The sequence below is a fragment of the Haliotis rubra genome, unplaced genomic scaffold (assembly GCF_003918875.1).
Source record: "Haliotis rubra isolate DU_JTF1 unplaced genomic scaffold, ASM391887v1 Scf979, whole genome shotgun sequence".
Taxonomy (NCBI): Eukaryota; Metazoa; Mollusca; class Gastropoda; order Lepetellida; family Haliotidae; genus Haliotis; species Haliotis rubra.
Genome location: NW_025767722.1, coordinates 2,733 through 240,393, shown reverse-complemented (window position 1 = coordinate 240,393; position 237,661 = coordinate 2,733). Strand labels below are relative to the sequence as shown.

The 237,661-nt window shown below is 41.5% G+C and overlaps 7 protein-coding genes and 2 long non-coding RNA genes across 32 annotated transcripts; 5 read left to right on the top strand and 4 right to left on the bottom strand.

Moving 5' to 3' along the window:
* Positions 1-2,789: 2,789 nt before the first annotated feature.
* Positions 2,790-73,174, top strand: LOC124265431 (amyloid-beta precursor-like protein). Its single transcript, XM_046700224.1, has 11 exons — positions 2,790-2,947; positions 17,499-17,657; positions 30,100-30,220; positions 42,267-42,485; positions 62,739-63,001; positions 63,400-63,495; positions 63,757-63,915; positions 64,625-64,853; positions 65,790-65,902; positions 67,825-67,946; positions 70,378-73,174. The coding sequence occupies exons 1-11, from the start codon at positions 2,894-2,896 to the stop codon at positions 70,490-70,492; spliced, it is 1,650 nt and encodes a 549-aa protein (XP_046556180.1). The 5' UTR covers positions 2,790-2,893; the 3' UTR covers positions 70,493-73,174.
* Positions 73,175-77,528: 4,354 nt separating this feature from the next.
* Positions 77,529-81,249, top strand: LOC124265430 (trihelix transcription factor GT-3a-like). 2 transcript variants are annotated; one of them, XM_046700222.1, is made up of 2 exons: positions 77,529-77,707; positions 80,120-81,249. In XM_046700222.1, exon 2 carries the CDS (start codon positions 80,139-80,141, stop codon positions 81,195-81,197), a length of 1,059 nt encoding a protein of 352 aa, XP_046556178.1. In that variant the 5' UTR covers positions 77,529-77,707; positions 80,120-80,138; the 3' UTR covers positions 81,198-81,249. The 2 variants fall into 2 exon arrangements, with proteins under 2 accessions (XP_046556178.1, XP_046556179.1); XM_046700223.1 differs by lacking the exon at positions 77,529-77,707 and adding an exon at positions 77,739-77,941.
* Positions 81,250-90,207: 8,958 nt separating this feature from the next.
* Positions 90,208-97,020, bottom strand: LOC124265421. The gene is made up of 2 exons (XM_046700214.1): positions 96,572-97,020; positions 90,208-90,313 (listed from the first exon to the last, which is right to left on the bottom strand). Exons 1-2 carry the CDS (start codon positions 97,018-97,020, stop codon positions 90,208-90,210), a joined length of 555 nt encoding a protein of 184 aa, XP_046556170.1.
* Positions 97,021-101,114: 4,094 nt separating this feature from the next.
* Positions 101,115-105,379, top strand: LOC124265419. Its single transcript, XM_046700212.1, has 5 exons — positions 101,115-101,256; positions 101,878-101,955; positions 102,800-102,862; positions 103,632-103,811; positions 104,928-105,379. The coding sequence occupies exons 1-5, from the start codon at positions 101,170-101,172 to the stop codon at positions 105,159-105,161; spliced, it is 642 nt and encodes a 213-aa protein (XP_046556168.1). The 5' UTR covers positions 101,115-101,169; the 3' UTR covers positions 105,162-105,379.
* A 6,198-nt stretch (positions 105,380-111,577) lies between these two features.
* Positions 111,578-217,716, top strand: LOC124265415. 5 transcript variants are annotated; one of them, XM_046700205.1, is made up of 8 exons: positions 111,578-111,925; positions 113,135-113,215; positions 114,279-114,353; positions 115,296-115,463; positions 160,092-160,148; positions 186,015-186,116; positions 186,573-186,606; positions 217,593-217,716. In XM_046700205.1, exons 1-8 carry the CDS (start codon positions 111,824-111,826, stop codon positions 217,658-217,660), a joined length of 687 nt encoding a protein of 228 aa, XP_046556161.1. In that variant the 5' UTR covers positions 111,578-111,823; the 3' UTR covers positions 217,661-217,716. The 5 variants fall into 5 exon arrangements, with proteins under 5 accessions (XP_046556161.1, XP_046556164.1, XP_046556160.1 ...); XM_046700208.1 differs by lacking the exons at positions 160,092-160,148; positions 186,015-186,116; positions 186,573-186,606 and adding exons at positions 139,897-139,953; positions 141,107-141,208; positions 163,886-163,919; XM_046700204.1 differs by lacking the exon at positions 217,593-217,716 and adding an exon at positions 186,832-186,938.
* LOC124265412 (mucin-2-like) lies at positions 125,473-230,317 on the bottom strand. 19 transcript variants are annotated; one of them, XM_046700188.1, is made up of 15 exons: positions 230,199-230,317; positions 229,121-229,207; positions 227,801-228,184; positions 197,160-197,510; positions 196,108-196,146; positions 195,778-195,810; positions 174,413-174,445; positions 173,352-173,384; positions 172,248-172,280; positions 171,150-171,182; positions 149,440-149,472; positions 148,343-148,375; positions 126,421-126,453; positions 125,986-126,294; positions 125,473-125,719 (listed from the first exon to the last, which is right to left on the bottom strand). In XM_046700188.1, the coding sequence occupies exons 2-15, from the start codon at positions 229,173-229,175 to the stop codon at positions 125,703-125,705; spliced, it is 1,419 nt and encodes a 472-aa protein (XP_046556144.1). In that variant the 5' UTR covers positions 229,176-229,207; positions 230,199-230,317; the 3' UTR covers positions 125,473-125,702. The 19 variants fall into 19 exon arrangements, with proteins under 19 accessions (XP_046556144.1, XP_046556142.1, XP_046556141.1 ...); XM_046700186.1 differs by lacking the exons at positions 227,801-228,184; positions 229,121-229,207 and adding exons at positions 197,869-198,252; positions 199,960-200,046 and having other exon boundaries at positions 230,199-230,306; XM_046700185.1 differs by lacking the exons at positions 227,801-228,184; positions 229,121-229,207; positions 230,199-230,317 and adding exons at positions 197,869-198,252; positions 199,960-200,046; positions 203,062-203,176.
* LOC124265416 (alpha-amylase-like) lies at positions 209,930-212,921 on the top strand. The gene is made up of 3 exons (XM_046700210.1): positions 209,930-210,262; positions 211,734-211,845; positions 212,485-212,921. The coding sequence occupies exons 1-3, from the start codon at positions 209,946-209,948 to the stop codon at positions 212,716-212,718; spliced, it is 663 nt and encodes a 220-aa protein (XP_046556166.1). The 5' UTR covers positions 209,930-209,945; the 3' UTR covers positions 212,719-212,921.
* Positions 223,525-224,201, bottom strand: LOC124265418. The gene is made up of 2 exons (XR_006895449.1): positions 224,104-224,201; positions 223,525-223,837 (listed from the first exon to the last, which is right to left on the bottom strand). It is a non-coding gene; the product is annotated as an uncharacterized LOC124265418 (long non-coding RNA).
* On the bottom strand, positions 224,206-226,758 carry LOC124265417. Its single transcript, XR_006895448.1, has 3 exons — positions 226,727-226,758; positions 224,539-224,571; positions 224,206-224,413 (listed from the first exon to the last, which is right to left on the bottom strand). It is a non-coding gene; the product is annotated as an uncharacterized LOC124265417 (long non-coding RNA).
* Positions 230,318-237,661: the final 7,344 nt, after the last annotated feature.

The following is a 237,661-nucleotide window of genomic DNA, read 5'->3' as shown; positions in this document are numbered from 1 at the left end:
CGTCAGTCGCATCTTACGACAAACATGGGTTTCTGGGCCTAGATTTTCGAAGCTCTCTTAGCGCTAAGATAGTCGTAAGTTAATGTTAATGAATGGCACTTACGACTATCTTAGCGCTAAGAGAGCTTCGAAAATCTAGGTTTCTGAAGACCAGGGGCTCCTTTCACGAAGCAACTAAGATTAACCTTAACTCCCATTCTTTAACATTGCACTAAGGTTACCTTAGTGACTTACGATCACCTTAGTGCTTTGTGAAAGGAGGCCCTGTTCTAACCCGGATCCTCACGGATCGGGTTGGTTATTATTGTTGGCTGTTTATTCCTTTTGTAGCTTGGACTGCTTGTTATGTACAAGGCGAAACGTTACCACATACAGAACCTTTTATTGTTTTTCAGAACGCATAACGACATATTCCGTACAAGATCGTCGAATAGATTCACACAACAGGAAAAGTACACATATCAGAACAGTATAGCAGAGTTAAGTTTCTTATTAAACTTTAATTGATGTTTATTGGTGGCACTTCAGATCTCCCTGGGATGCTCTTACTTGTACGGGGCGGTGGGGTAGCCTAGTGGTTAAGGCGTTGGCTCCTCACGCCGAAGACCCGGGTTCGATTCCCCACATGGTCACAATGTGTTAAGCCCATTTCTGGTGTCCCCCGCCGTGATATTGCTGGAATATTGCTAAAAGCGGCGTAAAACTAAACTCAGTCAGTCAGTCTGATGCTCTTACTTGTACGGGGCGGTGGGGTCGCCTAGTGGTTAAGGCGTTGGCTCCTCACGCCGAAGACCCAGGTTCGATTCCCCACATGGTCACAATGTGTTAAGCCCATTTCTGATTTCCCCCGCCGTGATATTGCTGGAATATTGCTAAAAGCGGCGTAAAACTAAACACAGTCAGTCAGTCTGATGCTCTTACTTGTACGGGGCGGTGGGGTCGCCTAGTTGTTAAAGCGTTGGCTCGTCACGCCGAAGACCCGGGTTCGATTCCCCACATGGTCACAATGTGTTAAGCCCATTTCTGATTTCCCCCGCCGTGATATTGCTGGAATATTGCTAAAAGCGGCGTAAAACTAAACACAGTCAGTCTTACTTGTACAGTGAGATTAGTCGGTTAACCGCATGTGACTCACGGACAGCTTCAACAGCACAAACAATCCACTGTCCGGATTATGTTGTTTAACGCCACACTCAGCAATACTCCAGCTGTATGGCGGAGGTCTGTACATAATCCAATCAGGGCCAAACAATCAAGTGATCAACATCATAAGCATCGATCCAAGCAGGGAGACTATTAGACTAAGAACTAGTCTCTGAAATGAACATGTTTGACTGAAAAAAGTTCATGGTAAAAAAAATATATATATATAATGAAAAGGAGCCCTGAGACTTTCTTCATCCTGAAGCTGAGGAAATCTAGACTTGCCACATTTTCTAGACTTGCGTGGCCTTTCTTGGATATATTTGCTTCAGGGTCTGTACGACAGACTAGGAGACTATATAATGTTGTAGATTATCCCTGATCCACGTAACTTGAATACGACGACATGTCAACCACGTCAGCGATTACAGCAAGACTTCCGTTCACACAAACGTTCTGGGTTGTCTATTAGCTTTCTTACTACCGTGACATTAAAGCCATACATGTAGCGAATGACGAACAGACCCGTGAAGCTTTGCTCATGGGGGCAGTAGCTCAGGTGGCGGAAGTTCAGTTGTCGTATGTCATCAATCGCACGGATTCGGAATCTTCAGGAGAGACTAGTAAATATTCAAAACGAAACGACATATTTTCAAATGTGTGTGTGTGTGTGTGTGCGTGCGCGCGCGTGTGTGTAGACTAGTGGTTAAAACGCTGCAGATCCGTGTTCGATTCCCTATATACATGGTATGAAACTCCCCCAAAATTCAGCCAGACCTCATGGTTAGATGTAAAACTTGCCAGCCCTGACCAAAACTTACCTGCCCGCAAATAATTTAGGTTTGATAAGCGACATAGTTTATCATCCAATTGGAATTCATCATTTATTTTTACGAGTGAATTAATAATGATTTTTTATCCTGAAATATGATGAATATCTTCATATACATGTCTAAATTTTAACCCGACCTTCGGGCAGGTGTTTTTGTGAATCTGTCAGTCCGTGTTGAAAATAACCCGTCCAGGGCGGTCGGGCAGGCAGGTAGGTATTTCGAACGCTGCTATATGGGTACACTGTGTGGAGCTCGTTTCTGGTGTCCCCCATAGTGATATTACTGGATTGTTGCTAAAAGCGGAGTAAAACGTACTCACTCACTCACTCATTGTCAATGCTGCATTGATCTTGGATTACAAAATTACATTAATATATTCTTACGTACCTGTCATAAACGTTGAGTCAGGTATATCTCACGCAATATGCACCCAGGTTACTTAAAATGCAGGGAATGGCGTTGGCCACGCCCCTTAGGTTCACGCAATAAACAACGGATAACTAGTGTATTGAAGAAGCAGTAAAAATTACCTGTCACATTTAATTAATAAAAAAAATACTTTGTGCTGTATTACGAAACCTAAGTCGATTTTCAAATTGGGATTTTCTCCAGTATCACATCTTGCATTTTAATCAATATGTTTGCTTCACTGTTAATAGTAAATCGAGCGTTTTATGTTTGTATTACTTCCGTAGTTGTCGGGCTACCGTCGACAGTTGCAAGCATTATACAAAAGTACTGATTAGGGAAGTAGTGTCTGGACATTCCAGCCCCAATAGTCTGCCCAATCCCCTGTGCTATAACAAACCCTCTGTGACGTCAGCTACGGACATATTGGATATATTAGCAGTATTCACCAATTCGTCTCAGGTGCTATTGCTTCCATTTCGCGTCCACGGAATTATTGTCTATTCAAGATGGGGCCAACGTTCGGGCCGCTGGTGATAACCGTCCTCTTTGGACTGATACAGGTAGGTTAACGCTCCCAAAAACAGGTATTAATATGGTGAACGCTGCAGTTTGACAGTCGGGGATAGGCTGGGGTATGGTCTGTTTCACCTAGCTGAGTAAACTCCGCACGGGTCGGCTTTGTCGATCGAGTGCGGAAGATCGCCTTGCGAATTGCTAAATGCTGTGCCTTTTCTGGCACCATAAGCTTTTAAATCCTTGCATGTAAGTTCATAGCGAGTACCGTTCATTAAACGAAGACGAAACTGAAATCGTGCAAGAAATACCCAGGCATCGGCCATGATAATGTGTTGCTGTTGAATATCAAATTCCATCTCCTGTGTTACCTGTATCAAAGATTCAGTGGATGAATTAACATAATGAATCATTACAACCCGACTGAATCGTCTAACTGAATCACGAGGTGGGTTCGATGACACAACCTAGAGTAACATGTACCCATGACCCAAGTTTGAGAGGTATCTCTTTGAAAGGACATTCACATGGAAAATGTCCTAAATAAAGAATTGGGGTCAAGAGACATGATGTCTGACAAGTTTGTTAAACAGGTGACATATTTGCTTCTTGAAAGAAATACCTGAAGTTTCGACCTTTGCCCATGATCACGAACAGTTTATACAACGGATAGGATAGCCGTTCTTTGTCAGTATTATATGTGGGTGTCTTTTAATGCCCCTCCTATGTGTTCATGCGCCCCTCCTATGTGTTCATGCGCCCCTCTCAAAGGTGTTGTGCCTCCCATAATGTATTGCGTCTCAAAAGGGCATTACGTACAAGACCTATCTTTTAAAAATACATTTGTCGTTACAGATGACACATGTTCGCTATCATATACATAATTACATATTGTGTAGTTATGTTCTTTCTTTATTCTGAAGTTAATTGTGTGTATTTTTCTATTAAACAAAATACCATTTTTAATGTTTTGTCATTGGCAGAGATACATAGCCAAGGGTGAGCCATGCATTATTGAGTTATGTTGACAATAAACTGTAAGAAAATCAATACCACTGTTAGTCACCGAGAGTGAGTAATATGTTTTCGTATTAACATAATTCTGTAAGTTTTGTATAGACTGGGGTGAGACGAGCACGTAATATAGCATTGCAACAGTTAATTATATGTTAATGGTTAATCTAGATCGCAGAATACATTCATCAGAGTTATCTGATTTATTGTTTAGATAAGGTATACAGGCCAGGCATGGTATCTGGCAATCTCTACATTGAAGAGGACAGATTAGGAATATAATGGTCATTATCTTTGCTACATTAGCATGTAATTTGACAGTTGCATCATCTGGAATTCTCCAAGGAAACGAAATAATGTCTAAGAATAGCAGAGGGGATATTTTTTCTTAACCATTGAAGTCTCTTGTTGAAATATGTGAACTCATGTTTCCATTGTTAGGACATGGAAAAACATTTTCCTTTTCCTGTTTTAGCCTATCCTTAAACAGGGTGGGTACTGTCCATTGAAATTCATGCTCGTCTGCAGCCTAATACTACTAAATTAACAAGCCCATACCAGAGTCATATATACATTTGATAGAAGAGATTAATCGTCTCTGACCTCTATGTATATTTATGTTGGTGGTGTGTCATATGTCGTTGTTACGTAACATCTTTAAGAGGCATTTTGAAGTTGGTGCAGTAAGGAATGATACCAATCTATGGATGAACAACTTCTTTATTACAGCGACGTTTCAGTGGAAGTTTGTCGCTCTCATGGTAATAATGAAGTTGTTCGTCCATTGTTATCCTTCCCTTTACAAACTTGTGATATGCTGATTGAACCAGTTTTTAGTGTCATTTTGTGGGGTTATGTTATTTCCAAGAAGTTGAAAATGTGGGGAATAAGGCTGCCAGCAGGTTGCTTGGTCTATGTAAATATGCACCTGTTTTTGCAGGTAAAGGGGATATTGGCTGGCGTTGAGTTTTGGTTGCACAGTCAATAGAATGTTTCAAGAATCTTTACAGGGTTAAAATCTATGCAGTAGAGAGGCTTGTGTAGTATTCTTTTATGGTCTGGATGTTTTACAACCTGTTGTGATCGTAAAATAATTAACCTTTACCCCAGTGTAATTGTAATCAATGGCAATGGGGTGTTGAGTATATTAAAACGTTTTTACCTCAGGACAAAACAGTACCCTTTCTTTGCTCTGGTTGTTGATTCAATTATTGTAATCAGTAAGGCTGTAACGATGCACTCGCATATTCGGTGAATCGAACCTTAGCCCTTCATGAATTCAATTCGTTATTCATCGTGGTCACCAGAACCGAATATTAACGAATATTTCCAATTTTTTTTAAGGGAACATGTTTTACTTGAACCCTTGTGTACTTTTGGAAAGTGAGATATAGTGCAAGGATTGAATATGTACTAGCCTTGCAGTAGCGCAAGTCATGTTAGTTTGCCAGGGCCGCACATGGTACTGTCGACTATAACTATTACATACCAAATTTGAGTGTCATGAGATCACTGGTTATTGCTGTGACAAATCAAAACTGTCAACATGGGCATTCAATATTGGAAATCAATCACGTAACTACAATATTGTATTCGTGAATAATTATTCGTATTCGTTACCAAATATTCATGATACGTATCATATTCACCACAAAGTGTATTCGTTGCAGCCCTAGTAATCAGCATGTTTAGGCTTGTGAATTCTTATTGGAATTTCCCTTGTACCATGCTATGCATGTGTATTGATTTTATCCGAACTAAAATATTGTTTGAAGAAACATAAACCACTTGAGATACCTGTGTTTTGATCCATTCTTGTGTGGGGCGGTGGGGTAGTCTAATGGTTAAAGCGTTGGCTCGTCACGCCGAAGACCTGGGTTCGAATCCCCACATGGGTACAGTGAGTGAAGCCCATTTCTGGTGTCCCCAGTGATATTGCTGGAATATTGCTAAAAGCGTAAAACCAAACCAAACTCAGTCAGTCAGTCCATTCTTATGATTCTAACTCCAACTTTGTTTCTACGCCCAGAAGGTAAGGTGGCCTAGTGGTTAAAACATTCGCTGTTCACGTTAAGGAGCCGTGGTCAATTCCCCACATAGGTACAATGTATGAAGCCCATTTCTGGTGTCCTCTGCTGATGCTTTTAACAGCATAAAACTAAACTCACTCACTCTTTACGCCCAGTGGAATTTGTTTAGGCTGATAATCAATACTTATTAGTCTCTGGCAATGGTTTTGTATTTTCTCAGTCACAGTGTCAACAAAATTTGTATTGGTTTTATACATCTCTGGACTGTTGTGGTAGAGAAGGTTGGTGTTTGTGTGTGTCACTGCTCTATATAATATAAACAAGTTTGTCACACTTCTTGGTCAAACATTCAACCAACTGTTGCTTTATTGTATGTACCATCAAGCTATTTTCAAAATTTTAACCTACTCACTACAACCATACTATTCAACCTTACCCCTCCAATTTCAAATTCCCTCCACAGAAACTTTAATGACATCTTATGTATCTATATAATTGTTGTAATCTCATGATGTTATATTTATATATATGTATACATGCGTGTATGTATGTGCATATGTATGTATATGTATGTGTGCGCGTGTGTGTATATGTTTGCAATACTGTCTTTTATGTCATATAGAACCTTGCAAAACATCACTGAAGCTATATACATATATATTTGGTTGTTGTCCTCTTTGCCATATGTTTTTTATGTGAGACTTGAAATGGAATAAAAAAGAAAAATTTAAAAAAAAAATTGTCTGAAGGTCTTCCTAAGTTTGTCCATCATATCCCAATTGTGTTGATCGATGCTCATGCTGTTGATCATTGGATTGTCTGGTCCAGACTAGATTATCTACCGACTGCTGCCATATAGCTGGAATATTGCTGAGTGCACCATTATCCAACCAACCAACCATTCGATTTAAAGGTTGTCCACTGGCAAATGAATACACGGCTTGCTGACTTGGTTGATCCATATCAGGCCTACCAAAGAAAACTTTCCCACTGTTCAGAAAAACGCAGAAAAGCCCACATTAATCGTGGAAATAGCAACAAAAACATAATACCTCGCTACTGAAACAGTTAAAACGGCAACTTTAAATCGCTGAAACTGGATAAAAAACCGAGGAGCCTGCAACTTTGATTTTGCACCTGCGCACATTGAAGAGGAAGCCTACACCGCATGTTGACATTTTCCAGCTTGGACAAAAGTTAGATTCCCTATTTAAATTATTTCTGTTGTGTTATTTGGCATTTATCATCATCATACTTGTGTGCACACTTGTTTAGTTTACTTTCCATTCGTATCAAATAATTGACAGCAATTATTTCGACATATTCAATACTTTTCCTACACTAGGCGATTCAAGGTTGCTCGAAATTTTAAAAGAAGAACAGATCGTAATGTGCATGCGCAGTAGAGGTCAAAGTTCGCTGATGCAAAAATGTCCAGTTTCATAGTCTTTCGTTGCCGTTTTTTACTGTTTCAGTAGCGAGGTATTATGTTTATGTTGCCATTTCCACGATTAATGTGGGCTTTTCTTCGTTTTCCTGCACAGTGGGAAAGTTTTCTTTGGTAGGCTTGCATATCATCGTTTCCCAATTGTGTACATCAATACTCATGACGTCTCTGGATTGTCTACAATTGGACAGCACAAGGCTGGAATAGTGCTGAGTAAGGCGAAACTGAGTAAGGCAAAGTCCAAGGGATGCAGATACCACAGCCATGCTGCTTACAGGATTGTTGTGTTATGTGATATTTTTAGCGCTAATACACTTTTGCATATTTTAGTAGCAGTTGCTACGGTCTCACATTTTAAACTCTTTTCAGTTGCATACAAGCTGACAGTGATGCATGAGTGTATTTTAGTTCGTGTTTTCCTGAAATCGGAGGTATTTGGACATTGACTTTGGGCTGAACTAAGAGATCAAATCTCGCGAATCTGTTTGGGATGTTTTCACTGAAATTCAAGTCACCTCGACAAAGCTGCAACAGTTGCAACTAAAACAACATGGATTGGAAAATTGGCACTGGTGTTCACTACAGACCTGGGACTGAATATTGGCTTTGGAAATGGTCCAAACATCCCTGAGAATTTCAGTCTATTTTACCACTCTGCAAAGAAAATGCTTTGTAATATTTTTTGTAAACTTGTTTTTAAGTGGCCGTATATATATATTGCCGCGAGAATAAGACATAGGTCTGGCATGCTCGCCTCCTAAATGCTTATATAACCATTAAATGGCTTTGGAGACCAGTAGGGTTGAAATTTAACTGGCGCCTGGTAGAAAATAGAAATGTCAGCTTGCGCCTGTGTTACCATTAATTGATCTGGACCTGCTTGGAAGCCAGTGTTTGGCCCCCAAGTCTGGAACAGATGTCATTAAAAATTGATGTTAACCACTGAAACAAACTCCAACTTTCTTGTCTAGAAATATTTTGCTGATAAAAGGACAAATAAAAATTAGGGGATTGTGATGCTCATATTATTGCATTTCAGTGCAGTCTCAAGATATATAGAGAGAAACAAATACAGGAACACAGGAAAATTCAAGTGCTCCTTTAATATTCTCTAGTTTTCATCACCAGCTTTGAATAACGCTGTTGGAGGAAATCTGAGGATAAAGTTGTGTTCCCTTATTTGTTTCCCTCAGTATAAAATCAGGGCTCCAGATAAGGGCCGTATCGGCGTATGTACGGATAACAAATATGTACAATACGGTAGGGAATAATTTAGAAAAGTAAGAGATCCGCACCACACCAATGTTGTACGGTGTTAGAATCATTTACAGACGTATATATACTAAACATATCAATCTGATTTCAAGCAGTGTCCATCTATAAATTTACGCGAGGAAATCGCGTACCGCAATTAATCATCTCAATTAAATTTGATTGGTCAGAATTGCGCAGGTGTATATAAACATGGCGGCACAGAAACAAATGACAAGTTTCTTTCAGAAACAAAACTGCTGCCACAACTTGTAAACAGTTAAGTAATCAAGTTGCTGTACGAATAATGAACAAACTGCTACTAGTATCACTCATTGTGGTCACACTCCATTAAATCATTAAATTCTATTCAGTACACAAAATGTACTCTTGAAGTTTTTCCAGTACTCCTATATTGAAAAAGTAAGGAGTACGTACTCGTGATGTTGAACAATTATCTGGAGCCCTTTAAAATGTTGAAGTTAGCCTACTTTTGAAGTTTTAAGGAAAATAGAATGAATCCCTATTTTGAACAAAGTGACTTTGTTGTTCTCAATTTATCAGCACTTTGGATAGAATCATGAAAATATCCCTCACTGCCCTGTCTAGGGTGGAATTGGCGGAAAATTGACAACAAGGAATTCTGAATTTTGGTAGAATTTGGATAAACTTTATATTTCATAGAAGTAAAAATGTGTAAAGTTAATCATTTGAAAAGTGAGATCGGTTCAAATCAATATTTATATTTGTGTGGCATATTTTTCTGCGGTGTTTTCTTTTGTCACATAATCATTGTATATCATACTGCATATTACCTTAGATAGGCCAAATTTTGAGGACCCAAAAATGCAGTCTGTAGAAGGGGGTCGGCTTATTTACGGGTAACACTTTCGTGTACATCATCACGAAATATTTCTGAATGTAACCTTCAGTCAACAGGAAATTAGTTTAACTTTGCCCTTATGATTTTTCACTCTGATGTGATATAAAATGTTAACAACCAGAAAAAACTCCACTTATGTTAGTTATTATCTACTGAAACATATCGGCAGTCTTTATGAATCCTGTATAAAAAAACTTCATAAAAACTCTGTAGCAAATCACCCGTGAAGACCCGGGGTAGAATAGGTCTTCAGCAACCCATGTGCTTGCCATAAAAGGCGACTATGCTTGTCGTAAGAGGCGACTAACGGGATCGGGTGGTCAGTTTCGCTGACTTGGTTGACACATGTCATCGGTTCCCAATTGCGCAGATCGATGCTCGTGCTGTTGATCACTGGATTGTCTGGTCCAGACTCGATTATTTACAGACCGCCGCCATATAGCTGGAATATTGCTGAGTGCGGCGTAAACCTAAACTCACTCACTCACTGTAGCAAATCCAGTCTAAACAAGGTCTAACTGTTTTAAGTTTAGATATTTTCACTATTTTACTTGACGTTGAAATATATTTCATGTATGGGTGTTGTCTCTCATATTACCTTTGAGTCTGTGGCTTTAAACTCAAGTAATCTCAAAACAAACTAAATTCAGAATTACATGCTAAATTATTTCAGTGTCAAGCTGTTGCTACACCATACTAACTGGTATCAGTAATTGCAGTTTAGCTACAAGGGCATAATGTTACGGTGAGCAATTTTCAGTGTGCGACTGTGCGTCACCAGACTGTCAATCCTGCAGGGTTACAACAGAGGCGAAGGTTAGGTGACATTATGTAGTGTGCGAGTTTAATGGCCCCCCTTCATTTATAACTGCAATTGTTAGGTGCTGTGACAGGGACAACAATAACCCAACTCTTCTGTAGACTTCCTTGGGCACAGACTGCTGACTTACCCACAGAGCCACAATTCTAAGTATAATGTTGTTTCTACAAGACTCTTATTGTTTGATCACGACCAGAGCTACAGATAACTTTTTGGGTCATTGAGTTATGTACCCGCTTGTCTTCATCTCAGTTGGGTATCCTAATTTCCTTTGAGTAACCAAACAAATTGTACTCACCTCACTCAAACTCAAATGGGTATTTTGCCATTTTCCATTAATTGTAAAAGTATAATAAAGTTTAAATGTTAGTGTTTGTTTTTTATATTTGATCTGTAATATGAGAAACGATATGAAAGACTGCTAGTTGAGTGTTCATGTGCCGAAATAGAACCTCTAAATATACCTCAGTTCCTTTATCTATCCACTGGTACGCAAGCTAAGATTTGACAGTTTTCTGTGTACGCATGTACAATCAAATTTATTGAGTATTGACAAAAAATACAAGCGTACTTGTACGCAACAGACGTAATAGGAATTGAGTTTTCACATAAATATTTGCGTAATTTACGCAGATACGCAGCTTATCTGTACCTCTGCACGACTAACGGGATCGGGTGGTCAGGCTCGCTGACTTGGTTGACACGTCATCGGTTCCCAATTGTGCAGATCGATGCTCATGCTGTTGATCACTGGATTGTCTGGTCCAGACTCCATTATTTACAGACTGCCGCCATATAGCTGTTATGTTGCTGAGTGCGGCGTAAAACTAAACTCACTCACTCACTTATTATTTGATCAGGTTAAACCATTGTATCGGTTTGGTTATTAGTGACAAAAATGATTCTGATGCAATTCCCTATTTATACCTGAATCTCATTCCAATTTTTTTTCAGGTGAATAATTTTCTTGCCTTTGCATGTGTTCGTTATGGCTGCCGCTGGTGGTGCAGCATGTGCCTGCCTGCCTTTTAACAAACTCTTATTATAGAGTCAGAATCGTGATGTCAGCTCTTTGTTGTCAGCTTTTGTGTAGAGATTTCTTATGAATATGATCCCCACATGGGCACATCGTGTGAAGCCCATTTCTGGTGTCCCCTGCCGTGATATTGCTGGAATATTGCTAAAAGCGGCGTAAAACCATACTCACTCACTCACTCTTATGAATATGGAAAGGAAAGGGTTATGTCATCCCATTTACTGACCCTGTCATACATTACTGTAGTTGTTCCCTGCTGTGATAGAAACCAGAGCCTAATCTATCTGTAGACTACCACAGGCTTGGCTTTTCAACACGTCTTAGAGGCATGACACTCCATTGCTGGTGCGGGAAATGTAGTGGTTAAGGCAATTGCTTATCAAATTAACGACCCGCGTTTGACTCCACACATTGGTACAATGATTGAAGTCTATTTTTGATGTCCTTTGCCGTGATATTGCTGGACTATTCCTAAAAGTAGTGCATGCATTCGCACTCACACACTCACTCAGGGGTGGAAATAACCCATTGCCCGACGTCCGAGTCCAGTGTTTTTTTCTGTCGGGCAAGCAAATTTGTATATCACACTGTACCGGTGTCCCGTTGACTTTCCAATGTTAATTATGTTGTTTATTTAAAAAATCAGCAAGAAAACGGTCGGTATGGTGGGAAAATTATCAGGGCAAGTGACTTTACATGTGCCACTATACCGGGGTACACTATCAATTTTAAAGTTATTTCCACCCGTCACTTGCTCACTCACTCGGGGCGGTGGGGTAGCCTAGTGGTTAAAGCGTTCGCTTGTCACGCTGAAGACCCAAGTTTGATTCTCCACATGGGTACAATGTGTTAAGCCCATTTCTGGTGTCCCCCCGCCTTGATATTGCTGGAATATTGCTAAAAGCGGCATAGAACCAAACTCACTCACTCACTCACTCCTTGTAGTTTGCTGCTGCAGTACAGACCAGAATGTAATCTGTCATCTACTGTAGGCTCACCTTTTGTTCTCGTCTTAGGAGGCATGCTATCTAAGCTGTGCTGATTTACCATACTTACAAACAAGCATCCAGTACACTGATATTCCACACTGACTGGAAATGGTTAATTGTCTCGTTAAGACGGGACAATGGGACTATTATAGCATTCCAGTGGTACTTGTATAGAATTAACATAATGAATTCCCAGTAGTGCAGTAAATGAAAGAATAGTATGTAATGCTGAAGGCAGAATTGATTGTCCGAAGATTTTATAGTAATTTCAGCTGTTGGCAGCATTCATTGCCCTTGGTTTTGATTGTAATTTATTTCTGTTCACTTTGTTCCTTACAGGATGTGGTGGTATATTTGAGTTTGGAGACAGAAACCTGTAATTATGAGTTCGAATCCTGGTTTGCACAGATTGATTTGTCATATATCAGCACCAGAGGCCCAGATAAGCTGCGTCTCCAGGTAAAATACGCATAGAAAATTTCCAATTACGCATTGAAAAATAATTGTTGCATACCAATTACGCATTTAAAATGTTAGATACGCAAAAAGTTTAAAACAAATGCGTACGGAATATATTTATAAAAATCGCTTGCGTAATGAAAAAGACACCGATTGCTATCAAGTTGTACTGTTAGTATAGGACTAGTGTTGTACTGTCAGTATAGGATGAGTGATTTTTTATGAAATCATTTCCATTATATATAAGTTGTTTCTCATTAGGTATGACATAAGGCAGAACATACCTGCTTAGTAAACTTACTCAATGACATAATACTTAGGTGAGTAAAATGACTGAAATACACACATATTTGAAAGCAGTGGGTAACGGAAAATGAAATACCCACTCAACATTCATAATGCCCACTCCAAAAAAATACAGTGTGTACAGTACCCACATGAGCTAAATCTTATCTGGAGCTCTGATATATCAGCACCATTACTGTACATGTAGGTTTCATCAAAGTGGACTTCGAGACATCCCTTACTTTGGGCTGTCCTCCCGTATAAAGCTGATATCCTCTGATATAACTAAGTATATATTCCAAAGCTGTTTGAAAGGATGTCAAACGATTCACTGACTCATTCAGCATCTGAAAATCTAGTCATGGTATTGTACTTTTAGATCATACTACATTCATGGAACAGTTAATCAATGAAATTAACAGGAAGTACATCCCTTGATTTGAAATAAGACGTAAAATCCCCTTCAGTGAAACCAGCTGCTGCATAAAGATCAATGATAAGTGTTGTGCATGCATTGCATGGCAAGACGCAAAGACATATGACAGAGCTCCAGATAAGATTTAGCTCATGTGGGTACTGTACACACTATTTTTTTGGAGTGGGTATTATGAATGTTGAGTGGGTATTTCATTTTCCGTTACCCACTGCTTTCAAACGTGTGTATTTCAGTCATTTTACTCACCTAAGTATTATGTCATTGAGTAAGTTTACTAAGCAGGTATGTTCTGCCTTATGTCATACCTAATCAAAACCAACTTAAATATAATGGAAATGATTTCATAAACAATCACTCATCCTATACTGACAGTACAACACTAGTCCTATACTAACAGTACAACTTGATAGCAATCGATGTCTTTTTCATTACGCAAGCGATTTTTATAAATATATTCCGCACGCATTTGTTTTAAACATTTTGCGTATCTAACATTTTAAATGCGTAATTGGTATGCAACAATTATTTTTCAATGCGTAATTTCAAATTTTCTATGCATATTTTACCTGGATACACAGCTTATCTGGGCCTCTGATATGATTTATTTAAACTGGGGCCTATTAAAAACAAAGACATTTCAATTTTAATTTTATAGAAGTAGAGAACTTGAGTGAAACATTCATGATGTTGATAGTTACAAGATAACTGCCATGTTTTCTGTAAAGAAATCTATTTTTCCAATGTTAGAAAGGCTGCTTCTAGGGATTGTTGACATATTGGTCTAGAATTTCATCAGGGAGTGCTTTTTGTAACGGAGTGTTTATGGAGCAGGGATTTAACTTTGGATTCGGATTTGAATTCTGAGGCAGAGGACAGTCTCCATGGTCTGGTGGATAAACTGGATGGGTGGATCCCATGTCACTCCGATCCTAAAGTTGCTAAAATATTTCTTTAGGTTTTCTTGTTGTGGCAGTCAGTATTCAGCTCTGTGATGGACGTCTGTAAATGATCATGTCTGGACCTGACAATCCAGTGATCAACAACATGAGCATAGATTGAGGCAATTGGGATATTTGACAAAAAGCAACAAGTGAGTTTAGTTTTATGCCGCAATCAGCAATATTCCAGCTATTTTATGTCAGTCTGTAAATAATCAAGTCCAGACCAGACAATCCAGTGATCAACAGCATGAGCATTGATCTATGTAATTGGGATACAATGACTTGTGTCAGCCAAGTCGGCGAGTTTGACCACCCGATCCTGTTTGCTTCCTCTTACGACAAGCATGGGTTACTGAAGATCAATTCTAACCCGGACCTTCATGGTACCAAAGTTGTTAAAAGATGTATACATCCTGGTAACCTTGACTGGTGCTTGAAATTAACGGGGTAAAACAAGCACTGGTCAACTCATATCTTCCTGGGTGAGAGGATTGGCGATATTACGGATCGTCTGGCAGCGGGTTAACAGTATAGAACCGTACAGACTCATACAAACATCCACGAAACACCTGCTTGTACATTGCTAGATACTTGCAGTAATCTTGGATTTGACATTAAAATCCACTTCGCCTTCCTGTCAGAGTAGGGCAGTGGGGTTGAAGCGTTCGCTTGTCACGCCAAAGACCCGGGTTCAATTCCCCACATGGGTACAATGTGTGAAGCCCTTTTCTGGCGTGCCCCAATGTGATATTGCTGGAATATTGCTAAAAGTTGTGTAAAACCATACTCACTCACTCCTGTCAGAGTGAAAATGTATTGAATATCAAAATATGACTATCAGTACCCTGTGTAAATGATGTAAATACTCAATGGTTGAACAAGTTGCTTGTAGCCTGTCACTTTCATAACTCTTCCACTAAAACATACACTTTTAGCCATAGTGCCGATATCACTTTGTGGATTGAGGCCTCATTCTAACAGCTCTCAAGCTTGTGAACCACTTATGCAGCACACACAGAAAGATAATATGATAATTGAAGCATTATCAATCTGCAAATTTGACATTTCCCGGGCTGGCATGGAGTACAGTTTCTGAGTAAATTGCCATGGCCTTTAGAGCGACATGTTCTGTTTGTTCAATGTCAATTTCCAGCTCCATCAGAACATATATAAACATCTAGGAAAATGGCTTCGTAATTACAACTGGGATCGGACCATTTGTTACCACACTTTTAGGCCAAGTATTTGATATCTTGAGGCTGGCAAACAGTCTCTGTTTCATGCTAGCTGTCCAAGCTGATTGCCTCCCCTGTTATAGAGTGTGTTTGATTAGTGTTGAAGTATGACAGGTCTTTTCAGCTTGTAATGTGTCTTCATTAGGATGTTTCCTTGAGGTAGTGGTTGTTTTCCTTGTTGGGAGTCCATTATTTGTTGTATGAGAGTTCAAGTGTCCTTAGTTCAAGGTGCAGAGTTATTTCCCTTGATGTGATTGAAGGCACAGAGTTATTTCCCTTAATGTATTTTAAAGTGCTGAGTTATTTCCCTTGATGTTGTTAAGGTACAGAGTTATTTCAAATACAGGTTATACATGTGGACAAGTCGTACATTAGAACTAAACAAATCTGAACCACAATACAGACAAATTACATCAGCATAGGGAACGTCCTCCCATACGTTACCCGTGAAGGTGCGGGTTAGAATGTCCCTTCAGTAACCCATGCTTGTCGTAAGAGGTGACTAACGGGATCGGATGGTCAGGCTCACTGGCTTGGTTGACACAAGCCATCGGTTCTCAGTTGCGCAGATAGATGCTGATGCTGTTGATCACTGGATTGTCTGGTCCAGACTCGATTGTTTACAGACCGCCGCCATATAGCTGGAATATTGCTGAGTGCGGCGTAAAACTAAACTCACTCACTCACTCACTCCTCCCATACAGAGCCACCTTATATAAGATATGCTGGACAGAAAACATTGCAGATAATTAGGGCTGTTACGATTCACTCGCATGTTTTTTTAATTGTACTGAAAAGAAATTCAATTACTTATTCATTGTCTCTAGTATAAGATAATCATGATTTTCTTAGAAAGGAGTGCATTTACTTGAATTTGGGTGAAACTTACCTAAGCAAGAGATGTTAAAGGGAATGCATCTAAGCCAAGCAGGATAACTGTCAACACTCGTATATATATTTAATTGGACAGTGCTGTTGTCACTGGTCATTGTCATGATAAATCAGTACTGTAACTATGGCCAACACATGTCAAAGAATATTATCATAATACTTGTAAAGCGCCAATATCCAGCTCAGAGGCTTTTCCCTCTATCATTAGATGTCAATCTTAAACGGTACATCATATTATCAATCTCAACTCCCTGGGGAACTTACAACTCTTGCAGCTACTAGACGCACTGAGTTAATGTGGCTTTCCCATCCTTACTAGCTTTCCATTCACAGCTGGGTGGACTGGGACACACAGTACTTTGTCCAAGTTTACTGCATGTTTACTAGGTGTGACCACCATCTGATCATTTACCATCGGATTCATGGGTTCTGTTAAGTGCACAGGGTTGTGTACTGTACACTAGGGGTTGTGACAACACTGAAAGAGTCTGCACACAAAGTTGACTCCAAGGTTTTTACACCCGGCCACAGGTGGGCTCGATCCCGGCACCTCAAGATCGCTGGATCACTAGCCTGACGCCTTAGACAGCTCGCCCACCACTTCCCCATAGCATGCCCACCATGAATATATTTTAATTTTCGTACTCCTTGCCCAATATTTGTATTCATCATCCAATAGTAGTGATATTTGTCATATTTGCCTCACATTGGATTCTCTGCATCCATAGTGATTGTGATGTTTTGGGATATTTCTGCGATAGTCTAATAAAGACTGGAGAAACAACACCATAATATATTTGAATATATAAAATATACCTGAAGACAATCAGTTCATATGTTCACAATTGAAATTATGTAATTATTAAAATCATTTCTTTCAGACTTTGACTGCGACCGTGAATGTTGACGAGAAGTTTGAGCCCATGGTTGCCTTCATGTGCAACAAGCCCGCCATGCATCGTGTGACGAATGGCTGGGAGTACGACACCACAACCGACTGCCTGGAGAAGAAGACCGACATCCTCCAGTACTGCCAACAGGTCAGTCTTTCACTAGAGCTCCTGTTATCATGTGTTTTTGTGTAAAATATGTCCAATAAATAGCCACTGCCTGATTTATTTCGAGTTGCATGAATACAGATATGCTTAGATTATAAGGAAACAATAGTCTGACAATCACAGGTTGGTAGCAGCCCTACATCTTCCCCCCACATCCCAATCCATGTTCCCTCAATCCAATACATGTCCCTTGAATCTTCATCCATGTTCCCTGAATTTCCAGCCATGTTCCCTGAATCTCCATCCATGTTCCCTGAATTTCCAACCATGTTCCCTGAATTGTCATGTATTCATGTCCCCTGAAATCCAATTCATTTGCCATGAATCCCCATCCATTTCCCTTGAACATCCTTCAATATCCCCTAAATACCGTTCCATATCCTCCAAACACCGTGGGGCAGTAGGGTATCCTAGTAGTAAAAGCCTTGTCACGCCGAACACCCGGTTTTGATTCCCCACATGGGTACAATGTGTGAGCCCATTTCTGGTGTCTTCCTGCCGTGATATTGCTGGAATATTGCGTAAAGCTGCGTAAAACCATACTCACGCACTCGAGATACCATTCCATATCCTCTAAGTGTCTTTCCAAATCGTCAAAAGCCCCTTCCATATCCCCTGAATCCCAGTCTATGTCCACTGAATTGCCATGCATGCCTGTCCCCTGAAACCCAATCCATGTGCCTTGAATCCTAATCCATGTCCCATGAATCCCCTTCCATATCCCCTCTGTACTCTTCCATCTCACCTGAATCCCAATCCTTATCTCCTGAATTCCCTTCCATATTCCCTGAATACCAGTCTATGTCCACTGAATTGCCATGCATGCTTGTCCGCTGAAACCCAATCCGTGTGCCTTGAATCCCAATCTGTGTGCCTTGAATCCCCATCCGTGTGCCTTGAATCCCCATCCATGTGCCTTGAATCCCCATCCGTTTGCCTTGAATCCCCATCCGTGTGCCTTGAATCCCCATCCATGTGCCTTGAATCCCAATCCGTTTGCCTTGAATCCCCATCCGTTTGCCTTGAATCCCCATGCGTTTGCCTTGAATCCCCATCCGTGTGCCTTGAATCCCCATCCGTGTGCCTATCCGTGTGCCTTGAATCCCCATCCTTTTGCCTTGAATCCCCATCTGTGTGCCTTGAATCCCCATCTGTGTGCCTTGAATCCCCATCCGTCTGCCTTGAATCCCCATCCGTTTGCCTTGAATCCCCATCCGTCTGCCTTGAATCCCCATGCATGTCTTCTGAATGCCCATTCTGTCCTCCTGAATCCTCATCTATGTTGCCTGCACACCATCCATGTCCTCTGAATCCCACTTCATGCACTTTGAATCCCCCCTTCATGCCCTGTCCATGTTCCATGAATGCCTCTGTTTCCATGGCCTTGGTCTTCCTGTTGGGTAGACATTCCAACAGCTTCAATGGTTGCTATGACGATCAAATCAATTAAGTGAATATCGGGGCCAGTTCTTTCACCAAGTCGATAAGATGGCTGGGAAATTGATTGAGTTTGTAACTGGTGTTAGGAGATCTGGCTAAGATCCAATGATTGAGGCACAAAGCCTGATGTAAGCAGAGCAGCCGTGAATGACAGCGTATGCAAATCTCCACCACCCTTGTGCTCTCCCAACACACATGAAACAGGCTGCAACTCTTAAAGGAATACGTCTTCGTTTTGGCATCCCTTTCAGAGGGAATAATAACACCTCTATTCTCTGCAGATGAAATTGTGACATGTATGTGCCCAGGGATCAAAATTAGTGGAGTTTACATACGAAGACATTCTTTGAGTGTTTTGTTGAAAGGAAATAACTTGAAGCTTTGAAAATACTAAATACATGTTTATACTGCATGAATACTTTGAAAGCACTATGGAAAGTTGAAAAGAGGATAGTTATATATGTAAATGTGTTTTTTTTAAACGAATTCAGGTTTAATTTATGCAACAAATTGACTTTTTATTCTTGTTCATGTAAATGTCTGTCGAGCAAGTTTGTTTGTTTGTGTTTTAATGCCACACCCAGGGGTGGAAATAACTTTAATATTGCTAGTGTACTCCGGTACAGTGGCACATGTAAAATCACTTGCCCTGATAATTTTTCCACTATACCGGCCGTTTTCTTGTTGATTTTTTGAATAAACAACATAATTAACATTGGAATATCAACTGGACACCGGTACAGTGTGATATACAAATTTGCTTGCCCGACAGTAAAAATCACTGGACTCGGGCATCGGGCAATGGGTTATTTCCACCCTTGACACTATAATGATACCATGTAAGATGTTTGAAAGGTAGGTTCATTTTAAACTTGCAGCGTGGTCACTCAGTGAACATGTATTGTGAGTGGGCCAAATGGGTTTTTACGCTTCTTTAGCAATATTCCAGCAATATCACAGCGGGGAACATAGAAATAGGCTTCTCTCATTGTACCCATCTTTGAAATTGAACCTCACTGCCAGGGCCAGCGTGTCGAGCAGATGCTTTAAAGACTAGGCTACCCACCGCCCTCTGATATTATGAAACAATCTTCATTGCAGAATACATTCACCAATATCTTTGTTATGTGTGGGAAATTTGTTTTGTTTGTTGCTTATAATCAAATTCATCAAAATGGTGTTCAGTACGTAATTGTTGTGAAACCCATTTCTGGTGTCCCCAGCCATGATATTTCTGGAATATTGTTAAAAGTGACGTAAAACCATACTCGCTCACTCACTGTTAGTCATTGTGTTTGAGTCACGCCGAAGACCCAGGTTCGAATCCCCACATGGGCACAATGTGTGAAACCCATTTCTGGTGTCCCCCCGCCGTGATGTTGCTGGAATATTGTTAAAAGTGGCGTAAAACCAAACTCGCTCGCTCACAGTTAGTAATTGTGCTTGAACCAAACAGTCCAGTGACTGACGTCATAAGCATCGACCTACACAAGCCTAGTGTGGGATCCGTATGACAGAATGTTTTTTGGCATGTGATTTGCATGATGCAGTTGTGTATATCAGACTTGTCTGGATCAGATGGTCCATGAAAACGGTTTTGTAGGGAAATACACCTTAAGGTTCTCACAGAAACTTACCTGGTATATTGTGTTGAATGCTTTTAGTTGTGACAGGATTAACTTTATGAAATGAAGGACATCTTTGCATTGTCACTGTTCATTGTTTTGGTTGTTTTAACAACAACTGTCAAAGTCTTTGGAATTGGCCCATATACAGCCTCAGATGTATCTATGCCGTCAAACCTGACTTTGTCCTTGATATAACTAATGAAATTATATATACCTTTGAGGGGTGGTGGGGTAGCCTAGTTGTTAAGGCATTTGCTCGTTATGCCAAAGACCCGGGTTTGATTCCCCACATGCATACAATGTTTGAGGCCCGCTGTGATATTGCTGGAATATTGCTAAAACTGGCGTAAAAAACAAACTCACTCACTCACTCATATATACCTTTGAGGGGCAGTGTGGTAGTCTAGTGGTTAAGGTATTGCTTGTCACGCCGAAGACCCGGGTTTGATTCCCCACATGGGCACAGTGTGTAAAACCCATTTCTGGTGTCCCTTTATATGTATTTATAATTTAAAATAATGATGTTTAATTAGAATATTGTATCATAAGCAAGTAATTAAGTACCATAGGTGAAAATGAAGGTAAATCAATATCAGTTGTTTAGGAAAGTGTATGTTCGATTGAGAGTAGTGGTTCACAAGGTTTGTCAGGTGCCAGGGGTGGAAATAACCCATTGCTCGACGCAAGCAGATTTGTATATGACGCTGTACCGGTGTCCAGTTGATATTCCAATGTTAATTATGTTGTTTATTTAAAAAATCAACAAGAAAACGGCCAGTATAGCGGAAAAATTATCAGGGCAAGTGATTTTACATGTGCCACTGTACCCGGAGTTCACTAGCAATTTTAAAGTTATTTCCACTCCTGGGTGCCAATACAGCCAAAGTACTTCATATCACACACCGTGGAGAATAAATCAAATTGCAGTTCTCCTCAAGTCAAGATTGATAGGCAAGTCTAGATTGCCTCAGTTCTAGGAATAATCTGTCTTACAATCCCTGAACCACATTATTTTCCCTACTGCCAAGCCCTGCCTGCAGTGCTAAAGCCCTAAATGAAGCATTTCTAGATTTCCTCAGGTTCTGAATCTCTGGTCTCCCTGGGGCTCCTTTTCAATTTAAATGGTCTTGTTTGTTACTATCAAAATTATATATATTCAGAGACTAAGTGTTAGTCTATTCTAGGAATATAGAATTGTTCTAGGTTCCAGTTGGAACAAATCTTTTTGTATATTTTTGAAAAATCTATTTTTTTGACTAAATGTCAGTCTGCAGCCAAGGTCGAACACTGCCGAGTGCTTCACCTTCATCCTTGATAGAACAGGGTCATGTCATCCATCCATCACTCTTGCAAAGTGAGAACAGTCGGATCTCGGGTTTCTCCAATCAAGGCGACTGTCTGTGAGGAGAATGGCAATAACTAGCAGGTGTCATTCAATTAAAGGGGGCATCATGCTGAAGACCCACATGCAGTGTTCACGAATGGTGTTTCAAAGTCACAGAACATTGGGTCTTGTAAGTTTCAGATGTCTGTCTGACCCATTGAAAATGCACAGGACCCATGGAATAAAATTTTACACACATTTCAGATTTAATATTTCTTATAATTGACATTGAAATTATTAACAAACATAAGGTTTATAAACAGCAAACAAGTGTCACATGTCACATAAAACAACTTCAGTCAAAGTCATTGTGAAATATACAGTCAGACACTGGGGCCGGCAGGTTGTAGACTTCTGTCTGACCATTAGCGAATCTGCCGGATTTGTCAGAGGGTCAGACGCTATTCGTGAACACTGCACATGGGTACAATGTGTGAAGCAAATTCTGGTGTCTCCTGCCATGACATTGCTGGAATATTGCTAAAAGCGGCGTAACACAGACTGTTAAACTATTGTGTTAAATGTGGACTGGAAATCGAGACTCATATATTTTCTTAAAATACAGTAAACTATGTTTATCAGGAATACGCTTTCATTGAACTGACTCTTGTAAAAAAAAGTGTTCGATCCACCATTTGAAATTATTGATCCTTAGAGTTCGTTATTACCGTGGTATACAGTAAACTGAAAGAATTTAACCTCCAACCTTTTAACTGTGTATGATTTGTACCATTTGAGGTATCATCTCACATCCATCTGGATCGTCGTTATGTAACTGAAATACTGTTCAAATAGGTGTTGAATGCCATTTTGACATGACAAACAACTTGCAGTGCATGTAAAAGCGGCGTAAAACTAAACCCACTATGAACATGAATCACCTAAAAATAATTACCTCCAAGATATTTAAGCGTGAAGGTCCGGGTTAGAATGAACCTTCAGTAACCCATGCTTGTCGTAAGAGGCAACTAACGAGATCGGGTGGTCAGGCTGCTGACTTGGTTCACACGTCATCGGTTCCCAATTGCGCAGATCGATGCTCATGCTGTTGATCTCTGGATTGTCTGGTCCAGACTCGATTATTTACAGACCGCCGCCGCCATATAGCTGGAATATTGCTGAATGTGGCATAAAACTAAACTAACTCACTCACTCTCCGAGATATATGACTCATTTGCAGGTAAACTGGATGGTCCTTCCTTTGCACAACTACTTTAGCAAAGATTGACAGCAAGGGCTTTCTTCACTTGTTTTTGTCTTTCCTTGTTTAGATTTCTGAATCTCACTCTCTTGAAACATCTTCTGTACCGTCTTAGCGATGACGTCCCCAAAAGTAAATGCCGGGTTGTGAGCGGCGACAATAATTGCAAACAGATTCAGTCCTCTTTGGATGCTACTAGGGTTTCCGCACATGTAAATCATGTTATTGATCGAAAGGATGAAATTTCCTTTGCAATCTGGGAATGTATTTCACTGTCAATGGATCACGTCACATCGTAATGTCTCCTGACTTGCGGCTCATGTTACCTTCAAGCAAGGAAATCTGGTCTTGTCCTAGGTTTCTGTACATGGAAGGTCTTTTCCACAGTGACCTGTGAAGATCGGGGTTAGAATTGATCTTCAGTAACCAATGCTTGTCATAAGAGGCGACTGATGGGATCAGGTGGTTAGACTCGCTGACTTGGTTGACACGTGTCATTGTATCCCAATTGTGTAGATCGATGCTCATGCTGTTGATCACTGGATTGTCTGGTCCGGACTCGATTATTTACAGGCAGCTGCTATAAAGCTAGAATATTGCTGCGTGCAGTGTAAAACTTAACTCACTCACTCACTTGACCGTCTTAAATTCCAACTGAAACACAACGATTTTGAAGGACATGTGTTCGGCGGTAATGAAGAGAAGCTTTAGGTAATCACCAGGTGTTACGAAAAGTGTTTATTGTTACAGTGAGATGGACAAGTATATGTAATCTAATTGGAATAGGTTATCATGAACTTCCATTAATGTCAACTTCTTCATCTGTTGCTGGGGCGGTGGGGTAGCCTAGTGGTTAAAGCGTTGGCTCGTCACGCCGAAGACCCAGGTTTGATTCCCCACATGGGCATAATATGTTAAGCCCATTTCTGGTGTCCCCCGCCGTGATATTGCTGGAATATTGCTAAAAGCGGCGTAAAACTAAACTCAGTCAGTCAGTCATCTGTTGCTTGGGACAAGCTACCATTGCAGTAGGCTCAACACCTTGTTCCCATGTAGGGGAATCGAACCCAGTCATCAGCGTCAGTGCTTCAACCTAAGGCAACCCCTCTGCCCCAAGCCTTGATGATGAAGGTTGCACAATGTCCAGCTCATCCATTGCTGTTTTGGAATACTTTGCAAACCTTGACTGATTTGAAAACTGAACTGAATGGCTCATAAGGGTGCTGTTAGATAGCCCACATGACAGTGTGTTCGTTCTTCTCATAGAGGGGCGGTGGGGTAGCCTAGTGGTTAAAGCATGACAAGTTTGTCACGCCGAAAGCCCGGGTTCAATTCCCCACATGGTTACAATGTGTGAAACCCATTTCCGGTGAATCCCCGCCGTGATATTGCTGGAATATTGTTAAAAGCAGCGTAAAACCCACCTCACTCACTCACTCTTCTCACAGACGACCAAGGTTTGTACACCACATTGAATGCTTGATTGGTGGGTAGGTTCATTGACTTGGTTGATTGCATAACTTGTTGGATTGTTGGATTGATGTTGCTCGAAGTATCGACCACCTGTTTTCTGGACCAATCTGGATTATTCAGAGTTGTCTGGAATACTGATAACTGAGGTGAAAACGCCGAAAAACATTTGAAAAAAATGTTTGCTTCATCTGAGGATTTTTATGAAAATGTATGAAGCTGAAGATGGAATTGTCATTCTCTCTGTCTCATTATATCCCCATTCTGTTCAACAGTTCGCTTGAATCTCTCACAAATGGTATTCTGTTAATTAAGCTCATTGTGGCAGTCCGTCAGAGCATTGCTAATGAATAGACGATGAGGCTACATAAGTTGAGCTTGTTACCTCCAATAGACTAATCGTGTTCTATTATGGGTCTTTCTGTAAAGCTTGCCGAAACACAACTCGGAACCAATAGTTTGTTTCAAAATGATTTTCTGAAATGTTATTGAATTTGGGTGATGTAGGTAAATGAGATCTGTGGGGTTTTAGGGATCTGTGGGGTTTTAGGGAAGGGACAAGGGTCCCAAGCAGGCTGGTCGAAGGAGGTAATAGATGATCTGGTCAGGCTCCTAGACGGGTTATATTGTGTGTATTACATGGGAGGAGTGGATCAGTGCTCACAGGATCCCATGTGATTGTATTAAATGAGATGTGATAAGTGAGAGCAATGATGTATTATGTATACAGTCTCTTTGTACATTGTGTTATAACTGGTTATATACTATTCATGCAGAAGGAGACAACTGTTCCCGGTTAGACGTTAAACAGCTTGCCTAAACACAGGTGCTCAGCAACTTGCTGTTGTGTAGTGTTACAACATATCTGTTGTATATGTGTTTTATGAATACAAAAGACGCGGTGGGGTAGCGTAGTGGTTAAAGCATTTGCTCGTCATGCCGAAGACCCGGGTTTGATTCCCCACATGGGTACAATGTGTGAAGCCCATTTCTGGTGTCCCCCTCTGTGATATTGCTGGAATATTGCTAAAAGCGGCGTAAAACCATACTCACTCATTCGCTATGAATACAAATGTGAATAGGCAACATTGTATTATGTAAAATATTTCAGTAATATGTAATAAAATATTTCAGTGGCTATGCGTCTTGCTTCAGTGGAAGCTGTCAAAACCGGCAGTTGTCCAATCCAGCAAGTTGTCAACACCGGCCTAAAATCTCATTCCTGTCCGTGGCTAGTGCAATTATCATCATTTAAAAGCTCTGCAATCCGGCAGCTGTCAATTCTGGATCTCGGCTTGAAATGAGCCGCCCGAATGTGGGTTTATGCTGTAATCAGCGCTGTCTAATCCGGCGTGTGGTTAGAATTCGCCTGGATGTGTATTGTCACCAATTAATCTTGTGTTGAAACTACATGGTTGTCGACAAAGACATTTTAATCTGAGTGAGTTGACATGTTTTATTGTGATAGAACAATGTATATGACACTGACAAAACTTGTTCACTTCTAGTCGGAGCTAACCGTGTCATCTGTACAATCCGGCACGCTGTCTAAACCGGATTATTTCTTTAGTCCCGACGAGTGCCGGTTTAGACAGCTTCCAGTGTATTTTGAAACTTGTTTCATGCTCGGTGTCTGTTGACAAACAAGCTTCGACTTAATATGTGTCATTGACATTATCATTGTTAGACAGAGACAATCACAGTATTCCAGAGTTTATTTCATAACATGATTTTCATTATGGTGAGGGGAATATATATTTTCAGTCTTTCCCTGAATGTGAAAAGAGAGTGTATTTTGAAGACATTTGTACATTTTTAAAAATTAATTTCAGACATTATTTTATCTTGACTTATTTTTCAACTTTAGGGGAATTATATCTGCCTTGTTTGTTGAAAAAAACAACCCAACACATAACAAAGAAACCTTTCTGAGAACCGATCCTCTTAACTCAGGTAATAGCTCCTAACTTGTAAACAAAAACTAGCAAGCTTCTTTTGTTTTATTATCTACACCGTGTTGAGGATTTCAGGATTTCTAGGATGCCTCTGGCAGACAAGTTTGGAACCAAATGTTACTTTATTCAAGGGATATTTTTTACACAGGTTTTTAACATATTTTTTCAACATTGTATTCAGTACTGAAATGTAAAATTAATCCCCTTCCTCTTTCGCTTCTTTGTGAGGGGGATACAAGTGACCTTGACCATAATATTACCTTAGTTGTAACTGTGGTGACAGGAAATCTGCATTTTCATTCCCATTAGGGAGTTATTAATGGATTTTGCTGCAGATTTTGTGCCTAATATCAACCTTTGAGAAGGTCCAGATAGATCCATGTATTTGTCCACAAATTTGCATGTGGCTTGTACACAGACACTAATGAAGACCGAGTTAGAATTGATCTTCAGTAAACCATGCTTGTCGTAAGAGGCTAATGACTAATGAGATCGAGTGGTGGGGCTCGACTGACCAATTCCCAATTGCGTAGATCGGTGCTCATGCTGTTGATCACTGGATTGTCTGGTCCAGACTTGGTTCTTTAGACTGCCTCCATATAGCTGGAATATTGCTGAGTGCTGTGTAAAACTAAATTGACTCACTCACTTGTACACAAGCTCTGGCCACAAATCAGGTGAAGTTACGCATGGTCACAGAGAGTCCTTTGATGGGTGACTGTGTTCGTCAGCTTGAGTCCTGAGAGATTTTACGAGTTCAGTCCTTCCCCCTAGTCTAACGCTTAGTCCCTGAATATATATAATTTTGATAGTAACAAATAAACACATTTCTATTGAAGAGGAGCCCCAGTGAGTTGGGAAATTACCTGGGGAAATAGACTTGCTTCATTTAGGGCTTTAGCATTGCAGGGAGGGCTTGAGGCAGTAGGGAAAAGCAAGACTTGAGATTCGATTATTTACTCACCGCCGCCATATAGCTGGAATATTGCGGAGTGCGGCGGAAAACTAAACTCACTCACCTCCAGCAAGGCTTGGTTATTGATCTTGTTCAAGGAGTGCCCCCTTTTTACGTCCAAGTGGTGGCAAACCTGTCGATAACTTGCCCATTAATGCGATTAAATTCAGTTGATCATAACGTGATAAATTGTGGGTAACGACCTCAAAGTCTAACTGAAGTGGCTGAAGCATATGCTTGGCTGCATCCAGTGTGATGATTTCCAGCTGATTACGATGGACTAGGGCTGTATTGTAGGAGATATGGCTGTTGCTTTTCAGATGCTTGAATAATCAAAGCTATGAATATTTGAACTGTGCCTCGTTGGAAAACTAGTTATAATGATTATGTAATGTTGCATAAATTTGGCTTGTTTGTATGCAAACTATATTGTTTGGGGAGGAATTTTTTGTACGGCTGGATGATCTTGTTTGCTTGCAAACTGACCTTGACACCTGCTGTGGTCGGCTGCGGAAAGATTGCAACGCAAATGTTTAGAATTGTGTGATCGGAGTTGATGGATAGTGATGGAGAGACTATTTATGGATTGCATCTTATTATGGATAAAAGCTTGACACTGTCATGAGGATATAGATGGCGGTGGGGTAGCTTAGTGGTTAAAGCGTTCGTCGTTTGTCATGCGCAGGTTCGATGCCGCACATGAGTACACTGTATGAAGCCCATTTCTGGTGGAATAGTGCTAAATGCAGGTTATTCCCAACCCAACCCGTGAAGATGGGTTAGAATTGGCCAGTACCCATGCTTGTCGTAAGAGGCGACTAACAAGATCGGATGGTCAGGCTCGCTGACTTTGTTGACGCATGTCTTCGTATCCCTATTGCATAGATTGATGCTCATGCTGTTAATCACTGGATTGCAAGACTTGAGATTCGATTATTTACAGACCCCCGCTATATAGCTGGAATATTGCTGAGTGCGGCGTAAAACTAAACTCACTCTTTTAGAAAACATATTAGTCTGTATGATTTTGAATTTCATTCTCATACCACTCTTGTAGCTTTCGATTTAATAGTTAATTCTTAGAGCTCTTTCTGTCAGCCCACATTAATATAATGTGCCGTCGTGAAACTGACATACTTTGGCATAAAACAGACGCTTGCTCTCCCCTGATGGGCTAGTTCAGGATGGAGTGGGTCATTTGCTAAAAGATGTCACTAGAAATGGGCTCGGATGATTGTATTGATGTGAGGATAGCTGAACATTCAGCCAAAGTAGTTGTGTATGGCGCTAATTGGGTGGGGAGAGGCTTACCCATTACTGCCTGTATACAGCGATGGTGGGAGGGTGACAGTAATGGTTGGGCAGGACCGTATTGACCAGCTGACCAATGTTAGCCCCTCCTAACTTGATAATGGCGTGGGAGCCTGTAGGGCTGCAGTGAATACACCTGGAGGTGAATATGATATATACTCACCAACAAAACTTAAGGACCATGTATATATCATGAATGAAACGCGACAAACACGAATATTTATTGACAACTACAATAACATGTCAGCAGCTGATATATTATTCAGTCTTTTTAGAGAAACAATGACAAAATAATTATTTGACATGTTTTGGCCATGTTGACAGTGTAACTTCAGCATGACATCAGTACAATATTGACCTCCTCAATTTCCCATTTCACCTTACTATAGTTGTAAACGCTTTGAGGGGGCCGTGGGGTAGCCTAGTGGTTAAAGCGTTGGCTCATCACGTCGAAGACCCGGGTTCGAATCCCCACATGGGCACAATGTGTGAAGCCCATTTCTGGTGTCCCCTGCCGTGATGTTGCTGGAATATTGCTAAAAGCGGTGTAAAACCAAACTAAGTCAGTTGACAAATGATTACTAGTGTCACCCCTATGATCTAAAAGTGGACTCTTCTACATGTTCTAGTTGAAGTAGTTGAAGTAAAAAAAGGACAGTTTTTTAAAGAATGTATTTATTTCTGCTACTTGTCATTTTCAGATTACAATGAAATTGATAATTTATTTATCTTATACATATCACATCATACCATTACATCATATCATTTTAGTATTAGTATGGCCCTGACCAGTGAGTCAGGCTCATTATAAGAGTATGGGGGTGCATTTTCTAATCCCAATTAGCCTACATTGTTTTTGTATGCGATATGGGTTGAAGGCGAATTGAGATGTAGGCGAATAGAGACTAAACTGAGTATCCCAGCCTGAGGGTAATAAAAGTTGTGTTGTGTTGTGTTGTGTTGTGTTGTGTTGTGTTGTGTTGTGTTGTGATGTAATAGCAGCGTCTCTAATCATCATGTTGAGATGAAGCGGTGGATTGAAGGAGTCATCGATTGCTGATGTGTCATGTTATTTTTCAGCTCTACCCTGATCACGAGATCACCAACATTGTAGAGGCATCATACGAAACCAACGTCCCTGAATGGCCATCCAAGACTGGCAAGAGACACACCCACCATGTCAGGCCGTACAGGTGTATTGGTGAGTATCTGATTACATATTACCATATATTACCATTGATAAGCTGATCTCATATATAAGCTGAGGTTCTAACTTGACCCTTAATCTCTGTATCAAAATGGTATGTTCCGTACATAAGCCAACCTACCAACCTTCGTTCATCTCCTGGTTGTGGTCAGTCATCGGCAATAGAGTATCTACGGTAATATACAGGGAGTTCCTGTGGTTGTGGAAGAGCTCTTTGCAGCATGCTTGTCTTGGAAGCTGACTGCGTGGAGGTTTGGGGTTGAAATATGTCCTCCATAACCTATACAGGACGTAAGAGGTGACTTAATGAATCAGGTCGTCCAATCGGTGACATGGTTGATCGCGTCGTCCATTTAGTGACGTGGTTGATAGGGTCATCCTTTCGGTGATGTAGTTGATTGGGTCGTCCAATCGGTGACTTGTTTGATCGTGAAAGCCCCAGTTTGTAACCAAACTGCATTTTCCCCAATATGTGTGCCAAAAGCATTCAGTTTAGGATCCTGAACATATAATCCTGCGCCATATTTGTTGTCATCTGGCTGATGGCTCATGATCACATTGCCTCTCACAACTCCTGAGCAGATTGTGAAGCTGACAAACACACCCCTGCCACACGCGGCGTGGAGATGAGCGGCTAGGCAGGACTATGCTATTGAGCAGGAACGTTCTCTACTGCCTACCAATACTTGGATCAATGTGTTCACACTGCTAGTATCTTCAAGTCCTGATCTTGAGGTTGTTTATGTGACAGTGCCTGGGTTTATGGGAAATATTGCTGGGTTTTATCTAGGAATCCTCCAAGATTAGGGATGATAGGAACATGATGCACCATTGTAATATTACTGATGCAGTTATTAATACTGATACACCTATGCAATATTACTGATGCCCAAGTGAAATTTAGTGATGCACCAATGTAAAATTAATGATACACCAGCACCAATGTAATATTAGTGATGCACCAATGTAATATTAGTGATGCCCCAATGTAATATTAGTGATGCACTAATGTAATATAGCTGATGCACCTGTTAAATATTACTGAAACAGAAACTCCATCACTGATATAGAAGTGATGACATAAACAGGTTTATGACATGGAGCCTGTAGTGGGGATATGGTATGCTCTTACTACGGTATGGTACGTACTGTGGTACAAGGCCTTCGGTTCGGTTACGTTATGTGAGATATGATTGTAATGCAGAAAATTGACATCTTGCAAAGAAATGCATAGATTTTGACAAAATGATTCGATTTTAGAACAGGTTTAGAAAGGAAATTAAAATGATGGTGCGAAAACTGAAATTACAGAATTTTAGGACTGCATTACGGTATAGTGAACTGAAGGCAAAATACTGCGGTTCTACTATTACCACGGTATACAGTTTCACCCCTAGGAGCATTATCCTCACCCAGCCAAATGGTTGCAGTCTCCAGTCATTGAGTCCTGCCAGCCATGTAATGGAATAAATCACAGAACAGTCATGTAGACTCATATCCTGAATTATGCAGTGTGTATGCTTGTTGAATAAAGTCGGCTTAGGTTTGATTGTTTGTTGTTTAATGCTGCACACGACAGTGTACCAACTATATGACGTCAGTTTGTAAATAGCCCACATAATCCGGTGATTGATGTCATGAGCATTGATCTGAGCCACTGGGATACATGGCTGGTGTAAGTGTGTGTTGGTACATGTTGACGCCCTCCTGTTGAGTAGAGGGAGAGTCCAGACATGGGGTCAGATGCTACTGCGAGAGGGATGGGATTTGAGGGGTCTTTGGCAGGTGCTTTGGAGACCTGTGGGTCCGGTGATGTTGAGAAGGGGTGAGGTTGGGGGAGTCCAGAATCTTTGGCATAGGATTTGGAGGGAGACAGGAATGTTCAGGTTTGTGACTTGTGGGTCAGGTGCTGTGAAGAGGGGGTGAGGTCGGGGGGAGTCCCATCACTGTGGATGGGAGAAGGGGTTGAGTTGTATTGAATCCAAATACGTGGGTCAGGCACTGTGAGTGAGTTTAGTTTTACGCCTCACTCAGCAATATTCCAGCTATATGGCAGCAGTCTGTAAATAATCGAGTCTGGACCAGACAATCCATTTATCAACAGCATGAGCATCATTATATGCAATTGAGATACGATGACATGTGTCAACCAAGTCAGTAAGCCTGACCACCCAATCCCGTTAGTCGCCTCTTACGACAAGCATGGGCTACTGAATATCAATTCTAACCCCAGATCTTCGTGGATGTGTCAGGCACTGTGCAAAGTGGGTGGTAATATCAGAACTGGGACTTGTGGGTCAGGCTGGATGTTTACACTGTGCAAGGAGGGTGAGTAATGTCAGACGAAACTTGTGGGTCGGGCTGGATTTTTACAATCAATAAATCACTTTCAAGAAATACCATTTCAATTTGTAGCCAGGGTTGAATTGTAAAATGTTTCTGAAGTAGAAATTTCGAGTCAACAGCAGTCATGTAATACAGTGGAATCAAATCAGTGCGTGCACACACAATAGTTAATCTAACAATGGACAAACAGTTGGCAAGCTACACTAGTCTTTGTTACCAACTGATGCTAGATGTAGATTGTGGTAACAACAAACCAGAATAGTCAAGCATTGTTATTGAACAATGGGTTGAACATATAGCCTTAGAACTGAGACTGGCTTGTGAGAGTGAGGGTCTGTAGGGTGAGTGAAGCTGTGCACGAGGGTCTGTAGGGTGAGGCTGTGTGCAAGGGGGTGTGTGTGATGGCCTACTGGGTGATAGTGTGCATTGGGGTCTCTAGGGTGAGGATGTGCTGGGTGGGATCTGTAGGGTGAGGGTGTGTGCACTGAGGGTCTGTAGGGTGAGGATGATGTGCATGAGGGTCTGTGAGGGTAGGGTGAGCTGTGTGTGTGTGCTGGGGTCTGTGGGGACAAGGGTCTGTAGGGTGAGGGTGTGCAAGAGTAGGGTGTGCTGGGGTCTGTAGGGTGTGTGGGGGTCTGTAGGGGGTGTGTGCTGGGGTCTGTAGGGTGAGGGTCTGTAGGGTGAGGGTGTGTATGAGGGTCTGTAGGGTGCGCAAGGGTCTGTAGGGTGAGGGTGTGAGGTAGGGTGTCTGTAGGGTGAGGGTGTGTAGGGGGGTCTGTAGGGTCGGGGGTCCTGATCAGTATTGGTGGATTGTGTATGGGGATTCCAGGAACTGTACCTTTTGTAGAGGGTCTGTTTGCTAAGTATGGTATATAGTCAGGAATTTGATTTTGCAGAATCAATAGTATCTGTCAGGGCCAGGTTTAGGAAGCTCTACATGTTGAGTGATTTGATGGTAGTGCATGTAAAGATATCGCGATCCTTCCAATTTTCCAAGGCAGGAAATACTCTGTACTGTCCAGGGCTTCACTGAGTGTGCTCTGACTAACTTTTACAATAGCATGTAAGGAATGTTTATTGTCATCCTCTATTACGACCTGACATTTATGTGTCTGTATTTTCTGGTTGATATTACAGAGGTCGTTTTCTCTCAGAAACCTGAAACAAGGAAGGGATATGTTAGTCCTAGCTGATAACTGTTGATGACAAAGTTTTAGATTCTTCAACATTTTACCTGCTTGTGCACTACTGGGATTTTAGAAGTTGGTAAGCCGGTATAGACTAACTTTATGGATAACAACAAAATCTTTCCTGCTTGACAATGCTTCAAGAACCTGTATCAAAATGTCTCACTCACAAAAGAAAGAAGTTGTTATCAATAAAGTTTGTCTATATTCAGGATGAGAATTTTCCACGGATTTGAAACCTGCGTCCCCCAAGATCCCTGGCTCATTTTCCTCTGTTTTCACTCATACCTATTCTCGGGTGGTGGGGTAGCCTAGTGGTTAAAGCGTTCACTCGTCACGCTGAAGACCTGGGTTCGATTCCCCACATGCGTACAATGTGTGAAGCCCATTTGTGGTGTCCCCTGCCATGATATTGCTGGAATATTGCTAAAAGCAGTGTAAAACCCAACTCACTCACTCATACCTATTTTCATCCCTGTATATTGCACTACAGCTTGATCTGTGAAAATTATTTTCTGTTTAACTTTATGGTTTTAAGTGCCCCCATGGCTATTTTTCAAAGTATCAAGGTTCAGAATGAAAGTGAATATGGTACATATTATGAAATAGTGCTTTGAGAGGAGCTGCCTGGCTTCCATAAACAAGATCCTTCATGCTGAATTGGCTGATGCAGTGTTAAAATATTCTGCCATTATTTGACCCAGACATTTCATCTGTTGACATCCGCAACCAACTGGGATCTAGCCAGACATCCTAACCTGCTCTGATATTCAGACTCAACTCAGCTGAAATGTTCATTAAAATTATCAAGAAGAATTAGAGCTGCCCGAATTTAGGTTTCTAAATTTTATTTACCCAGGTTTGATAATGTTTTGAATACCTGAATGTATAACTTTAAGAATGTCACAGTGTTCGAACAAATATAAATAAATAAAAAAATAAATATTTTCTTAGCTTGGTCACTTGGTTTAAAATCTTTGAATCCCCGAGCAAAATGTTAAAATGCTTTGTTATGTAGCAACATGCTAATCCAGTAGCTGTTCAGGGCATAAGATGAGAAACATTTGTGTTATTCTTTTGGGCCGAGATTGAACCTGTCTTTTGTCAGAATTATGTATGGAACTGAGTTGAAAGGATACTTGTGACAGCGGCTGAAAAGAGGCCATCGTGTACATACAAATTCATGGATATATTCATGTCTGTCTGCTTTAATCAATTCCTTTATTGCTGGGGGCAGTAAGCTAGCTGGAGGGGTCAGAGCTTGGAAGGCATCAATCAGGCTTTCACTCCACCTTGCTGGGCTGTGTTCAGCCTGAATGGATTTTAATTGAGTTTAACTGTGGAGACCCCTTGTGATCAGGAATAACTGATAGGCTGAATGTGGTGTTTCTTCCAACATTGCAAGGGGCACTGTTAGACTATGTTTCTTCCAACTTTGCAAGGGGCACTGTTAGACTATGTTTCTTCCAACTTTGCAAGGGGCACTGTTAGACTAATGCTTAGTCTCTGAATATATATAATTTTGATGGAAACAAGTAACTCTTTTTAAATTGAAAAGGAACCCTAGTAAGATGGGAGATTCAGACGCTGAGGGAATCTAGACTTGCTTCATTTAGGGCTTTAGCATTGCAGATAGGACCAGGCCCTGATTTCTCGAAACAAACTTAAGTTTTTACTCAAATTTCAAACTGAGTTAGACAATTTGAAACAGCTGAATTTTTAACTCAATTGCATTTTAAAAATAAAAAAAGCCGAAACAACTTAAGTAATCTATCCACCAAACTCAAATTGTCTACTAAGTTTGAGTTCAATGTCGATTTCAGTTCATTCTGGCAAATGCATTTTCTCAAATTTGAGTAACATTGAGTTTGTTTCGAGAAATCGGGGCCTGGTGGAAGGGAAAATATTGTGGTTCAGGGAATGGTTGGCCTAGTCATCTGAACCACTACAATTCCTTGCACAGAGTTCCATACAGATGCTGAAACAAATATATCCAGAGAAAGCCCTGATATTCTATGATATGTGGCAAGTCTAGAATACTACTGTTTGAAAATAAAAATCTATTGGCTTCTTAATTGTTTTTCGAAGTTGATTTAAAAATTGTTTTACTGTAAAATACATTAATTTCAGAAGCTGTATGTTAGTCAAGTTGCATCCTTGTACACTTGAGAAACAAATGATTATAGGTTTGAATCCCAGTTCCCCAGATGTCTTGGTTTGTGTGCACCATACACATGCTTATCAGTTGAAGAAAAGTGGCAACTGGAGGTGTGAGGATACAGATATTTCAATATACAAATCGCGATATCTTGGAACGATTCGATTCGATGCATATCATAATATGCCATTTTTAGTTCTTAAACAAAGTATATTTTAATAGCAAGTAACAGTGTAAATTTGGACATAACTGTTAATTTCTAGTGAAAATTAACAATTTTAAGGTCAACGATACATATGATACGAAAAAAAGTATCGATATGTGCCGTCAGATAAAGTATCACGATCATAGATTCTATGACATATCGTCACAGCTCTAGTGGTAACATTGGAAACAAGAAGTTCAACCTCTATCAGACTGACACACCGTGAAATACTGTTCAAAGCCGAGTTAACACAGCATATTTGTTGATAACACCAATGTTCCCTTAATGTTTAATACCACGATATCAACAGAGTTGTGACCTTAGAGAAATAATTAGCCAGTTCCCATTCATCCTAAACCCAGGCCTTTGTGTCCTATGTTGTAAACGATCATTGCTTAAAGTGACTGATCGTCCTTGGCCTGGGAGTTCTGCAGTCTATTGTGTGTTGCCAGCAGTCGCTCCAGCATAGGTCTTTGTTTGCATTCCTTGTCTACCTGCCTGCCTAACACTGGGGCAGGGTTAGAAGTGAAATACGATCCCAGTTTGTTAAAACATGATAACCCTTTGATTTTGAAACAAGTATTGTGTGGAAGTTTTTTTGTCCTTGCAAACTTTTTTTTGTCAAGTCAGCAATTTGTCATTTTATATTCATATGCTGTGGTGAAAAAGAAACATTGTTAACTCAAGGCCATTTGAATGTCTTGCGGTATTTCCAAATTGCCTGTGGTTTGTACAAGCTGTTAGATTGTATATCGCTATCAGGGGTTTTACAGATATAAAAGATGTAGGTAATTTACAAACAATCGCATTTTCAACATTGCAAGTGGAATGAATCACATCATGACACTTCTGTGTCATCAAAAGATGTAACAATCTCTCTTGTGGAGGGGGGTGGGGGGGGTAGCCTAATGGTTAAAGCGTTTACTTGTCACGCCGAAGACCCCAGTTCGATTCCCCACATGGGTACAGTGGGTGAAGCCCATTTGTGGTGTCCCCTGCCATGATATTGCTGGAATATTGCTAAAAGCAGCTTAATAACAAACTCACTCACTCACCCACTCTTGTGGAGGGTATTATAACATCAGTTAACCCGTGAAGATCCGGGTAGAATCAACCTTTAGTAACCCATGCTTGTTGTATGAGGCGACTAACGGGGATCGGGTGGTCAGGCTCGCTGGCTTGGTTGACACATGTCATCGGTTCCCAATGGCACAGATCGATGCTCATGCTGTTGATCACTGGATTGTCTGGTCCAGACTCGATTATTTACAGACAGCGGCCATATAGCTGGGATATTGCTGAGTGCTGTGTAAAACTCACTCAGTCACTATAACACCAGTTATGATAAACTATAAAAACAGTTTCACAGTTTATTTTTTCATGGACAGTCATGAAACATATTTACATGCACATGGTGAGGGTAGCGCGAGGTATAAGTATTTTATCCACCCCTTCTGTTGTACTCCCCTGTAGTGTACCTATTAACCGCAAGAGTGAGTGAGTGAGTTAATATTTAATGTGACATCGGCAATATCTCAACCATATCGTGACTAACCCCAAGAACTGTTCATGACAACAACATAGGATGAGTCAGACATTAGACTAGGTAATATATGTCGTATATTCTTGACTCTCCTTGAAAACCAACCAATGTTGGTGTAGGCTTCATCGAGGATCTGGACTAAGTGCCGTCAGCAGGCTCTAGGAAAAAATTGTCTTGTTAAAAGTTCATATTGTCTCAATTTCTTTGGTATTTTTTAAAATTGGATTGAGTGCAATAATGTATTACATTTGCTGCCGACATGGGATCGAATATCAGCCTCTGTGCATGTCAGAATAAACCTGTTGGTCCACCGTTTCTATCGTAGCAGTTTTACTGTTAAAGCCAATCTCCTTGTCCATGGTATCTGATTCAGACTTGTCGCGACTAGGGGATGGTCTCAAACTTAGAATATTTGAATGGCTTAAAGATAATCATCAGAAAGGGCTTAAAGTAAGAAAACTAGCAGCCCCAGCCTTTGTCAATATCTGGTGTTGATATGGTTGAAATATTTCCAGTCATAATGTAAGCCATCATTCAGCCTATCAGTTGTGTAGAATTCTCTGTCGTGATTGTCTGGGTCGCGGTGAATACAGGTTAATGTGCTGAAGGTCGTCTTCTCTCAGTGTAGGGCTTTTGTTGGCTTGTCAGTCTTGTATGTACAATTCATGCAAAGGTCTACCTTGTAAGTCATGTAGGGACCATCTCAAATTCCTCATAAATTTCTGTTCTCTGTTTGTCATAGGTGTATCTAAACAGGACTATATGAGATCAGGGGTCAAGTAGAATACCTGACAGAGACTTCTTTCATGAATAAGAAAAGAGTGAGTTTAGTTTAACGCCGCTTTTAGCAATATTCCAGCAATACCACATTGGGGGACACCAGAAATGGGCTTCACACGTTGTACCCATGTGGGGAGTCGAACCTGGGTGGGGAATCGTGACAAGCGAATGCTTTAACCACTAGGCCACCCCACCGCCTGAATAAGGAAAGAAAGATTCTGAAAACTGCCAGTTTCTCCTTGCACTCACTTTACAATTGAGGTTGTATATTTTCTCAATACATTTTGATATTTCAGCACAGAATATGTGCCCATATCCCCACATTACACTTGACTACCCTCAACCCTCTGGGCAATATATTGCCTGTTGCTATTCCCATACTGAATATCTGCCCATTTCCTCACAGTTACTCTCAAAAACCCTCATTCCTCTGGACAATATATTGCCTGTTGCTATTCCCGAACTGACCATGTGCCCAGTTCCTCACAGTTACTGTCGACCACCCTCATTCCTCTGGACAATATATTGCCTGTTGCTTTTCCCGAAATGACCATGTGCCCAGTTCCCCACCATTACTGTCGACCACCCTCATTCCTCTGGACAATATATTGCCTGTTGCTATTCCCGAACTGTCGACCACTACTGTCGACCACCCTCATTCCTCTGGACAATATATTGCCTGTTGCTATTCCCGAACTGTCACCATGTGCCCAGATCCCAAGTTTCTGTATCACTGTTCTCCAGACAAATGATCAACTGTTGGCATTTTGGGACAAAAGATCTCCATGCTTGTTTGTAGAGCTGACAGTGAGGATCAGCTGGTTATAGTGTGGTCTGGTCGATTATGTATCAGTGTTCTGATGCTTTGACAATCGCTGATCCTGATGGGCTGACGCACTGTAATGGACAGCTGTGATATAACTGTATCATTGCTGATGTGCAGTCTTACGCATTCACCCAAGATCACTGGATGGTCCGGAAGTAGAATCGGTCCCCAGCTCTTTGTTAGGTCTTCCCAATTGTGTAGGTTGATGCTCATAACGTTGATCACTGGATTGTCTGGTAAAAACTTGAATGTTTACAGACTGCTGCCATACAGCTAGAATATTCAGCTGAGTGCTGCGTTAAACAACAAACAAAAATCAGGTTTTGAAAAAGAAGCAAAGACTCTTTAATTTGTCTGACTCTGTATCATTTAACCCAATTGATGGGGCGGTGGGGTAGCCTAAATGTGGTCGCTCATCACACCGAAGATCTGGGTTTGATTCCCTACATGCGTACAATTTTGGAAGCCCATTTCTGGTGTCCCACGCCATGATATTGCTGGAATATTGCTAAAAGTGGAGTAAAACTGAACTCACTGGTTTTTCTTATACTGACTTGATTATTAAAAGGCCATTATACCTGGGATATTGCTGATTTCAGTGTTAAATGGAGACAAAATAGAGATGAGTCTGTCTACAAACAGTTTTTGGTTTCCAGAAAGCAGTGGTAATTCCCACTGACAAATATCCCCTGCCCCATATCTTTCTGCATCTACCTCATCAGGGACTGATGGAGGAAGGATAGTCGGGTCGTGTGTCCACGTAATTAATGTCCCCGGTGTCCAGGACTGTTACAGGGCGACCTTTGGCTGGTAAACATTCCTCAGTCGTGTCGTGGCATACTAATGCCTCTCACCTTTCGTCATGGATACCAAGACAACTCTTTCTTTTGTTTAATGTTCTTGTGTACAGCCGTTGCACAGACATGACTTGACATACCCACTTTCTCCAGGGGTGGTGAGGTAGCCTAGTGTTCACCCATCACGCTGAAGACCCGGGTTCGATTCCTCTGGTGTCCCCTGCCATGATATTGCTGGAATATTGCTAAAACGGCATAAACCTCGCTCGCTCACTCACTCACTCACTCACTCACTCACTCACTCACTCACTCACTCACTCCTCACTCACTCACCACACTCATTCACTCTGGGCACAATGTGTTAAGCCCATTTCTGGTGTCCCCCGCCTTGATATTGCAGGAATATTGCTAAAAGCGGCGTAAAACTAAACTCACTCACTCACTCACTCACTCACTCACTCACTCACTCACTCACTCACTCACTCACTCACTCACTCACTCACTCACTCACTCACTCACTCACTCACTCACTCACTCACTCACTCACTCATATTGTCTATAGTCATTGTGTTAAGTTCCCTGGAAAGGATTAAAGAACATCAGATAAATGCTGATGGTTCAGATAGTGCTGCGTAAGCTGTTTTTTGTCTACATAACTTACACGATTTCAGCTTCATCAGCATCAACACTGTCTGGCCATCATATCAAAGATTAATTTGAATGCTGAGCAGATTAAGAGAACAAACAAAAAATCCAGTGGAATAATGAATCATCGCTGTGGCACTTAATGGTGCACATCAGAAAGGTTTATCATGCATATTTTTTCATATTATTGAAACAATCGAAAATATTGAAGATCTAATGCAATGTCAATGTTGGCTGGGGACGGTTCATTGTGTTTGATGTCAGACCTTGCCATGCTTGCAAAGAAGGAATGGTCGATAGTTTAGAAATAACAGAATTTTCCTCATCTGAATGAAATTTATTGCTCAATTTCTATAGGCATAGATGTCGAACAGGTCGCCAACCAAAACATTTATCAATGTTCTGTCATGTTTTGGCATTTCTGAATAGAAAGTCAAGCTGTAAAGTTGACAAAAAGTTTGAGTTGAAATTTGATTAAGACTCCACAACAGTTAATTGTGATTAGTGGTGAGGGAAGTAATATTTATCTAGAATGTTTCCCCAGAGGAGCCTAAATGAATTATATGATGCAGTCATTAGGTAGGAATATTGTGGCAATGTAATGCTTCATCATTTTAAGCTGGTGGAATTGTTTGGTTACCATAGTATTTTAGTGACCGAAGGAGACACCGTATTGCTTTAATGAAGTAAGCAAATTAAACTGAATATGTTTAAACCAAAGGTCGGTCACATTCTTTCACTTAGACATGTTTAGTATTGTAGAGTTTTTAGGCTGTTTGATATTTTTTTGCATATTTGTCTTTAAGAAATAGGCTATTCTGTTCTGGAATCTGGGAAGTAAATTTGCATTGAGTACTGGGAACCTATTCTGTTCAGGAATCTGTAAAGTACAATATGTGTAGTGTACTGGTTTTCTATTCTGCCCAATACAAGCAATAATCTTGTCCAAGAGTTCCTGTGTTGGTGTGTGGTCATAAAGCTCAGGAGGGGCGGTGGGGTAGCCTAGTGGTTAAGGCGTTCGCTCGTCACGCCGAAGACCCGGGTTCGATTCCCCACATGGGTACAATGTGTGAAGCCCATTTGTGGTGTTCCCCGAAGTGATATTGCTGGAATATTGCTAAAAGCGGCGTAAGACCAAACTCACTCACCCACTCAATCATAGAGCTCAGGTCACAAAACAGTTGAAGTTCAGCAACATTAGGTGTGGAGAGTCCTAGGATGGGTGACTGTGTTTGACAGCTTGACTCCTGAGAGTTTCTAGGACTTCAGTCCTGCCCCACACCGAAGCATATGTGATACATGTGGTCTCACCTTACGCAAGTGAGTTTGTTCAAACTTGCCTCTGTTCACCTAGCTGAAAATGGGTACCCGGTGGGATAAGTCATGTGACTATAACCTTCTAGCGCCTAACAAGCAGCATGTGTTATCCGAGGTAGTAATGTGCTGTGCTAGTCATTGTTATTGCTATGAGCATACGTGGTGTGGAATTTGGTGCTATATAAATTATTATTTGTATTAGTTTTTGTTGAATGAGCGCTGTTTGTGTTTTGCAGATGGCCCCTTCCAAAGCGATGCCCTTCTGGTTCCCCAGCACTGCGTGTTTGACCACCACCATGACACCAGCATCTGCCAGGAGTTCAAGAGCTGGAATGACACAGCCATCTCCATGTGTAGACAGAGGGAGATGGTGACCGAGAGCTTCGCCATGCTGCTGGAATGTGGCCTTGACAGGTTCAATGGAGTCGAGTTCGTCTGCTGCCCGAAAGGAAAAAGTAAGTAGTCTGCGGGTTATATTTCAAGGACTGTTTTTTTGTTGTTTTCTTGAAGATTGTTTTCAATCCCGTGGGAGACAGGTCTTTGACAGGGCTTTATTAGCTGAACCTTGTGGAAAGGTTGTATATAGATATTCCTAGGTATCAGATCTACCACAGTGGGACATGACTAAAGTATGTGTTATTTAGTGGGAGGATGGTTGTTTTGCTTTGAAATGGGAAATTTGAATCCCTTCTGACGTCTACAGTAAGACCTTCTCACCATCATGTCTGTTTACCAGAGAGTAAGGCTGAGTGTCTGGATTGCAGATCCATTATAGACTTCTTCTTTACATAATCAGCTTGTTCATTAAGGGTGAGGGGCGGTGGGGTAGCCTAGTGGTTAAGGCATTTGCTCGACACTCCGCAGACCCGGGTTCAATTCCCCACATGGGTACAATGTGTGAAGCCCATTTCTGGTGTCCCCGCCATGATATTGCTGGAATATTGCTAAAAGCGGCGTAAAACCAAACTTACTCACTCACACGCTAGATCCAGAATTTATCGTTTACATATAACTGAAGTATAGTTCAATGCAGTGTTAAAAAAAACCATACCAAAGAGTATGGTGTGTTTCTTTGATTTTAGCTAATACACTTTCTCTCTTTCTTTTGGCCTTACCGCTTAGATTTCACCTTTTCATCTGCCCACATTAAAGACTGACTTTTCCATTTGCTTAACTGTAAGACCAAACCTGTTTCCATCTGCCTACCTGTGAGATGTGCTTGCTATCAATCAGTGTTGGAACTTCCTGCCTACCTGCAAGACTCCCAACATAACCGAGTTGTGGGGAATATTGATCTACCACATTCAGGCAGGGGATTACTCTCTGAGTGTGTCTCGTTGTCACGCCAGCGTCTTGCAGCTCACAGAACACAATCGATACTGATGTACTACGCTCCTACCACTTCTCACAGTAATTAGATACATAAGCTTCACATGCATGTATTATTCACAGGGTGGTGTTTGTTGGGTGCCTGCCTGCTCGTTGCAATAGAATGTTTGCAAGACACTTGCAACAACTTGCCACATAATTGTAACAGAAAGCAGGCCATATATTTTTCATCGATTCCCTGTCTGAATTATTTAGTATTTGTCAGCCAGTTTGTTAAGAGAATTCGAATATTTCATGAAGCAGACTGAAGGCGATTCAGCTTAGATCTGAAACTTTGGAGACAAGTGCACTAGATTATTGATGAGCTTTGCTGCTTATACCCCGTGGAGGAATGGGAGAATGAATACAGGAGTAGTTTGAGATTTCCTGGTGGAATACAGCAGTTGGATGTCCATTTGTCAGGTTTATTTCTTCCATGATAGGGCATGGTTGACCTAGCATCTAAGGTCCTTCTGCAGTTGAGGTAGATCAAACATGTTTTTAGATTTCGTGTTGGTATGAGGTGGTTGGATTGTCCATTTCTCAGTTTTGTTTCTTTCGTGATAAGGGCATGGTTGACATATCATCTAAGGTGATTCTGTAGTCGAGGTAGATCAAACATATTTTTAGATTTCATGTTGGTATGAGGACTTGGATTGTCCATTTGTCAGTTTTATTTATTCCATGACAGGGCATGTTTGACCTAGCATCTAGGTGCTGCTGCAGTTGAGGTCAAACATGTGGTTTTATATTCCATGGAACTAGGTTTGATTGTCATGTACAGTTTCTTCATAATAGGCTGTGGTTGGCCGACCTCCTAAAGCTTGGCAGTTGGTCTTTTATGCATGCTGGAAGCAGGTTTTATATCCAAGATTTGTCCTCAATTTGTTTACATGTTTCCAGCAGTCTAACAACCCTTACATGGGTTTTACCAGAATGGTAAATCTGTTAGGACCTGCATCTCACTTTCCTCCCACGTCAAGCGACCCGTGAAGTTCTGTGTTAGAATTGGTCTTCAGTAACCCATGCTTGTCGTAAGAGGTGACTAACATGATTGGGTGGTCAGGCTCGCTGACTTCGTTGACACATGTCATTGTATCCAAGTTATGTTGATAATGCTCATGCATCACTGGATTGTCTGGTCCAGATTTGATTATTTACAGACTGCCGCCATATAGCTGGAATATTGCTGTATGCTGCGTTAAACAACCAACCAACCATGTCAAGCTGTTATTGTAATACTGGTCAATGTGGTGTGAGACCAGTCCTATTCACTTATGCAGAGTTTTACACAGACTTTTAAAAAATGGGAGTCATGGTGACTCACAATATTTATTTTTGGGAGTCATTTTCAATATTTGGGAGTCATGAAAATTTTAATATTTCTTTATGTTAATCATTCTCAGTATGTAACTGTATGTCACACCACCAAATGAAACTACAGCATTGTCCAATTCAAACAGCCAGGATTACTGTCTCCTCTGAGTACTCTGGAACAATCTGACAGCTCGATCGATCGATCGATCCCCGTCCTTCGGCGTGACAAGCAAGTGCTTCAACCACTGAGCTACCCACACCTCCCCTCATACCAGAAAGCTTTGAAAGAACATATATGTTGTATCCCTGGCAGACATTTTGAGATTATTATTACAGGATATTTATATAGCGCACATATCCACGCAGCTAGTGCATGCTCAAGGGCTGGTATTTTCCCCTCGATCATTGGATGTCAATCTCAACGGCACACTGTATTATCAATCTCAACTCCCCGGGGAGTATACAACTCTTGCTGCCACTAGGCGCACCGAGTTATTGTGGCTTTCTCATCCTAACGAGGTCGGTCGGCTCAGAGTCTGTTTACTGTGTCTTAGCTGGGTAGCTGGGTAATTCACTTTGGCAGTTTGTGTCAGTGTTGAAGTACAAGTACAGCTTCACAGGTGCATGCTGGCTGAGATTTATAGCAGTAATTAGGACTACAATGAATCCACAATGAGCCGATTATGACGCATGTCACAGAAACTGGGTAAAGAATATGAATATTGGTGAACAATACAATAACAATTCAGCGTTTGATGTATTATTCTGTATATTCAGAGAATCAATAACAAGATACATTATTTGACATGTGTTGCCATGATTACAGTGTTAGTTTATCATGACAATGCCTAGTGACCCCACAACTGCCAAATTATTTATAAGTGATGACTATCATCCTGGCTTTCATAGATATATTTAGTTCATGTTATCTCATTTGGATAAATAACACCCAAATTCAAGAAAAACACACTCTTTCTATCCCCCTCAACGCGTTTTTCGGGGGGTATTAAAATGGACTGTCCGTCCGTGCACATTTGTCTTTTCCGGAGCAGAACTCTAAAACCGTTCAATATTTCTTCACCAAACCTGGCACATAGATAGATCTGGTGGTGTACTGGTGCCTTTTGGTAGTTTTGGATTTCTGAATAAAATATTTTTGGCGTTTCCATGGCAACAAGTTTGACTTAGCCTGCAATTGTGGTAGTGCTCTTTTCCGGAGCAGAACTCTAAAACTGTTCACTATTTCTTCACCAAACTTGGCACATAGATTGATCTGGTGGTGTACTGGTGCCTTCTGGTAGTTTTGGAATTCTGAATAAAATATTTTTGGCGTTTCCATGGCAACAAGTTCGACTTAGCCTGAATTGGTGGTTGTGCTCTTTTCCAGAGCAGAACTCTAAAACTGTTCACTATTTCTTCACCAAACTTGGCACATAGATTGGTCTGGTGGTGTACTGGTGCCTTTTGGTAGTTTTGGAATTCTGAATAAAATATTTTTGGCATTTCCATGACAACAAGTTTGACTTAGCCTGAAATTGGTGATAGTGCTGCTTTCTGGAGCGGAACTTTAAAACCCTTTCAATACCCTCCTTCCACCTTTCTATATACACACCTAAATATTTGACATAATCATAACTCGTAGACATAATCATGAAGAGTATTTTGCCATTGCGGGGGATATTGATGACTTTGTTTTCTTGTTTTATTTAAGTCATTGTTTAGGCAGTGGAATTACTAAAATGATTTGTGAAACGTGAAAAAACGTGCTTAACTAAATGGTAAATAAACAACGTTCTTGCCACTCCGACCACCAAACTCAATATGATACTTTTTCTCAACTACATGAACTAGATAAGCTATCTTATAAGATACACAACTATAATTCTAAATTGTTTAGTATCTATACTATGCCCGAATATGGCAAACTATTTGTGTAATCTGCGACCAGTACAAGTCTCACTGATCAAAATTGTCGACCATCCACTTAGCCATCAGAAACCTATCTACTCGACCCTGCACATGCAGAAAGTGACTGCACGAGGCGTTATGGTTGCATTTTGATGCAACGTTCATGGTTCTTGTAAAGATGTGTTTTGGCTATGTTTTTTCACCTATCAGATATCAAAAACCAAGGAAACTAACTTTCTTTCCAGAACCGTCATGAATATTCAGTTCTAGTGTTTGTGAATAAGAAGTAGAATTCTTGAAGGTATACGGTTCGATTCACCGAATATGTGAGGGAATCGTAACAGCCCTAGTAGTAATCTTAGAAGCGACATTGGACCCATTTCGTTTCATCATGCCTCTCATCCACCACAACATAAGACCCATGAACATACGGGTTAGAACTGGCTTTCAGCAACCAATGTTTGTCGTAAGAGGCGGTTAACGTGATCGGGTGGTCAGACTCACTGACTTGGTTGGTTGTTCCTCCAACATTATGCTGCCATGCTACTACTACAAATAATGGGGGGTCGGGTAGCCTAGTGGTGAAAGTGTTTGCTTGTCACGCCGAAGACCCAGGTTTGATTCCCTACATTGATACAATGTGTGGAGCCCATTTCTGGTGTCTTCTGGCATGATATTGCTGGAATATTGCTCTAAACAGCGTAGAGCCATGCTCACTCACTCACTCACTCACTCACTCACTCACTCACTCACTCACTCACTCCAGCACCATGATCACATCTGTGACGAACAGATGAACAATGTCACAGATTCATCCACCATTACTTCTACCAAAAACACACGATCAGATTTTGATGACATTTCTATTTCCTGTGTGAACAAGTAGTGTCAGCGATATTTGTACTCTAGCTAGACAGGTCCCTGGAGGCCTTGGAATGTCCTTGATGATGTGGGCAAAGTAATATCATTGGTGACTCGGTGACATGTCAGGTAATGACAGCGCAGTGAAAGCATCGAGTGCACAACAACGCCAACTAGTAATGTACTCAGTCACTAACACAACAAGTGCATTGCACGCGTTGGACCACCCTCCATCATGCCCAAACATTGATCTATACAATCGAACCACATTCCAATGTCGCCTCGACATCATTGATTTCCATCCAGAAGATGTCTTCCTGGCTTGGGTCTGATGTACATGGTATTTTCTCCCAAGCTTTGCGAGTAGCATTTTATAAATGATTAGTTAGCTGTGCCGAGGCCTACACCAGTGTTATTCCTGAACCCAGCCAGCAGATCAATATCACCAACCACACTGCTTTTTATAGTCTGTATCAGGTTTGTTACCTCGACAGAGGGTCTCATTTGATGTAGAGAGGCAGGTGCTCCTCTCGTTCATGGGTGTCTGAGGTAGGAAGATGTGTGCCCCTCCATCACTGATTGGTCTCCATGATGTTTGAAGTCAGGTGCCCTTCCAGGATTCATATTTCCCCTTGATGTAGGGAAGCAGGTGCCCCATTCATGATTGATGGCTCTCCTTGATGTAAGGAAGCAGGTGCCCCCTTCATGATTGATGGCTCTCCTTGATGTAGGGAAGCAGGTGTCCCATTCATGATTGATGGCTCTCCTTGATGTAGGGAATCAGATGTCCCATTCATGATTGATGGCTTTCCTTGATGTAGGGAAACAGGTGTCCCATTCATGATTGATGGCTCTCCTTGATGTAGGGAAGCAGGTGCCCCCTTCGTGATTGATGGCTCCCCTTGATGTAGGGAAGCAGGTGTCCCATTCATGATTGATGGCTCTCCTGGATGTAGGGAATCAGGTGCCCCCTTCATGATTGATGGCTCTCCTTGATGTAGGGAATCAGGTGCCCCCTTCATGATTGATGGCTCTCCTTGATGTCGGAAGGCAGGTGCCCTCTTCATGATTGATGGCTCTCCTTGATGTAGGGAATCAGGTGCCTCCTTCATGATTGATGGCTCTCCTTGATGTAGGGAATCAGGTGCCCCCTTCATGATTGATGGCTCTCCTTGATGTAGGGAATCAGGTGCCTTCTTCATGATTGATGGCTCTCCTGGATGTAGGGAATCAGGTGCCTTCTTCATGATTGATGGCTCTCCTTGATGTAGGGAAGCAAGTGCCCCCTTCATGATTGATGGCTCTCCTTGATGTAGGGAAGCAGGTGTCCCATTCATGATTGATGGCTCCCCTTGATGTAGGGAATCAGGTGTTCCATTCATGATTGATGGCCCTCCTTGATGTAGGGAATCAGGTGCCCCCTTCATGATTGATGGCTCTCCTTGATGTAGGGAAGCAGGTGCCCCCTTCATGATTGATGGCTCTCCTTGATGTAGGGAAGCAGGTGTCCCTTTCATGATTGATGGCTTTCCTTGATGTAGGGAAACAGGTGTCCCATTCATGATTGATGGCTCTCCTTGATGTAGGGAAGCAGGTGCCCCCTTCATGATTGATGGCTCCCTTGATGTAGGGAAGCAGGTGTCCCATTCATGATTGATGGCTCTCCTTGATGTAGGGAATCAGATGTCCCATTCATGATTGATGGCTCTCCTTGATGTAGGGAAGCAGGTGCCCCCTTCATGATTGATGGCTCTCCTGGATGTAGGGAATCAGGTGCCCCCTTCATGATTGATGGCTCTCCTTGATGTAGGGAATCAGATGTCCCATTCATGATTGATGGCTCTCCTTGATGTAGGGAAGCAGGTGCCCCCTTCATGATTGATGGCTCTCCTTGATGTAGGGAAGCAGGTGTCCCATTCATGATTGATGGCTCTCCTTGATGTAGGGAAGCAGGTGCCCCCTTCATGATTGATGGCTCTCCTGGATGTAGGGAATAAGGTGCCCCCTTCATGATTGATGGCTCTCCTTGATGTAGGGAATCAGGTGCCCCCTTCATGATTGATGGCTCTCCTTGATGTCGGAAGGCAGGTGCCCTCTTCATGATGGATGGCTCTCCTTGATGTAGGGAATCAGGTGCCCCCTTCATGATTGATGGCTCTCCTTGATTTAGGGAATCAGGTGCCCCCTTCATGATTGATGGCTCTAGATGTCAGAAGGCAGGTGTCCCCTTCATGATTGATGGATCTTGATGTCAGAAGGCAGGTGCCAATTCATGATTGATGAATTTTGATATAGGAAGGCAGATGTCCCTTTCATGATTGATGGATTTTGATATAGGACGGCAGGTGTCCCCTTCATGATTGATGGCTCTCCGTGGTGTAGGAAGGCAGGTGTCCCTTTCATGATTGATGGCTCTAGATGTCGGAAGGCAGGTGTCCCCTTCATGATTGATGGCTCTCCTTGGTGTAGGAAGGCAGATGTCCCTTTCATGATTGATGGCTCTCCTTGATGTAGGAAGGCAGATGTCCCTTTCATGATTGATGGCTCTCCTTGGTGTAGGAAGGCAGATGTCCCTTTCACGATTGATGGCTCTAGATGTCGGAAGGCAGGTGTCCCCTTCATGATTGATGGCTCTCCTTGATGTAGGAAGGCAGATGTCCCTTTCATGATTGATGGCTCTCCTTGATGTAGGAAGGCAGATGTCCCTTTCATGATTGATGGCTCTCCGTGAAGTAGGAAGGCAGATGTCCCTTTCATGATTGATGGCCCTCCGTGGTGTAGGAAGGCAGATGTCCCATTCATGATTGATGGCTCTCCGTGGTGTAGGAAGGCAGATGTCCCTTTCATGATTGATGGCTCTCCGTGGTGTAGGAAGGCAGATGTCCCTTTCATGATTGATGGCCCTCCGTGGTGTAGGAAGGCAGATGTCCCCTTCATGATTGATGGCTCTCCGTGGTGTAGGAAGGCAGATGTCCCCTTCATGATTGATGGCTCTCCTTGGTGTAGGAAGGCAGATGTCCCTTTCATGATTGATGGCTCTCCGTGGTGTAGGAAGGCAGATGTCCCCTTCATGATTGATGGCTCTCCTTGGTGTAGGAAGGCAGATGTCCCCTTCATGATTGATGGCTCTCCGTGGTGTAGGAAGGCAGATGTCCCCTTCATGATTGATGGCTCTCCTTGGTGTAGGAAGGCAGATGTCCCCTTCATGATTGATGGCTCTCCTTGGTGTAGGAAGGCAGATGTCCCCTTCATGATTGATGGCTCTCCTTGGTGTAGGAAGGCAGATGTCCCCTTCATGATTGATGGCTCTCCTTGGTGTAGGGAAGCAGATGTCCCCTTCATGATTGATGGATCTCCTTGGTGTAGGGAAGCAGATGTCCCCTTCATGATTGATGGCTCTCCTTGGTGTAGGAAGGCAGATGTCCCCTTCATGATTGATGGATCTCCTTTGTGTAGGAAGGCAGATGTCCCCTTCATGATTGATGGCTCTCCTTGGTGTAGGAAGGCAGATGTCCCTTTCATGATTGATGGCTCTCCTTGGTGTAGGAAGGCAGATGTCCCCTTCATGATTGATGGCTCTCCGTGGTGTCGGAAGGCAGATGTCCCCTTCATGATTGATGGCTCTCCTTGGTGTAGGAAGGCAGATGTCCCTTTCATGATTGATGGCTCTCCTTGGTGTAGGAAGGCAGATGTCCCTTTCAGGATTGATGGCTCTCCTTGGTGTAGGAAGGCAGATGTCCCCTTCATGATTGATGGCTCTCCTTGGTGTAGGAAGGCAGATGTCCCCTTCATGATTGATGGCTCTCCTTGGTGTAGGAAGGCAGATGTCCCTTTCATGATTGATGGCTCTCCTTGGTGTAGGAAGGCAGATGTCCCTTCATGATTGATGGCTCTCCTTGGTGTAGGAAGGCAGATGTCCCTTTCATGATTGATGGCTCTCCTTGGTGTAGGAAGGCAGATGTCCCCTTCATGATTGATGGCTCTCCTTGGTGTAGGAAGGCAGATGTCCCCTTCATGATTGATGGCTCTCCTTGGTGTAGGAAGGCAGATGTCCCCTTCATGATTGATGGCTCTCCTTGGTGTAGGAAGGCAGATGTCCCTTTCATGATTGATGGCTCTCCTTGGTGTAGGAAGGCAGATATCCCATTCATGATTGATGGCTCTCCTTGGTGTAGGAAGGCAGGTGTCCCCTTCATGATTGATGGCTCTCCTTGGTGTAGGAAGGCAGATGTCCCTTCATGATTGATGGCTCTCCTTGGTGTAGGAAGGCAGATGTCCCTTCATGATTGATGGCTCTCCTTGGTGTAGGAAGGCAGATGTCCCCTTCATGATTGATGGCTCTCCTTGGTGTAGGAAGGCAGATGTCCCTTCATGATTGATGGCTCTCCTTGGTGTAGGAAGGCAGATGTCCCCTTCATGATTGATGGCTCTCCTTGGTGTAGGAAGGCAGATGTCCCTTCATGATTGATGGCTCTCCGTGGTGTAGGAAGGCAGATGTCCCTTCATGATTCATGGCTCTCCTTGGTGTAGGAAGGCAGGTGTCCCCTTCATGATTGATGGCTCTCCTTGGTGTAGGAAGGCAGATGTCCCATTCATGATTGATGGCTCTCCTTGGTGTAGGAAGGCAGATGTCCCCTTCATGATTGATGGCTCTCCTTGGTGTAGGAAGGCAGATGTCCCCTTCATGATTGATGGATCTCCTTGGTGTAGGAAGGCAGATGTCCCCTTCATGATTGATGGCTCTCCTTGGTGTAGGAAGGCAGATGTCCCTTTCATGATTGATGGCTCTCCTTGGTGTAGGAAGGCAGATGTCCCCTTCATGATTGATGGCTCTCCGTGGTGTAGGAAGGCAGATGTCCCCTTCATGATTGATGGCTCTCCTTGGTGAGGAAGGCAGATGTCCCTTTCATGATTGATGGCTCTCCTTGGTGTAGGAAGGCAGATGTCCCTTTCATGATTGATGGCTCTCCTTGGTGTAGGAAGGCAGATGTCCCCTTCATGATTGATGGCTCTCCTTGGTGTAGGAAGGCAGATGTCCCCTTCATGATTGATGGCTCTCCTTGGTGTAGGAAGGCAGATGTCCCTTTCATGATTGATGGCTCTCCTTGGTGTAGGAAGGCAGATGTCACCTTCATGATTGATGGCTCTCCTTGGTGTAGGAAGGCAGATGTCCCTTTCATGATTGATGGCTCTCCTTGGTGTAGGAAGGCAGATGTCCCTTCATGATTGATGGCTCTCCTTGGTGTAGGAAGGCAGATGTCCCTTCATGATTGATGGCTCTCCTTGGTGTAGGAAGGCAGATGTCCCTTTCATGATTGATGGCTCTCCTTGGTGTAGGAAGGCAGATGTCCCCTTCATGATTGATGGCTCTCCTTGGTGTAGGAAGGCAGATGTCCCTTTCATGATTGATGGCTCTCCTTGGTGTAGGAAGGCAGATGTCCCTTTCATGATTGATGGCTCTCCTTGGTGTAGGAAGGCAGGTGTCCCATTCATGATTGATGGCTCTCCTTGGTGTAGGAAGGCAGGTGTCCCCTTCACGATTGATGGCTCTCCTTGGTGTAGGAGGGCAGGTGTCCCATTCATGATTGATGGCTCTCCTTGGTGTAGGAAGGCAGGTGTCCCCTTCATGATTGATGGCTCTCCTTGGTGTAGGAAGGCAGATGTCCCATTCATGATTGATGGCTCTCCTTGGTGTAGGAAGGCAGGTGTCCCCTTCATGATTGATGGCTCTCCTTGGTGTAGGAAGGCAGATGTCCCCTTCATGATTGATGGCTCTCCTTGGTGTAGGAAGGCAGATGTCCCCTTCATGATTGATGGCTCTCCTTGGTGTAGGAAGGCAGGTGTCCCCTTCATGATTGATGGCTCTCCTTGGTGTAGGAAGGCAGGTGTCCCCTACATGATTGATGGCTCTCCTTGGTGTAGGAAGTCAGGTGTCCCCTTCATGATTGATGGCCCTCCGTGGTGTAGGAAGGCATATGTCCCTTTCATGATTGATGGCCCTCCGTGGTGTAGGAAGGCAGGTGTCCCCTTCATGATTGATGGCTCTCCGTGGTGTAGGAAGGCAGGTGTCCCCTTCATGATTGATGGCTCTCCTTGGTGTAGGAAGGCAGATGTCCCCTTCATGATTGATGGCTCTCCTTGGTGTAGGAAGGCAGGTGTCCCTTTCATGATTGATGGCCCTCCGTGGTGTAGGAAGGCATGTGTCCCCTTCATGATTGATGGTTCTCCTTGGTGTAGGAAGGCAGATGTCCCCTTCATGATTGATGGCTCTCCTTGGTGTAGGAAGGCAGATGTCCCCTTCACGATTGATGGCTCTCCGTGGTGTAGGAAGGCAGATGTCCCCTTCATGATTGATGGCTCTCCGTGGTGTAGGAAGGCAGGTGTCCCCTTCATGATTGATGGCTCTCCTTGATGTAGGAAGGCAGATGTCCCCTTCACGATTGATGGCTCTCCGTGGTGTAGGAAGGCAGATGTCCCCTTCACGATTGATGGCTCTCCGTGGTGTAGGAAGGCAGATGTCCCCTTCACGATTGATGGTCTCCTTGGTGTAGGAAGGCAGGTGTCCCCTTCACGATTGATGGCTCTCCGTGGTGTAGAAAGGCAGATGTCCCCTTCACGATTGATGGCTCTCCGTGGTGTAGGAAGGCAGATGTCCCCTTCACGATTGATGGCTCTCCGTGGTGTAGGAAGGCAGATGTCCCTTTCATGATTGATGGCTCTCCTTGGTGTAGGAAGGCAGGTGTCCCCTTCACGATTGATGGCTCTCCTTGGTGTAGGAAAGCAGATGTCCCCTTCACGATTGATGGCTCTCCGTGGTGTAGGAAGGCAGATATCCCCTTCACGATTGATGGCTCTCCTTGGTGTAGGAAGGCAGGTGTCCCCTTCATGATTGATGGCTCTCCTTGGTGTAGGAAGGCAGATGTCCCTTTCATGATTGATGGCTCTCCTGGATGTAGGAAGGCAGATGTCCCCTTCACAATTGATGGCTCTCCGTGGTGTAGGAAGGCAGATGTCCCCTTCACGATTGATGGCTCTCCTTGGTGTAGGAAGGCAGGTGTCCCCTTCATGATTGATGGCTCTCCTTGGTATAGGAAGGCAGATGTCCCTTTCATGATTGATGGCTCTCCTGTATGTAGGAAGGCAGATGTCCCTTTCATGATTGATGGCTCTCCTTGGTGTAGGAAGGCAGGTGTCCCCTTCATGATTGATGGCTCTCCTTGGTGTAGGAAGGCAGATGTCCCTTTCATGATTGATGGCTCTCCGTGGTGTAGGAAGGCAGATGTCCCCTTCATGATTGATGGCTCTCCTTGGTGTAGGAAGGCAGATGTCCCCTTCATGATTGATGGCTCTCCTTGGTGTAGGAAGGCAGATGTCCCTTTCATGATTGATGGCTCTCCTGGATGTAGGAAGGCAGATGTCCCTTTCATGATTGATGGCTCTCCTTGATGTAGGAAGGCAGATGTCCCTTTCATGATTGATGGATCTTGATGTCGGAAGGCAGGTGTCCCATCCAGGATCCAGGGTTCTGTTTAAAAACTGGTGTCCTTTACAAAGATTCTTCTTGTAGTTTTATTTAAGAAGCGCAACAGCTAACTGCAATCACTGTAAAAAATATCTAGCTAGTGACACAGAGATTGCTATCTGAATCTGCACCCTTCTCTTTGACATAAAGTATTTCTTTGGGATGAAATGAGTAAACTATGCTGCACCAGAAATAGATGAAGACATCAGTGGAAGCAGAAGGCGGAGGTGCCCAGCTTATTTTGTGTTTGAGGCAGACAAAAAGTCCAACCCAGGAGTCTGGAGTTTCTATGTCTGCCTTAGAGGTGGAAGGAGATGCTCTGCTTGATGAATCTGTGCGGATGCTGTATGTCCTCAGTGGCTAGTGGACACACAGATTTCAGACAAATCCAGATGATTGTTGTTTTTTGCCTATACTTTATATCGATGATCCCCTTTGGGTGTGGGCAGGATTTATAGCTCGAGTGTGAGTTGGGATGCTCCTGCTGTTGGGTACATGAATGTGACTCTGCCCCTGTGTTGGGTACATGTATGTGAGTCTGCCCCTGTGTTGGGTACATGTATGTGAGTCTGCCCCTGTGTTGGGTACATGTATGTGAGTCTGCCCCTGTGTTGGGTACATGAATGTGACTGTCCCTCTGTTGGGTACATGTATGTGAGTCTGCCCCTCTGTTGGGTACATGTATGTGAGTCTGCCCCTCTGGTGGGTACATGTATGTGGTCTGCCGCTCTGTTGGGTACATGTATGTGAGTCTGCCCCTCTTTTGGATACATGTATGTGAGTCTGCCCCTGTGTTGGGTACATATATGTGAGTCTGCCCCTCTGTTAGGTGCATGTATGTGACTGACCCTCTGATGGGTACATCTGTTGGAATCTGCTCCTCAGTGTTGTGTAAAGCCCATTTGTGGTGTCACCCGTCGCGATTCACATCTCTTGCAGTTATTTTTTAAAAAGTCAGTTCCTGCTGCCCGTATAATCAAACAGTTTTCTGGATTGTGATTAATGAGTGTTACATCCCTAGACAGAAGCAGAGAAAATTGTCCAAATTAATGTGGGTGTTTTCTGGTGGGTGAGAGATTGGAAATATTCATGGGGTTGATTAATCGATTATAAGACGCAATGCTTTGTGCAGGTAGGGATATGTACATCATGATTTAATTATGGGCTTGTTTTCTGTCTGCATCAATAGCTCTGATTCCAGCAGCTCTGGCTGTAGGTATAGTTGCAACATTACTGACAGTGACGTAGCCCAGGGGGGTTGTTTGGTAGTGGGTGTGATTCCTACTGCCCTCAGCTGTAGGTATAGTTGCAACATTACTGACAGTGGTGTAGCCCCGGGGGGTGTTTGGTAGTGGGTGTGATTCCTACTGCCTCAGCTGTAGGTATAGTTGCAACATTACTGACAGTGGTGTAGCCCCGGGGGGTGTTTGGTAGTGGGTGTGATTCCTACTGCCTCAGCTGTAGGTATAGTTGCAACATTACTGACAGTGACATAGCCCCGGGGGGTGTTTGGTAGTGGGTGTGATTCCTACTGCCTCGGCTGTAGGTATAGTTTCAACATTACTGACAGTGGTGTAGCCCCGGGGGTGTTTGGTAGTGGGTGTGATTCCTACTGCCTCGGCTGTAGGTATAGTTGCAACATTACTGACATTGGTGTAGCCCAGGGGTTGTTTGGTAGTGGGTGTGATTCCTACTGCCTCAGCTGTAGGTATAGTTGCAACATTACTGACAGTGGTGTAGCCCCGGGGGGTGTTTGGTAGTGGGTGTGATTCCTACTGCCTCAGCTATAGGTATAGTTGCAACATTACTGACAGTGACGTAGCCCAGGGGTTGTTTGGTAGTGGGTGTGATTCCTACTGCCTCAGCTATAGGTATAGTTTCAACATTACTGAACGTGATGTAGCCCCGGGGGTGTTTGGTAGTGGGTGTGATTCCTACTGCCTCGGCTGTAGGTATAGTTGCAACATTACTGACAGTGGTGTAGCCCCGGGGGGTGTTTGGTAGTGGGTGTGATTCCTACTGCCTCGGCTGTAGGTATAGTTGCAACATTACTGACAGTGGTGTAGCCCCGGGGGGTGTTTGGTAGTGGGTGTGATTCCTACTGCCTCAGCTATAGGTATAGTTGCAACATTACTGACAGTGACGTAGCCCAGGGGTTGTTTGGTAGTGGGTGTGATTCCTACTGCCTCAGCTGTAGGTATAGTTGCAACATTACTGACAGTGGTGTAGCCCCGGGGGGTGTTTGGTAGTGGGTGTGATTCCTACTGCCTCAGCTGTAGGTATAGTTGCAACATTACTGACAGTGGTGTAGCCCCGGGGGGTGTTTGGTAGTGGGTGTGATTCCTACAGCCTCAGCTGTAGGTATAGTTTCAACATTACTGACAGTGGTGTAGCCCCGGGGGTGTTTGGTAGTGGGTGTGATTCCTACTGCCTCAGCTGTAGGTATAGTTGCAACATTACTGACAGTGGTGTAGCCCCGGGGGGTGTTTGGTAGTGGGTGTGATTCCTACTGCCTCAGCTGCAGGGATAGTTGCAACATTACTGACAGTGGTGTAGCCCCGGGGGGTGGGGGTGGAGGGTGGGGTTGTGTGTTTGGTAGTGGGTGGTGTGCTTCCTACTGACTGTATGGACAGTGCCAGATTGACTTGTATTGTCATGTATTGGGTTAAGCTGGAACATTGCTAACCACAATTCTTGATTCTGTGTTAGAGAGTTTACCAGTATAGATGGTATTGCCTTTTTAAATTGAATTGCTTCTGGAAAGGGGAAGGAAAGATGGTAGTTTGTTAATAATTAAGTCTGGACCAGATAATCAAGTGATTAACAACAAAAGGACTGATCTGTGCATTTAGGATTGCATCAACCAAGTCAACAAGCCTGGGCTCCTGATCCAGTTGTCACGGCAATTATTCATTGCTCAAGACCAGTTCCAACCTGGATCTTCACAGATGGACTGGGGCGGTGGGGTAGCCTAGTGGTTAAGGGCGTTCGCTCGTCACGCTGAAGACATGGGTTCGATTCCCCATATGCGTATATTGTGTGAAGCCCATTTCTGGTGTTTCCTGCCATGATATTGCTGGAATATTGCTAAAAGCGGTGTAAAACCTAACTCGCTCACTCACTCACTCACTCACAGATGGACTGGTTACATGTTGGTCCTGATGATGCTCAGGGGTGTTTGTGGGATCAGAGAGCTGAATATGGCCAGTACAATAGTCACGTCAGACGCGTGTTCAAGTGCATCAAATCGGTTGCTAATATAGACATCCCTTTATTTTTTTCCCCACATACTGTTTGATATTTGGTATTGGCTTGAATGACATTGAAATATATAGTATACCCCTGAGGTCATGATCTGTGAAGGTCTGGGTTAGAATGAAGCTTCAGTAACCCATGCTTGTCGTAAGAGGCGACTAACGGGATCGGGTGGTCGGGCTCGCTGGCTTGGTTGACACATGTCATCGGTTCCCAATTGTGTAGATCGATGCGCATGCTGTTGATCACTGGATTGTCTGGTCCAGACTCGATTATTTACAGACCGCCGCCATATAGCTGGGATATTGCTTTGCGCGGCATAAAACTAAACTCACTCACTCGCTCACTCATTCACTCATTGTGTCCATGAATTGGTTATAATTCATGGTTTGTTAACAGTAAGGAAACCTGCCATTCTGGTGCCAGTTGGAACCTTTACCAAGCACTTTGTACAGGCGGTGCAGACATGGGGTAGTTTGTTACAGCAAAGTCCCATTCCCACAATGATAAATCCTTGGTTTATGGGATCAGGATTAGTAGCCTGAAAACACTACTCTCTCACAGCATGGCAAGAAAAAGCTGAACAAACAACTTACAAGAATGAATGGGCCACTATGGCTCCAGCTTGAGAGAGCAGTTGAAGTATTTCCTATACTTGAATCCATTTTTCTTGAGGTCTATTTGTATGCATGTGAAACCTGTCAGACTACTGCAGTTTAATGAGCCTGTCATTGGGCAGCAGAGTCTTGGTGTCTTCTGCACACTTCTGTTGTGTCATATTCTGTAATATTTATGCACATCAAGCAGCCATATTGATTTTTGTGCCCAAAATGTCAAGATGAGTTAGTCTACAACTGAAGAAGACAGTTTTTAGGGGGAGTTGGGGGTGATGGGTACAAGGGGGGGGCGCTCGAGTGAGCTGGGGTAGGGATAGGAGAGTCTGTGTTGGGGAGACTAAGGACATAGCTGTTGGTAGAGGGCAGGGATCACCTAATGATTGCAGTGTACATGTCCTGATTGTTGGGAGATAACGGCAGACGAGGCAGAAATATCGGCCTGACTACGGCGAGAAACGAGTGCTTATTGATCAGGGGAAGGCTATGTTGCTTGACTGTTGCATGTCTTGTAACAAAGCCTCATTTCCATATTATGGAGCTTCAGGAATAATGTATGGACAATTTGGTCTCGGTTTTCTTGTTGCTTGGCGAGTAATGACTTTTTTTAAAGGCAGCATGGAATTCGAATATTAGTGATTTGGAAATTCGTTTGTTGGTACATCATTTACTTTCTGGCTTCCAGACAGTTATCATGTACTATGTGGTCAGGTGTTTGGTGCTGTGGGACAAGGATATGACTAGTTTGTCCTGTCTGGGTATGGCTGATTTGCACTGTTTTTTATTTTGCGGGTCCAGGGATCTAGCAGTTCTTAATGGTCGGCTCACAAGTAGAAATATATGTGTCCAAGCTAAAATAAAAAAACATAGAGAATATGAGTCTATTTCTTGTCAAAGGACATTTTTATCTCGTAAAGTGACTTGATGAAGACTATGGGGTGGTGGGGTAGCCTAGTGGTGAAGATGTTCGCTCGTCATGCTGAAGTCCCGGGTTCGATTCCCCACATGAGTACAATGTGTGAAGCCCATTTCTGGTGTTCCAAACTGTGATATTGCTGAAATATTGCTAAAAGCGGCGTAAAACTAGACTCACTTACTGGCTATACTTTCATGAGAGGCACATTCATATGTTTTGCTCAGTTTTTAGTAACAGTTGTAATTCACTTAGCATTTTAATTTATAATTTATTTACAGATTAAGTATTGAAATTATTGCAAAATGGCAACAAATGGCAGCATTCTTTCCATGCCAACAAATTCAGGTTTGTCCCATTGGACATCCTTAGTATCATTTCTAAGGCCTGTTTTCAATTTTTATGCATAGAATGCAGAATGTCTGGTACTGAATAGTAATGAAAGTGTCATAAAACAGCATTCGCTCATTTGTCAGCCAGGCTTATCTTTGCACACCCAAGGCCCAGTCCACAAATTGCTCTTAGTGCTGAGGCTATGGTGACACATGCTTTATCGAAGAGCTGCAATGTTGTAATGCTAAGATCCCTGTTATTGATGTAGACAGAAGACAATTCCATAATTAAATCATGCTGTACTTATCTCCACTTTGACAAAGCATCACGTCTTTTAATCGATCAATCTCCAGTTTCCAGATTTCTCCTGTCTGCAGAAGACGCTCACAAACATACTCTTTCACGGACTGAGGATGATACATAGTTACATTTGAACTTTTGGATTGTATGGCCAACAGGAAATGTCAGATTTTTAAAAAACCCAAACATTTAAGATCAGAATTCGTGTGAATTTACCCCGATGGATAATTTATCCGTGACATGACGACTGACACCACAAATGTGTTTCACGTTGCTCCCATTACAGAAAGCATTTCAAGCAACTGTCGTAGAGCAGAATTAAGTTTCAGAAGTTAAAATTTTCACAACAAGAAGGCTTTGCTAAAAAGGCAAATGGGTAGTTTTATGTGTTGGATTGCAGGGTTTTACGCTGACCAACATTATTAGGTATCCACAGGACCCCTACTTACTAATTTCGGGGATCGGTACATGAAATACGAGGCTCCACAAAGTGATGAAATGATGCAGCAGACTGTATCGTAAGGTTGAATGATTACTTTAATGACAAGATAGGGCTGGGACGATTCACTGATTCACCGATACATCACGATGCATTTAAGTTTAATACAGCTATCGTATCGTCGACTAGTGTATCGATACAAAACGATACACAACTTGTTTTCAAAACAGTATTATCTTAAACATGTTACAGTACTTGTTTAGAGAAAAATACGAAAGTGTGATAGAGTTACTTGTTTGTTTATTACAATAGTGTTATTGTTATACACAAATACCTTGAAATACATCATTTTTAATCTTAATACTGTGTCATTCCTTCAAGGTGTATGTATGTATGTATGTATGTATGTATGTATGTATGTATGTATGTATGTATGTATGTATGTATGTATGTATGTATGTATGTATGTATGTATGTATGTATGTATGTATGTATGTATGTATGTATGTATGTATGTATGTATGTATTCGCAGGTAAATTATCGCAATACGTATCGTATCGTGACAGTGTATCGTCCCAGCCCTACTACAAGAACTGCATATTTCTTGTCACAAATTTTGAACAGTCAGTATTATTGTGTGTTCCAAGGGAAACAGTATATGTAATTTCCTGCGTCTATTCTCTACATATTAGACACACATTTCTGCTTTGCGTAAAACCCTGGGTTATGGATTATGCATGGAACAGAATCCTGCTGCTTGAGTTGCTAAAGGCAGTGTTTAAAGCTCCCAAAATTCCAAGCTAGACAGCCAGACTGGTAACTTTAAATGATTACCAGTCCGAATACAAACTTGCCTGTCCAGTTTTCAACGATAAAAACCTGTGACTGCCATTTCCAACTGTGACAAGCTCCATTCACTGTTTGTAGGCATCACACTACATCTACATAGCACTAACAAGCAATGCACGAGTTTAGGTAAAACTGAAAGTACATGTGTTGTGATTGGTTATCGAAACATGAACTGTCCAATCGTAAATAGTTTAACATATTTTCATAATGCCCTAAACACCTCAAACTGACGACAAGAGAACCTGTCTGATATGAAATATTTACTCTTGGGGTAAAAATATCTACCAGACCACCAGACAGGCTACTTTTGAAATTTGACCGTTCGAGATGAAAATAGACCGTTCCGGACGGTCGGGCAGGCGGGAATTTTAAACGCTGTTAGGGGCTTTGTTGACTGCTTTTTTTACCTAATGTTATAGGACACTGAGACTTTGGGGTAACATCATGAAGCAAAGTGTTTGCTTATCTCTCCGTTGTCCCTGGTTTGATTCCCTCAATCATGATGTCTCCCATCATGCTTCAGCTGGAATATTGCTAATCCCGACAAACTAAAGGGAGATTTACAGCAATATTGATAACATCACACAGATTGTGTTAGTGGGCGACCATGATTTAGCGTGAATATTGCTAAATCCCGACAAACTAAAGGGAGATTTGGAATAATATTGATGATAACATCAGACATATCGTGCTGTTTCTTTGTGACTGTGATTTAACTGGAATATTGCCAAATCCTGACAAACTAAAGGGAGATTTACAATAATATTGATGATAACATCACACAGATTGTGTTTACAGGCGACCATGATTTAGCGGGAATATTGCTAAATCCTGACAAACTAAAGGACGATTTACAGTAATATTGATGATAACATCAGACAGATTGTGTTTATAGGTGACCATGATTTAGTGGGAATATTGCTAAATCCCTATGACTGTGATTTACCTGGAACATTGCTCACTGCAGTATGGACGAAACAACCCTTGCAGGTGTGAATTATGTTGATATGCTCTGTGTCTTGTTGCAGCCACTGATGGCAAGCCTGTGCCTCTGGTGACCCACAGTGATGAGGACGACTCGGATGAGGACTCGGACTCGGACGAGGAGGATGACTCCACCGAAACTAAGAGTCACGAACACAAGAAGACTCAGGCAGCCAACAAACCATCCTTGGAGAACGTGTACCGTGACTATCTCAAGGGTCTCAAGAACGGCTTTAAGAATGAGCACGAGTGGTACCTCAGTGCCCGCAAGTTCATGCGCAAAGACCAACAGTCTAAGATCACCAAGGTGCTTACCTTACAGGGATAGAAATACCTTTTTTTCTAAGTGTGCCTTAGGGCACCAGACAAATATTTTAGGTGTGCCTTTCAGAAATCAAGTGTGTCCACATGTTTTTAGAATAAATGACAATGATGATGATCATTTGAAATTTATTGTTAGATAGAGAAATGGGTTTTTGAGCATTCAAATGTGTATGGCATTTATCCAATGCGGAAAATAATGATTGTTTGGGGGATTAAATGACTAAAGGCGTGTTTTGTTTTCCAAAAATTAGGCATGCCATAAGGGCACGAGAACATTTTTTAACCATGCCATTTCAATATTTACCGTGCCAATGGCACACTAATATATGACTAATATATACGTTGACAAAAAGACCTCAGTTTTGATGTTTTTGTCCCCAGCTGATGAAAGAGTGGCAGGCAGCCAGAGAACATGTTGCCGAGCTGAGGAAGACTGACCCCAAGAGTGCCCAGACCCTCAGTCACGAGATCACAGAGGTACATTGTCCATCTCAGTTCATGTCTTGTAAGGGGATGACCAGACGTTAATGTTATGGCTGTGTTTGGCTGGCTTCTACCCTGCATGGTACATATATAAATATGTATGATGTTATCATGTGAGATAAGACATTTTATCACCTGTGTGTTATCGCCTGGGTTGTTATGGACGTTCCACTTCCTGTATGAGTGTATGTAGTGTTATCAGAGAGTCCATCATCTGCACAGGTGTATGTAATGTTATCACCTGGGTTATTTCAGAGATTCCAGCGCCTGTACGAGTCTTATGAGCAAGAGGATCTGGCAGAGAAGAAGCAGATCGTGGCATTGCACCAGCAGCACATCCAGGGTGACCTCAACAAACGCAAGCGTCTGGCCATCGAGAAGTTCCAGACCGCCCTGCAGGAGGACAAGAGGGATGTAAGTTGTTCGTCTTCACCAAACTTCACATCTTTCTTTAAGTTTAATATGAACATGGAAAAGGTCATCAGCCAAATTGTAGTGTGTTTGATACATTATACCTGAAAAAACACTGTTTGGAAAGGGTGAAAAGTTATTATATTGTATCCTGTCCAGTATACATGTGATTCCTTCAAACCAAAGCCTTTTATCATCCAAAACTGACTCCCACAGTAGATATCGCTTGTGTGAGATATTTTAGATATCACAACAATTGATTTGTCATAATGCTATTACATCGTCAGTTAATGACCTCATAATATGTTGACCTCACTAAGAACACAGCAGACAATGTCATGATGTCACAATGCTATGACCTCACTGAGATCACTGCTCAAGAAGTCTAATGGCAGTTATGTGTTCAGATAAATTCATTCTTTCACTGATGACTGATGAAGAATAGTTTTGGATGATAAATAAAATCTCACCCCCTTGTCTTCTGATATCAAATAATCAACACTCGTTGATTAAAGTAAAAGTAAAAATTTGTAACTTTAATCAACTCGTATTGATATATTTGATATCAGAAGACACGAGGGTGAGATTCTCGATATGTGACTGTTATCTTCAGTGTGTGAAGTGATGTGTGTTGGGGTATTTTCTCACTTGTTTCTGTTGATCTGTGTGCATGATATCATACTATGTTTCTTCTTCCTTCCTTTTCTGTTAGGCCCACAAGATTTTGAAGTACCTGCGTGCCTATTTCCGTGCTGAGGAGAAAGACAAGATGCACACCGTGAACCACTACCAGCACGTCAAATACACCGAGCCCACTGAACTCGAACGCATCAGGCCACACTACAGGGAACACATCAAGCTGATTGACGAGAGACTCAACCAGACACTCGGGATGCTCTCCAGATACCCAGACGTCGAGAAGGATGTCAAGCCAGAGATCCGTGAGTTGGGGCCTGAGATAATAAGGTTAAATTTGAGATCTGTGAGTTGGGGCCAGAGATAATATGGTTAAATATGAGATCTGTGAGTTGGGGTCTTAGATAATAAGGTTAAATATGAGATCTGTGAGTTGGGGTCTGAGATAATATAGTTAAATATGAAATCTGTGAGTTGGGGTCTTAGATAATATAGTTAAATATGAGATCTGTGAGTTGGGGTCTTAGATAATATAGTTAAATATGAGATCTGTGAGTTGGGGTCTTAGATAATATAGTTAAATATGAGATCTGTGAGTTGGGGTCTTAGATAATAAGGTTAAATTTGAGGTCAGTGAGTTACAGCGGGAGTTGTGAACAGCAGGAATGGGTAGAAAAGTTCAGGCAATCATAGTTTTGATATGGGGTAAATTATTTATAAAATGGTCAACAGATTTATTATGTCTACTTTGTCAATTTTTGTAGCATTCGTGTCTTTGTATTAGTGGTGTTGCGATTAATTGAAATAACTGAAGAATGGTTGCAGTAACCAAGCGACCAAGCAATTAATCAATCAATCACGTTTTCTCATAGTCAAATACACACGATTTGGGACTACTGTTTTAGTGTTTGAAACACTTGACAATGGAACATATCTTAGAAGTTGTTACGGCCTGACAGCATGTTTAATTCTTAGAAAACTCATTTCACTTACTGAAATGTCATGACTGAGTATTTCTTGAAGACTCTGGGAGGTTTATGTTCATAATATATTAGTCACCACTTTAAAGTAAGAAATTGCATCAATTTACATTTTTCTTCATACTTATCTGCAATAACAACCTGAAAGGAAAATGTGAAAAATGATGCTAACCAATGGTTTTTCAGTGATTGCTGGTTAGTAATGAACCAATCATCAATTGTGAGATTTCTGCCAACTCCCAACACTACTTTGTGTTACAGTAAAGTTTGCCCTGAGATACAGAGCCGTCGATGCCAGCGCGCCAAGAACGTCATCCTCAACGACAACACTCAGCCTCAGCAGAGTGCTGATGACTACAACTACAATAACCAAGGTATGGGACTTGCTGCATGTAACATTCTCTTTCAGAAGAGGTCCTCTGTGGGGTACTTATAAGCATTTGGGGCGGTGGGGTAACCTAGTGGTTAAAACGTTGGCTCGTCACGCTGAAGACCTGGGTTCGATTCCCCACATGGGTACAATGTGTGAAGCCCATTTCTGGTGTCCCCTGCCATGATATTGGTAGAATATTGCTAAAAGCGGCGTAAAACCATACTCATTCACTCACTCCAGTCACTTTCAAGGGTGGCCACACTCAGACGTTCCAGAAGCAGTGTGTGTGATCATGGGTTTGACCACTGGTTTCAACCTGATTATGTTTGTGCATTTGTCAAAACCATACCTGTAGTATGGTTTCACCCACTACGATGGCCAAGGTATGGGAAACATGGCATTTAACACTGATAAAGGCGACTTGACCTTGTGGTCTAAGGTGACACAAGTCACTTTCCAGAGTTTCCACACTCAGACATTCCAGAAGCAGTGTTAATCATGGGTTTGACCACTAAATTCAACCTGATTATTTCTTTGTAACTGTCCGCATCATGCTTGTAGTTTCATCAGCTACGATGATCCCAGTGTAGGCTAGTTAACACTGGAGGATCGGGCTCAGTTGTCTGGGACACCAGAGGGCGATGTGCTGAGTAACTGCCAGAAGCAGGGTAGATCTAAGGTTTGAACTCTAGATTCGCCCTGATTATGTTTGGGTAATTGTCAGCCCCATGCTTGTGGTTTCACCATAGTGGTAATGACCTGAGACTGAACCATTTCAGGGTCTTCACCCACTTCAGGCGGACGTGTTGTGATATGACTGAAATACTGTTCCATACAGCATTTAACCGAAGTTACTCACTGGAACCATACTGAACAACCTTGAAAATATTTCATCTTTTATACTCACACAATCTTGTAGTGAAGGCATTGTTTTGATTGATCTATTTTGGGTTCTATAGGTAAAGGTACCCTTTAGTTGTATGATTCAACACTTCACCATCTAAAGGCAATGGAATTAATACACTACAGTTCCAGCCGTTGCCGAACTTAACTGGAATTTCCGAGTTATGTTTTGTCTGGCAAGTGTATGCGTAAGTTCTATCAGAATCATGTACAGAAAACAATGTTTCAGTCGGTAGACAGCATGGTAGACCAGGCAAATTTCTGTCAATTGCAGGATTTGTAAAGCATGTGAACCATCACTCCAGCATCGGCAGATATTTTCTCCATCTTTATTTGTAACTAGTGTGCTCATGTGATTTCCTGCACTTAGTGAAATCAGATCTTGAGTATGCGATCGGATCATGTTGACTTGGCACAGCCATTTTGTTTGAGACCCGTGAAGATCTGGGGTAGAATAGGTCTTCAGCAACCCATGCTTGCCACAAAAGTCGACTATGCTTGTCGTAAGAGGCAGCTAACGGGATCGGGTGGTCAGGCTTGCTGACTTGGTTGACACATGTCATCGGTTCCCAATTGCGCAGATCAATGCTCATTCTGTTGATCACTGGGTTGTCTGGTCCAGACTCGATTATTTACAGACTGCCACCATATAGCTGGAATATTGCTGAGTGCGGCGTAGAACTAAACTCACTCACTCACTCATTTTGTTTGAAGCAGATATGAGAGTTGGTGTCTGTTTTATCAGTTGGAGTGAAATTGAAGGGACATAATTCCTAATAGCCTAAACGTATCATGATAGTCGTAGTCTGTTATTGCTTTGAGGAAAAAGGGGAATGGTAGGTGCAAGTTGCTCTGTGTTGAACCTGGTCCACAGTCCAGGCCCCCAGAAGTGTTGCAATACGTAGAAAGTTCAGCAAACATTTACAACTTACGACCAACTCAAGAGTGTTGTTCTATGAAACTTGTCTGATTATGAACAACCTGATCGCTTCTGTTAACCTGACATTATTTGTTTGCAAGATGACAACAAGAGCTCCAGCGAGGAGAAGATGGATGAGACCCACGAGGATGAACATGCGTACGAGCACAATGACCACTTTGTTGCCCACGTTGTGGATGAGGGCATGCATGTCGATGACCGAGTAAGTTATAGATTTTTTACAAAAAAGTTCTACAGAAACCCTGGAACCTTGCCAACTGGCAGTATACTGGTATTTGTTAAGTAGTGGGTGTCTCTCTCACCATCTCCGCCACCCTGATTTTAAAGACATTTACATTTGTTTCAAATGCGATCTGTGTGTCACAAACAATCCCCTCCATAGGATGGTTGAAGGGAGATAACTGAGAATAATTCATCTGATTTTCTCCCTTTATGCATTGAAGCCTTGTGTAAATTTGATATAATTTAACTGTCAATAGGTTTAAATTGTTTTGTACTGAAAACTGAACACACTATATCAGAAAAATATCCCCTAGAAGTGTTCATGATCCCTGACTATGTTTTGTTTAACCCATTCAACACCGTAGGCCGGAAAACCGGCCAAGACGTCACAAGTCCCCAGACACCGTAGGCCGGTAAACCGGCCAGGCAGTAGTCCCATCAAAATGATACATAATTTTAGGAACCTAACTAACATATGATTCTTTTATCAAATCTATCTGGCAACGGGTCCACAGCAAAGTTGTCAAAGAGCATAGTAACGATGTTTCAAGAAAATAATCAGACAAACTGAATAACCTGAAGAATAAAATCAACAACAGTACTCATAAAAGTTGTCAAACGTACATTATAACTTACAATTTCCATCTTTTTGAGTGATCGTGTAATGTCATTCAAGTGACATCTCGGCTTTCGTCGCCTCAAACTTCACACTCGGACATGTTTAATGCTAAAATATATGCATGAAGCCTTTTTGTCACATGTCATAACCTAGCCCGATACGTCCACTAAGTTCCATTATATACGTATAGGTAGTGATTTTTGCGTAACACGTTCAAAATATCGTGATTTTATCCCAAACTTTCGTCCGAATCTTAAGTTTTTGTTTATGAGGACGGTATCCATTGCTGTAATATGATTGACTGCCTTAGGTCACGTGTCTGATTTTGACCAGTCACGATCTTTATAGCAGACTGTAGTGAAAAAGCGTCATTAGAAACCAAGCTTTATCCAATAAAATCGCTTCTTACAACTGTGAAAATACTCTTAGCAAGGGTACAGTGATATTGCTGATGTTCAGAGCTTTCGAACGATACCCGCCATCAAACGAATCGCCTCACATGTTATTCATACGAAGCTTCGAAAACCGAGGTATTTCTCGCTGTTGTATCACATAACGGAGCGGGAAGCCACTGATATCGGGAAATTGATGACCATACATATTATTTGAGAAATCTCTTTTTAAAATAATTTTCCGATTGCGTAAAAATGAAAATATGGAAGAAAAAGGTAAGGGGATATTATGACATGTTACAAATGGAAAAAAATCGCAGCACTTTTTGCTTCCTTCGTGGTTTATCTGGACATTATAAATGTTTAAGCTTGCATTTTCATGAAAAATTAATTTATTTAAGTTTTAGTTGGATTATTTGAATAATATGATCAAAAATAAATTTCACATTTATAAACAGTAGGATTAGACCTTTCAAATGGTGTATGATATGTAGTAGCAATAATGTTTTACAAGCTGATATTTTCCCTGATAAACATAGGCTCCATCTGTGACCTCAGAGTTTCTGGGAACTCCATGTCATGGCAGTAAAAGCCTTTGGTTGACTGGTGTTGAAATTTAATATCCATTAGAGATAACCAGTGTTCCGAAATTGTTTAAATGTGGCCTTAAAGTTTTGGCACACTGTCCATGCAGACAGTAGCTTAGTCTCTTGGCACTTTCAGTTACCTTTGCCAGCAAATTCACTCACAGCCTAATTGCACAGTGTCAGAAAGTTGGGTAGAAGCCACGGCTTCTAGTGTCAGACAGTTGGGTAGAAGTCATGGCTTCTAGTGTCAGACAGTTGGGTAGAAGCCATGGCTTCTGCTCCTTTAGTAAAATGACAAATTGTAATCATCACATCATGAGGTGATTAACCCAGGTTCATGATCCAGCGTTATCCAACCCATCTTACATAATACCCACATACTGTCTGAAATGTTGGCAACAAACTGTCTTACTGGGAACTCTTCTACCTTAAGCCTAGCAACAACGGGTTTTTTTAAAATACATATACAAAATCATCTGAAAATGCATACACTGCTCGTTGTAAGAGGCAATAACTTGGCTCTTGCAAGTAGTATCCCAATTATGTAGATCAATGCTCATGAGGTCAATCTCTTGACATTGTCTTGACCGGACTCAATTATTTATCATAAGATATTTATATCGCGCACATATCCATGCAACTAGTACATGCTCAATGTGCTCACCACTGACATATCAGTTGAATATTGCCCTGAGTGCAGCATTAAACAAACAAATCATTGTGATAAATTGGTTTCCTGCTGTAATATTGCTAAAAGCAGCGTAAACCCCAACTCACTCGCTTACTGTAATAATGCTCTTCTTCTTCTTTCAGTCTGTACAGGAAGTGGCCATTCACGGAATGTCCAACCAGGTTGGAAGTACATTTGGCATTGCTATCGGCAGCGTGGCCGTCTTCGTCATCATCGTTGTCGCCATTGTTATGCTGAGGAGGAGGAACCATCGCCAACCCGTAACCCACGGTTACGTAGAGGTGGACCCGGCAGCATCACCAGAAGAGCGCCATGTTGCAAATATGCAAATGAATGGGTACGAAAACCCCACTTACAGATACTTTGAAATGTCGCAGACGTCACAATGAAAGTAGTGCAAGTTGTGCTTGAGTACAGATATGTATGGGCGGCGGCATCTCAAAACACCAAGTAAAACAGCTGCGGATATCATTACCAGCAAACTACTAGTCTTCAGTTAGAGCCAGACCCGATGTTGTTCCTTGCAACTGCCTTCCTGCCACCACAAAACTGCGGCCGCCCAAATGTGATTGCTAAGCGTTCGTGACTGAATCAAATTGAGACGTGTTGTGCAGCTTACAAAACAACCTGTAGTTTTAAATCACAGGAAGACTTTGTGTTCAGTTTAATAAGACTTGATTAGGGCTCGTTTCCGTGTTAGTGACTCAGTTCTACGATGTTTTACAATGACATTTTATTCCACAGTAATGGAAATAGTATCCTACAAAATAGCGTACAGTTTATCCAATCGTAGGATTGATGCTGGTGTTTTTATCAGATTAGTGGCACTAACAGCATTTACGTTAAGTCGATTCCTAAAGCCATGTTAAAATAATTGGATGTCTGTACAGTGGTTGTGTTCTATGTATCCACTTTTGAATAACAGCTTTTTTAAGTGTACTATTCCTTTGACAGATTATTATCGTAGATCATTATCTGACAATTTAGATCCTTGTGATGACATAGTTATTGTACCTGTTATCATACTTGCTTATTTTAATGCCATTCTTGTATAGTGTTCAATATTTTGTATATTGCCGAAGTGTGTACCCAGATGGTGGAGTTTGAGCTTGGTAGATTCCTTCCTTTCAACACAACAGTTGTGCAAATTAATTGTCTTGTACACAGATTTTTTGATATTGAGCAATATATGTGTGTCCTTTGCTTCTGTGACGTAGGTCATGGACAAATATTCATTGATTAGTTAGGCAAGGTAGATACTCTGTCATCGTGTTGTGATGTCCGAAGTAGAAATCTCCCTGACAGACAACCTCGACCAAGATTTCGTGAAAAATGGTGTTAAGAGTACTTCGTAGTTTAAAACCAATTACACACATTCACCAAAAGGTAGTGCTAAGGAAGACATATATGTTTCTGACTGATATATAATCCCAAATTTCGTTTCCGATTGTATTTGGTCGTGGTGTTGGAGCAGTTGAACTATACTCAAAGTGTTGTGTGTTGGTCGTGGTGATCTGATTGTAGTAGTTCTTCGACACTGTGTACAGTTGACATCAATCACTGTTGCCCAGCCTAGAAATCAACATGCTCGCGTATTTGGATTCACAGTCGCTTGGCCAAATCATAATTCATCACTTAAGGAATACTGTCTTTTTTAGCACTTGCGAGAAATTATTTTCAAATTTTGGCGAAAATTGAATGAAGCGGAGGAATTTCATTGGTTCATGTTGGCCTCCCATGTTATAAGAATTTTGGATCGAGAGTTTAAATTGACAGTATTTTTTCAACTTAACTGCTGCAGGCTAGAATATAAACATTTATGTGTGTCGCATGCGTCACACGGAATCATTCACAGATATGTGTTATCTTATGTTGTATCATGTTTCAAGTGGATATTGTTCTCATTTGTTGTGTGTTCCCTGTCAAGCCTTTGTTTGTGCATGGAAGAGGGACCCAGACAAGCTGTTGGTTAAGAAATAGGCTGACACCAATGTATGCAAATAGACGTTCTACAAAGTCTTAATTAATAATCAATTTAATTAATCAGGAAAGTCCTACAATGTCTCGTCAGGAAAACAGTATCAAAATAAAAAAAATCTGCAGGTAATTTTCAAATTCAGCTGCAAAATTGAACTGACAGATTGAATTTGTGTCTTTTTTAATACTTAATGAATTACTTTCAAGAAGGTTGTGAAATGTTAATTGCTCCGAGTTTCAGGGACCAAGTCCATATTGAGATTTGTAGATCAGTTCATGTAAACTCTTGCCAGCAGGCCAGAGACAAATAACATTATGTGCGGGTAAGTGATTGTCATGAATATATGACAAGGCAAGTGTTTGGGTGAACTGCATGGTCGAGGAGCGTCCCCTTTCCTACCTACACCTGCTAAACGTGCAAGTACATTTTATTTGACAAGAGTGGCTGCTGCTCTCGAGCTCATTCTATTACAGCAGGTGCCCCTTGTAATGGGGGTCGTGTCAATAGTTCAATTGTCATTTTGTAAATAAAGTTGATTTGAAAAATCTTGAACATCATGGGAATGAGATGTACTCTTGTGTTGTACCAAGATCAGTCAAATTACTTGTGATTTTGAAATGATGACAACTTGAGATACGGTCCCTAAAATTTCGACATTCCAATAAATCTCTCTGCCTGTTGACATTCCCACCGAGTTCCAGCCCTGTTTCAGGAATCAAATGCTGAGATTAATTTTAAAGGACACATTAATGGTAGGGACAGCATGTACAATTGTCCAGGCAGTCGAGGGAAACAGCCATTCCATTCTAACGTGTTGATAATTGGTACTAATTTATGTATACCTTCTATGGCAACATTTTGTATACACAACATTTAGTCTTTCCATTCATATTTAGTCTGCTTGTGTACAGTGTCTTCTTTAAATAAACACATTTCCACAAGTCCTTGTTCTGTCTTTGTGAGTGAGAGTGAATGCTTCTGTTAACAATATCCTTCTATATCTTGATCTGTATAGTCAAGTCCAACCTAATGAGACCCGTGAAGGTCCGGGTTAGAATATTAATCTTTAGTAACCCATGCTTTTCGTAAGAGGCGACATAGGGGATTGGGTGGTCAAGCTCGATGACTTGGTTGACACATGTCATCAGTTCCCAATTTTGCCGATGGATGTTGGTCACTGGATTGTCTGGTCCAGACCGATTATTTGCAGACCGCCGCCATATAGCTTGAATATTGCTGAGTGTGGCATAAAACTAAACTCATTCACTCACTCACTCAAACCTAATGATTGTTATCATGAACACTCTGAAACCTTCCTCTAGTAGGATATTTACACTAGTGCATGAGGCCATAGCTGAGAGCCCTGAAGTACTTATTGCCTGCAGTGTGATAACCTCTAGCCAGCTTACACTGTGCACGGTGGGGTAGCCTAGTGGTTAAAGCATTAAACGGTCACACTGAAGACCCGGGTTCAATTCCGCACATAGGTACAATGTGTGGAGCCCATTTCTGGTGTCCCCTGCCACGATATTGCTGGAATATTGCTGAAAGTGGCATGAAACCAAACTCAGTCACTCAGACAGCTTATAGTGCCTGTGAAGATCCAGGTTAGAATTGATCTTCAGCAAACCATGCTTGTCGTAAAAGGAGATCAAGCAGTCTGGTCTTTAAGGTGACTTGGTTCCCAATTAGCGCAAGATCGATGCTCATGCTGTAATGGTATCCAGACTCGATTATTTACAGACCGCCCATATAGCTGGAATATTGCTGTTAAAAACTAAACTCACTCACTCACTCACTGCTGTTCGTAGGATCAAGCAGTGTGGTCAGGTGACTAGATCCAAATGCAGATTGCAGGGCTCGATTTAAGAGATGTTAACCTACTTGCACCAGGTGCAACCTAAGATAAAAACCTAGTTGCACCAGCCAAATTCCAGTTGCACTGCTTTTATTGCAATATGCAATGTAAGAAATATGGTATTGAATTATTTAGATGTTTTATTGAGAGTTTACCCACTCAAAATTGAGTTGCACCAGGTGCAAGTTCAGCTAATAGCTAGATTGCACTTTAAAATATTGGGTTGCACCAGTGCAAGTAACAAAGTACTAAATCGAGCCCTGGATTGTCTTTTCCAGACTCGATCATTTACAGACCGCCGCCATATAGCTGTAATAAATACTAAAAAAAAAAAAAAGCTAAACAACTTATACTATTATGTCCAGAGGGATGTTATGCTCTACAGAGGATACAGAACTGGAACCATAAAAGCTGACGCTCCTCTCTCCTTTGGGAACAATGTAGTTGCAACATACGGAGCTGCAACTTAATGGTATAAGAGGCTGGGGTACATGATGTAGCCTTGCCTGACGACCGGATACACTATCAGCTAGATTGGTAGTGACCAGCTCTACCCACATTGTGGGGTAGCCTAGTGGTTAATGTGTTCCTCGTTACGCTGAAGGCCCGGGTTTGATTCCTCACATGGTTACAATGTCTGAAGCCCATTTGTGGTGTCCTCCGCCATGATATTGCTGGAATATTATTATTTTTTTTTATTTTTTATTATTCCATTTCAAGTCTCACATAAAATACATATTGGAATATTGCTAAAAGGTTCTATATGCATATAATGCAGTGAGAGACAAATTCACTCACTCACTCTACCCAAAATGAGTGCTCACTAACAGGCAATGTGTCAATTATCATTATGATGATAGCCAGGAAATCATAACATATGCTGGTACTCTGACATCTACTGGTCACCACAGTCTCATACAATTTGACTGGTTGATTCAACAATTCATAAAAAGTATCATGGATTGACTGGCAAAAATAATCAGTTGGGTTTTTTTCCAAACAATTATATTAATACATGTATTTTTATATTATTTTTTTAGGCCAGACTAATTTTATTTCTTGTTTTATGGATCCGCATGTCATATTTGTTCAAGAATAAGAAAAATAAATAAATAAATTTTCCCCGCTCAAGAAATAAAATCCTGTCTTTATTGGCCAAAAATGTAAACTTACAAAATAAGTTTATTTAAGATCGATTTTTGCCCCATATACACTTCATTAATTGCCAAAAGTAAAATACTGTGAGTATTTAGAAGGAATATTACTTTGACTGGTGATTATAACGTTAGTTTTTTTCCCTCCTGCCTTAAGGTTTTCTGAGGACAAAAATCCGTAAAACAAGAAATAAAATTGGTCTAGCCTTAGATTATATTTTATTTTTTTAAATGAAGCAGTTTCAATATTTATAACACTGACACCAACAGTATTCATACAGCATTATAACCATGATTACACAAATTATTGATACATACAATGTTAATGCTCACAGCATTTACACCTAATACAGTCCTGATACAGTATTGGTCAATGGAGTACAAATGCTTACACCATTGACACATAATTGTTTTTAATCAGCAGATATGTAAGTGATACAGGAAGAGTGAGAAGAAAGGGGGCTAGGATAGCTAAAGTTGGAACACACAGCATACTCACATGTCAACACATATCCTCAACAAAGAAGTTCTGGATCATAAATAGTTTGGGGGATATTGTTTTGTTTTGAAATCTGCGGCGGTGGGGTAGCCTAGCATTTAAAGCGTGCACTCATCACCCTGAAGACCCGGGTTCAATTCCCCACATTGGTGCAATGTGTGAAGTCCATTTCTGGTGTCCCCCGCCGTGATATTGCTGGAATATGGTTATAAGGGGCGTAAAACCCAACTCACTCACTGCTTTTGTTTGCACAACACTTAGTCTCTGAATATGTATAACGTTGATAGAAACGAATAAGTCTGTTAAACTAAAAAAGAACCCTGTGAGCAGGGAAATTCAGAACTTCCGGAAATCTAGACTTACTTCATTTTAGGGTATATTTTGCATTGGGGAAAGGGCTGGTTAGAAGGAAAAAACATAATGAGGTCCAAGGTCTGTGATACAAGCTGTTGTTTTGTTAAGAAAATATACAAATGAATTGTTTGTGGACTAGCAGCTCAACCCCAAACACCACCCCACCCCAACCCCCACCGCTTATGAACAGGTCGTAGTCATTGTTAAAACGCTATGTACTAAGGGAAGTAACTCAACAAAACAGCCAACTCCAACTCTTGAAATATTCTATTTAGGTGGGGAGGCAAGGGACATTTCAATTTAAATATTTCTAAATGATATGTGATTAATATGTTTTGAGGCGGCATGTTTTGAGTGAGTAAGTAAGTAAGTAAGTAAGTAAGTAAGTAAGTAAGAGAAGGCATTCTTTTCACACTGTCTTGTTAAAATATTTGTGTCTAAATATAATGTACTTGTCAAATTATCCTAGTTGCTTTAAAGACATACAGTCTTACACAATGTGTACTGAATTTTACTTTTAGGGACCGTTCATAATTTATGACTAAGGGGGTAATGGTAATTCTAAGAGTGGGTCACCCATTTTATCTGGGGAGGTAGGGGTCATCAATTTTGTACACATATCCTCGGGGGGTCAGCAATTTTGTACATAAAATATTAAAGAGTTAAGCTTAGACATTATGGGAAGGTGTGTGTTGGGGGGGTGGGGGTGGGGAGTTATTGATGCTGAAGGGGTCGTTGTCGGCACAGGTACTACAGATATGTACCCCAGGTACGTTTCTGTATACAGACATGTACCTTAAACAAAGTCAAACTACAGAAACTACAGAAACGTACCCGGTACATACCCGAGTCCATATTCCGCGACCCAATACCGAAACCGTATATGTATAGTTATTCCCGTTCAGCTCATTGCGAGTAGTGTACGTTGTGCACCGTGAAATATTCGTTATACTGTGTATGCTCTTATATAACGCAACCAAATGCATCTAATACAACAGTATGACAGTTCCGATCAAGAAAACTCCACAATGCAGGATGGTATCGTCCTAGGGTACATTTCTGTATTCTGATTATGGCCAGGGTACATTTCTGTATACAGAAACGTACCTGGAGTACACATCTGTAGTACCCGTGCCGACAACGACCCTTTCAGCTTTATTGATATTGTACATGACATGCAAGGTGGGGGATGGTGGTCACATTCCTTTGTACATAAATATTGGGGGGCATTCGCATTGTACTTGCTACTCCATAAAAATGATTATCATAGCAGATTATGAATGGTCCTACTACATCTTGAATAAATAAAAGCCTGGTGGAATTTGTTGTTGTAAATATGTCAGTCAACAACAACTAGTTTACAGGTGTCCTACAGCGCAACTTAATGCAACACAGTCCCCTCCCCGCTGATGCGGCTTATTTAAATAATCAAACACGTAAATGACAGAAGGTCTTGGTATTGGTTAAATGAAGTTTTCCATAGATTTAGTCTACACCAAAAAAGCCCAAGACGTCCAGTGAAGTACAACCGAAGCTGAACTCATTCCAGAGCGGTCGCAGCTCGAGAAACCGGAATGTTAATACCACACTTTTCCTAGTGTTTTTCACGGTAAGCGAACGGGTTAGTGCATTTCAAAGCAAGCTACATCTAATAAGAGGTATAAATATATATTTGCCACGTCGTTCGGTGACAGTTACCGTCCGTTGTCTGTTGTGTGAGGTTGGCACCCTAGACAAACTGGATTGAGAACGATGCGGCTAAACAAAATGGCGGATGCGTGTCCCTCTCTCGACTCAATGTTACTCTTAGGTCCGCGCAATGAAACAGCTCATGTTAACCACTGTAAGGGTAGCCCTCATCTTAAATAGAATTATGAAAATATCTACTTGGTTCATTTACAGATTGTGACATTCAGTGTTTCACGAGCATACTGACATCATGCTTCGCGGACGTATAAATACAATGAAAACATGGAAGCAGAACTCGAACTCGGTATCCACTGAAACGAAACTTAAATGCCACATGTCAACATTACTTTGACTAACAACTGAAATGAACATATTTTACAGAAAAAAACAGTTCATGGTAAAAAATATATATATAATAAAAAGGAGCCTGAGACTTTCTTCATTTTCAGACTTGTCACATAATCTAGACTTGCATGGGCTTTCTTCTGTATATTTATTCCCGACCGCGTCATACCAAAAAGACGTTAAAATATGGTACTTGTTGGTCCCTGCCTGGCGCTCGGCATTAATGGGTACAACAAGGACTGGTCGGCTCGGAGTCAGTGTAATGTGTCTGAGTGGGGTATTCCTGCTTCACTGCGGCATGGTATCTCAGTGGGCTAGCACTATAAAACCAGCATGAGTCTGGGCTAGTACAAGCATATGAGCGAAATATTCTCAAGCACGACGTTAAATCCAATTTCACCTCACCTCACCTTCTTGGGTATACAAATGTATTTGTTTCAGGGTCTGTATGACATACTATCAGTTACTATATGGAATGATATTAACTTATACATATTTGTAACCATATGTACGTACTGTAGGTACAGACATTTATCGTAAGTAAACGTGTTTCATGGCAAACATTATTGACACAGGCTAGAGAAATATATAAGAAATAATTATGTCCCTCCTTATGTCTATCAACATGGTGGATGGTCGATTAACGTTTAGTTCCAGAATAAATACCCTGTGTATATTATAGATATGATTGAATATCTGGAGCCGTGGACTATTTTAGACATGGGTAGGACTCCTATTTAATATATTCCCTTGTGTCTGGGAGACAGACAAGATGGATGGTGTTCGGATTCAATCATTTCGTTTTGTCATTTCATGAGAACCAAATCTTGACATTTTTTTAAACCGACTCATAATATGTTTCAATGCACATATTGTATAAATGAACTAAATAATAATGCTAAATAAATAACTATATATGAATAATATTACATGCATAAATAAGATATATAAACAAATAGACATTTGTTATGCATTGAAATGACTAAGTAATACCCATGAATGCAGCGTTTGACGGAGGAGGGTGAGGTCTGGGTGGGTGAGGTCTGGGAGGGTGAGGTCTGGGTGGCCGGGTCCGTGTGGATGGGTCAGGATTGGGGTTGCCGCAGACCAATTTCTTGATCATGTTGATAGTTTCATCCCTAAATGTAGAGAGAGGACCAATTAGTACTCTGTTATGAATATGAATGAATATCATTGCCTGTTGTTCACAGGGATTTAGACATATTTAAACTTTCTTTTAATTTGCTCAGATATATTTTTCAGACATTTTCTTCTTATATTACTGCCACTACTACTACTACTACTACTATACTACTGCTACTACTACTACTGCTACTACTAAACTACTACTACTACTATACTACTACTACTACTGCTACTACTACTAAACTACTACTGCTACTACTACTACTATACTACTACTACTACTACTACTATTACTACTTCTACTACGACTCATCCGTGATTTCAGACGACAATGTCTGCATATTAAGTTATCTATTCAGATAACATTTCATAACAATGCGACAAGGAAAGATCCGGGTTAAAATTGATCTCCAGTAACCCATGCTTCTCGTACTCGCTGATCTTGTTCATACATGTCAGTTTACCCCAGTTGAGTAGATCGATGTTCATGCCGTCATCCATTGGCCTGTCTGGCCCAGACTCGCTTACTTACACGTGTTGTCACACAGGTGGAGTATTGCTGAGTGCGGCGTTAAACAACAAACAAACGGAAGATTTATGTAAGTTTCGTAAAACTGTTGGGGGGGCGGTGAGGTAGCCTGATGTTTAAAGCGTCCGCTCGTTACGCTGAAGATCCGGGTTCGATTCCCCACATGGGTACAATGTGTGAAGCCCATTCCTGGTGTCCCCCGCCGTGATATTGCTGGAATATTGCTAAACGCGGCGTAAAACCATATTCACTCACTGTTATTCGGGTTGTATCAATTGTAACTGGGTTTCACGGTGTCTTGTTTGCTTGCAGTCTCAGACGTCCCATCCCGATGATGAGTCAGACGGAACTCGGTCTCGACTCCTCCTACATCGTCTCCACCAATGGCGTCCAGCAGGGCAACGAGATCGTTGTCAACGTCCTTGCCGCCGACGCCTCCACCGTCACCAGCATGAGCAGTGTCCACGCCCACCAGAGTCACGTGGTTCCGCTGCAAGTTGTCTCCAACATGAACAATATTCCGCCCCAGTACCTGAGTGGCGGGAACGCTGTCACTGTGGCAAACGTGCAGCACGTGCAGACGACCGACCCCGCCCTTGCGCAGGGGCAGCAGGCGAGCATCGAGTGTCATGGCACGGTCAATGTGATCGAAGTTACACCGATTTGTGAAACGGATCCGAAGTCGAATTCCTCCACGGAGGACGATTCTGCGTCTAAGACAGGCGGTATCAGTTGGCCCAAACAGGCTGTGACGAAACTGATCTCGCTGCACAAGGAGCACCAGCAGCTGTTTGATGACCCCCACTACAAGAAGAAGAGCATATGGGAGATGATAGCACGGAAGTTGAAGGTCGATAATGTAACATACGCGTGGAGCCAGGTCGAAAACAAGTGGAAGTCTCTTACTAAAAGGTATCGAGATACATTAGACTTTAATGCCAGGAATAACAACGTGATTCCCCACACGTGTCCGTTTTATGATGAACTTTCACAAGCTTATTCCTACGTGTCGCCTCATTCCCACATACTTACCTCCCCTTACGCCCAAATCACCACAGTAGCTGCGGTTCAGACTCAACCCAAACGTCAGTTAGAGAGTCCAGGTCTGAACGATGCTGACATAGCGTCTTTAACAAAGAAGAAAAAATATCTGAATACGCCCGCCGCGTCGGGGTCAACGTCATCATCGGCACAAACATCAACTACAGTGCCCAGTCCGAGCTCGGGTGTTCAGTCAGTTGAGCTGGGGTCGTTGCTGCGGTCGATCCACGAAGATCGTAAACGGCAGGACAGATTGAAAATGGATAGGCTTGAGAAGATGCATAGGGAGAAGATGGAGCTTTTCAAGCAGTTTCTGGACGTGGTGAAAGACGCTAAGCAGAAGGAGTGACTTAGAGCTGGAGTTGCGCATAGAAAAGAAAGCCGTTGAGCGAGAATCAATGACTGGAAGACCTAAGCATCACATTTCTGCGGATCTCCCGCTTAGGAAAACAGTGGCGATTAAAAGAGCACAAGAGGGATAGTGTGCTGCTTGGTCAGATCGCTGGATGGGTACCTGTAATGACTTTGATCTGGCCAAGTTTTGTGATGGGTTTTAGTCTACTGGGACCACAGTTCTCATAGGTTCTTCAAGACTGTAGGTTCTTTCGACAAGCCACCAGTCAAAAAATATCCTCTTAGAAATTATATCCAACTCTTATACGTGTAATTATTATGTATGTGAGCTGAGGAAAACGTAACCCCTATACTTAACCAGAGCTTTATAATAATATCAGCGTTCAGAATAGGGTCATTCATATACCTTAACAGAGATTTACAGCAATAATAGCATTTATAGTCTGTTTGCAGTGAAAACGTACCGATGAATTTCACTTTAAACATTAATGCCGAGCCAGGCAGGTATAATGCGCCCGGGGATCGAACCCACGACTGTTACGAACAGAACTGGGATACGACCAGAACTGGGATAACTAATATGGAGAATTATACGTGTTACTTTCAATCGACAATTACGTTTAAACAACGAAAGGTATCCAACTTTAATTCGCTCAGTTAAAAGTGATATCTGACGAGCTACTTGGGTGTTGAATTTCTAAACTTTATGTGAACTATTAAAGATTTTACTTGAGAAACTATCATTAAAAGTTGCTGACAACAACATTTTCACCACGGGCTTGTAACGCTAAAAACTGCCATCAAGGTATATACTGTTACTGACGGGGTCTTAGTACTATAGTCTGTTTGCAGTGAAAACGTACCGATGAATTTCACTTTAAACAAAAAACTAAACTAAATAAAGTGAAATTAAGATTGCGAGTCCTCATAATTTTACCTTGCCAATTGGAAATTTAAGTCTCAGAATTTTATTTAACTTAGAATAAAAGTTGTTTAACAAACGATCATAGATTGAAAATGTTATTATTGATTTGTATTACAATGGGGTAAGCGCAGTAGATGGAACAGTGAAACAAATGCACGTGCGGAACGTGATGAGCGTTAACTTAAACCAACACTACTTGTTCTCGGGGTTTCATATAAAGTGCATACCCCCTTGTAATGCAAACCAATAATAGCGATTTGAAACCATGATCGTTTGTTAAACAACTTTTATCCTAAGTTGAATAAAATTCTGAGATTTGAATGTTCAATTGGCAAAATTATAAGGATTCGCAATCTTATTTTCACTTTATTCGATTTACCTTTTTGTTTAGAGTGAAATTCATCGGTACGTTTTCACTGCAAACAGACTACTGAAGATGGTAGAGTGGTGGGGTAGCCTAGTGATTAAAGCGTTCGCTCGTCACGCCGAAGACCCGGGTTCGATTCTCCACATGTGTACAATGTGTGAAGCCCATTTCTGGTGTCCGCCGCCGTGATACATTCTCTTCCCATAGAGGTTACTCGTGGGAAGATATGACTTTAGTAACCTCTGTGGGAAGAGAATGTCACTCACTAGAATAGGGTAGTTTCTATACTTTAACAAAAATAACCACATCACTAAGTATATTGTATATATGGCGATCAGTTAACTTCCAATCACACATGAGTCTTACGATCACACATATGTGATTTTAGACGGACTATGTCTTGGGGCCTTTGATTGAATCAAGCCTCTGGTTCCCAGAGCCATTTATAGCTGCAATTATGTTACGTATGTCTTGGATGTTGCGGTTACAGTATACAGCGCTCTTACACCACGTAAGCCTGTGCTTAAGTGTGGGAGATAAGATCAGCTAGACTGGTTCGAAAAGCTGTACGTACGTATGGGAGATATGATCAGTAAGGCTAGTTCGTAAACCCGTGCTTAAGTACGGGAGATAACATCGGCAAGGCTAGGTCGTAAGCCTATGCTCAAGTATGGTAGATAAGATTAGTTAGGCTAGTACGTAAGCCTGTGTTTAAGTTTGGGAGATAAGATCAGTCAGGCTTTTCGAAAGGCTGTACGTACGTATGGGACATAAGATCAACAAGGCTAGTTCGTAAGCCTGTGCTTAAGTACGGGAGATAAGATCAGTTAGGCTAGTATGTACGACTGTAGTTAAGTATGGGAGATAAGACCAGTCAGGCTTTTCGAAAGGCTGTACGTACGTATGGGAGATAAGATCAACAAGGCTTGTACGTAAGCCTGTGCTTAAGTACGGGAGATAAGATCAGTCAGGCTTTTCGAAAGGCTGTACGTACATATGGGAGATAAGATCAACAAGGCTAGTTCGTAAACCTGTGCTTAATTACGGGAGATAAGATCAGTTAGGCAAGTTCGAAAGGCTGTACGTAAGTATGGGAGATAAGATCGGCAAGGCTAGGTCGTAAGCCTATGCTTAAGTATGGTAGATAAGATCAATTAGGCTAGTACGTAAGACTGTACTTAAGTATGGGAGATGAGATCAGTCAGGCTTTTCGAAAGGCTGTACGTACGTATGGGACATAAGATCAACAAGGCTAGTTCGTAAGCCTGTGCTTAAGTATGGTAGATAAGATCGGCTGGCTAGTTCGTAACAGTGCGCTTAAGAAGGGAAAGAGATCGTCTTGGCCATCTCACAAGTCTGTGCTTCGGTTTATGAGTTTAGATCGTATAGGCTACTTCGTAAACCTCAGCTCAAGCGTTGGAGAGAAAATCGTCTGGGATAGTCCATAAGCCTGTGTTAAAGCATGGGAGTTAAGATCTTATAAGGTAACTCGCAAATCTGTGCTGAAGTATAGGAGTTCAGATCGTCTTGGTGAGGACGTCTACGCGACGTGTAGTACACGATCATGTCTCCGGTGTATATTTAGGAGGGTTATAAGATATGCGGCACCCCGTTCCACAATGTAACGCTACGACTGTCGTAAGTCTGTCTCAAATTTCCTCTGCAATGGCTTTCTGTTACGTGATTATTGGCTACGATGACGTATGTATGTACTTTGCGACCTGTCTTAGCGCAGTGAAACACGTTAATCCGGAGAGTACTGATTGCAGTGATATTGTATAGACAGACAAACTACTGGTAGTAAATATAGTAGTATAATGCCTGTATACTACGGATCGGAAAAGATAACCCGATTTTTATATATATGTACGTGGCATTGATTTCATTCTGGCACATCTCTAGTATCGTTCTTTGTCACCGGAAGTACTATGGTCTCGCGAGGTGCCGTGACCTACATACGGGCACTATGCAGATCAAGGTGACGTTATACTAACAGTGTGCGAAATAGTTTCCAAATTTTGCTTGCCAGTCTGGCTAGCTGTGCCTGAAGGACACTAGCCCACAAAAAATCACTAACCCGACATTTGAATGTAGAAACTAAACAAATACCATAAAAATCAAATGACCCCATGAAAATTCACTGGTCAGTCGGGCCAGTGATTGTGGAGATTTACCGGCCCGACTGGAATTTTACTAGCCACGGCTAGTAGGCCAGTGGCTATGTCGCACAGTGTACTAATCTCAAGGAGCTTTATTTCAGCGCATGAAACACTCTTGAAAACCGCGGGCGATGTACAACATATCATATAACTACAACTAACATCAAATCTTTGAAGGGCATTGAGAAGTGGAATGCATAAGAAAAGCAAGACGTATCCATGTAAACCTCTTTGTCGTGAACAACACTACGTTTCGGAGTGTATGCAGGGCTGGAAATAACTTTAACGTTGCTAGTGTACTCCGGTACAGTGGCACAAGTAAAATCACTTGCCCTGATGATTTTTCCACTATACTGGCCGATTTTCTTGTTGATTTTTTAAATAAACAACATAATTAACATTGGAAAGTCAACTGGACACCGGTACAGTGTGATAGACAAATATGCTTGCCCGACAGAAAAAACACTGGACTCGGGCGTCGGGCAATGGGTTATTTCCACCCATGGTGTGCTTCACCCGATGCAGGAGCAAGCATACACTCCGAATTGTGTTATTCACAATAAAGAATTTGACATCCACAATTCTTGCATTACTTATACAACTAACATATCTAGAATATGTAGGACCCGACCACCACGCCTCGGATACATGTGGTGTTCTAACGTCATAACGTGTATAATAATATACTGTCGGTGTTCATTACAGTTCAAAACATGTTAATTAATTCGTTAATTTTACGTATGTTTGATTAATAAATTTTTATATTTATAATTCATTATTTGTGTAATTGTTGTCTCTGACGCCCAGTCTTGGGGATCCCGTGAAGATCCGGGTTAGAATTGGTCCGCAGCAACCCATGCTTGTCGTAAGAGGCGACTAGCAGGATCGAGCGGTCAGGCTCGCTGACGTGGTTGACACATGTCATCGTATCCCAATTGCGTAGATCAATGCACATGTTGTTGATCACTGGATTGTCTGGTCCAGACCGAATATTGCATAGTGTTACAAGCAGCAAACCAACCAGCGATACTGAAGTATACACTTCAGACTCCTTGCTCTGTAAATATACTACTCACACTTTGCTAAGGATCAAATCATGGATTCAACAGAAAACTATTATGTGGGGTTAAATTGGATTTAAATATCTAAGCTTATTGTAAGCATGGATTCTAGGTTTCGGTGTGTCATTTCATCTTGTGGATCCCATACCTGCTATTGACAGGTGTTGTGTACTTGTCAATGACATGTTCAATGATTTGCAAAATGGTTGATTGGTGCCATGAAAACCATTTTTATGGCTACTCATGTATCAAGTGCATAAGGTTAGATTATAGTGACTGTTTGCCTAAAGAGGGGTTACCATGTTATTATTTATCCAGTTTTAAATGGATACAATTTCAAGTTATGAATGTACGTTTAAGTAAGGTTATGAATTTTTGTGATCCTTAACAAAGTGTGAGTAGTATATATGCTGATTAAATGCTAGTCTGTATCACAGTCCCTGCACTTCATTATCTTCCCTATAGTCTAGCCCTCCCTGCAGTGCTAAAGCCCTAAATAAAGCAAGTCTAGATTTCCCCAGGTTCAGGATCTCGTCTCCCTGGGGCTCCTTTTCAATTTAAATGGCTCGTCTGTTACTATCGAGCTTATATATATTATCAGAGCCTAAGCATAAGTCTGATTAAATGTAAATGTATGTATGTGTGTGTGTGTGTGTGTGTGTGTGTGTGTGTGTGTGTGTGTGGAAAATACAACAACCTCCCGGTCATATCTTTCATTTGTGAATATTAACTGTACATAACAGAAACATGAGGCAACACGATTATTCATAACATCAATCTTTATCCACAGCAGCGGTTTCATTGGTTTCATTCATGTAATTAATTGTAATTCGTCCTATGGACCAGTACTGCACGTCTTCACTGTGTTGTAGCTATTCCTCGTATACAAAACGTTCTCCACTGAACCTTTGATAGAGACCACAGAGGTCACAACGTGAAGTGCGGACACAGATCAAATCTACCTCTGTTCACACAGCAAGAGATGGATACTCATTGCCTAAGGGATTTGAGAATCATGACTGCCTCTGAAATTTCACGAATGATGAATACCATCGTGTATTTACAATCAGGGGCGGTAACTCTAAATTCCACTCAAGTCAACATATTATTGAGTTACGAATACACTTTCAGTCGTTTCTACTTCAAAGCATAACGAACACATAAAAGTGATCACGAAATGCTGATATATCACATGAACTGGGTAATTTCGTTTATTGACGGTTTACCGAAATATGTTACTTCTTTGTAGAAGCTTCTTTAAGACCAAGTCCTTTTACTTCTTCACGATCACAAGAGGCGGTGGGGTAGCCTAGTGGTTAAAGCGTTCGCTCGTCACGCCAAAGGTCAATGTTCGATTCCCCACATTTCTGGTGTCCCCTGCCGTGATATTGCTGGAATATTGCTAAAAGCGGCGTAAAACCATACTCACTCATTCACTCTTCACCATCACTAGTGAGTGAGTGAGTGAGTTTGGTTTTACGCCGCTTTTAGCAATATTCCAGCAACACCACGGCGGGGGACACCAGAAATGGGCTTCACGTATTGTACCCATGTGGGGATTCGAACCCGGGTCTTCGGCGTGACGAGCCAACGCTTTAACCATTAGGCTACCCCACCGCCCCTCACCATCACTAAGGTAAGGGTGAATGTACAGACAGTTCTATAGTGTGGACAGTTGGTGAAACTATGTTTCTTCTGCCCAGCAAAGCTTTCACAGCCTGGCGATAATCCCTCATCCTGTATGTGAAAATGATGAGATTCAGACAGGTGCCCGCGAAGGGACAAAGCCACGTAGCCTGCACCCTGGCACCCACGTCAATTACCACCGTATCCAGAAGAAGGACCACGATGACTGGTGCCCATGACGCCACGTTTACTAACCCGATCATGACTGCCACCTGAGCTCTGCCTTCCTGGTTCCTGATAGGGCTGCGCAATATAACCGGTTTACCGGTATTTACCGGTTCAGACATGAAAACGATACGTATTGCGATACGCTGATCGAAAACCGGTATTTTGACATGCATTCGGAAAACTTCGTAACACTCGGAAATCTTCGGATATGTCCTTGTTTCATTTGTGCCAAATATTATTCACATTTTTATTTTATCATGATTAAAAGTTGTTATTAAAGCTTAATCAAGCCTAGTGATTTTGTTGTGTTTTTGCTCTATAAATCAAGAATTAACTTGATTGTAAGTAGTTTTTTGTTTAAAAATAGTTTATGCAATATATTGCAATACATATCGCAATATATGCTTTCGCATCGCAATATGAAAATTCTCTGCAATACCCACCCCTAGTTCCTGATCCCAAATTTTAAGTCACGCGTGAGGTGACGCCTGCTCACAACATAAACACGACAGTAAACAGTGCAGGTGATAGACAACAAAATGGCCAGGACAACAATTTCTATGCTTACGGCCAGTTGTTTGTGATTAAAATACAACGTGCAACAGACAAGGCTGCGAAAGACTCCAAAGATCCAGCTCAGCACTGCCGAAATTTGGGCTGTGGTTGCCGTTACGTGGCATTCATAGAAAAAAGGATACTCTATACAGAGGAATCGTTCACATGTTACGACAAAGATATTGTTAAGGGACAGAGTGAAGACCAGATGCAAAATAAATACCCTTGCGAATACAAACGTTTTGTAACAAAACAGATGAGGCAGGAAGTCGGGGATGATGTAGATAGGAAACCCGCCGAAGCCGTAGAGGAGTCGCCCAAAGCCAGGTTTGTGAGGAGGACGTTGCAAGGCTTATGTAAGGATTTGAATTTGATGAAAGCAGCAAGGATAATACCGTTGCCGAAGACGCAAACAGTACTGATCACAGCGCCGATGATGGTGAGGGTGATCAAGTCGTTGCCACAGATGCGTTCAGGGATGGTACAGCTGGAGGTATTCATACTTTGTAGAGTTTCCAGTGTTTCCACGAAATTTGTCAAATAGTTCACGAAACATCGTTAAGTTATGTGTTACTTTCGTCAAACAGAATTTGATCACTCGCCTACAATGTACCAGGAAACCCCGAACACACAGGTAGATAGATACCTGCAGTTACAGTTACAGGAAAAGCCTTTCCGTATTCAAAGGAATTCTCTTTGGACGCAGAGTCGAATAGAGTCGGTTGTACGAATCCGGCAATATCGAGAGCGTCTATGAATCACCATCAAATAGGGATAACACCGGTTCTTCTTGCGAAAAGGTGAGAGTATCCTCTCCCACCAGTGACTCCTGTTACAAACACATGCGAAGGCACATGTTAAAATAGAGGTGAGCATATGCATTGTTTTCTACATGTCTTCCTTAAAACCTTGTGAAAGATTTACTGTGGCTTGGATGTCCAAACATATTTGGGGGCGGCAGGGTAGCCTAATGGGCAAAACGTTCGTTCGTCACGCGCGAAGACCAGGGTTCGATTCCCAACATGGGTACAATGTGTGAAGCCTATTCTGATGTCCCTCTGATATTGCTTGAATATTGCAGAGAGCGGCGTAACACACTCACATATTTGGAGCAAGAGTTGCATGACAGTATTTTATTAAAGGACGGACATAATCGTCGGATAAACATAATCATTTGTGGTATGTATTTTATATTCAGCACATCTAACACATAACATGGAAACAAATGTATACAAATGTCAACAGTTTCGTTCTTGTAGTATAATCAATGCGTACAAACCGATAGTTATTGTTTGTATTGGTATAAGTTAATATGAATACAAATTATAATCAGTTCACATTATCATTATCATTATTATTATTATTATTATTATTATTATTATTATTATTATTATTATAGGATACTTATATAGCGCACATATCCAGGCAACTAGTCCTTGCTCAAGGCGCTGATATTTTTTCCCCTCGATCATTGGATGTCAATCTCAATGGCACATCATATTATCAATCTCAACACCCTGGGGAGTATACAACATTACTATTGGTTCCTTCGATCCAACATTCACAACATCCACACATAAAAATTAGACTTTGGAAACTTAGAAACTTAAACGAAACTAAACCTTTCTGTCAGACTGAAAATACATTATGGCCTTTTTAATATGATCTTCCAAAGGGCAAAATACAGGGGATCAACTATACCTTGTCAACTGTGAAATGACAGTTCAGTCTCGAGGATGCTGACATAACTATAGACGTTGATACTGGCGTCGTCGCTGTTGATGTTGTAAAAATAACGGTGCTGCTGCTGCTTACTCCAACGTTTCCGTTGCCAGATGCTGTAACATTAACGTCATCGTTGACGCTGCTTAACGTTGACTTTGACCCTGCTGCTTCAACGTTGACGTTGCCGTGGTCAGATGCTGTAACATTAACATTATCGTTGACGTTGACGCTGCATCAACGTTGACTTTGACGCTGCTGCTTCATCGTTGACTTTGACGCTACTCCTTCAACGTTGACTTCGACGCTGCCCCTTCATCGTTGACGTTGGCCTGCTTCATCGTTGACGTTGAAGTGCTTCATCATTGACGTTGCTGCTTCAAGATTGACTTTGGCGCTGCTGCTTCATCGTTGACGATGACCGGCTTCATCGTTGACGCTGCTTCTTCATCGCTGACTTTGACGCTGCTGCAATCACGATGAGATGAAGACACTGCAGTTAATATTACCTCACAATGTCAGGTCTAATGTCACTGCGATTGGCACGTCGTCATATGAGCGAAATATTCTCAAGCACGACGTAAAACCCAATTTCACCTCACCTCACTGCGATTGGCATGTGCATCAAACTTCTTCAACCTGAATCTTGATTGTGTCCAATACTGAGGGCCACTTCACGTATTCACTCAGTGGACGTACAAGATGATATGAAAGATAACCCACGAGACAAGAAACATACCGTGTAATCACATTTCTATTTTCGACGACGATGGGATTTGATCCAGTTGTTCATAATGATTAGTTTGCCGGTTTGGTGTCCTGTCCTTCTGTTTGGTTGATCAAAAGTTGATCATCTGTGATTACATGGAGGATCGTGTTATAGTTTACATTAATTGCAGGAAGTCTATTTCTCATTGTGCGTCAGTTTGATGTGTGAGATTGATGCTGGAGTCAACAGTGACACACGTGGTAATGTTCACAGTTGCTGTAATGCTGGTAACTATCGGTGATGATGATAGAGATGACGACGATGATGACGATGAGAGAGTGAGTGAGTGGTTTTACGCCGCTTTTAGCAATATTGGCTGGTGCTGTGGTAATGCTGATGATGGTGGTGGTCGTAGTAATTATGATCGTTGTGGTATTGGTATGGCTGATAGAAATGACGACGATGATGGTGTTGGTGGTAATGATGATGATGATAATGATTATTATTTTATTATAATTATTATTGGATAATTATATAGCGCACATATCCACGCACTAGGGCATGCTCAAGGCGCTGGTATTTTTTCCCTCGATCACGGGATATCAATCTTAACGGCACATCTTATTATCAATCTCAGCTCCCTGGGGAGCATACAACTGATGATGATGAAACACAAGTATAGATTACGTTATTATTGATCTAGACTGCGGCGAGCGTCAAATTAACACTGACACTTGTACATTGTTATTGATACCTGATATAAATTGAGTTTGTTCTCGGCAAGTGTGGGTGTTGTCGTTTACCTGCCCTTTGAAACAGTCACACAATTTGACCCAAGAAAATCCAATGGTCTACTACCAAGTAGTGCTGGCGATTAGGTGTCTGACTTTGAGGGTGTGGGTTCGAATCCCGGATGAGACTCAACCCAAACAAAGTACTAGAATCTGTACTTTACTAAGAAAGTGTAATCCCAAATATAACATATGTTTCATTTGACCACTTTCTAAATTGCATTGTGTAATCAAGTACTCTTATTACGAACTAAAATTAGTTATGAATTTGAGTTCGTTACAACCGTAGTATAATGTGATTTGGTCACGTCATGAGAACGCAATGTGAACCCTTGGATGCCGAGTTATGGCGCACATTTTCAGAAAGTCTGAAAAGTGACGAGAATTGTGTTTGCGCCGCACTGTATCAACCTACGCCTAGAAAATTACACATAAATGTAGAATTTATTTTTCTGATGTTGTTAATTCAAGTGCAAATACTTGGGCGGTTTGAAAAGTACACACTGTTAAATGTTGTCCGAATTTTGTATGCCTTAAAAACATTGCATTTCTCCGCTTTTTATCGTACACCAAAAATGCACAGTGCGACGGGTTTTTTATGAGGCATCTTCAGGGAAACAGACTGAACCAAATACTGCCTGATATCTGAACGACATGGCAATATATGAAATGGAATCGTATGTTTATGTATATTGTTATACATTCAATACAAAAAAGTAGCGTGCCATTAACGACGAAAATGGTGTTAGTTGAATCGATGTCATTGTTTATACAATCCGTACCGGGCATCAATGGGCATTGATATCCGTTAATATAAAAATCTATTAAGGAGAATTTAATATCGCCATGACTGTAATGTAGCTATTGGGAACACATGAGCTGAATATCGAATGATCAATAGGAGTTCAACATTAACAAGAATGTGCTGGGTGTGAATTATAATATAGGACATTTGTACACTATTCAACATCCGCGCAGCCTTCGCAGGTGTTACGGTCATATTCCGATATGTTGTACTATGCCTTTGCGAATTGTGAATACGTCGACTGTGTTGGCTGAATCAACGCCGTTTTCAATTGAGGTGTTTCAGCACGGTTTGTCTGCAAATTGTGGGAGGGGACCCCGAAAGTACATTTATTTAACCCACATGCATGGGCTTGTGTCATATCAACGACAACCAGAACGGATCTGTGGATTGATCCCGTGGTCAGGGATCCTTGCACAATCAAGGCCCACAACTCTGCAGAGTGAATTGTGGTGTCGTAGACTGCTTGGAATTCAAACTCTTGCGTGATGGAACTCTCGCTTCATCGTATGCCTGAGTCATGTCATACTCCTACTCACTAACCGACTCGGGGTGGTGGGGTAGCCTAGTGGTTAAAGCGTTCGCTCGTCACGCCGAAGACTCGGGTTCACTTCCCCACATGGGAACAATGTGTGAAGCCCATTTCTGGTGTCCCCCGCCGTGATATTGCTGGAATATTGCTAAAAGCGGCGTAAAATCAAACTTACTCACACACTCACTAACCGACTCACTTACTCACTCCAAATCGCCCGAGAGTACAAAGCTGCGTCCATGAGGCGACCATGAAACGAAGGATACGTGGTTCGAATTCCGGTTCTCTCAGACCATGATTCAGTGTGTCAGCACCACAGACGTGCATGACTCCGGGCTTCCCTCCCACACAAAGCAGACACAGTCATAATACAAACATTGATTGATTGAATTTAGTTTTACGCCACACTCAGCAATATTACAGCTATATGGCGGCGGTCTGAAATTAATAGAGCATGGACCTGACAATCCAGTGATCAACAGCATGAGCATCGATCTGCGCAATTGCGATGCGTTGACATGTACCAAGTCAGCGCATAATACAACTATTTACAGCAACGTTAAGCCTGACTCAGCTCGCACAAAGCCGCGCTCACACATCCCGTGAAACAATCTTATGTTAAACCTGAAATATACCAGCTCAGCAAGATGCGTGACATTAGCATAAATTGCCTGCTCGTGTTCTGTGACCTACACAAGTTGCATATAAGTGGTATGCATTCGCAACTGATCACTGCATGCACAAGTTAGCTATGAATTAAATAATATGTATAATAGTACTGAGCTGTTTATTCATGACAAAGTAATTGTTTACTCGGCAGTCTGGAAGTTCGTGAGTAAATAACAAAACATACGACTTTATGGATAATCAGGGCGGTGGGGTAGGTTAGTGGTTAAAACGTTCGCTCGCCATGCCGAACACCCGGGTTCGATTCCTCACATGGGTACAACATGTGAAGCCTCTATCTGGTGTCCCCCTCCGTGATATTGCTGGAATATTGCTAAAAGTGGCGTAAAACCATGTTCACTGTTGGTATTGTTAATCTGTTGTCCGTCACTACATACCGTGTGTTAATATACTTCTCATCACCTGGCGGAGCGGTGAGGTAGACTAGTGGTTAAAGCGTTGACTCGTCACGCCGAAGACCCTGGTTCGATTTCACACATGGGTACAATGCTTGAAGCCCATTTCTGGTGTTCCCCGCAGTGATATTGCTGGAATATTGCTAAAAGCGGCGTAAAATCAAACTCACTCACTCACTCACTCACTCTCATCACTTTCTGCTTGATAAAGTTGTCAGATTCTCCATCTACATCTAAGTAATAAACTAAGAAAGTGGTCATCCATTAACCCCTATGGTTCGTTTATGGCAAATGATAAGACATTTACAGAATAAAAGACATTGCTATGATTTACATTCATTAAATGGATTATAAAGATCATCAATTATATATGATCCTAGAATTGTTATTTGGTTAATTTGCGAAATACAGTAAAACCATTTTGCGTTGCAGCCTGCTCTTGTAGTGGAAGAATATCTGTATTATCATGCAACAGTGTATGGGGATAGCCAAGTGGTTAAAGCGTTGGCTCGTCACGTCGAAGGCCCAGGTTCGATTCCCCACATGGGTACAATATGTGAAGCCCATTTCTGGTGTCCCACTCACTCACTCACTCACTCACTCACTCACTCACTCACTCACTCACTCACTCACTCACTCACTCACTCACTCACTCACTCACTCACTCACTCACTCACTCACTCACTCACTCACTCACTCACTCACTCACTCACTCACTCACTCACTCACTCACTCACTCACTCACTCACTCACTCACCCACTCACCCACTCACTCAGGCAAATCATCAGTGGTGAAGATATAATATGAATAGATTAAAGAAAATGAGGGATGACACCAAGTTTTCAAGGGTATTTATGTCCTGATCTAATTGGCACCCGCGATTTGCATAATATACGGTCACATGATATGCCAATTATCATATTGCGCCTGTGTTGTCCTACAACCTTACATTTGAAGGTTACATTTGATCGCCTAGTTGTTATGAGAACATCAATGAAACTGGATAGGTAGAAATTAATTAAATACACAAGCGCTGATACATTTGCTCAGCGAACTGCCGAATACACATTATGAATTTTATGAAAGGTACTTATGTATGCACCAACTATTATTAATACAGATGAGTGAGTGAGTGAGTTCAGTTTTATGCCGCTTTTAACAATATTCCAGCAATATCACGGCGGGGGACACCAGAAATGGGCTTCCCACATTGTACCCATAATACAGATGAACAGATTCCATGCTTCTGTTTTGCAATATGTTCAGCTAGTAAGTGGTTTTTCAAATTGCTTCTACTGATGGCGCAGCTGCAAGGTCGTGTAATTGAATTCTTTAATCAACTATTTGAACTAGGTACATTATTAAATCATGAAATTAAATTTCAACATGCATAGAAGCTCTCAATGATTAAATTGTGGGCGGTAAGAGCCCCATGTACCTTTGAGATCGCTGCAGTAGAAAAGTTGAAAATATCCGAACGTTGTACATATTGACGTGTTCCTGTAGAATCTCAAACAGAAACACACAAGGTGTTCAGATATTATCAAATGTCCGTGGTGACATTTCTGCAGATACACAGTAATCCACAGTCAGTCTAAAAGGAGATAAACGTACACTCCATGATGACTGTTTCATGTGAGTGATTGCAGCAGGTGGTTCGATTAGAGCTGTATCGCCCTACCATACACCAAGTTCTGTCCTGGTATAGACAACGATGGAAGTCACAATCATACACTAGACCGTGATGGACTGACTGACTGACTGACTGAGTTTGGTTTTACGCCGCTTTTAGCAATATTCCAGCAACATCACGGCGGGGGACACCAGAAATGGGCTTCCCACATTGTACCCATGTGGTGATTCGAACCCGGGTCTTCGGCGTGACGAGCCAACGCTTTAACCACTAGGCTACCCCACTGCCCTAGACCATGATGGAAGACATACGATACAGTAGGGTATGTTGACACCCGGTGTCCATAGATAGAACATTATTAATCTGCCAGTTCTGTCCTGGAAAAGGCAACGATATGATACATGATACGCTAGGACAGGGAGACACCCGGTGTCCATAGAGAGAACATTATTAATCTGTCAGTTCTGTCCAAGTAAAGGCAACGATGTGGAAGACACATGATACATTAGGACATGTCGACACTCGGTGTCCATAGAGGGGAACATTATTAATCTGCCAGTTCTATCCAAGTGAAGGCAACTATTTGGAAGACACGTGATACTAGGGCAGGTTGACACCCGGTGTCCATAGATAGAACATTATTAATCTGTCAGTTGTGTCCAAGTGAAGGCAGCTGAAAGGAAGACGCTTCGTGAAGTCATAATTTAACACACGCCAAAGACACCAGGTATTCGTATGAGGAACAAACGTGTCCTGTCGGTCTGTCCAAGAGAAGCAATTTTCTCCGTGGAACAAATTTGATCAAATAGAACACCAAGCCTTGCTGTAACCAGGGGATCATTTGAAGAACAAACACATTCTGTCAGTTTGGTAGTAGAACACTAAATAGTAGCAATTTTCTCCTGAAAAATTCAAACACACTATGACACCGCGTGTCCACAGAAAGACCAAAGAAGTCCAAGATGCGTCAAATTAAAGGAAACAAAATGGACACGTCTCGGAGAAAAGGAAAAATCCTGACAAGAACTGACGTGACACCAGAAACCCTTCGCGCCACCTCAAGCGTTGCTAGCGCATTTACGTATTTCCCGACCTACTCTGGTATAGTGCTTCACAATTTGCTCAATCACTTTATAAACGTAATCGTCATCCTCAGCTGAAACCTCCACATACCCATGCTCCCAGAGGCACGTGATACTCAGGTCCCTGGTCACACTGTCCACCCGCTCGGTAGGTCCAGCGATGTCCACCTTGTTGGCCACGAACACAATAGGAACAGTTTCCCCATGCTGGTCAAGGAGACTGTTCCGCTCGGCAACCACGGAATAGAAGGAGGCAGCATCCGTCAGGGAATAGACAAGGAGATAGGCATCACTTAAAGGAACTCTTCCCAGAGACGCTACACTTGAGGTGTCCCGTCTGGTTATATCCAGCTCCATATCTGCGATGCCATAAGCGTCATAGGTCGTCTTCAAGGACACAGTGTCTACCGTCTCCTTCCAGAGTTCCTGTAATCTGGAAATAAGGGTGCGCTTACCGACGCCGTGGTCGCCACAGACTGAAAGGTGGAACCTTCCAAGGTCGTCACAGCAGTCCTTGTTGAGGGTGACCTTCGTCTCCATCTTGGTAATTGTCGCTGTGTTGTTAACTATGTTTCTGCTGTAGTTTCTCCTCGATGTACATTCAGTGACTGGGCTGCAGTTAGTACACATGTATATATATATACATGGTATAAGTGTGGGATCAATAGCCCGTTAGTCGACGATGCTTATGAATGCTTCAGCTCATATCCTGTGACAGTTATTTATGTGGGATATATGGTACATTTGTATTGATGTTTGATGTCATATAACTCAGTTATATACCAAGAGTGCGTTCACAGCTGCATATAAGCAGGACCTACATAAACGTTCGGTAATTTGATATACTCACAGGAGCGGTGGCATAGCCTAGTGGTTAACGCGGTCGTTCGTCACTCCGAAGACCCGGGTTCGATTCCCTGCTTGGGTACAATGTGTGAAGCCCATTTCTTGTGCCCCTGGGTTACTGGAATATTGCTAAAAGCGGCGTAAAACCAAACTCATCCATCAACTATTATTCTAAATAAATGCACATGACCATGTAACAAAACCTTTATCGTCCCTGTCAAACTTCCAAGGTCAACAAAAAGAGATATTGTTAGGCAAGAGATATTTTATCGTGTCGTTAGGTAGATATAAAGTATCGATCGTTCATTGATATGCTGAATCTGCCTACATCAATACATGGACAATAACGATAATAGGTTTCTGTCAGTCACCATGGCTGCTGATGTTGGGATAATATGACAATTCATTTCTTAGAAACTGCTTCACCATATGCACTAATAATTCATCGAACCTTTATTATTGAAAGACTTTGACATTGGAATCACACTATTGCCTAGATGGAAACTGTTTTCTCTCCGTATACCATTCAGCCTATTTACTATCAATGGAGCTTTTAAACTTTTTAAAACTGAAACTACTGCGATATGTAAACATAGTTCGATATAAGCAAATACACAATTATATAGATATAGATGTATAGATAGTTCACCTATAGATAGGCTTATATATTTAGTGTGATAATTTAGTGTCACTTTCATCCTCAGTGTTCAATCTGATCCATGTAGAACTAGTTTAACCCAGCTTCAATAAGTAGCCAACTGCATCGAGGTACTGGATGGGCTGATTCGCCTCTTGTGACATTCTTCTGGTAACGGAAACCGTCAAGAAGCACCTGAGGTTTACCCTTCTGACTAAGGACAAAATCAACTTTCCTAAGCCCAGCCATGTCGGTATAAATTTGACCACTGAAGCCGAGGTTCTGAACCTTCCTCCAGAGAGTCTGTTGTAGTGGAAGTAGCATCCTGTTTTCTGCTGCACCTTGTCGTTCAGGAGACGTAGTAGACGTTCATAGGTGCGGCGTTGACGATTTGGCAGTAGACAGAAGACCAGCTGGGTCATCTTTCCTCCAACTAGTCCATGGATGACTTTACCCGCTACCGCAGAGAACGAGCAATCTCCAGAGCTACCTGGTGGTTGTGTGGCGACTGATTCCGAACAAACTGCCCGACAGTAGTACACTTGCCGAGGCAGCCGCTTTGGACACACTTCCAGTGCACGCAGGTCTGTCGTCTATTGTTGAGTCGATATCGGTATCCGTCAAAGATAATCTCCGGTCCTCCCTTCTGTGATTCAACTTTCTTTGGATTTGCCGATTCGCCACCAAAAGTTTGGTTACAAGCATTTTAAAGCAATACATTTCCTTTTCACGTTGAATAATCTCCCTCATTCTACTCTTTAGTCTGCCGACCGTGTGAGAAGGTTCTTCTAAAATTAAATGCATGTATGTTTTCAAAACATAACTGGACAATTACCCTTTACTCTCCTAATCCCATTGTAGGCATTAATGCACACTAATTGGAATATTTCACCAGTGTGCAGGTAAGCGTATCACTGTCACTACAAACTTTGTAGCTATTGTTCCCTGTAGCTATTATTCCCTGTAGCTATTGTTCCCTGTAGCTATTGTTCCCTGTAGCTATTGTTCCCTGTAGCTATTGTTCCCTGTAGCTGTTGTTTCCTGTAGCTATTGTTCCCTGTAGTTGTTGATCCCTGTAGCTATTATTCCCTGTAGCTATTGTTCCCTGTAGCTGTTGTTCCCTGTAGCTGTTGTTCCCTGTAGCTATTGTTCCCTGTAGCCATTGTTCCCTGTAGCCGTTGTTCCCTGTAGCTATTGTTCCCCTGTAGCTATTGTTCCCTGAGCTATTGTTCCCTGTAGCTATTGTTCCCTGTAGCTATTGTACCCTGTAGCTATTGTTCCTTGTAGCTATTGTTCCCTGTAGCTATTATTCCCTGTAGCTATTATTCCTTGTAGCTATTGTTCCCTGTAGCTATTGATCCCTGTAGCTATTGTTCCCTGTAGCTATTGCTCCCTGTAGCTATTGCTCCCTGTAGCTGTTGTTCCCTGTAGCTATTGTTCCCTATAGTTGTTGTTCCCTGAAGCTGTTTTTCCCTGTAGCTATTGTTCCCTGTAGCTATTGTTCCCTGTAGCTGTTTTTCCCTCTAGCTATTATTCCCTGTAGCTATTGTTCCCTGTAGCTATTGTTCCCTGTAGCTGTTGTTCCCTGTAGCTATTATTCCCTGTAGCTGTTGTTACCTGTAGCTGTTGTTCCCTGTAGCTATTGTTCCCTGTAGCTATTGTTCCCTGTAGCTATTATTCCCTGTAGCTATTGTTCCCTGTAGCTATTATTCCCTGTAGCTGTTGTTCCCTGTAGCTATTATTCCCTGTAGCTGTTGTTCCCTGTAGCTATTGTTCCCTGTAGCTATTATTCCCTGTAGCTGTTGTTCCCTGTAGCTATTGTTCCCTGTAGCTATTGTTCCCTGTAGCTATTATTCCCTGTAGCTATTGTTCCCTGTAGCTGTTGTTCCCTGTAGCTATTATTCCCTGTAGCTATTGTTCCCTGTAGCTGTTGTTCCCTGTAGCTATTGTTCCCTGTAGCTATTGTTCCCTGTAGCTATTGTTCCCTGTAGCTATTATTCCCTGTAGCTATTGTTCCCTGTAGCTATGATTCCCTGTAGCTATTACTCCCTGTAGCTGTTGTTCCCTGTAGCTGTTGTTCCCTGTAGCTATTGTTCCCTGTAGCTATTGTTCCCTGTAGCTATTATTCCCTGTAGCTATTGTTCCCTGTAGCTATTGTTCCCTGTAGCTATTCTTCCATGTAGCTATTGTTCCCTGTAGCTGTTGTTCCCTGTAGCTATTATTCCCTGTAGCTATTATTCCCTGTAGCTGTTGTTCCCTGTAGCTATTGTTCCCTGTAGCTATTGTTCCCTGTAGCTGTTGTTCCCTGTAGCTATTGTTCCATGTAGCTGTTGTTCCCTGTAGCTGTTGTTCCCTGTAGCTATTATTCCCTGTAGCTGTTTTTCCCTGTAGCTATTGTTCCCTGTAGCTATTATTCCCTGTTGCTGTTGTTCCCTGTAGCTATTGTTCCGTGTAGCTATTATTCCCTGTAGCTGTTGTTCCCTGTAGCTATTATTCCCTGTAGCTGTTGTTCCCTGTAGCTATTGTTCCCTGTAGCTATTACTCCCTGTAGCTGTTGTTCCCTGTAGCTATTGTTCCCTGTAGCTATTGTTCCCTGTAGCTATTGTTCCCTGTAGCTGTTGTTCCCTGCAGCTATTGTTCCCTGTAGCTATTGTTCCCTGTAGCTGTCTTTCCCTGTAGGCATAAGTAGTCCTATGCCATGGGGGTGCCTCTATTCAGATAATTAATCTCGAATTATTTCCCGTAGTTAATTTGGGATGCAGTTCAAATTGGATGTAGTTCTTAAAGGAGTAAACCGGTGCTGATCAGGACGAATCTGGCGTCTATCCTCTCCCGAACTCACTTTATCATGGCACATCTAAGGGACGTAACTGTGTACTGTATTTCCTGCCCCTAGTACAACTAACCATCTCAAAAATGCGATCAGTGATAATAAATGTATATTTAAACATATTTCAATAAAATAAAATTGAAACCTCAATGCTACAGATCGATATCCCAGTGAACAGTCCGTCAGTACATTTAAGCAATGTCATGGCGAGTTATAATTGATCTACCTCACGACTAGCTCAACAATGCATCAGTATTTCAATATCACATTGTTGTGTAAAATGCACATATGCAGGTAGGAGAAGGAATCGATATAATATTAAACGGAACATTTAGGCCAGTTATGTTATCATTGATCCTCGTCTTATCAACACAGCATGTTGGAATGGCGATACCTAGCGTTCGTGTTATGGACAGGAGTCTATGGACATTTTAATGTCCCTAGAAATATCAACACCACTGATGTAAGTATATACATTAGATTGTATATATCATGTGTATAATTTGTGATAAACATACAAGACACGTTTGAATATGAAACAGTGACTTCGATGATTTTACAATGTGTAATTACATGTACAATTTATGCGAATATACTTTTGCCTGATCACAACACATATTCTGTTGTGTTGTAAAAAGTGCCACTTTAAAGGGAGGGAGGTACGGGTGAGAGAATGCGAGTGGGAGGTGGGTGGGAAGGAGGGACAAGAGAGAGGGAACGAGGGAAAGAGGGGGGAGAGGGAGAAAGAGGGGAGTGAGGCGAGCGAGAGAGGGGAGGAAGTGGAGAGAGAGAGGAAGAGAAGGAGAGGGAGGAGAGGAGAGGGGAAAGCTAGAGGAAGAGAGAGTTAAGAGAGGGGAGTGGGAGAGGGAGGAGAGGCGAGCGAGAGTGGAGAGGAAGTAGAGGGTGGGGAGGTGAGCGAAAGAGGAGAGAAGTAGAGAGAGGGAGGAAGAGGAAGAGAGAGAGAGAGAGAGAGAGAGAGAGAGAGAGAGAGAGAGAGAGAGAGAGAGAGAGAGAGAGAGAGAGAGAGAGAGAGAGAGAGAGATGATTTGGCCTTTGTCTTGCAACTCTGTGTCACGTGTTTCAGCATATGTACGTGTTCCATGAAACGATCCAAGCAGACAACGACGCAGTTGCGCATGAATACACATTGACTTTACCCAAGGTGAGACCCTCGTTAAAACTACACGAGTCATCCTACATACTTTCATCATGGTGGATACCACACGTCAGAAGTGAAAACAATAGTCATTATGTAAAGATGATATTCTGTTGAATGAAAATCTGACTCGTGTAATAAATATTTTTAATACCCATATGGTGAAACATAACCAGTGTCATATATATCATATGTGCACATGTGCGCATATCACTTTTGCCTAGCTACCATTGTTTCTGTATTTCGTCGTCTGTAACGTGACTGACGTCATTAAACAATTGAACGTTACGTCAATGAAGAGGGCTGTCACACCTGCTTACCATGTTTTACAGCATAAATGTACATGAATACAATAGATAATAAAGAAATTATTACACTCTGGCAAGTGTGTCATATGACTTATACGAAACTCTTGCAAAGTTATGTATTGTAATTCATAATACACTTGCTCGTGTAATAATCTCTACACAGTACATGACGCCATATAAACACGATCCATTCTAACAGTGACGTCATCGTGTTGTGACGTCACACGCGGATGCTACATATTATAGTCTCGAGAAATGCTTTATGTTTGAGTTTTTCTATGGAAAAAGATTTTGTTATACACCCAGTGTTGGTAGTCCCGTGGCAGAAGTGTTTGCTCATTTCCAATTGCTGAAAACGGCGTAAAACCATACTCATTCCTTGAGTGAATATGAAGAGTAGTGCCATATACCACGGCTCGTCAGCTTAATGGGGAAGGAACGCAAGACGTGATGAAGGTCTCAGATGTTTGCAACTGGACGAAGAAATGGTACAATTTCGTCTAATGTGATATTGGTATTCCAATGATATGTTATTTCTACAGGGTCACAAACTGGATCTATTGTTGTTCGATGCCTCGAAGGCCAATTTGACAGCACAAGGTCTGGTAAGTTGAAAAAAGGCGAAATTTTAGTTTGTCTAATCTTGACAACATCGTATGTGGCTAGTGGTCAAAAGCGTCTCATGTGGAATTATTCCAGATTGGTGGTTACTATACCTGGCATTTCATGCACTTTTTGTCCCGAACCTTCAGTGCAGACTGAATCATCTGGCAGCTTTGATTGGGTGATTTTGTGTTTTTTAAATGAACATCCATCCAGTAATTAAAACTGACCATATTTTAAAATATTCAGTGCTGTCTTTTTCTACATGATGACGTCTACTGAATGTGACCACTGGTATTTTCAAGCAGTTGACATTTTGTGCGGAACTGGGGATGGTCTGTTTAGCTTCCTGTACTCGGAAAAAGAGCTGCCTGAGGTGTTCATATTTTATATTTGTATTGCGTCTTTAAGGACAGACTATGCACACATATACATGTAATAGCTATTGATAGCTTAGTTACGTTTTTAAAAAATAACTTTGCTATGGAAGTCAGTGGAAAATATTTGATTTTGTGTAACCTCACAAGCATTCGCTCGTCAGCAGAAATCCCAGATCAGTTCACCACCATGTCCGACCAACTCGTGTTATTCCGGGACACGCCGCATGATGTTTACGGAAAGTGTCGAGTGGTGACGAATGATGCAGAACATGCCTGCAATATGTTGTCTGTTGTCGGTTTTCAGTGAACATTATTAAATACAACGTAAACGCTATCTCACTCATTCACTCACTCACTCACGCACTATAATGAAACCAACCCTCTGTTTCAGTCTTGTGAAGATTTACGGGCTGAGGCGACATGGAGCCACACAGTGGAGCCACCTCGTGGACGCTGCGACTACAACACGGACGGCCAGTACGGAGAGTTATACAAGTGTTCGGGCACATTTTCGTCTTTTGGAAACGATAAAAAGCTTTACACATTAGCAATATGCAGCCATAATAATAATGTAAGTAAACTTTTACCGATATATATACTCATGCCAATAATGGTTGTCACCCTCCCCACCCCAACCCCCACCCCATCCCACACCCCTCTCAAATAAAAAAAATTGAAGGGGTGACAACCATTATTGGCATGAGTATATAATAACCGAGAAACATTGGCATGAAACTGATATTCCGTAGCTGAAAGTAGTGATAGATATTATTCCGCGTATTTCTGTGTCTCGTTTTTGTAAAAGAATATTGTTTTATAAATTTATAGTTATGATTTGGACCTTTACCCAGAATTCAAACCAAAGTAACGCTAAATTTATTATTTTATTATGTTTATTCTTTTTTCCAATGCAACCATTTTTTGACAATTATAATTTCACTTCCACATTCTAGTCCACTGTCTGCAGTGTAATTGATGTACAAGTTAAATATGGAACTTCTCTAGTCACATTCACCCGTCAGTAACCCATGCTTATCGTAAGAAGCGACTAACGGGATCGGGTGGTCAGGCTCGCTGGCTTGGTTGACACATGCCATCGGTTCCCAATTGCGCAGATCGATGCTCATGCTGCTGATCACTGGATTGTTTGGTCCAGACTCGAATATTTACAGACCGCCGCCATATAGCTGGAATATTGCTGAGTGCGGCGTAAAACTAAACTCACTCACTCACTCTAGTCACATTCGGGTGAAACATAAACTGATGTGGAATGTGACACATTGATCACGTGGAAGTCGTCAAACCGAGAACAATGTCAATATTTGTAAATGTTTTCAAACGTGAGCATAGATCTATATATTGATGAATATTTGTTTGCTTGGGATTATTATATGTTTGTTTAACGCCGCTTTCAGCACCATTCATGGTATGGTTTTTAATCCAGTACAAATCACTACTGAGTCAGCAAGGAGTCTGTGTCTTTAGATATCATCAATAATAACTTTCCTTAAAATTCAGAGTGAAATTAAAACGATTAAAAAATATAGTCAAGAAACTGTACTTCTCTTCGCTCCGTCCGTGTGCGTGTGTGTGCGTGCGCGTGCCTGCGTGTGAAGAATGTTCTAGTCCGTATTTATACAAAAGCTCGTTGTTTCTTTCATCACATGTCCGCTTCTCTCTTACACAGGGCATAAGAGTCACTGACTTCGAGTTACTGACGGAAGACAAGAAAGAACACTATGACGTCATGGTGATAGGGATATTATTGGGATCCATATTTCTACTGCTGTTGGTTTTCTTCCTGGTGTTTTTCGCCATGCGTAAATGTTCGTCGGTTGTCCTGTACCATCCTGAAAAGAAGAAGTGCCAGATCAGCAGCCACACAAAGATACCACCTGGTCAGACAGAAACGGAGGCGTGATCACGACAGTGTGGCGTTGTGTTGTTCACTGGGATTTTAAAAACACTGGTACTACTACAACCTCTACGACTACTGCTGCAGCTGCTGCTCAAACAACAACATCTGTTGTAGTAGTACAAAACAACAGCAGCTGTTGTTGTTAATGTTGTCAGTACTATTATACCCGTGAAGGTCCGGGTTAGAATATTGATCTTCAGTAACCCATGCTTTACGTAAGAGGCGACTAACGGGGTCGGGTGGTCAGGCTCACTGACTTGGTTGACACATGTCATCGATTCCCTAATGCGTTGTCCGATGCTGTTGATCACTGGATTGTCTGGTCCAGACTCGATTACTTACATACCGCCGCCATATAGCTAGAATATTGCTGAGTGCAGCGTAAAACTAAAGTCACTCACTAACTCAGTAGTATCACTGCTGCTGGGGGAACTACGACACCAGTTCCTTAGGCGAGCTAGGATCTTATCACAAATTCGTCCGGATGATGTTGTCTATTTTTTTCAGTACCTATTCTGCGGCCTTGGGGTAGCCTAGTGGTTAAAGCGTTCGCTCGTCACGCCGAAGTGTTAGTTTAGTGTTATGCTGCTTTTAGCAATACTCTAGCAATATCATGGTGGGGGCACCAGAAATGGGCTTCACACAATGTACCCATGTGGGGAATCGAACCCGGGTCTTCGGCATGACCAGCGAACGCTAGAAAAACTATGCTACTTCATCGCCCCTCTTTCAACCTAAATACAACCATGAACAGAAGTGGAAATTTTAACTATAAATTGTATATTAATTTTTACATACTTATCCCATCTCACGGTACATGAACAGGAGCGATTTTGTTATGGGCAGACAACGTGGTATTGCAATGGGTGAGACGTTTTGGTGGAGATGCTAACACATGTTTGATAAAGGTGTTAACACCTCCACCGACACGTCACTATTGCAATAAAGAAGTTGTCTGTCCACAAGAGTGAGTGAGTGAGTTTAGTTTTACGCCGCACTCAGCTGTCCACAAGAAGTGTTCCTGTTCTATTCTCGTGTTTTTCAACAAAATGGTAAACGTCCGAGCCTTGCCACCACGTGGGCTTCCATCCAACATTAGACTGACACTGATGAGGCCAAACAAAACCTAAACCCATCTCACTCAAATAAAGGTACGCCAGGTACTGTCATCATGAATTACTTCTTTTTCCAATAAAACATATTTTTTCATAAACATACCTGTTCCTTCTGATTGCGTGAAGACGTGAAATTACTTCCTTTAAATGTTCTTACTTGTAATTTATTTACATTGGAACGGCCAATGTGACTTGTAATTTACTTGCATTGAATTTAAGACCAATCAATGAATAGCATGAGACAATATTATGTACATACATACAGGTATAGACGGCGCAACGTCAACACGGATAAATGATTGCTTCCATGCCATTGGTTTCTGTAACTAATATGATCTTCATCAGTAACTTAAGATCTTCATCGCTCTGGGAGGTGACTCGTTTATGGGTTCTGTACTTAGGAACGTCTTCACATACTCTGAATTTGATGAATCCCCGTGATGTTGGCTCGGATCTTATGTCAAGTTTGGATCTTATGTCAAGAGACTGTTCCACAGAAGGGGTCCTGCACGTTCAAAATCTTCATCAGGTTGCTTATGATCTTATGATCTTCATCAGGTTGCTTATGATCTTCAAAAGAACGGTCACCAAACATTTTTGTACGGGAGGAGGGTACAGCTAGGAGAGACTTGACACATGAGCGCAGTGTCCTAGGTGGGTGGTATCTGGTCAGCAGACTGCTGAGGTAATCTGGTGCTTTGTTATGGAGGGACAGGAACACCAATACAAGTATCTTGTACTGTATCCAGTAGTGCACTGGCAGCCAGTGTAGGTCCTGCAGGACTGGTTGTATGTGGTCGAATTTCCTCTTCCTGCGGACAACTCTTGCTGCGGTGTGCTGCACTTGTTGCAGTTTCTTGATCAGGTAGCTGGGCAGCCCGAAGAGGAGGGAGTTGCAGTAGTCCAGGCGAGATGTTACGTGAGCCTGGACGAGTGAGATGGTTACATACTGGTCGTGGAACCGCCTTTTTAGCCCAGTATTCCTGATGTGGAAATAGGCTCGTCTGCAGACTCAAGACTGAGACTGCTGTCAAAGATCACGCCCACCATTCGAGCTTGTTTGCTGATTTCAATTTCACAGTCTCCAATGTGAAAAGATGGTAGATGGTACCGTCGATGTAGATGTTTTGGGCCGATAGTCATCAGATACTTGTGTGACAGTATCCAAGTATGTAACATATGTTATATTTGGGATTACACTTTCTAAGTAAAGTACAAATTCTAGTACTTTTTTTGAGTTGAGCCCCATCCGGGATGCGAACCCACACCCAAGTATCCAAGTATGTCTGAATTCAGTCATAGATCATCATGGCAAGCATAGTTGGTTTAAAACGTATTACGGATTTCTAATGTCCTAAATTAATTCCATATTCTGGAGGGCAATAACGAGTTATAATCCCTATTGAGATCCTAGTATGACGAAGAGGGAGTAAAGCTCTTGTACCTTCAGCAATAAACTGACAGCGAGGTTAGGTCCCTGGAAGATGGTATCGAACAATCGTGGGTTCTAAATATGATGTGTAACAACCATAACCTTACAAAACATGAAATATTGATATACTCCTCAATCATTGGATGGTCTATGGCTATGTGCCAGCTGGTGATATAGACATGCCGACATCGTTATAGTGAATGGCTCAGTAAACACGTGCAGCATTCTGAATGATGAACTAGATAGCAGGTTGAACCTCGCTCAGTGACAGCTAGCTCTGTGTCAGCTCTTAGAAACCGGTTGGTCTGAAGACATATTTTCCCCATTTTAATTCGTCATTTATTATTATTATTATTATTTATTATTGATATAATATTACGCAGAGGGTTTTGTTTTAATAGGGTTTATTTCCCCTAACGGAATTTTTCAGGACATTTAACATGCCCACCTAACTATGTATTGATGCAGAACTAGGAATATATTACATAACGCCCAATAATCAATACACTGCTTAAACTGCGTTCACTTCATGCTACGATCACCTACTGGGCCGAGATTTTCGAAGCTCTCTTAGCTCTAAGATAGTCGTAAGTTACTGTTAATGTATGGCACTTACGACTATCTTAGCGCTAAGAGAGCTTCGAAAATCTGGGCCCTGGTCTTCAGCAACCCATGCTTGTCGCTAAGAGGCGACTAACGGGATCGGGTGGTCCGGTTATGACACGCTGACTTGGTTGACAGATGTCATCGTATCCCAACTGTGCAGATTGTTGCTCAGGATGTCATATACTGGACTATCTGATCTAGACTCGACTATACACAGACCGCTATCACATTGCTGGAATATTGTTGAGTGAGGCATTAAGCAAACATCAAAACGACCCCTCTCCCCCCACCCCAAAGACTGATCTTATGACACAATTAAGGCCACAAAACTCGCACTGTGCCCTATGGTGTCGACATCAGTGGGTACTTGGTAACAAAACGCGACCCAGTCACTTTGTACATATGGCAATGCTAATCTACACCCAGTAAACTAAACTTAGTTCGCTGAACGCATTTCGACCAAAAAAAACACTTAGTGGCCTTATTCCCCACAAAACTGCTTCGACTTATCCGTCAGTTCGTTACAAGCGTGTTCGTTATAAATGTAGTTGGGTGAATATCATCACCATTCCACGTTGTTGTTTTTTTCCTTTGTCGCTGTTCACTATGCAGGGCATTTCATACAATGGACAGATGGCCAGATCAGATGCTGTTCAATACACACAGATGGATAAACAATCAGCTGGCATTCGCGGTTGTTTGCAGTTGCGCACTGTCACAACTAATTATCAGATGCTAGCGCAGGTTGCATGACAAGGGAGGTAACTGTTCACATATTCGATCCCTATTTAGAGGCAGCATTATTTGCGTTTGTTGTCTAACGCCACTCGCAAGAACACCTCATCCACGTGACGATGGATTGTAAGCCCGTGATTGATATCATGAACAACCCATGGTAAAGGGGTACAAAGACTCGCAATCAGCCACGGGCTACACCTACAGTCTGTTTGGCTCAAAAGCGGACCGATGAATTGCAATCTAACTCGAAAACTAATAAACATATAATACTCAATGAAACGCTGATCATAATCAAAACGTCAGACCAACTCTGTGAGGTTTTTGCAGAATTTATGTCCTAAAAATATAAAAGTTGTTAAACAAACTATCATTAAAATATTGACACAGTTCACTATTTGTTACGAGGGAGGAGTGCAGAGAAAGGGACAGCCAGGTGTTCGAGAAAGGATGGAGACGGCACAACACAGGTTGATGAATCAATAACTTTGTCGGTACTTGTGCACGTGCTTCTCTAACACCTGTTCATCGGTCCGCTTTTGAGCCAAACGCACTATATAACCGCACTTGGCCCCATGCTTAGATTTCTCAGGGCCTTTGTCCTACACTTGATTAAATGAATGAGTGAGTTTAGTTTTATGCCGCACTCAGCAATATTCCAGCTATATGGCGGTGGTCTGTAAATAATAGAGTCTGGACCAGACAATTCAGGGATCAACAGCATAAGCATCGATCTGCGCAATTGGGATCCGATGACATGTGTCAACCAAGCCAGCGAGCCTGACCACCCGATCCCGTTAGTCGCCTCTTACGACAAGCATGGGTTACTAAAGGTTCATTCTTACACGGACCTTCACGGGTCACACTTGATTAAAAAGGGCAGAATATCCCACCCCTCCAAGGCGGTGGGTTAGCCTAGTGGTAAGGCGTTCGCTTGTCACGCGGAAGACCCTGGTTCGATTCCCCACATGGGTACAATGTCTGAAACCCATTTCTGGTGTCCCCGCCGTGATACTGCTGTACTATTGCTAAAAGCGGCGTAAAACTAAACTCACTCACTTACCTTCACCCCTCCAAAATCCCGTGCGGTAATCCTATAACCGCTGACTCTGTCGCCATGTCGGGGCCTTACTCCTACAGTTGATAAAAAGGCCAGAATAGCAGCACCTCTCCAAACTCCCGTGCGATCATCTTTCGGTTACGATAACTCAATAACCTCAATACCCGCATGCTGTTAACATCATTGCTTGTCCCAGCATAATGTATAACAGGATTACGGAGTGAGTGAGTGAGCCGCTTTTAGCAATAATGCAGTAATACAAATCGGGGCCGGGGGGCACCAAGACCAGTGTTCGAAATAGCCACTGGCCCGCTAGCCCGTGGATAGTAAAAATCCAATCGGGCCAGTAAATCTTCCCAGTCACTGGCCCGACTGGCTAGTGAATTTTCATGGGTTCATTTTGTAAATATATCACTCTCTTCGACTTGTTACGTCATAATACACTTTTAAATTTATGCAAGATTATGGCCTGGTACAAAATGTTCATCATATAAGCAGCTTAATGATGAAACTTCCGTGTCATGCCACAATATCTTATTCTCATCTATTTTTGTAATGTTTTGTTTAGTTGCTACCTTCAGATTTCGGGCTTGTGAATAATGTTGTGGCTAGTAGTTTTCAGGCATAGCTAGCCCGAACTGGCTAGCACAATTTGGAAACCATTTCACACACTGACCAAGACACCAGTAATGCGCTTCACATGTTGTACCCATGGGGACAATCAAACCCTGACCCGGCGCGACGAGCGAAAACCACTCGGCTACCTCACCAACCTACGTCGGGATGACTGACTGAGTTTGGTTTTAAGCCGCTTTTAGCAATATTCCAGCAACATCACAGCGGGGGACACCAGAAATAGGCTTCACACATTGTACCCATGTGGGGATTCGAACCCGGGTCTTCGGCACGTCGGGATGAAGATGAAACTATGTTTATTGGCATAAAACAACACCCAATCAGTCGCTTCTCCATCATTTGTAATTATACCAAATGTGCCAAATTAAACAGCATTGTTTCCCCTCATGAGTACAATGTGAGGCGCCCATTCCCGGTGTCCCCCGCCGTGATGTTGCTGGAATATTGCTAAACGCGACATAAAACCAAACTCATTCACTAACGGCCTTGTAGTAAATAAAATAAGGATTTTGATCTTTCTTTTAAAAAACTGAAAAAAGGAAAGATTCCGAGGTTACTTCTTTTCATTACTAATGACAGCCCCACTTCCAGCAGTTACAATCAACTATAGACATGTCGTACGAATCAATATCAATGCAACTCTACGTTATGCCTTTTATTGGAGGAAGTTGACAAAGCTCTTTGAATATTAAGACTGGGCCAAGCATGAAATATCAATTTTATCAGAATAAATCATTCAAATATGACGCGGAGAAGCAATTGACACATGTCACAAGCAATTGACACAAGCAAGCAATTGACACACAATTGTCAAGGCACACCTGTTGCACCATGCAACTCGGATCATCAACCCATGGCAAGTCGGCATCGGGTTCTGTTGTTTGGGATGACTGTGTTACCTACTGTAGTTGCTGGTTAACTACTGAAATAGTGGTCACGTACTGTTAGTGTCAATTACCGTGACCTCTGCTACTGCTGCTGGTGTTGTCTTTGTACTGTTGCCGGCGTTGGTGTCTGCTGCTGTTGTGTGTCGTGGCTGTCGGTGTTGTAGATGACGCTGTAGTCACGACGTCGTGATGTTATGATGAGAGCAGGTGTGTTTGTTGTACTGTGTCTGTCAACATGTGTGGTGTCGAGGAGAGAAGACATCATGAGGGAGGCTGGACATATGCACAACAATGGGGTAAGTATTGCCTTCAAACGTAACTGACCGCCTCCGTGGTGTAGTGGTTAGAGCGTCCGCCCGGAGAGCGGAAGGTCGCGGGTCCGAGCCCCGACCGCGTCATACCAAAAGACTTTAAAATATGGTACTTGTTGGTCCCTGCCTGGCGCTCGGCATTAATGGGTACAACAAGGACTGGTCGGCTCGGAGTCAGTATAATGTGTCTGAGTGGGGTACTCATGCTTCACTGCGGCATGGTATCTCAATGGGCTAGCACTATAAAACTAGCTTAAGTCTGGGCTAGTACAAGCAGCCGCACATGCACAAACACACGCATGCACGTCGTCATATGAGCGAAATATTCTCAAGCACGACGTTAAACCCAATTCCCCCACGACCACCTCAAACGTAACTGGTTTGCCTTGTTTTGTTACATGTCGCCCTACATAGCTGTAATACCCTGGTTTTAAATAACACACATACAGAATTAGGGCGGTGGGGTAGCCGAGTGCTTAAAGTGAGTGAGTGAGTTTAGTTTTGCGCCGCTTTTAGCAATATTACAGCAATATCACGCCAAATGGATTCACACATTGTACCCATGTAGGGAATCGAACCCGGGTCTTCGGCGTGACGAGCGAACGCTTTAACCACTAGGCTAAACACACACAAACCACCCACACACACCCCCACCCCACACCCCCGCCCCACCCCACCCACACACCGAGTGCTTAAAGCGTTTGCTAGCCACGCCGAAGACCCGGATTCGATTCCCAACATGGGTACAATGTGTGAAGCAGATTCCTGTGATATTCCTGGAATATTGCTCAAAAGCGGCATAAAACTTAACTCACTCACTCACTCACTCATTCACTCACATTCAAACATAACAGGGAGTCCCTAAGAGTGGGTATCTGAAAATAAGTTTTTTCCAATTACACAATAGGGGTTGGTGCGGTAGTCTAGTGGTTACAGCGTTCTGTTGTCACGCCGAAGACCGTGTTCGATTCCCACAAGGGTTTAAGTTCGTTCTGTGATGTTCCCTGCCGTAATAATGCTAGAACATTGTTACAAACCGTATAAAACTTCACGTACTAAATATAATAACATGTAAAAGATATCGGCAGTAAAATGACATTTTCTTCGAACAAAATATTTGGTTTAGGTGATGGATCGCGACTATTGCCTATTATCCTCATTTTGTACCTGTGAATGTTTATGTTCATGTTTTAGATGTACGTGTTCAACTCAACGTTCAGGGCGTATAACAAGACCTCGATGATTGACTACAGTTTCCAGTTCCCTACCAACACCGTAAGTAATGGTGACACCTAAACCTTGCCATTCTGTTAAATAACTTCTTTGAGTGGCATTTTAGAAGTTGGGAAGTACAATATAGAACAAACTTTATGGATAACAACTTCTTTTTATTCGTGAGTGCGACGTTTCGATACAGATTCTTGTACCGTTGTCAAGCATATGCATATGCATATGCTTGACAACAGTACAAGAATAAAAAGAAGTTGTTATCCTTGACAACGGTACAAGAATCTGTATCGAAACGTCGCACTCACAAATAAAAAGAAGTTGTTATCCTTGACAACGGTACAAAAATCTGTATCGAAACGTCGCACTCACGAATAAAAAGAAGTTGTTATCTTTGACAACGGTATAAAAATCTGTATCGAGACGTCGCACTCACGAATAAAAAGAAGTTGTTATCCTTGACAACGGTACAAGAATCTGTATCGAAACGTCGCACTCACGAATAAAAAGAAGTTGTTATCCATAAAGTTTGTTCTATATTGTTAAATAACTGTTTACCTTGAGAGAATGGTGAAAGCGTTCGCTTTGTATTCAAAAACAGTAAGCAAATATTGCCACTCTAGTACGTTATACAATTCGTCATATTCTTTCAGTGAACAATGGAAGCTGTTTCGGTTGATGACGGAGACTTATTATGTCTAGACGTTAACGTTGCATATTTCTGTCAAAGGAGACGGTGGGGTAGCCTAGTGGTTGAAGCGTTCAGGCGTCACTCCGAAGACCCGGGTTCGATTCCTCACATGGGTACAATGTGTGAAGCCCATTTCTGGTATCCCCTGCTACAAAATACTGCTAAAAGCGGCATAAAACGTAATTCACTCACTAGCCTAACGTGCTATACTGATAATATATGTGATAATTTTGGCTCATATGATAAAACAAGAAGTTTTGTGAGCGTTCTCAGTTTGATACTAGCAGTAGTCAAGAAATATTATAGTATACTGTTGATGTCGTTAACAAAGTCTAAAATCATAACTCCATAAATCCTTGTCATAAAAAGATAAATCGAAATAATTTTTGTTTGTTTTATTTATAACTACCCATTTCCTAGTACAACCCCGACATGACGCTGATGATCTTCAGACTGGCTGATTTTGAGGCAGATCAGACCTTGGCTAAAGGCATGGTGAGAGTCTAGCTTCAATACATCGGTTGTGGAGGTTTAATGTTTTTAAGTCCTGCCCTGTAAATGTACATGACCTGAACTTACTTACTGCTGAATGATACCAAACTATATGAAATATTGATTAAATTAAAAAAATATGTCTCTTGCTTTTTCACAATCTGCTAAAAAAGGGCTTCTTGATCGATAAACAAAGATGATGTGTTTTGTTGTTGATTTACCAGTCACCATAGCCTATAAAATATACCGGAAGACATTCATTAAAGGAAAACTGTTCATGTGTATTATAAATAAAGATAATATCTCATATTTTGAAAATCGATAACAATTACGAAAGCCTAATCCTGCCACTTTTGTAACAAATATTACTTTTTCAGCGACAATTCTCTTTGCTAATTCAATAATTTTCTCGTTACTTTGACTACTTTCTCGTTACATTAATTATTTTTTCACTGCGCTTTTCTTTGATTAATTTCTCATTGCTTCAAGTATGTCCTCGTTGCTTCAAGTTTCTTTCAAAACCTGGAAAATACTCGAAGCAACGAAACAATAGTTGAAGTAACGAGAAAATACTCGCAGCAGCGAACAAATATTCGAAGCAACGAAAAAATATTCGAAGCAACGAAAACTATTCGAAGCAACGAAAAACTATTCGAAGCAACGAAAAAACATTTGAAGCAACGAGAACATGGGCTGTAAAATATATTTTATGCTACAAGAGTGGCAACATTAGGATTTCGTAAAAAATAACAGCAAACAGAGGCAAAAATATATTAGCATTAAATTGTCAGTATTGCCAATAAGGTCAGACGTGCACAGCTTGATATGTTTTGGAGACACATGGTGATGTATTGAAGTAATGGTGTTGATGATGATGTTGCGTGATGAGATTTGATATGAAAACTTGTCACGGAGGTGTAACGGAGGTGATGCTTTGTTGTCAAGGGTTACCAAGATGCACTTAACAAGTCAGTATGGCACTACGACATCCTGGTACATGCCCCCGGCAGCAACTGCGACACCGACAGACCAGTAACCTGCAATGACGTAATTGACATGTACCTACCTACGAAAGACAGGTATAGATGTGCCATTGGTAACATGGATGGAACGGTGAGTTATATAGTTTGGTTTGGTTGTTGTTTACCGCCGTACCCAGCAATGTTCCAGCTGTATGTCGTGGTCTGTAAATAAGAGATTTTAACAACAAACAAACAAAAATGATACATCTAAAATGAGTTTAGTTGATTTGATTATTGAGATGGACGTAAGAACCATGGTAATTGAAACATGGCCATGGGCTCAAACACAGTCCAGTCGCAGAACGTCACCCGGGACTAGATTTTCGAAGGTCTCTTAGCGCTAAGATAGTCGTAAGTGTCTTACCTCAACATTAACTTACGACTATCTTAGGGCTAAGAGAGCTTGAAAGCATCTATAGTCCGTTTGGCTCAAAAGCGGACCGATGAATTGCAATCTAACTCGGAAACTAATAAACATAAAATACTCAATGAAACGCTGATCATAATCAAAACATCGAAGACCACCCACTCTGTGAGGTTTTTGCAGAATTTTTGTGCGAAAATAAAAAAGTTGTTTAACAAACTATCATTAAAATATTGACACAGTTCACTATTTGTTACGAGGGAGGAGTGCAGAGAAAGGGACAGCCAGGTGTTCGAGAACGGATGGAGACGGCACAGCACAGGTTAATGAATAAATAACTTTGTCTGTGAACGTGCTTCTCGCACACCTGGCTCTCCCTTTCTCTGCACTCCTCCTCGTAACAAACAGTGAACTGTGTCAATATTTTAATGATAGTTTGTTAAACAACTTTTTATTTTTAGGACATAAATTCTGCAAAAACCTCACAGAGTGGGTATGATGTTTTGATTATGATCAGTGTTTCATTGAGTATGTTATGTTTATTAGTTTTCGAGTTAGATTGCAATTCATCGGTCCGCTTTTGAGCCAAACGGACTTTAGGTCCTGCGTCTGTTCTCGCCATAGACCGATCAACAAGACACGGGAGGAACAATGTAAAACTTGGGATCTTCACCTCTTTCCTCCATGGCGTAGTTGATAGATAATCCGGCCCGAGAGCGCACGGTTGGTGGTTTCATCCCAGATCGTGTCACTCCAAATAATGTTATTTGTTATTACCTTGCCTGGAGCTCGGCATTTAAGTAGTAAACCAAGGACCGTGTATTGTTGATACTGATATTAAAGTTATTGTTGTACAGGCAATCTGGATCACCCGCTACAAGATATGGATGTACCTGGAGCTTGAAGAACGCAAGGTAGATTACGTGAGCGAGATGGAGAGTATTTGTAGACGATGCTTGAGCTTGATACGAGAGGAAAGGTTGAGTCGATGCGGGTCTTAGACATTGGCTGTATAGACCTGATGTACCTAGAAAAACATTCAGATCGCATATGGGATCCAAACCCACGGGCGTAGAGATCTGGAACGTCTTAGAGACGGGGGCGGTGGTGTAGCCCAGTGGTTAAAGCGTTCGCTCGTCACGCCGAAGGCCCGGGGTCGATTCCCCACATGGGCACATTGTGTGAAGTCCATTTCTGGTGTCCCCCGCCGTGATATTGCTGGAATATTGCTAAAAGCGGCGTAAAACTCACTCACTCACTCCTAGAGACGCAAATCCGCTTCTCGAAACGCTGCACTTTGGACGACTGGGTGATCTGGGGCCCGTTCCACGAAGTGATCCGAGCGTAATGACTTCCGTAGGCCAATGTTTACGTGTGGAAGTTACGATTACTTTTGCGTTAAGATCCCTTTGTGGAGCCGGGCCCTGTCCTCCAGAGTTCAAACAATATGGTACAGATCTGTATTTTAACTTTATTTATGTTCGGTGCAAGAAACCACACAGCTCATAAAATACCTAATGCAATAGTTTACTTTCAATATGGGAAGCTGTTATGCTAGTTTGTTTCCTCGCTATTGTGACAGCATAGTCCTCTGTTTATTGCAGTATTTTGGTCCCTACTTCAGAGGTTTCTGTAAAGATATCACTGTCTTCCCAAGCTCTGCTTACATACGCACAATCTAGGGCTGGGACGAGCCCACATTTTCACCCCGGGTACCCCACCCCCTATTACCCTAACCTACCCGGATACCCGTTTTGTTAATTCCTGACATCAAATTTTTAAGAAATGGCAATATATTCTTCAGCTCAGAGGCTACAATTTCGAGTTTTTCAATATCTTAACCATGTATTATTTTCAAAACAGGTGACCGACCCCACAATTATGTCTAAATCTTCAAAGACAATACAACCTTTTAATCATGAAAGAATAACGTATTACATTGTTTAATATGTTAGTGCATGATCATAGCAGGTCCGGGTATTGAGACGGGTACTCGGGTCCAACTCATCACCCATCGTGGGGGGGTATCCGTCCCGGATATCCGGGTTACCCGTCCAAGCCCTAGCGCAAGCGTACGGAGGTCCGTTGGGAGACCAAGCTGTGCAATACTTTCTGAAACTATCCCGTCTACTAACAAGAACCAATATGACCTTTTTATCAACCTAATTTTGAACAGTACATTATAATTAAAAATTCTCAGCTGGAAGATACATGAAATTAACAACAGTTTTCGCTTCAGTTTCAGAGAGACTACGGGGAACTAGCCTTTGGTGTTGTAATGTTCGTCATGTTCGGCGCCACCATCCTGGCCATTATGTTTGGCCTCCTACTGGAACTGTTGGTAAGATGTTACTAAATATCGATGCAGTTTGTTATTTTTGCTTCACTATTTCTGCAATGACGGGTTTATGTAGTCAATCGTTTCTTGAACAGACAATCACGTGGTGTTGTGAACAGTGACCCATGACGTCACCTATCCTGATCCATTTAGACATCTATCATTCGAAGCCGGAATCAGCATTATGCAAACAACGGTTGTGTCGAATTCAAAAGGACCAATAATGTTGGTTCGTTATAACCGTAGTGCCTTGCGTGTTTCGACTAAAACATACGGTGTAGAAAAAAAGTAAAAAACAAAAAAATCACAAAAACTCAAAAACTTCTCAAATATCAGTTCGTTTGTCATAAGCGTAGTTTACTGTACTATCAATGGAAGTGACGAATAGGATAGAGAGAGAGACGGATTTGATTTGTAAAATAAAAGTATTTTAACTTGCGTTTTGTTTCTCAACAGCGAAAATATACACGGAAATCTCACCAAGAGGAAGGTAAGATACAAACCAAACTAATACTGACTGAGTTTGGTTTTACGCCCCTTTTAGCAATATTCCAGCAACATCACGGCGAGGGACACCAGAAATGGGCTTCACACATTGTACCCATGTGGGGATTCGAACCCGGGTCTTCGGCGTGAGTTAACCACTAGGCTACCCCACCGTCCCTCCAAACTAATACGTATGTGCATTTGTTATATGTCTTTGTTGAGTTAATTAATTACCAGTCTCCTCAAACTGCTGAATTCGTCTCTGGGTGTATCCTCAAAACTGCCTCTAGATCTAAAGGCCTTCGTTTACCACTGTTTAATACGAAGTTGCTCTACTTTTCACAACACTAACCAATAGATTCTGTATGAGTTTAGTTTTCAATTTTTTTTCCAGTGTTCACAGACGATATATCATTAACGGAATACAATGATATGGACACTGAACCAGGGATGACCATATAAACATCCACTTATTGCCACAGAAACATGGCTGTGCTTGGAAGTCCGAGTCAGAACTACTGACAATAGAGGACTGACAGAACTAGCAATAATACGTTTTTATATTGATATAATGAAAGTTTTTATTCTCGAAACAAAAACTTCCGCATGTCCACATAATTTTGTAAATAAAAGTGTTTGTAAAAGGGACGTGTTGTTTGTATAATGAGAATACCCGAGTAAACTTGTAACAAGAGTCACCATGAGACTGGTTAGTAGTTTAACGCCGCATTCAAACAAATATATTCCACCCATCTGGCGGCACCATGAGAACAAGAGTGAGTGAGTGAGGTTTACGCCGCTTTTAACACCAGGAATTGGCTTCACACATTGCACCATGAGAACAAGAGTCAGTGAGTGAGGTTTACGCCGCTTTTAACACCAGGAATTGGCTTCACACATTGCACCATGAGAACAAGAGTCAGTGAGTGAGGTTTACGCCGAGTTTAGGTTTACGCCGCAAGAGTTTGAGGTTTACGCCGCTTTAGCACCAGGAATGGGCTTCACATTGCACCATGAGACCAGGAATGAGGCTTCACACCATGAGAACAAGAGTTGCACCATGAGAACAAGAGTGAGTGAGTGAGTGAGGTTTACGCCGCTTTTAGCACCAGGAATGGGCTTCACACATTGCACCATGAGAACAAGAGTGAGTGAGTGAGGTTTACGCCGCTTTTAGCACCAGGAATGGGCTTCACACATTGCACCATGAGAACAAGAGTGAGTGAGTGAGGTTTACGCCGCTTTTAGCACCAGGAATGGGCTTCACACATTGCACCATGAGAACAAGAGTGAGTGAGTGAGGAGGTTTACGCCGCCGCTTTTAGCACCAGGAATTGGCTTCACACATTGCACCATGAGAACAAGAGTGAGTGAGTGAGTGAGTGAGGTTTACGCCGCTTTTAGCACCAGGAATGGGCTTCACACATTTGCACCATGAGAACAAGAGTGAGTGAGTGAGGTTTACGCTTTTAGCACCAGGAATGGGCTTCACACATTGCACCATGAGAACAAGAGTCAGTGAGTGAGGTTTTAACACCAGCTTTTAGCACCAGAATTGGGTTTCACACATTGTACCCATACGTGGAATCGAACCCGGGTCTTCGGCGTAACGAGCGAGCTCTTTAACCACTATGAGAAGCATATATACTGGAAAAAAAAAGTTATGGGAAATTGGTATTTTTATGATTGATATTTTATCAGTGTGACAATGAATAAAAATAGATCATTATTCATAATTTCAAAATTTGCAAACTACTTTTGTCCAGTATATGAGAACATAACGCGATGAGAACTAGATAAGATAAGATATAACTTTATTAAACCGGAGGAAATTCTTTTTGTTTGAAAAACGGCCTCAAAATGAAAACATACAAAATTCACAAAAATATACACAATAATTACATGCACAAAATGAATGCTGATGATTCCATACAATTAACCACAGAGGTAAAGAGGCTGAGTTAGTAGTTATCGCATACATGATGACTATTCAAAAACATTTGTTGCATTAATAACACGAGTACTGGATGGTGTGAAGGACTGTCGAGCTCTGTTTGTTTTAAGGGAAGTTAATCGAAAGCGGCGTCCAGATGGAAGTAGTTGAGATAAATATGTGAACTATCAATTCTAATCTGGCGCTAATAAAAAAAGGGAATATACTCAAAAGACAATCCAGTAATTTTGCTGGCAGTATTAACAATTTTGAAAAAGTTTGATTTTGTTGCGAGCAGACAGACCCCCATGTCATCAAGCATGTTCACCTTTATTGGTACATTGTTTTATTTCTACGCACATTCCACATTGACATTTTATAGGAGCTTCAAAAAGTATTAAATCATTTTTGCAGCAGTGAGTGCAGAGATACATTTTATCTGCTAGTCCGAACACGCCCCTGTTGATACTGACATCAATATTCCAGAGTGAATGAGTGAGTGAATATAGTTTTACCCAGCTTTTAGCAATATTGCAGCAATATCACGGCGGGGGACACCAGAAATGGGCTTCACACATTGTACCGATGTGGTGAATCGAACCCTGAGCTTCTTTTTGACGAGCGGACGCATTAACCACTAGGCTATCCCATCGCTCCGAATATTGCTGAATAATGTTATGTTAAATACTGCTGGAAAATAGATTAGTGGATTTTCGATCTTAATGTAATTGTGAGTGTGTGAGTAAGTATGGATTTACGCCGCCTTTTGCAACATTCCAGCAATATCACAGCAGAATACGCCAGAAATAAGCTTCACACATTGTACCCATGTGGGGAATCGAACCCGGGTCTTCCGCGTGACGAGCGGACGCTTTAACCACTAAGCTACCCCACCGCCCCTGATGTAATTGTGTGGAACAGACATGAGCAGATAGGCAGAAATGCTAAATTATACATGAACGGATTTTGTACGGGATAAATCTAGAATGTTGATGAAGATGTGGACCACAAGTTTATTGCTCTGTAGATATATTTGACCTCAATGTCCACGTCCATGGTAAAATTACACGGAAATAGAAGTGACGAGGAAGTTAGCATTAATGCCAAAGGTTGTCTGCCATTTGACCACGCGCATGGTCCATGAGTGGGATATACGACTGGAGGTGAGGTGATGTGAAATTGGGTTTAACGTCGTCTTTGAGAATATTCCGCTCATATGACGACGTGCATGCGTGTGTATGTGTATATGCGGCTGCTTGTACTAGCACAGACTTAAGCTGGTTTAATAGTGCTAGCCCACTGAGATACCATGCCGCAGTGAAGCATGAATACCCCACTCAGACACATTATACTGACTCCGAGCCGACCAGTCCTTGTTGTACCCATTAATGCCGAGCGCCAGGCAGGGACCAACAAGTACCATACTTTAACGTCTTTTGGTATGACGTGGTCGGGGATCGAACCCGCAACCTTCCGTTCTCCGGACGGACGCTCTAACCACTACACCACGGAGGCGGTCTACGACTGGAGACCATATGGGGCGTTAACTTCCAACCGCTTAAAATCACGCCAATCGCTTTCGTTCTCAAACAAAAAAGGCTGATGACGGAAATTGGAGCATGAGAGCGGAACCAAAAAATCGTGACTGAATCAACTCATTAATGTAGAAAGGGGCGGTGGGATAGCCTAGTGGTTAAAGCGTTCACACGTCACACTGAAGGCCCGGGTCGATCCTCCACATGGGCATAATGTGTTAAGCCCATTTCTGGTGTCCCTTGCCGTTATATTGCTGAAATATTGCTAAAAGCGGCGTACAACCATACTCACTCACCCACAAATGTAAAAAATGCAGATAACTCCTCAGCATCCCCAGTCTGCTCCAGTGTAGTCATCATGTCTGTTCCATTAGCAGCCGTGCCTCCAATTTAGAAACGCAAAGGTAAGGAACTGGTAATCAGAGTACATTGGTGGCTGTTTTGATCCGAAAGATCCAGGGGAGGTAACTCTTGGCTAGGCGCTCGATCGCCCTACTGGCTACATTAGACAACCAGAAAGAACTACTCTCGTTTTGTGTGTGTGGATGCTTATTAATCGTTGACCTGATATCTCAGGTAATTGAGTCTTCACCAGACATTCCAGCAGCATGAGCATCGATCTACGCTATTGGGAGCTCAGCCTCAGGGTGTTTAGCGCTGGTGGGTGGCTCAGGGTCAGGTCTGACGAGTCTGCTTCGGTGAGGCATCAGTACTGTATAGTCCGTTTGGCTCCAAAGCAGACTGATGAATTGCAATCTAACTCGAAAACTAATAAACATAAAATACTCAATGAAACGCTGATCATAATCAAAACGTCAGACCAACTCTGTGATTTTTTTGCAGAATTTATGTCCTAAAAATAAAAAAGTTGTTTAACAAACTGTCATTAAAATATTGACACAGTTCACTATTTGTTACGAGGGAGGAGTGCAGAGAAAGCTAAGGGACAGCCAGGTGTGCGAGAAAGGATGGAGACGGCACAGCACAGGTTAATGAATCAATAACTTTGTCGGCACTTGTGCACGTGCTTCTCTAACACCCTGCTGTCCCTTTCTCTGCACTCCTCCCTCGTAACAAATAGTGAATTGTGTCAATATTTTAATGATTGTTTGTTAAACAACTTTTTTAATTTTAGGGCATAAATTCTGCAAACAAATGACAGAGTTGGTCTGATGTTTTGATTATGATCAGAGCTTAATTTGCGTGTATAACTCCTTGGGGTCTCCATTCGTAATGATTCCTGGGCTCGCCTCGTTCTCTCACGTGATCACGATCTAAGACGTGATTGGTTGAAATATAACCACACATGTACCACGTGATATGGATCAAATAGAGTTTAATGACGTCATTCGTTTATAAGTTGGGCACCAATAACGTCATTTGCAAGGGAGATAAGCCATGGTGCGTTTATTATGGACATGTAACTCTCGGTAAATGTACAAAATATGAATCGATATAACTGTACTGTTTTGGCTATGAGCCTGCTTCAAGAACACTTTTTATGCAGACAAGAAGGTTAATATTCGTGTAAACTTGCCCTTTAGCAGAGACCATATAATAGAGCACACATGACAGTATTCATCAAATACAAAGACAAATATATGCTTAGGCACTCTAATACACCTCAAAAACACTGTTGCAAATATAAGTATATACATGGGAATAAATGAAAAAAATATTAAGTCTTACCTTTGCAATGAAAATACGCGAAATCGATGACTGAAGTGAACAGACGTTTTCGCCAGCTTCCAGATAGGCTGCGCAGTACAAGCCGTAGCGCTGATGGTTTTGCGCATTGGCTCGAGGGCCATCCCTCTATGGTCTCTGCCTTTAGGTAACTATGTGAGCGAGCATGAACCGTTAACAACAAAGATCTAGTTAATGAAAGATAAAGCGAACTGAAGCTCAGATTTCTTTATTGTGAAAGCAATGATTATAACACAAACGTACATACACACAAATATGGATTGCTGCAAAGATGTAACACAAAATGTGAATTTACATAACACTTCATTCAATTTTGCAATGCTATTTGCATTTAATATATGTAAGTGGATTTCCCTGGTCTCAAAGATATATTAAACTACAGTTAAACTGACGGGCTAAAGAAACGCTTCCATAGATTAAATCACTATTGTGAAATAACCACAAAAGATAGATCTGTAAAACAAAATGAACAGAGAGAATCGCCTGTCACCCGAGAATAGTACTCTCTGCCATTCAAGTCAGTGAAAACGTTGAACCGTCCATGCCCATCTAAGTTTCCGTCGAAGCTGTTTGGCTGTTAACTGCTGTCCCCGGAAAGGTCTGAAAGCCCGGATTCCACAGGACCTCGGTCGTCTGGCTACTGTGTATCGGCTTACACGGTGACCCAAGCCATGCGCCGCTGATGACGTCACCGCCAGGAAGGGGTTTCTGAGATGCAGCGTGCGCAGATACTTATAAATTTTGCTCTTTGAGCGAAAAACATGCAAACTGTATTTGGACAATGTATGGCATGCCTTATTTCCAAATGGAAAGGTCATTGTTGCGTTTGGGGCGATGTGTTTTCACGTGATGGTGATTGCAGCTGCAATTTCATTTTCAAAGTGGTAACGTTTCTTTAGTCCTTCAGTTTATATAAACGTACTAATAATTTATTAAGAAATATTATATCGCAGCCATCACGTGTTGCCGGATTAAATATATAGATCTGCACACGAAGGAAAAACCAATAAAGTTACCAATAATTTTGATTATTGACGCCTAGTTTTTTGCAAAGCTAATCTGTCTGAAAAGGTTTTTCATACCGAAGTGCACCTAGGATTCTGTTTCGTACTAATGGCGCATCCGATGAAATTGTAATTGCAAATTTCCGATTGATAAATAGATAGGGAAGGTCGTGAAAGGCAAGTATAGACAGGATTTATAGTCTGTTAGCAGTGAAAACGTACCGATCAATTTCACTTTAAACAAAAATGTAAATCAAATAAAGTGAAATTAAGATTGCAAATCCTCATAATTTTACCTTGCCAATTGAACATTTACATCTCAGAATTTCATTCAACTTAGGGTAAAAGTTGTTTAACAATAGATCTTAGATTCAAATGGCTATTACTGGTTTGTATTACAATGGGGTAAGCGCAGTAGTTGGAACAGTGAAACAAATGCACGTGCGGTAAGTGTTGAGCGTTAACTTAGAACAACCCTTGTCGTTTTTGGTGTTTCATTTGATGCGCATACCCCATTGTAATACAAACCAATAATAGCAATGTGAAACTATGATTGTTTGTTAAACAACTTTTATCCTAAGTTGAATAAAATTCTGAGATTTAAGTGTTCAATTGGCAAGGTAAAATTATGAAGATTTGCAATCTTAATTTCACTCTATTTCTTTTACCTTTTGGTTCAAAGTGAAATTCATTGGTACGTTTTTATTGCAAACAGACTATACATAGGTTCAAGTTTTGGGCTAATAGAAGTTCACTCCCAAAATTCGTTTTATATCAAAAAGTACACGAGCTAACTGGTGTAGTAAGTTAAAAAACGTATTCTGTTTCGTGAAATTCAGATTCATGCACCTAATGTTATAGATAACATAACGTTCGGGATATCTTGCGTCTTTGGTCTATGGAAAATGATAGAAGAAAAGCCACAGTTACGCTGACAGCTTGGTTCTTCCTCGCTGTCATTCCTTATGCGGCTGGAGAATCTGAAGTTATACAACAATCACCACCATCATCACCATCACCATCACCGTTGTCGTCGTCGTCATGATCATCATATTATTATCATCCCTCGTTCAGCTTGACACTATATGTTACATTTTCATCATAAACGTTATTACACACCATTACCAGTTTCAATTTCGTCATCACCATTAACTGCATATCAGTTAAAAAATCTATCGATATAAATGTATGAGGGAATTGGTATTAGTGACCTCTGAAGATCTCCATTTAGACAGAAATAACTTACCATTGCAAGCCGTGAAACACGTGACAGTCACAGCCTCGCTCTGACCCGCCGACCCTCCATCCGCCAGCAACCGGAAGTAGTACAGGGTGTCTGACTGGAGCTGCGTGACAACGAATGTCTGTCGTGTTTGGGACTTGTCTTGGTCTGCCACTAAACGACTAACATTCCACACGGTTGAGTCTTGGTGACGGTGGAAGAGAACGAACCTCGACCCCTCTGTACGTGTGTCATTGTAGGTCCACTGTATCTTAACGCTGGAGGCCGAGTGCTCGGTGCAGTAGAAATCGGTTGGAGGGGAGGGCTTCGTGTCTGTAACGAAATGGGTTTCCGTGTTGGTCACACCTTTGTCCCAAGGATCACACACGTGAATAACGTGTACTTGACAACAACGATGATAAGCATTACATATTTAGGGGAGAATTATACAATACTCACCAGGACGAATGGTGGTTGTTGCAGATGTTGGTTCTGAAAATAGAATTGATATTTTGTTGTTATTTTAGCATCAGATGCGTGATAAGACGGATTAGGTACACTTAAAATCCATCGAAAAGAGGCACACACACAAACGCACGCACGCATGCACGCACCCTTCATCTCTGTACCGAATGTCAGTTACATTTCCCTGAAGGCGCACAAAGCTAGGATAAAGCTCCCGCCATCATTACGCTCCCACCCCATATTGGTCAATTTGGACGTCGATAAACACGTACTCTTCCGTCACGGCACTGAAGCAGAAAGCGTGATTCGTCACTGAACCATGCAGGTTGCCAGTTTTGTAGATTCCAGAATAGAACGTTATTTCACCATGGAACCTGTCGGCGTCGTCGCAGCACAGGGCCAAAATAGGGTCTTCTGGCTCGTAAACGATTACGAATGGTTTGCGCGAACGCTCCTCAAACCAGGCACTGCAGTTGCAGTTGCTGTGACAGTTCGATTCCGCAAATGAAGTACCCGGATGTACCTATCCTCCGCTGCAGTGGTTTTCTGAGGTCTCCCACTTCGAGGTCGATCTTGCGTAGAATTGGTCTGTTGATATAGATCCCATAAACAACTGATGGTACTCTGGTGAACATTGAGGTGACGCGCAACAGCAGATAGAGACTCCCCAGCCTCCAGCCGTCCAATGGCAATGTTTCGATTTACATCACTGAGTCGCGGCATAATGATATTCTTTCACTGAGCTAAAAAAGTGCCAGCGTTCCTCTAAAAGCAAAACGCTCTATATAGTCAATGTCCCTGCTCACGATTCCTCATAACTGCACGTGCATATTTCGAACAATTTTTCGACATTTTAAAATGATTTTCATGCAAGTTGACACTTTAGAACATGAACGTTCGTTTAAGTTTTCGAAGATACATTGTTGCGATGTACCTTCGTTCCATGTGCACAAACCAGCATTATAAAGGAGTAAATAAGACAACCATACACTAACTTTTAAACATATTTGAAATTCCATTTGTCGATATCACCTATGGTTTTCTGTTTTGGAAGAGTATATATTTAGGGGGAAATTATGCAATACTCACCAGGACGAATGGTGGATGTAGCGGATCTTGGTGTTAAAACTAGAATTGATATTTAATTGTTATGTTGGTATCCGATGCCCGTAAGATGGATTGCGTACACATAAAATCCCCCGATAACACACACACGCGCGCACACACACGCATGAACGCATACGCATGTCGTGGGCATGTGGCAAATCACAAACACAAGCTGAATATTTTAGTATATATAATTTCTTATATCAAAAGTATTCATGGGTTTGTATATATATATATTGGTAGTAAGTGTGACTAAACGAGCAAGTGTAGATAAATGGTATGAAACTGACACTTAGTAACGAATAGTAATCTTTATTCGTGTTTATAATGTTTCTTATAAGTAATCATATAGCTGGAGTATTTCTGAGTGCGGAAATAAACAAAGTAATTGGTCTTTATTATATAAAGGACTTGAATATGACACCCAGATATGAAATATTATCTTTATCTTTATGTCTATTTATGGACTAAAGTTCGAAACGGATACAGAATTACGAATAGTACTATCTCCAAATATTGATATGCATTCATGTTTATACAATCGAATAATTATTGGTCTTGAATATATACTGTGAATAAAACGTTAAGCGCCAACCAGTATATTTTGCCAATATAGATTGTCTCATAGGAATTCTTTCAGAAAAAGACAACTATCATAATTTGGTTTAGTACTTTTAGTTTAAAAACAAAACCGTTATGGAAATTATCTTTTACTTTAAACAGGATGTATGCGCTTTTGGAAAACATGCATTTTGTTTTCCTCAAAAAGGTTACCTTCTTTTGAAAAGTAAAAGTCAGAAAGGACTGTTATATGGTCACATGATTGTCATTTTTGACAAGTGAAACCTAAGCTTAATAGGGTTGTATAAGCAGAATAGGAATAGTTATTTTGCTTTAAAAAGCAGTGCCATCGTATCTTTAACAATATCTCCTTTAATTGTAAATACAAAATTAATGTTTATTATATCCCTGAATCAGTTGCCAGATGAACCTTCTCTAAATATGGATTGGTCTTCCCAATTATTTTAGCGTAATATTTCCACAGTTTCACATCTTAGTTTTGAAATGAACTGGCGCTTAACCTTTTATTCTCGGTATATATTAAGGGCTCGAATAAGAAATTTCTATATGAAATCTTACCAACAACATAAACCGTCTTGTTTGCGCTGTAGTCTGCACTTAGGACAGAACACCTGAACTGTCTCCCATTGTCTAGATTCGAGACTGTATGAACCAGTGTTGACGCCCCTGTATACTGACAGTCCGCTGACGACGTAGGAGCGTCGTAGGTGATGTTTTGGTCGTTGGGGTACCGTGTCCAGGAGGTGAACTCGTTGTTTACAGATCGCCACTCCCATGTCCACAGGTTCTGGAGGTTGTTCTCATCAAACTGGTTCCCACTCCTGCCTGTACATCTGATGGACAAGAGCTGACCATCGTCATACTGGACCCTGTCAGGAGTAGGGAACATCTCTATATGTTCTGGGTAGGCTGAAAGACATGATAGAAACTGTCTGTTCATATTCTTGTTTTTTTGCGACAAAGAATATCAATACTACGAGTCACAGGTACATGTGTACACTTATAGTCTGGATTACCAAAAGACAACTTTAGGACATCTAACATTTTAGCATCCGTAAAGATCCGGGGTACAATTGGTCTTCAGTAACCTATGCTTGTCGTAAAGACGATACACGAGATCGGGTGGTCAGGCTCGCTGACTTGGTTGACACATGTTCATCGTATCGATGCTCATGCTGTTTATCACTGGATAGTCTGGTCCAGACTTGATTATTACAGACCGCTAACATATAGCTGGCATATTGCATAATCTAAGATAGTTAATATATAAACAAACGCACTTCTAGCTGTGATGTTGGCCGTTGCCTCATCAGTTCCAGCTGACCCCGTCAAGTATAACGTGCTGCAGTAGTATGTTGAAGCAGCATCAGCACATCTTAGATCTGTCAGGATGATCTGTATACTGCCTGTTGCTCCACTGATAGAACCTGAGGCTGTCATCCGCTGCTGCAGACTTGTGTCAACTACTTGTACTGACGTATCTGTGTTGGTCATTCGTATTATAGGCTGATTAGAACCAGTAGAAGACTTCTTGCCAATCACTATGTCATACAATATACTTATCCCAGGTGCATCTGGCCTGCAACTTACAGTCAACTGAGATGTTGGGTTACCGCCCCCGATAGTTATTTGACTCGGTGATACGGCCAGTCTTGCCCCGGTGACTGGAAAAGACAAAAAATGTGTTCATATCAAATACCGATGCAGAAGTTGAGCAATCGAAAACATGTCAGATGATTCAAAGATTTAAACATCTGCTGTGAATAATGTATAACATTGTAACAGAAATGATGTTAACTTTTGCGGACATGAAGGAATCAGTTCACACTGCCAACAAATGCAATAGTCGAGTATCATCATTCGGTTCCATATATGGCGATTGTGATACCCGTTCTACCACGTAATGCCAATGCGTAATTAAGGGAATATCATGAAAGGAATATTCGTAGATTATATTATATTTCGGGATCGAAAACAAAATAACTGATAACAGCTATACACTATCTCTTTGATAACTGTGTTCCCATGACACGTGGGGCGGTGGGGTAGCCTAGTGGTTAAAGCGTTGGCTCGTCACGCCGAAGACCCGGGTTCGAATCCCACATGGGTACAATGTGTGAAGCCCATTTCTGGTGTCCCCCGCCGTGATGTTGCTGGAATATTGCTAAAAGCCGCGTAAAACCAAACTCAGTCAGTCAGTCAGTCAGTCAGTCAGTCCCATGACACGTACTTCATCGTAGTGCAGCACTATACTGCCACAGGTTATTAGACAGCATATGAACACTTCTGCAGGTACTCCCAGGTCATGGGTGGCTTATTCCAAGCAACACAGATGACTCTTGCTTGTTTATTGTTACCGCCGCCCTCAGCAATATTCCAACTATATCGCGGCGGTCTGTAAATAATCGGGTCTGGACCAGAAAATCAGATGATCAAGCATGAGCGTGAATTTACGCAATTGGATACGATGACGTGTCAGTCTTACTCAGCAGCCTGGCCACCTGATCCCGTTCGTCGCCTCTTACGACGAGGCACTGGTAGATGAAGATCCAATTTCAACGCGTGTCTTCACGGTACAAATGACTGTTGTGAAGACCTTTGAAGTACCGTGCTTCAAGTTCCAAATACACCAATTGAACGTCTGGCATTTGAGAAGCTGTTTGGACTTTAGATTTTTGAGGATGTACATGAATGAATAAGACCGCCTCCGTGGTATTGTGGTTAGAGGGTCCGCCCGGAGAGCGGAAGGTCGCGGGTTCGATCCCCGACCGCGTCATACCAAAAAGACGTTAAAATATGGTACTTGTTGGTCCCTGTCTGGCGCTCGGCATGAATGGGTACAACAAGGACTGGTCGGCTCGAAGTCAGTATAATGTGTCTGAGTAGGGTATTCGTGCTTCACTGCGGCATTGTATCTCAGTGGGATAGCACTATAAAACCAGCTTCAGTCTGGGCTAGTACAAGCAGCCGCACGTACACATACACACGCATGCACGTCGTCATATGAGCGAAATATTCTAAAGCACGACGTTAAACCCAATTTCACATCACCTCACCTCACCTCACCTCACCCCATGAATGAATATGTTCACATAGATAACAAATCCTAAGGCTAACTCCATTCCATTCCCTGTACTCATGAACCAAGTGTCGATACTGACTCCAGTTCTACCTCTTGTACAACCTAATGCCAGCGCCTAAAAGTAGAATATCATAAGAAGCTATGTTGGAGTGTGGAAACAAAATGATCTTCAGCAAACAATGTGATGAATGATTTCTTATAGTAAAGACACGTGTGAAGACCCGAGTTAGAATATTGGTCTTCAGTAACCCATGCTTGTCGTAAGAGGCGACTTACGGAATCAGGTGGTCAGGCTCGCTGGTTTGGTTGACACATGTCATCGGTTCCCAGTTATGCAGATCGATGATCTTGCTGTTGATCACTGGATTGCCTGGTCGAGACTCGATTATGTACATACCACCGCCATATAGCTGGAATATTGCTGAGTGTGGCGTAAAACTAAACTCACTCCCTCACTACAGTAATGACTCCTTCCTTCTTCTTATAGATGGGGCACGATGTTCGTACTTACCTCCAGACACAAAGGTCATGAAGGTCAGGAGACAGACGAGATTACAAGGCGTCATGCTTGGTTCTTCCCAATAACGAATTCCTGCTCCTGAAACATGTCAATGTATGACGGCTATGAAACATCGCCTTCATTTTCCTGTTGTATTTATTTATCAGATCTATCATGTAGTTTGTTTACAGTAACCATTTCGTTACTTTAATAAAATAAAGTTAATATTTGTATAGCGCCTGTTCCAACATATCGCTCAAAGGCGCTTAGGCGAAGGCTATGTTGAACAAGTGGGTGTTTAGTTGTCGTTTAAACTGGTCGAGATTGACAATGTTCTGAATGTGCCGTGGAAGACGGTTCCAGAGCCAGGGGCCGGCTTTGGAGAACGATCTATCTCCATAGTGTCTTTTCCTAGTCATAGGAACATCCAGTGCTCTTGATGGTCTTGACCTAAGCTCTCTCCCTGGAGTGTAGGTTGATAGGAGTTCACTGATATACTCAGGAGCTAGACCATGAAGCGATTTGAAAACAAACACCAGGATCTTGAACTGGATACGTTGTCTCACTGGCAGCCAATGGAGGTCTTGTAAGACCGGGGAGATTGTCTGTCGACAATAGTGTCGTATTTCTACAGCAGATCATTACATGTGGTTTGTTTACAGTAACCATTTCGTTACTTGTCTGTCGACAATAGTGTCGTATTTCTACAGCAGATCATTACTTGTGGTTTGTTTACAGTAACCATTTCGTTACTTGTCTGTCGACAATAGTGTCGTATTTCTACAGCAGATCATTACATGTGGCTTGTTTACAGTAACCATTTCGTTACTTGTCTGTCGACAATAGTGTCGTATTTCTACAGCAGATCATTACATGTGGTTTGTTTACAATAACCATTTCGTTACTTGTCTGTCGACAATAGTGTCGTATTTCTACAGCAGATCATTACTTGTGGTTTGTTTACAATAACCATTTCGTTACTTGTCTGTCGATAAAAGTGTCGTATTTCTACAGCAGATCATTACATGTGGTTTGTTTACAATAACCATTTCGTTACTTGTCTGTCGACAATAGTGTCGTATTTCTACAGCAGATCATTACATGTGGTTTGTTTACAATAACCATTTCGTTACTTGTCTGTCGATAAAAGTGTCGTATTTCTACAGCAGATCATTACATGTGGTTTGTTTACAATAACCATTTCGTTACTTGTCTGTCGACAATAGTGTCGTATTTCTACAGCAGATCATTACATGTGGCTTGTTTACAGTAACCATTTCGTTACTTGTCTGTCGATAAAAGTGTCGTATTTCTACAGCAGATCATTACTTGTGGTTTGTTTACAATAACCATTTCGTTACTTGTCTGTCGACAATAGTGTCGTATTTCTACAGCAGATCATTACATGTGGTTTGTTTACAATAACCATTTCGTTACTTGTCTGTCGATAATAGTGTCGTATTTCTACAGCAGATCATTACTTGTGGTTTGTTTACAATAACCATTTCGTTACTTGTCTGTCGATAATAGTGTCGTATTTCTACAGCAGATCATTACTTGTGGTTTGTTTACAGTAACCATGTTCCATTTGTCTCTCGAGTTGTTACATAAGAAGAACAAATGAAACACATTATATGTTTCTGTGCCCACTTTTACGGTATCAAATGACACAGACAGTATCATCTGTGCCCACACCCAGATATTAAAACAATGCATGTTATGAATTTCTAAAACGATGGTAAACATACCGATGTTAAATGCAAAAACATATCAACATGTCAAATACTTTTGAGGTAGAAATGCATTTTCCAAGAATATAAACCAATTGAAGCTGATATACGTATTTAGCATACTTTAGAAAACCAACAGAAAGTTCACGATTCACAACTCGTGGTCGTCAGGTTGGTTTGATATGTCTGTCGAAAATTGGTTCCCATCAATATATGAAAGATCACGTTCACTAATAATCACAACTGTAGCAGTATCGATGTAAACATACGTGCTTCGAACAAACTCTTCTTGTAATAGTAGATACAGCTCTCACACCTTTGTTCCGTGAACCACACCTACCTGTTGATGCGATCCCACCGATGTTAAATGCAGTGACTTCAGCAATGGTGTAGTGTTAAATGCACCCCCTGTGCACCGTATACCTTGATTTGTGGCGACACAGTGTCAATACTATGACGCATTGCCCGTGCGATAAGATTATTTATTACCCACGTTGTCAACGTATGGGTATTTGCATACTAATCTCGTACGTCACACGAGTGTCGTATCGCGTTGACCTGTGTCGTAACGACTTTACCTGAGATTCTAACGATTTGTTTGGATAACCGATGACCTTTCAATTAGGTCATATTCTGACGTAACTATTTTTTCATTCATAACAAACACGTGAATCCATTCAACTTAAATTCATTGTGGGAATGTAAACATCGCGAACGATGCCGTGTCGCTGTTTAATTGTGAGTCGAACTGAGACATTATACCCGTCGAAAAACGTAAACGCAATGTTTCCACCAGTGATGTTAGCCGAATGAAGCAACTGCAAACCAAGAAACGGGGTGCTACGGAGTAGTTTACTGTAGGAGGCTGTACGAGGCGATGACAACTGACATGCATCGTGACGTCGGTTACCAAGGCAGTGACGTCATTGCAGTGACGTCATGCAAATATTGTACTACAGTACAAAACTCTTCCGCAACCTCTTTATGAAACCGGTTTCGGTTTGAAACCAAAATATTAACAAAAATACGCTATTTTGTCATTTTAATGCATGTAAGACGTGGGTAATAAATAAAATACCACACTCGGTCTCATTATAGGAAGGACACTCTCTATTTACAGAACAAAAGTAAGGTTTTGAACAGTGTTTGTGACTGTTGATGTATGACACTGATGTGAAAGTTCAAGTCCTGCCCAGATTGCCTTCACAACGGTCACAACTGTAAGAAAGAGAATTTATGGGTGTCAACTTCAAACTGAAGTGCAAATGCTTTCGGAATATATCCTTCGTTCACTATGGGAATAATTGTTAGAATGACAAGATGGTATATACACAGAAAGAGAAGGTATCGCAACATTTCATATTTATCAAGTTCAGTACCACCCCTGGCGCTGCACCTCCGTGAGAGTATCAGATGTATAATTTGACAATGAGGTATTGCGATAAATCCTTGATGAGTGGCTTGTACCAATAAATCAAGATTGTGTACTGACAGATCTCTCTGGCGACACATAATGTCCCAAACATGTTCTACGGGATTGAGATCTGAACTCCTGAGTTTTAGTTCTGTTGCTCACAGAAATCCACGTCGCACTGACAAAAAAAACAAGCCATGAATATTAAAGTATGAAATTGAATTTGTGAATTTTGAAGGCAATAATTGCTGTGGTCGACTGCCAGTCCCTGACCATATCTGGACAAAGTCCCGTTTTAAGGTGAGTGAGTGTAGTTTTACGTCGCTTTTAGCAATACTGCAGCAATATCACGGCGAAGGACACCAGAAATGGCTTCACAGTTTGTACCCATGTGGGGAATCGAACCCAGGTCTTCGTTGAGACGAGCGAACGCTTTAACCACTCGGCTACCCCACTGTTACCCGTTTCCAATGTATAGCCTTTAAATACTTGAAACCAAACAAGGACCCACTCTGTGGCAGAGTGTTAATACTGTACGAGCTTCACTCATGTGTTGCGACAAGTCTTCACATAAAGACCGCCATGTTTGCTGTACAAACAGTCACACGTACAATCATAGCTTGCCCGGGATTAGTAAGGTTGAGATGAATGCACTAATGTACACATCATCTCATGGTAAAATTAATTTCAATTCTTATATTATTCCCCTTTTAACTTTATTAATCGGCTGTTGTTGACTTGTTGACAACTTGTGTGCAGAGTGGATTTTTACAAGGTGAATGTACTTAATGTACGCGTGAGCATTAATCAAGCACCTTTTTTATTTGGTAATCAGGAATTTTTTTTATATTATCTACCTTTAACTTGTTAATCGGCAGTTGTTGACAACTTGTGTGCAGAGTGGATATTTACAAGGAGAATGTACTTATTGTACGCGTGAGCATTAATCAAGCACCACACACCTTTCTGATATGGTAAGTAGGAAAACATTTCAAGCTGACGTATACAGAAGGAACGTACTCTCATCAAAGTCGTGTGATTAACTGCCTTTGACGACAAACGTCTATCGGCATGCCCAAACTGGCATGTTCTGATGGAAAAGTAAGCAGCCTTATTTTGGGAGTTGTCTCTGTTTTAACTTATTAGTTCAGTGGTATGAATTAGGTGGGGCAATGTGGGTGTTTCTTTATGAAATAAAGATCGTGTTTTGAGAGTAGGACACGTTTCAACGTTAACGATTCTAGTAGTTCAGTTTCTTGTCCCACCTGACAAGCCATGCTTCCTTCACTTGGCTAAACTTGATGAGTGAGTGAATGAGTTTAGTTTTACACCGCACTCAGCAATATTCCAGCTATTTGGCGGCGGTCTGTAAATAATCGAGTCTGGACCAGACAATCCAGTGATCAACAGCATGAGCATCGATCTGCGCAATTGGGATCCTATGACATGTGTCAACCAAGCCAGCGAGCCTGACCACCTGCTCCCGTTAGTCGCCTCTTACGACAAGCATGGGTTACTGAAGAGTCATTCTAACCCGGATCTTCACGGGTTGGCTAAACTGAAGGTAGTGTATACATCGTATGTGCAAGTAGGGCTTTGTTCTGCGATATGGAGGTATGAAGGTATGTCTGCAAGACCACTGTCGAATAGAGAGGTACGCTTATCGTGTTTAGTGTTTCTTTACATTGGTAATTTCGGGGCCAATGGTACTTGTTCGGTAAAGGACCACAGGGCGAACCTGTAAAATGTTAGTATATTTCGTACTGTACTATCCATACAGAGCCATTAAAACCTTGCATTATGGTCTAGAAATGTGTGATGTACGAAACTAGACATGCGAGTATTTTAGAAGTATCTTTCTGTTTGACAGACCTGTTAGCTTGACCATTCGTTGTTGTCTTGGTTTCTTTTGTACTTGTGTTTCGATTTATATATTTCTTTTCAAAAGTTAGGACTCCCTTAAAATAATCACTATTGTTATGTATAACAAATTGTTGAAAGGCATGTGCAAATATCTTGCATGTGAACAGCCGCGTTCTGGTGTAAAGTTTTGCCAAGAATTCGCCAATTTTCACTGATTTGTATCATTTATTGAACTCATGACAATAATCTTTTCAACGTTACGAATTTGTTTTTACAATACATCAGTTCATGTGTAAACAGTAATTTCAAACACTATGGAATATTTTGCAAGTTATAGTTGAGAACAGTTGCCTGAAGTAAGTGCCTATATTTACATTAGAAGTCCAAACGCTTGAAACGAAGTATATTTTCCAAGTTAAACTTTCAAGTTAAAAAATTGCTGTAAGACGAAGTTCTGAAGCTATTGCGCACAGAAAAAGCTGCCACAGCCAGTGAGTAGAGAAAAATGCAAGGAAAGATCTGAAACAATGTCAAATTGGAAATGCTACATGCTATACCTAGTGTCATCATATACCCGTCAGCCGAGGATAGTACTTTGATTTGGAGCTCAAGCTGACGCATGTAAAATACAACACGTGGTGGTTTTGTACGTTGGTGGTTGTGTACGTTGGTGGTTTTGTACGTTGGTGGTTTTGTACGTTGGTGGTTTTGTACGTTGGTGGTTTTGTACGTTTTGTAATCATGCGATGATGGTTAGAAAATGCATGACTGAGCATACCTGTATCAGATACGCATTTGTAAACCAACAGTGAGTGAGTGAGTTTAGTTTTACGACGCACTCAGCAATATTCCAGCTATATGGCGGCGGTCCGTAAATAATCGAGTGTGGACCAGACAATGCAGTGATCAACAGCATGAGCATCGATCTTCGCAATTGGGAACCGATGACATGTGTCAACCAAGCCAGCGAGCCTGACCTCCCGATCCCGTTAGTCGCCTCTTACGACAAGCATGGGTTACTGAAGAGTCATTCTAACCCGGATCTTCACGGGTTGGCTAAACTGAAGGTAGTGTATACATCGTATGTGCAAGTAGGGCTTTGTTCTGTGATATGGAGGTATGAAGGTATGTCTGCAAGACCACTGTCGAATAGAGAGGTACGCTTATCGTGTTTAGTGTTTCTTTACATTGGTAATTTCGGGGCCAATGGTACTTGTTCGGTAAAGGACCACAGGGCGAACCTGTAAAATGTTAGTATATTTCGTACTGTACTATCCATACAGAGCCATTAAAACCTTGCATTATGGTCTAGAAATGTGTGATGTACGAAACTAGACATGCGAGTATTTTAGAAGTATCTTTCTTTTTGACAGACCTGTTAGCTTGACCATTCGTTGTTGTCTTGGTTTCTTTTGTACTTGTGTTTCGATTTATATATTTCTTTTCAAAAGTTAGGACTCCCTTAAAATAATCACTATTGTTATGTATAACAAATTGTTGAAAGGCATGTGCAAATATCTTGCATGTGAACAGCCGCGTTCTGGTGTAAAGTTTTGCCAAGAATTCGCCAATTTTCACTGATTTGTATCATTTATTGAACTCATGACAATAATCTTTTCAACGTTACGAATTTGTTTTTACAATACATCAGTTCATGTGTAAACAGTAATTTCAAACACTATGGAATATTTTGCAAGTTATAGTTGAGAACAGTTGCCTGAAGTAAGTGCCTATATTTACATTAGAAGTCCAAACGCTTGAAACGAAGTATATTTTCCAAGTTAAACTTTCAAGTTAAAAAATTGCTGTAAGACGAAGTTCTGAAGCTATTGCGCACAGAAAAAGCTGCCACAGCCAGTGAGTAGAGAAAAATGCAAGGAAAGATCTGAAACAATGTCAAATTGGAAATGCTACATGCTATACCTAGTGTCATCATATACCCGTCAGCCGAGGATAGTACTTTGATTTGGAGCTCAAGCTGACGCATGTAAAATACAACACGTGGTGGTTTTGTACGTTGGTGGTTTTGTACGTTGGTGGTTGTGTACGTTGGTGGTTTTGTACGTTGGTGGTTTTGTACGTTGGTGGTTTTGTACGTTTTGTAATCATGCGATGATGGTTAGAAAATGCATGACTGAGCATACCTGTATCAGATACGCATTTGTAAACCAACAGTGAGTGAGTGAGTTTAGTTTTACGACGCACTCAGCAATATTCCAGCTATATGGCGGCGGTCCGTAAATAATCGAGTGTGGACCAGACAATGCAGTGATCAACAGCATGAGCATCGATCTTCGCAATTGGGAACCGATGACATGTGTCAACCAAGCCAGCGAGCCTGACCTCCCGATCCCGTTAGTCGCCTCTTACGACAAGCATGGGTTACTGAAGGCCAACCCGTGAAGGTCCGGGTTACCTCAACATTAACTTCTGACTGTCTTCGGGCTAAGAGAGCTTGAAACATCTATAGTGCGTTTGGCTCAAAAGCGGACCGATGAATTGCAATCTAACTCGAAAACTAATAAACATATAATACTCAATGAAACGCTGATCATAATCAAAACATCAGACCAACTGTGTGATTTGTTTCTCTGCACTCCTCCCTCGTAACAAATAGTCAACTGTGTCAATATTTTAATGATAGTTTGTTAAACAACCTTTTCATTTTTAGGACAAAAATTCTGCAAAAACCTCACAGAGTGGGTATGATGTTTTGATTATAATCAGTGTTTCATTGAGTATGTTATGTGTATTAGTTTTCGAGTTATATTGGAATTCATCGGTCCGCTTTTGAGCCAAAAGGACTTTCGGTCCTGCATCTGTTCTCACCATAGACCGAGCAACAAGTGAGCGAGTGAGTTTAGTTTTACGCCACACTCAGCAATATTCCAGCTATATAGTGGTTGTCTGTAAATAATCGAGTCTGGACCAGACAATCCAGTGATCAACATGATGAGCATCGATCTACGCAAGACACGGGAGGAACGATGTACAACTGGGGATCTTCACCTCTTTCCTCCATGGTGTAGTTGATAGATTATCCGGCCCGAGAGCGGATGGTTGGTGGTTTGATCCCAGATCCCGTCACTCCAAATAATGTTATTTGTTATTACCTTGCCTGGAGCTCGTCATTTAAGTAGTAAACCAAGGTCTGTGTATTGTTGATACTGATATTAAAGTTATTGTTGTACAGGCAATCTGGATCACCCGCTACAAGATATGGATGTACCTGGAGCTGGAAGAACGCAAGGTAGATTACGTGAGCGAGATGGAGAGTATTTGTAGACGATGCTTGAGCTTGATACGAGAGGAAAGGTTGAGTCGATGCGGGTCTTAGACATTGGCTTTATAGACCTGATGTACCTAGAAAAACATTCAGATCGCATATGGGATCCAAACCCACGGGCGTAGATTTCTGGAACGTCTTAGAGACGCAAATCTGAGTCTCGAAACGCGGCACTTTGGACGACTGGGTGACCTGGGGCCCGTTCCACGAAGTGATCCGGGCGTAATGACTGCCGTAGGCCAACGTTAATGTATGGAAGCTACGATTACGTTTGCGTTAAGATCCCCTTTGTGGAGCGGGGCCCTGTCCTCCAGAGTTCAAACAATATGGTAAAGATCTGTATTTTAACTTTATTTATGTTCGGTGCAAGAAACCACACAGCTCATAAACTACCTAATACAATAGTTTACTTTCAATAGGGGAAGCTGTTTTGCTAGTTTGTTTCTTGGCTATTGTGACAGCATAGTCCTCTGTTAACTGCAGTATTTTGGTCCCTACTTCAGTGGTTTCTGTAAAGATATCACTGTCTTCCCCAGCTCTGCTTACATACGCACAATCTAGGGTTGGGACGAGCCCACATTTTTCTACCCGGGTACCCCACCCCCTATTACCCTAACCTACCCGGATACCAGTTTTGTTAATTCCTGACATCAAGTTTGTAAGAAATGGCAATATATTCTTCAGCTCAGAGGCTACAATTTCGAGTTTTTCAATATCTTAACCATGTGTTATTTTCAAAACAGGTGACCGACCGCACAATTATGTCTAAATCTTCAAAGACAATACAACCTTTTAATCATGAAAGAATAACATATTACATTGTTTAATATGTTATTACATGATCATAGCGGGTCCGGGTATTGAGACGGGTACCCGGTCCAACTCATCATCCATCGTGGGGGGTATCCGTCCCGGATATCTGGGTTACCCGTCCCAGCCCTAGCGCAAGCGTACGGAGGTCCGTTCGGAGACCAAGCTGTGCAATACTTTCTGAAACTATCCCGTCTACTAACAAGAACCAATGTGACCTTTTAATCAACCCAATTTTGAACAGTACATTATAATTAGAAATCCTCAGCTAGAAGATACATAAAATTAACAACAGTTTTCGCTTCAGTTTCAGAGAGACTACGGGGAACTAGCCTTTGGTGTTGTAATGTTCGTCATGTTTGGGGCCACTATCCTGGCCATTATGTTTGGTCTCCTGCTGGAACTGTTGGTAAGATGTTACTAAATATCGATGCAGTTTGTTCATTTGCTTCATTATTTCTGTAATGACGGGTTTATGTAGTCAATCGTTTCTTGAACAGACAATCCCATGGTGTTGTGGACAATGACCCATGACGTCACCTATCCTGATCCATTTAGACATCTATCATTCAAAGCCGGAATCAGCATTATGCAACAACGGTTGTGTCGAATTCAAAAGGACCAATAATGTTGGTTCGTTATAACCGTAGTGCCTTGCGCGTTCCGACTAAAACATACGGTGCAGAAAAAAAAGTTAAAAAAAAAAAACAATCACAAAAAACTCAAACAGTTCGTTATATCCGCCAGTTTGTCATAAGCGTTGTTTACGGTAGTATAAATGAAAGTGACGAATAGAATAGAGAGAGACGGATTTGATTTGTAAAAAAAGTATTTTAACTTGCGTTTTGTTTCTCAACAGCGCAAATATACACGGAAATCTCACCAAGAGGAAGGTTAGATACAAACCAAACTAATACGTCTGTGCATTTGATATATATATTTGTTGAGTTAATTAATTAACAGTCTCCTCAAAACTGCTGAATTCGTCTCTGGATGTATCCTCAAAACTGCCTCTAGATCTAAAGGTCTTCGGTTACCACTCTTTAATACGAAGTTTCTCTACTTTTCACAATACTAACCAAAAGACTCTGTAAGAGTTTAGTTTTCAATTGTTTTCCAGTGTTCACAGACGATATATCATAAACGGAATACAATGTTATGGACACTGAACCAGGGATGACCATATAAACATCCACTTATTGACACAGAAACATGGCTGTGCTTGGAAGACCGAGTCAGAACTACTGACATCTGAGGACTGACAGAACTAGCAATAATACGTTTTTATATTGATATAATGAAAGTTTTTATTCTCGCAACAAAAACTTCCGCATGTCCACATGATTTTGTAAATAAAAGTGTTTGTTAAAGGAACGTGTTTTGTGTATAATGAGAATACCCGAGTAAACTTGTAACAAGAGTCACCATGAGACTGTTTGGTAGTTTACCGCCGCACTCAAAAAAACATGATCCACCCATCTGGCGGCACCATGAGAACAAGAGTCAGTGAGTGAGGTTTACGCCGCTTATAGCACCAGGAATTGGCTTCACACATTGCACCATGAGAACAAGAGTCAGTGAGTGAGGTTTACGCCGCTTTTAGCACCAGGAATTGGCTTCACACATTGCACCATGAGAACAAGAGTCAGTGAGTGAGGTTTACGCCGCTTTTAGCACCAGGAATTGGCTTCAAACATTGCACCATGAGAACAAGAGTCAGTGAGTGAGGTTTACGCCGCTTTTAGCACCAGGAATTGGCTTCAAACATTGCACCATGAGAACAAGAGTCAGTGAGTGAGGTTTACGCCGCTTTTAGCACCAGGAATTGGCTTCACACATTGCACCATGAGAACAAGAGTCAGTGAGTGAGGTTTACGCCGCTTTTAGCACCAGGAATTGGCTTCACACATTGCACCATGAGAACAAGAGTCACTGAGTGAGGTTTACGCCGCTTTTAGCACCAGGAATTGGCTTCACCCATTGCACCATGAGAACAAGAGTCAGCGAGTGAGGTTTACACCGCTTTAGCACCAGAATTGGTTTCACACATTGTACCCATACGTGGAATCGAACCCGGGTCTTCGGCGTAACGAGCGAGCTCTTTAACCACTATGAGAAGCATATATACGGGACAAAATAAGTTAGGGATATTGGTATTTTTATGATTGATTTTTATCAGTGTGACAATGAATAAATAGATCATTATTCATAATTTCAAAATTTGCAAACTACTTTTGTCCAGTATATGAGAACATAACGTGGTGAGAACAAGATAAGATAAGATATAACTTTATTAAACCGGAGGTAATTCTTTTTGTTTAAAAAACGGCCTCAAAATGAAAACATACAAAATTCACAAAAATATACACTATAATTACATGCACAAAATGAATGCTGATGATTCCATACAATTAACCACATAGGTAAAGAGGCCGAGTTAGTAGTTATCTCATACATGATGACTATTCAAAAACATTGTTGCATTAATAACATGAATACTGGATGGTATGGAGGACTGCAGATCTCTGTTTGTTTTAAGCGAAAGGAATCGAAAGCAGCGTCCAGATGGAAGTAGTTGAAAATGATGAGATAAAATATGTGAACTATCAATTCTAATTTTAGTTGTCTTTTTGACAATCCGGCGCTCATACATAAAGGAAATATACTCGAAAGACAATCCAGTAATTTTGCTGTCAGTAATAACAATTTTGAAAAGTTTGATTTTGTTGCGAGCAGACGTACCCCCATGTCAACAAGCATGTTCACCTTTATTGGTATATTTTTTTAAAAGACACTTCTACGCATATTCCACGTGGACATTTTATAGGAGCTTCAAAAAGTATTATATCATTACTGCAGCAGTGAGTGCTGAGGTACATATTATCTGCTAGTCCGAACACGCCCCTATTGATACTGACATCAATATTCCAGAGTGAATGAGTGAGTGAATATAGTTTTACCCAGCTTTTAGAAATATTCCGGCAATATCACGGCGAGGGACACCAGAAATGGGCTTCACACATTGTACCCATGTGGTGAATCGAACCCTGAGCTTCGTTTTGACGAGCGGACGCATTAACCACTAGGCTACCCCATTGCTCCCCATATTGCTGAATGATGTTATGTTAAATACTGCTGGAAAATAGATTAGTGGATTTTCGATCTTAATGTAATTGTGAGTGTGTGAGTAAGTATGGCTTCACGCCGCCTTTTGCAACATTCCAGCAATAGCACAGCAGGATACACCAGAAATAAGCTTCACACATTGTACCCATGTGGGGAATCGAACCCGGGTCTTCCGCGTGACGAGCGGACACTTTAACCACTAGGCTACCCCACCGCCCCTGATGTAATTGTGTGAAACAGACATAGATAGGGAGAAATGCTAAATTATACATGAACGGATTTTGTACGGGATAAATCTAGAATGTTGATGAAGATGTGGACCACAAGTTTATTGCTCTGTAGATATATTTGACCTCAATGTCCACGTACATGGTAAAATTACACGGAAATAGAAGTGACGAGGAAGTTAGCATTAATGCCAAAGGCTGTCTGCCCTTTGACCACGCGCATGGTCCATGAGTGGGATATACGACTGGAGGTGAGGTGATGTGAAATTGGGTTTAACGTCGTGCTTGAGAATATTCCGCTCATATGACGACGTGCATGCGTGTGTATGTGTATATGCGGCTGCTTGTACTAGCACAGACTTAAGCTGGTTTAATAGTGCTAGCCCACTGAGATACCATGCCGCAGTGAAGCATGAATACCCCACTCAGACACATTATACTGACTCCGAGCCGACCAGTCCTTGTTGTACCCATTAATGCCGAGCGCCAGGCAGGGACCAACAAGTACCACACTTTAACGTGTTTTGGTATGACGGGATCGGGGATCGAACGGGGCTTTCCGAACGGACGCTCTAACCACTACACCACGGAGGCAGTCTACGACTCGAGAGCATATGGGGTGTTAACTTCCAACCGCTTAAAATCACGCCAATCGCTTTCGTTCTCAAACCAAAAAAGGCTGATGACGGAAATTGGAGCATGAGAGCGGAACTAAAAAATCGTGACTGGATCAACTCGGAAAACATTAATGTAGAAAGGGGCGGTGGGATAGCCTAGTGGTTAAAGCGTTCACACGTCACACTGAAGGCCCGGGTCGATCCTCAACATGGGCATAATGTGTTGAGTCATTTTCTGGTGTCCCTTGCCGTTATATAGCTGAAATATTGCTAAAAGCGGCGTAAAACCATACTCACTCACTCACAAATGTAAAAATGCAGGTAACTCCTCAGCATCCCCAGTCTGCTCCAGTGTAGTCATCATGTCTGTTCCATTAGCAGCTGTGCCTCCAATTTAGAAACGCAAAGGTAAGGAAGTGGTTATCAGAGTACATTGGTGGCTGTTTTGATCCGAAAGATCCAGGGGAAGTAACATCAGTAGCGCTGATGCTTTTGCGTATTGGCTTGAGGGCCGTCCCTCTATTATATGGTCTCTGCCTTTAGGTAACTATGTGAGCGAGCATGAACCGTTAACAACAAAGATCTAGTTAATGAAAGACAAAGCGAACTGAAGCTCAGATTTCTTTATTGTAAAACCAATGATTATAACACAATCGTACATACACACAAATATGGATTGCTGCAAAGATGTAACACAAAATGTGAATTTACATAACACTTCATTCAATTTTGCAATGCTGTTTGCATTTAATGTATGTAAGTGGACTTCCCAGTTAACAGTTAAACTGACGGGCTAAAGAAACGCTTCCATAGATTAAATCACTATTGTGAAATAACCACAAAAGATAGATCCGTAAAACAAAATGAACAGAGAGAATCGCCTGTCACCCGAGAATAGCACTCTCTGCCATTCAAGTCAGTGAAAACGTTGAACCGTCCATGCCCATCTAAGTCTCCGTCGAAGCTGTTTGGCTGTTAACTGCTGTCTCCGGAAAGGTCTGAAAGCCCGGATTCCACAGGACCTCGGTCGTCTGGCTACTGTGTATCGGCTAGACTAAGGCTTAGTCTCTGAATATATATAATTTTGATAGTAACAAACAAGCCCATTTATATTGAAAAGGAGCCCTAGGGAGACCAGAGATCCTGAACCTGCGGAAATCTAGACTTGCTTTATTTAGGGCTTTAGCACTGCAGAGAGGGCTTGGCATTAGGGAATTAATGTGGTTCAGGCACTGTGAGACAGACTATGTATCGGCTTACACGGTGACCCAAGCCATGCGCCGCTGATGACGTCACCGCCAGGAAGGGGTTTCTGAGATGCAGCGTGCGCAGATACTGGTCCTCCTGGGTGTTGTGACTCGAGGTCTGCCTGATCGTGGCCTGTCTGAGGTCAGACATGTCTGATGGTATCGCTGCATGAGTCTGGTGACGGTGATGCGATAACAGTCAAACGCTCTTGCAACGTGGGTGCGGGAGGCTCCCATTTCGATCATTCCGATTGCCCGTCCTCGTTGTTGCAAAGTACATCGAGACATTCTATTGGTGATTTTTTTAAAGAATAACCCGAATGCATTGGTTTTATATCTGTTTGGCATTTAATTTTTGCTCTTTGAGCGAAAACCATGCAAACTGTGTTTGGTCAATGTATGGCATGCCTTATTTCCAAGTGGAAAACTCATTGTTGCGTTTGGGCGATGTGTTTTCACGTGATGGTGATTGCAGCTGCAATTTCATTTTCAAAGTGGTAACGTTTCTTTAGTCCTTCAGTTTATATAAGCGTACTAATAATTTATTAATAAATATTATATCGCAGCCATCACGTGTTGCCGGATTAAATATATAGATCTGCACACGAAGTAAAAAAACATAAAGTTACCAAGAATTTTGATTATTGACGCCTAGTTTTTTGCAAAGCTAATCTGTCTGAAAAGGTTTTTCATAGCGAAGTGCACCTAGGATTTTGTTACTTACTAATGGCACATCCGATGAAACGGTAATTGCAAATTTCCGATTGATAAATAGATGGGGAAGGTCGCGAAAGGCATATATAGGCAGGATTTATAGTCTGTTTGCAGTGAAAACGTACCGATCAATTTCACTTTGAACAAAACAATAAATCAAATAAAGTGAAATTAAGATTGCAAATCCTCATAATTTTACCTTGCCAACTGAACATGTAAATCTCAGAATTTTATTCAACTTAGGATAAAAGGCGTTTAACAAACGATCACAGATTCAAATCGGTATTACTGGTTTGTATTACAATGGGGTAAGCGCGGTAGTTAGAACAGTGAAACAAATGCACGCGCGGTAAGTGATGAATGTTAACTTAGAACAACCCTTGTCGTTCTCGGTGTTTCATTTGATGTGCATACCCCCCTTGTAATACAAACCAATAATAGCGATGTGAAACTATGATCGTTTGTTAAACAGCTTTTATCCTAAGTTGAATACAATTCTGAGATCTAAGTGTTCAATTGGCAAGGTAAAATTATGAGTATTTGCAATTTAATTTCACTTTATTTGTTTTACCTGTTGGTTTAAAGTGAAATTCATCGGTACGCTTTCGTTGCAAACAGACTATACATAGGTTCAAGCTTTGGGCTAGTAGAAGTTCACTCACAAAATTCGTTTTATATCAAAACGTACACGAGCTAACTGGTGTAGTTAGTTAAAAAAACGTATTCTGTTTCGTGAAATTCAGATTCATGCACCTAATGTTATAGATAACAAAACTTTCGGGATATCTTGCGTCTTTGGTCTAAATTGAAAATGATAGAAGAAAAGCCACAGTTACGCTATCAGGTTGGTTCTTCCTCGCTGTCATTCCTTATGCGGCTGGAGAATCTGAAGTTATACAACAATCACCACCATCATCATCATCAACATCATCATCATCATCATCGGCGTCGTCGTTGTCGTCGTCGTCGTCATGATCATCATATTATTATCATCCCTCGTTCAGCTTGACACTATATGTCACATTTTCATCAAAAACGTCATTACACACCATTACCATTTTCATTTTCGTCATCACCATTAACTGCATATCAGTTGAAAATATATCGATGTAAATGTATGAGGGAATTGGCATTAGTGACCTCTGAAGATCTCCATTTAGACAGAAATAACTTACCATTACAAGCCGTGAAACACGTGACAGTCACAGTCTCGCTCTGACCCACCGACCCTCCATCCGCCAGCAACCGGAAGTAGTACAGAGTGTCTGACTGGAGCTGCGTGACAACGAGTGTCTGTCGTGTTTGGGACTTGTCTTGGTCTGCCACTAAACGACTAACATTCCACACGGTTGAGTCTTGGTGACGGTGAAAGAGAACGAACCTCGACCCCCCTGTACGTGTGTCATTGTAGGTCCACTGTATCTTAACGCTGGAGGCCGAGTGCTCGGTGCAGTAGAAATCGGTTGGAGGGGAGGGCTTCGTGTCTGTAACGAAATGGGTTTCCGTGTTGGTCACACCTTTGTCCCAAGGGTCACACACGTGAATAACGTGTACTTGATAACAACGATGATAAGCATTACATATTTAGGGGGGGGAATTATGCAATACTCACCAGGACGAATGGTGGTTGTTGCAGATGTTGGTACTGAAAATAGAATTGATATTTTGTTGTTATTTTAGCATCAGATGCGTGATAAGACGGATTATGTACACTTAAAATCCATCGAAAAGAGGCACACACACAAACGCACGCACGCACGCACGCATGCACGCACCCTTCGTCTTTGTACCGAACGTCAGTTAAATTTCCCTGAAGGCACACAAAGCTAGGATAAAGCTCCCACCCTCATATTGGTCAATTTGGACGTCGATAAACACGAACTCTTCCGTCACGGCACTGAAGCAGAAAGCGTGATTCGTCACTGAACCATGCAGGTTGCCAGTTTTGTAGATTCCAGAATAGAACGTTATTTCACCATGGAACCTGTTGGCGTCGTCGCAGCACAGGGCCAAAATAGGGTCTTCTGGCTCGTAAACGATTACGAATGGTTTGCGCGAACGCTCCTCAAACCAAGCACTGCAGTTACAGTTGCTGTGACAGTTCGATTCCGCAAATGAAGTACCCGGATGTACCTATCCCCCGCTGCAGTGGTTTTCTGAGGTCTCCCACTTCGAGGTCGATCTTGCGTAGAATTGGTCTGTTGATATAGGTCCCATAAACAACTGATGGTACTCTGGTGAACATTGAGGTGACGCGCAACGGCAGATAGAGACTCCCCAGCCTCCAGCCGTCCAATGGCAATGTTTCGATTTACAGCACTGAGTCGCGGCATAATGATATTCTTTCACTGAGCTAAAAAAGTGCCAGTGTTCCTCTAAAAGCAAAACGCTCTATATATTCAATGTCCCTGCTCACGATTCCTCATAACTGCACGTGCATATTTCGAACAATTTTTTCGACATTTTCGACATTTTTAAATAATTTTCATGCAAGTTGACACTTTAGAACATGAACGTTCATTTAAGTTTTCGAAGATGCATTGTTGCGATGTGCCTTCGTTCCATGTACACAAACCAGCATTATAAAGGAGTAAATAAGACAATCATACACTAACTTTTAAACATATTTAAAATTCCATTAGTCAATATCACCTATGCGTTTCTGTTTTGGAAGAGTATATATTTAGGGGGGAATTATGCAATACTCACCAGGACGAATGGTGGTTGTAGCAGATGTTGGTACTGAAAATAGAATTGATATTTTGTTGTTATTTTAGCATCAGATGCGTGATAAGACGGATTAGGTACACTTAAAATCCATCGAAAAGAGGCACACACACAAACGCACGCACGTTTCCATTTGTCAATATCACCTATGCGTTTCTGTTTTGGAAGAGTATATATTTAGGGGGGAATTATGCAATACTCACCAGGACGAATGGTGGTTGTAGCGGATCTTGGTGTTAAACCTAGAATTGATATTTAATTGTTATGTTGGTATCCGATGCCCGTAACATTGATTGCGTACACTTAAAATCCCCCGACAACACACACATGCGCGCACACACACACGCATGAACGCACACGCATGTCGTGGGCATGTGGCAAATCACAAACACAAGCTGAATATTTTAGTATATATAATTTCTTATATCAAAAGTATTCATGGGTTTGTATATATATATATATTGGTAGTAAGTGTGACTAAACAAGCAAGTGTAGATTAATGGTATGAAACTGACACTTAGTTACGAAGAGTAATCTTGATTCGTGTTTATAATGTATCTTATAAGTAATCATATAGCTGGAGTATTTCTGAGTGCGGAAATAAACAAAGTAATTGGTCTTTATTATATAAAGAACTTGAATATGACACCCAGATATGAAATATTATCATTATCTTTATGTCTGTTTATGGACTAAAGTACGAAACGGATACAGAGTTACGAATAGTACTATCTCCAAACATTTATATGCATTCATGTTTATACAATCGAATAATTATTGGTCTTGAATATATACTGTGGATAAAACGTTAAGCGCCTCCAAGTATATTTTGCCAATATAGATTGTCTCATAGGAAATCTTTCAGAAAAAGACAACTATCATAATTGGGTTTAGTACTTTTAGTTTAAAAACAAAACCATTATGGAAATTATCTTTTACTTTAAACAGGATGTATGCGCTTTTGGAAAACGTGTATTTTGTTTTCCTCAAAAAGGTTACCTTCTTTTGAAAAGTAAAAGTCAGAAAGGACTGTTATATGGTCACATGATTGTCATTTTTGACAAGTGAAACCTAAGCTTAATAGTGTTGTATAAGCAGAATAGGAATAGTTATTTTGCTTTAAAAAGCAGTGCCATCGTATCTTTAAAAATATCTCCTTTAATTGTAAATACAAAATTAATGTTCATTATATCCCTGAATCAGTTACCAGGTGAACCTTCTCTAAATATGGATTTGTCTTCCCAATTATTTTAGCGTAATATTTCCACAGCTTCACATCTTAGTTTTGAAATGGTCTGGCGCTTAACCTTTTATTCTCGGTATATATTAAGGGCTCGAATAGGAAATTTCTATATGAAATCTTACCAACAACATAAAGCGTCTTGTTTGCGCTGTAGTCTGCACTTAGGACAGAACACCTGAACTGTCTCCCATTGTCTAGATTCGACACTGTATGAACCAGCGTTGATGCCCCTGTATACTGGCATACCCCTGACGGCGTAGGACGGTCGTAGGTGATGTTTTGGTCGTTTGGGTACCGTGTCCAGGTGGTGAACTCGTTGTTTACAGATCGCCACTCCCATGTCCACAGGTTCTGGAGGTTGTTCTCATCAAACTGGTTCCCTATCCGTCCTGTACATCTGATGGACAAGAGCTGACCACCGTCATACTGGACTCTGTCAGGAGTAGGGAACATCTCTATCTGTTCTGGGTAGGCTGAAAGATATGATAGAAACTGTCTGTTCATATTCTTGTTTTTTTGCGACAAAGAATATCAATACTACGAGTCACGGGTACATGTGTACACTTATAGTCTGGATTACCAAAAGACATCTTTAGGACATCTAACATTTTAGCATCCGTAAAGATCCGGGGTAGAATTGGTCTTCAGTAACCTATGCTTGTCGTAAAGACGATACACGAGATCGGGTGGTCAGGCTAGCATATTGCATAATCTAAAATAGTTCATATATAAACAAACGCACTTTTAGCTGTGATGTTGACCATTGCCTCATCACTTCCAGATGATCCCGCCAAGTATAACGTTTTGCAGTAGTATGTAGAAGCAGCATCAGCACATCTCAGATCTGTCAGGATGAACTGTATGCTGCCAGTTGCTCCACTAATAGAACCTGAGACTGTCATCCGCTGTTGTAGACTTGTGTCCATTACTTTTACCGACATATCTGTGATTCCCATTTCTATCATAGGCTGATCAGAGCCAGTAGAAGACTTCTTGCCGATCTGTACGTTAAACACCTGTGTTATCCCAGGTGCATCTGGCCTGCAACTTACAGTCAAATGAGATGTTGGGTTACTTCCCCCGATAGTTATTTGCCACGGTGATGCAGTCAGGCTTGCCCCGGTGACTGAAAAAATATGTTCATATCAAATACCGATGCAGAAGTCGAGCAATCGAAAACATGTCAGATGATTCAAAGATTTAAACATCTGCTGTGAATAATGTATAACATTGTAACAGAAATGATGTTACCTTTTGCAGACATGAAGGAAAAAGTTCACACTGCCAACAAATGCTATGGTCGAGTATCATCATTCGGTTCCATATATGGCGATTGTGATACCCGTTCTACCACGTAATGCCAATGCGTAATTAAGGGAATATCACGAAAGGAATATTCGTAGATTATATTATATTTCGGGATCGAAAACAAAATAACTGATAACAGCTATACAATATCTCTTTGATAACTGTGTTCCCATGACACGTGGGGCGGTGGGGTAGCCTAGTGGTTAAAGCGTTGGCTCGTCACGCCATAGACCCGAGTTCGAATCCCACATGGTTACAATGTGTGAAGCCCATTTCTGGTGTCCCCCGCCGTGATGTTGCTGGAATATTGCTAAAAGCGGCATAAACCAAACTCAGTCAGTCAGTCAGTCCCATGACACGTACTTCATCGTAGTGCAGCACTACACTGCCACAGGTTATTAGACAGCATATGAACACTTCTGCAGGTACTCCCAGGTCATGGGTGGCTTATTCCAAGCAACACAGATGACTCTTGATTGTTTATTGTTTATTGCCGCACTCAGCAATATTCCAACTATATCGCGGCGGTATGTAAATAATCGGGTCTGGACCAGAAAATCAGATGATCAAGCATGAGCGTGAATTTACGCAATTGGGATACCATGACGTGTCAGTCCTACTCAGCAGCCTGACCAACTGATCCCGTTCGTCGCCTCTTACGGCAAGCATTGGTAGATGAAGACCCAAGAACGCGGGTCTTCACAGTACAAATGACTGTTGTGAAGACCTTTGAAGTACAGTGTTTCAAGTTCCAAATACACCAATTGAACGTCTGGCATTTGAGAAGCTGTTTCGATATTAGATTTTTGAGGATGTACATGAATGAATATGTTCACATAGATAACAAATCCTAAGTTAACTAACTCCATTCCATTCCCTGTATTCATGATCCAAGTGTCGATACTGACTCCAGTTCTACCTCTTTTACAACCTAATGCCAGCGCCTAAAAGTAGACATATCATAAGAAGCTATGTTGGAGTGTGGAAACAAAATGATCTTCAGCAAACAATGTGATGAATGATTTCTTACAGTAAAAACACCAATGAAGATCCGAGTTAGAATATTGATCTTCAGGAAGCCATGCTTGTCGTAAGAGGCGACTTACGGGATCGGGTTGTCAGGCTCGCTGACTGGGTTGACACATGTCATCGGTTCCCAGTTATGCAGATCGATGATCATGCTGTTGATCACTGGATTGTCTGGTCCAGACTCGATTATTTACAGACCGCCGCCATATAGCTGGAATATTTCTGAGTGCGGCGTAAAACTAAACTCACTCACTCACTACAGTAAAGAGTCCTTCCTTCTTGTTATAGATGGGGGCATAGACTAAGGCTTAGTCTCTGAATATATATAATTTTGATAGTAACAAACCAGCCCATTTATATTGAAAAGGAGCCCTAGGGAGACCAGAGATTCCTGAACCTAAGGAAATCTAGACTTGCTATGTTTAGGGATTTAGCACTGCAGAGAAGGCTTGGCAGTGGGGAAAATAATGTGGTTCAGGGACTGTGAGACAGACTAATGGGGGCACGATGTCCGTACTTACCTCCAGACACAAAGGTCATGAAAGTCAGGAGACAGACGAGATGACAAGGCGTCATGCTTGGTTCTTCCCAGTAACGAATTCCTGTTCCTGAAACATGTCAATGTATGACGGCTATGAAACGTCTCCTTCCTTTTCCTGTTGTATTTCTTTATCAGATCTATCATGTGGTTTGTTTACAGTAACCATTTCGTTACTTGTCTGTCGACAATAGTGTCGTATTTCTACAGCAGATCATTACATGTGGTTTATTTACAGTAAGCATGTTGCTACTTGTCTCTCGAGTTGTTACATAAGAAGAACAAATGAAACACATTATATGTTTCTGTGCCCACTTTCGGTATCAACTACACAGACAGTATCATTAAACACCCAGATATAAAAACAATGCATGTTATGAATTTCTAAAACGATGGTAAACATACCATGTTAAATGCAAACATATCCCTCATGCAACATGTCAAATACTTTTGAGATGGAATGCATTTTCCAAGAATATAAACCAATTGAAGCTGATATACGTATTTAGCATACTTTAGAAAACCTACAGAAAGTTCACGATTCACAACTCGTGGTCCTCAAGTTGGTTTGATATATCTGTCTAAAATTGGTTCCCATCAATATATGAAAGATCACGATCACTAATAATAACAACTGCAGCAGTATCGATGTAAACATACGTGCTTCGAACAAAGTCTTCTTGTAATAGTAGATACAGCTTTCACACCTTTGTTCCGTGAACCACACCTACCTGTTGATGCGATCTCACCGATGTTAAATGCAGTGACTTCAGCAATGGTGTAGTGTTGAAAGCACCCCCTGTGCACCGTATATCTTGATTTGTGGCGACACAGTGTCAATACTATGACGCATTGCCCGTGCGATAAGATTATTTATTACCCACGTGGTCAACGTATGGGTAGTTGCATACTAATATCGTACGTCACACGAGTGTCGTGTCGCGTTGACCTGTGTCGTAACGACTTGACCTGAGATTCTAACGATTTGTTTGGATAACCGATGACCTCTCAATTAGGTCACATTCTGACGTAACTATCTCTATGTTCATCAAATATTTAAGAAATACACTTTGCTCTACCACCATGTATTATTACACTATACATGGTGGTAGGGCGAAGTGTATTTCTTTTCTAAGATGCCAAATTTAATACTTTCTAAAGATAATTACGATTAATTTAAGGCAGAAAACAAACGACGGTGTCGGTGACCTAAATTAAGAATCCTCGCACAGGGCTAACTGGCGCGCTGTTCTATTGATGTGTCTGCCCCCTACGTTAAGACGAACGTTACCAGAAAAAAACAAATGATAACGGTTTGATGACGGTTTACCATATGGGGCAATATGAACGTTGCATTTCTACTACCAGCGAAAGTTTAGATCAGTACATCCAGAGGAAGTTGAGTAGTCAAGCGACATTCCACAATTGCATTGTGGGAATGTAAACATTACGAACGTTACCGTGTCGCTGAAAACTTGTGAGTCGAAATGACACATTTTAACCGTCGTAAAACATAAACGTAATGTTTCCACCAGTGATGTTAGCTGCGTGAAGCAACAGCAAACCAAGAAACTGGATGCAACGGTGTAGTTTACTGTAGGAGGCCGTACGAGGCGATGACAACTGACATGCATCGTGACGTCGCTTACATTGTGACGTAATGTAAAATGGTTCGATTACGAGGGGCACACTAGAATGGCGCAGTGACGGGAAAACGTCATTCAATTGTTACGTCATCAAAAACCTATACCTTTATTGTCTGATAATGTATTTTTTTTTTGATTGTTCTAACCGCTAGGCATCTTAGAATACAGTACAAAACTCGTCCGCAACCTCTTTATGAAACCGGTTTCGGTTTGAAACCAAAATATTAACAAAAATACGCTATTTTGTCAATTTAATGCATGTTAGACGTGGGTAATAAATAAAATACCACACTCGGTCTCATTACATACGAATTATACGAAACTCGTGACCTTCCTATGATATCTGACCTCGCTTTCGCTCGGTCAGATACCATAGGAAGGACACTCGTTTCGTATAATTCGTATGTAATGAGACCTCGTTTAGTATTCTCTATTTACAGAGCAAAAGTAAGGTTTTGAACAGTGTTTGTGACTGTTGATGTATGACACTGATGTGAAAGTTCAAGTCCTGCCCAGATTTCCTTCACAACGGTCACAACAGTAAGGAAGAGAATTTATGGGTGTCAACTTCAAACTGAAGTGCAAATGCTTTCGGAATATATCCTTCTTTCACTATGGGAATAATTGTTAGAATGACAAGATGGTATATACACATGGAGAAGGTATCGCAACACTTCATATTTTTCAAGTTCAGTACCATCCCTGACGCTGCACCGCCCTGATAGTATCAGATGTATAATTTGCCAATGAGGTATTGCGATAAATCCTTGATGAGTGGCTTGTACGAACAAATCAAGATTGTGTACTGACAGATCTCTCTCTGGCGACCCATAATGTTCTACGGGATTGAGATCTGAACTCTTGAGTTTTAGTTCTGTTGCTTACAGAAATCCACGTCACACTGACAAAAGAAAACAAGCCATAAATATTAAAATATGAAATTGAATTGGTGAATTTTGAAGGCAATAATTGCTGTGGTCGACTGCCAGTCCCTGACCATATCTGGACAAAATCCCCGTTTTAAGGTGAGTGAGTGGAGTTTACACGCCGCTTTTAGCAATGCTGCAGCAATATCATGGCGAAGGACACCAGAAATGGCTTCACCGTTTGTACCCATGTGGGGAATCGAACCCAGGTCTTCGGCGTGACGACCGAACGCTTTAACCACTCGGCTACCCCACCGTTACCCGTTTCCAATGTATAACCTTTAAATACTTGAAACCGAACAAGGACCCACTCTGTGGCAGAGTGTTAATATTGTACGAGCTTCACTCAGGTGTTGCGACGGTTTATGGACAAGAAGTCGACCTTTTGAAATTTCGCTATTGACACGAAGTCGACCCGCGGTACACTTTGATGTTGAAGGTGTTGCTGGGGTCACAATAATCCGCTAGTTGGTGTTATTTTAAGATTTTCCATAAGGTCTCCATAGCGTAAGGCGTGAACATAGTTCACTCAAAATGTCATCAATGACATCATATGGGAGTGAAGTTTACAATGATCAGCATATTTCATTCAGTTTAGCTATATGTAAGGAAACAACTCGCGGTACATTGCATTCAGTTTCGAAATGGCAAATGCACAGTTAAATCGGCGATTTCTTCCTACATCTCGTGGTGGAAGATGACTGTGTTGGTGGATTCATGTACTGAATGACTATGAGGGAGCGAGATCGGAAGTGCACAGAAAAGAACTGTAAGTCCACTGCGTTAACTGTTAATGACATTGTGACGTCCATAGATCCCATTTGAACCACCACGATCCCGACGGTCTCCGTACCAACAACCATCAGGAAGGTAGCACTCTCGTCTGAAGAGATCGGTGGGAAAGGCCCATCCCAAGATTTTTTAAATAATTAAATTTCTGGCTAAGGAGCAGACTCACGCTGTAGTCCGCCTGTTGCAGTTATGCGGTGGACAGAAACATCCATGGAAGAAAAAGAAAAATACAGGAACTTGGAACGCCACCTTGACGTCCTAAGACATCATCTTGGGAGTGGACAAATCCGTAGTAGTAGTTCCGGCATCCAATGAAAATGTACAAATATACTATCAACAAATCAACGTCGAGAATCACTAAATTGCACACTGTGCAAATATCAAAAAGATATTACACGGGATCTCCTCACCCGTATGGGTAATAATTACAAGGTGAATGTACTTATTGTACGCGTGAGCATTAATCAAGCACCACACACCTTTCTGATATGGTAAGTAGGAAAACATTTCAAGCTGACGTATACAGAAGGAACGTACTCTCATCAAAGTCGTGTGATTAACTGCCTTTGACGTCAAACGTGTATCGGCATGCCCAAACTGGCATGTTCTGATGGAAAAGTAAGCAGCCTTATTTTGGGAGTTGTCTCTGTTTTAACTAATAAGTTCAGTATGAATTAGGTGGGGCAATGTGGGTGTTCATTTATGAAATATAGATCGTGTTTTGAGAGCAGGACACGTTTCAACGTTAACGATTCTAGTAGTTCAGTTTCTTGTCCCACCTGACAAGCCATGCTTCCTTCACTTTGCTAAACTTGATGAGTGAGTGAATGAGTTTAGTTTTACACCGCACTCAGCAATATTCCAGCTATTTGGCGGCGGTCTGTAAATAATCGAGTCTGGACCAGACAATCCAGTGATCAACAGCATGAGCATCGATCTGTGCAATTGGGAACCGATGACATGTGTCAACTAAGCCAGCGAGCCTGACCATCCGATCCCGTTAGTCGCCTCTTACGACAAGCATGGGTTACTGAAGAGTCATTCTAACCCGGATCTTCACGGGTCGGCTAAACTGAAGGTAGTGTATACATCGTATGTGCAAGTAGGGCTTTGTTCTGCGATATGGAGGTATGAAGGTATGTCTGCAAGACCACTGTCGAATAGAGAGGTACACTTATCGTGTTTAGTGTTTCTTTACATTGTGATTTCGGGGCCAGTGTTACTTGTTCGGTAAAGGCCCACAGGGCGAACCTGTAAAATGTTAGTATATTTCGTACTGTACTATCCATACAGAGCCATTAAAACCTTGCATTATGGTCTAGAATTGTGTGATGTACGAAACTAGACATGCGAGTATTTTAGAGGCATCCTTGTTTTGGACAGACCTGTTAGCTTGACCATTCGTTGTTGTCTTCTTTTCTTTTGTCTCTGTGTTTCGATTTATATATTTCTTTTCAAAAGTAAGGGCTCCCTTAAATAATCACTATTGTTATGTATAACAAATTGTTGAAAGGCATATGCAAATATCTTGCATGTGAACAGCCGCGTTCTGGTGTAAAGTTTTGCCAAGAATTCGCCAATTTTCACTGATTTGTATCATTTATTGAACTCATGACAATAATCTTTTCAACGTTACGAATTTGTTTTTACAATACATCAGTTCATGTGTAAACAGTAATTTCAAACACTATGGAATATTTTGCAAGTTATAGTTGAGAACAGTTGCCTGAAGTAAGTGCCTATATTTACACTAGAAGTCCAAACGCTTGAAACGAAGTATATTTTCCAAGTTAAACTTTCAAGTTAAAAAAATGCTGTAAGAGGAAGTTCTGAAGCTATTGCGCACAGAAAAAGCTGCCACAGCCAGTAAGTAGAGCAAAATGCAAGGAAAGATCTGAAACAATGTCAAATTGGAAATGCCACATGCTATACCTAGTGTCATCATATATATCAGCCGAGGATAGTACTTTGATTTGGAGCTCAAGCTGAGGCATGTAAAATACAACACGTGGTGGTTTTGTACGTTGGTGGTTTTGTACGTTGGTGGTTTTGTACGTTTTGTACTCATGCGATGATGGTTAGAAAATGCATGACTGAGCATACCTGTATCAGATACGCATTTGTAAACCAAGAGTGAGTGAGTGAGTTTAGTTTTACGACGCACTCAGCAATATTACAGCTATATGGCGGCGGTCCGTAAATAATCGAGTGTGGACCAGACAATGCAGTGATCAACAGCATGAGCATCGATCTTCGCAATTGGGAACCGATGACATGTGTCAACCAAGACAGCGAGCCTGACCTCCCGATCCCGTTAGTCGCCTCTTACGACAAGCATGGGTTACTGAAGGCCAACCCGTGAAGGTCTGGGTTACCTCAACATTAACTTACGACTGTCTTCGGGCTAAGAGAGCTTGAAACATCTATAGTGCGTTTGGCTCAAAAGCGGACCGATGAATTGCAATCTAACTCGAAAACTAATAAACATGTAATACTCAATGAAACGCTGATCATAATCAAAACATCAGACCAACTGTGTGATTTGTTTCTCTGCACTCCTCCCTCGTAACAAATAGTCAACTGTGTCAATATTTTAATGATAGTTTGTTAAACAACCTTTTTATTTTTAGGACAAAAATTCTGCAAAAACCTCACAGAGTGGGTATGATGTTTTGATTATGATCAGTGTTTCACTGAGTATGTTATGTGTATTAGTTTTCGAGTTAGATTGCAATTCATCGGTCCGCTTTTGAGCCAAACGGACTTTCGGTCCTGCATCTGTTCTCACCATAGACCGAGCAACAAGTGAGCGAGTGAGTTTAGTTTTACGCCACACTCAGCAATATTCCAGCTATATGGTGGTTGTCTGTAAATAATCGAGTATGGACCAGACAATCCAGTGATCAACATGATGAGCATCGATCTACGCAAGACACGGGAGGAACGATGTACAACTGGGGATCTTCACCTCTTTCCTCCATGGTGTAGTTGATAGATTATCCGGCCCGAGAGCGGACGGTTGGTGGTTTCATCCCAGATCCTGTCACTCCAAATAATGTTATTTGTTATTACCTTGCCTGGAGCTCGTCATTTAAGTAGTAAACCAAAGACCGTGTATTGTTGATACTGATATTAAAGTTATTGTTGTACAGGCCATCTGGATCACCCGCTACAAGATATGGATGTACCTGGAGCTGGAAGAACGCAAGGTAGATTATGTGAGCGAGATGGAGAGTATTTGTAGACGATGCTTGAGCTTGATACGAGAGGAAAGGTTGAGTCGATGCGGGTCTTAGACATTGGCTGTATAGACCTGATGTACCTAGAAAAACATTCAGATCGCATATGGGATCCAAACCCACGGGCGTAGATTTCTGAAACGTCTTAGAGACGCAAATCTGAGTCTCGAAACGCGGCACTTTGGACGACTGGGTGACCTGGGGCCCGTTCCACGAAGTGATCCGGGCGTAAGGTGGAGTCTACTAATGCCTACAGTGAATAATGCCTACAGTGTTAAATAAACAACTTTACGCACCAGTGCTGCTGATTGCACCTGCCTTCAACCTTTCAATAAAGTGGCATGGTCCTATTTCAAAGTGCACTAATGCCTACAGTATATAGAAAACAGTAACTTTCTATGTTGAGAGATATTCTATTTGGTCATTCATATACATATGTACATTCACATACATATCTTTCACATTGTTGTCATATTTTTCTTAATTTTCTTAAACTTTATATATACATATATACATCTTTCACACAGTCAACTACCACATTCATTAATAAAGTCATTGTGGTAACCAAAAGTAATTTACATGTATACACACAGTTTCACACATTCATCAACATAGTCATTTGGTTTTCAAGCTAGCTTGATCAAATATCCTGCAGCAGTCAGGAATTCCAGGGGTGTCTTGATACCAGATGTCAGCTGGGCCTTCAGACGAGTGAGTCTCTGGTCAATTTCTGTGTACGTCCTCTTGCGGGGTGGGGGACGGGCGCCATGAGCCATCTGCACCAGCTTATTTCTCTCCGCTTTCTCCAGCATGGTCGTCTACCCAGGTGCTGGTGATGTAGTCCTGGAACTCATCCTTCTGTCCAATGGCAGGGGCGTCGTCCATGACCTCTATCCAGGCATTTTGTACCATGGCCACTGGGAGGAGGGGGAGTGCTGCTGCTCGTCGGACCCATCTGTGGACCTCAGGATCCTGCTGGTAGGCTTCGCTGAAGCCGAGGTTCTGTACTTTCCTCCAGAGAGCCTGGCTGTAGTGGAAATAGCATCCACGGACGTCGCAGTTGGGGAAGACGGTCTCAACAGCGTTGATGGCAGCGATTTCGAAATCCGTCTGGATGACATCAGGCTGAAGGGCGATCCCGTTGTCTGCTGGATCTTGTCGTTCAGGAGACGTAGCAGGCGTTCATAGGTGCGGCGTTGACGATTCGGCAGTAGACAGAAGGCCAACTGGGTCATCTTCCCTCCGACTAGGCCATGGATGACGTACAGCTGATCCCAGAGAGGAGGACAGGAGTAGAAGGTGCCGTCCATGTAGAGGGTGTCCACTTCTTGCAGGAGGGTCAGGCGGTCACTTGTGGCGAAGCAGAGAATCTTGTCATCATCACCGTCATCAATGCAGAGGAAGGGCAGTCCATCTGTAGTCTCCTTGAAGAAGTCGGGTAGATTCACCTCGCTGAGCGTCTGGGGAAGTGGCGGCATCATCTTCCGTCTCTGCTTGTAGAGTCCACTCTTCATAGAATGGAACGACTTGACTGTTGCTGCTTCACCTCGGTCAAGTCGGGAAATCTCCTCATCGTAGATCACCTGAACTGGCGTCGTCTCAGTCCGTACCCGCTGCCTCAGGGAACTGGCAATCTTCAGGGCTACCTGGTCTTCTTGTGGGTGGTTGTGTGGGGTCTGATTCCGAACAAACTGTCCGACTGTCGTACACTTGCCAAAGCAGCCACCTTGAACACACTTCCAGTGTACACACGTCTCTCGCCTGTTGTTGAGTCTGTAGCGGTATCCCTCCAAGAGTACCTGCTGTCCTCCTTTCTGTGATGTGAAGTATTCGACTTTCTTGGGATTTGCCATGATTTGCAATGAAGATTTGTATCACAAGCATTTTAAAGCAATACATTTCCTTCTCCCTTTAATAATCTCTCAATTAATTACTCTATTCTTCAATTTTAAAGCAATACATTTCCTTCTCCCTTTAATAATCTCTCTATTAATTACTTTACTCTTCAATTTCCTTCTCGTGTGAGAACTAAATGCGTATGGAATTATCAAAACATAAGCTAGCTAACGATTTAATACTCTTGATCTTACTCTTTACTCTCCTTGCTGGCCTCCCCTAATCCCTTTGTAGGCAATAGTGCACACTAAGTGGAACAATCTACTTGTGTGCAGGTAAGCGTATCGCTGTCACTGCAAACGTTGTAGCTATTATTCCCTGTAGGCATTATTCACTGTAGGCATTAGTAGACCTAACCGGGCGTAATGACTGCCGTAGGCCAACGTTAATGTATGGAAGTTACGATTACGTTTGCGTTAAGATCCCTTTGTGGAGCGGGGCCCTGTCCTCCAGAGTTCAAACAATATGGTAAAGATCTGTATTTTAACTTTATTTATGTTCGGTGCAAGAAACCACACAGCTCATAAACTACCTAATACAATAGTTTACTTTCAATAGGGGAAGCTGTTTGGCTAGTTTGTTTCTTGGCTATTGTGACAGCATAGTCCTCTGTTTACTGCAGTATTTTGGTCCCTACTTCAGGGGTTGCTGTAAAGATATCACTGTCTTCCCAAGCTCTGCTTACATACGCACAATCTAGGGCTGGGACGAGCCCACATTTTCTACCCGGGTACCCCACCCCCTGTTACCCTACCCTACCCGGATACCCGTTATGTTAATTCCTGACATCAACTTTGTAAGAAATGGCAATATATTCTTCAGCTCAGAGGCTACAATTTCGAGTTTTTCAATATCTTAACCATGTATTATTTTCAAAACAGGTGACCGACCGAACAATTATGTCTAAATCTTCAAAGACAATACAACCTTTTAATCATGACAGAATAACATATAACATTGTTTAATGTGTTAGTACATGATCATAGCGGGTCCGGGTATTGAGACGGGTACCCGGGTCCAACTCATCACCCATCGTGGGGGGTATCCGTCCCGGATATCCGGGTTACTCGTCCCAGCCCTAGAGCAAGCGTACGGAGGTCCGTTCGGAGACTAAGCTGTGCAATACTTACTGAAACTATCCCGTCTACTAACAAGAACCAATGTGACCTTTCAGTCAACCCAATTTTGAACAGTACATTGTAATTAGAAATCCTCAGCTAGAAGATACATAAAATTAACAACAGTTTTCGCTTCAGTTTCAGAGAGACTACGGGGAACTAGCCTTTGGTGTTGTAATGTTCGTCATGTTTGTCGCCACTATCCTGGCCATTATGTTTGGTCTCCTACTGGAACTGTTGGTAAGATGTTACTAAATATCGATGCACTTTTTTGACTTGCTCAATTACTTCTGTAATGACGGGTTTATGTAGTCAATCGTTTCTTGAACAGACAATCCCGGTGTTGTGGACAATGACCCATGACGTCACCTATCCTGATCCATTTAGACATCTATCATTCGAAGCCGGAATCAGCATTATGCAAACAACGGTTGTAGCGAATTCAAAAGGACCAATAACGATGGTTCGTTATAACCGTAGTGCCTTGCGCGTTTCGACTAAAACATACAGTGCAGAAAAAAAGTAAAAAAACCCCAAAACAATCACTAAAAACTCAAACAGTTCGTTATATCCGCCAGTTTGTTATAAGCGTAGTGTACTGTACTATAAATGAAAGTGACGAATAGAATAGAGAGAGGCGGATTTGATTTGTAAAATAAAAAGTATTTTAACTTGCGTTTTGTTTCTCAACAGCGAAAATATACACGGAAATCTCACCAAGAGGAAGGTAAGATACAAACCAAACTAATACGTCTGTGCATTTGTTATATGTATTTGTTGAGTTAATTAATTACCAGTCTCCTCAAACTGCTGAATTCGTCTCTGGATGTATCCTCAAAACTGCCTCTAGATCTAAAGGTCTTCGGTTACCACTGTTTAATACTAAGTTTCTTTTCTTTTCACAACACTAACCAATAGATTCTGCAGGAGAACTTTTTCAATTTTTTTCCAGTGTTCACAGACGATATATCTTTAACGGAATACAATGATATGGACACTGAACCAGAGATGACCATATAAACATCCACTTATTGACACAGAGTCATGGCTGTGCTTGGAAGTCCGAGTCAGAACTACTGACAATAGAGGACTGACAGAACTAGCAATTATACGTTTTTATATTGATACAATGAAAGTTTTTATTCTCGCAACAAAAACTTCCGCATCTCCACATACTTTTGTAAATAAAAGTGTTTGTTAAAGGAACGTGTCTTGTGTATAATGAAAATACCCGAGAATGTTGTAACTAGAGTCACCATGAGATTGGTTGGTTGTTTAACGACGCACTCAGAAATATATATTCCACCCATCTGGCGGCACCATGAGAACAAGAGTCAGCGAGTGAGGTTTACGCCGCTTATAGCACCAGGAATTGGCTTCACACATTGCACCATGAGAACAAGAGTCAGTGAGTGAGGTTTCCGCCGCTTTTAGCACCAGGAATTGGCTTCACACATTGTACCATGAGAACAAGAGTCAGTGAGTGAAATTTACGCCGCTTTTAGCACCAGGATTTGGCTTCACACATTGCACCATCAGAACAAGAGTCAGTGCGTGAGGTTTCCGCCGCTTTTAGCACCAGGAATTGGCTTCACACATTGTACCATGAGAACAAGAGTCAGTGCGTGAGGTTTACGCCGCTTTTAGCACCAGGATTTGGCTTCACACATTGCACCATCAGAACAAGAGTCAGTGCGTGAGGTTTACGCCGCTTTTAGCACCAGGAATTGTCTTCACACATTGTACCCATAAGTGGAATCGAACCCGGGTCTTCGGCGTAACGAGCGAGCGCTTTAACCACTATGAGCATATATACTGGACAAAATAAGTTAGGGATATTGGTATTTTTATGATTGATATTTTATCAGTGTGACAATGAATAAATAGATCATTATTCATAATTTGCATATATCCCTACTTTTGTCCAGTATATGAGAACATAACGCGGTGAGAAGAAGATAAGATAAAATATAACTTTATTATACCCGAAGAAATTCTTTTTGTTTAAAAAACGGCCTCAAAATTAAAATCAAGTTAGTAGTTATCGCATGCATGATGACTATTCAAAAACATTGTTGCATTAATAACATTAATACTGGATGGTATGGAGGACTGCAGATCTCTGTTTGTTTTAAGCGAAGGTAATCGAAAGCAGCGTCCAGATGGAAGTAGTTGAAAATGGTGAGATAAAATATGTGAACTATCAATTCTAATTTCAGTTGTCTTTTTGACAATCCGGCGCTCATAGATAAAGGGAATATACTCAAAAGACAATCCAGTAATTTTGCTGGCAGTATTAACAATTTTGAAAAGTTTGATTTTGTTGCGAGCAGACAGACCCCCATGTCAACAAGCATGTTCAGCTTTATTGGTACATTTTTTTAAAGACGATTCCACGCACATTCCACATTGACATTTTATAGGAGCTTCAAAAATGATTAAATCATTTCTGCTGCCGTGAGTGCAGAGGTACATATTATCTGCTCGTCCGAACACGCCCCTATTGATACTGACATCAATATTCCAGAGTGAATGAGTGAGTGAATTTAGTTTTACCCAGCTTTTATCAATATTCCAGCAATATCACGACAGGGGACACCAGAAATGGGCTTCACACATTGTACCGATGTGGGGAATCGAACCCTGAGCTTCTTTTTGACGAGCGGACGCATTAACCACTAGGCTATCCCATCGCTCCCAATATTGCTGAATAATGTTATGTTAAATACTGCTGGAAAATAGATTAGTGGATTTTCGATCTTAATGTAATTGTGAGTGTGTGAGTAAGTATGGATTTATGCCGCCTTTTGCAACATTCCAGCAATATCACAGCAGAATACGCCAGAAATAAGCTTCACACATTGTACCCATGTGGGGAATCGAACCCGGGTCTTCCGCGTGACGAGCGGACGCTTTAACCACTAAGCTACCCCACTGCCCCTGATGTAATTGTGTGAAACAGACATAGATAGGCAGAAATGCTAAATTATACATGAACGGATTTTGTACGGGATAAATCTAGAATGTTGATGAAGATGTGGACCACAAGTTTATTGCTCTGTAGATATATTTGACCTCAATGTCCACGTCCATGGTAAAATTACACGGAAATAGAAGTGACGAGGAAGTTAGCATTACTGCCAAAGGTTGTCTGCCCTTTGACCACGCGCATGGTCCATGAGTGGGATATACGACTGGAGGTGAGGTGATGTGAAATTGGGTTTAACGTCGTGCTTGAGAATATTCCGCTCATATGACGACGTGCATGCGTGTGTATGTGTATATGCGGCTGCTTGTACTAGCACAGACTTAAGCTGGTTTAATAGTGCTAGCCCACTGAGATACCATGCCGCAGTGAAGCATGAATACCCTGCTCAGACACATTATACTGCCTCCGAACCTACCAGTCCTTGTTGTACCCATTAATGCCGAGCGCCAGGCAGGGACCAACAAGTACCATACTTTAACGTCTTTTGGTATGACGCGGTCGGGGATCGAACCCGCAACCTTCCGTTCTCCGGACGGACGCTCTAACCACTACACCACGGAGGCGGTCTACGACTGGAGACCATATGGGGCGTTAACTTCCAACCGCTTAAAATCACGCCAATCGCTTTCGTTCTCAAACAAAAAAGGCTGATGACGGAAATTGGAGCATGAGAGCGGAACTAAAAAATCGTGACTGAATCAACTCATTAATTTAGAAAGGGGCGGTGGGATAGCCTAGTGGTTAAAGCGTTCACACGTCACACTGAAGGCCCGGGTCGATCCTCCACATGGGCATAATGTGTTAAGCCCATTTCTGGTGTCCCTTGCCGTTATATTGCTGAAATATTGCTAAAAGCGGCGTACAACCATACTCACTCACCCACAAATGTAAAAATGCAGGTAACTCCTCAGCATCCCCAGTCTGCTCCAGTGTAGTCATCATGTCTGTTCCATTAGCAGCCGTGCCTCCAATTTAGAAACGCAAAGGTAAGGAACTGGTAATCAGAGTACATTGGTGGCTGTTTTGATCCGAAAGATCCAGGGGAGGTAACTCTTGGCTAGGCGCTCTATCGCCCTACTGGCTACATTAGACAACCAGAAAGAACTACTATCGTTTTGTGTGTGTGGATGCTTATTAATCGTTGACCTGATATCTCAGATGATCGCGTCTTCACCAGACATTCTAGTAATCAGCAGCATGAGCATCGATCTACGCTATTGGGAGCTCAGCCTCAGGGTGTTTAACGCTGGTGGGTGGCTCAGGGTCAGGTCTGACGAGTCTGCTTTGGTGAGGCATCAGTACTGTATTATCCGTTTGGCTCCAAAGCAAACCGATGAATTGCAATCTAATTCGAAAACATAATAAAATACTCAATGAAACACTGATCATAATCAAAACGTCAGACCAACTCTGTGAGTTTTTTGCAGAATTTATGTCCTAAAATTAAAAAACTTGTTTAACAAACTGTCATTAAAATATTGACACAGTTGACTATTTGTTACGAGGGAGGAGTGCAGAGAAAGCTAAGGGACAGCCAGGTGTGCGAGAAAGGATGGAGACGGCACAGCACAGGTTAATGAATCAATAACTTTGTCGGCACTTGTGCACGTGCTTCTCTACCACCCGGCTGTCCCTTTCTCTGCACTCCTCCCTCGTAACAAATAGTGAATTGTGTCAATATTTTAATGATTGTTTGTTAAACAACTTTTTTAATTTAGGGCATAAATTCTGCAAACAAATGACAGAGTTGGTCTGATGTTTTGATTATGATCAGAGCTTAATTTGCGTGTATAACTCCTTGGGGTCTCCATTCGTAATGATTCCTGGGCTCGCCTCGTTCTCTCACGTGATCACGATCTAAGACGTGATTGGTTGAAATATAACCACACATGTACCACGTGATATGGATCAAATAGAGTTTAATGACGTCATTCGTTTATAAGTTGGGCACCAATAACGTCATTTGCAAGGGAGATAAGCCATGGTGCGTTTATTATGGACATGTAACTCTCGGTAAATGTACAAAATATGAATCGATATAACTGTACTGTTTTGGCTATGAGCCTGCTTCAAGAACACTTTTTATGCAGACAAGAAGGTTAATATTCGTGTAAACTTGCCCTTTAGCAGAGACCATATAATAGAGCACACATGACAGTATTCATCAAATACAAAGATAAATATATGCTTAGGCACTCTAATACACCTCAAAAACACTGTTGCAAATATAAGTATATACATGAGAATAAATGAAAAAAATATTAAGTCTTACCTTTGCAATGAAAATACGCGAAATCGATGACTGAAGTGAACAGACGTTTTCGCCAGCTTCCAGATAGGCTGCGCAGTACAAGCCGTAGCGCTGATGGTTTTGCGCATTGGCTCGAGGGCCGTCCCTCTATTATATGGTATCTGCCTTTAGGTAACTATGTGAGCGAGCATGAACCGTTAACAACAAAGATCTAGTTAATGAAAGATAAAGCGAAATGAAGCTCAGATTTCTTTATTGTGAAAGCAATGATTATAAGACAATCGTACATACACACAAATATGGATTGCTGCAAAGATGTAACACAAAATGTGAATTTACATAACACTTCATTCAATTTTGCAATGCTATTTGCATTTAATATATGTAAGTGGATTTCCCAGGTCTCAAAGATATATTAAACTACAGTTAAACTGACGGGCTAAAGAAACGCTTCCATAGATTAAATCACTATTGTGAAATAACCACAAAAGATAGATCTGTAAAACAAAATGAACAGAGAGAATCGCCTGTCACCCGAGAATAGTACTCTCTGCCATTCAAGTCAGTGAAAACGTTGAACCGTCCATGCCCATCTAAGTTTCCGTCGAAGCTGTTTGGCTGTTAACTGCTGTCCCCGGAAAGGTCTGAAAGCCCGGATTCCACAGGACCTCGGTCGTCTGGCTACTGTGTATCGGCTTACACGGTGACCCAAGCCATGCGCCGCTGTTGACGTCACCGCCAGGAAGGGGTTTCTGAGATGCAGCGTGCGCAGATACTTATAAATTTTGCTCTTTGAGCGAAAAACATGCAAACTGTATTTGGACAATGTATGGCATGCCTTATTTCCAAGTGGAAAGGTCATTGTTGCGTTTGGGCGATGTGTTTTCACGTGATGGTGATTGCAGCTGCAATTTCATTTTCAATGTGGTAACGTTTCTTTAGTCCTTCAGTTTATATAAACGTACTAATAATTTATTAAGAAATATTATATCGCAGCCATCACGTGTTGCCGGATTAAATATATAGATCTGCACACGAAGAAAAAAACCATAAAGTTACCAAGAATTTTGATTATTGACGCCTAGTTTTTTGCAAAGCTAATCTGTCTGAAAAGGTTTTTCATACCGAAGTGCACCTAGGATTCTGTTTCGTACTAATGGCACATCCGATGAAATTGTAATTGCAAATTTCCGATTGATAAATAGATAGGGAAGGTTGTGAAAGGCAAGTATAGACAGGATTTATAGTCTGTTTGCAGTGAAAACGTACCGATCAATTTCACTTTAAACAAAAATGTAAATCAAATAAAGTGAAATTAAAATTGCAAATCCTCATAATTTTACCTTGCCAATTGAACATTTACATCTCAGAATTTCATTCAACTTAGGATAAAAGTTGTTTAACAATAGATCTTAGATTCAAATCGCTATTACTGGTTTGTATTAAAATGGGGTAAGCGCAGTAGTTGGAACAGTGAAACAAATGCACGGGCGGTAAGTGTTGAGCGTGTTTCATTTGATGCGCATACCCCATTGTAATACAAACCAATAATAGCGATGTGAAACTATGATTGTTTGTTAAACAACTTTTATCCTAAGTTGAATAAAATTCTGAGATTTAAGTGTTCAATTGGCAAGGTAAAATTATGAAGATTTGCAATCTTAATTTCACTTTATTTGTTTTACCTTTTGATATAAAGTGAAATACATCGGTACGTTTTCGTTGCAAACAGACTATACATAGGTTCAAGTTTTGGGCTAGTAGAAGTTCACTCCCAAAATTCGTTTTATATCAAAAAGTACACGAGCTAACTGGTGTAGTTAGTTAGGAAACGTATTCTGTTTCCTGAAATTCAGATTCATGCACCTAATGTTATAGATAACAAAACTTTCGGGATATCTTGCGTCTTTGGTCTAAATTGAAAATGATAGAAGAAAAGCCACTGTTACGCTATCAGGTTGGTTCTTCCTCGCTGTCATTCCTTATGCGGCTGGAGAATCTGAAGCTATACAACAATCACCACCATCATCATCATCAACATCATCATCATCATCGGCGTCGTCGTTGTCGTCGTCGTCATGATCATCATATTATTATCATCCCTCGTTCAGCTTGACACTATATGTCACATTTTCATCAAAAACGTCATTACACACCATTACCATTTTCATTTTCGTCATCACCATTAACTGCATATCAGTTGAAAATATATCGATGTAAATGTATGAGGGAATTGGCATTAGTGACCTCTGAAGATCTCCATTTAGACAGAAATAACTTACCATTACAAGCCGTGAAACACGTGACAGTCACAGTCTCGCTCTGACCCACCGACCCTCCATCCGCCAGCAACCGGAAGTAGTACAGAGTGTCTGACTGGAGCTGCGTGACAACGAGTGTCTGTCGTGTCTGGGACTTGTCTTGGTCTGCCACTAAACGACTAACATTCCACACGGTTGAGTCTTGGTTGCGATGGAAGAGAACGAACCTCGACCCCCCTGTACGTGTGTCATTGTAGGTCCACTGTATCTTAACGCTGGAGGCCGAGTGCTCCGTACAGTAGAAATCGGTTGGAGGGGAGGGCTTCATGTCTGTAACGAAATGGGTTTCCGTGTTGGTCACACCTTTGTCCCAAGGATCACACATGGGAATAACGTGTACTTGACAACAACGATGATAAGCATTACATGTTTAGGGGAGAATTATACAAAACTCACCAGAACGAATGGTGGTTGTAGCAGATGTTGGTACTGAAAATAGAATTGATAATTTGTTGTTATTTTAGCATCAGATGCGTGATAAGACAGATTAGGTACACTTAGAATCCATCGAAAAGAGGCACACACACAATCGCACGCACGCATGCACGCACCCTTCATCTCTGTACCGAATGTCAGTTACATTTCCCTGAAGGCGCACAAAGCTAGGATAAAGCTCCCGCAATCATTACGCTCCCACCCCCATATTGGTCAATTTGGACGTCGATAAACACGTACTCTTCCGTCACGGCACTGAAGCAGAAAGCGTGATTCGTCACTGAACCATGCAGGTTGCCAGTTTTGTAGATTCCAGAATAGAACGTTATTTCACCATGGAACCTGTCGGCGTCGTCGCAGGACAGGGCCAAAAAAAGGGTCTTCTGGCTCGTAAACGATTACGAATGGTTTGCGCGAACGCTCCTCAAACCAGGCACTGCAGTTGCAGTTGCTGTGACAGTTCGATTCCGCAAATGAAGTACCCGGATGTACCTATCCTCCGCTGCAGTGGTTTTCTGAGGTCTCCCACTTCGAGGTCGATCTTGCGTAGAATTGATCTGTTGATATAGATCCCATAAACAACTGATGGTACTCTGGTGAACATTGAGGTGACGCGCAACGGCAGATGGAGACTCCCCAGCCTCCAGCCGTCCAATGGCAATGTTTCGATTTACAGCACTGAGTTGCGGCATAATGATATTCTTTCACTGAGCTAAAACAGTGCCAGTGTTCCTCTAAAAGCAAAATGCTCTATATATTCAATGTCCCTGCTCACGATTCCTCATAACTGCACGTGCATATTTCGAACAATTTTTTCGACATTTTTAAGTGATTTTCATGCAAGTTGACACTTTAGAACATGAACGTTCATTGAAATTTTCGAAGATGCATTGTTGCGATGTACCTTCGTTCCATGTACACAAACCAGCATTATAAAGGAGTAAATAAGACAACCAAACACTAACTTTTAAACATATTTAAAATTCCATTTGTCAATATCACCTATGCGTTTCTGTTTTGGAAGAGTATATATTTAGGGGGGAATTATGCAATACTCACCAGGACGAATGGTGGTTGTAGCAGATGTTGGTACTGAAAATAGAATTGATATTTAATTGTTATTTTAGCATCAGATGCGTGATAAGACGGATTAGGTACACTTAAAATCCATCGAAAAGAGGCACACACACAAACGCACGCACGCATGCACGCACCCTTCATCTCTGTACCGAATGTCAGTTACATTTCCCTGAAGGCGCACAAAGCTAGGATAAAGCTCCCGCCATCGTTACGCTCCCACCCCATATTGGTCAATTTGGACGTCGATAAACACATACTCTTCCGTCACGGCACTGAAGCAGAAAGCGTGATTCGTCACTGAACCATGCAGGTTGCCAGTTTTGTAGATTCCAGAATAGAACGTTATTTCACCATGGAACCTGTCGGCGTCGTCGCAGCACAGGGCAAAATAGGGTCTTCTGGCTCGTAAACGATTACGAATGGTTTGCGCGAACGCTCCTCAAACCAGGCACTGCAGTTGCAGTTGCTGTGACAGTTCGATTCCGCAAATGAAGTACCCGGATGTACCTATCCTCCGCTGGAGTGTTTTTCTGAGATCTCCCACTTCGAGGTCGATCTTGCGTAGAATTGGTCTGTTGATATAGATCCCATAAACAACTGATGGTACTCTGGTGAACATTGAGGTGACGCGCAACGGCAGATAGAGACTCCCCAGCCTCCAGCCGCCCAATGGCAATGTTTCGATTTACAGCACTGAGTTGCGGCATAATGATATTCTTTCACTGAGCTAAAAAAGTGCCAGTGTTCCTCTAAAAGCAAAACGCTCTATATATTCAATGTCCCTGCTCACGATTCCTCATAACTGCACGTGCATATTTCGAACAATTTTTTCGACATTTTCGACATTTTTAAGTGATTTTCATGCAAGTTGACACTTTAGAACATGAACGTTCATTTAAGTTTTCGAAGATGCATTGTTGCGATGTGCCTTCGTTCCATGTACACAAACCAGCATTATAAAGGAGTAAATAAGACAATCACACGCTAACTTTTAAACATATTTGAAATTCCATTTGTCAATATCACCAATGCGTTTCTGTTTTGGAAGAGTATACATTTAAGGGAGAATTATGCAATACTCACCAGGACGAATGGTGGTTGTAGCAGATGTTGGTGCTGAAAATAGAATTGATATTTAATTGTTATTTTAGCATCAGATGCGTGCTAAGATGGATTAGGTACACTTAAAATCCATCGAAAAGAGGCACACACACACACACAAACGCACGCACGCATGCACGCACCCTTCATCTCTGTACCGAATGTCAGTTACATTTCCCTGAAGGCGCACAAAGCTAAGATAAAGCTCCCGCCATCATTACGCTCCCACCCCCATATTGGTCAATTTGGACGTCGATAAACACGTACTCTTCCGTCACGGCACTGAAGCAGAAAGCGTGATTCGTCACTGAACCATGCAGGTTGCCAGTTTTGTAGATTCCAGAATAGAACGTTATTTCACCATGGAACCTGTCGGCGTCGTCGCAGCACAGGGCAAAATAGGGTCTTCTGGCTCGTAAACGATTACGAATGGTTTGCGCGAACGCTCCTCAAACCAGGCACTGCAGTTGCAGTTGCTGTGACAGTTCGATTCCGCAAATGAAGTTCCCGGATGTACCTATCCTGTGCTGCAGTGATAATCCGAGGTCACCTCTTTGATGCCTATGTTTAGAATTGATTTGTTGATATTGTTCCCCCAAATGACTGATGGTACTCTGGTGAATATGGAGTCCAAAGCCTCCAGACGTCCAATGGCAATGTTTCGTTTTACAGCACTGAGTCGCCGCATAATGATATTCTTTCATTTAGCTAAAACAAATGCCAGTGTTCGTGTAAAAGCAAAACGCTCTTATTTATTCATTGTCCCTGCTCACGATTCCTCATAACCGCACGTGCATATTTCGAACAGATTTTTCGACATCTTCGTCATTTTCATGCAAGTTGACACTTTCGAACATGAACTTTCATTTAAGTTTTCGAAGATACATTGTTGAGGTGTGCGTTCGTGCCATGTGCACAAACCAGCATTATAAAGGAGTAAATATAACAATCACACGCTAACTTTTAAACATATTTGAAATTCCATTTCTCAATATCACCTATGCGTTTCTGTTACATTTAGAGGAAAATTATGCAATACTCACCAGGACGAATGGTGGTTGTAGCGGATGTTGGTGCTGAACCTAGAATTGATATTTAATTGTTATGTTAGCATCTGATACCCGTAAGATGGATTGGGTACACTTAAAATCCCTCAAAAACACACACACGCACGCACACATACGCACGAACAAAATAATAATTGTAATTGGTCTTGATTATATAAAGGACTTGAAAATGACACCTAGATATGAAATCTTATCTTTATCTTTATGTCTTTTTATGGACTGAAGTACGTAACGGATACTGAGTTACGCATGTTGATACAATCGAATTGGTGTTGAATATATATAAAGAGCTCGAATAGGAATTTTCTATATGAAATATTACCAGCAACATAAACTGTCCTCTTTCCGCTGTAGTCTTCACTAATGACAGAACACCTGAACTGTCTCCCATTGTCTTGATTCGAGACTGTATGAACCAGTGTTGACGTCCCTGTATACTGGCATTCCCCTGACGACGTAAGAGGGTCGTAGGTTATGTTTTGGTCGTTGGGGTACCGTGTCCAGGAGGTGAACTCGTTGTTTACAGATCGCCACTCCCATGTCCACAGGTTCTGGAGGTTGTTCTCATCAAACTGGTTCCCAATCCGTCCTATACATCTGATGGACAAGAGCTGACCATCGTCATACTGGACCCTGTCAGGCGTAGGGGCCATCACTATCTGTCCTGGGTAGACTGAAAGATATGATAGAAACTGTGTCTGTTCATATTCTCATTTTTTTTGCGACAAAGAATATCAATACTACGAGTCACAGGTTCATGTGTACACGTGTACTCTTGATTACCAAAAGACAACTTTAGGACATCTAACATTTTAGCATCCATAAAGATCCGGGGTAGAATTGGTCTTCAGTAACCTATGCTTGTCGTAAGAGACAATACACGGGATCGGGTGGTCAGGCTCGCTGACTTGGTTGACACATGTAATCGTATCGATGCTCATGCTGTTTATCACTGGATAGTCTGGCCCAGACTTGATTATTTACAGACCGCTAACATATAGCTGGCATATTGCATAGTCTAAGATAGTTAATATAAGAACAAACGCACATCTAGCTGTGATGTTGGTAGTTGCCTCATCACTTCCAGCTGACCCCGTCAAGTATGACGTGCTGCAGTAGTATGTAGAAGCAGCATCAACACATCTCAGATCTGTCAGGATGATCTGTATACTGCCTGTTGCTCCACTGATAGAACCCGAGGCTGTCATCCGCGGTTGTAGACTTATGTCCACTACTTGTACTGACGAATCTGTGTTGGTCATTCGTATTATAGGCTGATCAAAGCCAGGAGAAGACTTCTTGCCAATCTCTATGTTAAACACTGTAGTTATCCCAGGTGCATCTGGCCTGCAACTTACAGTCAACTGAGATGTTGGGTTACTGCCCCCGATAGTTATTTGACTCGGTGATGCGGTCAGGCTTGCCCCGGTGACTGGAAAAGACAACAAATGTGTTCATGTCAAATACCGATGCAGAAGTTGAGCAATCGAAAACATGTCAGCTGATTCAAAGATTTAAACATCTGCTGTGAATAATGTATAACATTGAAGCAGAAATGATGCTATCTTTTGCGGACACGAAGGAATAAGCTCACACTGCCAACAAATGCAATAGTATCATCATTCGGTTCCATATATGGCGATTGTGATACCCAATCTACCACGTAATGCCAATGCGTAATTAAGGGAATATCATGAAAGGAAAATTCGTAGATTATAGTATATTTCGGTATCGAAAACAAAATAACTGATAACAGCTATACAATATCTCTTTTATAACTGTGGCATTTGAGAAGCTGTTTCGATTTTAGATTTTTGAGGATGTACATGAATGAATATGTTCACATAGATAACAAATCCTAAGTTAACTAACTCCATTCCATTCCCTGTATTTATGAACCAAGTGTCGATACTGACTCCAGTTCTACCTCTTTTACAACCTAATGCCAGCGCCTAAAAGTAGACATATCATAAGAAGCTATGTTGGAGTGTGGAAACAAAATGATCTTCAACAAACAATGTGATGAATGATTTCTTACAGTAAAGACACCAGTGAAGATCCGAGTTAGAATATTGATCTTCAATACCATGCTTGTCGTATGGGGCAACTTACGGGATCGGGTGGTCAGGCTCGCTGGCTTGGTTGACACTTGTCATCGGTTCCCAATTATGCAGATCGATGATCCTGCTGTTGATCACTGGATTGCCTGGTCCAGACTCAATTATGTACATACCACCGCCATATAGCTGGAATATTGCTGAGTGCAGCGTAAAACTAAACTTACTCACTCACTAAAGACTCCTTCCTTCTTGTTATAGATGGGGCACGATGTTCGTACTTACCTCCAGACACAAAGGTCATGAAGGTCAGGAGACAGACGAGATGACAAGGCGCCATGCTCTGTTCTTCTCAATAACGAATTTCTGTTCCTGAAACATGTCAATGTATGACGGCTATGAAACATCGCCTTCATTTTCCTGTTGTATTCCTTTATCAGATCGATCATGTGGTTTGTTTACAGTAACCATTTCGCTACTTGTCTGTTGACAATAGTGTCGTATTTCTACAGCAGATCATTACATGTGGTTTGTTTACAGTAACCATTTCGTTACTTGTCTGTCGACAATAGTGTCGTATTTCTACAGCAGATCATTACATGTGGTTTGTTTACAGTAACCATTTCGTTATTTGTCTGTCGACAATAGTGTCGTATTTCTACAGCAGATCATTGCATGTGGTTTGTTTACAGTAACAATTTCGTTACTTGTCTGTCGACAATAGTGTCGTATTTCTACAGCAGATCATTGCATGTGGTTTGTTTACAGTAACCATTTCGTTACTTGTCTGTCGACAATAGTGTCGTATTTCTACAGCAGATCATTACATGTGGTTTGTTTACAGTAAGCATGTTGCTACTTGTCTGTCGAGTTGTTACATAAGAAGAACAAATGAAACACATTATATGTTTCTGTGCCCACTTTCGGTATCAAATACACAGACAGTATCATTAAACACCCAGATATTAAAACAATGCATGTTATGAATTTCTAAAACGATGGTAAACATACCATGTTAAATGCAAACATATCAACATGTCAAATACTTTTGAGATGGAAATGCCTTTTCCAAGAATATAAACCAATTGAAGCTGATATACGTATTTAGCATACTTTAGAAAGCCTACAGAAAGTTCACGATTCACAACTCGTGGTCCTCAGGTTGGTTTGATATGTCTGTCGAAAATTGGTTCCCATCAATATATGAAAGATCACGATCACTAATAATAACAACTGTAGCAGTATCGATGTAAACATACGTGCTTCGAACAAAGTCTTCTTGTAATAGTAGATACAGCTCTCACACCTTTGTTCCGTGAACCACACCTACCTGTTGATGCGATCTCACCGATGTTAAATGCAGTGACTTCAGCAATGGTGTAGTGTTAAAAGCACCCCCTGTGCACCGTATACCTTGATTTGTGGCGACACAGTGTCAATACTATGACGCATTGTCCGTGCGATAAGAGTATTTATTACCCACGTTGTCAACGTATGGGTAGTTGCATACTAATCTCGTACGTCACACGAGTGTCGAATCGCGTTGACCTGTGTCGTAACGACTTGACCTGAGATTCTAACGATTTGTTTGGATAACCGATGACCTCTGAATTAGGTCATATTCTGACGTAACTATTTTTTCATTCATAACAAACACGTGAATCCATTTATTCTACAGCTTAAATTCATTGTGGGAATGTAAACATCGCGAACGATGCCGTGTCGCTGTTTAATTGTGTGTCGAACTGAGATATTATATCCGTCGAAAAACATAAACGCAATGTTTCCACCAGTGATGTTAGACGAATGAAGCAACTGCAAACCAAGAAACGGGGCGCTACGGAGTAGTTTACTGTAGGAGGCTGTACGAGGCGATGACAACTGATATGCATCGTGACGTTGGTTACCAAGGCAGTGACGTCATTGCAGTGACGTCATGCAAATATTGTACTACAGTACAAAACTCTTCCGCAACCTCTTTATGAAACCGGTTTCGGTTTGAAACCAAAATATTAACAAAAATACGCTATTTTGTCAATTTAATGCATGTAAGACGTGGGTAATAAATAAAATACCACACTCGGTCTCATTACAAACGAATTATACGAAACTCGTGACCTTCCTATGTTATCTGACCTCGCTTTCGCTCGGTCAGATACCATAGGAAGGACACTCTATATTTACAGAACAAAAGTAAGGGTTTGAACAGTGTTTGTGACTGTTGATGTATGACACTGACGTGAAAGTTCAAGTCCTGCCCAGATTGCCTTCACAACCGTCACAACTGTAACAAAGAGAATTTATGGGTGTCAACTTCAAACTGAAGTGCAAATACTTTCTGAATATATCCTTCGTTCACTATGGGAATAATTGTTAGAATGACAAGATGGTATATACACAGAAAGAGAAGGTATGGCAACACTTCATATTTATCAAGTTCAGTACCACCCCTGGCGCTGCACCGCCCTGAGAGTATCAGATGTATAATTTGACAATGAGGTATTGCGATAAATCCTTGCTGAGTGGCTTGTACCAATAAATCAAGATTTTGTACTGACAGATCTCTCTTGCGACCCATAATGTCCCAAACATGTTCTACGGGATTGAGATCTGAACTCCTGAGTTTTAGTTCTGTTGCTCACAGAAATCCACGTCGCACTGACAAAAAAAACAAGCCATGAATATTAAAGTATGAAAGTGAATTGGTGAATTTTGAAGGCAATAATTGCTGTGGTCGACTGACAGTCCCTGACCATATCTGGACAAAATCCCGTTTTAAGGTAAATGAGTGTAGTTTTACGTCGCTTTTAGCAATACTGCAGCAATATCACGGCGAAGGACACCAGAAATGGCTTCACAGTTTGTACCTATGTGGGGAATCGAACCCAGGTCTTCGTTGTGACGAGCGAACGCTTTAACCACTCGGCTACCCCACCGTTACCCGTTTCCAATGTATAGCCTTTAAATACTTGAAACCAAACAAGGACCCACTCTGTGGCAGAGTGTTAATACTGTACGAGCTTCACTCATGTGTTGCGACAAGTCTTCACATAAAGACCGCCATGTTTGCTGTACAAACAGTCACACGTACAATCATAGCTTGCCCGGGATTAGTCAGGTCGAGATGAATGCACTAATGTACACATCATCTCATGGTAAAATTAATTTCAATTCTTATATTATTCCCCTTTAACTTTATTAATCGGCTGTTGTTGACTTGTTGACAACTTGTGTGCAAATTGGATTTTTACAAGGTGAATGTACTTAATGTTCACGTGAGCATTAATCAAGCACCTTTTTTATTTGGTAATCAGGAAATATTTTATATTATTTACCTTTAACTTGTTAATCGGCAGTTGTTGACAACTTGTGTGCAGAGTGGATATTTACAAGGAGAATGTACTTAATGTACGCGTGAGCATTAATCAAGCACCTTTTTTATTTGGTAATCAGGAAAATTCTTATATTATTTACCTTTAACTTGTTAATCGGCAGTTGTTGACAACTTGTGTGCAGAGTGGATATTTACAAGGAGAATGTACTTATTGTACGCGTGAGCATTAATCAAGCACCACACACCTTTCTGATATGGTAAGTAGGAAAACCCTTCAAGCTGACGTATACAGAAGGAACGTACTCTCATCAAAGTCGTGTGATTAACTGCCTTTGACGACAAACGTCTATCGGCATGCCCAAACTGGCATGTTCTGATGGAAAAGTAAGCAGCCCTATTTTGGGAGTTGTCTCTGTTTTAACTAATTAGTTCAGTGGTATGAATTGGGTGGGGCAATGTGGGTGTTCCTTTATGAAATATAGATCGTGTTTTGAGATTAGGACACGTTTCAACGTTAACGATTCTAGTAGTTCAGTTTCTTGTCCCACCTGACAAGCCATGCTTCCTTCACTTGGCTAAACTTGATAAGTGAGTGAATGAGTTTAGTTTTACACCGCACTCAGCAATATTCCAGCTATTTGGCGGCGGTCTGTAAATAATCGAGTCTGGACCAGACAATCCAGTGATCAACACCATGAGCATCGATCTGCGCAATTGGGATCCGATGACATGTGTCAACCAAGCCAGCGAGCCTGACCACCCGATCCCGTTAGTCGCCTCTTACGACAAGCATGGATTACTGAAGAGTCATTCTAACCCGGATCTTCACGGGTTGGCTAAACTGAAGGTAGTGTATACATCGTATGTGCAAGTAGGGCTTTGTTCTGCGATATGGAGGTATGAAGGTATGTCTGCAAGACCACTGTCGAATAGAGAGGTACACTTATCGTGTTTAGTGTTTCTTTACATTGGTAATTTCGGGGCCAATGGTACTTGTTTGGTAAAGGACCACAGGGCGAACCTGTAAAATGTTCATATATTTCGTACTGTACTATCCATACAGAGCCATTAAAACCTTGCATTATGGTCTAGAAATGTGTGATGTACGAAACTAGACATGCGAGTATTTTAGAAGTATCTTTCTTTTTGACAGACCTGTTAGCTTGACCATTCGTTGTTGTCTTGTTTTCTTTTGTCTTTGTGTTTCGATTTATATATTTCTTTTCAAAAGTTAGGACTCCCTTAAAATAATCACTATTGTTATGTATAACAAATTGTTGAAAGGCATATGCAAATATCTTGCATGTGAACAGCCGCGTTCTGGTGTAAAGTTTTGCCAAGAATTCGCCAATTTTCACTGATTTGTATCATTTATTGAACTCATGACAATAATCTTTTCGACGTTACGAATTTGTTTTTACAATACATCAGTTCATGTGTAAACAGTAATTTCAAACACTATGGAATATTTTGCAAGTTATAGTTGAGAACAGTTGCCTGAAGTAAGTGCCTATATTTACACTAGAAGTCCAAACGTTTGAAACGAAGTATATTTTCCAAGTTAAACTTTCAAGTTAAAAAAATGCTGTAAGAGGAAGTTCTGAAGCTATTGCGCACAGAAAAAGCTGCCACAGCCAGTAAGTAGAGAAAAATGCAAGGAAAGATCTGAAACAATGTCAAATTGGAAATGCCACATGCTATACCTAGTGTCATCATATACCCTCAGCCGAGGATAGTACTTTGATTTGGAGCTCAAGCTGACGCATGTAAAATACAACACGTGGTGGTTTTGTACGTTGGTGGTTGTGTACGTTGGTGGTTTTGTACGTTGGTGGTTTTGTACGTTTTGTAATCATGCGATGATGGTTAGAAAATGCATGACTGAGCATACCTGTATCAGATACGCATTTGTGAACCAAGAGTGAGTGAGTGAGTTTAGTTTTACGACGCACTCAGCAATATTACAGCTATATGGCGGCGGTCTGTAAATAATCGAGTGTGGACCAGACAATGCAGTGATCAACAGCATGAGCATCGATCTTCGCAATTGGGAACCGATGACATGTGTCAACCAAGCCAGCGAGCCTGACCTCCCGATCCCGTTAGTCGCCTCTTACGACAAGCATGGGTTACTGAAGGCCAACCCGTGAAGGTCCGGGTTACCTCAACATTAACTTACGACTGTCTTCGGGCTAAGAGAGCTTGAAACATCTATAGTGCGTTTGGCTCAAAAGCGGACCGATGAATTGCAATCTAACTCGAAAACTAATAAACATATAATACTCAATGAAACGCTGATCATAATCAAAACATCAGACCAACTGTGTGATTTGTTTCTCTGCACTCCTCCCTCGCAACAAATAGTCAACTGTGTCAATATTTTAATGATAGTTTGTTAAACAACCTTTTTATTTTTAGGACAAAAATTCTGCAAAAACCTCACAGAGTGGGTATGATGTTTTGATTATGATTAGTGTTTCATTGAGTATGTTATGTGTATTAGTTTTCCAGTTGGATTGCAATTCATCGGTCCGCTTTTGAGCCAAACGGACTTTCGGTCCTGCATCTGTTCTCACCATAGACCGAGCAACAAGTGAGCGAGTGAGTTTAGTTTTACGCCACACTCAGCAATATTCCAGCTATATGGTGGTTGTCTGTAAATAATCGAGTATGGACCAGACAATCCAGTGATCAACATGATGAGCATCGATCTACGCAAGACACGGGAGGAACGATGTACAACTGGGGATCTTCACCTCTTTCCTCCATGGTGTAGTTGATAGATTATCCGGCCCGAGAGCGGACGGTTGGTGGTTTCATCCCAGATCCTGTCACTCCAAATAATGTTATTTGTTATTACCTTGCCTGGAGCTCGTCATTTAAGTAGTAAACCAAAGACCGTGTATTGTTGATACTGATATTAAAGTTATTGTTGTACAAGCAATCTGGATCACCCGATGCAAGATATGGATGTACCTGGAGCTGGAAGAACGCAAGGTAGATTATGTGAGCGAGATGGAGAGTATTTGTAGACGATGCTTGAGCTTGATACGAGAGGAAAGGTTGAGTCGATGCGGGTCTTAGACATTGGCTGTATAGACCTGATGTACCTAGAAAAACATTCAGATCGCATATGGGATCCAAACCCACGGGCGTAGATTTCTGGAACGTCTTAGAGACGCAAATCTGAGTCTCGAAACGCGGCACTTTGGACGACTGGGTGACCTGGGGCCCGTTCCACGAAGTGATCCGGGCGTAAGGTGGAGTCTACTAATGCCTACAGTGAATAATGCCTACAGTGTTAAATAAACAACTTTACGCACCAGTGCTGCTGATTGCACCTGCCTTCAACCTTTCAATAAAGTGGCATGGTCCTATTTCAAAGTGCACTAATGCCTACAGTATATAGAAAACAGTAACTTTCTATGTTGAGAGACATTTTATTTGGTCATTCATATACATATGTACATTCACATACATATCTTTCACATTGTTGTCATATTTTTCTTAATTTTCTTAAACTTTATATATACATATATACATCTTTCACACAGTCAACTACCACATTCATTAATAAAGTCATTGTGGTAACCAAAAGTAATTTACATGTATACACACAGTTTCACACATTCATCAACATAGTCATTTGGTTTTCAAGCTAGCTTGATCAAATATCCTGCAGCAGTCAGGAATTCCAGGGGTGTCTTGATACCAGATGTCAGCTGGGCCTTCAGACGAGTGAGTGAGTCTCTGGTCAATTTCTGTGTACGTCCTCTTGCGGGTGGGGGGACGGGCGCCATGAGCCATCTGCACCAGCTTATTTCTCTCCGCTTTCTCCAGCATGGTCGTCTACCCAGGTGCTGGTGATGTAGTCCTGGAACTCATCCTTCTGTCCAATGGCAGGGGCGTCGTCCATGACCTCTATCCAGGCATTTTGTACCATGGCCACTGGGAGGAGGGGGGAGTGCTGCTGCTCGTCGGACCCATCTGTGGACCTCAGGATCCTGCTGGTAGGCTTCGCTGAAGCCGAGGTTCTGTACTTTCCTCCAGAGAGCCTGGCTGTAGTGGAAATAGCATCCACGGACGTCGCAGTTGGGGAAGACAGTCTCAACAGCGTTGATGGCAGCGATTTCGAAATCCGTCTGGATGACATCAGGCTGAAGGGGCGATCCCGTTGTCTGCTGGATCTTGTCGTTCAGGAGACGTAGCAGGCGTTCATAGGTGCGGCGTTGACGATTCGGCAGTAGACAGAAGGCCAACTGGGTCATCTTCCCTCCGACTAGGCCATGGATGACGTACAGGTGATCCCAGAGAGGAGGACAGGAGTAGAAGGTGCCGTCCATGTAGAGGGTGTCCACTTCTTGCAGGAGGGTCAGGCGGTCACTTGTGGCGAAGCAGAGAATCTTGTCATCATCACCGTCATCAATGCAGAGGAAGGGCAGTCCATCTGTAGTCTCCTTGAAGAAGTCGGGTAGATTCACCTCGCTGAGCGTCTGGGGAAGTGGCGGCATCATCTTCCGTCTCTGCTTGTAGAGTCCACTCTTCATAGAATGGAACGACTTGACTGTTGCTGCTTCACCTCGGTCAAGTCGGGAAATCTCCTCATCGTAGATCACCTGAACTGGCGTCGTCTCAGTCTGTACCCGCTGCCTCAGGGGACTGGCAATCTTCAGGGCTACCTGGTCTTCTTGTGGGTGGTTGTGTGGGGTCTGATTCCAAACAAACTGTCCGACTGTCGTACACTTGCCAAAGCAGCCACCTTGAACACACTTCCAGTGTACACACGTCTGTCGCCTGTTGTTGAGTCTGTAGCGGTATCCCCTCCAAGAGTACCTGCTGTCCTCCTTTCTGTGATGTGAAGTATTCGACTTTCTTGGGATTTGCCATGATTTGCAATGAAGATTTGTATCACAAGCATTTTAAAGCAATACATTTCCTTCTCCCTTTAATAATCAATCAATTAATTACTCTATTCTTCAATTTTAAAGCAATACATTTCCTTCTCCCTTTAATAATCTCTCTATTAATTACTTTACTCTTCAATTTCCTTCTCGTGTGAGAACTAAATGCGTATGGAATTATCAAAACATAAGCTAGCTAACGATTTAATACTCTTGATCTTACTCTTTACTCTCCTTGCTGGCCTCCCCTAATCCCTTTGTAGGCAATAGTGCACACTAAGTGGAACAATCTACTTGTGTGCAGGTAAGCGTATCGCTGTCACTGCAAACGTTGTAGCTATTATTCCCTGTAGGCATTATTCACTGTAGGCATTAGTAGACCTAACCGGGCGTAATGACTGCCGTAGGCCAACGTTAATGTATGGAAGTTACGATTACTTTTGCGTTAAGATCCCCTTTGTGGAGCGGGGCCCTGTCTTCCAGAGTTCAAACAATATGGTAAAGATCTGTATTTTAACTTTATTTATGTTCGGTGCAAGAAACCACACAGCTCATAAACTACCTAATACAATAGTTTACTTTCAATAGGGGAAGCTGTTTTGCTAGTTTGTTTCTTGGCTATTGTGACAGCATAGTCCTCTGCTTACTGCAGTATTTTGGTCCCTACTTCAGGGGTTGCTGTAAAGATATCACTGTCTTCCCAAGCTCTGCTTACATACGCACAATCTAGGGCTGGGACGAGCCCACATTTTCTACCCGGGTACCCCACCCCCTGTTACCCTACCCTACCCGGATACCCGTTATGTTAATTCCTGACATCAACTTTGTAAAAAATGGCAATATTTTCTTCAGCTCAGAGGCTACAATTTCGAGTTTTTCAATATCTTAACCATGTATTATTTTCAAAACAGGTGACCGACCGCACAATTATGTCTAAATCTTCAAAGACAATACAACCTTTTAATCATGACAGAATAACATATAACATTGTTTAATGTGTTAGTACATGATCATAGCGGGTCCGGGTATTGAGACGGGTACCCGGGTCCAACTCATCACCCATCGTGGGGGGTATCCGTCCCGGATATCCGGGTTACTCGTCCAAGCCCTAGAGCAAGCGTACGGAGGTCCGTTCGGAGACTAAGCTGTGCAATACTTACTGAAACTATCCCGTCTACTAACAAGAACCAATGTGACCTTTCAGTCAACCCAATTTTGAACAGTACATTGTAATTAGAAATCCTCAGCTAGAAGATACATAAAATTAACAACAGTTTTCGCTTCAGTTTCAGAGAGACTACGGGGAACTAGCCTTTGGTGTTGTAATGTTCGTCATGTTTGGCGCCACTATCCTGGCCATTATGTTTGGTCTCCTACTGGAACTGTTGGTAAGATGTTACTAAATATCGATGCATTTTTTTGACTTGCTCAATTATTTCTGTAATGATGGGTTTATGTAGTCAGTCGTTTCTTGAACAGACAATCCCGTGGTGTTGTGGACAATGACCCATGACGTCACCTATCCTGATCCATTTAGACATCTATCATTCGAAGCCGGAATCAGCATTATGCAAACAACGGTTGTAGCGAATTCAAAAGGACCAATAACGATGGCTCGTTATAACCGTAGTGCCTTGTGCGTTTCGACTAAAACATACAGTGCAGAAAAAAAGTAAAAAAAAAAAAAAAACAATCACAAAAAACTCAAACAGTTCGTTATATCCGCCAGTTTGTTATAAGCGTAGTGTACTGTACTATAAATGAAAGTGACGAATAGAATAGAGAGAGGCGGATTTGATTTGTAAAATAAAAAGTATTTTAACTTGCGTTTTGTTTCTCAACAGCGAAAATATACACGGAAATCTCACCAAGAGGAAGGTAAGATACAAACCAAACTAATACGTCTGTGCATTTGTTATATGTATTTGTTGAGTTAATTAATTACCAGTCTCCTCAAACTGCTGAATTCGTCTCTGGATGTATCCTCAAAACTGCCTCTAGATCTAAAGGTCTTCGGTTACCACTGTTTAATACTAAGTTTCTCTTCTTTTCACAACACTAACCAATAGATTCTGCAGGAGAACTTTTTCAATTTTTTTCCAGTGTTCACGGACGATATATCTTTAACGGAATACAATGATATGGACACTGAACCAGAGATGACCATGTAAACATCCACTTATTGACACAGAGTCATGGCTGTGCTTGGAAATCCGAGTCAGAACTACTGACAATAGAGGACTGACAGAACTAGCAATTATACGTTTTTATATTGATACAATGAAAGTTTTTATTCTCGCAACAAAAACTTCCGCATCTCCACATACTTTTGTAAATAAAAGTGTTTGTTAAAGGAACGTGTCTTGTGTATAATGAAAATACCCGAGAATGTTGTAACTAGAGTCACCATGAGATTGGTTGGTTGTTTAACGACGCACTCAGAAATATATATTCCACCCATCTGGCGGCACCATGAGAACACGAATCAGTGAGTGAGGTTTACGCCGCTTTTAGCACCAGGAATGGGCTTCACACAGTGCACCATGAGAACAAGAGTCAGTGAGTGAAATTTACGCCGCTTTTAGCACCAGGAATTGGCTTCACACATTTCACCATGAGAACAAGAGTCAGTGAGTGAGGTTTACCCCGCTTTTAGCACCAGGAATTGGCTTCACACATTGCACCATGAGAACAAGAGTCAGTGAGTGAGGTTTACGCCGCTTTTAGCACCAGGAATGAGCTTCACACATTGCACCATGAGAACAAGAGTCAGTGAGTGAGGTTTCCGCCGCTTTTAGCACCAGGAATGGGCTTCACACATTGTACCCATACGTGGAATCGAATCCGGGTCTCTGGCGTAACGAGCAAACGCTTTAACCACTATGAGAAGCATATATGAGAACACAACGCAGTGGGAACAAGATAAGATAAGATAAAACTTTATTATACCGGAGGAAAATCTTTTTGTATAAAAACGGCATCAAAATGAATACAAAATTTACAAAATTATACACAATAATTACATGCACAAAATGAATGCTGATGATTCCATACAATTAACAACATAGGTAAAGAGGCTGAGTTAGTAGTTATCGCATACATGATGACTATTCAAAAACATTTGTTGCAATAATAACACGAATACTGGATGGTATGAAGGACTGTCGAGCTCTGTTTGTTTTAAGGGAAGGTAATCGAAAGCGGCGTCCAGATGGAAGTAGTTGAAAATGGTGAGATAAAATATGTGAACTATCAATTCTAATTTCAGTTGTCTTTTTGACAATCCGGCTCTCATAAATAAAGGGAATGTACTCAAAAGACAATCCAATAATTGTGCTGGCAGTATTAACAATTTTGAAAAGTTTGATTTTGTTGCAAGCACACATACCCCCATGTCAACAAGCATGTTTAGGTTTATTGGTACAGGGGCGGTGGGGTAACCTAGTGGTTAAAGCGTTGGCTCGTCACGCCGAAGACTGCCCCGAGTTCGAATCCCCACATGGGTACAATGTGTGAAGCCCATTTCTGGTGTCCCCCGCCGTGATGTTGCTGGAATATTGCTAAAAGCGGCGTAAAACCAAACTCAGTCAGTCAGTTTATTGGTACATTTTTTAAAGACACTTCTACGCACATTCCACATTGACATTTTATAGGAGCTTCAAAAAGTATTAAATCATTTCTGCAGCAGTGAATGCAGAGGTACATATTATCTGCTCGTCCGAACACGCCCCTATTGATACTGACATCAATATTCCAGAGTGAGTGAGTGAGTAAATATAGTTTTACGCCGCTTTTAGCAATATTCCAGCAACATCACGGCGGGGGACACCAGAAATGGGCTTCACACATTGTACCCATGTGGGGAATCGAACCCTGAGCTTCTTTTTGACGAGCGGACGCATTAACCACTAGGCTACCCCATCGCTCCCAATAAAGCTGAATAATGTTATGTTAAATACTGCTGAAATTAAATTAGTGGATTTTCGATCTTAATGTAATTGTGAGTGTGTGAGTAAGTATGGCTTCACGCCGCCTTTTGCAACATTCCAGCAATATCACAGCAGGATACGCCAGAAATAAGCGTCACACATTGTAACCATGTGGGGAATCGAACCCGGGTCTTCCGCGTGACGAGCGGACGCTTTAACCACTAGGCTACCCCACCGCCCCTAATGTAATTGTGTGAAACAGACATAGATAGGCAGAAATGCTTAATTATACATGAACGGATTTTGTACGGGATAAATCTAGAATGTTGATGAAGATGTGGACCACAAGTTTATGGCTCTGTAGATATATTTGACCTCAATGTCCACGTACATGGTAAAATTACGCGGAAATAGAAGTGACGAGGAAGTTAGCATTAACGCCAAAGGTTGTCTGCCCTTTGACCACGCGCATGGTCCATGGGTGGGATATACGACTGGAGACCATATGGGGCGTTAACTTCCAGCCGCTTAAAATCACGCCAATCGCTTTCGTTCTCAAACAAAAATGGTTGATGACGGAAATTGGAGCATGAGAGCGGAACAAAAAAATCGTGACTGGATCAACTCGGAAAACATTAATGTAGAAAGGGGCGGTGGAATAGCCTAGTGGTTAAAGCGTTCACACGTCACACTGAAGGCCCGGGTCGATCCCCCACATGGGCATAATGTGTTAAGCCCATTCCTGGTGTCCCTTGCCGTAATATAACTGAAATATTGCTAAAAGCGGAGTAAAACCATACTCACTCACTCACAAATGTAAAAATGCAGGTAACTCCTCAGCATCCCCCGTCTGCTCCAGTGTAGTCATCATGTCTGTTCCATTAGCAATGGTAATCAGAGTACATTGGTGGCTGTTTTGATCCGTAAAGATCCAGGGGAGGTAACTCTTGGCTAGGCGCTCTACCACCCTACCGGCTACATTAGACAACCAGAAAGAACTACTCTCGTTTTGTGTGTGGATGCTTATTAAACGTTGACCTGATATCTCAGATGATCGAGTCTTCACGAGACATTCCCAGCCTCAGGGTGTTCATAGTTTGGACCCGGTTTGTTGTTAATATCTCTTCATCCAATGATCCAATCGATCTCAAGCTGTGCAAGTGGATGTTTTGTCAGACAACCTAATCACATTGTAAATCACCGATTTTATGCATTTGTATTAAAGACTATGTCTGTGTAACTGTCAACAAAATAAACAGCAGAACGCAGACTGCTTGCAGAGAGAGGGAGCCAATGACCTGTAACAGCGGCAGTGTTGGGTCATAAAGGTCAACGTTCGTCAATGTAGGTGAGCTATGAACGTGACTGGTATGAAGAGGTGTCACAGGTCGTGAATAGGGTAAGGTGGGTGCCAACTGTTAACCATCATACAGAGTTTGTTTCTCTGAGTTGTTCAACATTAACCACAAAACCCATTAGTGAGAATTATTCTGTAGGTTAAAATCTTTAAATTTGTAACGTTAATGTCATATTTTGTTTATGCAGTGCCTAAGTGGAAATGCATTTAAAGAACACAGAAAGTATATTTACACTAAATCATTAATCGGGCCACCTATGGTTAGAACTCAACAACTATTAAAGCCCCGTTCCCTCGGACACAAGCACACACAATCATGCACACTCACTGAAGAAAAGATAGAATGAAGACAAAAGTGTTATGTTTTGATGTCGATCACATTCAAAATTAAGCAATGCATTTCTAATAGCTTTAAGCATATAAAAAGTTAATCTGTATATTTTCATGATAATTTTATGTGAAATGAGTGTTTCATGTTACACTATAAGTCGTTGGAATTAGTCAGTGCTGTCATTGTTAAAAGAAGTTATATTTCTTTGAGCATATCTGTTTGGATACTATTATTATCTGTAAATGTAATAACAGAATTAAATTTCATCAAGTTCACTCCATTCTTCCAAAGAGGAGTTATCAGAGTCCAGACGAATGACAACTGGATTAACTGTTTGCTCCGTCAAGCCATCTTTGAGCCAGTACTCTTTCTCCACCTTCTTGACATGTTCAGCACATGCATGCCAGCGTGCAATGTCAATGTGACATATAGCAGTGTTGACAATGTGCTTGACATCATTCAACATGAATGATTGATTTTTCCGGGCCACTGTACTTTTAAGGTCTCCCCAGATAAGTTCGATTGGGTTGAGATCACAATGGTACGGTGGTAATCTCAAGACCTTCTGGCCGTGTTGGCGTAGCATGTTGTCAATGTTATATGTGGGTGGAGGTTTGTTAGGTTTAATCAAAGAGTACAACTGTGGTTTAGTGGCCTTAATTGAAAATTGTATATTGTTTTTTGTTAGCCATTGCTGCATATCTGACTTCTTTGTATTGGAAGTTGGGCATCTATTGTTTGGATCTCGAACACTGTGATAGGGAGCATTGTCCATGACAACAAGACTTTTGTAAGGCAGAGCTGGCAACAATTGTCCCTCAACATACTGTGTGAAAACCGTTGAGTTCATTTCTGTATGATAGTCCCTACCATCTGTGCTCTTTGACCGAAATACCAGATCACACCCGGGTAGGAATCCACGGTGGGAACCATCCTGAAGAACGATTAAACGTTCACCTTTGCCTGTTGGTATTTTCCTACCATCACTGGGATCAGTGGGTAGCCACTGTCTGGCAGCAGTATGGTTTGCATTGACCCAGGTCTCATCCAGATATATAGGTTCGAACCCATCCTCTCTTGCCTGCTTAATTTCTCTCAGATAGTTACACCTTATTTTCACAATATCAGATCTCTCATACATTACAAGTTTCTGGTTTGCTACCTTCTTGTACTTGTATCCAAATTTGAGCAGTAGTTTGCTTAGCATAAACCTAGAAACATTAATGAATGACATCTCTGATGACCCTGATGTCAAAAGAATCTAACTTTGGATGCCTACCTTTTTGTGCAAGGTTTTGTTTATTGGTTGTTGGTTTATTTTCACAATTTTTAGCACGGTGTTCTTTTTCATGCCAAGAGCAAAAGTCGTACGTTTCATGTAATCTGACACCTTATAAATCGGTTTGCTACGTTTGCTCTCTTTTTAAAAAAAAATTCAACACATTTCTCATTAAACGTTTAGCATCATCTGAATAAGCTTTCATGATGACAGCTAGAAGGAGTCAATGTGAATGATCCAAACGGTCTATCACTGTGCAGTGCACAGGTAACTATCATTAACTGCACGTGCATTAACCTTTATGACCCAACACTGCCGCTGTTACAGGTCATTGGCTCCCTCCCTCTACAAGCAGCCTGCGTTCTGCTGTTTATTTTGTTGAGAGTTACATAGACAGATTCTTTAATACAAATGCATAAAATCGGTGATTTTTAATGTGATTAGGTTGTCTGACAAAACATTCACTTCAAAGTTTGAGATCGATTGGATTATTGGATGAAGAGATATTTACAAAAAAACGGGTCTACATGCATTTCATGCCAAACTATAGAGCTGGTAGATGGCTCAGGGTCAGACCTGACGAGTCTGCTTCGGTGAGGCATCAGTACTATAGATCCAAGAGCAGTGTCAGCAGAGACCATATAATAGATGTATTATATGGTCTCTGGTGTCAGACATCCCCGATAATCCAGCCAGACATGTTCTGGTCACCAACTGGTCCGTGTTCTGTGTCGAACTCACTCACAGGCTCACAGTGTGATTGGAATTGACCAGCTGATTGCAGCATGTTGGTCGCCATTTTACAAACTGGCTGCTCTCGTGCTGACTCGCAGGCGAGAAAAGTTTTCGGCCGTGTTTGTTTTCTCTGATGGCCGGCAGTCCAGGTGATACCCACACAAATAACAATTGTGTCAAACTGAAGTGGCCTCAATTGATAATTGTACCAATTGATCAGAACACCAGTAATCAAGCGCTTATCAGAGCTTAATTTGCGTGTATAACTCCTTGGGGTCTCCATTCGTAATGACTCCAGGGCTCGCCTCGTTCTCTCATGTGATCACGATCTAAGACGTGATTGGTTGAAATATAACCACACATGTACCACGTTAAATGGATCAAATATAGTTTAAAGACGTCATTCGTTTATAAGTTGGGCACCAATAACGTTATTTTCAAGGGACATAAGCCATGGTGCGTTTATTGTGGACATGGATCTCTCGGTAAATGTACAAAATATGAATCGATATAACTGTACTGTTTTGGATATGAGCCTGCTTCAAAAAACACTTTTTATGCAGACAAAGAAGGTAATATTCGTGTAAACACGCCCTTTAGTAGGGACCATATAATAGAGCACACATGACAGTATTCATCAAATACAAAGACAAATATATGCTTAGGCACCCTAATACACCTCAAACACACTGTTGCAAATATAAGTATATACATGAGAATAAATGAAAAAAATATTAAGTCTTGCCTTTGCAAGGAAAATACGCGAAATCGATGACTGAAGTGAACAGACGTTTTCGCCAGCTTCCAGATAGGCTGCGCAGAACAAGCCGTAGCGCTGATGGTTTTGCGCATTGGCTTGAGGGCCGTCCGTCCCTCTATTATATGGCCTCTGCCTTTAGGTAACTATGTGAGCGAGCATGAACCGTTAACAACGAAGATCTAGTTAATGAAAGATAAAGCGAACTGAAGCTCAGATTTCTTTATTGTAAAAGCAATGAGTATAACACAATCGTACATACACACAAATATGGATTGCTGCAAAGATGTAACACAAAATGTGAATTTACATAACACTTCATTCAATTTTGCAATTCTGTTTGCATTTAATATATGCAAGTGGATTTCCCAGGTGTCAAAGATATATTAAACTACAGTTAAACTGACGGGCTAAAGAAACGCTTCCATAGATTAAATCACTATTGTGAAATAACCACAAAAGATAGATCCGTAAAACAAAATGAACAGAGAGAATCGCCTGTCACCCGAGAATAGCACTCTCTGCCATTCAAGTCAGTGAAAACGTTGAACCGTCCATGCCCATCTAAGTCTCCGTCGAAGCTGTTTGGCTGTTAACTGTTGTCCCCGGAAAGGTCTGAAAGCCCGGATTCCACAGGACCTCGGCCGTCTGGCTACTGTGTATCGGCTTACACGGTGACCCAAGCCATGCGCCGCTTGTGACGTCACCGCCAGGAAGGGGTTTCTGAGATGAAGGGGTTTTTGAGCGAAAAACATGCAAACTGTATTTGGACAATGTATGGCATGCCTTATTTCCAAGTGGAAAGGTCATTGTTGCGCTTGGGCGATGTGTTGGTGATGGTGATTGTGATTGCAGCTGCAATTTCATTTTCAAAGTGGTAACGTTTCTTTAGTCCTTCAGTTTATATAAACGTACTAATAATTTATTAAGAAATATTATATTGCAGCCATCACGTGTTGCCGGATTAAATATATAGATCTGCACACGAAGAAAAAACCCATAAAGTTACCAAGAATTTTGATTATTGACGCTTAGTTTTTTGCAAAGCTAATCTGTCTGAAAAGGTCTTTCATACCGAAGTGCACCTAGGATTCTGTTACGTACTAATGGCGCATCCGATGAAATTGTAATTGCAAATTTCCGATTGACAAATAGATGGGGAAGGTCGTGAAAGGCAAATATAGACAGGATTTATAGTCTGTTTGCAGTGAAAACGTACCGATCAATTTCACTTTGAACAAGAAAAATAAATCAAATAAAGTGAATTAAGATTGCAAATCCTCATAATTTTACCTTGCCAATTGAACATTTAAATCTCAGAATTTTATTCAACTTAGGATAAAAGTTGTTTAACAATAGATCATAGATTCAAATGGCTATTACTGGTTTGTATTACAATGGGGTAAGCGCAGTAGTTGGAACAGTGAAACAAATGCACGTGCGGTAAGTGAAGAGCGTTAACTTAGAACAACCCTAGTTATTCTCGGTGTTTCATTTGATGTGCATAAGTTGAATAAAATTAAAGAGATTTAAGTGTTCAATTGGCAAGGTAAAATTATGAGTACTTGCAATCTTAATTTCACTTTATTTGTTTTACCTTTTGGTTTAAAGTGAAATTCATCGTTGCAAACAGACTATACATAGGTTCAAGCTTTGGGCTAGTAGAAGTTCACTCCCCAAATTCGTTTTATATCAAGAAGTACACGAGCTAACTTGTGTATGTAGTTAGTTAAAAAACGTATTCTGTTTCGTGAAATTCAGATTCATGCACCTAATGTTATAGATAACATAACTTTCGGGATATCGTGTGTCTTTGGTCTAAATTGAAAATGATAGAAGAAAAGCCACAGTTACGCTAACAGCTTGGTTCTTCCTCGCGGTCACTCCTTATGCGGCTGGAGAATCTGAAGTTATACAACAATCACCATCATCATCATCATCATCATCATCATCATCATCATTATCATCATCATCATTATCATCATCATCATCATCATCGTTGTCGTCGGCGTCATGATCATCATATTATCATCATCCCTTGACACTATCATCAGCTTGACACTATATGTCACATTTTCATCATAAACGTCATTACACACCATTACCAGTTTCATTATCGTCATCACTATTACCTGCATATCAGTTGAAAAATCTATCGATGTAAATGTATGAGGGAATTGGTATTAGTGACCTCTGAAGATCTCCATTTAGACAGAAATAACTTACCATTGCAAGCCGTGAAACACGTGACAGTCACAGTCTCGCTTTGACCCGCCGACCCTCCATCCGCCAGCAACCGGAAGTAGTACAGAGTGTCTGACTGGAGCTGCTTGACAACGAGTGTCTGTCGTGTCTGGGACTTGTCTTGGTCTGCCACTAAACGACTAACTCTCCATACAGTTGAGTCTTGGTGAAGATGGAAGAGAACGAACCTCGACACCCCTGTACGAGTGTCATTGTAGGTCCACTGTATCTTAACGCTGGAGGCCGAGTGCTCCGTACAATAGAAATCGGTTGGAGGGGAGGGCTTCGTGGCTGTAACGAAATGGGTTTCCGTGTTTATCGCACCTTTGTCCCAAGGATCACACATGGGAATAACGTGTACTTGACAACAACGATGATAAGCATTACATATTTAGGGGAGAAATATACAATACTCACCAGGACGAATGGTGGTTGTAGGAGATGTTGGTACTGAAAATAGAATTGATATCTTGTTGTTATTTTAGCATCAGATGCGTGATAAGATGAATTAGGTACACTTAAAATCCATCGACAAAAGGCACACACACAAACGCACGCACGCATGCATGCACCCTTCGTCTCTGTACCGAATGTCAGTTAAATTTCCCTGAAGGCGCACAAAGCTAAGATAAATCTCCCGCCACCATTACGCTCCCACCCCCATATTGGTCAATTTGGACGTCCATAAACACGTACACTTCCGTCACGGCACTGATTATGCAATACTCACAATTATGCAATACTCACCAGGACGAATGTAGGTTGTAGCGGATATTGGTACTTGACCTAAAATTGATATTTTATTATTATGTTGGTATCCGATGCCCGTAAGATGGACTGGGTACACTTAAAAGCCCTCGAAAACACACACACGCACGCACACACACGCATGACCGCACATGCATGTCGTGGGCATGTTGCAAATAATAAACACAAGCTGAATATTTTAGTATATATGATTTCTTATATGAAAAGTATTCATTGGTTTATATATATATATATATATATATATATATATATATATATATATATATATATATATATATATATATATATATATATATATATATATATTGGTAGTGAGTGTGACTAAACAAGCAACTGTAGATTAATGATATGAAACTGACACTGAGTTACAAATAGTACTGAGGAAGTGAGTTAATATTTATCGTCACAACGGCAATATTTCAGCCATATCGTGACGAGGAGAGTTTATAATTATATTATAGATCAATAAAGTAAGACATTAAAAAACCTGTTGACGAAGAACAGTAAAACTACTAGAGTATCACAGATATCCATTTAAAACTAGCAATTAAATCTAAAGTATTGGAACTATAAATGGCAATACAATATATAAAACAGGCTATAGATTGCTAAGGACTGAAGGTAGATCACTATACTAGGGACCATGGGGACTTACAGTACATTTGCTTCCTGCATGGTAATTTTCATTCGTGTTTATAATGTTTCTTATAAGTAATCATTTAGCTGGAGTATTGCTGAGTGCGGAAATAAACAAAGTAATTGGTCTTTATTATATAAAGGACTTGAATATGACACCCAGATATGAAATATTATCTTTATCTTTATGTCTATTTATGGATTAAAGTACGAAACGGATACAGAGTTACGAATAGTACTACATGTATCTCCAAATATTGATATGCATTCATGTTTATACAATCGTAATATTTCCACAGCTACACATCTTAGTTTTGAAATGGGCTGGCGCTTAACCTTTTATTCTTGGTGTATATTAAGGGCTCGAACAGAAAAAATTCTATATGAAATCTTACCAACAACATAAACCGTCTTGTTTGCACTGTAGTCTGCACTAATGACAGAACACCTGAACTGTCTCCCATTGTCTAGATTCGAGACTGTATGAACCAGTGTTGACGCCCCTGTATACTGACATTCCGCTGACGAAGTAGGAGGTTCGTAGGTGATGTTTTGGTCGTTGGGGTACCGTGTCCAGGAGGCGAACTCGGCGTCTACAGATCGCCACTCCCATGTCCACAGGTTCTGGAGGTTGTTCTCATCAAACTGGTTCCCGATCCGTCCTGTACATCTGATGGACAAGAGCTGACCATCGTCATACTGGACCCTGTCAGGAGTAGGGAACATCTCTATCTGTTCTGGGTAGGCTGAAAGATATGATAGAAACTGTCTGTTCATATTCTTGGTTTTTTTTGCGACAAAGAATATCAATACTACGAGACACAGGTTCATGTGTACACGTGTACTCTGGATTACTAAAAGACAACTTTAGGACATCTAACATTTTAGCATCCGTAAAGATCTGGGGTAGAATTGGTCTTCAGTAACCTATGCTTGTCGTTAAGACGATACACGGGATCGGGTGGTCAGGCTCGCTGACTTGGTTGACACATGTAATCGTATTGATGCTCGTGCTGTTTGGTCAAGACTTGATTATTTACAGACCGCTAACATATAGCTGGCATATTGCATAATCTAAGATAGTTCATATATAAACAAACGCACTTCTAGCTGTGATGTTGGTTGTGGCCTCATCACTTCCACCTGACCCCGCCAAGTATAACGTTTTGCAGTAGTATGTAGAAGCAGCATCATCACATCTCAGATCTGTCAGGATGAACTGTATGTTGCCTGTTGCTCCACTGATAGAACCTGAGGCTGTGATCCGCTGTTGTAGACTTGTGTCCACTACTTGTACTGACGTATATGTGTTGGTCATTTGTATTATAGGCTGATCAGAGCCAGTAGAAGACTTCTTGCCAATCTCTATGTAATACACTGTAGTTATCCCAGGTGCATCTGGCCTGCAACTTAAAGTCAACTGAGATGTTGGGTTACTGCCCCCGACTGTTATTTGATTCGGTGATGCAGTCAGGCTTGCCCCGGTGACTGAAAAAATATGTTCATATCAAGTACCGATGCAGAAGTCGAGCAATCGAAACATTCAAACATCTGCTGTGAATCATGTATAACATTGTAACAGAAATGATGTTAACTTTTGCAGACATGAAGGAAAAAGTTCACACTGCCAGCAAATGCAATAGTCGAGTATCATCATATGGTTCCATATATGGCGATTGTGATACCCGTTCTACCACGTAATGCCAGTGCGTAATTAAGGAAATATCATGAAAGGAAAATTCGTAGATTATATTATATTTCGGGATCGAAAACAAAATAACTGATAACAGCTATACAATATCTCTTTGATAACTGTGTTCCCATGACACGTGGGGCGGTGGGGTAGCCTAGTGGTTCAAGCGTTGGCTCGTCACGCCATAGACCCGAGTTCGAATCCCACATGGTTACAATGTGTGAAGCCCATTTCTGGTGTCCCCCGCCGTGATATTGCTGGAATATTGCTAAAAGCGGCATAAAACCAAACTCAGACAGTCAGTCAGTCCCATGACACGTACTTCATCGTAGTGCAGCACTACACTGCCACAGGTTATTAGACAGCATATGAACACTTCTGCAGGTACTCCCAGGTCATGGGTGGCTTATTCCAAGCAACACAGATGACTCTTGATTGTTTATTGTTTATTGCCGCACTCAGCAATATTCCAACTATATCGCGGCGGTATGTAAATAATCGGGTCTGGACCAGAAAATCAGATGATCAAGCATGAGCGTGAATTTACGCAATTGGGATACCATGACGTGTCAGTCTTACTCAGCAGCCTGACCACCTGATCCCGTTCGTCGCCTCTTACGGCAAGCATTGGTAGATGAAGACCCAAGAACGCGGGTCTTCACAGTACAAATGACTGTTGTGAAGACCTTTGAAGTACAGTGTTTCAAGTTCCAAATACACCAATTGAACGTCTGGCATTTGAGAAGCTGTTTCGATATTAGATTTTTGAGGATGTACATGAATGAATATGTTCACATAGATAACAAATCCTAAGTTAACTAACTCCATTCCATTCCCTGTATTCATGAACCAAGTGTCGAAACTGACTCCAGTTCTACCTCTTTTACAACCTAATGCCAGCGCCTAAAAGTAGACATATCACAAGAAGCTATGTTGGAGTGTGGAAACAAAATGATCTTCAGCAAACAATGTGATGAATGATTTCTTACAGTAAAAACACCAATGAAGATCCGAGTTAGAATATTGATCTTCAGGAAACCATGCTTGTCGTAAGAGGCGACTTACGGGATCGGGTTGTCAGGCTCGCTGGCTTGGTTGACACATGTCATCGGTTCCCAGTTATGCAGATCGATGATCATGCTGTTGATCACTGGATTGTCTGGTCCAGACTCGATTATTTACAGACCGCCGCCTTATAGCTGGAATATTGCGGCGTAAAACTAAACTCACTCACTCACTACAGTAAAGAGTCCTTCCTTCTTGTTATAGATGGGGGCATAGACTAAGGCTTAGTCTCTGAATATATATAATTTTGATAGTAACAAACCAGCCCATTTGTATTGAAAAGGAGCCCTAGGGAGACCAGAGATTCCTGAACCTAAGGAAATCTAGACTTGCTATATTTAGGGATTTAGCACTGCAGAGAAGGCTTGGCAGTGGGGAAAATAATGTGGTTCAGGGACTGTGAGACAGACTAATGGGGGCACGATGTCCGTACTTACCTCCAGACACAAAGGTCATGAAAGTCAGGAGACAGACGAGATGACAAGGCGTCATGCTTGGTTCTTCCCAGTAACGAATTCCTGTTCCTGAAACATGTCAAGGTATGGCGGCTATGAAACGTCTCCTTCCTTTTCCTGTTGTATTTCTTGATCAGATCTATCATGTGGTTTGTTTACAGTAACCATTTCGTTACTTGTCTGTCGACAATAGTGTCGTATTTCTACAGCAGATCATTACATGTGGTTTGTTTACAGTAAGCATGTTGCTACTTGTCTCTCGGGTTGTTACATAAGAAGAACAAATGAAACACATTATATGTTTCTGTGCCCACTTTCGGTATCAACTACACAGACAGTATCATTAAACACCCAGATATAAAAACAATGCATGTTATGAATTTCTAAAACGATGGTAAACATACCATGTTAAATGCAAACATATCCCTCATGCAACATGTCAAATACTTTTGAGATGGAATGCATTTTCCAAGAATATAAACCAATTGAAGCTGATATACGTATTTAGCATACTTTAGAAAGCCTACAGAAAGTTCACGATTCACAACTCGTGGTCCTCAAGTTGGTTTGATATATCTGTCGAAAATTGGTTCCCATCAATATATGAAAGATCACGATCACTAATAATAACAACTGCAGCAGTATCGATGTAAACATACGTGCTTCGAACAAAGTCTTCTTGTAATAGTAGATACAGCTTTCACACCTTTGTTCCGTGAACCACACCTACCTGTTGATGCGATCTCACCGATGTTAAATGCAGTGACTTCAGCAATGGTGTGGTGTTAAAAGCACCCCCTGTGCACCGTATACCTTGAGTTGTGGCGACACAGTGTCAATACTATGACGCATTGCCCGTGCGATAAGATTATTTATTACCCACGTGGTCAACGTATGGGTAGTTGCATACTAATCTCGTACGTCACACGAGTGTCGTGTCACGTTGACCTGTGTCGTAACGACTTGACCTGAGATTCTAACGATTTGTTTGGATAACCGATGACCTCTCAATTAGGTCACATTCTGACGTAACTATCTCTATGTTCATCAAATATTTAAGAAATACACTTCGCTCTACCACCATGTATAGTGTAATAAAACACACTTTTGCCCTGAACTATTATAGTTACAGCACGAGGACGCTGGTAGGGCGAAGTGTATTTCTTTTCTAAGATGCCAAATTTAATACTTTCTAAAGATAGTTACGATTAATTTAAGGCAGAAAACAAACGACGGTGTCGGTGACCTAAATTAAGAATCCTCGCACAGGGCTAACTGGCGCGCTGTTCTATTGATGTGTCTGCCCCCTACGTTAAGACGAACGTTACCAGAAAAAAACAAATGATAACGGTTTGATGACGGTTTACCATATGGGGCAATATGAACGTTGCATTTCTACTACCAGCGTAAGTTTAGATCAGTACATCCAGAGGAAGTTGAGTAGTCAAGCGACATTCCACAATTGCATTGTGGGAATGTAAACATTACGAACGTTACCGTGTCGCTGAAAACTTGTGAGTCGAAATGACACATTTTAACCGTCGTAAAACATAAACGTAATGTTTCCACCAGTGATGTTAGCTGCGTGAAGCAACTGCAAACCAAGAAACTGGATGCAACGGTGTAGTTTACTGTAGGAGGCCGTACGAGGCGATGACAACTGACATGCATCGTGACGTCGCTTACATTGTGACGTAATGTAAAATGGTTCGATTACGAGGGCACACTAGAATGGCGCAGTGACGGGAAAACGTCATTCAATTGTTACGTCATCAAAAAACTATACCTTTATTGTCTGATAATGTATTTTTTCTTCGATTGTTCTAGCCGCTAGGCATCATAGAATACAGTACAAAACTCTTCCGCAACCTCTTTATGAAACCGGTTTCGGTTTGAAACCAAAATATTAACAAAAATACGCTATTTTGTCAATTTAATGCATGTTAGACGTGGGTAATAAATAAAATTACCACACTCGGTCTCATTACATTACGAATTATACGAAACTCGTGACCTTCCTATGATATCTGACCTCGCTTTCGCTCGGTCAGATACCATAGGAAGGACACTCGTTTCGTATAATTCGTATGTAATGAGACCTCGTGTAGTATTCTCTATTTACAGAACAAAAGTAAGGTTTTGAACAGTGTTTGTGACTGTTGATGTATGACACTGATGTGAAAGTTCAAGTCCTGCCCAGATTTCCTTCACAACGGTCACAACAGTAAGGAAGAGAATTTATGGGTGTCAACTTCAAACTGAAGTGCAAATGCTTTCGGAATATATCCTTCTTTCACTATGGGAATAATTGTTAGAATGACAAGATGGTATATACACATGGAGAAGGTATCGCAACACTTCATATTTTTCAAGTTCAGTACCATCCCTGACGCTGCACCGCCCTGATAGTATCAGATGTATAATTTGCAGTGAGGTATTGCGATAAATCCTTGATGAGTCTCCTACCTTTTCCTGTTGTATTTCTTGATCAGATCTATCATGTGGTTTGTTTACAGTAACCATTTCGTTACTTGTCTGTCGACAATAGTGTCGTATTTCTACAGCAGATCATTACATGTGGTTTGTTTACAGTAAGCATGTTGCTACTTGTCTCTCGGGTTGTTACATAAGAAGAACAAATGAAACACATTATATGTTTCTGTGCCCACTTTCGGTATCAACTACACAGACAGTATCATTAAACACCCAGATATAAAAACAATGCATGTTATGAATTTCTAAAACGATGGTAAACATACCATGTTAAATGCAAACATATCCCTCATGCAACATGTCAAATACTTTTGAGATGGAATGCATTTTCAAGAATATAAACCAATTGAAGCTGATATACGTATTTAGCATACTTTAGAAAGCCTACAGAAAGTTCACGATTCACAACTCGTGGTCCTCAAGTTGGTTTGATATATCTGTCGAAAATTGGTTCCCATCAATATATGAAAGATCACGATCACTAATAATAACAACTGCAGCGGTATCGATGTAAACATATGCGTGCTTCGAACAAAGTCTTCTTGTAATAGTAGATACAGCTTTCACCTTTGTTCCGTGAACCACACCTACCTGTTGATGCGATCTCACCGATGTTAAATGCAGTGACTTCAGCAATGGTGTGGTGTTAAAAGCACCCCCTGTGCACCGTATACCTTGAGTTGTGGCGACACAGTGTCAATACTATGACGCATTGCCCGTGCGATAAGATTATTTATTACCCACGTGGTCAACGTATGGGTAGTTGCATACTAATCTCGTACGTCACACGAGTGTCGTGTCACGTTGACCTGTGTCGTAACGACTTGACCTGAGATTCTAACGATTTGTTTGGATAACCGATGACCTCTCAATTAGGTCACATTCTGACGTAACTATCTCTATGTTCATCAAATATTTAAGAAATACACTTCGCTCTACCACCATGTATAGTGTAATAAAACACACTTTTGCCCTGAACTATTATAGTTACAGCACGAGGACGCTGGTAGGGCGAAGTGTATTTCTTTTCTAAGATGCCAAATTTAATACTTTCTAAAGATAATTACGATTAATTTAAGGCAGAAAACAAACGACGCGTGTCGGTGACCTAAATTAAGAATCCTCGCACAGGGCTAACTGGCGCGCTGTTCTATTGATGTGTCTGCCCCTACGTTAAGACGAACGTTACCAGAAAAACAAATGATAACGGTTTGATGACGGTTTACCATATGGGGCAATATGAACGTTGCATTTCTACTACCAGCGTAAGTTTAGATCAGTACATCCAGAGGAAGTTGAGTAGTCAAGCGACATTCCACAATTGCATTGTGGGAATGTAAACATTACGAAACGTTACCGTGTCGCTGAAAACTTGTGAGTCGAAATGACACATTTTAACCGGTCCGTAAAACATAAACGTAATGTTTCCACCAGTGATGTTAGCTGCGTGTGAAGCAACTGCAAACCAAGAAACTGGATGCAACGGTGTAGTTTACTGTAGGAGGCCGTACGAGGCGATGACAACTGACATGCATCGTGACGTCGCTTACATTGTGACGTAATGTAAAATGGTTCGATTACGAGGGCACACTAGAATGGCGCAGTGACGGGAAAACGTCATTCAATTGTTACGTCATCAAAAAACTATACCTTTATTGTCTGATAATGTATTTTTTCTTCGATTGTTCTAGCCGCTAGGCATCATAGAATACAGTACAAAACTCTTCCGCAACCTCTTTATGAAACCGGTTTCGGTTTGAAACCAAAATATTAACAAAAATACGCTATTTTGTCAATTTAATGCATGTTAGACGTGGGTAATAAATAAAATACCACACTCGGTCTCATTACATACGAATTATACGAAACTCGTGACCTTCCTATGATATCTGACCTCGCTTTCGCTCGGTCAGATACCATAGGAAGGACACTCGTTTCGTATAATTCGTATGTAATGAGACCTCGTGTAGTATTCTCTATTTACAGAACAAAAGTAAGGTTTTGAACAGTGTTTGTGACTGTTGATGTATGACACTGATGTGAAAGTTCAAGTCCTGCCCAGATTTCCTTCACAACGGTCACAACAGTAAGGAAGAGAATTTATGGGTGTCAACTTCAAACTGAAGTGCAAATGCTTTCGGAATATATCCTTCTTTCACTATGGGAATAATTGTTAGAATGACAAGATGGTATATACACATGGAGAAGGTATCGCAACACTTCATATTTTTCAAGTTCAGTACCATCCCTGACGCTGCACCGCCCTGATAGTATCAGATGTATAATTTGCAGTGAGGTATTGCGATAAATCCTTGATGAGTGGCTTGTACCAATAAATCAAGATTTTGTACTGACGATTTCTCTGGCGACCCATAATGTCCCAAACATGTTCTACGGGATTGAGATCTGAACTCTTGAGTTTTAGTGCTGTTGCTTACAGAAATCCACGTCGCACTGACCAAAAAAAACAAGCCATAAATATTAAAGTATGAAAGTGAATTGGTGAATTTTTAAGGCAATAATTGCTGTGGTCGACTGCCAGTCCCTGACCATATCTGGACAAAATCCCGTTTTAAGGTGAGTGAGTGTAGTTTTACGTCGCTTTTAGCAATACTGCAGCAATATCACGGCGAAGGACACCAGAAATGGCTTCACCGTTTGTACCCATGTGGGGAATCGAACCCAGGTCTTCGGCGTGACGAGTGAAGGCTTTAACCACTAGGCTACCCCATCGTTACCCGTTTCCAATGTGTAACCTTCAAATACTTGAAACCAAACAAGGACCCACTCTGTGGCAGAGTGTTAATATTGTACGAGCTTCACTCAGGTGTTGCGACAAGTCTTTGAAACACTTCACATTAAAGACCGCCATGTTGCTGTACAAACAGTCACACGTACAATCATAGCAAGCCCGGGATTAGTCAGGTCGAGATGAATGCACTAATGTACGCATCATCTAATGGTAAAATTAATTTCAATTCTTATATTATTCCCCTTTAACTTTATTAATCTCCAGTTGTTGACTTGTTGACAACTTGTGTGCAAATTGGATTTGTACAAGGTGAATGTACTTAATGTACACGTGAGCATTAATCAAGCACCTTTTTGATTTGGTAATTAGGAAAATTCTTATATTATTCCCCTTTAACTTTATTAATCGGCAGTTGTTGACTTGTTGACAACTTGTGTGCAAATTGGATATTTACAAGGAGAATGTACTTATTGTACGCGTGAGCATTAATCAAGCACCACACACCTTTCTGATATGGTAAGTAGGAAACCACTTCAAGCTGACGTATACAGAAGGAAGGTACTCTCATCAAAGTCGAGTGATTAACTGCCTTTGACGTCAAACGTCTATCGGCATGCCCAAACTGGCATGTTCTGATGGAAAAGTAAGCAGCCTTATTTTGGGAGTTGTCACTGTTTTAACTAATAGTTCAGTATGAATTAGGTGGGGCAATGTGGGTGTTCCTTTATGAAATATAGATCGTGTTTTGAGAGCAGGACACGTTTCAACGTTAACGATTCTAGTAGTTCAGTTTCCTGTCCTACCTGACAAGCCATGCTTCCTCCACTTGGCTAAACTTGATGAGTGAGTGAGTGGGTTAGTTGTACACCGCACTCAGCAATATTCCAGCTATATGGCGGTGGTCTGTAAATAATCGAGTCTGGACCAGACAATCCAGTGATCAACAGCATGAGCATCGATCTGCGCAATTGGGAACCGATGACATATGTCAACAATGCCAGCGAGCCTGACAACCCGATCCCGTTAGTCGCCTCTTACGACAAGCATGGGTTACTGAAGGCCAATATTCTAACACAGACCTTCTCGGGTCCTTCTAAACTAAGAGAAAGTATAGGTCGAGTTTGACTATCCATATAAACGACACAACACAAAATGTTGATTACAAGTATAATTAAATGGAGAATGGTTACAGATGATCATTCAAGCACATTATGAAGGATGTTCTGACAACACATATTGTATGAGCGATAGTCAACAATCGTGGATTAGAACATATTAGTTGTCAGTGATATCAGAACCCTCACACGCGATTGTCTAGCTCTATGTTAGTTCATCTGAGACACAATGGCGGTCTCAGTTACGTGTATGACCCCCACGTGCCTCAATGCATGCTGTGATACGTCGTCTCATTGATAACAGACCTCTGATGACATTTGCTGGAATCCTTTTCCACTCCACCCTCAGGACACGCTCCAGCTCTCTATATATTGTCAATGGGTTGTTGACAATTTCTTATCTGTTTCTTAAGATGGTATCATATATGCTCTATCGGATTCATATATGGTGGGGGCGGTGGGGTAGCCTAGTGGTTAAAGCGTTCGCTAGTCTCGCCGAGGACCCGGGTTCGATTCTCCACATGGGTACAATGTGTGAAGCCCATTTCTGGTGTCCCCCGCAGTGATATTGCTGGAATATTGCTAAAAGCGGCGTAAAACCAAACTCACTCACTCATATCTGGTGAGTGGCCAGGCCAGGGAAGGACATGCATGTTGTGTCAGTCCTGCTGTATGGGGCCTGGCATTGTCCAGTTGAAACACTGTTTCCTGTGGTTGGTATTGTATGAATAGGAGCACAACTGGTTGTAGCACCTGTTCTTTGTACTGCACTGCGTTTCAATCCCCTGCACAACTACCAGGTCGGTCTTCTGTTCCCCACATATAGCGTCCCACACCATGATGCCCTCCGCCGCCGAAAGGCTGGACCTGTTGAATGCACACAGGAGATAGTCGTTTACCTCTACGGCTATAAACCCGTTCTCTGCCAACATTCAGAAACAACTTTAAACGACACTCGACGGCAAACAGCACTTGGCGCCACTGCCTCACCTGACAGACTCGAACACGCCAAGCCCATCGTAATCTCAGACGTCGATGCTGCACTGTCACAAATATCCCCCGGAAGGGACGGAGGGCTCTAACTCCTGCAGAACAAGTCAATGTAGTACTGTACGTGGGCCATTGCGATGTCCCAGTGCTCTTGCAGCCGTCGCCGTCGCCGTCGCCGTAACGAACCTGTTTCGTAGGTGGATGATCCTTATTTGCTGATCTTCCTGTGGGGCTATGACGAGTGGTCTTCCCGTTCTGGGCATCTCCTCAGTCCTTCCTGTCAGCTGGTATCGTTCTAGAAGCCTCGATACCGTCAGTGGCGCACGCCAGAACCTTCTGGCAATTTCGACTTGTGTAGCCCCCATTTCGACTCTCTCCCTTTCTTCACGTGTTAATCCCGGCATGTCTTTGGTGTGTTTTTATCAGCTATCATACCATGCTATGTTGTGATCGAATTTATACAGCACTTCGCCATATTTAAAAAAACAACAAACAAGACTTTTGCCAAACTATACTTTCTTTTGCCTCTTAGTTAAACTCGGTTTTAAATCGGGTTCTCCAGCTTCATCATCAAGGTCTTTATATATCCAATCACCTCCATGAATTAGTTTGACCATTTTTACTGCTCCGTGTGGGTGGAGCGGTAGCCTAGTGGTTGAAGAGATCGCCCGTCTTGCCGAAGACCCGGGTTCGATTCCAGATATGAAAACATTGTGTGAAGCCAATTTCTGGTGTTCCCCGCCGTGATATTGCTGGAGAACTGTTAAAGGCGGAGTTAAACTTAACACACAGACACACACACTCACTCTAATTTGCACAAAATGCTCTTCTCATTTCAAACGGAACTTCAGTTCCAATAGGGTCAGTATGTTTTAAGGGTGGCATTGTCAATTGATGAAAAACAGATGGTATTCTGGTTAGGTTTCTCCTTTGACAAAGTGAGTTTTTACGCCGCTTTCAGGAATGTGTTTTTCATACAAAATTTCGGACGACACTTTGCAATGGGTTTTTTTAAACCAAAGTTGAAACTTATATTTGCCAGTAATGTTTCACCTTCAAATAAGAAATTTATATTTTACACGCAATGCCGTGGGGACATCCAAGGAACACCTGAGGCAGGAATGACACACCTGGCAATCAATCAGTAATCAACACTTTATCGGCAGAATTAAAAGCTGTAACCTGTTTTCCTATTCGTGATACAGGTTAAGTTACGTTACACATTAGAGTGCTGAACGCTTCGACATATATTTCCAAGTGTTATTGAAGAATCTTTAAAAAGAATTGTAGCATTTTTAAAATGTCGTTGACTCCTACCGTGGTCCATACCGTTCTTTTCATGAAATAAAAAAATGTCAGATTTTTTAAGATATCGGTGACCATCTACTGGTAACATATCTTCCACGTCGCTGTGTTTAAATCGGATTTGCTTCCAAAATGGTTGAGAGAGTAAAAACAGTAAAATATATATATAGGTCTACTGTTTCGCTCGAGCAAAATAGAAATATATAGACTTGATTAAGTGTTACCAAAGCGGAGTTCAACACAAAACACTCAGTTATTTAAATGTTACTACACCTGGCTGTCCCTTTCCCTGCACTCCTCCCTCGTAACATATAATGAACTGTGTCAACATTTTAATGATAGTTTGGTAAACTATTCTTAGGACATAAATTCTGCAAAAACCTCACAGAGTTGGTCTTATGTTTTGATTATGATCAGCGTTTCATTGAGTATATGTTTAGTAGTTTTCTAGTTCGATTGCAATTCATCGATCTGCTTTTGAGCCGAACGGACTATAAAACGTTTCATAGACTCGCCCAGTTGTGATCATTCACGCTCAACTTAAAGGGGATGTGGGGCAGGATATTGGTTAAAGCGTTCGCTCATCAACCCAAAACCCCGGGTTCGGATCATACATGGATAATAATGGTGATGTTCATTTCTGGTGTCCCTCACCATGATATTGCTGGAATATTGCTGAAACGGCACAAAATCGTATTCACTCATCGATGCACAAATGAGAGGGGCTATGGGAAGGAGAAACGCTAGGGGAAGGAGAAAGGAGATGATTCAACATGGCACGAGAGAGCAGTTCAGCATGTTAGCATGTTGTCTAATGTTCAGCAAAGCATTTTGTTTTCTTCCATTAACAGGCGGTGGGGTAGCCTAGTGGTTAAAGCGTTTGCTCGTCACGCCGAAGACCCGGGTTCGAATCCCCACATGGGTACAATGTGTGAAGCCCATTTCTGGTGTCCCCCGCCGTGATGTTGCTGGAATATTGCTAAAAGCGGCGTAAAACCAAACTCAGTCAGTCAGTCAGTCAGTCAGTCTTCCATTAACAAAATAACCTAATGGGTCATATCGAGCTAGACACAAATCTATAAACATTGAATATATGGACAGGGAAATGTGACATTAGAGCAAGTTGGCACCTAGGATGGAAGGCCAGGGACACGCGCTATTCAGTAATAGGTTTACTCAGCTGTCATCGATAAGCTTTTATCTGACATCACCTGTACTACAAGGCATCCGATATGCTGCTTATATAAGCACAAGGTCCATTAGGTCTATAAAAACTGGTCCAAACTGATCGCCAGACACAATTCAGTGTCGCCATGTGTCGACTGATATTTGCGTCGGTTCTGGTCCTCTGTTGCGCTTCGGCTGCATCCGCTGTCAACTTCCAGCGTACTATTGTCGCAATCTCCAAGACAACGGACTGGGGTCAGAACATCTTTCTTCGGGGAGGGGCTGGTGCTGACGACATCCGTATCAGACATGAGGTGAAGACTCGGTACCCTGAGGGTTTCTTCGCCCAGACATCCCGAGGGGACAACTATTTGGGCTGGGGAGGCGCTGAGGAGACCCAGGGAAGATACAATCACTATATAGATGCTGAGGGTACTCCCATGATGCACTCCACCAATGACCAGTAAGTTGTTTTTGTTGATTACAGTACTGGTATCTACTCCGTCATAGTACTTGTCGTAAGAGGCGACTGATGGGATCGGCTGGTCAGGCTCGCTGACTTGGTTGACACATGTCATCGTATCCCAATAGCTTATATCGATGCTCATGCTGATGATCACTGAATTGTCTGGTCCAGACTGTATTATTTACAGACCGCCGCCATATAGCTGGAATACTGCTGAGAGCGGCGATAAGCAACAACCAAAACACAAATATAAATTGAAGAAAATGGCATTTGCAAAAAGAAATCGGCGCTGGAGAGAGTCCGCAATAGTCCATTTGCATTTGTACCGGGAGATATATAAAACAAGACAAAAAGATTGATTTAAATACTGACAAAAATCTCCAGTGCCGCTGTGATTACCGACACAGGAGGCTGATTCGCTCTACTTTCTAATAGCTCCGGTGTTCTTGAGATTGAACATGTTAGGACTGACTTCGCACATACACTCAGTAAACTACGGTTTATTACGTGAAGATCCGGGTTAGAATTGATCTTCAGCAACCCGTGCTTGTGGTAAGAGGCGACTAACGGGATCGGGTGGTCAGGCTCGCTGACTTGGTTGACACATGCCATCGTATCCCAATTGGTAGATCGGTTGTTCACTGGATTTTCTGGTCCAGACTCGATTATTTACAGTCAGTAGCCATATTGCTGGAATATTGCTGAGTGCTGAGTTAAACAACAACCAAACGCATTTATTGAAATGATGTCGGCAACAATATAAATTATCTCCCTTGTTCTCGTTCTTTTGTTGTTTTTACATGACGCCGAATGTGAATTTATTATTTATTTAATGTTGATCATTTATTTTTTTAATGTTGATCATTTATTTATTTAATGTGAATTTATTATTTATTTAATGTTGATCATTCAGGCCTTGTACTACAACCTTAACTGTTTACAAAAATATATCTATGAATGTTTTGTTTTGTATTAGTTGTCCAGTAGTTGTAAATTCATAGAGTTATCTCCCTTGTTGACCTTAAAGTTGACATGACATTCAGGAGCCATGATATCGGATCAATCATGTTCTGTAGTTCTGATTAAGCAATATGATTGATGCTGATTGGCGGTATTAAACCAATTGGTCCATTGTTGGTTGTCTGCAAAACACTCCACGAAGTCGTATCATCATAGCAGAGCTTTATCCATGACGTCACAGTCGACTTCACGTGAAGTCATTTCTACAAATGACTGAGGTTCAGAAAAATGTGTCTGTGAAAGCGAAGTCCCAGGACTTACAATAAATCAACCCCGATTGATAATACGTACTTCCTCGGAGCTTTAAAGTTTTTCAGCTATTTGTCTTTTGTCCAAGTGAGTGTGTTAGGGTCGTTTTGGGAAGCGTGACCCAGATATCTGAGCCCGACATTAGTTGTGACCTTACTTCCTGTCGTCAGTGTATCATGTTATTATCTCTTGGTTACAGCTCCTTCGACCACTTTAACTCCTCCCTCCTCGGTCTCGTTGGGGAGAGTCTCTGGCTGGCTGATCTCTACATGGACTGCGACCAAACCAACAACGGCTGGTTCGATTTCAAGGTAGGTAACTCACACTCTGGTGAAATGTCATGATGTTAGTCTGTTGTTGATTGTACTGTGTTAAGTACCCTCTCTTCTTCTTACTGTTGCTACCAGACTACTACAATCTTCCACCTCTTCTTGTACTACTATGAGGTCAAAATTACCTCTGTTTACCCAGCTGAAAATGGGTACCTGGTGGGATAAAGTCATGTGACTATAACCCTCTAGCGCCTAATAGGCAGCTTGGGTTATCCGAGGTAATAATGATCGGATTGTTTGGGCGTTATGAACATACATTGTGCATGTAGCAATGCGCATGATAAATGGACTATTACTATTAATACTATGGGGGCGATGGGGTAGCCTAGTGGTTAAAGCGTCACGCCGAATTAAGATCCGGGTTCGATTTAACACATGGGTACAATGTGTGAAGCCCATTTTTGGTATACGCCGCCGTGATATTGCTAAAAGCGGAGTAAAACTAAACTCACTCATTCACTACTAATACTACATCAACAAATCAACAACTACTAAAGCGATGTATCCTCCTTCACCCACTGCCTACAAGCCCCCCCATCTCGAACCCCCCCCCAGGAATATGAAATAGTCACAACTCGCCACCAAACTATATCCGTTAATACCGTTATTGCTGCACAGGGTTACATGGTGGATCTTCGACCAGGCGTCTACGGCGAGGGATGGGAACACTACATCTACGCGACCACCTGCAACGTCGACGGGGAAGTCGTGGACGTTCCCGACAGAGGCAACCATCACGCCAAATGCGGCTACTTCAACCTTGGAATCTGGAACAACGGTCGATGCTGGGCCACGAAGCTAGATTACCCGACAATGCTGTTCCGCAGTGCGTGGACGGAATCGGAGTTTTAGATTCGAACTCAGAAGTGGTGGACCTATTGAGCCACCATGTACCTTTTGCAGATTCGTTGATTTTGCTGTTTAGAGTTGATTCCACCATATTATGCTTATCAATAATGATTATGACAAGAAAACATTTTCCGAAATATATCGGCTTGGAATGCTGTTTGAAGATTGCTGCTGTGTATTACTGAATAAAGTGCTGATGTAGAGTCCCCACATATCTTCTTTTAGTCTGTCTCACAGTCCCTGAACCACATTATTTTCCCTACAGCCTAGCCTTCCCTGTAGTGCTAAAGCCCTAAACGAAGCAAGTCTAGATTTCCCCAGGTTCTGAATCTCTGGTCTCCCAAGGGCTCCTTTTCAATTTAAATGGGCTTGTTTGTTACTATCAAAATTACATATATTCAGGGACTAAGCCTTAGTCTAATCTTCTTTATGAACAGCATGATATCGTAGTATCGATTATCGAAGTTAAAATTTTAGATACGGCGTGTCCATTAGCCTGTGTAATGAGTGAGTGAGTGAGTTTAGTTTTACGCCGCTTTTCGTAATATTCCAACAATATGACGACGGGGCACACTAGAAATTGTACCCATGTTGGGAATCGAACCCGGGTCTTCGGCGTACTTGAACTTACTTACTGCTGAATGATACCAAACTATATGAAATATTGATTAAATTTTAAAAAATATGTCTCTTGCTTTTTCACAATCTGCTAAAAAATGGGCTTCTTGATCGATAAACAAAGATGATGTGTTTTGTTGTTGATTTACCAGTCACCATTGCCTATAAAATATACCGGAAGACATTCATTAAAGGACTGACTGACTGACTGAGGTTAGTTTAACGCCACTTTTAGCAATATTGCAGGAATATCACGGCGGGGGACACCAGAAATGGGCTTAACACATTGTGCCCATGTGGGGAATCGAACCCGGGTCTTCGGCGTGACGAGCCAACGCTTTAACCACTAGGCTACCCCACCGCCCCTTCATTAAAGGAAAACTGTTTATGTGTATTATAAATAAAGATAATATCTCATATTTTTTGAAAATCGATAACAATTACGAAAGCCTAATCCTGCCAGTTTTGTAACAAATATTACTTTTTCAGCGACAATTCTCTTTGCTAATTCAATAATTTTCTCGTTACTCTGACTACTTTCTCGTTGTTTCAATTATTTTTTCGCTGCTTTGATTAATTTCTCATTGCTTCGAGTATGTCCTCGTTGCTTCAAGTTTCTTTCAAAAACTTGAAATTTTATATATTTTCTCGTTACTTCAAGTTTCTAACAAAACCTGTTAAATACTGGAAGCAACGAAACAATAGTTGAAGTAACGAGAAAATACTCGCAGCAGCGAAAAACATATTCGAAGCAACGAAAAAATATTCGAAGCAACGAAAATTATTCGAAGCAACGAAAAAACATTCGACGCAACGAGAACATGGGCTGAAAAAAATATTTTATGCTACAATAGTGTCAGCATTAGGATTTCGTAAAAAATAACAGCAAACAGAGACAAAAATATATTAGCATTAAATTGTTAGTATTGCCCAATAAGGTCAGACTTGCACAGCTTGAATTTGTTTTGGGGACACATGGTGATGTGTTGAAGTAGAGTTGTTGATGATGAAGTTGCGTGATGAGATTTGATATGAAAAACTCTACAACAATAGAAATAGAACTTGTAACACGGAGGTGTAACGCTGATGCTTTGTTGTCAAGGGTTACCAAGATGCACTTAACAAGTCAGTATGGCACTACGACATCCGGGTACATGCACCCGGCAGCAACTGCGACACCGACAGACCAGTAACCTGCAATGACGTAATTGACATGTACCTACCTACAAAAGACAGGTATAGATGTGCCATTGGTAACATGGATGGAACGGTGAGTTATATAGTTTGGTTTGGTTGTTGTTTAACGCCGTACCCAGCAATGTTCCAGCTATATGTCGTGGTCTGTAAATAATAGATTTTAACAACACACAAACAAATGATACATCTAAAATGAGTTTAGTTAATTTGATTATTGAGAAAGACGTAAGAACCATGGTATCCGAAACATGGCCATGGGCTCAAACACAGTCCAGTCGCAGAACGTCACCCGGGACTAGATTTTCTCTCTTACCGACTGACTGACTGAGTTTGGTTTTACGCCGCTTTTAGCGATATTCCAGCAACATCACGGCGGGGGACACCAGAAATGGGCTTCACACATTGTACCCCTTTCGGGATTCGAACCCGAGTCCTCGGCGTGACGAGCCAACGCTTTAGCCTTTAGGCTACCCCACCGCCCATCGAAGCTCTCTTAGCGCTAAGATAGTCGTAAGTGCCTTACCTCAACAATAACTTACGACTGTTCAAGGGCTAAGAGAGCTTAAAACATCTAGGTTCTGCGTCTGTTCTCACCATAGACCGAGCAACAAGACACGGGAGGAAGAATGTAAAACTGGGGATCTTCACCTCTTTCCTCCATGGTGTAGTTGCTAGATTATCCGGCCCGAGAGCGGACTGTTGGTGGTTAGATCCCAGATTGTGTCACTCCAAATAATGTTATATATTATTGCCTTGCCTGGAGCTCGGCATTTAAGTAGTAAACCAAGGACTGTGTATTGTTGATACTGATATTAAAGTTATTGTTGTACAGGCCATCTGGATCACACGCTACAAGATATGGATGTACCTGGAACTTGAAGAACGCAAGGTAGATTACGTAAGCGAGATGGAGAATATTTGTAGACGATGCTTAAGCTTGATACGAGAGGAAAGGTTGAGTCGATGCGGGTCTTAAACATTGGCTGTATAGACCTGATGTACCTAGAAAAACATTCAGATCGCATATGGGATCCAAACCAACGGGCGTAGATTTCTGGAACGTCTTAGAGACGCAAATCCGCGTCTCGGAACGCTGCACTTTGGACGACTGGGTGACATGGGGCCCGTTCCACGAAGTGATCCGGGCGTAATGACTGCCGTAGGCCAACGTTAAAGTATGGAAGTTACGATTACTTTGACGTTAAGATCCCTTTGTGGAGCCGGGCCCTGTCCTCCAGAGTTCAAACAATATGGTACAGATCTGTATTTTAACGTTATTCATGTTCGGTGCAAGAAACCACACAGCTCATAAAGTACCTAATGCAATAGTTTACTTTCAATATGGGAAGCTGTTTTGCTAGTTTGTTTCTTGGCTATTGTGACAGCATAGTCCTCTGTCAACTGCAGTATTTTGGTCCCTACTTCAGAGGTTTCTGTAAAGATATCACTATCTTCCCCAGCTCTGCTTACATACGCACAATCTAGGGCTAGGACGAGCCCACATTTTCTACCCGGATACCCCACCCCTATTACCCTATCCTACCCGGATACCAGTTTTGTTAATTCCTGACATCAAATTTTTAGGAAATGGCAATATATTCTTCAGCACCGAGGCTACAATTTCGAGTTTTTCAATATCTTAACCATGTATTATTTTCAAAACAGGTGACCGACCGCACAATTATGTCTAAATCTTCAAAGACAGTAAAACCTTTTAATCATGAAAGAATAACATATTACATTGTTTAATATGTTAGTGCATGATCATAGCAGGTCCGGGTATTGAGACGGGTACCCGGGTCCAACTCATCACCCATCATGGTGGGTATCCGTCCCGGATATCCGGGTTACCCGTCCAAGCCCTAGCGCAAGCGTACGAAAGTCCGTTCGGAGACCAAACTGTACAATACTTTCTGAAACTATCCCGTCTACTAAAAAGAACCAAATATGACCTTTCTATCAACCTAATTTTGAACAGTACATTATAATTAAAAATTATCAGCTGGAAAATACATGAAATTAACAACAGTTTTCGCTTCAGTTTCAGAGAGACTACGGGGAACTAGCCTTTGGTGTTGTGATGTTCGTCATTTTCGGCGCCACCATCTTGGCCATAATGTTTGGCCTCCTACTGGAACTGTTTGTAAGATAACTTGTTTAAGTGGCATTTAGAAGGTGGTGTGATGAACAACAAGGAGAGTTCTATGGATATACACCTTCTTTAATATGATATGAGCGACGTTTCGGTGTAGCTACTAACACCGTTATCAAGCAAAAAATAAATAAAAAACCCAAAAAAACCCCCCGGTGCTTGATAACGGTGTTAGCAGCTACACTGAAACGTCGCTCATATTAAAGAAGGTGTGTATCCATAGAACTCTCCTTGTTGTTGGTAAGATGTTACTAACTATCGATGCAGTTTGTTAATGTGCTTCACTATTTCTACAATGACGGGTTTATGTAGTCAATCGTTTCTTGAACAGACAATCACGTGGTGTTGTTGACAATGACCCATGACGTCACCTATCCTGATCCATTTAGACATCTATCATTCGAAGCCGGAATCAGCATTATGCAAACAACGGTTGTGTCGAATTCAAAAGGACCAATAATGTTGGTGCAGAAAAAAAAGTAAAAAAAAAAAAAAACGATCACAAAAAAGCTCAAACACTTCATCATATCTGCCAGTTTGTCATAAGCGTAGTTTATTGTACTATAAATGGAAGTGACGAATAGAATAGACAGAGGCAGATTTGATTTGTAAAATAAAAAGTATTTTTAGTTGCGTTTTGTTTCTCAACAGCGAAAATATACACGGAAATCTCACCAAGAGGAAGGTAAGATACAAACCAAACTAATACGTCTGTGCATTTGTTATATGTATTTGATGAGTTAATTAATTAGCAGTCTCTTCAAACTGCTGAATTCGTCTCTGGGTGTATCCTCAAAACTGCCTCTAGATCTAAAGGTCTTCGGTTACCACTGTTTAATACGAAGTTTCTCTACTTTTCACAACACTAACCAATAGAGTCTGTATGAGTTTAGTTTTCAATTTTTTCCAGTGTTCACAGACGATATATCACTAACGGAATACAATGTTATGGACACTGAACCAGGGATGACCATATAAACATCCACTTATTGACACAGAAACATGGCTGTGCTTGGAAGACCGAGTCAGAACTACTGACAATAGAGGACTGACAGAACTAGCAATTAGACGTTTTTATATTGATATAATGAAAGTTTTTATTCTCGCAACAAAAATGTCCGCATGTTCACATGATTTTGTAAATAAAAGTGTTTGTTAAAGGAACGTGTTGTTTGTATAATGAGTATACCCGAGTAAACTTGTAACAAGAGTCACCATGAGACTGGTTGGTAGTTTACCGCCGCACTCAAAAAAACATAATCCACCATGAGAACAAGAGTCAGTGAGTGAGGTTTACGCCGCTTTTAGCACCAGGAATTGGCTTCACACATTGCACCATGATATGAGAACAAGAGTCAGTGAGTGAGGTTTACGCGGCTTATAGCACCAGGATTGGCTTCACGCATTGCACCATGATATGAGAACAAGAGTCAGTGAGTGAGGTTTACGCAGCTTATAGCACCAGGAATTGGCTTCACACATTGCACCATGATATGAGCACAAGAGTCAGTGAGTGAGGTTTACGCCGCTTTAGCACCAGGATTGGGTTTCACACATTGTACCCATACGTGGAATCGAACCCGGGTCTTTGGCGTAACGAGCGAGCGCTTTAACCACTATGAGAAGCATATATACTGGAAAAAAAAAGTTATGGGAAATTGGTATTTTTATGATTGATATTTTATCAGTGTGACAATGAATATATAAATAGATCATTATTCATAATTTCAAAATTTGCATATATCCCTAACTACTTTTGTCCAGTATATGAGAACATAACGCGATGAGAACTAGATAAGATAAGATATAACTTTATTAAACCGGAGGAAATTCTTTTGTTTGAAAAACGGCCTCAAAATGAAAACATACAAAATTCACAAAAATATACACAATAATTACATGCACAAAATGAATGCTGATGATTCCATACAATTAACCACAGAGGTAAAGAGGCTGAGTTAGTAGTTATCGCATACATGATGACTATTCAAAAACATTTGTTGCATTAATAACACGAGTACTGGATGGTGTGAAGGACTGTCGAGCTCTGTTTGTTTTAAGGGAAGTTAATCGAAAGCGGCGTCCAGATGGAAGTAGTTGAAAATGGTGAGATAAATATGTGAACTATCAATTCTAATCTGGCGCTAATAAAAAAAGGGAATATACTCAAAAGACAATCCAGTAATTTTGCTGGCAGTATTAACAATTTTGAAAAGTTTGATTTTGTTGCGAGCAGACAGACCCCCATGTCAACAAGCATGCTCAGCTTTATTGGTACATTTTTGGAAAGACGATTCCACGCACATTCCACATTGACATTTTATAGGAGCTTCAAAAAGTATTAAATCATTTTTGCAGCAGTGAGTGCAGAGATACATTTTATCTGCTAGTCCGAACACGCCCCTGTTGATACTGACATCAATATTCCAGAGTGAATGAGTGAGTAAATATAGTTTTACCCAGCTTTTAGCAATATTGCAGCAATATCACGGCGGGGGACACCAGAAATGGGCTTCACACATTGTACCCATGTGGTGAATCGAACCCTGAGCTTCTTTTTGACGAGCGGACGCATTAACCACTAGGCTATCCCATCGCTCCGAATATTGCTGAATAATGTTATGTTAAATACTGCTGGAAAATAGATTAGTGGATTTTCGATCTTAATGTAATTGTGAGTGTGTGAGTAAGTATGGATTTACGCCGCCTTTTGCAACATTCCAGCAATATCACAGCAGAATACGCCAGAAATAAGCTTCACACATTGTACCCATGTGGGGAATCGAACTCGGGTCTTCCGCGTGACGAGCGGACGCTTTAACCACTAAGCTACCCCACCGCCCCTGATGTAATTGTGTGAAACAGACATAGATAGGCAGAAATGCTAAATTATACATGAACGGATTTTGTACGGGATAAATCTAGAATGTTGATGAAGATGTGGACCACAAGTTTATTGCTCTGTAGATATATTTGACCTCAATGTCCACGTCCATGGTAAATTTACACGGAAATAGAAGTGACGAGAAAGTTAGTATTAATGCCAAAGGTTGTCTGCCCTTTGACCACGCGCATGGTCCATGAGTGGGATATACGACTGGAGGTGAGGTGATGTGAGATTGGGTTTAACGTCGTCTTTGAGAATATTCCGCTCATATGACGACGTGCATGCGTGTGTATGTGTATATGCGGCTGCTTGTACTAGCACAGACTTAAGCTGGTTTAATAGTGCTAGCCCACTGAGATACCATGCCACAGTGAAGCATGAATACCCCACTCAGACACATTATACTGACTCCGAGCCGACCAGTCCTTGTTGTACCCATTAATGCCGAGCGCCAGGCAGGGACCAACAAGTACCATACTTTATCGTCTTTTGGTATGACGCGGTCGGGGATCGAACCCGCAACCTTCCGTTCTCCGGACGGACGCTCTAACCACTACACCACGGAGGCGGTCTACGACTGGAGACCATATGGGGTGTTAACTTCCAACCGCTTAAAATCACGCCAATCGTTTTCGTTCTCAAACAAAAAAGGCTGATGACGGAAATTGGAGCATGAGAGCGGAACCAAAAAATCGTGACTGAATCAACTCATTAATGTAGAAAGGGGCGGTGGGATAGCCTAGTGGTTAAAGCGTTCACACGTCACACTGAAGGCCCGGGTCGATCCCCCACATGGGCATAATGTGTTAAGCCCATTTCTGGTGTCCCTTGCCGTTATATTGCTGAAATATTGCTAAAAGCGGCGTACAACCATACTCACTCACCCAAAAATGTAAAAATGCAGGTAACTCCTCAGCATCCCCAGTCTGCTCCAGTGTAGTCATCATGTCTGTTCCATTAGCAGCCGTGCCTCCAATTTAAAAAACGCAAAGGTAAGGAACTGGTGATCAGAGTACATTGGTGGCTGTTTTGATCCGAAAGATCCAGGGGAGGTAACTCTTGGCTAGGCGCTCGATCGCCCTACTGGCTACATTAGACAACCAGAAAGAACTACTCTCGTTTTGTGTGTGTGGATGCTTATTAATCGTTGACCTGATATCTCAGGTAATTGAGTCTTCACCAACAGCATGAGCATCGATCTACGCTATTGGGAGCTCAGCCTCAGGGTGTTTGGCGCTGGTGGGTGGCTCAGGGTCAGGTCTGACGAGTCTGCTTCGGTGAGGCATCAGTACTGTATAGTCCGTTTGGCTCAAAAGCAGACTGATGAATTGCAATCTAACTCGAAAACTAATAAACATAAAATACTCAATGAAACGCTGATCATAATCAAAACGTCAGACCAACTCTGTGATTTTTTTGCAGAATTTATGTCCTAAAAATAAAAAAGTTGTTTAACAAACTGTCATTAAAATATTGACACAGTTCACTATTTGTTACGAGGGAGGAGTGCAGAGAAAGCTAAGGGACAGTCAGGTGTGCGAGAAAGGATGGAGACGGCACAGCACAGGTTAATCAATAACTTTGTCGGCACTTGTGCACCTGCTTCTCTAACACCCTGCTGTCCCTTTCTCTGCACTCCTCCCTCGTACCAAATAGTGAATTGTGTCAATATTTTAATGATTGTTTGTTAAACAACTTTTTTAATTTTAGGGCATAAATTCTGCAAACAAATGACAGAGTTGGTCTGATGTTTTGATTATGATCAGAGCTTAATTTGCGTGTATAACTCCTTGGGGTCTCCATTCGTAATGATTCCTGGGCTCGCCTCGTTCTCTCACGTGATCACGATCTAAGACGTGATTGGTTGAAATATAACCACACATGTACCACGTGATATGGATCAAATAGAGTTTAATGACGTCATTCGTTTATAAGTTGGGCACCAATAACGTCATTTGCAAGGGAGATAAGCCATGGTGCGTTTATTATGGACATGTAACTCTTGGTAAATGTACAAAATATGAATCGATATAACTGTACTGTTTTGGCTATGAGCCTGCTTCAAGAACACTTTTTATGCAGACAAGAAGGTTAATATTCGTGTAAACTTGCCCTTTAGCAGAGACCATATAATAGAGCACACATGACAGTTTTCATCAAATACAAAGACAAATATATGCTTAGGCACTCTAATACACCTCAAAAACACTGTTGCAAATATATGCATATACATGAGAATAAATGAAAAAAATATTAAGTCTTACCTTTGCAATGAAAATACGCGAAATCGATGACTGAAGTGAACAGACGTTTTCGCCAGCTTCCAGATAGGCTGCGCAGTACAAGCCGTAGCGCTGATGGTTTTGCGCATTGGCTCGAGGGCCGTCCCTCTATTATATGGTCTCTGCCTTTAGGTAACTATGTGAGCGAGCATGAACCGTTAACAACAAAGATCTAGTTAATGAAAGATAAAGCGAAATGAAGCTCAGATTTCTTTATTGTAAAAGCAATGATTATAACACAATCGTAAATACACACAAATATGGATTGCTGCAAAGATGTAACACAAAATGTGAATTTACATAACACTTCATTCAATTTTGCAATGCTATTTGCATTTAATATATGTAAGTGGATTTCCCCTGGTCTCAAAGATATATTAAACTACAGTTAAACTGACGGGCTAAAGAAACGCTTCCATAGATTAAATCACTATTGTGAAATAACCACAAAAAGATAGATCTGTAAAACAAAATGAACAGAGAGAATCGCCTGTCACCCGAGAATAGTACTCTCTGCCATTCAAGTCAGTGAAAACGTTGAACCGTCCATGCCCATCTAAGTTTCCGTCGAAGCTGTTTGGCTGTTAACTGCTGTCCCCGGAAAGGTCTGAAAGCCCGGATTCCACAGGACCTCGGTCGTCTGGCTACTGTGTATCGGCTTACACGGTGACCCAAGCCATGCGCCGCTGTTGACGTCACCGCCAGGAAGGGGTTTCTGAGATGCAGCGTGCGCAGATACTTATAAATTTTGCTCTTTGAGCGAAAAACATGCAAACTGTATTTGGACAATGTATGGCATGCCTTATTTCCAAGTGGAAAGGTCATTGTTGCGTTTGGGCGATGTGTTTTCACGTGATGGTGATTGCAGCTGCAATTTCCTCTCAAAGTGGTAACGTTTCTTTAGTCCTTCAGTTTATATAAACGAACTAATAATTTATTAAGAAATATTATATCGCAGCCATCACGTGTTGCCGGATTAAATATATAGATCTGCACACGAAGAAAAAAAACATAAAGTTACCAAGAATTTTGATTATTGACGCCTAGTTTTTTGCAAAGCTAATCTGTCTGAAAAGGTTTTTCATACCGAAGTGCACCTAGGATTCTGTTTCGTACAAATGGCGCATCCGATAAAATTGTAATTGCAAATTTCCGATTGATAAATAGATAGGGAAGGTCGTGAAAGGCAAGTATAGACAGGATTTATAGTGTGTTTGCAGTGAAAACGTACCGATCAATTTCACTTTAAACAAAAATGTAAATCAAATAAAGTGAAATTAAGATTGCAAATCCTCATAATTTTACCTTGCCAATTGAACATTTACATCTCAGAATTTCATTCAACTTAGGATAAAAGTTGTTTAATAGATCTTAGATTCAAATCGCTATTACTGGTTTGTATTACAAGGGGGTAAGCGCAGTAGTTGGAACAGTCAAACAAATGCACGCGCGGTAAGTGTTGAGCGTTAACTTAGAACAACCCTTGTCGTTTTCGGTGTTTCATTTGATGCGCGTACCCCATTGTAATACAAACCAATAATAGCGATGTGAAACTATGATTGTTTGTTAAACAACTTTTATCCTAAGTTGAATAAAATTCTGAGATTTAAGTGTTCAATTGGCAAGGTAAAATTATGAAGATTTGCAATCTTAATTTCACTCTATTTTTTGTACCTTTTGGTTTAAAGTGAAATTCATTGGTACGTTTTCATTGCAAACAGACTATACATAGGTTCAAGTTTTGGGCTAATAGAAGTTCACTCCCAAAATTCGTTTTATATCAAAAAGTACACGAGCTAACTGGTGTAGTAAGTTAAAAAACGTATTCTGTTTCGTGAAATTCAGATTCATGCACCTAATGTTATAGATAACATAACGTTCGGGATATCTTGCGTCTTTGGTCTATGGAAAATGATAGAAGAAAAGCCACAGTTACGCTGATAGCTTGGTTCTTCCTCGCTGTCATTCCTTATGCGGCTGGAGAATCTGAAGTTATACAACAATCACCACCATCATCACCATCACCATCACCGTTGTCGTCGTCGTCATGATCATCATATTATTATCATCCCTCGTTCAGCTTGACACTATATGTTACATTTTCATCATAAACGTTATTACACACCATTACCAGTTTCAATTTCGTCATCACCATTAACTGCATATCAGTTGAAAAATCTATCGATGTAAATGTATGAGGGAATTGGTATTAGTGACCTCTGAAGATCTCCATTTAGACAGAAATAACTTACCATTGCAAGCTGTGAAACACGTGACAGTCACAGCCTCGCTCTGACCCGCCGACCCTCCATCCGCCAGCAACCGGAAGTAGTACAGGGTGTCTGACTGGGAGCTGCGTGACAACGAATGTCTGTCGTGTTTGGGACTTGTCTTGGTCTGCCACTAAACGACTAACATTCCACACGGTTGAGTCTTGGTGACGGTGGAAGAGAACGAACCTCGACCCCCCTGTACGTGTGTCATTGTAGGTCCACTGTATCTTAACGCTGGAGGCCGAGTGCTCGGTGCAGTAGAAATCGGTTGGAGGGGAGGGCTTCGTGTCTGTAACGAAATGGGTTTCCGTGTTGGTCACACCTTTGTCCCAAGGATCACACACGTGAATAACGTGTACTGACAACAACGATGATAAGCATTACATATTTAGGGGAGAATTATACAATACTCACCAGGACGAATGGTGGTTGTTGCAGATGTTGGTACTGAAAATAGAATTGATATTTTGTTGTTATTTTAGCATCAGATGCGCGATAAGACGGATTAGGTACACTTAAAATCCATCGAAAAGAGGCACACACACAAACGCACGCACGCACGCATGCACGCACCCTTCGTCTTTGTACCGAATGTCAGTTAAATTTCCCTGAAGGCGCACAAAGCTAGGATAAAGCTCCCGCCATCATTACGCTCCCACCCCCATATTGGTCAATTTGGACGTCGATAAACACGTACTCTTCCGTCACGGCACTGAAGCAGAAAGCGTGATTCGTCACTGAACCATGCAGGTTGCCAGTTTTGTAGATTCCAGAATAGAACGTTATTTCACCATGGAACCTGTCGGCGTCGTCGCAGCACAGGGCAAAATAGGGTCTTCTGGCTCGTAAACGATTACGAATGGTTTGCGCGAACGCTCCTCAAACCAGGCACTGCAGTTGCAGTTGCTGTGAGAGTTCGATTCCGCAAATGAAGTACCCGGATGTACCTATCCCCCGCTGCAGTGGTTTTCTGAGGTCTCCCACTTCGAGGTCGATCTTGCGTAGAATTGGTCTGTTGATATAGGTCCCATAAACAACTGATGGTACTCTGGTGAACATTGAGGTGACGCGCAACGGCAGATGGAGACTCCCCAGCCTCCAGCCGTCCAATGGCAATGTTTCGATTTACAGCACTGAGTCGCGGCATAATGATATTCTTTCACTGAGCTAAAAAAGTGCCAGTGTTCCTCTAAAAGCAAAACGCTCTATATATTCAATGTCCCTGCTCACGATTCCTCATAACTGCACGTGCATATTTCGAACAATTTTTTCGACATTTTCGACATTTTTAAATGATTTTCATGCAAGTTGACACTTTAGAACATGAACGTTCATTTAAATTTTCGAAGATGCATTGTTGCGATGTACCTTCGTTCCATGTACACAAACCAGCATTATAAAGGAGTAAATAAGACAATCATACACAAACTTTTAAACATATTTAAAATTCCATTTGTCAATATCACCTATGCGTTTCTGTTTTGGAAGAGTATATATTTAGGGGGGAATTATGCAATACTCACCAGGACGAATGGTGGTTGTAGCAGATGTTGGTTCTGAAAATAGAATTGATATTTTGTTGTTATTTTAGCATCAGATGCGCGATAAGACGGATTAGGTACACTTAAAATCCTTCGAAAAGAGGCACACACACAAACGCACGCACGCATGCACGCACCCTTCGTCTCTGTACCGAATGTCAATTACATTTCCCTGAAGGCGCACAAAGCTAGGATAAAGCTCCCGCCATCATTACGCTCCCACCCCCATATTGGTCAATTTGGACGTCGATGAACACGTACTCTTTCGTCACGGCACTGAAGCAGAAAGCGTGATTCGTCACTGAACCATGCAGGTTGCCAGTTTTGTAGATTCCAGAATAGAACGTTATTTCACCATGGAACCTGTCGGCGTCGTCGCAGCACAGGGCCAAAATAGGGTCTTCTGGCTCGTAAACGATTACGAATGGTTTGCGCGAACGCTCCTCAAACCAGGCACTGCAGTTGCAGTTGCTGTGACAGTTCGATTCCGCAAATGAAGTACCCGGATGTACCTATCCTGTGCTGCAGTGATAATCCGAGGTCACCACTTTGATGCCTATGTTTAGAATTGATTTGTTGATATTGTTCCCCAAATGACTGATGGTACTCTGGTGAACATTGAGTGACGTGCAATGGCAGAATGAGACTCCAAAGCCTCCAGACGTCCAATGGCAATGTTTCGTTTTACAGCACTGAGTCGCGGCATAATGATATTCTTTCATTTAGCTGAAACAAATGCCAGTGTTCGTCTAAAAGCAAAACGCTCTTATTTATTCATTGTCCCTGCTCACGATTCCTCATAACTGCACGTGCATATTTCGAACAAATTTTTCGACATCTTCATCATTTTCATGCAAGTTGACACTTTCGAACATGAACTTTCATTTAAGTTTTCGAAGATACATTGTTGAGGTGTGCCTTCGTTCCATGTGCACAAACCAGCATTATAAAGGAGTAAATATAACAATCACACGCTAACTTTTAAACATATTTGAAATTCCATTTCTCAATATCACCTATGCGTTTCTGTTACATTTAGGGGAAAATTATGCAATACTCACCAGGACGAATGGTGGTTGTAGCGGATGTTGGTGCTGAACCTAGAATTGATATTTAATTGTTATGTTAGCATCCGATACCCGTAAGATGGATTGGGTACACTTAAAATCCCTCAAAAACACACACACGCACGCACACATACGCACGAACAAAATAATAATTGTAATTGGTCTTGATTATATAAAGGACTTGAAAATGACACCTAGATATGAAATCTTATCTTTATCTTTACGTCTTTTTATGGACTGAAGTACGAAACGGATACTGAGTTACGCATGTTGATACAATCGAATTGGTGTTGAATATATATAAAGAGCTCGAATAGGAATTTTCTATATGAAATATTACCAGCAACATAAACTGTCCTCATTCCGCTGTAGTCTTCACTAATGACAGAACACCTGAACTGTCTCCCATTGTCTTGATTCGAGACTGTATGAACCAGTGTTGACGTCCCTGTATACTGGCATTCCCCTGACGACGTAGGACGGTCGTAGGTGATGTTTTGGTCGTTGGGGTACCGTGTCCAGGTGGTGAACTCGTTGTTTACAGATCGCCACTCCCATGTCCACAGGTTCTGGAGGTTGTTCTCATCAAACTGGTTCCCGATCCGTCCTATACATCTGATTGACAAGAGCTGACCATCGTCAAACTGGACTCTGTCAGGCGTAGGGGCCATCACTATCTGTCCTGGGTAGGCTGAAAGATATGATAGAAACTGTGTCTGTTCATATTCTCATTTTTTTTTTGCGACAAAGAATATCAATACTACGAGAAACAGGTTCATGTGTACAGGTGTACTCAGGATTACCAAAAGACAACTTTAGGACATCTAACATTTTAGCATCCGTAAAGATCCGGGGTAGAATTGGTCTTCAGTAACCTATGCTTGTCGTAAGAGACGATACACGGGATCGGGTGGTCAGGCTCGCTGACTTGGTTGACACATGTAATCGTATCGATGCTCATGCTGTTTATCACTGGATAGTCTGGTCCAGGCTTGATTATTTACAGACCGCTAACATATAGCTGGCATATTGCATAATCTAAGATAGTTAATATAAGAACAAACGCACTTCTAGCTGTGATGTTGGTAGTTGCCTCATCACTTCCAGCTGACCCCGTCAAGTATGACGTGGTGCAGTAGTATGTAGAGGCAGCATCAACACATCTCAGATCTGTCAGGATGAACTGTATACTGCTTGTTGCTCCACTGATAGAACCCGAGGCTGTCATCCGCGGTTGTAGACTTATGTCCACTACTTGTACTGACGAATCTGTGTTGGTCATTCGTATTATAGGCTGATCAAAGCCAGGAGAAGACTTCTTGCCAATCTCCATGGTAAACACTGTAGTTATCCCAGGTGCATCTGGCCTGCAACTTACAGTCAACTGAGATGTTGGGTTACTGCCCCCGATTGTTATTTGACTCGGTGATGCGGTCAGGCTTGCCCCGGTGACTGGAAAAGACAACAAATGTGTTCATGTCAAATACCGATGCAGAAGTTGAGCAATCGAAAACATGTCAGATGATTCAAAGATTTAAACATCTGCTGTGAATAATGTATAACATTGAAGCAGAAATGATGTTAACTTTTGCGGACACGAAGGAATAAGTTCACACTGCCAACAAATGCAATAGTATCATCATTCGGTTCCATATATGGCGATTGTGATACCCGTTCCCACCACGTACCCGTTCTACCACGTAATGCCAATGCGTAATTAACACGGAATATCACGAAAGGAAAATTCGTAGATTATAGTATATTTCGGCATCGAAAACAAAATAACTGATAACAGCTATACAATATCTCTTTTATAACTGTGGCATTTGAGAAGCTGTTTCGATTTTAGATTTTTGAGGATGTACATGAATGAATATGTTCACATAAATAACAAATCCTAAGTTAACTAACTCCATTCCATTCCCTGTATTCATGATCCAAGTGTCGATACTGACTCCAGTTCTACCTCTTTTCACAACCTAATGCCAGCGCCTAAAAGAAGAAATATCATAGAAGAATAAGCTATGTTGGAGTGTGGAAACAAAATGATCTTCAGCAAACAATGTGATGAATGATTTCTTACAGTAAAGACACCAATGAAGACCCGAGTTAGAATATTGATCTTCAATAACCATGCTTGTCGTATGGGGCGACTTACGGAATCGGGTGGTCAGGCTCGCTGGCTTGGTTGACACATGTCATCGGTTCCCAATTATGCAGATCGATGATCATGCTGTTGATCACTGGATTGCCTGGTCCAGACTCAATTATGTACATACCACCGCCATATAGCTGGAATATTGCTGAGTGCGGCGTAAAACTAAACTTACTCACTCACTAAAGACTCCTTCCTTCTTGTTATAGATGGGGCACGATGTTCGTACTTACCTCCAGACACAAAGGTCATGAAGGTCAGGAGACAGACGAGATGACAAGGCGCCATGCTCTGTTCTTCTCAATAACGAATTTCTGTTCCTGAAACATGTCAATGTATGACGGCTATGAAACATCGCCTTCATTTTCCTGTTGTATTTCTTTATCAGATCTATCAAGTGGTTTGTTTACAGTAACCATTTCGTTACTTGTCTGTCGACAATAGTGTCGTATTTCTACAGCAGATCATTACTTGTGGTTTGTTTACAGTAACCATTTCGTTACTTGTCTGTCGACAATAGTGTCGTTTTTCTACAGCAGATCATTACATGTGGTTTGTTTACAGTAACCATTTCGTTACTTGTCTGTCGACAATAGTGTTACGTATTTCATCCAGTCACAGCTCATTGTCTCTGTCTCTCTTGACTTCTTTTACGCATCGGCTCAACAATTTACTGATTTAGTTGTCTGTCGACAATCAGTTCATTTTCGTATTTCTACAGCAGATCTATACATGTGGTTTGTTTACAGTAACCATTTCGTTACTTGTCTGTCGACAATAGTGTCGTATTTCTACAGCAGATCATTACATGTGGTTTATTTACAGTAAGCATGTTGCTACTTGTCTCTCGAGTTGTTACATAAGAAGAACAAATGAAACACATTATATGTTTCTGTGCCCACTTTCGGTATCAAATACACAGACAGTATCATTAAACACCCAGATATTAAAACAATGCATGTTATGAATTTCTAAAACTATGGTAAACATACCATGTTAAATGCAAACATATCAACATGTCAAATACTTTTGAAATGGAAATGCATTTTCCAAGAATATAAACCAATTGAAGCTGATATACGTATTTAGCATACTTTAGAAAGACCACAGAAAGTTCACGATTCACAACTCGTGGTCGTCAGGTTGGTTTGATATGTCTGTCGAAAATTGGTTCCCATCAATATATGAAAGATCACGTTCACTAATAATCACAACTGTAGCAGTATCGATGTAAACATACGTGCTTCGAAAAAACTCTTCTTGTAATAGTAGATACAGCTTTCACACCTTTGTTCCGTGAACCACACCTACCTGTTGATGCGATCTCACCGATGTTAAATGCAGTGACTTCAGCAATGGTGTAGTGTTAAAAGCACCCCCTGTGCACCGTATACCTTGATTTGTGGCGACACAGTGTCAATACTATGACGCATTGCCCGTGCGATAAGATTATTTATTACCCACGTTGTCAACGTATGGGTATTTGCATACTAATCTCGTACGTCACACGAGTGTCGTATCGCGTTGACCTGTGTCGTAACGACTTTACCAGAGATTCTAACGATTTTTTTGGGTAACCGATGACCTTTCAATTAGGTCATATTCTGACGTAACTATTTTTTCATTCATAACAAACACGTGAATCCATTCAACTTAAATTCATTGTGGGAATGTAAACATCGCGAACGATGCCGTGTCGCTGTTTAATTGTGAGTCGAACTGAGACATTATACCCGTCGAAAAACGTAAACGCAATGTTTCCACCAGTGATGTTAGCCGAATGAAGCAACTGCAAACCAAGAAACGGGGTGCTACGGAGTAGTTTACTGTAGGAGGCTGTACGAGGCGATGACAACTGACATGCATCGTGACGTCGGTTACCAAGGCAGTGACGTCATTGCAGTGACGTCATGCAAATATTGTACTACAGTACAAAACTCTTCCGCAACCTCTTTATGAAACCGGTTTCGGTTTGAAACCAAAATATTAACAAAAATACGCTATTTTGTCAATTTAATGCATGTAAGACGTGGGTAATAAATAAAATCGGTCTCATTACACGAATACTCGGTCTTCATTTATAGGAAGGACACTCTCGGTCATTTACATAGAACAGAACAAAAGTAAGGTTTTGAACAGTGTTTGTGACTGTTGATGTATGACACTGATGTGAAAGTTCAAGTCCTGCCCAGATTGCCTTCACAACGGTCACAACTGTAAGAAAGAGAATTTATGGGTGTCAACTTCAAACTGAAGTGCAAATACTTTCGGAATATATCCTTCGTTCACTATGGGAATAATTGTTAGAATGACAAGATGGTATATACACATGGAGAATGTATCGCAACATTTCATATTTATCAAGTTCAGTACCACCCTGGCGCTGCACCTCCGTGATAGTATCAGATGTATAATTTGACAATGAGGTATTGCGATAAATCCTTGATGAGTGGCCTGTACCAATAAATCAAGATTTTGTACTGACAGATCTCTCTGGCGACCCATAATGTCCCAAACATGTTCTACGGGATTGAGATCTGAACTCCTGAGTTTTAGTTCTGTTGCTCACAGAAATCCACGTCGCACTGACAAAAAAAACCAAGCCATAAATATTAAAGTATGAAATTGAATTGGTGAATTTTGAAGGCAATAATTGCTGTGGTCGACTGCCAGTCCCTGACCATATCTGGACAAAATCCCGTTTTAAGGTGAGTGAGTGTAGTTTTACGTCGCTTTTAGCAATACTGCAGCAATATCACGGCGAAGGACACCAGATATGGCTTCACCGTTTGTACCCATGTGGGGAATCGAACCCAGGTCTTCGGCGTGACAACCGAACGCTTTAACCACGCGTACATTAAGTACATTCACTTTGTAAATATCCACTCTGCACACAAGTTGTCAACAACTGCCGATTAACAAGTTAAAGGTAAATAATATAAATTTTTTCCTAATTACCAAATTAAAAGGTGCTTCATTAATGCTCACGCGTACATTAAGTACATTCACCTTGTACAAATCCAATTTTCACACAAGTTGTCAACAAGTCAACAACTGCCGATTAATAAAGTTAAAGGGAATAATCTAGCACCACCGTTACCCGTTTCCAATGTGTAACCTTTAAATACTTGAAACCAAACAAGGACCCACTCTGTGGCAGAGTGTTAATATTGCACGAGCTTCACTCATGTGTTGCGACAAGTCTTTGAAGCACTTCACATTAAAGGTACATTGCTGTACAAACAGTCACACGTACAATCATAGCATGCCCGGGATTAGTCAGGTCGAGATGAATGCACTAATGTACACATCATCTCATGGTAAAATTAATTTCAATTCTTATATTATTCCCTTTAACTTTATTAATCGGCAGTTGTTGACTTGTTGACAACTTGTGTGCAAAGTGGATTTTACAAGGAGAACGTACTTAATGTACGCGTGAGCATTAATCAAGCACCTTTTTAATTTGGTAATTAGGAAAATTCTTATATTATTTACCTTTAACTTTATTAATCGGCAGTTGTTGACTTGTTGACAACTTGTGTGCAGAGTGGATTTTTACAAGGAGAACGTACTTAATGTACGCGTGAGCATTAATCAAGCACCTTTTTGATTTGGTAATTAGGAAAATTCTTATATTATTTACCTTTAACTTGTTAATCGGCAGTTGTTGACAACTTGTGTGCAGAGTGGATTTTTACAAGGAGAATGTACTTATTGTACGCGTGAGCATTAATCAAGCACCACACACCTTTCTGATATGGTAAGTAGGAAAACATTTCAAGCTGACGTATACAGAAGGAACGTACTCTCATCAAAGTCGTGTGATTAACTGCCTTTGACGTCAAAAGTCTATCGGCATGCCCAAACTGGCATGTTCTGATGGAAAAGTAAGCAGCCTTATTTTGGGAGTTGTCTCTGTTTTAACTAATTAGTTCAGTGGTATGAATTAGGTGGGGCAATGTGGGTGTTCCTTTATGAAATATAGATCGTGTTTTGAGAGCAGGACACGTTTCAACGTTAACGATTCTAGTAGTTCAGTTTCTTGTCCCACCTGACAAGCCATGCTTCCTTCACTTGGCTAAACTTGATGAGTGAGTGAATGAGTTTAGTTTTACACCGCACTCAGCAATATTCCAGCTATTTGGCGGCGGTCTGTAAATAATCGAGTCTGGACCAGACAATCCAGTGATCAACAGCATGAGCATCGATCTGCGCAATTGGGAACCGATGACATGTGTCAACCAAGCCAGCGAGCCTGACCACTCGATCTCGTTAGTCGCCTCTTACGACAAGCATGGGTTACTGAAGGTTCATTCTAACCCGGACCTTCACGGGTCGGCTAAACTGAAGGTAGTGTATACATTGTATGTGCATGTGGGGATTTGTTCTGCGATATGGAGGTATGAAGGCATTTCTGCAAGACCATTGTCGAATAGAGAGGTACACTTATCGTGTTTAGTGTTTCTTTACATTGGTGATTTCGGGGCCAATGGTACTTGTTCGGTAAAGGACCACAGGGCAAACCTGTAAAAGGTTAGTATATTTCGTACTGTGCTATCCATATAGAGCCATTAAAACATTGCATTATGGTCTGGAAATGTGTGATATACGAAACTAGCCATGCGAGTTTTAGAAGTATCCTTGTTTTGGACAGACCTGTTGGCTTGACCATTCGTTGTTGTCTTGTTTTCTTTTGTCTTTGTGTTTCAATTTATATATTTCTTTTCAAAAGTTAGGACTCCCTTAAAATAATCACTATATGTTATGTATAACAAATTGTTGAAAGGCATGTGCAAATATCTTGCATGTGAACAGCCGCGTTCTGGTGTAAAGTTTGCCAAGAATTCGCCAATTTTCACTGATTTGTATCCTTTATTGAACTCATGACAATAATCTTTTCCACGTTACGAATTTGTTTTTACAATACATCAGTTCATGTGTAAACAGTAACTTTAAACAGTATGGAATATTTTGCAAGTTATAGTTCAGAACAGTTGCCTGAAGTAAGTGTCTATATTTACAGTAGTAGTCCAAACGTTTGAAACAAAATATATTTTCCAGATTAAACTTTCAAGTTAAAGTTTTGATGTAAGAGGAAGTTCTGAAGCTATTGCGCACAGAAAAAGCTGCCACAGCCAGTAAGTAGAGCAAAATGCAAGGAAATATCTGAAACAATGTCAAATTGGAAATGCTAAATGCTATACTTAGTGTCACCATATACTCGTCAGCCGAGGATAGTACAAGTTTACGCATGTAAAATACAACACGTGGTGGTTTTGTACGTTGGTGGTTTTGTACGTTTTGTTATCATGCGATGATGATTGGAAAATGCATGACTGAGCATGCTTATATCAGATACGCATTTGTAAACCAAGAGTGAGTGAGTGAGTTTAGTTTTACGACGCACTCAGCAATATTCAAGCTTTATGGCGGCGGTCTGTAAATAATCGAGCCTGGACCAGACAATCCAGTGATCAACAGCATGATCATCGATCTCCGCAACTGGGAACCGATGACATGTGTCAACCAAGTCAGCGAGCCTGACCACCCGATCCCGTTAGTCGTCTCTTACGACAAGCATTGGTTACTGAAGGCCAATATTCTAACACGGACATTCACGGGTCTTTCTAAACTAAGAGAAAGTATAGGTCGAGTTTGACTATCCATATAAACGACACAACACAAAATGTTGATTACAAGTATAATTAAATGGAGAATGGTTACAGAGGATCGTTCAAGCACACAATGAAGGATGTTCTGACAACACATATTGTATGAGCGATAGTCAACAATCGTGGATTAGAACATATTGGTTGTCAGTGATATCAGAACCCTCACACGCGATTGTTTAGCTCTATATAAGTTCATCTGAGACACAATGGCGGTCTCAGTTACGTGTCTGACCCGCACGTGCCTCAATGCATGCTGTGATACGCCGATTCATTGATGACAGACGTCTGATGACCTTTGCTGGAATCTTTTTCCACTCCACCCTCAGGACACGCTCCAGCTCTCTATATATCGTCAATGGGTTGTTGACAACTTCTTATCTGTTTCTTAAGATGGTATCATATATGTTCTATCGGATTCATATATGGTTGGGGCGGTGGGGGAGCCTAGTGGTTAAATCGTTCGCTAGTTACGCCGAAGACCCGGGTTCGATTCTCCACATGGGTACAATGTGCGAAGCCCATTTCATGTGTCCCCCGCAGTGATATTGCTGGAATATTGCTAAAAGCGGCGTAAAACCAAACTCACTCACTCATATCTGGTGAGTGGCCAGGCCGGGGAAGGACATGCATGTTGTGTCAGTCTTGCTGTATGGGGCCTGGCATTGTCCATTTGAAACACTGTTCCCTGTGGTTGGTATTGTATGAATGGACGCACAACTGGTTGTAGCATCTGTTCTTTGTAGTGCACTGCGTTTGAATGCCCTGTACAACTACCAGGTCGGTCTTCTGTTCCCCACAAATACCGTCCCGCACCATGATGCCTCCGCCGCCGAAAGGCTGGACCTGTTGAATGCACACAGGAGATAGTCGTTTACCTCTACGGCTATAAACCCGTTCTCTGCCATCATTCAGAAACAACTTTAAAGGTCACATGCAACGTAAAACACAACTTTGCAGATTCTGATACCTTTCGGTATGGACTTACCGAAACAAATCATCAAAAATGCAAATTCAACTTATAAAGTTGAAAAATAACGCGATGAAAAACACCGCGCGAAATCGGAGTTCAAACGTTTCACTAATTTTCCCCCAACTGGTTTCAACAGCCGGGCTGCGCTTATAGCACGTGCGCAAGTAAATAGGTTCGCGCAGCTTGGAAGCGGGTTGTCCGGTGAATACTCGGTGAAGGCTTTGGTGTGAGCTATTTTTCTAATGTTTTGTTGATATCTCACAGGCGCAAGCTTTTTATATGTTATGACAGTAAATTAACCGTTTACATAATTTCACCACACGTTCTTCTTACCGAGTCACTTTCTCAGTTCGATACTTGAAAGCAATGTCATTATTTAGCGTTGACAGAATTTCTAACTGTGATATAGATATGTCGTTGTCACAGACAAAACTCAATGTCTTGTTTTATTGACACCTGTGTGCCTGCCTGTCTGTCTGCTAATGACAATATTCAATACACAGCTGCTATCACTGACCACATGCAATTTGAACTTAACACCAATCAGGCTATACACCATAAACAAAATGCATTGATGTATGGCCCGAGTTCTGTCTCTGTCACATTATGTAATTACACAGACAGGCAGGTGTGATACTTGAACACATGATGACATGTTATGATGTCTGTTGATTGTAAAATGTTATACACAAAAAATGAGCACGTATTTACAAAACCCAACATCTCTATATATACACACACAATGAGCCGTGAGGGAATCTGCAAATGAACCAGCCGTTACACTTGAGTGCACACCCACCCACTCTGACTGGGTTCGGTATCCCGGCTGCTTCGTTTCTTGGGAAGTAAACCCAAGTACACAATATTGCACTTTTGATTTGCGATTGTACGCTTATAATTTTGTTTATATGTTTTTTCATAACCAGCAATGTATATTATATGTCATGAATAAGTGATAATTGTGTTTTAATTATGTTTGATTTTTTGGTTGCATGTGACCTTTAAACGACACTCGACGGCAAACAGCACTCGGCGCCACTGCCTCACCTGACAGACTCGAACACGCCAAGCCCATCGTAATCTCAGACGTCGATGCTGCACTGTCAAAAATATCCCCCGGAAGGGACGGAGGGCTCTAACTCCTGCAGAACAAGGCAATGTAGTACTGTACGTGGGCCATTGCGATGTCCCAGTGCTCTTGCAGCCGTCGCCGTCGCCGTAACGAACCTGTTTCGTAGGTGGATGATCCTTATTTGCTGATCTTCCTGTGGGACTATGACGAGTGGTCTTCCCGTTCTGGGCATCTCCTCAGTCCTTCCTGTCAGCTGGTATCGTTCTAGAAGCCTCGATACCGTCAGTGGCGCACGCCAGAATCTTCTGGCAATTTCGACTTGTGTAGCCCCCATTTCGACTCTCTCCCTTTCTTCACGTGTTAATCCCGGCATGTCTTTGGTGTGTTTTTATCAGCTATGTTGTGATTGAATTTATACAGCACTTCGCCACACGGCACGTGCATCGCGTTCTGCAGACTCCAAACCTGTTTTATCAATTTCTCGTGCAACATGGCAGTGTCAGTTGTGTTGGGTTTCGGAGATGTTATACTCTTCACTAGGGCTGCGCAATATAACCGGTTTACCGGTATTAACCGGTTCAGACATGAAAACGATACGTACTGCGATACGCTGATAGAAAACCGGTATTTTGACTTGTATTCGGAAAACCTCGTAACACTCGGAAATCTTGATGATTGTGGTAATGGTGGTGGGGATGATCGTGGTGAAAATTACATTTAAATATTATCTATATTCTTATTTTGTCATGATTAAAAGTTTTTATTAAAGCTTAATGAAGCATGGTGATTTTGTTGTGTTTTTGCTTTACAAATATATATTGCAATACATATCGCAATATAAGCTTTCGCATCGCAATATATCGCAATATGAAAATTCGTTGCATTACCCACCCCTACTCTTCACTATGGATCATATTTAAAAAAACCAAGAAACAAGACTTTTGCCAAACCCGCGTGATATTGCTTGAGAACTGTTAAAAGCGGAGTTAAACAAACACACAGACACACACACTCACTCTAATTGCGTGTGACCATGAGGTGGTGTTGAAGTTAACCT

What these genes read in the sequence shown, in the direction of transcription:
- LOC124265415 (XM_046700205.1), top strand. Translation starts at nt 111,824, where the DNA reads ATGATGAGAGCAGGTGTGTTTGTTGTACTGTGTCTGTCAACATGTGTG. An exon ending in GACATATGCACAACAATGGG is followed by an intron (nt 111,926 to 113,134) that starts GTAAGTATTGCC and finishes TTCATGTTTTAG; the next exon opens with ATGTACGTGTTCAACTCAAC. An exon ending in TCCAGTTCCCTACCAACACC is followed by an intron (nt 113,216 to 114,278) that starts GTAAGTAATGGT and finishes CCCATTTCCTAG; the next exon opens with TACAACCCCGACATGACGCT.
- LOC124265419 (XM_046700212.1), top strand. Translation starts at nt 101,170, where the DNA reads ATGTTGGAATGGCGATACCTAGCGTTCGTGTTATGGACAGGAGTCTAT. An exon ending in GAAATATCAACACCACTGAT is followed by an intron (nt 101,257 to 101,877) that starts GTAAGTATATAC and finishes CACGTGTTTCAG; the next exon opens with CATATGTACGTGTTCCATGA. An exon ending in TATGCAGCCATAATAATAAT is followed by an intron (nt 103,812 to 104,927) that starts GTAAGTAAACTT and finishes TCTCTTACACAG; the next exon opens with GGCATAAGAGTCACTGACTT.
- LOC124265416 (XM_046700210.1), top strand. Translation starts at nt 209,946, where the DNA reads ATGTGTCGACTGATATTTGCGTCGGTTCTGGTCCTCTGTTGCGCTTCG. An exon ending in ATGCACTCCACCAATGACCA is followed by an intron (nt 210,263 to 211,733) that starts GTAAGTTGTTTT and finishes TCTTGGTTACAG; the next exon opens with CTCCTTCGACCACTTTAACT. An exon ending in ACGGCTGGTTCGATTTCAAG is followed by an intron (nt 211,846 to 212,484) that starts GTAGGTAACTCA and finishes ATTGCTGCACAG; the next exon opens with GGTTACATGGTGGATCTTCG.
- LOC124265412 (XM_046700188.1), bottom strand. Translation starts at nt 229,175, where the DNA reads ATGGCGCCTTGTCATCTCGTCTGTCTCCTGACCTTCATGACCTTTGTG. An exon ending in TACCAACATCACAGCTAGAA is followed by an intron (nt 197,511 to 227,800) that starts GTGCGTTTGTTC and finishes CATATCTTTCAG; the next exon opens with CCTACCCAGAACAGATAGAG. An exon ending in TACAACCTACATTCGTCCTG is followed by an intron (nt 195,811 to 196,107) that starts GTGAGTATTGCA and finishes TTCTATTTTCAG; the next exon opens with TACCAACATCTCCTACAACC.
- LOC124265431 (XM_046700224.1), top strand. Translation starts at nt 2,894, where the DNA reads ATGGGGCCAACGTTCGGGCCGCTGGTGATAACCGTCCTCTTTGGACTG. An exon ending in CAGGCCGTACAGGTGTATTG is followed by an intron (nt 30,221 to 42,266) that starts GTGAGTATCTGA and finishes TGTGTTTTGCAG; the next exon opens with ATGGCCCCTTCCAAAGCGAT. An exon ending in CTACAACTACAATAACCAAG is followed by an intron (nt 65,903 to 67,824) that starts GTATGGGACTTG and finishes TTTGTTTGCAAG; the next exon opens with ATGACAACAAGAGCTCCAGC.
- LOC124265430 (XM_046700222.1), top strand. Translation starts at nt 80,139, where the DNA reads ATGATGAGTCAGACGGAACTCGGTCTCGACTCCTCCTACATCGTCTCC.
- LOC124265421 (XM_046700214.1), bottom strand. Translation starts at nt 97,020, where the DNA reads ATGGAGACGAAGGTCACCCTCAACAAGGACTGCTGTGACGACCTTGGA. An exon ending in ACGTGCCTCTGGGAGCATGG is followed by an intron (nt 90,314 to 96,571) that starts GTATGTGGAGGT and finishes TCGTGATTGCAG; the next exon opens with CAGCGTCAAAGTCAGCGATG.